Source organism: Vanellus vanellus, assembly GCF_965231255.1.
Source record: "Vanellus vanellus genome assembly, chromosome: Z".
Taxonomy (NCBI): Eukaryota; Metazoa; Chordata; class Aves; order Charadriiformes; family Charadriidae; genus Vanellus; species Vanellus vanellus.
The window spans coordinates 73,409,999-73,698,356 of record NC_138908.1 but is presented as its reverse complement, the minus strand read 5'-3'; the positions used below and the strand labels follow the sequence as shown (position 1 = coordinate 73,698,356).

At 38.6% G+C, this 288,358-nt stretch overlaps 1 protein-coding gene across 1 annotated transcript; it reads left to right on the top strand.

Moving 5' to 3' along the window:
* Nucleotides 1-84,483: 84,483 nt before the first annotated feature.
* On the top strand, nt 84,484-287,055 carry HCN1 (hyperpolarization activated cyclic nucleotide gated potassium channel 1; the record flags this gene model as incomplete). Its single annotated transcript, XM_082497157.1, has 8 exons — nt 84,484-84,863; nt 109,994-110,417; nt 194,069-194,230; nt 219,282-219,500; nt 243,594-243,740; nt 265,774-266,014; nt 284,093-284,257; nt 286,241-287,055. The coding sequence occupies 8 exons, from the start codon at nt 84,484-84,486 to the stop codon at nt 287,053-287,055; spliced, it is 2,553 nt and encodes an 850-aa protein (XP_082353283.1).
* Between the last annotated feature and the right edge of the window lie 1,303 nt (nt 287,056-288,358).

Genomic DNA, 288,358 nt, shown 5'->3' with positions numbered 1-288,358 from the left:
TTCTTTAGTTAGCAAATGGTTAATATTTTAGGATTTTCTCAGGAAATCTCTCATTTCACACTACTACTGATAACTTTCAACAAGGGATCACAGATTGCTTAAAATAGTTTCTATAATCCTCTTTCTCTAAGGTGGGGATTTTCCCTTTTTATCAGAGAAGACAGTCTTTCTTACACACCAATACTGTGGAGGCTTTCAAAATGTAAGAGTTCAAAACTAGATTGGTTCTACTTGACAAATCCTCCATGCAGAGCAAATTCGATGCTGCCAGCACACTCCCTCCCTTTATTCTCAACACTCTATTTTTTTCATGGTTTTATAACAGATTAATTATATCAATACTAAACTTTCAAGCTTTTCTAAAGCAATTGGAGAGATAGGAACCTCAAGTTCTGCAAAATCACTTTTACAATGCTGCTTTTGTTCAAAGAGTTAAGTTTGGTTACCTTCTTTCTTTTTAAGAAAAAAAAACCAAAACTATTAAAAGGGGGGCAATTTATGCAAATATGTCCAAGAAATATGCACAAATAACCTTTACACAGAAACTAGAAGTTCTCACTAATTAGGCCAAAAATCACCTCAGTCTACCTTCAGCAAAGGGCAGATCTTGGTTAAGCATATCTTTCCCCTCTAAAAGAAAAGGAAGTGGGGTTATAACAGACTTGATATGTTCTACGTAACTCTTCAGCCTTATGTCTCTTACTCTCCAGAGGTTCCTGAATTCTCAGTTCGTTACTCAGTTTCTAACCTCTCACACCTCAGGATTCACAGCTGAGGAATAGGTATCAGCTACAACAATTAGCCTTACCATAAGTTGAATTAGGCTACTGCTGTTACTATTTCAAGTCAGTTGCTGAAGTGAGCAGTGGAGCACTCTAGCACGGCATACTGGTGGTATTCCTCAACACGGGAAACCTCCGGTGAGCCAAGAGACCTGCCAGAAGTCCTTAATAGTAAACCCAATTCTTTTTGGGTTATCCAGCCTGCAGAGCTGGGAGACAGAGACAAAGAGCAGAATGAAGCCCCCATAATCCAAGAGGAAGACACATACAAGTCTGCAAGGCTGGGCGGGATCCACCCAAGGGTACTGAGGGAGCTGGTGAAAGTGGTCACTGAGCCGATTTCCATTGTTTATTAGCTGTCCTGGCTAACTGAGGAGGTCTTAGTTGACCTGAGGTTAGCAAACTGGCTACAGGAACAGGCTGTCCAGAGAGGTTGTGGAGTCTCCTACTCTGCAGACGTTCAAAACCCACCTGGACGCCGTCCTGTGCAACTTGCTGTAGATGACCCTGCTCTGGCGGGAGGGTTGGACTAGATGATCTCCAGAGGCCCCTTCCAACTCTGACTATTCTGTGAAATGTGACATTGATCCTTAAGAAGGGTTGGAAGGAGGCTCTGGTGATGGGGAACATTGTGGAGCAGATCATCTTAACCGCCATCACACAGCAAGTACAGCACAACCAGGTGATCAGGCCCAGTCAGCATGGGTTTATGAAAGGCAGGTCCTGCTTGACTAACCTCATCTCCTTATACGACAAGGTGACACCCTTAGTGCATGAGAGAAAGGCTGTGGATGTTGTCTACCTCAACTCCAGTGAAGTCTTTAACACCATTTCCCACAGCATTCTCCTGGAGAAACTGCCTGCTCGTGGCTTGTATGGGCGTACGCTTCCCTGGGTAAAAAACCGGCTGGATGGCTGGGCCCAAGGAGTGGTGGTGAATGGAGCTAAATCCAGTGGGCAGCCAGTCACAAACGGTGTTCCCCAGGGCTCAGTATTTGGGCCAGTTCTGTTTAATATCTTTATTAACAATCTGGATGAGGGGATTGAGCGCACCCTCAGTAAGTTTGCAGATGACACCAAGTTGTGCAGGAGTGTTGATCTGCATGAAGGTAGGATGGCTCTACAGAGGGATCTGGACAGGCTGGATTGATGGGCCGAGACCAATGGTATGAGGTTCAACAAAGCCAAGTGCCGGGTCCTGCACATGGGTCACAACAACCCCATGCAGTGCTACAGGCTTGGGGCAGAGTGGCTCGAAAGCTGCCCAGTGGAAAAGGACCTGGGGCTACTGGTGGATGGCCGGCTGAATATGAGCCGGCAGCGTGCCCAGGTGGCCAAGAAGGCCAACAGCATCCTGGCTTGTATCAGAAATAGTGTGGCCAGCAGGACTAGGGCAGGGATCATCCCCCTGTACTCATCACTGGTGAGACCCCACCTCGAGTACTCTGTTCAGTTTTGAGCCCATTGCTACAAGAAAGACATTGAGATGCTGGAGCGTGTCCAGAGAAGGGCAATGGAGCTGGTGAGGGGTCTGGAGAACAAGTGTTATGAGGAGCAGCTGAGGGAACTGGGGTTGTTTAGTCTGAAGAAAAGGAGACTGAGGGGAGACTTTATCACTCTCCGCAACTACCTGAAAGGAGATTGTAGAGAGGTGGGTGTTGGTCTCTTCTGCCAAGTGACAAGTGATAGGACAGGAGGAAATGGCTTCAAGTTGCACCAGGGGAGGTTTAGATTTGCTGTCAGGAAAAAATTCTTCACTGAAAGGTTTGTCAAGCATTGGAACAGGCTGCCCAGGGAAGGGGTTGTGTCACCGTCCCTGGAAGTATTTAAAAGACGTGCAGATGTGTCACTTAAAGACATGGTTTAGTGGTGGACCTGGTAGTGTTTGGTAATGGTGGGCCTCGATGATCTGGAATGTTTCTATGATTTTATGATTCTATGATCTATGATATTACTGAACTATAGATACAGTATCGATATACAGATAGATATTACTTACATATCCATACACACCCTATTGACTGAACGTACTGAAATACGGTAAAGGACTGTGCAAGCAATAAATGTTAAGAGTTTGCCCTAAATTTTAGAGAGCAGTAACCTATAGGTGTTGAAAGAAGAGTATGTAAATGACGGAAAGTATGAACCAGAGTTGTATATAACAACTGTTTTTTTAATCAATCAGCTGAGCAGATAATCCAAGGAGTTGAAAAGTACATTACAAAACTTAAGAAAAAGGTAAAAATAAAAGCTGAAAGCAAAGTCTATCTTCAGTTAACCTAATACAGTCCTATATGGATAAACAGGATTGTGAGAGACAAGTTATTGAGCAAATAACCTTATGGATGCTGCCACTGTATTTGAATTACTTTAAAAAACAAATAGTTTCTGTACTGTATGTTTCACATCCTCTATTAATTGTGTAAAATACTATGCACCTTTCGAATAATAACAAAGCCTTCAAGCCTCATTAACTATTTGAAAATTTCTGTTGTTTTGTATGTTATCTAAGCTTAAAATTAAAAATCTAAGATAGGAGAATATTAAAAATAGTTTCTCAGATCTCAAGTGTTATGGCAAACCTGGATGATTAAACTGCATTTGTTTCTTACTGCTAAGATGTACTTAAGCTGATATAAATATAGCCATTTATTTTTCATATTGGCAATTGCTGTTTTTTGTTTGTGTTTGTTTGTTTGTTTGTTTGTTTTTTCCCTGGTAATACCATGCACAAACAAAGTGAACCTACATAATCATAAAGAAGAGAGGAAATTGATCCATAAGATGTCTTCACATTTAAGATGGGAAGAGTAGAATGAATGACATTTAAAATCCCGGCCCTACCGATATTTCATCACATTGTTATAGACAGCAATATCAGTGACCTGAGAAGCCTCAGGAAAAGAGAAGAGAAAGGGTATCATGTGGCTAAATGTCCCTTGTTTATGCCAGGAGACACAAGGAAAACAACAGGTAATATCAGATGGCCAGGAACCCTTTTATTTTCTTTACATATGAGCCCTAACAACCTCAGACTGGTTTCAAGTTAACCTCAAAAAAGTACTTGCACTGGCCGTATATTTAGCAATGCCAAAGCAGAGGCTATGTGAAAAAACTATTTATCAAAGTAAGTATTGATACTGTTGTTCACACCAACAACACAAAGCTTACACTATTCATTATAGCATGACTCCAAAATAAAATTACCTAAAGCCATTTAGTGAACATAAGCAAGTACAATGAAACGCAAGAGATACAGAAATTCATTAGTATGAGATTCATTCTCCTGTCACTCAGGAGAATCATATCATATAATCCCATCATATTTACAAGGCTTTGGTTTCATTAGAAGTACTGCTATTTAAAATCTTCACTTTTTTCTTAAAAAAGACCAAAACAGAGTGAACAAAACAAATGGAGATGCAACCTGGGTGACCTGCTCTAGATGACCCTGATTTCGAACAGAGGAGTTGGACTTGCTAACCTCAAGAGATCTCTTCCAACCTCAGCTGTTCTGTGATCCTATAGCACCATTGCAAACAAATATATTTGCTTACATAGAACTATTCACTGTTAAAAAACCACAAGCTTCTTAAGAATAGCCATCAAATAATAAACAATTAGAAGAAAGTTTCAACTCATTTGGGCTGTTGAAAGTTTCCAGCAATATCAGGCAAAGGGGCTACTCAGAGGCAGTGCAGTTTAAAAGTTTCAAACTCCTTTTCCACCTGTACTTCCAGTTAACAATTTCAGACCAAGTGATCTTCCTTGGACTTGCTACCTCCTAACAGAGATCACCCGACAGTTTTATTTTTCCCATTTGTATCTAGCCTTATGGCTAAAAGGACTTGGAAATAAAATTGGCTTTCATACTTTTTGCACCTTGCACAGCACTGAGAATGAGGCCTTTTAGGACAAAAACATCTCTTAGCATGCATAGAAATAGCACCAAAAGCTTATTATTGCTAAAAATAGGGTAAGGTTTATTTAGTCTAAGACAGAAGACCATTATTTAGGCTGAGAAAAGTAGAACTTCTTTCTCCATCAGCATCAGCCCTTCCTCCCCCGAAAAGCAACAGGGCCTGTTTGGGCCACTTATTTCTTAACAAGAGGAATGGCAAAATCCACATCACATACTTAAATGCCTCAGGACCTAGAGGTAGGTTTTGATCCGCAAATGCTTGAGGAACGTTTAGAGTCTTCAGAGACCAGACAGTTTGCCAGCTGCTCTTTCTAACGCAGGCAGAATTTGTGTAGTCTGAAGGAATCGCAACAGAAAATTGCAAGTTCTTCTATATCCATTTTGTAATAGAATGTAATGGCATTTTGAGATCTGAGACTCAGTAGTGTTGTCCAAGCCTGCCCTGAAGAAAATTACGTACATGTAGCTTGGTCCTACAAGCTCAAAAGGATCCTACAAACTCAGTGGATTTGTGTAGTTGGGAAATCAGCTCAGCTCCAACATCTTCTCCTTGATTTTTTTAAAAGAAAAGGAAAGTGAATTCATGATGGATTTATTTGAAAGGCAGAACTTAAAAAGGTAACATCCAGCCTAAGGCTTTTTCTGATGTATCCCAGAAGCTGCCAAAGAATATAAGTGATTCTTTCATGCAAATTTAAGTAGTCAATAAATAAAGCTAACAATCCTAACAAATATTCAAACTGAAGTGGCTATGGCTGATATGCTTCCATTGGTTGTACAAAGTTATTGGCTATCTTTAACAGACCAGAGCAGCTTTCAGGAAGACCTGGGAGACCAAAACATCACACATGCTGGAATAACAGATTGTAACTCTGAATTTAATGTGCATGTCAATTTACTATGATTGCATGAAGATAAGAGCTAGCTGCTTATGGAATGCACAAGTAGCCAATTACAGGTATTTCATGTGCAACTGTCCGGTATGAATGCATAATTGCAGTAATTTGGTGAACAAATTAGACACGATTGCCTTTTTTTTTCCTAACTTCTCTCAAGATAAAGTCTCTTCCTGCTACTTACTGTTAGGCAGAGAGAAAAAACTCAAGCATTGTAAAGAAGCGTAACAAACGTTTATTCTTCATATTCCGAGTATTCCACTTCAGGTTGCACATGTGGTTTTGCCAAATACATCTGCCAGTATGTTCCATAATTTTAAAGGTCATCATAATTGCAGCTGCAGAGAGTTTATGAAAAAAAATTAAGCTCCTGGCCATCAGCTGTATCCGATTCTCTGTGTTTCTCTTCCTACATTCACCTCAGAGACTCTGGACAAAGGAGTGCTGACATTTTGCCTCTGATCCATATAGCTATACCTGGCAACAACATGAGGTAACCCCAAAGACTCAGTTTTCTTGCCTACTTGGCAGAACACAAGATTAAAAAGTAGCATTGTGCATTCTTTGTAATTATCTATAAATATTGTATGCTAACGATGTTATCAGGATGTTTATGGTGGACTAGACAGGTTTACTTCAGAACGAACCTGAGAAAATAACCCCAAACATGTCTACTAAATGTCATAAAGTAAATATTACGACTCAGTCCTTTGCTTCGGCTAAAGAATTGGTTTTAGTCCAAGCAGTCCAAAGATCACACACGTGCTGGCAGGTCTCCCCTCAGCAGCAGTGCTGCAAGACATCCACAGCAACTGCGCTGCCAGATCGCTGCTGAGACATGTGAACTTCAAAAACAGCTCAAGTACATTAATGCTACCAACGCTTCAGGTTTGAGAATCCCTTCCGTGGCTGTCTTGTATCTGCTTCTCTGAAAGCTTTGTTCTTGTGATTTGAAAAACAATGCTCTGATTTCAGGAAGGCTGTCAGAGCTATACACCCCAGCTACAGAAATGAAATAGGAAGAATGATAAACATTTGGATTCATTTGGGGTTAATCGGTTAGAAGAGCTGATGCACCAATTGCTGTAATGCAAAACTAGTGAATACCAAAACACATTATGGAATAACCTGGAAAAGCAAGACTTTTGTATTTCAGGTGTGAATGGGTACACCCAAACGAAGGCTGGGAAATGATCCCATTTTTCATGTATGCTTTACCTTAGACACACGGGCTTTGCAGCAAGACAGGCAATTGAAACTCATTCAGGGAATCTGAGAACTACAGGAAAGGAGGTTTGATGAGCTCTCTCAGAATTCCAGTATTCATCACGAATACATCATAATTCCTAAAGGAAACTGCACTTTAATCTGCATATAAAATTCCTTACCTGTTATCCCATGAGGTGCTGATCAAATAAATTTCTTTTGAAGTTCTGTACATATGCACTGCAGAGTGTTTCTAGGTTCTTGAAAAGACAAGGCTTTTCTAGTGATATAAAGACTCATCATCCCTCAACAGTCTGCAATTTTTTATAGGAAGTCTACCCATACTCACACGGTTCTTGAATTAGTGTTTTCAGAAGTATTTAGAAAACATAACAGTAAAATATTTTTAATATTTGTTTGCAGTTGGTTAGATTTTTTGTGTGTGTGAAAGAAGAGCTTAAACCTTCATAATCATGCTACTGTAGCACATTCTAAGCCTTGCAAATTAGCCATCTAGCTCAACTGAGTTCCAGCATCAAGACAATTAATATATTAAACCACTCCAAAACTGATACAACTGGAAGGTCTAGGCAAGCTTGGTAGGGTCCCAGTCCCAGCAAGAACTTCACATCTTTAACAAGGCTTCACATCTTGATGTTGTATGAATACTGCCCGTGAGGTGGGAATGCCAAACGCCCTGCAAATCACAGGTCATTACCTTGGAAGGTAACATCTCAGGTAATCTGCTGCATCTCTAACTTGCTTTTCTGTGAAGTCATTCTGTACTTGTTACTCTTTGCTGTTCTTCAGCAGTCTAGAGAGCTCTGATGATATAGTGCTGAATAAGTCCCTCTGGGCTCAAAACATCCTACGGCAGAATGCGTCTTCCCATTTTCCATATGCTATTCAAGGCCATCAGAGAGTGTAGGGTCTGCATGTCCCTAAAGAGAAGAGCTCCTCTTTGTCCTCTCCATTCTCAGAAGCAGCCAGAACACTCTGCTCTAGAAGAAGCTTTATGAAAGCTGGCTGTTCCCATCACCGTGTTGTGGTATTTACTCATTTTTGTCTGCTTAGAGGTGGGAGCAGCTATGTACACACAAAGGTGTCTCCTAAGGGATACTGAAGTGACACACAAAGCAGTACAGATTTGGTGTTCACTGTCCTACTCTGGTGCTTGAGGAAGTGGAGAAGGATGCTCACCTTTTCGCAAGTGAAGTATGCAGGCTACATAAATTAATTACACTTGACATGCACATAAAAGCTTTTCTGCACAGCCAGGAGGATTGCATTGTTCTTATTTTTTTTGTGGAAAAGTTGAGGTTGCAATGTTTGCATATTATGCTGTGAACTAGACCTCTGAATAGCACCACCATTAAAAGTGGACATGTTTATGCTAGATCAAAGTGAATATTTTGTTCTGTATCTCACAAATCATGAAAAGACAGCATAGATGATGATAGAATTTTACATTCTCTCACTATATGTAATGTCCTGGAAATGAGTGCTACATTTTTTCCTCATTAACAAGACAGCTGATTCCAATTGCATTATTTTCCTTTTCCTTTTTTTTTTTTTTTTTTTTTTTTGACAAATGATATGCAAACACTCAGTACTCCCACAGTTTCATGGTAAATGAATAGATTGTTGCATTGAACGAGGAAAAATATATTTATTCTGGGAAAAAAAGCTGATTGCATATTAAATCACAGTTATAAGAGAATGCTCTTCTACAATAGCCTAGGAAATGTAATATTGATATAGACAACAAATGCTGGATAGCTTTTCTGAGATGCAGATGACATGCAAAAGCAAGAAGAATGGGAAAGGACTGTTCTTGCCACCGAAAGTACCGGCACATAAAAGATCCTAACCAGACAGGAGTTCTGAGTCTGTCAACTTCTGTTTTAGTGAAACAAACAGGAGACAGATCCTCTGTTCTTTTTTCCCCTCTTTTGACAGCAGAGAAAGATCATGGTAATAATTACTGCTTTAAATCTAGGCAGTGAGGCTCAATATTTGAAGTTATCTGTGCTTTAGTTCAAAAACTTTGAGGCTGGCACAGTAATTATTATATAACTCCCAGGAATTGTACTTTAATTTTTTATTATATTTTTATATAGGAATCTACAATTAATTCACTTATAAAGCCCCCAAAATTCAAGATCCCTATCAGCTTTCAGGTATCATGGAGGTGGCTGATTGATTTAAGAACACCCACAACTGGAATGGACTGTGAGATTTTTGACAACATAACAGGAAAATTTAGCCACACATGTAAGTATCAGTAAAATTAAAAGCAGAATTACAGTGAAGATCAACATTAAAGGAATTCTATATGATAAGATTAAAGAAAATATTTTACCTGGAAAAATACTGAGGGATCTGCCAACTTAATACATTGTTTCCACATGGTGCCTTATGCAGCCTTTGGACGTTAAAACATTGGCCGTATTTGCAGTGGTAATTCCTGTTTGGATAGAAATGGCAGTGCCACACACAGTGTGCTATGGCTTCCTTTTTGACTAATGTGTAATTCCCAGCATGATGCAGAGAGAGATCATACTGCTGGGGATATGACAGTGAAAAGTAAATTCTGTAGTGAGCATGTTGACTGCATTCTCTACGAAGTTGTCAGAAAAAGGAGAATGCTGTCCGAGATGACTCTATCTTCCATATAAAAATAACACAAGTGCAAAAGGAGAAGATATGGCAGGTTCAAAAGTAGTTGAATCAGATGAAGATAAATGTAAGGGACATGCATTCAGTTTCGAATATGGATTGTGTTATTCTGTCCCTACTGTGAGCAAGTATCAAGAGAATACAAAACAAGATTCATGAAGCCTGTTTTACAATACCCAGAAGTAATAAACTCACAAAAGGAACAGGAAGATTTTTTTCCCTGTGAAGGACAATGATTACAGAAAGATAATTAGTCCTGACTTGTCATCCATACAGAGACACAAACAAACAAATCAGACAAAAACCACACCAACATAAATGCATACAGTACTAACCACCAAGAAAAATAAAGAAATAATATCTTTGTAATAGTTTTCCTTAAAGTGAATGGCAAGTTCTTCCAGACTCCTTGCACCACACAGCATGCCTCTCCAGTAGCTGCAAATGTATGAATTCTGTGGAGACGCTACCCGCAAGACAAAATAGGGACTACTTTCATGGGAAGCCTATAGCTGCCTGCTTTATTCAGTGGGATAGATTACAGAATAAATATGCTCAAAAAATCTGTAAGGTAGATGACTATATCAGATAGCTAGTGACAGTTTACTATGATCACGTATTAGTTGGTTATCTGTTCTTCTCAAACTTGCCAGCAATCCCCTTAAGAGTAAGCAAATTATTCTTACACCTAAAAACTGCATAGTGATTACAGTCTTTCCTGAGATTGTGCCTTAGAGTTTAAAAAAAAAATAAATCATTTTTTCTGCTGGTTTTCATATCAAAAAGCCTTATTGTACTTTAAAATGATACATGGAAATTAGAGTGAAGACAGAGTAAAGGTCTTAAGCTGAGAAAAGCAGAGGTGGGGAAAAAGAATAAAGGACGAATTTAGTCCCTTTTTTCCTTCACTCCGCCCTTAAGATCTTGATTAATACATCTGTTCTTCATTTGCCATAATTATGACATCTCTATGTCCTTGACTGAAAAGTTTCAAACTAGCAAAAGACGAGAGTGCAAAATACATTTTTGCATACATCTTAATTTATATTTTCATCTGTATTCATGAAATTTTAGGAATTAGACATGGAAGAGACCAATTAAATCATCCAGTCATTCCCCCGACTGACAGCTCTGAATAATTCCTTGTATTTTCAGGTCCTGAAAATACAGCATTTACATACAGATGACAAAATACATTTTAATGAGCCAGGTTCTTTTTCCTGTGCAATCTGAGCGGAACTGTTCAGATGAAGGCAGCTCTTTGTCACAACAGAAGACTTCTAAGGGAATATACACTTCAGCTGAGTGCATGTTACCAGATCAAGTAGTGTACTTAAACAGGTTATTATTATGCATTTCAGCACATCATAGGGAAAGGACTCATGCTAATTAAGATCAATCAGCACACCTTCTGAAGCCTGGTATGGCAACCAAGAGGTTAAACATTACCTTAGACATGAGGCAAGATGTCCCATTGAATAGGATAAGGTAACCTTAAATAGAGTCTCTTCCTTGTCATTCAGTTAAAGATCAGTGAGAATCCATTAGCGCAGTACAAAGTCACTCTGTCGTTAGTGAGCAACTCAAGTAACCATTTGGTCGTAATTGTAACCCGAGAATTTTTAGCTATTAATGAGTAATAAGATTAAGATGACTTTGTCATTCAGAAGATGGCCCACAGGCTGACCTTTTGTCATAATGTGACTGTTAGCGTGGAGTTATGATCTGTGTCTTGAACTTCAGTACAAGCCCCAATTAGACATTACTGTCTTCCAAAACACACATTTGCTGCCCAAAAGCCAGACTACATAGGATAAGATGGAATTTAAAGACCAGTATTAAAAACTGAGTCTTTCACATTATTTTAAATAAGATTTTATTTTCAGACATGGCTCTGTAAGACCATGCAAAAGAGGTGCCCAGGCTCTGGCTGGTACTCCTCTGTTCTCTCAAGCTGTTCTCACACGGTGACATTCTGATGATAAACAGCAAGAGAACCACCATAAACCTACATGCAATATTTCTGAGGAACAAGTTCAGCAGAACTTGTACAGATCAGACTACCCGTGTAGTGCAGGGTACACTCTAGATTGTTTTACACCAATATCTGAGTGACTGGCTTGACAATAGGGAAGTTCCAGTAACAACCATGTGAATATTCAGGCTGTATGGAAGAGAACTGGAAATTTGACATCAACTCCATTATGATGAAAGTACTCTTATTTTATCAGTATGATAAAAATACTTCTATGGCATTTTTCTACCTAAATACTTTTTTTTCATAAGTTTTACACCTTTGAGCAACAGTGACACAGTGCTATATCAGGTTGCAAGTAATAAGATTCAGACAGCCTCTGCATTCATTTTTCTTCTCCGACAGAGCTGTAACTGTAAACCTACAATGATTTTACTATGTTTTGATGACCTAGAGCTTTTTCATAAAAACAGAATTTGCAAATAGCTGGCTTAGCCTCTGAATCAGCCTGACACATAAAAATAATATATTACAAATAAAGATACGAAGTGTTATGATCTATTAGCAATTTTCCCCAAGCAATTACTAACAAAAACCCCAAGCAGTTCTGACTAGAGTGTACCGTTAGAAATCAGACTAAGAAGCAATCAGTTATGTATACCCTGTGTACTTGATCTATCAGCACTTTTATTTCCAGATACACATAACAATTGTTCTAAATTTAAAACATTGTCTTCATAAAACATGTTTTTACAAGATGTGATTTAAATAAGGCATTCTAAATTTATGAGGTCATTTTCTAAACCCAAGTAGTTTTCTCCTGCTATTCATTTATATGGAGGAGAAGAGAACACCTCATGGAAATTATGAAGCAATGGTGTAGCATGAACGGGAGCTTTGCTGAAAAAGACTAATTCCAGAAAATTAGCATACACATTCCCCTTAAAAACTTACCTTCATTTGCTGTTTCATGTGGAATTACATACTCTGCCATTCTGTACATCACGTAAGTTACCTGAAGCAACAGTTGACTATTTTAATGCATTGTAATGCATTAAAGTCACGAGAGTGGGCAGGATCAAAGCTTGCTCTCCAGTACAATTTGCTCCCCTCTGTGTGCATACAGAGGCATCGAGAATTTAGAAGTTTCTTCATTCTGCACACCTTCATCCCAAAATCTGATTTGTCCTGCGCCATACAGGAGCAGAGAAAAGCAAATAACAGTAGAGCAGGAGTCAGAAAAATGTTGATCTGGACAATCCCACTGGTTGCCACCCACATCCCACAAGATCCCCATGGAACCACAGGCACTTATAATACCTTGGTCACAGTGTTTGTTTTGTGTACCAACATATACTACAAAACACAGTAATGCATATTCTCATCATTTATGGTAGCACTCCAATGACTCACAACCCTGTTTCCTCATGCAATATGATATAAAATGTAACTTAGAAGTCCCTTCCAAGTTTTCAAGGTTCTGCATGGAGATGATCCATAACGAAAGCAAACCATTGTTACAATGACGACATCCATTGAGCATGATTTGCTCCAGAAATTTCTCAGCCTACAGAACAGTTTGTGACAGCAAGAGACAGTTTATGCCAAAAATCAAATCAAAGCATTGTAACTTATAATTGGAAAAATTGAAAAAAAAAAATCAACCACTAATCTCACCGCCCATGTGCAAAATGGATCTCCTCTTTCTGACTTCGCTATTTTACAACAGTAGAAAATGGAATGCATGGACAAAATGAGGCAAAAAAAAAAAAAAAAAAAGAAGAGAAAGGAAGTGAAAATGACACTCCTTAAAATCTTTTGATTCAGCTGAAAACGGGAGGGAAAACTCAGGTATTTGTAGCATTTGGCTGTGGTTGGAGGAATTAACACCTTTCCATTACATTTTTCTATCTGCTTACTGATTTGCTACTTTGGGAGTTGCTCAGTTACTACAGGAGCTGTTATTCAAATCAAAACTGAGCTGGCAGGATTCACACAGCTATATTCCAGCCTATCTGTAGCAGATGGGGGAATCAGCTATTTTTGGCAAGCATGCAGTATTGATGTTTTTTCCTTTTTTCAAGTTACAAAGCAGTGATACAGAATACATCTTTTATTCATGATACACTGAAGATGTAAATAAAGCTTCACTTCATTGCTTCAGAGGTTGAAATACTCGCTATTTGTGCAAAACAGCTGTATGACACTCCTGCATTTTCACTGTGAAGTACCTTGTCTCCTTGTGGACTTCAGTAACATATCATCAACCATCATCAATGTCTCTATTCTTTCTTTTGGCACAGAAAAATGAATTCAGTGGGTGTAAACCATGGAGAAAGAGGAGGTAAGCATTCCCGTGATCCATCTAAAAACGCCTGTCACATAAGCTTGAATGTAGTTGACTTTTCTAGTGTACTTTATCTTGTTTTTAACAGGGACCCAGGGGAATTTAGTAAAAGATATGCAAATGAAAAACTAGACACCCAAGGGATACGCTTGAGTCAAAAATAATTCTATCTATCCAAACTGTAACTAATGAACAAATGATTCAGTGAAATACATTCCATATTTCCATTCACCACCATCTGTTATTGGCAAGATACTTTGTTTGTTCCCAGCTACAAAGCTTGAGCAAGTGCATAACCACCAAATTAAGGGAGAAAAGTGAATGCTGTAAATGCTGCAAGGAAGAAGCATTGCTGCCTTTCACAGAAACATGTATTTGCACTTCAATGGCTACCAGAATTTAACACTTACTAGAAACAGAGGAATGAGGCACTGGTACCTAGAAAAAAAGTCCAAAGACCCTTTCATTGCAGGGTGCAGCACTCTGGGCTCCATGAAGCTACCTACTCTTTTCCACTTGTTATCGAGACCCTCTATACCTTTTTGTTGGGATCCTATTTCACGCAGTAAAAATCAAATGGAAGCAACACTCAGCTACAACAAATCGTGTTGATGTTTCAATAGTTAGCATCCTTCCCTTAAAGGTACTCTCAGCATGTTAAAATGAGACTTTACTCCTACGTATAATTCCATGTAGAAAAGAGGTCTTGACTAGAGTACAGCAACAGACAGCAGGATGCTTCATTATGAACTTAGGAAGAGGGTTGGTTTTTTTCAGTCTGTTTCATATAATTTCAAATCCTCCTTTCCATAGGGATATCAAAACTATTTATAACAGGTAAGCAAAAGTGTAGAAAACAACTCCAAAAGGTAAACTCACAGAACTGATAAGTTCCATGGAAGAAGAGGGAGAGAAAGATGTGATTCACAGTCCTGTGTTCAAAAATCTTTAGTTCTATTTTGCAAACAGTGGCTCTAGTTGCGTTAATATTAGTATCTACAAAGACGCTTTGCAAACATCATTTACTAAAGCAGGTACTAGTGCTTTCCACCTACACAGGAAAACTACATGGTCAAATGCAGGCAGCTTTAAACTAGTTCCACACACTTGATGAGCTAGTAGGAAGCATTGCCACCTCCACCCACAGCTATTAACTTTATATATTTCATAACATAGGGGTGACAGCCTGCTGTCGTGGTGGTGTAAGAAATCAGACAAGTCCAGACGATATTTCACTGTGTTTGAGAATTTGGTATTTCTGTCATTTAACTGGAGACAGCAAGCAAGTATCAGAGAAGTGGCATTATCTGAAAAAAGACACTTCCTGTAAGAAGTCAAGAAATTGAAAGATAGAGCTGAACCAGTCTCTATTAGGCTCAATAATTTAAAGTCAATCTGCCACAGCCAACGTTGTGTTTATGAGCAGTTTAAAATGCATACACATTCGTACTGATTAGTTAAACACAGCATTTATTAACTATCATATGACCTATACCCTTTAAGAACTATATTTACGGATAATTTATTTTAATTTTTTTTTTTTAATTTTTTCTTAGTATGCATGCAGGTTAACAGATCATCCAATTTATACTAATACATACATAATAGTAAATACCAGGTCTACATGCAACATCTTGAATTCAGGCAGGAAATGCATCTATACTGATAGGAATTAAATAATTTATAACTCCATTTGCATTTTTTTTACTTTACCTGACTCTGTCCTTTCTTTTCAGGTTACATACTAGTCTTACATAACAAACTACAGAATAAGAAATGAGAGTTTAAGAACCCAGTTCAACGATTTGTTTAAACCTTTCTATTCTTCCAGAGGAACCAGTTACCCGACCCAGACTATAATTTAGATGATCCTCTTAATAGGACACTAGACTCAAGATCAAAATTGCAGTTATATTTTCATGCAGTTTAACATAGAAAAAATACTGCCTCCATAACTATTACTTTCTACCATAATTTTCCATGTTTGGAAGCTCAGATTTGTCATGGTTTGGGCATTAACAAGAATATCTAATCTAACTGTATACCCTATAAAGTACTTAGAATATCAACTATATTCCATCCATTTTACAATGTGTTCAGTGCTTTAAGGCTAATAATCAAACCTGGTGTTCCTTTTTCCATTAACTAACATTTTTACATCAATGAAAGTTCATTCTGAAGGTCCATCTAGCTCAATATTTCATGTCTGACAGCAGCAAACATTTACCAAAAAAGTAAGGAGGAGAACAAGCACAGATTGATACTGCCCACAATCTGCTCTATGTAAGATTAAATCTTTTGGTTGTAGACTATCTTTAGGAAAGGAGTTCAAGTTTTATTTAGATAGAAAAGGCAAGGTTTATAAAGCTCATATACACATTCATATTTTAAAAGCTGAAAAACAAAACCACATGTGAATGAGTTCAATTGTGTGGAAGAAAGCTGGGGAATAGTCCAGGGATGTAGCTGTATCACAGTTATGAGCATGACTAGCTTAGCCTGTGGCGGGCAGACGTCACCTACTACTCCGGTCTTCAGGGCAGCAGCCATAGAAAACATGGTTGATTGGGGCTGCTGCTGACGTCAACAACTTGTGGGATGTCCTAAGAAAGTGATTATAAAAAAAGTCATATGTCTGCTTCTCTCTGAAACCAGCACATGCCTGGAGCCAGAGCAAGGTGCCTGTCTGCCCCACGATGGGTAGCAAAACCGTAACAGCTCGGGTGACTGTGTGAGAAAACTGGCAACCAGACTTGCTGCAAACTGCTCATCCTGTGATAAGGAGACGTGCAACTTGTCCCATCGACAGTCCCAGAAAAACAGCCCTGAGAGTCAAGCACCCCGCTCCCCGGCTCCCCTCCACATTCCACCCCAATTCCACTTCTCAGGAAAGTAGGAGTAGGGAAGAGGTATTCATTGTTACCTCTCCTGCTAAGAAGCCTAGAAACAATTGCATATATAGTGTTTAGTATTTGCACTAAAAGAGGAGGGGGAAGAAAACTCTTGTCTTACTCAAATTAATAGTTATATGACAGAATCAGGAGCAGTTTGTCAGCAAGTGGCAGAGGTTGTCCGAAAGGTTTTACTCAAAAAGCAAGGTGCATCAATAGAACCAGAGACCCCTGAAGACGACTCCTTCCTGAAACAACACCCAGATGTGCTGCAAGATTTCCAGCAGTAGAATCTGGGCCTTTCTTTTGGAAAAGCCGTAGACAGATAGTTTCGTTTTTTGCAGTTTAATCTGTTGAGATAACATTTGGAATTTAAAACATTTTAACATGGCAGGAAATCTAGCTAATTCTAATGGTCAGTATGACTTGCTCCAAGACTAAGTTGATCTTCTTTATATTTCTTCCGTTGATTTATGTCCATCTGCTTCGTAGAAATCTGTAATTATAGCAGATAGGGAGGAAAAAGAAAAAAAAGCCAGAACTTGAACTTTCACTTAGTATTCAATCCACACATTATGAATGTCAAAGAACTTAAAAAGTTAAATATATAGTTTGAACCACTGAATTGTTCCATAGATTAGTGTGACACTTGCAATTGCACATTTAGATAAATCAGCCTCAAGGAGAGCTAGAGCTCTTTAATACATCACAGCATGACATTCAAGATGGCAGCAATCCACAACTCTTCTGTCTAGGAAACAAGATAAAAAAAAATAAAAATAGAAGATAACACTGCTTAAAACCTTTGGGATGATAGCGGTAGGGAGAGGAAGAGGAATACTCCCATAAGAGTTTGTTTTTCTTGGAGGACTTGCAACCCATCCTAAGAAAGCCTCATCTTTGGGGTGTGCCCCAGATACAGCTAGAGTGAAACATTGCAGGAATTCCTGCACCATACCTAATAATGCTAACGCCCTGTGGAGCAGATCAATTAATATTCGCAGCCATGATAGGTACTAAAAAAGTCTTTACTTACCCCAAAAAAGAACAGGAGAAGTAATTTGGGCATTAGGAAAAAAAAAAAAAATCATAATCAGGAACCCTTGTAATGAATTTATACAACTGTCAACAATCTGGAACAGAAGATCAGAAGGATCTCTCATCTCAGAGCAGATGAGGCAAGAGAAATGAGTGAAAACATATCTAGTTTTAAATGTCGTTATGCCCACAAGTGAAACAGCTGAAGAAAGTGTTCAGAAAACAGTTAATACACAGAACACTTTTGGAGACAGCGTTCCAGCTACTTGACAAGGCTGTATGTCAGAGCAGGTTAAGTGTAACTGATAGAGAGAGCCTGAGGAGAAATATAAGGACTTTCCTAGAGAGGCCCGAGATTTTGGAAAGCATGCTTAACCAAAAATACAGCACTAACGGTATCACATTGGGATACCTGGAAAATTCAGCCTAATTTTCGAGAAACACGGGTAGAATTCTAGCTGGGAAAAAAAGATTTGCCATGCACCTCAATCAGATGCAATTATTGCTCCAGGTCTAAAATTGCATCTGGAGAAAGCCCAGTGTTTGATTAAAGTACCTTATCATAATATTGGCTCCATTTTCTTGTCTTTGTTAGCAGTGCCCAGTTTCCAGGTGGCTGGAACAGGTTGTATCCACCCTGTAGACTCATGCTTTAAATCACAGAAGTTATATATCTTTCAGAGAGCAAAAACATGGGCTCATTTCCTATTCCACATACATCAGAATGAAGTAGGTGTAACTACCCTAATGGTTAGAGAGCCCACCGCAAGGTTTACCTAATTGAGCTTGACAAAACATCATACCGATAGCTATTTGTATGGAAAAAGAAAAAACAAAAATAAGCAGACTAATTTTTTCAACAACTGTTAGAATGGTGGGGATAACAATAATGAACAGACAATAAGTTTGGAAACTTCAAATCAGGTGATAAAATTATTAAATTCGTCAGTACGTGGGTAACTTACAGGTAAAGCACTTCACAATTAAGGCACCTTCTGTTGCTATACAGACCATTTTTGGCATTTTTTAAGGTGATGATCATTAAAGATGAAACATGTCATGTAGCTAGAAGGTTCTGCAAGTAATTTGCAGTGCTATGAAGTCCTCTTAAAAGTGTGTGGTTTCTTGCCTGTGACTTTACATTTTCAAATTTAACAGTCCACTCTACCACAGCAATAATCCATTTAGACATTTTAGCAAGGAATTTTTGTATGAAAATACTCCCATTAAAGTGAATTTCAGTGTTAGTAATATGTCAATAGCCTGAAATTGTGTCTTTGTAAAATAGTGATGCAACCTTGGTACCGGGGGACAAACTCACTGATGGAAATGTAAATTCACTTTAACTCACATTCAAACCTCAGTCTACTGAGTCAAGTAGTGGTGCAAAATTTAATATTAAAACTGTTCCAATTGAAAGTATCTGTTTATTTCATAGTTGGCAATCTGTCACTATCCATGTGAACTGAATTTCAATCAATGACACGCAGGGAAAGAGATAATATCCCCTTATTTTTTAATTGAACTGCTGTATGCAAATCTGAACCTGTCCCTAACTATGTGAGAAAGTACATAAATGCACTAAAATAAAATAAACTTAAAGTGCAAAGTTCATACATATTCTACCCAAAAAGCAGAGGATGATAGGCCACTAGCTAACAAAAGTATTGCTTAGGCAATAAATGTAACAGCAAGGCAGGCATTAGTACAATCATCTATAGTCCATCTGAGGACTTGATGATAAAAAGAATTAATTCAAGGAACAGAAGCCAGAAGAAGCAGAATCCTTTTAAAAAACCCAAACCAAAATAATAAAGCAACTGTATTTTAAACCCTTACATTAAACAACTTAGCCAGAAATACAAAGTAAAACTCTAATAGTGAATACTTAACACCGCACATAGCTATTTGTACTGTCACATCATATAAACTGATTTAAGAAGCCGTAAGACTGACTGCTTTCCTCCAGAAAGAAAATCTCATGAGTGCACTTTAAAGAACAAGCACAAATTTGCTTAAGCAACGCATAGACTGTATTTCAGGTTTTATGCCTCATCTCAGTTCCTTCCTGTTCTTGCAACCAAACCAGAAACCAAACCAAACCTAAAATTTTTGTTTCATGGTTACTTCTCACATTGCCTAAGCCCACTTAAGAAGATTTAATCCCCAATAGTACCTCCACATTTTTCCATGTGCCCCCCCATATGCAAATTCTACATGGATGACTGTAAGATCAAGAAGACAGGGTAGGCTCACAAAGAAAGAGACGTCATAGTTACTGCAATACCCCTTCAGAGTCATACAAGACATACTGACACAAGAAAAAAAGCAAATTACACAGATTACAGAATTGAGCCGAAGTGTACTTTCCTTCACTGCCTCCCCGCCAAGTTTAGTCATCATTCTCATTCCACAGCAAAAAGTTTGTGCAAGTATTTCAGGCCATGGATTGTTTGCCTGTCGGAGTGGGAGACGGACCCTGGAGTAACGACACGGTCTCAATATGAGTATGATCGTTCTCCTTTATTTTTGGCAACAACAGTGTTTATATAGATAAGCAAAGCACTCATGCACTACAGGTAACAAAATGATTGGTTAACTATCCCTGTCCACGTGCTTACAACTACTCGCTAATTGGTGAAGCCTGGCTGTTCACGCGGAGGTTCTTTTTGGCATTCTTTTGGCTCGTAAATCCTCAGACTTGCTTATCAGCAGACACCTTCCCTGCTCCTTCTGTGCCAAGGATGGCTCTCTTCACTTAGTGAGTCTGCGCAGCCTTGGAACACTGGATTGTTCATATCAAGCAGGTCATGGCCTTTTTCACTGGGCCATTCTTCCACAATCCCCCTTTCTCATTTTTGAACAATCCAGGTTTGATTGCTAATTCTAATAATCAATTTTCTAATACAAGCCATAGCACAGCTTAAGCACATCAAACTAACTAGTACAAATATTAACAACCTGGTTTTCAACAAACTCTTTAGCCATCCAGTTAGCCCTAGCCAATTCCCTAATGCTTCTAGTCCAAAAAATCCTACATCTTTTTTAATATTCTGAGCATGTTCCATAAGTTGTTGGATTTCTTTGTGTATGGACCTAGAATGATCTGCTAGGTCCATACAATACATGGTTATGAACTATGCTTTGGCACCAAGAGACATTAAAGTTTGGTGTTGGGCTAACATATATAGGGGCTGACACATTAACTCGCATTCGTTCATTGCTCCCATCTGGATATTGAGATGCATTAATGTATATACATACACTAGCGTTTAACGAATCAATCAGGTCTACCTGCTGTGGTTCTGGACCAATTGGTAAATTATCATCCCAATTGTCATATTTGTCAAACAGGTCTGTCAAACTGTTTGGTTGCTTAAGCTTAGATTTGATTATTTTTGTAAATGACGCGTTAAAGGCCGAAAAAAACTGTTTCGTTAGGGGTTCAACTGCACTCTAGGTTTTTCCACCCATTGATTTCGTTTCAACACTTGCCACAGTTTTCCTTTAGGTTGTTGAGAGTGTATCTTTCCACTGTATCCTAATAAGGCATTCTGAATTGCTAGGGCATTGCGTAGCCACCACTCTAGATCCGTTGCATTTACAGGTACACTTATGTCATTTGGCTCTTGACCACTTATGTCAATTATTCGTGCCCTGCCTTTGCGTATTAACTCCGCTATTGCCTCTGTTCGTGTCTGAATACTTGTTTTTGGCTGGACGCTTAGAAATACCCATTCCAGCACATTGAACAGGTTGTCTACCCCGTTACGTTTGTCAGTGGCATTGTCTAAGAGGGGAGACCTCCCTTCCCTGTTTTTTTCTTGCCACTGACAAATGACTGCATATGGGGAATCTGGTTGATTACATATAAGCAAGGATACAGGCAGCTGCAAAATGCAACAGAATGACCACGCTGACTGCAATTTCTGTGTTAAGCGCTCTAATGCTACACGGTGTTCTTGCTTCAATGTGATTTTGTCGGCAGGATTTGTGCCCCTGATTTGCCAACTGGAAATCAAACATTTGCAGTTCAGTTACTGACCACTTGAGCCAATTAGCAGATCACCTAAAACGCATGGTATTTTTTCTATTTGAATGAATGAACTTGATTAGTGTAAGAAACTTATTTCCTTTTCATAACAGTGTATTACTTGTAAATATTTGCATCTGCTTACTATATCCATGAATAAGACAAAAAAAATCTTCACACATAGCCAGTCCACAAAGGCATTCCAGGGCCATTCCTTCCACAACTGTTCATTTATACATTGCCGTGGTTTTGTCTTTTGCTAATAGTTTATGAACAAAAGCTGATTCCCCAAATACCTAAGTGCAAACTAAAGAACAGAAGAATCGTTACAGCAGGTGATAACCGACACTCACATGGTTGAGGATCCCACCACTCACAGGGGTCAGCAGCACACGTGTCCGTAAAACAAAGAAGAAATATCTCTCCTGCCATGCTCTCGAGCTTCAAACAACCAGTGATTTACAGATATTCTGAGCTAGGAAGTTACACAGAGTGTTTAATAGTCATGCATGCACAAAAAGTGGTTTGAACATTTTCGTAAAGAAGTATTTCCATTTTTGATCTACCAAACCTGTGTCTAGGAGCTCCCCATTTTAATGACTGCAGTGTGAAAAAATCCCCCCTTTGTTGATAATTTAGTTTAAATCTGCTGCCTAATTATTTCATTGTTTTCTCTTACTTTGCATTGTGCAAAATACCTAAATGTTTATCTTGTTTTTTTCCGTATCACTTATGACTTCATGGACCTGTACAATGAAGCTAGTAAATGATCAAAGATAACTCAAAGATGGTGAAGAGGAAGCAAGTGGGGAAAAAACAGAAGTAAAGCACTGTAGCAAAGAATGAGTCATGTGCAGAGGTACCCAGTCAGTGACTCATGGTCCTCATCTTTGTGTTTTGGATGAAGTAAAATTAATGCACTTTCAAATAGAAAACACAGACAAATCCAAAATTCCCTTGCAAATACATGCTTTGAACGTCACTGGGTACTGCAGGTAATAATCTTGAGTACCATTTAAAACACTGGGGCTGTTATATAATGACATTTATATTCTGGTTCCCTACTGTTCTAATTCAAAGCTAACTTTTGCTCCTGGGTTTTCTCAATGATGAGACAAGACCATATACAAAAATGAAGTTCAGAATTTGCTCACTGATTTCTTACATTTAGGGACTGTACTACTGAGTACCAATGAGATAAGCAAAGCGACTGGACACTGACTATTTTCAGAATCATAACAGTCTAGACTGGAAGGGACCTCTGGAGATCATCTGGTTCAATCTTCTGCTGAAGGCAGAGCTTTATATTAGGTTTTCCAGGGCTCTGTTAAGTGAGGTCTTGACTCTCCCAGATTCCACCACTTCTTTGGGTGGCCTAATCCAATGTTCAACTGTTCTCACAGTGAAAAATAAATTTTCTTATAGCCAGACACATTTCCCCTGAAGCAACTCATGCCTGTTGCCTCTTGTCCTGTTATCAGATACTCTTGTGAGGAGAGTATCTCCATCTTCTCTATCACTACCTTGTAGGTATTGGAATACTACAATTAGGTTCCATCTCAGTGGCCCTCCACTAGACCCTCTCCAGTTGGTCGGTGTTGCTCTTCAGCTGAAGAAACACAGACAGACACAGTTTTCCAGCTGTGGTCCAAGAAGTGCCAAGTGAAGGGGGATCATCACATTCCTCCATCTCCCGGATACAGCCCTGCTCCTATGGAACCAGATACTGATGGCCCTTGCTGCTGCCAGCCCCAGGGTGGCTCCTGTGCAGATTGCTGTCCCCCAGGGACTTTTCTGCAGAGCTGCTGCCCAAACAGGCAGTGCCCAGCCTGGATGGTTGCTCAGGATTATGCCATTCCAGTACATGACTTCACATTTATCTTTGTTAAGCCTCATGCAAGTCCCAAGGTTAAACTCTGTACCCTTTTTTCTTCATATAGAGCTAAATTCACGGGTTTCAGAGGTGGCTAAACTAAATAGCCTGCTGCCTGGTCCAGAGAAATAAAGGTGGACATTAGAGTAAAAGGCCTGCTTGCTCCTCAAGAGTAACAGAATTTTATCTTTTCCTCATTCTTCGAAACAGGTCAGCCAAGTTGCAGCAGGTTATGTACAACACTTTCATGCCTCAGGCCGAGCACCTCTGAGGTGCAGATTACTCAAACATAGGATGTGATAACAGAAACCTTTGCCCTTTTAAAGCATCCAGCATATACATATATAGTAGAGCCCAAGCTTCTTTCATTCATAAATGAAAAGCTGAAAAGGATTTTCCCCAAGTCCAAGTAAGCCTAGAGATTAACAAAAATAAGACTTTTTCCTTTAATGTAGTAAGAATAGAATCAGCGATCTCCCCTCCACACAATCCAAAAGTAAACCAGAACCATAGTATAAGTCTTCTCTTTTCAATGTGTTGCAGACCAAACGATGCACTTCACTCATACGAGAGAAGCATTCTATTATGTAAATAAATGTATTTATGGATATAAATCAGGGATTTAACAAAATTTGACAGTAAATGTGACAGTGGTTTAACAAGATTTGATAGCGAGGTATGCTTGGTTATTTACTGCATAAAGGACGGGGTCAGACAAAAATGTCAGGGAGACCTTCCCGTCGAGTCACAAGATACAGAGAGGACCCTCTTGCTTTCTAAGCTTCTCAGAGAGGAGTCTAGGTGCAGCTGGATTCAGTCCTAGTCCTGGATTTGATCAATGGTTTATGTCTAAATAATTATATGGGCAAAATTATTCCTTTCTATCACTTAGCTAAGATTTCAAAATTTATCAGGGCATTAGTCGCTTACCAAGGACCTGTTGCAGAAAGGAATTTTTCAGCCTCAAGGAGTAACCTTGAGAGGCATCCCTACCCACAGGAGATCCTGGCGTGCAGCCTGCTGACATGTAGAGACCTCAAAGGTCTCTTGGGCTGCTCACTATTTATAGGGTAAGGTGAGTTACTTAATCATTTTTGCGTACCAACTGTAGATGTTAGTTTCTTCCAAATTTGGCTTGGATCAGACATCAGCCAGCAGTGTGGTTAGGTGAGCGCATTGCCATAAATTAGCTCTTGCCTATTGTGTTGTTATCTGCTTCCCACGAACACACTTTGGCTAGATGCATCCACCATGACCGCCACTGCTGGTTATCATTTGAGCAGGGCTGCTGGAAAAGGTCAGGTTGGGGACGGTGAAGCACACCGTCACACGCTGCTCCTTCCCCTCCCTTGCAGAACAGCTTCCTACATGGGAGATGAAATAAAGCTATAAGCATCACTGGGGGGAAAATCTGCACTTTTTTCCCCCTGAGTTTGAGTTTTGTTCCCTCAATTAGAGAAGCCACTGACCTTACCGGTGCATAAATATTTTACTAATTTTCAGGTTTTCTCCTTAAAAGGCATGAGGAGGTGGTTTTTACAGAGCGTAGTTAAGTGGTGGAATTCTTTGTAGCAGGACATCGCAGATGCTGAAACTGTTTGGAAGAGAAATCTGTAAAGTACACAGATACTATCTAAGCCTCTTACTTGAAATACTTTTATTTCAGTGCTGAGAGACAAAGTAATAAAAAAATTCCTTGTTCTTTCATTCTGCCCCAGGAATTTGCATTTGGCCACTGTCAGATATAAGGTTCTGAGGTGAATGATCGCTTCTCTGAGTTTATAAATGGCCTCCTCTATGTTTTTATGATTTTGTAGTATAGGTACAAAATTGAAACAGACAAACTGCAGCCTACAAAGGCTTCCTGTACTTCCTGTAGTTGTATTGCAAAAGGCCAGGGTCAAATAGATATTTCCCTCAGTATTAGTGTAGGGTCCAAACCCTACAAATGGAGGCCACATCGAGAGAACAATTTCTCTATGTTTGCTCACTAAATCTAACAAATTATTCAAATACAGGTTGAATTCAAATGTAGATATGGGTTTTCTAGTTTAGAACTTGGAAACCACACAAATAGTTCTCTTAATATCATTCTTTTTTTTTTTTCCCACTTACTTCAGAAATTGCTCGGAGTAGGAACATGTCAAATTTATTACCATTAAGTGCATCTCTTTCACTCCAAAATGCCAACCCTGCAATTTATACAGAATGCCAGAGCTCTATAGCCTTAGAAAACCTACTCATTTCTCTGACACAGTACAGGAAGACAGAAGTTCTCCAGCACATTCCTAACTTCAGAATCAGGTCCTGCAAAAATTGTGACAGGTCACCAACTATATTGAAGTCTTTCAAGAAGAGGTCTTTAGTCTGAATTGAAATGATGTATTTTCATAAGTTGTCTAGGTACTTGCTGAGTGTATGAACAGAATCCAAGCATTTTTGTCTCTCATGCTTGTAACGATTTGCTTTATGAATGTGCCAATAGACAAATTAAGGCCCTATTGTAAGAAGTTCATATTTTGTTTTCCTTTTATGATAGATGGAGCTCCACAGGGATTTATTTTATTTTCAATGTGATATAAGATTAACAAAGACCTCTTCCTTTCAAGAAAAAAAAAGAAAAGAATAGCATTGATTTGAAATTGTGCCTAGTGCAGATGGTGATCACGCTGACATAATTGCTTTAGAGTTACGGAATAAATTGCAGTCTTAGGGTGTAATGTTTGATCAAAATGAAATTGACATTCAAATGCTGGATTTCATCGACAGTTGTGGCTCCAAGAACACTCATTAAAATTCAACCATTATCTTAAAGATTTTCCTAACTGTTTTGAGACTTGTTTTGAGCAAAGTAAAATATCAAAATCATAAAGCAGCCAAAAATTCTTTCCATGGTACTATGTCAAATCTAGCATAAACTTCAACTGAACATTGCAAAGTAGGTTCAAATTCCAGGGAGCAAACTGACACATGAAAGTGTCTGGTTACTAAGTGTGAAAAATTAATTTATAATATTAAATGCTTTGCACGTAAAAAATCCAGGAGACTATACAGACAGTCCATTAATATTACCAATTATTTTACAGTCTAGTAACATTGTTGATTCCATCATTCAGTCAAAAGCCAAGAAGTTGCAGAATTTTCCTTTAAATCATAGAATCATTTGGGTCGGAAAAGACCTTTAAGATCATGAAGTCCAGTCATAACCCTAACACTGCCAAGTCCCGCACTAAACCATGTCCTTAAGCACCATATCTACACACCTTTTGAATACCTCCAGTCATGATGACTCCACCACTTCCCTGGGCAGCGTGTTCCAATGCTTGACAAACCTTTCAGTGAAGAATTTTTTCCTGCTATCCAATCTAAACCTCCCCTGGTGCAACTTGAAGCCATTTCCTCCTGTCCTATCACTTGTCATTTGGCAGAAGAGACCAACCCCCACATCGCTACAACCTCCTTTCAGGTAGTTGTAGAAAGCAATAACGTCACCCTTCAGCCTCCTTTTCTTCAGACTAAACAACCCCAGTTCCCTCTGCCACTCCTCATAAGACTTGTTCTCCAGACCCCTCACCAGCTTCATTGCTCTTCTCTGGACACGCTCCAGCATCTCCATGTCTTTCTTGTAGCGATGGGCTCAAAACTGAACACAGTACTCGAGGTGGGGTCTCACCAGTGATGAGTACAGGGGGATGATCCCTGCCCTAGTCCTGCTGGCCACACTATTTCTGATACAAGCCAGGATGCTGTTGGCCGTCTTGGCCACCTGGGCACTGGCTCGTATTCAGCTGGCCATCCACCAGTACCCCCAGTGCCTGTAGCACTGCATGGGGTTGTTGTGACCCATGTGCAGGACCCGGCACTTGGCTTTGTTGAACCTCATACCATTGGTCTCGGCCCATCAATCCAGCCTGTCCAGATCCCTCTGTAGAGCCATCCTACCTTCATGCAGATCAACACTCCTGCACAACTTGGTGTCATCTGCAAACTTACTGAGGGTGCGCTCAATCCCCTCATCCAGATTGTTAATAAAGATATTAAACAGAACTGGCCCAAATACTGAGCCCTGGGGAACACCGTTTGTGACTGGCTGCCCACTGGATTTAGCTCCATTCACCACCACTCCTTGGGCCCAGCCATCCAGCCGGTTTTTTACCCAGGGAAGCGCACGCCCATGCAAGCCACGAGCAGGCAGTTTCTCCAGGAGAATGCTGTGGGAAATGGTGTTAAAGACTTCACTGAAGTTGAGGTAGACAACATCCACAGCCTTTCTCTCATGCACTAAGGGTGTCACCTTGTCGTATAAGGAGATGAGGTTAGTCAAGCAGGACCTGCCTTTCATAAACCCATGCTGACTGGGCCTGATCACCTGGTTGTGCTGTACTTGCTGTGTGATGGCACTCAAGATGAGCTGCTCCATAACAGCAAATTCTCATCCATGCAAATTCTCCTATGACGTTATAGAAATGAGGTAACATTGGAGCAATTTTCTCCCCTACAACTTCCCTTTATTTTACCCTCACCTCAGCTCATTATATTTCCCCAGGAACCACATTCCTCTCTGCAAATAAATAAGTATTGTTTCCCTAGTACAAAACAGCTGTTTTAAAAATGACAATTGTTTAGCTACAGAAGATTCTGCTTAATTCATATAAATTAATATATGTAGATTTAAGCCTAAATAAAAGCTATGTTTCTATGTTATATATATTTTCTCTTTCTAAATAGGATAACCAGGATCTGACAAAGGATAATAATCAAGTTTTATAGCTAATATACTCTATTCAATATTTCATTCTAATCTTCATTATATGAGGGTTAATATGATCACAGGAATCCTTATTATTGCTCCTTCTTCCAATCTTATTTTCTTATTTGTTTCCTAGTGTACAACTATGTTTTAGGGAAATAATTTCATGGACTTATGCACAGATCCTTTTCCCTTAAAGGTACAGTTAATTTAGAACACCCCCCAAGGTATGTCTGCAGTTACAATCATCCTGTTTATTGTGCATTAGCTTGCACTGACAACAGTCAGTCTCATCTGTCATTCTGCCTCCCAGGCACCTAACTTTGTTACGCTCCTTGAATTCTTCATGCCCTTCTCTTCTCCGATAGTCACAAGTGATTCCATGTCATCTAATCATGAGCTAAACGTTATCCAAACAGTCTGAGGAGATGAAGAGAACCAGAGTTCTCCTCTGTTGGCTTTTTAAAAAAAAATATAAAATCAGTTAGTATTTAGAAATACATAATTTTTCCTATCACATTTTTCATGACAATATAGAAGTACAGCTGCCTGAATGTGTCTTCACAGTCCTGTCCTATTTTGGATATTTAGATGTTAGAGCTTCCTGTTCACTTAAGTTTTTGCAACCAGCATGAGCAGTGATGAAGTTTCCAGGCGCCTGGAGGTTGTTCCAGTGCCACCACCATCATCCCATGGTACTGAGCATCACATGGTGCTCAGGGATAAACCAGCTGCACACCCCTACACACAGAAAAAGTAACTAGTAAAAAGATAATCAATGGCTTGTTTACTGTCACAGTTACTGATTTATAAACGGAGCCTGTCACTTCAGAAACATAGGGCAGAGTCACAAACAGCAAGCGCCACAGAGAGAGATAACAGGGTGCATGAGGTTGGTGAAGAGAGCTTTGTTAGTAGTGACAGCCACAAAAGGAAGCACATGTGATTACTGCTCTTTAATAGTTTGGTCTTTACAGCACAAGATGTGTGGACTGGTGTTACACTTCTGTAATGAGTAGCTTGTCACATACACATTAACTTCTCAGAGGTAATTACTGATTTTGTTAAGCTGTGGGTACGCCTGCCCACAAAATAAGGGTGATTGTTTCCTCAGATTGTCATGAACAGCTACAGAAAACTGGATGAGTTTATTTTGGAAAAGACACAAACAAACCAAAAACCTAAACAGATTCAAGCAGACAAGAAAGATTAATAGAAAGCTCTCAGAAATGCAAGGTAATTCCTATACCTAGGAAAATGCTTAGACATGTAATCACACTTATCTTTGCTCTAAAAGCAAAACAAAACAACAGGCACTCCTCTCGTGATCATATTGGAAAACAGGAGAATCACAACAAAAATTCACAGCTGTCCAAAATGTTCAGAATGGACAGAATGCATTAGAAGCTTTCTGAATAATTTAGATGACTCAGACTTTTGTTGATATGGAGCCTCTGATGAATGTCTCTTCGGTCTTTGTTCTTCATCAATGTCTTTTGAAGATAATTCTATGGATGAGGTGAAATAATGGAGACTTCACATCAAAATCTGTATTTCTGCTACTTTTATTCCTAACACACACTTACTTTGTCCAGCAAGCCCGATGTCTTCAGCTTCCTTTTAAAATTTGAATGTTTTACAATGTCTCATTTTTATCAATTGTTAATAAGCAGCAGGACAGGGGAGCAGAACTGAATATTTCTCATTTCAGGTTTAATTCTGCAGGTGAATCAGAATAAGCTTTTAGACAAAACCATCTTCCTGAAAAGCTAAAAATCCATAGCTTTTTATGCCATTAATAGCCTTAGGAGTGCCTTCTCTTGTTCTTAAGATCTTTGATTGATAGTTTATTTTTCCTTCTCCTGCTTACCAAGTTCACACATATTTGGTGCTTTACTTGACTTAAAAGAACAAAAATGAAAGAACAAGTGATAACAGTGCTTGGAATGCATCCAGTATTTTAGATCTCTTTCTTCACAGTAAGATGCAGGCAAACAGATGTCCTTCAGGTTTTTATGCAAAATCTTCATAATTTCAGTGGAGACTGATACAGGGCAATAAATCAAGTTTAGCTGCACTGTTGGTTACATTAGGCTCAGGTGGTAATACCTCAAATATTGGTTGAATGACTCAGTCATGGAAAAGGAGGGTTACTATGGACTCCCAGAAAAGATCAAAGCATTTTTAGTTCATAAATCACAGCTTACTTAAAAGTTTCTTTAAAAGGAGTATAAAGGAGATCTGGAAAGAAAAGTCGGTACATAGTTACTAACTTACGCAATCACCAATTTACACAATTATAAAATTTTTAAAGATAAATTTGTCAGTGACTTGTGATTTACTCTGTTTCCAAGATACCTCTCTGCAGTAGAAGAGAGAAAACTTACAGCTTAAAACTTTGGTGACTGAAGTTACAAGAGAGAATACGAATCCCTAGCATTCACCAGTGCAGGAAAGCAGAGCCAGGGAGCATGGAAGTACACTATAAACTCGTGGGTTCTTACCCTAAATGCTGCATGCTGTGTAGGCACTTGCATGTGAAAAACTTAACAGACTTTGTAGTTTTCAGTCTTTTTACCCTGAAGTACGGGGGGTTTGTCACAAACAGCTGTGTGTCAGGAAGCATGAGGGAGAGCAGCAGGAAAAAAAAAATCGTAATAGAACTACAGCTTAATTCTAGTACCATGCACATTTAAAGATGTTTACTTTGAAACGATTGTACAAGAAAAAAATTGGAAAAGCCATCATCTCAACTGTTAAATGGTAGAATAAAAAAATTACAAGATATTACCTCCAAATTTGAGATGTGTAACAAACACAGTAACTCCAATTATGAATCCAATTCAAGATGGTGACTAGAGTTGGGAAAAGAGAAAGCAACATTGACATTTCAAATGGAACTGTTCAAATAATTAGATTTTTAAAAGAAACAAAAGAAAACTAGTGTTTCCTGTAGACTGAAGTTTCACTGGCCTTTCAATATTACAGGGCGAGATATTATCATAGAATCACAGAATAGTTTAGGTTGGAAAGGACCTTGAAGATCATCGAATTCCAAACCGCCTGCCATAGGCAGGGACACCTCCCACTAGAAATTTTTTTCAGGAATCCAAAAGGTATGTAATCAATGATTGTAAAATAACCTACTCCATGCTCTTAAACCACAGCAGGCTTCATTTCTAGAGGCCAAAAGCCTGGGGTTTTCTACCAAATTGTAGTGCAAGCAGGTGTTCCTGAAAATTGAGTGCAACAATAATTGGATTCAGCTGTAGATAGACAAATTCTCATTCAAAGCAATGTGAAACATTCCTCTTCCATGTAGCATTCACCCATCAGAAAAGCATAAAAAAGTAAATTGTAAAACACAGACATAAACAGCATTCACTGAAGTCAAAGGGAAGAGAAGAACCAACAATAGTAGGGCTATTTAGAGTGTACAAGATAGTATTGGCATCAAATTCAAAACATAATCTTGATCAAAGTTCTACTATCTGACTCTAAGTTCTTGATTACTTTCTCAAAATCCAGCCTTTTTATAAAGCCTGAAGAGCTAAAGATGGTTATCTATAGCCCCCATACATTTAATCTGTACCCAGCCTGCATTAAGGAGATTCAAGACTTGTGCGTTTGGTACGTGAGTGAAATCTGAAGAGCCCACTGCGATGGAGAATATGCAGTATAGTCAGCATACCTTGGCACAGAACTGTCTCAACACTTGGATCACCACCATTAGTGGAGGCTACTATTCAGGCTGATGGGAACTGAATAGTGTCAGATACTGCCTGGGTAATCATGAAGAAAACCAACTGTAAACTTCAACTTTAACAGTTTTCAACGCTGTTTCGCACGGGATACTCCTGTTCTACCTACTGAAGTCCTATAGGTTAACTTCAAACAGCAAGAGAGTTGCAAGCTGATTGTATGATGACTACTATCAAGTAACAGCAATTTTAATTGCCGGATCAGAAAAAGCTAAAAACCCCAACGAACAAGATAGGGCAGTCTGTTCTCATAGAAAGACAACCCAATACAAACTGTAATATACAACTATAATTTACAATAGAAGTAATATACAATGAACGAAGCCTTATACAGACCAGAAAATCACAGTTCTTGTAGCTCTTTAACTGACTTCTTCATGATCTGCTTTTTGCCTCAGGAAAAGCTGCATGACAACCTGTGCATGTTACAGATAAATGAAACCAAGTCCAGACAGACTTTGTGGAAGTAACAGAATGTTAATATTTTCTGACATAATTACTCTGTGTATGTATTTACAGTAGTGGGAACTAAGTAACAAAATACAAAGCTTAATCTATTTAAAACTGGATCTAAAAGAGAACTTCACAATACAGACCTTCTCAGAGGATTATGTATGCTTGTCAGAGAGCATCCTGACCTATTCTGGAAGGAATCTAGGACAAACCAATTGCACTGTTTAGGCTTTGCCTTATGGTTGAACTTAAAACATCTGGGACCTTCAATTCTTGAGACTGCGGGCTGCACCTAATGGATCACACTGAAGCACACTACTTATATTTTGCATTTCTATATTAAGATGCTCACTTGAATTTATTTTATTTAGGAAGAAAGCTGACATTTGATCCAGAAGACTATTAATCAGTTCAGCTGCTGTCTTAGCAAGCTACTCAAGTGTGATGCATATGCTCTGTTTCAATTTAAGCTACAGAATAGATCAAGACAAATTAATTACATCCTCAGAAAGTATTTTCTTTTTGCTAGTAGAAGATTTGTACATCAATATAAATAGCTCATAAAGAAGCTTAGAGTTAATTCAATCATATAAAAGGAACTGTCTTATAAAACCAATCTATTTTCTAACTGCAACAATATCCACTTACAGCCTGGTTTTCAGAGACACCAATTAACCTATACCACCTCAGAAAACCTTATGCTCACTTTTTGTTTCCTTCAGGAATGTCGTCTTTTCCAGGGCAAATCTTTGTTTTCCCTCTGAAGAGTGAATTGACACCACAAAACTGCTGAGAGGGAAGTAACCCAAATAAACTAAAGGAAGTGAAAAAAAATTTAGGGAAAATTAAATTTTCTCAGCAACTGACATGGTCCACATGATCAAGATGTCTAGTAGTTACAGGACAAGTTTAGTTGCAGAGAGAACGCATGCCCTGCACTTACGGTTCTTGCAACATGGGCTCCATGAAAGCTTTCATACCTGCAGTATTGAAAATGAATAAAGATGGCACAATCAGGACCTTATCATCAATACACACAAGTCTCTCTCTGTGCTCTAGTCAGCGACAGTAAGACCTCAGTTGCAATTTTGAAAAATAATAAGCCAACTTTAGAAAACAGGAGAAAAGCAGGAAGAGTGATCAGGGACTGCTGCAGAATCTGCATCGAAGATTGTTTTCTGCTTTAGATGAAATATCCCAGGCTATTCAAAGCTTATGTAAGCCTCTTTTAGCATGTTTTTATGTATCTGAAGAAAAGAAGCAATCAGTTCATGGTCACAGTAGGACAAAAAGTAATAATGGACTTAGTAGTCAAAAATATTCTGACTAGATATTAGAAATGTCTCTGTCAAGACAGGACCAGTGAAACAGACTGCCTGAAGAGGCTGTGGAATATCCATCATTTCTTAAATGCCTCACAGATACTTCACAGATATCAAGAGAGAATTATAAATTATTGCTGGTATTGGGTATGGAAGCATTAGACAATTTATTAGGATGCCTTTCAGTCTGTGATTCAGTATTAGTCTGGTTTATTTTATATTCTGATGATTGCAGACTGTGTTTAAGGGCTGGAATAAATTTAAGGACTAAAAATTAAATTATTGAGACTCCTTTGCTTAACACCTGTGTTCCCTGTTAATGACTGATTACACAATAATACAGCAGAATAAATAATGTCATAAACAACAATGAATACATAACGATACAGTCTAATGAGTTAAGGTTTTTTATTAAAAAGAAATTTAGCTGTAGATTCCACATATAATTCCTGAATTTAAATTCCAGTTTACATCAAGTTATCAGATTTTATGTTCTTAATCTGGTTTGTATTGTATTTTTGAATTTTCTCACCTGTCTGCAAACAGATTATTTAAGGTAGTAAAGGTGGCCTTCGTGCTACTCCAGGGAGTCCTTTGTTTTAAAGGACAACTGCCATTTTGTTACTTATTTCCTTCAACCTCGACCCTCATTAGTCAACTGGTGCTAGTCAAATATGAAACTTTTCAGATATGAAACACTTTGAAAGTTTACAGGGTGTTTGAAAAGAAATTCTGCATTGAACTGGATTGTGAAAGATGCAGTATCACCAGAGCAAAGGGGTAGCCCTCAACCAAGACCAGACCTCACTATATTATTTAGCAACACATTTTATTCAGAAAAGGTATAGAGCCACATTTCTGTTGGGTTCTCTGGTGTACGGAGTAAGTTTAAGATACAAAGTTAACTTGTCAAAAACCTTCTGAACAAGTTTGAAAGGTCAGATCAAACCTCTTGCAAAAAAAACCTTTAAAGCCAGATTAATTTTATCATTCAGCCTCAATCCCAAAACCCCCTTCTGAGAAAGATACTTCCTATAATTGATGAAGATCTTCATGCCACAGAGGCTGAGAACCATGATTAATTATATGCCATTTAATATATTGGAATATATTTGTGTCAATGATTGAATACATCAGATTGTTAATCTAAGACACAATATGCAAATTTCCCTCACAAAGACAGCACTCCTAACAACTACTGAGAAGGCTCAGTCCAGTGTCTAGGATTTTGGATTTATGGTAAATGAGTGAACAAATACTTTGTATTCCCTCCTCAGCAATAAAAAAAGCCACTTTGGTCGCACAGGCCCTTCTTTACCTTGACTTCTTCTGGAATATTGGATTTTGATTTATAATCCCCGCTTCTTTCATGCATCCCCTTTTTACTTACAAGCTTCTGATTTAGTACTTTGCTGTAGCTCACCTAATTTAGTGGAAACACTGATAAAAGAGTTTGTGCATGTAGAGGGTATGGCACCTTATTTTAATACCTTCCAACACCTCCTGTATTGAAAGTCCATTTATTCATTTTTTTCAGTTTGTCTTTTGTGTTTTAAGCCAGTTTATGCAAGAGAACATGAAGCACCAAATCAAGGCCTTATAACAAAGGACGCACTCATTAGAAGACCTGTGCAGCTGCTACCTACTCTGGAGGCATCACTGAAGCACTGAAGCCACATCACCAGTCTCTGTTAGCAGGCAGACCCACAGATCTAATTCCAGGGCAAACCTGGCTCTGGAATAAGACCAAAGCCCTGGCTGCAATGCTGAGTAACACTACAGAAGGTCTCGTCTTTTGGAGTCACCCAGGCAGGTCTTGTAAGAGTAGCCTGGCTTAGGCTGCCCTTGCCAGGACAAGTCCCACCACTTGCTCTCACCACTTTCTTGCTTAAGGAGCGGAATGGGGTCTGGGTAACACGGTGATCGTATGAAGGGTGGATGGGAAGAGTGGCAGCCTGTCTTCTGAAGGGACTCCCAGGAAAAGTGCCATCAGGGAAACACTGAAGTGCCACAGCTACCTACGGGAACAACTGAATCAAATCATTGCTAACAAAGCTGTCACGATCTGTTCTGCCAGACTAACAGCAGCACACTTTAAATGCAAGTTAAAACTGATAGCAGCCCTTGATTCTTTTTTTTTCCTTGTGTAAAAACTGAAGATGTTCATGCCAGCTGAACTTACCAGACCCATAAAAAAGTATGACCCTGCAGCTGCTCTAAGTCATTGAGTTCTTTTGCCTCTGACGGCTCTGTACTGATTTATATCGCTATCACTCTCCAAAATCATTTGAATCACGGAATTGCATCGCTGTAAAGAGAGGATTGAGTAGGCGCTGATGATTATGCTCATGGTTATTGTTTTGTCACATGAAACTGCAAAAGCATTTAATGAATGAGTCATGGTGAATTATGTTTAAATTATAGATTGTGACTCATTGATTTTCACATTGTTTTATCCTTCCAGCATTCTTCTATAAGAATCTGAGAGACAAGAAAGAGCCTGCTCTGTCAGGCCTAGGAAAGGAGAAAAGGGCTATTCATCTACATCCAACCCACCAGAAGGGCTGAGAATGAGGAGCAGATCACCCTAACCGAGGAAGAAAATAGAAAACATCTTGCATCTTCAGTATGTCACAACTTGGGGGAGCTACATGCTGGAAAATCTAAACACAGCCTTGTTGAGTAGGTAACAGAACAATTCTATTTATGGTATCACAGCATCAGAAGCTGTATTTTTCTTGGTTGGTCTTGACTTCTTTCATCATTAGTACAAACCAAGTTAAATCAATCATCTCTCTGAAGGAAGAAGCAGAGATTTATATGAATAAAATAAGCTTTTTCCTAGCCACAGTTTACATTTTTAACCCTTTATACATTCCGATCCTGATTTTTTTTTTAAAGGTACACTTCCTTCAGCATTACTCTTACTTTCAACAACACACAACTCATGGCTATTCTAGCTAGTGTCCCACTAGCTCCACGCTAGCTTGTAGCACTAATGACACTAAGAACATGCAGAAACTGGACACACCATAGAAAGCCCAGGTTAGAGCTAAGACAGGTTTGGGCAGTGACTTCTCCTGTTGCTTCCTGCCTTCTGGTGATAAGAGTAACTCATATGGCAGAAGGTGTTTCTCTCCCTTAACAGTGGAGGGGCTTCAGCCCCTTTGCTGCAGTTAAGGTGAGGAAGATGTCACCTCTAAGCATCACGCCCTCCACCTTAACTGCACTGCAGCATTCTGTTCTGAGGCCAGCTCTGTGGCTGTGACATGCAAGGGACAACTGCTTCTCAGTTGCATTCCCGCCGTAGCTGTGGCTCCAGGTGTGGTCCTCACTGCGGGGAGCGCAGCTGAGGACCCTTTCTCAGCCTGTCTGTGCTCTGTAAATGGCCTATGGGACATCAGCTCTCAAGTCAAAAAAAGATGCCAGAGACTGTACCTGGCTAAAAGTGCTTGAACTGTAATGAAAGAGCTTAATGCTAATGAGCGAATTAATCTCAGTTTTAATTACAAAATCTTCTTCTCCAGTGAATAATCAAAATCTACAGCTGGCCTAGGCATCTCAGAGCAATAACAAACTGATGAGCCTATCACGCAGTCTCTTTTTATGGCAATATGGTTCTGTGTTAAATGAAAATAGGAGTATGTGAAGCATTGCTAACTGCAAACTATTATATAGCAAACTATCATAGCAAACTATCTATATAACTATTTATATATAATATATTTAACTATATATAGATAAATATAAACAGAAAATACATAGGTATAATATATCTAAATATATAGATATCTATATATAAAGTAGATATCATTAGATATGTAATAGATATGTAGTAGATACATATACAAATGAATATATTGGACGTCTATTTTTCTATATAGCTATCTATATATGATATAGATATATCTAGATATACCTATATAAATATAGATGCACAGATATATCTATATATTTATCACTGTAAAATATTTAAATATCTAGATCTAAATATATGTCTCTTCTCTGTCCCTTTTGATCCTGGAGGGTTCCCCACTGTTGCCTCTGAAGCCTGGCAGGCTGCTCCCTGCAGTCTCTAACCTTTGTACTGCAATTACCTGCCAAGCTGCCTTACTACATGGGTAAGCTCAGCTGCTCACCAGACAGGAACAGTCTCTCTTATGCACTTTTTGGGAAGACTCCAATTTACCCTATGACTCACCAGCCATAAACATCACTTAAAAAAAAAAAAAATTACTGTTCATCTCAAAGAACAGAAAGGAGAAAAAAACCAAGATGGTGTTTACAACATTAACTGCATGACTATGCATATACTATCCATGAAGAAGACTACAGGTAGTGGGCAGAGGGATGAAGGCATTAGGCACACGTGCGGTGCTGTTATCAATACCTAAACTTATATGGACCTAAGTTCTTAAATAGCTTTCACTCAAACTTAAGTCAACTACAGTCAAATTACCAAGTTCTTGAGTCTTTCAAGACTTGAGGTTTTTCTGAAAGGATTATTGCTATCAAGGCAGTCACAGGCATAAGGGAGCATCTCACTATATCTTACCCACCACTTACAATTATGCCTTACCAGCTGTTAACCTGATATTTCAACATACCTTTAAAACAAAGAAAAAGAACACAACTAAACAACAGCTCAAAACAGAAGAAAAAGCAAATCCTCCTGTGATCACAAATTAAAGGCATACCAAAAACCTTAGAACCACATGTGACTAACATTTTATAAGTGAAGAAATAATTATGCAATACTTGCATGGACTGGGGAAGCTTCTGAAAGGCCTCTATTATGGGCTAGAACCTTAACCCGAGTATAAATAGAACACATTTTTTCCAAAGAAAACTACAATATGTGTTTTATAGATAAACAAGCATCCTGGATCGATTCCCATTCTCTCAGAGACAATGCTGGCATCTTCAGCAGCTAATGTTCAGAAAGATGTAAGGCTTGCTTCTAAAAGACTTTAATGTATTCAATAATCCTGCTCTAAGAATTTTTCATGATAGGTGTTCGATATAAATCAACAAATATATAAATAAAAATATAAAGTATTTCAAATTACTCCTCTGCAAGAGACTTAATTTGCCCTGGACATGCCAAGACTTGTTTTGTATTTAATGTACTGAGGTTCTCAGAAGTATCACAGTTAAATTATCTCTGATGTATAATGCACTCAAAAGAAGTGAATGGCTATCATCTATAATCAAAAGAAAATAAATAAAGCAAAATAAATTCAAAAGAGAAATATTTTGGAAAAGAAAGTTCTCCAGCTCAGATAATAAAAGATGTCTGGAAATGGAGCATCATATTTTATTACATTCAGCAAGGAAAGTAATTATACAAAGAAGAAAGAAGACAGAAACATTTAATTGCTTGTAGAATATGCATGTTCTGTAAAGACCCGGGTTAGCAAAATAAGAGAACAATACCTTCCTCGGAAAAATGCAAAAATGTCTCAAGATGCATAATATGCATGTAACCAATCAGATGGCATTGGTAATGTCGCTGAGAGTCAGGTGTCCAAATTGTGCCCATCTGTACAGTTTATACTTGAAGTTTCTGTGTAGAGTTAAGCCACACCATTATGCCCATGCTTCAAACTCTGCATATTAAGCCAGCCTTTCTAGGATCAAATCACTTGAGCAGAAAATGTTTTTCTACCAGAACGCATACATAAACTTTGAATGGGGCACAAATTATGGACTTTAAGCTGCCACTGAAAGAAAAGTTTTGGAATTACTATGCAAGTACCACCTTGATGCTCAGTCACTTAAAAAAAAATAAAAAAATCCCACAAACTAAACAACCTCACTAAATAAGAAAATATTTAAATAACAATAAATATTTTTCATAGCTTTTCAGGTGCAATCTTTCCAACCCTCCCTCTCACCAAATAAAACAAGAAGTAAAAGTGGTAAAAAAAAAAAAAAAGCTTTAGAGTATGGCTTCAAGGATAAAGAATGCCTTCCATACAAAGAGAGACCACAGCTCTTAATTTTGTAAGAAGATACCATGAGGGACACTGATACAATCCTATATAATCATGAAGAACTGGAGGGTACCAAAACGATTAGCTAGGAGACCAAAACACCCAGAAAAATTCTCTCACACACGTTTTACGTTATGAAACTCATTAATATAGCCTGGTTAGTACAATGTACTCAACCCTAGTTCGTTGTATTTGTTTGGAAACGTGTTCTACTTTGTGTTTGCATAATCTACATCACTATCTTAATTTCACTGAAGATAACTACTCGGCTTTCTGCAAAACTGGATTATAACACAAAAAGCAGCCTTGTGTGGCACTATGCCAATGAAAACTCTGCTACATCCTTCGGAGTTTGTTGCCCAGAAGTGAGCTATAGATATGATAGTTTGTGGAAGTCTTTTTTTTCTGATACAATTTTTGCCAGCATAGTAAGTATTGTGTGAGTCCAGAGATATTTACTTTTACATTCTTTTATCTTCAAAAGTGATTGTATGCACTTTTAGCAAACAGCTAAAGAGATATGAGAAAAACACATACAACATAAACAACACTGTCATGTTAAGAAAGGCATATAGATTTATTTTTAAATAAAAGTACAAACAATATTTAAATAGATATTGAACAAATACAATTCTTGAAACAATGTAGGGCATAAAACTATCCTAATCAAAATTAGAAGTGTAATACTGTTCATGCAACACCTCCGTGGCAATAGTAATAGGGGCTATTGGGCAATTCTTGAAATGAATCTTCCCTGGTAAACTGCTAAGTTGCCAAGAAATAGTTTGCAACTATGTAAAGCCAACTATTTGACATTAGGAAGTACAAGATTTATGGATTAATAAAACGAAAATGTCTTGCTTTTTTCTTCTATCTGAATAGCCTATTAAATACATCTGGAAAACACTAAGTCCATTTTATCAAACTAAACACACCTCAAATCCAATAAAAATCACAGGCAGTAGACAAAACTAAAACATTTTTCAAGACACAGAACTCCTAGTAACAATTTGTTTTGATCCTAGATGACAAATGAAAAGTGACTATTAGATCAATACACAGCCGCGTTGTGTGAGGTAGTATGAATGAGATATTTTCACTGACAAGTATTGGAAGTAAACAACTATTTAAAACAAGGTAAGGAGTGAGGTTTCCAGAACAAAAAATACTACATTTTTTCACCCAAATGGGTTAAAGGGTGAGAATAATGCTTTTATCATAGCCATATAGAGCAACTCCCATTTCAAACCAAGAACTTCAAACCTGATCAGCTGTCCTGCAAGTCTGGCACCCATCATATTGCGGATATTCTTCTAACCAAATAAGGATTCTCATAACTGGAGCACTATGTGACAAGTAGGCTGAATTGATTTGGGATGGGGATGTCAAGAGCGCTCACATTGTTCACAACTTTAATATTACAAAAGGATAGGGAGAAACACTGCATTTAATGTTTATAGACTTGGAGGAGGCTATCTTAGTCCTTCTATTATTCGTTTCACCTAATTTCTAGGGGATCGAAACATTTCAATATCCTCAAAGTACAATACATGAGTAAATCAGAACACTCATGGATGCAATGGACTTTTTTCTTAGTAGCTTCGTTATCACTTAGTTTTGTCCAAGTTACGGAGTCAACTGCTTTTCATCTAAGTGCTGTTTTCTGTACGTGTGATAAAATCCTTGCAGCGGTATTAGTTCTTATGATAAGTATTTTCATAGAGCATATAAAGTAAATGAGATGTGAGAGCTACTAATAAACATTGAATGCTGGTGGCAGTGTAAAGAAAAAGCGTTTTCACCAAGTATTCTTCTCTGGTCTTTTCTGTGGCCTCTTGCAGTGTAGAGGCTGAAAGAGGACTCCGCTCTCTGTTAAAGGGAATTAACAGAAAAAACTGACTTTCAGAGGTCTTAAACTCAAGCCCATATTTGCTAACATCTATTCATAAAGGCAAAAAATCTTCAGTGGAATTTCACAACATTCAGCACATGCAAACATGCATTACTGATTTACCCTGACAAGTGACAGAATATGGCCTCGGATCAAGTTTGTAGGACACCTCCAGTAAACTGCAGTGGTCTTCTCTGAACCCACTGCAAAATCAAGTGTGACAGAAAACAGCTGAGAAGGAAGCTTAAAAAGGCATTGCCTTATCTGATTTGACTGTGTAAAAATGGGGCAAAGTTCAATTCAGATAATTCTTCTACTTGTGTTGTTACAACTGCTTTCTGCTACTACAGCAATCAAGACAAGAATGAGAAAAACCAACAAGGTGAAGAGGAGGAAAAAAAATAGCTTCAAAGAGTTACTCACCTAGACCTGGGTTTTCCAAATTTAAAATATGATCTAGATGGGCTGTGCAACTAAGTACAGTGTTACAAGCCAATGTCATGTATATCAAAATATATGTGATTTAATGTTAGTATATTGACAAGTGTGAAGTTCAGACCTCACTTTCAATGCAGTCACCAGTTGCAAATGACATTTAAATTCTAGGAGCCTAATTTCAACAGAATCATTTATTTTATAATGTCTCTGTGTATTGAGATGTGTCAGACAGTTGTAGGGAAAAAAAGCAGTTGCCTATACTGAATTAAATAATTTCACTGACAACTCCTGAAAAGTATGTTTTGAATCAGGGACTTAAAGTTCGCTAGACTAAAATATTAGGTGACTCTGAAAGGTACATGAAGCAGGAAATGTCAAGATGATGAAATACATCAAGGTGAACATTAAGATGAAGAAGAGCTGAACAATTTAAAAATTCAAACTCCTAACTGGGAATATACCCATCCAGAAACACACTGTACTGAATCCTCAATATACAAAAAACTGCTAATTTTTAATAAAACTGGAATGGATGAAAATTAGGTACTCTGGGGTCTTCCTCTAGAGCCACCAGTCTGGGCTGCAGTGGTTTGGCATTTCTAAGATCATTCTGTAATTTTCACAGAAAAGGAATAAAAAAACATACCATGGTGGCATCTGTCAACGTCAGTGAGTACAGCCAGACTGACACGGATCTTCAAAGCTTACATATTTCTTTCCATCCGTCACTGCCGCCCTCTGGAACACACTCACTGATGGTTTCAGTATCAGCTCCATCAAACCCTCCCTTTGCAGTTCAGCCACATTTGCTTCCTGAACACATCCACCATCCCTCATGCCCCAGGTTTTTAGGGTCACAGCCCAGACTGACCCGCTGCCTACAGAGGCAGCAAGTGTCAAAAGCTCAGACCTTATCAGCAAGTCTGAGATGTTGTCAGATCCAGGGGGATACCCAGCATTTCATAGAAAAGGAATTACAGATGGTAAAAGCAGCTGCTGAAGGAAATGCAGCTTCTACTGTCCTTGTTGCTCCCCATCTTTGCGTTCTATATCAGACATGACAAGTAGCAGAAACCATCTTGTTATACAGTCTGTAGGTCCCGAAACACTACATTTTCCAGCAGTATTTCTCACTATTGTAAAAGCAATATGGAATGGGCTACTAATCTGCTTGTTATACAACAATGTTTAAAAGGCCTGCAATTCACTTTTTTGAGAATAGAATCTTCTCTGACTGGAAAGGACAATCAAATTAGCTACATGCAAATACCTACGGGACACAGGTGTTTGAACACGAACTGAGGAGTATTAAGTTTTTAAAGTGATTAAATGTGAGATGCCTTTCCCTTACCAGAAAATTCCTATTATGGTAGATGCTTGAAATAATCCAGAGGGAACTTGCAAGACATTTTTCCCTAACTTGGCTGTCTGTCCTCACCTTCCTGTCCTTCAGCATACTTGTTGTGCGCTGCTTCATCTTTAGCAGCTTTGCAGGACAGGACTGTTACTGTGTTAGGAGTACCAACAAAGAGGGTTCCCCAGTGTGATTCAGTACTCCTAGTCCTTTAGGACACGAGTTACCAATCCCTAAAGCACTTCTATTCAAAAATCAAAGAACAGAATAAATGTATAACAGTGTTATAATGTCTAGTGCTTCTATTTATTAAAATAAATCCCCAAACAAGATCCTTCAAACAAAGTTAAGCTTATTTTTGCTACAGTAGTCATGCTCTTAAGCTCACCCTTTGATCCCTCTTTTTGGAATTCATTAGTCTTTCTCACAGACTGAGAAACTTGACTATGTCTCCCCATCCACTTCATTCTGGGATTTGCACAGGAATTCACCTGTTTTATTCTTCTCAGCTGATTCATGAAGTGAATGACTTGACTTGATTTAACAATTTCTCTGCTGTTTAAAATTTATCAGGAAAACGCTTTCCCTAACACTTGAAGAATACGTCTTATTTTGGATGGTAGTTGCAGTACTAACCACTACTGATTTACATTAGAAAATTGTCTTCTGGGTAATTTAAAAGATATACTATTAAACTAAAAAAACCCCAACCCATGTATAAACATACATGTAAGTCAATGCAATGCATTCGGGTTATGTCAGATTTGCTACCCAGCCAGACTCACTTGTCCAAGAACAATACCCGCAATAAAAAGTTCTTAGGCCTTCCTGCATCAAAGTAAGTTTTCCTAACACAAAAATCTGCTAGGGCAACTGGACACTGGAGCTGATTATCCTGGAGCACACAGAATAGTCAAAGAAGTAGGGATTGAGTTAGAAGGAGCTCAAAGGTATTTACCTCGTTGCAGCAGACAGCTGAAGTTTGAGGCATTGCCATGACCCAAGCAGATGTTTCCTTATGCTGATCTAAGGAACTTGAAACAAAAATAGGCTTTACTGTACAGTAGAGACTTACTCTGAATGCTTTCTTAAGTTCTGTTTCTCTCAAAGAGCAGTCACTCTTTATAAATGCACTAAGAACCAACTTACTTGGGTTTACATACAGCCATTTTCAATGTCGACAAGCACACTTAAATTCTCCCAAGAAAGAAGCAACCCATCAAGTCACAATCCTGCTCACAACTGGTGTCTAAACTGCTGTATTCACTAATGGGAGCCAACAGGTCCAAGAGATGTACAAAACTTGCTGCTGAGGGGAAACTCTGAATTGGATCTGGAGTCTGCACATATGCTCTGCAGCAGAGCAGCAAGGACATAACTTGACCATCAGAAAGTATGAAAAGAATTTTCAAGTAATGCCTAAATATTCAAAACACTAAAGCATTAGCACTTACAACATCTTCAGACCAATTTTTCAATAAATTTTATTTCCTGCTAATTTCAATCTTCTGAACCAGCTAGGACTAGCTTGATTTCCCCTATCCCATCCCAAATCTCCCATTTAACAATTCTTACCATACCTAACCACACAAAGGCTTTCTCTCATAAAAAAAAAACAAACCGCTTTGTGGCTGCCTTAGATGGACTTAGGCACCTCCCAGTCCCCTAAAGTTTTTCGCCAGCCCCAAGCTACAGTTTACCATTCATTCACCGTTACAGTTCAGCATTCATTCATCTTGAGAGCAAGGATCAGCAGATGCAGAAGGTGGTTCTGTCTGTTTTTTCCATATGTGTTTATGCATTGCATAGTATGAGCACTAAGAGTGTCAATATTTTCCATAAGCATCCAATCCACTCCTGGTGCACACTACAACGATCCTCTGCGAGTCTGCAGCTGACAAGCTGACAAGGACCTCCAGGTTAGCACATATAGAAGCACTCATGAACAAATGCATAAAAACTTCAAATTCTGACAAAATTTCTAAGCAGAGGAGAATGTATTCAAGGAGTTCTCATTCACCAGGGAGGCTGTGTGTTACTCTTTCAATAGATTCAGCAAACTTTTTTTGCAGATTCTTTTCAGATTTATTTTTTTTTTTTTTTAGGAAAGAGGTGAAACGAAGAAAGTCACAGTATGATCTCTAGCATCACAGTCTTTTTTTTTAATAACTAAAATTACCAGAATGTTATTTTGCCTTTCAAAGACGGGTTAGCACAGGAGAAATATTTTGCATCTACTCATATCCAACAATATGTAGCATCTATGCAGGCATTCTCCATTCAATATTTAACATATTTTACACAACAATCTGCAGCACCTAGCATTTATTTTAAATAATATTTCAAGTGTGCTACTAAACTAACATAATTAATGGCTGAGTGGAGCATATTGCAGGTAAAGTAACAATGGTTTAAATTTAACTAAAACATGAAAGTTTGAACTGTAAACTTATTTATTGTACTTCAACATACTGTTTAGTGACAGATTTTTCTTCAAAAAAGCTTACTTCTCCTTATATATAACATAAATCATAAGTGACAGATATTAGGTAAATCTAACAGGCTACATTGGGCCAAATGTAATTAATCCTAGTTTATGGTGTTTGAAATCTTCATTAACTACATTGACTGAAGTGAGCGCAAATATCAGTAACACATTTAAGATTCACTTTCAGATTAGCACGGTTTTGAATTTAAATGCTTGTTGCAGCAGAAGGCAACAAGGTAGCAGGGTTGGCTCTAACGTAGTTTTCATACGTTTGGGCAGATCTTAAAGTGGCCTCATTTGTAGCCAGCTAGCTCATTACTTCCAGGTCACTTTTTCATCCCACACTGCACTAACACATTTAATTCCTCAGAATACTTCACCCTTGGGAAAAAATCAGCACAAAATGAACAGAATATAAGAATCTCCGGTCTGTAATTTTGCTCTGATTTTCATCTGTACTTTCTTATAACTGGAAATGCAAGCTTTAGGCAACTGCTGCATCCTTTTGAAGTTTTCTCTTGTTTAGGCACTGTTTTCCCCGAATGACAGCCTTCTCGGATCTTATGAGACCCAGTTTTGTAGGCCATGCGCAGATTTCATCTTCTGATTTTATGACAAGTCTACTCCATGAAAGGAGGCTGTAATCACCACTGATCATTACTTTCGTAATTGCAGCTGCAGAACTTAAAGGACTATAGAGCTTTTAGAAAAATGTGGCACCTCATATTTCATATATAAGATTTGCAGCAGAATACCAATTTAAATCTAAATAATTCCACTGGGAGGCTTCAAATACAGGGAAGTTTGACTCTACGTTGTTAACAGAAATAGGCCATTTTAACTAGTACTTTGTTGAAATCTGTGCTAAAGATAATATGCCAAAAAAACTAATAAAACAAGTTATAAAACTTTAGATTTCAGCAATTCTAAATTGCAACTCTTCATTCCATACCAACAAAACCTCTAAAATATACCTGTTTAAGTAAAATAAAATTAAGATCTCAGTCAGATATATATTCAAATGACTCTATGCCTTAATACTTTGTGCTGTTATCATTATGTTTTGTAGTCTGCACAGAGGAATGACTATATTTTTCTTGAATGCTGACCATATATATTAATCTCAAGGAGGCCATCCATCTTCCTTCCAAGTGTTGAATATTTTTGCTCTTCATATGCAGTACTTACTTCATGCGTTCCCTGCAGGTGATTTCTCCATATATTCAGACAGTGAATTGCATAGACAGCTGTACCCCACACCTCTTTATATTATTAGTATCTTTTCATTACAACTAGTATCAGCTGCCATGAGTTTCACCAAACCAATTCACCAGAGCACACTAAAATTAATATCCTCAGCAGCCAGCAATCTGAAATCGAGTTGCCTCCATGGCTCTGAATACTGTTTAAAGGTAAATAGTATTCAGAACAGTCACTTTCATTTAACTTTGGCCTCAATTTTACACCTAAATCCCCTTTGCTCAGGAACACGCCATCAGCTTACAGTACACTCTGAGGACATTCCGTCATACGTTATCTTATATAATACATGACTGCTACGAATGAAATAAGTTCAATATCAACCTCTAATGAATAAAATAAATTCAATATCAACCTCTTATGAAAGCTAAAATTTAAGAAATAACTCTTCTCTATTTTTAGCTGCAGTTATATAACTCTAACTAGCTTTAATTCCATCAGTCAAAGGAATCTCTACATGGTGTTGTCAATATCCCTTCCAACAAAATTTCCATGTCAAAATTACTCTTCAAAAGTAATTGTGCACTTTCTCCATCTATCAGTTCTCTGTTTCTTTCTGAAACTCTCTATGGGTATGTGCAAAACGATAGAGAACACTTCAGGGTTCTAGCTTATTGTAAATCATACAGGGTCCTCCAACTATTTTAAAGCTAGTTACAAAGATTTCAGAGCCAATGTTTTAGCTCATCTGGCATTACCAAGAAAAAGGGGTCAATGGTCCCAAACTATTGCTTGGAAGGCTCAGGTTGGACATCAGAAAAATAAGTTCTTCACTAGGATGGTAACCTAGACGTTAGAAAAGTCTACTCAAAGATTTCTGTAATTTCTCTCCCTTGGAGACTTTCAGATCTCACCTGGGCAAGGCTTTGAGGAACCTGATCTGACTTTGAAGCTAGCCCTGCTTGGAGAATTAAGGTCCAATAGGCCCACGTGTCCTTTTTAACCAACATTTCTATTATTTATGGACCCATATATGAACAAAAATGTCGCATCTTCAATTTTCAATAGCAAGAGTCAAACAGGCACACTGGTCTGGTTAATATCCTTCAAACAAATCTTTACTAGTTTAAATTGCAACTGCCTCTGAGTACATGGTCTAGAAGACTGAAAAAGCTGCAAAGAATGTCTTTCCCATTACTGTTATCATGCAAAAAGCATCCAGATTTGCAATTCAAATACAACGGGTATGAACAGCAGGTAGCACTGCAGCCAGGGGAGCAAACAATCTGTTGGGAGCTGTACAGGCAGGTACAGGGGGTTGTTTTTTATAGACATTACCTGTATTGGTTACATAGCATGACTTCAACTTTTCCTGAAATCCAAATCAACAGAAGTTGCATTGGATAGATAAGTTGGGGAATAGGAGAAATCTCTCTGCTGATTATGCATTGGACCACGAACAGCATTTATCTGCATACGAGCAAAAGAATGATTTCTCTTGCATTCCATAAGATGTGAATGGACTTCCCTGAAACTGCTTTAAAAAGCCTCTTGTCATAGTGTGAGAGGAAGAGATATGCAAACGCTCTGCCAACTTTTAGTACTCAGTTTGATGCTGTTGCTCATTGAAAACAGCATCAAAAAGAAGCTAAGTCAAAAATGTGTTTTGCCAGAAGCTATGGAACAGTCAGTTACTTTAAACCAGTGAATCCAGAAACAAATTCAGCAAGATTGCTTCCTTCTCTTGCCTGTAGTGTTGCTGATACTCCTTTAGTAACATACCTTGGGATACTCATGCAGGACTATCCTTCAAACACCACTCATATGCTAAAAAAGAGAAAAGGAGATTTTTCTTAAGAATTTTTCGATGGCATTTAAGTGACCTGAGTAGCTTCTAGACTCTTGTACTACAGCAAGAATTGTCTACATCCACATGTTCTCTTTGGCAACAAAGGAAGGTTTTACCCCCCCACCCCCTTCCTGCTATCCAAAGCTGAGCACTGCATACATTACATGAATAAAACATTCCCTTCCTCATTTCTTATGTGCTGCTTAGAAACTATCTAATACAAGAATACAATAAATTGATTTTATTTATACTGTATTTCCATAGCAGCTGATTTAAAGGACTTACTGTTACTGTGAAGCAGTTCCTTATCTACTGTTCCTCTCTTTAAAAGCATTTTCTATTTAAAAAATTATGCTGAGAACACTAAACTCTATTAAGAATTTTAATTTTGCTTTCCATGGATTTATGATTTTACAGTTTAGAAAACGCTTGCATTTTATTCTGGTCTGCAACTTGATGCAGTCATAAATACAATTTCAAAGCACTCCAGCATTTTGGAAAAAGGAAAAACAGCAACAGAAGCTACGCTACCTGGTTCCATAGTAGCTGTAGGACTCCACCACAAGTCATTCTGGAGGTTGTATTAACTATTGTGTCATAACTCGTTATCATGATTTTAACTTAAGTGGTTTTTATTCCCATGTTAACAGCTTTACATTATAATTTATCTTCTTAGTAGAGATGAACTATCACAATTCCACCTGAGAGCAATGGCTATCAAACCGTACTGGGGTTCTTCCAACTGTGTCAGTTATCTCATGTTGCAACAAGGTCTGTAAATCTGTTTGAAAGAACCTTCAGAAACAGCTGGATTTGGAAGGAAGCTTGAATGTGGGTTCTGAGTAATGGATTAATTTACCACTCATTACCACCTCAATACAAAAATCCAGAAGGGTAACATTGTGAACAAGCAGAGAGAGATATGCAAATTCTACTTAGTTTGCTCATTATGTTGGGAAAGTATACGAGTTCCAGCTTACCTCATCACCAAACATCTGCAGGTTTAAAGTAAGCATCTTGTTAACAAAAAAAAAAGGAAAAAAAATCTCCAACCATATCAGTTTCATCTAACTCTGAATGCTTATCCCTATGTTCAAAACCAGTCTTTATCCATTGGAAAGTACACTTAGCTATAAATTTGAAGTGGGGGTTTCAACCCCCCTCATTTTTGCTGTCTGTACAGTAGCAATGTAGTATAAGGTAGTTACCGAGATTCACCCTCTACAGACACTGGGAAAGATACCTCCAGAGAGCAACCCTATCGGTTTTGGAATGTGAACCATAATAGACCACTGAGAGAGCCTAGATAATTAACAAACCAGAAACACACTTCACAAAGCTAAAGATAAGTGTAGACAAATTCCATGCAATGAAAAAGAAATTGAGGAGGATTTGAGATGACACTAAAGATCAGAGTTCTACTTTGCAGGTGCTCTTTCAAGAAAACAAGCTGTAGCAGAGATTTCACAGCCACATTGATTTGTTAAGCTATACAGATAGCTGGCAAGTAAAATGCCATGAATACTCATGAATACAATCATTTGCAAGTACAATGCAATATCCATGGGAGGAATTAGTTTTTCAAGGTTACTCCTTTTAAGATGTACTTGTACTACCTGTTGTAAGTAGAGAGGAACTGACCTCAAACCAGTCATGGCAGGGCAGCTAATGTGGTGCCAAGCTAGAGAAAATAACTCTGTAGAAGGCATAAGTTGAAAGGTAAAATGAGCCAAGTAGAAGTTAAATTAAGGGCTTTTGAACCACAGACTTACTGACCTACATCCCAACTATAGTAAAGTATAAAGGTCTGAAAAAACGTAAAAAATCCAGAGCAGAAGGGTTGGTTCAAGACAGAGCAATGTGAGAAGAAAGAGCTAACAAACACAGCAATTCCAATTAACATTGTGTTTCAGTTATTGTCTTTAAAGACCAGTATCATAGAAGAAACAGCATTTAAATTTCTGTGAGATTGCCATGACTATCTTTCTCTCACCTAAAGTTTGGAAGACAGTAAATTATCCACTTCCTAGTCCAAAACATCAGTCATACCTAATGTGTAGGTGTGTTTGTAACAGCACCTATATTTCATTGGAATAAAACAATCAATTTATTTCTGTATCTCCAACTATCTTTCAGCCCAAGTGAAAAAAGGAACAGAGCTTGAAAGCTTCACTGTGCGCTCTTCTGTTCCCAAAATAAAGGTCACCAACAGAATCTGAGGGTTCCCAGAATACATGTAGTGTCTGAGCATGCTTCTACTTGCACCTGAACGGCAGAAAACACTGGAAATTGAAGAGGCTGTCAGGTGCTTTGCTGCTCATGCCCAGTGGTACTGCACACCGGTACTGTAACCACAGATAACACTGCCGTGGGAAAGAGATGTGAGAAGTGTGACACTCCCCCCCCACTATGCACCTCTTTGCTCAGGAGCTGCATTTAAGACAAAGCACGTGCCCTCAGTTCTTGCTTGGGCTGTCCTGTGCTGTGCTTGGTCTGCACAGAGCCTGACCTGCATATTTAAGTTGGTGACCTGACCTCCCCCATCACTGCGGACTTGCCCAGCAATCTGGATCCTCAGCTGAACCCAGCTGCTGCCAAGACCTGCCCTGCTCATGGCGTCCAGGTACTGGGGGACTGGGCCCTGTTTGCCGAGGCTCTGCCAGCTGCATTGCCGGGTTTGGCTCCCTCTCCCTTCTGGAGAAAGCAGGCCTCGGTGCTCCCCGGCAGCAGCCTTGGGATTGATGGGGACTCTGCTTGTCCTCTCAAGAAAAGGACATAGGGAAAGCTGATTTAAGGAGCTGACTGTGCCCAGGATACATTAGCGTTTTACTTCAGATCAGGTATGACGCTGAAGCAATCTGCCAGCCATCCGTGCTGCCGTCTGCATTACAGAGCAGCCTCCGAGGGGAGAAACTGAATTCCTCTCAGGAGAAGAGCTCTAAGCGCTAAGAAACGTGCAGTCTGTGAGGCCAGCCTGGAGTGTACTCATTGCATTGCTCACTATATGATGTGCCTTTTAATATGGCAGGGGATACAGGCCAAGAAAGCCTGAGTAATATAAAACATTTTACCTGAATGTGAAATTGTTGAATATCTCAGCAACGGGTATGTAATCTGTATCTATAAAGTTAGTTTGGTAGAAGCCGGAAGTTGCAAACGTATTTCTGACATTTTTATTTATAGGTAAAGCTACACAAATAACAGTTGTTGCACAATTATATGCGCTAAGGTTCCAGAAGTAAACGTTGGAAGAAATCGCACTGCATAAGTCTTCCCAGGTTTTCTGCCACGTTAGAAAATTTAACATTCAGCCTCAAGTAAATGACTACAAGTTGACAGGAACTTAGCAGTACTCTGTGGCATATGTAAATTGAGCTGAATGGCACCACTGACATTTTCTATGGACACTCTCACAAATCATCATTTTCAGTGGCACTAATTTGTAACCTTATTGGCAGCCTCAGAAGACTGGAGACATTACATGCTGGGTAACATTTACTAAAAGGCAAAAGCCTTAACCCAACTTTGGCATATAGAATATGAATAAATTAATTCAGCCACAAGGAATTAACTGCATTAATGTCTACAGGTGATCATCCTAGATTTTCTGAATGGCACCTTGGCTGTGGGAGGTGGATGAGGAGTATTTCAGCATCTGCTCTTACTTTTCTAGAAAGATACAAAGAGAATTCTAGATCTATCAAACTATGCTTCCCATTTGTATTTATCCTTTTAGCCATACATAGTTATCATGCACATGCAATATTTAAAGGACTTTTCCTTTTGGAGTCTTTCCAATCTGTTCATTAAATTTTGTTTCAAATCTTTTTAAGTGAGGTTCTGAGTATGTAATTACTTTTCCAACAAAGCAGGAAAGATGTTTCGCTACCAATCACACAGGAATCTCAAGGAAGTAACTACACAAAATAATAATCTAGTCCATTTAGTTATTAATGAGAAACACATGTAACAAGCAAACAGACACAAAAGTAGTAAATTAGCATAGAAGTTCACACTGTTTGTTCTTTTTTTTTTAAGCATTGGGAAATTATATTGGAGACATTAATAAATTTTTGGAATTTGGTACACTTTTCTGAATTCAAGAAAAATGAAGATTCTTGTACAAGTCATTTAAGAAGTAAGAGCCTAATTCAGCTGCTATGAAATAAAATGCAAAGATTTACTATTAAGAAATTGAATTGTGAAGAAATTCTCTCAAGAATTAGTATAGAAACATAACGATATTACTTTGGAAAGTGTCTAGCAGCTGCTTTCAATACCCTTGGTTTTGCCAGGATTTTTTATGATATTGCAAACAGCTGCTCTTCTAGTACACAGTATGCCTGTCATCTGTCTATCAAATGATTTCATTTCAGCATAAACAAGGAACAGTTTGGTCTCAAAAATAGGACATAGTCAGCAATCAACAGGAGAGGATTCATGGAACCTGTTCCCTGTAAAGAAGAAGGATTCATCATTTCTAGCTCATCTGCGTGTAAATTTGCTTCTTGCAGTAACTGTGTTTTGTGTTTGCAATTGGGATGACCCATTCTCCACTGCAATTTGCAGTTGCAGATTGTTGAGACGATGTGTTATATACATGGTGGGGCTTTTGGCTGAGGCGTGAGGGAATCAGCTCTCTTTAATCGTGACTGACAGGCAGTTACTTGCCAAGGTCTCATCAAAGGGCAGTGCTGATTAAGGAAAGGGCTTATTGGCTGTAAGTGCTCTGTACTGTTCAAGTGCCCTGAGCTTCATTGCCCCACTGATATCCGAGATACACAGAATCACAGAATGGTCAGGGTTGGAGATCATCTAGTCCAACTCCCCCGCCAGATCAGGGTCACCTACAGCAGTTGCACAGGACGGCGTCCAGGCGGGTTTTGAATGTCTCCAGAGTGGGAGACTCCACCACCTCTCTGAGCAGCCTGTGCCAGTGCTCTGCCACCCTCAAAGGAAAGAAGTTCCTCCTCATGTTTAGATGGAACTTCCTATGTTCAAGTTTGTGCCTGTCACCTCTTGTCCTATCACTGGGCGCCACAGAAAAAAAGACTGTTCCCATCCCCCTGGCACCCTCCCTTTAAGTATTTATAAGCATTGATAAGATCTGCCCTAAGTCTTCTTTTCTCTAGACTAAAAAGAACCAAGTCCCTCAGTCTTTCCTCATAAGAAAGATGCTCTAATCCCCTAATCATCTTTGCAGCCCTTTGCTGGACCCTCTCCAGCAGCTCCCTGTCCTTCTTGAACAGGGGAGCCCAGAACTTGACACAGTACTCCAGATGTGGCCTCACCAGGGCAGAGTAGAGGGGGAGGGTGACCTCCCTCAACCTGCTGGCCACACTCTTCTTGATGCACTCCAGGATGTCATTGGCCTTCTTGGCCACAAGGGCACATTGCTGGCTCATGGTCATCCTGTTGTCCACCAGGACTCCCAGGTCCCTTTCCACAGAGCGGCTCTCCAGGAGGTCAGCCCCCAACCTGTACTGATGCATAGGGTATTCCTCCCCAGGTGCAGTACCCTACACTTGCCCTTGTTGAATTTCATAAGGTTTCTCTCTGCCCAACTCTCCAGCCTGTCCAGGTCACACTGTAAGATGGCACAGACTTCTGGCGTGTCAGCCACTCCTCCCAGTTTTGTGTCATCAGCAAACTTGCTGATGGTACACCCTATCCCTTCATCCAGGTCATTGATGAATGTATTGAACAGGACTGGACCCAGTACTGACCCCTGAGGGACACCACTCATTACTGACCTCCAACTAGACTCCACACCACTAACCACAACGCTCTGAGCTCTATCTGTCAGCCAGTTCTCAATCCACCCCACTGTCCATTCATCTAACCCACACTTCCTAAGCTTGCCTGTGAGGATGATGTGGGAGACAGTGTCGAAAGCCTTGATGAAGTCAAGGTAGACAACATCCACTGCCCTCCCCTCATCCACCCATCCAGTCACCCCATCATAGAAGGCCGTCAGATTTGTCAGACATGAGTTCCCCTTGGTGAATACAGTGACTCTATCATTTTCTTTGCCAGTACTCTTTTATGGGGCTGAGTTCTAACAGTCTTCCTGTTAAAAGCATGATAAGATGGTCAGTCACTGAATAAGTGTACTACTGCCAGTGACAGGTTCTAAGAAGTAATATGAACCATGGCAATGATTGAGAAGCTAAGATATGACACAATGATAGGTTTATGAGCTAGCTGCTACCACTCAGAAAAGAAATTTTAGAATGATAAAAGGCTTATGTAAAAGTAGTTTTATGAAAAAGTTCATAAGGACATCATCTTAGTGTGTAGCAGCAATGAAAAAGCAAATAAAATGTTAGGAATAATTAGGGAAGGAATAGAAAATAGAACACAGACAATCGTTATGGTGCTATATAAATCTGTACAGCACCTGCAAGCAGTGCCTGTGGTTTGGTTCTTCTGTCTCAAGCAGATTACAGTAGAACTGGAAAAAAAGAAGAGAGAGAGGCAAAAAGGATGATCAAAGACAAGAAATATATTTCATAAAAGGAATGACTAAACAAACTGGGTCTCCACAGACTAGAACGGGAAGGGGAAGGAAAGATGTCACGAGAGGTTTAGAAAATCATGACAGGCAAAAGAGGAGATGAATTCAGCTTGACTCAGTGGGGGCACTGCATGGACAGTCGTCTCATCTGGAAACCACCACCTCAGTCCTTGACTGGAGACTCTGAACAAGAATGCCAATGAGTGGTCAGGTAACTGTAGAAAACCAACACACAAGAAAAGGAAAGAAAACACAATACAAAAGATGGTTAGTACTGTGAGCCTAAACTGATTGCAGCCTGAATCTCTAAGGCATAGTATAAATGATTTACAGCTTCTGTCATCTATCCATCTTTCAGAGAAGGGGAAGAGCATCTTTAGTCATAGGCTTGCCAAGATGGTGAAGAGGGCTTTAAACTAAAGTTGCCGGGGAAGGGGAACCTCAGTCTATCCCTCCCCTACCAGCCTGATGCCAGTGCCAGCAATAGATGCCCAGACCCTGGAGAAGCCTCAAGGGTCAGCAGGAGAACCCCTGGAGTGCAGCACAAAGGAATTCCAGCCACTCCAGCCAGTAAGTCAGCTTCACAACGCACCCAGGTGAAATGCCTCTATACAAACGCACATAACATCAGGAATAAACAAGAGGAGTTAGAGATGCCTGCAGGGCTATGATCTTATTGGCATCATGGAGTGCATGGAGCTCCACCTGGGGATGGATGAAAAGCCGACTGAGACCTTATGGGTCAGGATCAAATGGAGGGCAGGGACAGGTGATGTTACAGTGGGGGTCTGCTACAGGCCACTTGATCAGGAAGATCAAGTGGATGAAGTCCTCTACAGACGGATAGGAGCAGCCTCAGGTTCATGAGCCCTGCTCCTCATGGCGAATTCAATCACCTCGATATCTGTTGGAGGGACAAGACAGCAGGGCATAAGCAACCCAGGAGGATCCTGGAATGCGTTCAGGATAACTTCCTTCTCCAAGTGATAGAGCAGCCAATGAGGAGGGGTGCTATGCTAGACCTTGTTCTCACCAACAAGGAGGGGCTGGTGGAGAATGGGAAACTCAAGGACAGCCTTGGCTGCAGTTACCATGAAATGGTAGAGTTAAAAATCCTTAGGGCTCCTTAGGGAGCACAGCAAGCTCGCTACTCTGGACTTCAGGAGAGCAGACTTGGGCCTCTTCAGGGATCTGCTTGGCACACTGCCATGGGATAAAGCCCTGGAGGGAAGAGGGGCCCAAGAAAGCTGGTTAATATTCAAGGATCACCTCCTCCAAGCTCAGGACCAATGCATCCCAACAAAGCAGAAGTCAGGCAAAAACGCCAGGAGGCCTGCATGGATGCACAAGGAGGTCCTGGACAACCTCAAACACAAAAAGGAAGCCTGCGGAGGGTGCAAGGAAGGACAGGTAGCCTGGGAGGAATACAGAGAAATTGTCCAAGCAGCCAGGGATCAGGTTAGGAAAGCTAAAGCCCCGCTACAATTAAACCTGCCCAGGGACGTCAAGGGCAACAAGAAAAGCTTCTGTAGGTAGGTCAGTGATAAAAGGAAGACTAAGGGAAAATGTGGGCCCTCTCCAGAAGGAAATGGAAGACCTGGGTGGCAGGGATATGCAGAAGGCTGAGGTGCTCAACAACTTTTTTGCCTCAGTGTTCACCGGCAAGTGCTCTAGCCACATTACCCAAGTCACAGAAGGCAAAGGCAGGAATTGGGAGAATAAAGAACTGCCCGCTCTAGGAGAAGACCAGGTTCAAGACCTTCTGAGGAACCTGAAGGTGCGCAAATCCACAGGACCTGATGAGATTCATTCGCGGGGCCTAACGGAATTGATGGTTGAAGTTGCTAAACCACTAGCCATCCAATCTGAGAAGTCGTGGCAGTCCAGTGAAGTTCCCGTTGATTGGAAAAGGGGAAACAAAACACCATTTTTAAAAAGAGAAAAAAGGAATTACAGGCTGAGCAGTCTCACCTCTGTGCGCTGCAAGATCATGGAGCAGATCCTCCTGGAAACTCTGCTAAGGCATGTGGAAAATAAGGAGTTGATTGGGGACAGTCAACACGGCTTTACTAAGGGCAAATCATGCTTGGCAAATGCGGTGGCCTTCTACGGTAGGGTTACAGCATTGGTGAGTAAGGGAAGAATAACTGACATCCTCTACCTGGATTCGTGCAAAGCATTTGGCACTGTCCCGCATGACATCCTTGTCTCTAAATTGGAGAGACAAGGGTTGGTCAGATGGACCACTCAGTGGATAAGGAACTGGCTGGATGGTCCCTCTCAAAGAGTGGTGGTCAATGGCTCGATGTCAAACTGGAGAACAATGACGAGTGGCATTCCTCAGGGGTCACTGTTGGGACCGACACTGTTTAACATCTTTGTCAGTGATGTGGACAGTGGGATTGAGTGCACCCTCAGCAAGTTTGCCGGCAACACCAAGCTGTGCGGTATGGTTGACACACTGGGGAGAAGAGATGCCATCCAGAGAGACCTGGAGAAGCTTGAGAGATGGGCCTGTGCACACCTCATGAAATTCAACACGGCCAAGTGCAAGGTCCTGCGCCTGGATTGGGGCAATCCCAAGCACAAAGACAGGCTGGGTGGAGAATGGACTGAGAGCAGCCCTGAGGAGAAGGACTAGGGGATGTTGGTTGATGAGAAGCTCAACGTGAGCTGGCAATGTGCACCTGAAGCCCAGAAAGCCAACCGCATCCTGGGCTGCATCAGAAGAAGTGTGGCAAGCACGTCGAGGGACGTGATTCTTCCCCTCTACTCTGCTTTTGTGAGATCCCACCTGGAGGACTGCATCCAGCTCTGGGTCTTCCAACATAAGAAGGACATGAACCTGTTGGAGTGGGTCCAGAGGAAGGCCACAAAGATGATCCGAGGGCTTGAGCACTTCTCCTATGAAGACAGGCTGAGAGAGTTGGGGTTGTTGAGCCTGGAGAAGGGAAGACTCCGGGGAGACCTTATAGCAGCCTTCTAGTACCTAAAGAGGTCCTACAGGAAAGCTGGGGATGGACTCTGTAGAAGGCCTTGTAGTGATAGGATGAGGGGTAATGGCTTTACACTCAAAAGGGGTAGGTTTAGATTAGTTATTAAGAAGAAATTCTTTACTGTCAGTGTAGTGAGACAATGGAAGAGGTTTCCCAGAGATGTTGTTGAACCTCCATCCCTGTAGGTGTTCAAGGCCAGGCTGGATGGGGCTTTGAGCAACCTGGTCAAGTGCAAGGTGTCCCTGCCCATGGTGGGGGGTTGGAACTGGATGATCTTCAAGGTGCCTTCCAACACAAACCATTCTCTGGTTCTGCCAATTTACCTCAGCAAAAAAAAATCCCATCTGGTTTAATACCTTTCAGCTTTATTAGTATGATGTATTTCAGAGAAAGTCTATCTCCAACTATAATTAACGCATTTCTTAACAAGTTTATGGTATTTGATACTATTTACTTCCACTTTTTAGCATTTATACATATATCAGTTTCAAACCAAAAATATTCTAATTCTTTAAAATATTATAATCAAATGGAATGGGAGGAATTTGATTTAAAACTTAAAAATTAAATACAACAAATTACTTCAAGTAATTCATGTGCATTTGCCAGTCTTATGACTCATGGTTTCACATTGTTTCATTTAAATTGTTGTGACAGTCACCTCTGTAGCTACAGTGAAATAGAGAGAAGGCTCTAATAAGGTAAAATAAATATTTGTATGTCATTATCAGTGCAAGAACACAGTGATGACAATCACTTGCAGCTGTTTCCTCCACTCAAAAAAAAATCAGGTAGAAAAGAATTGTATTTTAAATTCACTTGTTTTAACTTGTTTCATTAAGGGAGAATGATAGGCATAATTGCACTAAAGGATGGGAGAGGAATATCTAGGCTTAAGTTTCAAGGCAGAATAGAAATGGGGAGATGTACTTGGGGAAATAGTAATGGCTTGAAAGGTAAAGGAATAGTGAAAATTCAAGTACCTTCCTCTACCAAAATAAGAGGATTTTACATGATTAAAAATCCAATTAAGTGAAGTGAAAAAATATAGTTCTAAGAGTAAATTAATTAATTCCATATTTAAATGCATGAATGTCAGCTGCATGTCTATACACTGATTTAGAAGTACAGATCTAAAAGCCAGCATATAGACGTTTAAATTAAAACCTCAGAACCTGGAATCCAAAAATAAGTCTTAAGTCGTATTAAATATCTCAATTTGGAAACAGACCTCTAAGTCATATTTGCAACTTTGAATTTTGTACTATTTCACCAATTTACACTCATCTTTGGGTCCTCATGGACCATGTTCAACAACTTTATATTCTGCTAGCACAGTGGGGTGATAGAAATGAAGGCAGAGCTTGCCTTTTCAGAATATAATGTACTCCCTCAGACTGGCCCATGACTGTGGAGGAGATGACCATAGGAACTATGGACTGCCACAAACCTTACCATTTCCTGCTACAGCTGCAAAATGTCTTTCCTCAATCTGGCTTTATATTAGATGGACTGACATATAGATCAGTCAGATTGATATATCTATTTGTGCACATCAATAGTACGTAAAAATACAGAAGACGCTTTCCAACTGCATGCACTTCCCTCTCAGGGGAAAAAAAACTGAAAGAATAAGCATGTAAGAGATGGTAATCAATTTGCTTAATGCATTACTTGAAGAAGGCACTCAGGCTTAAGTGATAAGAATAGCAAGAGTAGATGAAGCCTATATTAGCAGAGTAGGATATCAAAGCAAATAATTGGTAAAGATGTTACTGTCCCGCTAACACATTCTCATAAAGAATATTCATTTCTGTGAAATTACCATTCTATGCTCATGCAGTAAAAAAGTCTGTCTGATGGTTTGTTTTTCCTTAAGTTAATTTGGGTTTTTTTTTTGTGAGCTATTTCACTAACAGCATTTGTTTGACTCAATGAAGTTCTGGATAGCTGTTATACAAACAATTCAAGATTTCCCTCAGCTTTAGACCTTAATTTGCTTATTGTTGTATTCTACCATAATAGTTTTTATGATTTGGGTTTGTTTTTATCCTCAAGTTGGGAAATGCTGACTTGTCAGGTGCTATTCCAGCAAGTGCATCCAGATTTCTTCACTGCTCCTTAATGATCTGTTAAGAATACTACTGTCATGCACAGAACTTTCCAAGCACAGAAGGCAGACAAGGTTTTCCCTCTGGAAATCTTGATAAGCAAGTTCACAAATTATAAAAGTCTGGCTGGTAGATAAGGAGGAGGTATTACAATAGAAAAACACAAACACAGTTCAAGATATTCTATTGCATTCCATGAATAACCATTCAATTAAAAGAGGCTGTCACTTCCATATCTCACATACAGCTTCTAGTACAGAGAAAGGTGGCAGAAGGTGAGCTTACCTACAGATTCACCCTCCAGTGTTTTCAGGACTGCAGCGTGGGCCTGAAAAAATCAGAAAATACTGGTTTTTGCTCATTTATGTAACATTGTATTTCTTATATCCAGCCTTTTGAATATCAGGCAAAGACCCACCATGAAAATATTTAGCGCAAGTACTGTGAATGCAACAGTCACCACAAGCAGAAAAAACTTAATTTACTTTTTATTAATTATTAAGTTATTTTTACTATTAAATTATTATTAAGTAATCTTGCGGTTCATTTAGCCTGAGAAACTAAGCTCGGTTATCTTAATGTAATAGAGCTACCAAACTGAAGCTGTCTGTGACAGTTCTAAATTGTGTCACTTAATCTGAAATGGATTTGTAGCTTTCTGGCCAAAAAAAAGAAGGGGGGGAAAAAAAGGAAGTGAGGCCCAAATAGAACTTATCTAAACATACCTAAATAGCCCCAAATCTTAACCAAAAGCCACACTGAAAGTTATCAGGCAATAATTTTCTCAAGCCAAAGGTGGAAATTAAAGAGACATTAAGAAGGAAGCATGGTATTTGACCTATTGCACAATAGAAATAATTTATCAATGTATCTCAAAGAATCATTTCAACTAAGCTAAATCCTGTATGTTTAGTATTCAGGAAGTTAGCAGCAAAAGCAAAGTGGAATTTTGTTTATCTGCAGTAACAATTGATGCATTATTCCTGTGCTAAAATAACCAGCTGTGTGAGACAGACTTGTTTACGCAACATTATATGCTATCACTGGGAATTTACTTGATGCTGGGAAAACTTTTTGAGCATCAAACAATTGCATTTCAAGATGACTGAACATCTAAGTTTAAAGAGCAAAATGAAAAGGTTATTCTGGCTGCTTTTGGAACTGTGTGATCAGAAAATATGTTCACAGTGAACATGGGCATTTTTTGTTTATTTATAAATCCCTACAACTTTTGCTTTCTGCATCTGCATGCCACTGTGACAAAGTAAATGGCAAGCATACCATGGTAAACATCTAAATCATACTCATAACTGAATACCTCCCTATAATTTACGAGAATCCAGAAGAGAGGTGGATTTTCAAGTAGCTTCCAGCAATTACAAGATCCATTGGTTTCAACACTTCTAACTGCTTTGATGATCCCATACTCACTCAGGCATCGAGCTCCCAGTGATTTCAGAAGAAGCTGAAGTGCATTTGAGGATCTGAGCCAGAGTGAAAAATGTCAGTGCTAAATTTGCAGGCAATCTTCATTAACCAAATGGCAGTAGATGTTGCCCTCAGTTATTTGCCTTTGTGGTCTTTTTAACAAACAGAAACATTTGATTTGTACTGATACCTCCTGGCATAAAGAAGAATTTCCATCCCCATATCTTCAAGTCCAATCAATTACAGTAAACAAAAAGGTGGGGTTTTTTAATATTGTCAAGTTCAAATAATTTGTTAGCCTTTGTTTTTAAAGTATAGCTTCACGTCAGTGCTCATAAGTGGGACAATTCCCATCCTTAACCACTGGGAGGTAGCAGATGTTCTATGCATTCATTATTTAGATATCCCTAGAACTGTACTTGGTACATCACCTAATATATAACCCTGTTGATCCATGCTGCCTAAGGATGTTTCCGTTCTCTTTAGATTTACTTAGTTTTGGTGAAAATGGTACATTAGATGCTGTAAATTAAAAAAGGCCCTCAAATATTATATACATAAAAACATAGACATGGTTGTCAACATTTCTATAGGAAAGCTTTGAACAGCTACTACTGAAAATGTTAGTAAAGAAGTTGTTTTTGAAATTTGTTTGCAACTTCTGTTGGAAAAATGATTCAATGATGTCGATTCCATATAGGGTTATCTCTACAATATGGTAGCTGTTCTCTTTTCTTGCTTTTTTGGTATGAACATCTCTTTTCAGATGAGAGAGAATTTCTGGGCACTACAGATCTTGCCATTTTACTTAGTGAAATGTACACAAACAATTAAAAAAATAAATCACCAGTTCAAACACTATCCTGATAAAATGTTTTTCTTTGTATTTTGGTTTTCTAGAGAACAAAAAACCAATACTGCTGTAACATTAAATAATCAGTGTTTACTGGGTGACTAAACACCTTAATCACAGAATTTAGTCTAAACAGATCACAAGAAAGGGCTACTGTAAACATTTCAACACTTCTTTGTTGTTCTGAAAATATCATGAGAATAGCTCTTTCTTTCATATTGTTTATTAAAATGTAAAAAAGCCCACTTGCACAAATGAATTATGGATAAGAATGGAAAAAATGTGTCATACTAAAATGTAGCTGGATTTTGTTATCCCTTGAATAAGATCATATGAGCAGCTCTGCTGGCTTAATTTACTATGTTGAGTAAGGACAGCAACACGAACGAGAGATACTATAACCAGACAGCAATTTAGGGTTATATACTGAGCTGGTAATGCCGAAAACTAGAATTACACAGTAATGTATGGGAGAAACGGGGAGTTACAAATAAGAACGTGCAATTCTCTTTCAACATGCTAATTCTTATAAATCTAAAACAGCAACATAGCCTGTCTTTATAATTTCTTCTTGCCCCTAAGAAAACCTGTAACTGTTTTTCCTATGCAATAGATTTATTAATAAATCTAAAGGTAATTGCATGGTATATATTACAATACCTAACTTAACAACAATATTTACTGCTTCCTAAGCAAAACAAGGCTGGAAAACAGTTAAGTAAAGTTCACACCAAAATTTTAGAAGGACATTTCTTCCTGCTCAATTTTATATATATTCTCTTATTTCAAACTGAGCTTAAACCAAACTGGGTTTTACTTCAAAAATTACGTGGAAGTTCTGGTGTCCTCCTTCTGCTAAGACTTTGGCCCCCTTTAAGTACTAGAAGGCTGCTATAAGGTCTCCCGGGAGTCTTCCCTTCTCCAGGCTCAACAACCCCAACTCTCTCAGCCTGTCTTCATAGGAGAAGTGCTCCAGCCCTCGGATCATCTTCATGGCCTTCCTCTGGACCCACTCCAACAGGTTCATGTCCTTCTTATGTTGGAAGACCCAGAGCTGGATGCAGTCCTCCAGGTGGGATCTCACAAAAGCAGAGTAGAGGGGAAGAATCACGTCCCTCGACGTGCTTGCCACACTTCTTCTGATGCAGCCCAGGATGCGGTTGGCTTTCTGGGCTTCAGGTGCACATTGCCAGCTCACGTTGAGCTTCTCATCAACCAGCATCCCCTAGTCCTTCTCCTCAGGGCTGCTCTCAGTCCATTCTCCACCCAGCCTGTCTTTGTGCTTGGGATTGCCCCAATCCAGGCGCAGGACCTTGCACTTGGCCGTGTTGAATTTCATGAGGTGTGCACAGGCCCATCTCTCAAGCTTCTCCAGGTCTCTCTGGATGGCATCTCTTCTCCCCAGTGTGTCAACCATACCGCACAGCTTCGTGTTGCCGGCAAACTTGCTGAGGGTGCGCTCAATCCCACTGTCCACGTCACTGACAAAGATGTTAAACAGTGTCGGTCCCAACAGTGACCCCTGAGGAATGCCACTCGTCACTGGTCTCCAGTTCGACATCGAGCCATTGACCACCACTCTTTGAGAGGGACCATCCAGCCAGTTCCTTATCCACTGAGTGGTCCATCTGACCAACCCTTGTCTCTCCAATTTAGAGACAAGGATGTCATGCGGGACAGTGCCAAATGCTTTGCATGAATCCAGGTAGAGGATGTCAGTTATTTTTCCCTTACTCACCAATGCTGTAACCCTACCGTAGAAGGCCACCGCATTTGCCAAGCATGATTTGCCCTTAGTAAAGCCGTGTTGACTGTCCCCAATCAACTCCTTATTTTCCACATGCCTTAGCAGAGTTTCCAAGAGGATCTGCTCCATGATCTTGCAGCGCACAAAGGTGAGACTGCTCAGCCTGTAGTTCCTTTTTTCTCTTTTTAAAAATGGTGTTTTGTTTCCCCTTTTCCAATCAATGGGAACTTCACTGGACTGCCACGACTTCTCAGATTGGATGGCTAGTGGTTTAGCAACTTCAACCATCAATTCCATTAGGCCCCGCGAATGAATCTCATCAGGTCCTGTGGATTTGCGCACCTTCAGGTTCCTCAGAAGGTCTTGAACCTGGTCTTCTCCTAGAGCGGGCGGTTCTTTATTCTCCCAATTCCTGCCTTTGCCTTCTGTGACTTGGGTAACGTGGCTAGAGCACTTGCCGGTGAACACTGAGGCAAGAAAGTTGTTGAGCACCTCAGCCTTCTGCATATCCCTGCCACCCAGGTCTCCCATTTCCTTCTGGAGAGGGCCCACATTTTCCCTTAGTCTTCCTTTTATCACTGACCTACCTACAGAAGCTTTTCTTGTTGCCCTTGACGTCCCTGGGCAGGTTTAATTGTAGCGGGGCTTTAGCTTTCCTAACCTGATCCCTGGCTGCTTGGACAATTTCTCTGTATTCCTCCCAGGCTACCTGTCCTTCCTTGCACCCTCCGCAGGCTTCCTTTTTGTGTTTGAGGTTGTCCAGGACCTCCTTGTGCATCCATGCAGGCCTCCTGGCGTTTTTGCCTGACTTCTGCTTTGTTGGGATGCATTGGTCCTGAGCTTGGAGGAGGTGATCCTTGAATATTAACCAGCTTTCTTGGGCCCCTCTTCCCTCCAGGGCTTTATCCCATGGCAGTGTGCCAAGCGGATCCCTGAAGAGGCCCAAGTCTGCTCTCCTAAAGTCCAGAGTAGCGAGCTTGCTGTGCTCCGTCCTTGCTGCCCTTAAAGATCTTGAACTACTACCTAGTCTGAATTTTAATCAGGCTACTTTTATTTGAATTCTGACAATTTTATGTACAAATCTCGTATTTTATTATTACTGAAAAAGGTGTGAAGTTATTGTTTAACATAAAGACATATTTTTAGAAGAATATTAGTTTGCTCAGCTAGAATCTTATGCAGAATTTATTTAACTTTATTTAAAATGTTTTGGTGACGATCTAGAATTAGAATTACAGATTAATTTCAGAGCTTCCCAAGTTCACAAAGAAGCAACACAAAACATAGTTCTGAAGTAGTTTATGGATTTAATTTTGTAGTTTCCATTTTCAATTCTAGGCAAACCTGGGAAAGAACTAACCCAAAAATCTTTACCAGCTTTACTGTAGAGGTTTGATGATTATTTTTTAGTGTCATAAGTTTTTCTTAATCAAATTAAAAATTCTAATTCTTGCTGTTTTCATAAACTCCAACACCGGGAAATGATCTGGAAAATCTTTCTCCCTCTGTAATTTGGTTCTCGCTTAACTCTTGTTTTCCCTTGATGTTCTATTTTAAAGTGTGAACCCTAAGTAACACCTCAAAGGTGTGCTCTATTCTTGGTGAGAATCTGTCTTGCTATGGTATCAGACAAAACACATAGCTGTACAATACAATAAACCCCTTTACTTATTTTAGTAGTCTCTTGAAATTTTTGTTTATTTATTTTATTTAGGAGTGTGGAAATGTCAATAAGAACACCGCTTAATAATGCTAGGTTCTAAAAATCAAGAAATGTCAAACAGATTTTAAAAGTTCCTCTAGAATTCTTCTTAAATCAAAAGCTTCAAAAGACTATATTCAGTCTTGAAAAATAATCAGTTTTCATCAACCGATTTTTTTCTGAGCATGGATGGTTAGGAAATGTGGTGATGTCCACTTTTTATAGTAAAATGAGATCTGCTTGATGAGGTTTTTAACTCGTTAAGCTCTGCTACCTGCCTGGAAAGTAGGATAGCAACACCTATTTTCCAGAAAATGAAGTTAAGATTTATTAAGCCAGAAGGAAGGAAGCTGGAGGTCAGCGATTAGGGCTGTCATTCCTGTGAGAGAAAAAAAGTAATGTGTTCTATTATTATTCACAAAATTAGCCATTTATTTCATCCACTGACCTTGTAGTATTATACTTCCAAGAAGACCTGGCCAATATTCCATCGAAATGAAGAAGGTAAAGGGTAGAAGCTTGAGCCTTTCTTTTCATTCCTTTAATCCCTGTATCCTCAACTGTTTTATTAGTAGCTCGCCTATGGATTTTTACAACTCAATTAATTTCATACCTAGGAAATCCAAAAGGTTTTCTTCACAGTAGTGCAAGATCTGGACAGAAATCACTTCATCATTGAAGATCTCATCAGAGGGTGGAGACACCTTCAGTGAGGTAGTTCTGAGGACAAAACCTTAATTCGGGGAATGATAGAGGAAGAGACTATTTGATTTGGGAAAAAGTAAGTCTTACTTTTTTTGGTGAACAGCTATGATAGTGAATTCAGCCCCTTCTACAGAGGAATTTGTGGTGGAATGCAGATGACACTGCAATTTTATTGTGTTTCAAAAATATTTTTGGTAATTATGTGATCAATATTGAAAACCTCTTGCCATAAGAAGAGTGCACGTTTTATTGAGAAATAGTATGTCTATAAATAACTTCTTTCTATACTTAGATTTTAGAAAGGAACGGACATTCACTTCCTGTGAATTCTATGATTTGCTTAAGATTTAGAAAGCAGTTATGCCAAAAAGGGTTTGGAAACAACCATCAGCATTATTCCTTATTGGTATAATCTTCAAATAGGACACACTGTCAAGAGAGGACAAAGCAAGTAAATGAGCAATTACTGTTAATGTTAACTTTTCTCACAGAGGTCTAGTGCTGAATTTGATTTATAATGTATTTTTTGTTTAGAACTATAAGACACCAAATCCACTTACTTTGATCTATTGATTTTTCAAATATGTTTCAAATAATATTTAGCCTAATATGCTATGTTTGAGAGAATTTCTCTCTTGTCTGTCTATAGAGTGTGACACGCTAATTTGAAACATTTGTTAGCAGTTGATAAAACAGACTAGAAGATGTTAAGGCATACCAGGTAGTGTTTTATTCATTTCAGAAACTTGGTGCCAACTGGCACATCAGCTTCCATTTATCCTCAAGGAAATGCTTTGCAAAAGAGGCCCAGGAAAAGCTGAATGATTTATTCAGTCCGTGAGAGTATCAAGCCACACAGCCCTTGTCAGTCCCTTTTGGAGTTCATTCTCAAGCCAATGCCCTCAGCTACATCCAGTTTTATTACGTTGAAGAGAAAGTTTGTGGAACATACAAAAAGCTATTTTAAGGCAGTGAACTCTGCACCACAAGCCCTTTACTCTTCCTATAACAATCATGCATATTCTGCTATCACTGATGTCAGGACAAGACACTCTGGACTGTGATTTGAGATTTACCAAATAGAACAGAACAAAGCTTTTAGGGGCATTTCTTCATATTTTGGCATAGTTTTAATCAAGTAGGAGCGGAAGTTATAGTCCTTTTTGTTACAGCAGGAAACTTGCATGTAGCAACCATAAAAAGAAGATCTATCAATGCTACTGCAACTGAACCATGCAGATGTTATCATTATGCATAACTCAAAAAAATCAGTGACATTTAAATTATTTCCTGTAAAAACCAACAAAAGAAGCTTTTAATCTTATTAGCAAAGTCTGAAACTTCACGACTGCAATTCTGCAGTGCTATTCTGCCTAGATTGAATTCAATCTGCATGCAAGTGTACTAGCTCAAAGTTTTCATCCTCATAGTTTATATATAGAATTTAGCATATAGAATTTACTATCCATTTGAATTGGACTCTGTACTTTACAAAATTTAAGACACATTCCTCAGAGACAGAATGAAAATTTTTCAGAATTAGATTCTCCTGCGATTTGTATTGAAATGAAGCCATTAATTCCATTGATTTCAGTATGATAATTTCTAATATATGTATTTACATTTAAGACAAAATATTGCAGGTTTTATATTGCAGATAGTGAAGGAGAAACCTCTAGATATGCGGTTGATATATTTAGCATAATCCTAAAATCGCACTTTACAGTACGTAATCGTATGCAACTTTCAGATTAGCCAGTGGGGTGTACCGAGTCAGTTGAGAAAAGTGAAAATTTAAAATCTCAACACTGAATTCATGAATTGATTATTGTCAACAGTTTTGGCATCTTATTAGCTGCCTTTGATAAGGTTACATGAGACAGGATAGGTAGCACAGATCAGCAAAGGGAATGTGCAATCTTTTCTTTTTTTTTTTTTAAATATTTCTATCGGTCCTCTTAAAAAGCATCTGGAATTTTAATTTATATTAAAATTGCAATTTAGCACAATTTGAAGGAAAGTTTGGAAGGAGCATGAAAGCAGAAGACTGAAGAGATGTCCCTACAATGGGCATCAGGATATATAAAGATGGTCACTGTGAAGAACAGGCAAAGGACTGTATATTGTTCTGAAATAACACTGAGATTAAACTCAGAAAACTGTAGTTCTTTTGTACTGGAAAGCAGTTCTACAGAGAATTGGATATTTTTCCACTCATCATCCCACCTTTGAGTCTTTAGAAAAAAAGAGTTCGAGGAACAGGAATGACTGGATTAATCTTCAGAATAATCAGAAAGGACTGACTGGCATCGAATATCCTGCTTAGATTTCACCATGTTCTGATGTGTCCCTAATTTACTGAAAAAAAGTTCCTGAAAAGCGTCTTGGTTTGGTTTTCTTTCCTTTGTTGAACAGAAATTGTTAAATTGCCACCTTTTGCTATATTCTAAGATTAATTCTGTGGGGAAAAACATGCCAAAGTGTGTGTACTCAAAAGCCTAACTCAAACCCAAGGTCTATCTGGATGGATGCAATACTATAAGATTAATAATTGGACCTCAGTTCCTCAAGTTATTGAAGTATACCTGAGCACTTGCATGGTCTCCGTGAAATCAACAAGACTACATAAGCTTAATAATTTTGGTGATCACAGAGTAAATTACAATAGGCAGGCAAAATTAAGTATGTGATACTCACCTAAAAATTTTGGGAAACTGCTTACCAGCGCAGATGGATTAGGCTTTAATCATTTATTAGGTTGTAAAAATTTGTTTTAAAATAACATGGCTAAAATGGGCTTTATTGCTTATTTCTAAAAGTTACAGAAATAATCCTGCAAGCTCTGCAGTGTTACATGTTCCTGCTAGACGCCAGTATAATATCTTTAAAACTATGACCACAGACAGTGACCTCCCTCTGAGGTTTGAATTGATTATCTTGTGTAAGCAAGATAAATAATCTTGTGCAGTATGAGATTTTTTTTTTATATTTTTGTCACAGAGTGCTTTGTTTGATTTATGACCAAAAGTGAGGTGACCTGCATGACTGCATTCTCTTTCAGAGTTTCACAAAAAAAGATCACTTTTTATCTCAATGATCAAGGCATCATAAGATACAAGCTGAAGAACATTTACAGTGTAAAAAGCACGACCAAACAGGTCAGTGGTCAGTTGATTTCATGCCCATCTCACCCCACAAAGGTGATTTACTTTCTGATGTGTTTGTCCTGTTGGACAGTCGGGGTCAGGGAACCATATAGATTTGCTTAGGAAAGATTAGCACGTATGTAGGATTTAGATGTGGTCTATTCTACAGAACTGAAACTAGGGGGATCTCACTTAAGCAGCAGAAATATACGAATTGCTATCATAACACAATTCTTAAAGATGGTTAAAAAGTGTTGCCAGGTTTTTTACCTTCATTAGATGACAGCCAGACCTGCTCTAACTTTGCCAGTCAGCCAAAGTCTTTGCCTTGTTTCTAGTGATCATTGGATCCCACAGGTAATACAGTGCAAAGTCAACACGCAGTGCTTACACAACATAGCCTGCATGAGTTCTATATTAATAATATTCAGCCTTAAGGATTACCAATAGTCCTTTTATCCATATTTGCAAGTTAAAATAATTAATTTCTACTATTTTATGAAATACTAGCAGTTCACTCAGCATTTATATATATATATATTTCTATATATTCTCAAACCAGTATCATATTTCAAAATAAAAGCAGCACAGATGACTCACCGCAGGCACAAATATCCAAGTCTCTTTATGCGAAATGAATGGACCCACACTTTTAAAGACCCGCTATTTTAAAGACAGCATTATAAAAATCCTTTAGTATGATTAACAGTAGTTCTAACCTCTTAGATTGCTTCTGTACATTAAAATTTAAGCTGTGTATTTAACATTTGAACTCTAAAAGTCAGAAGAGAGTTTTAATGGTTTTTTTTCCCCTGTGAAAGACTTTTTCCACAGTCCTAGGGGTATTGCTAGAGTTCCACCATTGCTATTTGTATTTTCTCTTGCAGTCTCCATGTTCCATGTTTTTCCTCCTCCTGTTTCCATGTGGTAGGCAAAGATATTCCATGACTCAAACAGCATTAGCAACTGAATAAGCCTTTGAGTGCACTGAGAAAAATGGAGAGATGGTAACAGCCACATTTCACAGCAGTAGCAAAAGTGCTTGTGTAGCATTCACTGGCGTAGCTGAGCATATGCTCTCCATGGTTCTTTAGTCATCTGCTTGGAGTGGGCAGCAGTACCGAGGAAAAGACAATCTGTCTCTCTGTTAATGAAAAAGTATCTCTATAGAGTTGATTAGGATAAGGATAAACTGTTTAGTAACTTAGAAACTGAGAAACATTAAAAAAATCCACGATCTTTGTAAAAGAGGATTACCTCTTCTGCTTCAGCAGCTCAGATATTTATGGTATATGAAACACAAATACAGTAAACCCTGTAGTACTTGAATACTTGAAGAAGAAATATAAAATATTTTTAACTAAATACGTCTGGAAAATTTAGCAAGCTAGAACTTATTAAATTTCCTCTCAAGTATAATACCACCTCCTTTTAAAGTATGCCTGCAGTTCAGTACAGGGATGCCCAAACCAGCTTTAAGAGAGACAGCAGAGGCAACGGAATAGGTCTAAAAGTGTTAGTACATAAGCTAATCAACTCTCATTTCTCACCTGAGTACCTTGGCTCACAAAGGGCTCCATGCTGCTGCTACTAGATTGCTTCATATAAACAAGCTCAACTGCGCAGATAGCTTGACTATCTCTGTACTTTTCTGCTGGCTGCAGGGCAGGCGTATTCCTTATATAGATCTGAAACACCAGGCGGCTGAGCAAATAAAAGGGAAGGTCCATTTCAGCAGTGTTACCATGTTCTTTCTAACTTTTTCCCTCACCAGAGAACATGCTGCTGGCGTTTTATCTGACAACAATAGTGACAACATAATCACATTGTAGATGGGACTAACACCTCCTTCTTTTAATAACATCGTCCAACACTGAAATCCATTTGAATTGCCGAAAAAAAGAGGGCAGAAATTTTGCCAGCTGCACAAACCCACAGATTTTAAATTTTATATTTTTCCTGTGCCAGGAATTTGCCTTAGCCTGAATTTTAGCAGATGGACAAAACAGCTCAGACGTTTTTTTATAAAGGGTTAGACAAAACGAAGTCTATTTCTCTTACATCCAGTTGTGGTAACTTTTTTTTAGAACTTCCAGAATATCAAAGATTTTAAGAAAAATTTCACATTTGCTGAAGTGTCTTTTGGGGAGGAAATAAGCCCTGGTATTTCTTCCACATAGGTATTCAAATTTTTCCAGTTTGAGTCCAGAGTCAGGAATGGAAACCACTGAATCCAATGTTCTCCTGTTGCCAGCAAATATTTATTAAATTTGTTAGCAAAATACCACTCCTCCCTGTCTAGCACCAGCTCCACAGATGACACCAAGTTAGGTGGGAATGTTGATCTGCTTTAGGGGAGGATGGCTCTGCAGAGGGATCTGGACAGGTTGGATCAATGGGCCGAGGCCAATGGTATGAGGTTCAACAAGGCCGAGTGCCGGGTCCTGCACATGGGTCACAACAACCCCATGCAGCGCTACAGACTGGGGGAAAGCGGCTGGAAAACGTGGCAGAAAGAGTGGTGGAAAAGGACCTTGGGGTGTTGGTGGACAGCTGGCTGAAGATGAGCTGGCAGTGTGCCCAGGTGGCCAAGAAGGCCAACAGCATCCTAGCCTCTATCAGAAATAGTGTGGTGAGCAGGACTAGGGAAGCAATTGTTACCCTGTACTCAGCACTGGTGAGGCCACAGCTCAAATACTGTGTTCAGTTTTGGGCCCCTCACTACAAGAAAGACATTGAGGTGCTGGAGTGCATCCAAAGAAGAGCAATGAAGGGTCTAGAGGTGAAGGTGAAGGGTCTAGAGCACAAGTCCTGTGAGGAGCAGCTGTGGGAACTGACTTTGTTTAGTCTGGAGAAAAGGAGGCTGAGGGGAGACCTTATTGCTCTCTACAACTACCTGAAAGGAGATTGTAGAGAGGTGGGGGTCAGCCTCTTCTCCCAAGTAACAAGTGATAGGATGAGAGGAAACAGCCTCAAGTTGCTCCAGGGGAGGTTTAGATTGGATAGCAGGAAAAAATTCTTCACTGAAAGGGTTGTCAAACATTGGAACAGGCTGCCCAGGGAAGTGGTGGAGTCACCATCCCCGGAGGTATTTAAAAGACACATAGACATGGTGCTGAGGGACATGGTTTAGTGGCAGACTTGGCAGTGTTAGGTTTACAGTTGGACTTGATGATCTTAAAGGTCTTTTCCAATCTAAATAATTCTATGATTCTAATTCTATGTAGGAGTTACCTCCCCTCTCTTAGCCGAAGAGGTTTGATGATGTACCTAGACCTTTCAGAGTTGCAGATGAACATAACTGTGACACAAAGAAAGGAAAAGTGTTTGATGGGAAAAAACCCACAAACCACGTACTACTACAAAACAACTGGCATTGGGAATCATGAATTTTAAAATTAGGGAGTGCTTAAAGTAATATCTCCTATCCTTCTATGTTTTAGTTAGTGGGATGTTTGCGACAGTTTTCAAAGTACAAAGGAGTACAGAGTACCTAAATCCATCATTCTCAAACCGATCCTCACTGATTATTCTTAGTAGTAAATATATATGGTTTTAAGGTATAAGCTTATGTGTACTTTGATCATAGGCAATTTTTGAAACATATACATATGAATAAGCTCATACTACACTAAACACATCTCTCTCAGTGCACAACATACAAAAGCTACGCAAAAGCCTAGATTTTGTTTATAAACGGTGGCATAGCATATTTTACAGAATTATAGACTGCTTACTGTGATTTTCAGAAGCCATAGTTCTTGCAAATTGCATGATGCTCTAGGAAGTCTCTCTCTCATGCATGCATACCAGTTACACATGGATTTAAAAAAATCCTATTAAGCTTATAGTAGTTAGAAGAATGAAACTCTGAATGTAAAGTATAAATTACAACATGATTTTTACTTCGGTGTTTCATTGAATAGAAGGGATCTGTTACAAACAGCTAATAATTTTTATACAGAGAAAGACAGACACAGGTAGCACTTTGGGGACTTTCTTATTCCTGTTAAAGTGCTCTAGTACAGCAGTACTAAGTAGCAGTAGAGAACTAAAGGAATGGTTAGTGAATAGCCAATACGAATGAAGATATAGATTACAAATCTACCCAGGTTGCTGAAACTACAGAATTCAAGAATAAAATCTACCAAGACACTAACTTACAGAACATTAACTGGGAAATCACTCTTCACAGAAGTGAGATTCAGAGAATGTACTACTAGATCACCTACAAGATGACAAAAAGTGCTAGGATTCTCATTTGATTAGAAATATGCAGCTTAATCAGTTTTGTAATTATACTAGAGTAAAAGACTCGCTCTTTTGTGGACACAAAATGAGAACAGCACAAGAAGAATCTATTATAGTCCCTGCCCAGAGAGGCTATACTTCTCAAAGACAAGAAAAAAGGTGAGCCAAAACCACAAACCCAAGTTTAGGACACAATACCTCATCAGCAAAATCATTCATATCCTTTGCAACTTGCCTCCCAATGTATAAAGATAATTATTCAAGCATTTCAGAAAAAAGCAAGTTTTAGCAGAAGTGCTTTCCAGACCATTTTTCTATTGCTAGTACTACCTAGTTTCAAGCTGTATTACAGTCTTCTAGTTACCAAATTTGACTTTGCGGCTTTAAATATTATACTCTGAAATTCCATGTCTTTCTTACAAAAGGAACTGAGATAACGTATCATCTCAGATCAACATTATCTACCATCTGTAGAGCATTACTGTCAGAGAAGGCTGGTGTGCTTTTGAATGCCATTACAAACAAGCAAGATAGGAGAACTTTCTGTTAATAAAGTGCCAGATACCCATTTCCTATGTTTATCTGTGATTGCCGCACATGGTATGTATTTTCTCACATGCTTTGAGAGTCTTTGAGGTTATTCTTTGCCTTCAATTTATGTTCCTTCTGTGTCAGGTAGTATCTTGTTGCAACCACTTTGAAAGATCACATATTTCATAGACTGCTATTCCTATTTCTCTGAAGACATTTTCAATTTTTTATCCTTTTTATAATACCTTGCTTCCCCTGATGCTTCACTTTTCCTGATAGATCTGACAAAGTTCTTTTTAGTTCTTAAGTAAGACCCACGATTTTTCAGGTAAGGTTTGAAGGCAAATATACATTATTTCTTATTTTCCCTTTTTCTCTCTCTTGCATCATCTTATTTTCAAATGGAGATTGCTCATTGTTGAAGATCTTCCCTCTCTTTTCCATACAAAAAAAAACCCACACCCACCAAAAAAATTAAATAAATAAATACAATGTCCTCTGAGTTTTGCTAAAATAAATTAAATAGTGTAGAAAGATTGCCCATGTAGTGCTTTTGATTCTGGTTAACCTCTGAGCCCAGTTCTTCCATCACTCACACAGATGAACAAAGACACTTATACATGCACAACAATCTCCACTGTTCAGTGTGTCAAACAAACACCTTTTCATATCTCCAAGTACGCAGACACACAAAGATAAATGGTTGTCTGGCAATTCCATCCATAATTGTTTGTGTCTATCTAACTTCTGTGTAAAGTAGCCTTTAGCAGTAATTTTTACCGGACTGAAAGTCACTTGGGAGAATACAGTAATTTTAAAAAATTATTCTTAAATAAAAGAATATAGAAAAGGATATAGGAAATAAATACTAAAAGTGCCTTCATTTTCTGAAGCTTTATGTATACTTCTTACTTTACTGCTGATACCTACTATGTATATCTTTTCATAAAAGTTACAACTTTTATGCATTTGTCCACTTACTTTCCTTTTAAAATGACAAAATCTTCATACCTTTTTCTAATATCACTTAGAGGGAATGTTTACAGTCATCTTTCCCTTAATATTCCACAGTTGCCACCAGTAGTTCAGCAATACTTTGGTTACAAATAGACTGATAATTACTGCCAGCATTAAACTTTTTCTCTGAGCTGGCTTGGATTCTTGTTTTCCATTCTTGCTGCTAATTTAGGTTGTTATTTTATTGATATTTCTCTTTAATAAAAGGACACCAAGCCTGTAACAGGTATGACTCCATTATGGCTGTTGCCATTTCCTTGTGAATGAAACTACAACTGGAAAAGGGAAAAATCATCTTAGAGGTGGAACTTCTTTATAATCACTAATTCACATACTTTCCAAGTAGGAGAAGTCTACTTGGCAATCTGCTTTTGAACCTAAACAACTGGTGTCTGCAGTGGCAGTACTTATATCATAGAATCACAGAATCATAGAATGGTTTAGGTTGGAAGGGACCTTGAACATCATTGACTTCCAACCCCCCTGCCATAGGCAGGGACACCTCCCACTAGACCAGGTTGCCCAAGACCACGTCCAGCCTGGCCTTGAACACCTCCAGGGATGGGGCCTCAACAACCTCTCTGGGCAACCTGTTCCAGTGCCTTACCACCCTCACAGTGAAAAACTTCTTCCTAATATTCAATCTGCACCTGACATTGTCCAGTTTAAAGCCATTCCCCCTCGTCCTATCGCTACATGCCCTAGTAAAAAGTCCTTCCCCAGCTCTCCTGTAGGCCCCCTTTAGGCACTGGAAGGCCACAATAAAATCTCCCCGGAGCCTTCTCTTCTCCAGGCTGAAGAGCCCCAAACCTCTCAGCCTCTCCTCATAGGGGAGGTGCTCCAGCCCTCGGATCATCCTCGTGGCTCTACTCTGGACATGTTCCAGCATGTCCATGTCCTTCTTATGTTGAGGACTCCAGAGCTGGATGCATTACTCCAGGTGGGGTCTCACAAGAGTGGAGTAGAGGGGCAGAATCACCTCCTTTGACCTGCTGGCCACACTTCTAATGCAGCCGAGGATACGGTTGGCCTTCTGGGCTGCGATCGCACACTCCTGGCTCCTGTTGAGCTTCTCGTCAACCAGCACACCCAGGTCCTTCTCCTCAGGGCTGCTCTCCAGCCATTCCCTGCCAAGCCTGTATTTGTGCTTGGGATTGCCCCGACCCAGATGTAGGACTTTGCACTCAGCCTTGTTGAACTGCATGAGGTTGGCTTGGGCCCACCTCTGCAGCCTGTCCAGGTCCCTCTGGATGGCATCCCTCCCCTCCAGCATGTCTACCTCGCCAAACAGGTTGGTGTCATCGGCAAACTTGCTGAGGGTGCACTTGACCCCACTGTTCATGTTGCTGACAAAGATGTTTAACCTCCAAGTATTTATGGCAATTCAGGAGGTTATGTTTGTCCAGCTGTCCACGTTGTACTGTTTGCTCCTGCCAGCTGTGATAGTTTATTCCCCTCCTCTGCAGCAGAGATGCCTCTAGCTGCAAGAAAGTTGCTGGTGTGAACTGGGGGACAGAAAGTCTGACAGCAAAAACTGGGACAATCCTTCTGGAGTTGTGTGTTCAATGTCACCATTTAGTCTGCAACTCAGAGGCAGTGCAATCAACAGGGAATACTGCTGTGTGTTCTTCTAATTACACATGCTAGTAATTGAAATGCGCCTACCACCAGCACAGCTAGCTATGAGTAATACAAAGTACCTCTGAAAAATTATTACATAAATAGGTATCTCAAAGACAACAAGTGAGATCCAGCTCTAGATTAGTGCTGAGACCATCTCTGGACTCCTCTGGACTCCTTTTTAGTTGCTGGTAAAAGTGAAGGTCAACATTGGAAAGATTTAGACAGTCGTACTGTTTTCCCCAAAGTACTAATTAAAAGTACAAACACTTTTCCACGTTTTGAATTAAAAAATAATATTCTGGAAAGTTGTGAAAATCAGTGTAGATTTAAATAATTGTTTTGAAAGTCTTTGTTTTGTTTTGTTTTGTTTTCTCTTCTTCCCATTGTGGGCATAATAGCTGAAATTTCTCGATTTTCAATAACTTGAAGATCTACCTACAACTTAGAAACAACTGGGGCAGGCCTTCTTTTTTGTAAACACTTAGCAACCATCAGCTTTCAAGACTATAGGTTATTCCTTTAAGAAAGATTCCAAGAATCTTTTCAAAAGCAGTATATTTAACTTAATGAATATTATATTTAAGGCAGATGTTAGTCCTGCAAGACATCGGTCTGTATAAGGAACAGAATACAAGACATAACATGCAAATTGCTTGCTGCTAGTGTCTGTATCCACTAAAATATGACAGTGAAGTGATGGATCTTAAGTACTTAAACTAAGTCAATCAACACACAAGAGTAGCTTGCAGCATTAAAACTGACAACTACTAAAACCTTAACTAATGAACTTAAAAGTCAACAAGAGGGCACTTTCCAGCTACGTCTAAAAGCACCCTACCAGTTCTGATAACCTGAGCAAAATTAGAATGAGAAGATGGACAGGATTGGTGATCTCTGGAAAATCAGGACTATGGGAAGAAAATTATTTAAAAGGTAGAGTAGTGCATATATATATATATATCATATATATAATATAGCATGCATAATACATGCATATCACAGAAAAATATTTAACAGCATATACTTAAGTCTGTTTTATGATGATATTCACACATTATTGAAATATAGAAGTTTAAAAAAGCATTTGTTTATTTGGTCCTAGAACTTCCAGAGGGAACAGATTTTTAAATCACAAGAACTTGTTTTTGTAGAGCGATTATACAATTATGTAGGGAGACTGTGTCCAACAGAAGCAAAAAGTTATTGTTAATGTGAAATTGCACTCCAGAGGAATTAAAGGTATTTGCATTTTTAGCAATATGGTATATTATTCTCATACTACAGAGAAGAGATCCAAGAAGTCTGAATATACCTGCTGCCCAGCATAGTATTTAGCACTCTGAATAGTATCATGTGACCTTTCACAGCTGTATACACTAATTTTAGAAATGTTCACAGGATTAGGCTTTGTAATAAACAGGCATCATGTTTAATATAGAAATGACTCAGAAATGCCTACATCTTTGTTGTGTCAAGTCGTACTTCAAATCAATACAAACTTAAGATAAATATTATTTTAAAGAAAGATAAAAAATTATATGGAGTCCACTTGTATATGAACTAGATGAAAAAACATTTATTTTTATCACAGCAAAAATATAAAGTACGTAGTCAAAGCCATTTAGCTGGTCAGCTGAACGTTTGTCAAAGTGATTTCTTAATGATTTCTAAAGCACTGCAAGTAACCAACAATACAGACAGTAGTAAAGATTAATAAACAATTACCTATACACCTCAAACTAAAAAAAAAATCAAATTAGAACGTCATGTTTCAGAGCCATTTCATAGTCACAATTTTTGTTCCACAGAACATACACCACTGCCTGGGATTTCTTTTAAATCATGCTTTTAACTCTCTCTCCAAGAGATGTATTTCCCACAAAACATGTTTCTGGAAAACATCAGATCACAGCTTTTGAGAATAGGCAACAGGGAAGAAGATGCCTTTCACACTTTGCAGCAAATTTAGGTGTCAATTAACTGGTAAGGCAAACTTAGGACTTGAAAATTCTACAGGTTGAGCACATCTGCTCTTGTCGATCTATACAGAAATCACCAAGATCATATTTACATCAGTTCATGGTGGATATCCAAACCGGGTAAAAATCACATAAATAAGTGGACTGCTACCACCTAACACTCACACTTGAAGGTGTACTTGCTTTGTGATGGTATTCTTCAAGGGATACTAATGATTCAAAAGTAAGATTCTTCCTTCTTCATAAACACTATGCAATATTAATACAAAATTTATTGGCAAACATTTGTTGCCAGGAAGTATGTACAACTGAATATTCATGGAAAGTAACGTAAGCAGGGTGGGACCAAATCAAAATGATTTTATTGTGAACTTCAAGCAACCAGACACAGAAAACAGCACGTATTATGCATTTGGCTTAATCCTCAATTTAGCTTGCAGAGCTAGTCCTGTAATTGTAAATATTATTTTCCTTCTTTGCTAACCCTGCTTTAGCATTTGACTTGATGGTGATCTTCTGTCGAGAAATAATCTTAAAAAAAAATCTCACAGGGCATGAAACTGAAACTTGAGAGACAAGAGCTTTGTTCTGCAGTCAGGCGCATCTTAATGTATCATCTCATAGAAGTCCTGTTACTTCTCTGTGCCCCAGTTTCTTCACTGAACAAACTACATATGCTTCAATATATAGGCTGTTATTTTTTTCATTTCTGCAGCTGAGCTGTTCTGGATATGTTCAGGTTATATCAAAATGACAAAACATGGGAAAATAAGAGAAATGGGACTGTATTTACTAGAGGCATAAAAATTTACTATGTTTGCCAGAAAAGAAGGAAATTCATTTTGATGTATACATTGGCATTACGATTATAGTCATATAAAGCACTGGAATGCATGAGGTTATAATAGTTTTGATAGAGTCCAGTAAATCAAAATAATTCAATTCAAACAAATAAAAGAGCCTACTAAATTTTTAGTAGTGATCCATTAACCCATGACATAGCAAAGCGACACAAAAGAAAAAGTTTTTTTTTTTCCTTGTTGTGCCAACACTGATTTCCGGGAAATTTCATTTATCAATTTCATTTTTTTCAGTGTCTCTACTGACATAGCTCCAAAATCAAAATCAAACTTGACAGAAAACAAGCTATACCTTTAGTTAAAGTCAGTCTGTGACCTTTCTACCATATGTAGCCCTGGTGTGGTCTTCAGAGCTATTCAAACACACTATGCCCCATTACTTCTCTTTCTGTGAAACGAAAATTCTCTCATCTAAACTAATATAGTGGCCTGGGCCTCAGGAGAGGTCAATTTCCTGGCTGAAAACAACATAAGTTATGTTGAACTCGAGAAGAATCCGTTCTCCCACATTATGAAACCCTTTTCTCACACTTACAATCTCAGGATTACTATTAAAAATTGCAAGATGCTGAGAAGTTAAGGCCATTTAAGCCATGCAAGTACTTAAGACAAATAGCACTCGAACATAAGTATACATTGCTTCTACATAAAATAAAACTCATAAAAACCTAATATTTGATCACAGGAAGCACAAAATATCAAAGTATCAATTTTACAAAGAGATTTGTACCTGTGTAGTTCGTACATATGCTGTGCTCAAGAATGCAGGTTATTTTCTCTCATTAACAACAACTCTTAAATCATATGACATTTTGACATAACAAACCACTTTTGGATATACATATAATGCCACCAAAGGAAACAGAATATTTCCAGAGTCTTGTACTGTAGAAAGTGGGAATCTAAGCAGCGGTAGTCATTCTGGTAGGTCTGTAGTCCATGCTAAGTAAGGATAAATAAACATTGACAAATGAGACATTAAATACAAGCAAAAGCAAAGTTTCATAAACTAAGAAATTGGATGTTCTTCCTGCACATAATTTTCATCATCTAGAAATGAAGGGCCACCACCACTAATACAATGTTCACCACTTCTCCAATTAAAGGAATGTACATCAGAATCTGCTTCCTGCAGCTGTAAATGTCTCCCTTTCGCTGTTCTCATTTACTCCATTACAGGCCTATCTTCTCCTGTACGTGACTAGTTGTTGAGCTTATCCTGGGACAGACCACTCAGGTCAAGGGCTGCATACAAAAGTCCTCTGAAATAATGACAGAAGAGGTAGGAAAACTGCTTGCTGGCAGAGAGGAATGTTAAGTTTGCAATGTGTACACACCTGAAGTGTGGGAAGTGTCAGTTCCACCGATGCTGATGTGGTAAACTGCGTAGAGTACGTGGAACAGCATGGTGTGACTTAGCCTTTTCATCCCTTGCCTTTGTGTGTTCCTGTCAAATATGATGAGAGCTAATTCTTTCACAAAGCTGTAAAACAATAATAATTTCTTACTTTTTAATTATCATTTGGTGACAGACATTGGATGAGGGAAGGGGGCGGGCATCATCTGGGGATAAACCAGTAAGAGGGTTTTGTCTACCAGCAGCTGTGCATGAGCCATCAGCAGCTGTGCACACACTCTTCACTGTTTTAGGATAAAATCATACAGAAAAGTATCACTCCAGATGGGGAAGGTTTATGTATGTCAGCCCTCAACCAATCATGCTGCGAGCATATTCCTTCCTATGCTGGTCACTGCCCGGCCTCCAGCAATGCATCCCACTGCGTCTACATTTGCCTTCTTCTTCCACACTAACATCCCGTTCATGTTAACATCTTCCACACTTAACATAGTAACGTCATCCGAACCTTGTGTGTTTGAGTGCAGTAGGCATAAACATTCTGTTAGAGCTGGAATTTGTGAGAAGAGCCCAGATCCAGTTCTGAAACACAGCTCTCCAACGCACCTGATTTCCACTGTGCAAACTGTGGTATGCAGATTTGCACATCTGTTTCTCTCTCAGGTTTGTTTTAAGTGTCGGTTTTGTAAAGGACGAAGCGGATAGCAACAAAGTGACAAATGCCACTGAAAATACCGGGGCCAAGCTTGGGAGACTTTAATAATTCTTGCTATATTTTTCATGTGCCAAATGAAAAGCATGTTGAAAATGTGTGGGAAACAAACCTGTGTCAAGCCAAATGGAGTCCCAGGACGTACGCATGTGTGTTGTAATAGACGCCTTTATGCTTTCGCAGGTACGCATAATGCTATAGCTCCTGTGATATCATCTGTAGATATTTTTTCTCCATCATTCTGTAACCCAAACTCACCCCCTTTAGGGGTAAATATCAGCATTTTTCAGTTCTCAGAGCAGAGACCAAGGCCCTCCTCCTCGCTCATGGCTTGTAAGCAGCTGCTTACCCTTGGCGGAACTGCTCTCTCAGATCCTACATCACCCCACAGCTCCCCAAACACTATACACAGTCGTTAAGATAACGTGTGTGGAGACACCCAGGGCAATACACATTCTATTTCCTTTGAGTGTACTTGAGAGTATCGGGAACTAGAAATACCTCCTGCTTCCTTTCTGTCCGACAGCCTTTGCTCTGGCTCCCGGAGGCTTCTTGACTGTAACTGACATACTTCAATGTCAGGTGGAGCGAGCTGAGCGCGGACTCCAGATCACCTGCGTGCACGCAAGAAAACCCCAAATCACCTCTCGGTGTACCTGAACAGCCTGTCCCCACGCTCGGGCACAGCTGCCATTTTGCACCTCACAGCGCGACAGGCAAGTGCCCGTGGCGGCCGGTGGCAACGGCACCCGCTCGAGCGCTGGCCCCCACGTTCTCGGCCAGCTCCAGGTTTGGGGATGGGGAAAAGAGCCGCTCGCCGCAGCGAGATGCTATCTAACTGGAGCCAACTGGTGTGTGTGTGGGGGGGGGGGTGTGAAAACGGACGTGGCTCACCCCCCGGCCTCGCCTCCTCCCCCACACACCCCTCCTCCTTCCCCGCTGCCGCGCACCCACCGCACCAGCAAAGGGCGGCTTCTGGCTTCATGTTCAGCAGTTTGAACCCCACACGCCTCCGCTACCTCCAGCGCCGCCACTCGGCCCCACAGCCAGGCAGACCCCCGCCCCTCGCTCCCTCCCCGTCGCTCCGCTCCCTCAGAAGCACCAGAGGGGCTCCCCGCGGCGGGGACGAGCCTGTGGGACCTCTCCACAGCCTCGTTCCCAGCTCCGGGTGTGGAGGAGGCACGCCACCGCCCCACGCCTCGCCCGAGGTTTACACGCAAACCCGCCCGCGTTACTGCACTTCTGTTGGACACGAGGGCAGGGCCGCCCGGGAGCCCCGCTCTCCTTCTCCCCGTCCCTCCGCTCCGCCCGGCGGCCGCCGCCTCAGGCCGCCCCGCGCGAAGCCCGCCGCCGCCATGTGGCGGGAGAGCGGCCGGGCCGGTGCTCCCCCCCCCTCCCTCCACCCCGCGGGGCCACCGCACTCCGGCCCACGCGCCGAGCCGCCACCGGTCCCCTGCGCGCCGCCGGCCGGACGGCAGAGCCCGCCCCGCCGGCTCCTCCCCTTCCCTCCCCTCGGCCCGGGCGCCTCAGCCCCTCAAGGACTCCGGGGCGCTCAATGTCAGGCGGGCGGCGGGGCGCGGCGGCCGGCAGGGGGCGGGCGAGGGGAAGCGGTGCCCGCCCTGCGCGGGAGCGCGGCTCAGAGTCGGCGGCGCTGGCCATGCCGGGCGGCGCGGCGGCGGCGGCGCGGAGCTGAGCCCAGCCCCAGCCCAGGGCGGCCGAGCCCAGCCGCGCCGCTGAAGGGCACCGGCGGCGGCCAGGCTTCCCCCCACGCTCTCCCGCGGCTGGGGCGCGCCCGCCCCGCAGCATGGAGGCTGGGAAGCGCAGCTCCTCCGCCGGCAGCCGGGACGATGGCAGCGCTAACGCCTTCCCAGCCAAGCCGGCGGCCCCGGCGGAGAAAGCCCAGAGCAGCCCCGGCGGCGGGGGCAGCGGCGTGAAGGAGCATGGCAACTCGGTGTGCTTCAAAGTGGACGGCGGCGGGGGCGAGGAGCCCGTGGTGGGCTTCGAAGATGCCGAGGGGCCCCGGCGGCAGTACGGCTTCATGCAGCGGCAGTTCACCTCCATGCTGCAGCCGGGGGTCAACAAATTCTCCCTCCGCATGTTCGGCAGCCAGAAGGCGGTGGAGAAGGAGCAGGAAAGGGTTAAAACTGCGGGGTTCTGGATCATCCACCCCTACAGCGACTTCAGGTGAGCGCGGGGCTCGCACCTCGCCCGCCGCAAACTTCGGGTGTGAGGGGCTTCCCCCCCTCCGCGGGCGGGCCCGGCCTTCCCCCCCCCCCTCCGCCCGCCCTTCTCTTCCCTCCCTCCTTCTCTGCCCGGTTCGACGGCTAAACTTTGCCACCCGTGGCCGGGGGAAGGAGGCGAGATGGCCTCCCCGTGGGGCACGGCCCGGCACGGCGCTCTCCAGCGTGCTGCAAGCCGGGACGGACCCCGCCAGGCCCCGCGGGCAGCGGCCGGCCGAGGCGGGGCCTGGCGGGGTCCGTCCGGGCTTGTCCCCACCGCCGCGTTCCGGGCTTGGGAGAACTCCCCACAGGAAATAAAATCGCGGCGGTGGTGGTGTTGGCGGGCTGGGGGCGCACACGCCGTCCCCTTCCTGAGCGTACCCACCGCCCCCCCCCCCCTCCGCCCCTTCCCGGCATCAACACTTGTTCAAGGGGTCGCGCCGAGGAAGTGTGCCTGGGCCGGAGCGGCCGCAAAATAACTTTCCCCGAGCTCAGGCTGTGTGGGGAAACTACCTTTTCCTCGGCACGGTGGGTGAAGGTGATGCTCAGGCGAGCGTTCAGGTGAAAAGCAGTGCGGATAAATTCCCGGGAAGAGGTGCTTCCCTTTAAAATTGCATTTTAAGTGGAGGATGGTGTTCTCCATGCCAGCTGGCTGTATGCCTTTGTAAATTTAACGCTCCCTACGATATTTGCTGGAGAGCGATCGGCGCCGCCGTTAAGCATGTTTAATCAACGGCTTGAATTGAACAGCCAGCGTGTATGCAGTAAGTGAATTGCATGGGAGACCGTGCTTAAAAAAGGAAAATCCAGAACGTTCAATAGTTACATGGATCTTCTAAGAAAAAGTAGGTTAAATGCTTCCAGTGGGAACAGGGAGAAATACTTCCAAAGTCCAAGTTTCTGTGGGACTATTCAGAGTGAGGTGTTACGCAGCGAGCTGCGCTAGCACCTTGCAGTCGAGCCCGAGAGCGGAGGAGCAGGGCAGTGCTCAGTTATGACTCGAAACCATGCTTCAAATCCCTGCTTTTTTCCTGGCTCCCTGGAGGCAATAAGCTGCACTCGTTCGTTTCCTGGAGTACCTTTTCCCCCTCGCATGCCAGCTCAGCTGCACTAGCAGGTGCATTAAGGGGGGAGAGAGCCAAGAGTCCACCCACTCCCTTTCTGCCATCCAGAGAGGGACGTAGCAGGTCACATCTGATACTGGGGTAGCGTGCGTAGGGGATTGGGGTGGGGGTCTGATACCCTCTTACTTAGCCGTGTGTGTGCATGAGTAACTTTATTCACGTGAGGATTCCATTAAAACGAATGAGATTGTTCTTGCAAGTAAATTCACTCATTTTGTTGTAAGCTTGGTTTCTGAGCAAGGCACACAACCCAACGATGTTTTGTGCAATAGGAGCTTATGCATCATATTGTGCAGCATGTAACTTTTTAAGCTGATACGTGAAATAGGTGATAGGTGTGTTGGTTCTGTTTCATTACAGAAATATCTTCTAATTCTGTCCTAATTCTTCCTGTGGTAAGGTTTAGAGGTCGTAGCATATATTTACTCATTTTTTTCAGTAGGAGTATTCAACACTGCATCTGTTTCAGGACCATTGTCTGCATATTCTTAAATTAACTGTATTTTCTGGGGGTTTTATTATGTTTTTATTTTATTAGAATGGAGGTGTTTGTCTTTTAAATAAAGTTCATAGTCTTTCATTAGTCTTGGGATTATGTGGCCTGATCTGGATGCAATTTTTTAGCCAGTAGGACTGTGTTACTGAGAAATATGAGATGTTTTTGTTGTTTCTCCTGAAATAATTGCAATCATATAGCAGTACTACTTGTTTGCGGTGGCAGTGTTTATAGAAATGGGTGAAGAAGTTGTACTATGTAGTATATTCATCTTCCTACATGGGAAGATATTCCTATATGCACCAAGGAAAGTAAGTGCCTCCTAACAGTGTCTTTCTACCAGAATAAATGCGTATGTATGTATGGAGTTGTTTTGATTCATTTCTGTGTGTGATTTGTAAAAAATGTAATGCTTATATGTAGAAAAGCCTTAAAGCATCCAGAGACAGGGTTATTCTAATTTCATCATATTAATGTTGATACCATCAAAGGAAAGAACTAAATTTTGTACCAAAACAACACGAAAAAGGTCAAAACCTGAATATTTTACAGTATCCAAGTGTGGAGATTTAGGCTAAGTTTGCAAATCGACCCATTCTTAGGGTGTTTGTGGGCCATATGAAAATGGACATCACAGTAAATTTTAAATATAGGCACACTTAGGAGAATATTGGATTAACCACGTAAGACAGAAAAATTCTGGTACGGGCTCCTGTGGACTCTCATTTATTTCTGTTTTTCTAGTTCTGGATGCTTGTATGCATTTGCTGGGATACTTTGATACATTTGGTTACATTTCTTGACCTCATTCTCTTGATTTTTATAAAACTTTGTATGAAAGTTTTATAAACAATATTTTGCTATGTCGTCTGGGCGGGTGGGCAGTGTTCCTGGGCCTCCCTGCCCCCTTTTTTGGTATGAACAGAGTGTGGAAGCTTTACCTGTAAACTCGATGCTCTGTGAATCAGTTACTTGCATCCTTGTGGGGCTTGGTGTCTAGTTTTATGGCTCCCTGTCCCGCCTGTGTTTCAGGGAAGAATTGGCTCTTCTTCAGGCAGATACACCCTTAGAGAATTAAATTCAATAAGTGTTACATAATTTTTCCACAAGGGGACCATTTTGTTCCTGGTTGTCTTTTCCAAGTCTTCTGAGGTTAATGTCTAATTTGGAAGCTATTATGTAAACCGAGCACCTAATGCACATCAAACCCAGCACAAGACCTCTGTTTATCTCTTCGCAGCTGTGATTACTGCGTCTCTAAACTTGGACAAAAATTCTGTGTAATTGCATGACTCATAAAAGTGAATTTATCATCAATGTTTTGGTTAGAGTTTATTGAAGTCCTGCGTGCTTTCTGTGAGATACCGAGTGCCTCTGGCCATCCCTCCCCACGTGCAGAAGAATGAGCCTGCAGGAGAGCATCTCCGGTCCAGCCCCGTGGCCTCGCAGCCGCTGGATGAGAGCAGCATGAATCCAACGGGAGATGGGAGCAACTGCACATAGTTCTGCTGCTGCCGTACGCGTTTCACTGCTTTCATAGCAGAGTTGCGGGGGACGTGGCCTTTGGGTGACTTTTATTTGTTACGGCCTTCTGGTATTAGTGGAAATGTACGCGGCTGATTTTTCAGACGATTAATTACTCAGTGTCCTTCAGCACGTCTGGAGTTTCTTTAATGCTCAGAGGGCTTGCTTGCACGTTCCCAGCCTGTTGGTCCAGCCCTGTGGCATCTCCCTCCCTCTCTGTCTATGTACACAGAGAAATTTGCGCTCTCATGGAAGTCGTGGTTTTGTTAAGACATCAGCTAGGGCATCTGTAGTCCACAATCTAAAAAGAAGACAAGAGTAACAACCACCAGAGTCACACAGGAGAGGCATCTACTGACCAGAAATAGCAATGTATGGGAGAGACCGAGTGATGGTTACAGTTCTCAGTTTGATGATTGGGAATGGCCTTTGACTGGAAGTGGGGACAAAAATTTTAATGGGCTTCAAGATGAAGTGAAGTAACACTGTGGTGTGGGGTTGCCTGCCAGGGTAGCGGAGAAGGAGGTGCAGCGCGGGCAGTACTGAAGGTCTTTTCCCTGTGTAGATGAATACAAAGTATGAACTGAACTGCAACAATAGCAAAAAACTGTTGACATTTTCTGTCCAGAGACTCTGTCTGGGTAACATCTCATCTATTCAAGGACCACAAAGCCTTATTTTAATAACAGAAAAATAAAAGCAGAGCTAATTTTAAAACTTTAACAGAAAATGACAGGGCATAGTGAATAGCAGAGGTATGCAAGATATTTTTAACACGTATGGCGTTCCAGTTTCAAAACATTTTTGTATACACATTTCAGAGCCATCATGTAAGTTTATCAGGTTTATCATATAAATCTTTATACATCATAGAAAGCTCTATCAATGCTACCTGGTAACTAAATTTAATGTCAGTGGGTTTTAATCAGGGCAAAAGACACCATAATATTTGCACGTGTACATCTAGGTACTTACTGAAGAATATTTTTGTTTCTGTTGCTATTAAAAACTGTGCTGTTATTTTGTGCAGTTTTATGCAACCCATCCATGTTGTCATGCACACTTGCATCTTATTTTTTCAATTAAGTATGTGCCAAGCTGGAAGTCATAATTGCAACGTATTAGTGTGCCTCATGTTTTTTATTATACTTGTCTCAATTTTCAGCTTGCATTTGCCTTATGAATCAATTTTCTTTTCAATCTGAACCTATCTTTTGGACCTGCCTTTGACCACCAGCAGTCACCCTAACGCGGTAGACTGTGCACGTTATATGTGCAACTCACATACATATTTCTAAAATTTGTGCATGCATTGATTTAAAATGTGTTCTTCTTTGGGACCGGTCTTCACTCTACGTATTGTAACTATCATTTATATTTTAAGAAGCTTAGGGTAAGTGCTTTGTCCCTCTCTTTTGTCACATGTCTGTAATGTCTCAATTGAAGCAAATTAGATTTATCTTTTTGTGAGCTGTAACATACTTAGGTTTATATAAAGCAGTAGAGTTGAAAGGTAATGCTATATGTGATGAAGACAAAATGTGTTGTATCATACTTAAATGTAATTGATACAGATGTATGTATGCAAAATTAAGTATATAAATTGTGCTGGTTGCTATTAAATAGATCAGATACAAATTAGTGTGGGTTTTAATGGATACATTATGTCACTGGTAGTGTAGGAGTATGAAATGTCTGAAGTTTTGAATTCTCAAGGTAGTCATCTCAGTCTTTTTGCTCAGGATATGTCATGAGGTTCTCTTACAGTCTTGAAGCATTCGTATTTTTTGCTAATAAACTGATAATTAGGGATTTATAATTATACTGTACACAGTCCTCACACAAACCATTTTTTAAAAATTATTTATGTTTTTATGACTGAAGCACAATTTTAGCTAATGCTGTCTTTCATATATCATTTTCAAATACTATTGTGGTGACTATAATTTTTAATTCTATTAAAGAAGAACTTTGTACAGTTAACCTATTCATATTACTTGAACATTCACTCTTTGTATGTGACTAAACATAGACAACCATTTAGTGTTAAAAAGATTATTAGTTGTGCTTAGCTTTTTATTTGCTGCATTCCAACAATTTTTGCACTTTACTTCTGTAAATGCCCCAAAGGACAAAATAACAAAATTGTGGCATTAATCTAAATAATGAATTTATAATGTCTGAAAAGTCTTTCTGAGAGTAGGTTATATATTAAGCTTTATAATAGTTCCCCAGGTAAAATGCAGCTCCCATGAACGTAGGCTGAAAAGAAATACGATAACGGTCCTCAAATGCATAAATGGATGTTACAAAGAGGAAAGAAATTACATAGAAGTAATGGGGTGAAATTGCAGCAACAAATATCTAAATTAGACATTTAGGAAGCAGGACCAAAAATAAGCAGGGAAATATTCTATTGGAAATGCTTTGATGTGGAATATGGGCCAGAAATGCATTAGGCTGTTTTTCATCTTCAGTTCCTATTATTTTTAATATTGAATAATGTCTCATCATTGGCTGTCACTGATTCATTTGTTATGAAATCTAGTTGACTTAAGCTAGCTACTGGCATTTCGTTTTGTGCCAGTTGTAAGCATGCGTGAGTGAAAATGGTTATGTAGATGTGTATGTTGTTCTGTTGGGTTCATGATGGCCATGTGCTCTTGTCCCCTTTAAGGTTTTCTTCAAGAACCACGAAAGCAAGTCAGCTGAGTAAACCTGAGGTGGGTGCAGCAGCCACTCACCTTTCAGACCTCTAGGGGATATGGGAAGGATTATGCCTTTCTTTGTTCAAGGAAAGCAGTTCATTTTAATGATAAGACATCCTTACTTCAGTAGATAATGTAGAATCCTAATGCATAGTTTGAGCTCATGTGTATGTTGAATATTTCCCAATTTTCATTATGTCCATTCTAGTCCTGGAATAACAGTACATTCTTTGCATTTTCTTTCACACTTTTGATATGTTAGATACTCGAACGTAGAATAAACTTTACAGCAGAAAAAGACATCTGTAAGCATAACTCAAATAATTCCTTGGTTCTCTGAGGTACTTTTAATTTTACTTGGGATTCTTTGAAGATAGCTGGCAGCACTTATGAAGAAGTAGACAAGTACATTTTTTGCCTACAAGATGCTTTATTTTGGAATATTCACCTTCTTCACAATCTAAATAAAGGCAAATATGTTCATCATGATTTTGAGATATGTTAAAAAAAACAACAAACACAACAAAACCAAACCAGAATGTTACAGAATTTCTATGAGCAATCTAAAAGATGATGTTTTGGGGAAGTTATATGTGAGTCATTAAACTTTGAACTGGGATGCTCAATATCATGAGAATTCCTCTTCCATTTTCTTTTTTTGTTGTTCTGACTGCAGTAAGAAAAAAGCACTTGATTAGTATTATCTCTCTCTATATATACTTATCAAAATTCAGATCTCATAAGATCAGCATCATACTTGGGTCCATGGGGAAAAAGCACTGATTCTGTTATTCCCATTGAATATTTTAGCAAGACTACACATTTTTTAATGTGTACTGGCACTTTATTTGTTAGCTTATCAAAATAAGCAATGCTTATTATTGAGTCAGTAAAAGTGTTTTCTTTATATTAGGTTTCTTGGACTTGAGTTTATGGAGGGAACTGTGAATTGGAATACTACATAAAAGCATGGAATATTAAATAAAGCTCTGGATTTAGCATTTGTTTTGGGGACTTTGGTAGCTACAAAGATAAATAAAAATGATAATGTTTGATAACTTGCTTAGGCTTTTTTATGGTTATATAATCAAGTTAAAAACTGAGTGGCTGAGATTCGGATTGTTCAGCCTGGGGCAGCAGAAATAAAGACGTATGAAATCAGAGGTCACTTAAAAAGTATGAATCTTTACCTCTGCATTTCTGCCTACCTATCTAAGATCAGTGAGATTGTAATATTTAATTAAACTTTGTCAGCTTTTTTTTAAGAGGCTTTGTTTCAAGGTACACAACATACTATTTTTATAGAGGAGGGTAGAATATGAAAATTAGTAGAGAAGTTTACTTTGGTTGTAAATAAAAGGTATCCATTCTCACCTCTGCTTTCACTCAACAGCATGCCTGAGAGCTGTCTTCTATGTCAACATACAATTTTTGAGAGAGAGGAAACTTTTAACCTACTTTGCAATGTTTAATTTTTAACCTGACAGTGTAGTTCTTGTTAATTGCTTGAAAGTCCTTTAGCTGTCTATTCTCTGATTCTTTCCCAGAGGCATGATTTAATTTTAAAAATCATAGTGTATTCAGCTCTAATTATTGGAGGGCTCGTTCTAGACACATAGTAAGGTATGTTAATGACCAAAAACTGTATCAGCTGGAGTCAATGTCAGTACTACTTCAAGGACACTGTCATTTAGCTTCCATAAAATCTCTGCTAATGTCTTTTAATCTGATGATAGTCAGATTCAGGCAAGCTGCATGATATTTTGCAATAATCTTATTGCCGTGGTTTGCAGTGCAAAGCTGCATGTTATTTTGCAACAGTCTTGTTGCCTTGGTTTGCAGTGCAAAGGAATAAGTCTGGAGTAAACTTGTGTTCAGAAAATGTTAATTTGATAACAAAAGAAATGCAGTCTGTTTCCACTGTATGTTTAAAAAAACCCGAACCAAACCCCAAATTGTTTTTTATTTATGCCAGTGAAGTTCCCACAACTGCAGTTGCATCATGTAGCTAAGAACAGGATTTTGTTTTTATTTTATTAACTTCTATGCTGTTTATGTGGATATCTTATCTAAAGGAGCACATTATTTACCAAATAATTTGTAAATTATTGGAATTTAGTGTGCTGCTGACATTAATAAATTTTCTATCTCTAGAAATGTCATATTTATTAAAAATTCTTCTTAAGATATTTTGTTTTCAACTGAAAAGGCACAGGTTGCTTTATCATAGAATCATAGAATCAGTGAGGTTGGAAGGGACCTTTAAGATCATCAAGTCCAACCATTAACCTACCCTGATAAAAACACCACCACTTCTAAACCATGTCCCTAAGCACCTCATCTACCCTTTTCTTAAACACCTCCAGGGATGGTGAATCCACCACCTCTCTGGGCAGCCTATTCCAATGTTTAATAACCCTTTCAGTGAAAAAATGCTTCCTAATATCCAATCTAAACCTGCCCTGACATAACTTGAACCCGTTTCCTCTCGTCCTATCACTTGTCACCAGGGAGAAGAGGTCAGCTCCCATCTCTCTAAAACCTCCTTTCAGGTAGTTGTAGAGGGTGATAAGGTCTCCCCTCAGCCTCCTCTTCTCCAGGCTAAACAACCCCAGATCCCTCAGTCATTCCTCATAAGGTTTGTCCTCCAGCCCCTTCACCAGCTCATGGTCAAAGTTAGTTTGGGGTCTTTCTTTGGTTTTGTTTGTTTTTTTTTTTTTTTTTTTTTAATAATGTAATTTAAAATAGCAAATACACATAAAAATTGGTTTTACTGCATTTCTTTTTTCTTAGGTAGTATTACTCTTTTTCACCCAATTCTCAGTCTGAAATTGACTTAAACTTACACTTGTGCTAAAGCTCCAGTATATAGAGAGCCCCCAGAAATAAAATGTGCCCTCACAATATCAAATCTTCCAATTCTATATGCAGCATACTCTGGTTGCCTCCAGTTTTTTTCTCTTTTGTCAGCAGAGTAAAGTATGGAAGTATTGATGTTTCCTTGTCTGGTTCTGTTGCATCTTACAGTAACTTACCAGATCCTCCAAGAGGCACCTCTCTTTATGGCATGACTGCAGCAATAGGCAGCGTGGTTCTGCTACGATCTGACGTTAACCTGTAGATTGCAGTAAATTTAGGGTAATATATCATAGGATCTTGATGATAAATGATTATTTGAACTTGCTCCAGGTCAAAGCTATGGAAAATATATGGAACTTTTATAAGATACATGGAGTAAGATCTATCCAACTCTACCCAGGAGATGGAATAAATGTATGCCTGCAAAACCGCGGTTATGCAATCAAGCTTTCACATGACTACTGAGAGGTTTTCCATCAGGCTCTTGAGTGACTTCTGTCTATCTGTTCACTCCAAGAGGACTTATGATTTCTGTCTGGTAGAGAATTATGAAACCAGTAGTAGGTAATAATACCTCCTAAAATATCTTATTACTGCCTGACAGTACGCACTTGCAAGCTTCTGGGTTCCCCAAACACATCCTGGGCTACAGGTTGCTTCGGATGGCTGCATATGGGCTCGTTTGCACTTGATTTCTCAGTGAAGGTAACAGCCAAGCCGAGCTTGTCTGTCACACTGGTTCACCTTGCCTTTAGTGCCAGACAAGCTCAATAGTAACACAAAGATTTCCTTTTGCAACTCGGGATTAGTCTGTTAGACACAAACTTGGAAACAAAACATAAGTGGTAAAATAAATAAAGAATATACTTCAAGCTTCAGTTAATAATTGGGTACCTTTCTCATTAGCCGCCTTCCCAAGTATATACTTCAGAGATGTCCTTTCTTCGGAGCTGTGTGTCCAGTGTTTATGGAAACTGCTATATAGGTGACTCTCTAAATATTGAATCCTGCTTTTTCTGTCTTTTATTTATAGAATTTCGTATGGTCTAATTTTCAGGTAGTGAAACCCTGCTATAGGCAACTTGCAGTTCTCATCTGAAAGTTAGCAAGAGCATGGTGATGTAGTCCTTAACAGATTTTTTTCTTGGAAACAACTTTTCCCTCATTCTGTTTTTCCTTCTCCCTCCTACATCTCTTCCTGAAGATATAATGAATTCCTTTACATAAATGGAAATGATGCATTGATTTTTATTTTTTTTTTAATTTGTTAGCTCTGTTATGTAGTTTTCCATTCTTATGGAATCTGTTAGCTGGGAGGTACCAAGCTGTTTGTTCAAACTAGCAGGGAGAAGTTAGCCTAGGTATTCTTCATACTGTCTTGGAGTTTGTAAAAAAATACAATTGTATGCACATTTTCTTTTCCCCATGACTTGGCCAGGTTGGCAGCTTTCTGTTGAGAATTGCAACCTGATGCATTTGAACATGCTGTTACCATAGACCTTGTAACAAGATACTTTGCCAAAATTGTCCCCTCAGCCCATTTATTGCCATCTTGGAAATTCTAGTGCTGCATACATCTATCACATTAAAGGTATAATTATAAGAAACACACTTCTATAATGCAAAGGGAGTGTGGTATGAAGAGTAAGCGCTGCCAGATGGTAGGCAATCTAACGGAGCATTTAAAAAGGGTCAAAATCGAAAATGTCTGAAATCCAATGGCTTATTAAGCAATAGACGTTGCATGTGTGGGACAAGTGAGAGATAAGTAACCTAATTTAGGTGCCCACATGACCAAAATTGACTTTTAATTGCATGCATTCTGTCAGCAAATATCTGAAATACATGTTTTTACTAACTTAGAGGTGTTTTTTGAAACTTGGAGTTGAATATTATATGCAGAGATGTACTGCTGGATATTGAAATGTTGAGTAGGTTCTGTACGTGTTCTTATTGTGTATTTTTTGAAGTAGTGAATTTATTATGACGAATGATCTCTCTGAAATGGAAGAAGAAATCTAAAAACAATTTCAAGGTTTTTGATGTTGAAATAAATTAAATCCAGGACCTAATAATTGTATTATTTCATATGCATATTACTTAGCTAGATGTAAACTAAATACGACATAAATGGTGACCAAATCCAATTAAATGTCTTTGGTTTTAGTTTGCTATTTAAATGTATTAGCTACGAGTTTAAAATTTCTTGCTTCCTTTTAAACTGTCCTCTGTTCCTGTTTCCTAAAGGTAGGTTTTCTGGTAGTCTCGCTGTATGCTGTGCTCTGTCGTTCACATGCAGGCTAATTTTCTTTTGTCAAGAGATGATTCTGGTTAAGACAGGTCTGAGGAATAGTCCTTCAGTATTATGCAACCTGTCAGTGTTATTCAGCAATTTCCACCACCACCCTCCTCATTTCCCAGGACTGCACGAACATTGCTCGATGTGACCGTGGTTGTTTCTATCATTTCTGAGCTGCAACTGACTTTTACATTCTCCACGAGCTAGACCAAATTTATCTTTCTGTGGAAGGGATGGGAGAGCTGCAGTGAACTTCCACTCCCACACTTGTTCCTCACAGTGTGACAGAGTTCAGACTTGCTTCAGGGAAAGAGAGCTAGCGTTATAGCCCAGGAACGCAGGTACCATCAATGCGCATAAAATGGCAGCAGATGTTCCTGCTGGGGCTACTGACTTGTAAGCCCATTAAGTGTCACTGAGTAGCAACTCATCTTAACATTGAATGTGCATACTGATTTTATGCCATTGGCAAAATGAGCAAATGGAATATGGTATTTAACTTTGTTTCATGTTTCCAGTACAAACTTTTCAATTTCTGGAATGGCTTTGAAAACGTCAGCTTTACCCAGTGCTCTGCACAGAGTGTGCAAATCTATAGGATGTTAGAGGAAGAGCCGAGATGGAAGTCAGAAGCCTATCTATCTTTGGATTTCAGAACGAGCTAGGGACCTAGATACTTTTAAGCATCTGGACTCTGTGGCTGAATATCTTTCAGAATTCTAGCCATAAGGAGCCGTAAATGGTAAAACTGATTTTTAAAAAATGCCGCCCATGGGTGCTGTGCATTTGCAAAACTAATATATCAGAATAATTTGAGTATGCTCCATGTTCCATTTCTGCCATATTATAGATTTTGATTTGCAGTTTACGGATCAATATCTTTTCTAAGATTATGATGAGAAGTTCTATTAATCATTTTTTTCACGCAATTTCTTGCTGTTCTCCACCGATGAATTATTAACATCTATTTGGCTGTTCTAATTATTACACATCTTTAGCTTAAACGTGTTTGAATAGTTCATAACTCACTGTCCTCTGAAAATGAAACATAAATATTTGGCTAAATTAAATTTTGTCTTTCTGAGGAGTATTGGCTTGTGGCTAAAACCTCTTCTGAGGTCTCCAAAGTGAAATGTTTTCATTTGCTGAAAGCCAGAAACCTGTTTATTATATTTAGGCAACTTCATTTTGAGTGAATATGGATGGAAGATAAAGATGGACATCTGGCGTTTTATTCACCACAGTAAAGGGAAGCTCTTTTTGTTTTGCTGTATGAAAGCAACAGTCATCTGTCTGTATGGGAGTAAATAGCTTCCTTGGTATTTTGGCTGTTGTTTATAGCTCAGGTCATAGGTCCCTGACCAAAGTTTCTTTGAGTGCTTATTTTAGAGCCGCTTATCAGTGGCTACGATTATAGGCAACTTTACTTGCAGGCAAACACTTTCCCCTGTCACCCTTAACCTGTACTGTGTGGCTGATCTCGAGAGCAGCACGAGGGCTGTGCCATTGTTAAGGACTATGAACTACTTCGTTTGAATGCCTGAAGATCGTAGAAAGAGAAATTTTGTACCGAGAAACTTCAAAGTCAGCTGTGAAAAACAAAACACTCTACCAAAATATGAAGTGGAGAACTAGATTATTAAATAATTCCCTTTTATATTTTTTTCTGATAAATATTTATAGGTGAAGCATATAAAAAAGCCTGTGGTTAAGTTTGAATAAATTTTCAGATCTTAGTATCTTTATCAATCTTTTATTTTTCAAGCTGAAAACTGACATGTTTTTCCGAAGCTTAAAGTGACTTCCTCTATTTTTTTTTTTTAAAGGCAACTGTGGAGGAAAAAACCTTTATCTAATATACATATTTTGTGTAACAGTTCTACTTTGGATGGACTATCTCAATGAAGATAGAATAGAATTTTAAATTAATCTATATATTGGTAACAAATATCTTCCAGTGGCTCAACAACCATTTCATGTGACTAAAGTAAAACAAAATAATTAACAGACGTATTTCAAGCCAATAATCTGCCATAATTCAATAAATACTTTCAACACATAGTTTGTAAATGTAATACATATTGTTTTTAGAAATGGATCTTGATCATCTATTTCAATGTTGTGTATACCTGTGACAAAATGTAATGGAACCTCTTTTTTTAATTACAACCAAGCGATGGATATGACCTGCAGTACTGCTGCTGGCAAAGGTGTACTGAAAGGAGAAAAGTCCTCATTGCATGTAAAGGCAATCTCTTGGAGTGCTTTACATTGCAAGTTATCTCCTGTTTTGCAGATCAAAAAGCCATTTAATAAATAAGCATATGTAGGTTGTTTTGTTGTTTTGTTTTGGGTTTTTTTGAAGGCATTTGATTGTTTGCTCTTTTAAGAATAACCGAAGGGATTTCATTGAAAAAAACTTCTTTGTTCCCTTATATTGAATTAAATTGCAAAAGGGCCATTCAGTAATTGCATCGATTACACTGACCAATGTTCATAAGATGTCAGAGGCAGCCGCTTGGTTTGTAATCCAATTCTCCACCCTTCGCTGAGCTGCTCACCATGGCAGTACAGGAGGTTTTGCTCAGGCCTGCTTGCATGGAGCTTGCTGGAGCGTTAGAGGGTAAATAGCATGAAGAGATGAGGAGAAGAGCAGAGGTAAAACTAACACGATTATGGTTACTTAGGCCAGTAACTAGAACGTCTTTGAACATCATGTATTCTCTTTCTTGTTTGCTTTGTTTGCTTTTCTGGGTTTTCCTTTTTGTTTTAAACAGGTGAATATCAGGTCTATCTGATCACTGCTCTGTCTAGCTGCATAATTAGCTGATTTGTTTTGGCAATGCAGGCAGAGAGCTATCCTGTCAAAAGGATGGTAAGACTCAAATGTGCAGTATGTAAATCGGAAAATTTTAAAGAAATGTTAAAATTACACTGCATATGCTTAAATGCTGTGGAAGGCAAATGGCTAGCAGATAGATGTGGATACAAGTGGAATAATGAAAAAAAATGGGGATTTCTGAATGTGGCTGGTGGAAGGAGAAACCTGCAAGAGCTGCATTTTATTTCTGGTAGGGATAGGTGTTCTGTATAAAGTATAAAATTATGTTTTGAAAGATAATGGTAAAACTGAATGTTGAACTTCCTAGCTGAGCATCCTCATGCCTGCCTGCTGGTTAGTGCAGAGCTGCCAAGGTGCATCACCCTGTAAAAAGGGGTTCATAATAAATACACACGGGGAAAGGTATAAGCAAGCTTGTGCAAGACTACTTCTTTCATTTCTTAAAATATTTTGTGTTGTGCACATTGTATTTTAAATTAGTTGATTTTTAGATAAATTGATACAATGAATTCAGTTAATAAAAATAATAAAATAACAATTCAGTAATCATACTAATAGAATTTTCAGGGTGTATATTTCAGCGTGTACCTGAATGTTTCCTGTATCGGCTCAGGAATCAAAACTGTTCAACCTTGATGTTGGAAATGCAGAGTAATTTCCGTCCTCTGCCGGAGATGATTTGAACCTGTACATTTACTATGCACAGCACTTCTGGCATGGATACTTTCAATACAATATCACCTCTCAGAGTTGTTCTGCTTTGATGGAGCAAAAAAGTGACAATGCCTCTCCAGTCTAGCGGTTGCCTTCCCTGGGAAGAAGGTTTTGGTTCCTGCTCTGGGTTGTATTTGTTTAGAGAAAGAGAACACGTCAGTAGTGTACCTCACTTCGGGAGACACAGTAGGGCTTGTGGGTAATGGATTTCCAAGAGGTGGGAGATCCTGGGGTCAGCTACCTGCAGGTAGCTGAGGAAAGTCAAATGGATTTTCTTAGGAGTTGGTGAGAGCTCTCGGTACTGAGCTGTTTTGCAAAAGGGGATGCACGTGACCTGACCATAGTTACTTATTATGTTGCTCAGTTGTGAAATTGAACTTTCTTTTTCCTTTGCTTTTCTAAAAAGTGTCTGAAATACATTTTAAAGCCTTTTCATCAAAGTGTAAGTAAAAATGAAGAAAAATATAATTTTTATTTGACAACAAATTCATCAGTTTCTCATGTTATTGTCACAATAAGCCATTAATGAACAAACACAAGTCATTAACATATTTTTAAATACATAAACGTTTTAATTATATTTAATTACCTTTTGAAGCAAATTATTTACTGCAACATGTGATATTCTGGGATTACAATAAAACAATTTACCGATTCATCAAACAGTACTTCCACTTATTTTGAAAGGTTGAAACCTGTGAACTTTTTATATTTGAGGAAACTTAGGCTTTGGAGCCAAAAAATATTCAGTCGTAAATTTGATTTCACTCATGATGTGGGAGTACAAAGCCTGCGTGTATGATCCATCAACTTGTTTTATACCTATCTATAGTTCTTTTTCACGTCTTTGATTTTTCCATTCATGAATTTGAAGACTACCTCTTTTTTTTAAAGTTTAAACATAGTGCCCAGCCCTGCCTTCAGTGAACTTTTTCAAGAAATGATACACCAAATTCTAGTAAATGAAAATTCGTGTTTGAAGCTGATTGTCTGAATGTATTGTACTCTGATTATCAGAATGAAATTGTTAGTATTAGTATATATGTCAAATACCAGAAATCTCCATGTCTTACATGAACCAAGTTGATGGTCCTAGTCTTGTTTTTTTGTCAGAGGTATTCATCTCAAAAAACTAATTGTCCAAACTCATTTGGTGAGACAGGCCAGTCTCCTCACCAAACCTGATGACTGAGATCTATCAATAGCTACTGAGCAATGTCTTCCCCATCATCTCCTTTTCTGAAGATAAGCCGAGAAAATGGACTTTGCCCCATTAGTGTAAACTTTAAAGATTACACTGATAATTGGGAGATTGAACTGATTAAAATAAAAAAAAATCTGTTAAAGAAGAATATTAGGTGATATTGTCTGGCTTTCTTGGTTTTGCAAGGTGGTTGTCCTGGTTTAAGGTAAGACAACCGATTTTCTGTTCAGTAGTTTTACTTTGCAGCTATTGAAATTAACAGCATATTGTGCAGACACTGTTCGCTCACAGAGCGATGACACCTGTGTTTATAGCTGATGCCCAGGCATGGTGTGCGTAGAGGCTCCTGCTTATGCTTATTGCTATAACACCCAAGGGCAGAGAACTTTATTACTCGCCCCATTGGATGGTCAGAACCTGAAAAGTGTAGAGGGATACCACCAGGGGGGAGAAGTGGACAGGACAGGTGACCCAAAACTGACCCACAGGGCATTCCATCCCATTTCAAAGGAGGTGATTCTGCCCCTCTACTCCACTCTTGTGAGACCCCACCTGGAGTACTGCATCCAGCCCTGGAGTCCCCGACATAAGAAGGACATGGACCTGCTGGAACGTGTCCAGAGGAGAGCCACGAGGATGATCCGAGCGGTGGAGCACCTCTCCTATGAGGAGAGACTGAAAGAGTCGGGTCTGTTCAGCCTGGAGAAGAGAAGGCTCCGGGGAGATTTTATTGTGGCCTTCCAGTGCCTAAAGAGGGCCTACAGGAGAGCTGGGGAAGGACATTTACTTGGGCATGTAGTGATAGGACGAGGGGGAATGGCTTTAAACTGGAAGAGGACAGGTTCAGATTAAACATTAGGAAGAAGTTTTTCACTCTGAGGGTGGTAAGGCACTGGAACAGGTTACCCAGAGAGGTTGCTGAGGCCCCATCCCTGGAGGCGTTCAAGGCCAGGCTGGATGTGGCCTTGGGCAACCTGGTCTAGTGGGAGGTGTCCCTGCCTATGGCAGGGGGGTTGGAACTCCATGATCTTTAAGGTCCTTTCCAACCTAAACCATTCTATGATGATTGATCTGCCTCATGCTCAGTGTAAAAACTGAGTGATCAAAGGGGTCAGCCCTCTTGCTTCAGTGGCTGGTGCCCCAGAAGGACTCTGATCGTCTGTCTTTGATCCCAATCCGTGCATTCCTGAATGCAGATCCGGATGCGGTTCCTGTCTGTCACTGGGTCCAGTCTGGGACTGCCCCAGTGCCAGCTGGGGATGCAATTGTCATCCTGGGAGCTTGATCTGGTTTTGTATATATTTCATTGTTTCCTTTTTATTAGTTTCTTATTAATATTTTGTTATTAAAGTAATTTAGTTCCTTCTAAACTTATAAGTCTCTTTGTCTCTCTCCTCCCTTTCCTTGGAGAGAGATTTGGGGGAGAGCATCTGTTGTTTTGCCTCAGTGGCCAGTCCGGCCCAAACCATGAGACAGGTGTGGGTTAAGTTGCTTTCCTTTTTATATGGTGCTTTGTTGAGAAGAATTACAGAAGGCTTCTCCCAATTTAAGCCTCTGATTTTTTACTTAGTATGGAGGCATCCTAAATGTCATGTTTCTAAATGGCACTCTTAAGATTACTGTCACTACAAGATTCTTAATTAATGCAAGTGTTCCAACATGAGATATGAGATTATTTTGCAGCTGAAATATTTTTAGATCTGTCTCTCTCAAACTTTTTCCTCATGCCTGTAAAGTGGTCATTTCTAATTTGAGAATGTGAATGTGTATTGAACAGTAATCCACTACAGAAATTTGCTGACACTTAAAGAATCAGAATTTGCAGTTGGTTTAAGGGCTGGTGATATGAAACTGAAACAATCAGTTGGAGTCCCTACACAAAATGTTGCCTTATACTGAGAGGCTACAGTCTAACAGTTTGAAAGGGGAGTGTAAATTTGAGGAAAATACGTAACTTGTACTGTGACATGTGTCAATGCAGAAGCCGTCTTGATGATCTGAAATATATCTGTTGTGATCAGCATACAGATCAGCGTAGACAGATTCAGATTTTTCCAGGAGAAAACTCATTTGTGAGTCCTGACTCTTCATCAGCACTTTATTCCTAGCTGGTAGCTATCCGGACAGGAGCACCACCCTGCTTTTTCACCGAGGAATGGGGCTGAAGAAAGGAGGAACTGTGTAAAGATGAAAGGAGGAACTGTGTAAAGATGAGAGGAGTGCAAAAGCAGTATCAGAGCTCCAATGGCAGTGGTGCACTGTTCCTGCCCAAGGTTAAGTGGAAGTCAGGCTTTAATTCTTTCTACTGTAGTTTAATAAGTTTCTCTAGAGGAAAAGCAACTGCAAACATAGATGTATTCAAGCACTGGTGGTAGGGGATTATTGGCTAAAACCAAAGAGAATCATCATTAAATAATATCGCCATATTATATAAATTTCTCTGTCCTCTTCTTCCTCCCATCCTGCATGCAATGAGGGCAGCATTACTCCTGTACCTTTATTTCTCAGAAATCTGAGACTTAATTTGTTAATTCATATAAAATACTATAAAAACTTTAGACAGAAGCTACTGCATGCTTACCAAGAATTAAAAATCTTGTGATTAAATGTCCACTGCTTAAATGTTAGTTGAATTTACGGAAAATACACATACATATGTATTAGTGTAATGTTAATTAGTTAATTTTATAGTCACTTTCCATGGACAATACTGTGATTTTCCTTTCTAGTAATCAAGCCTTTGAAGCACTCAAGCTTTAAACCTGACCAAACGCTGTAACCAAAGCCTTTTGAAAGTAGTAAATTGGTGTTCGTTGGCTCCACTGGGCTCTGATCAGGTCCCCTGAGAGCCGCATTTATCTAGTCATCTGCCTTGTGCATAGAATCACAACTGAGCAACAAATTGAAAATCTCCACTGCTAAGTGTGTTTAGCTACCTGATAAAACTCGTGAAATCCTTTTGAAATTGTGCAAGTTTGTAATTTTTAGATTTGTTCTATGGCTATGTAAACAAGAAGACTCAGTATTGCCGAATTTTATTAATCTGTCTTTGAATTCCTTTTCTGCTCCCAGGTAGGAAGTTGCATCAATATTTAAAAAATAACAGCAAGGCACAAAAATTGGATCTCTAGGTATATATGGCTAACCTTGAAGTGAAAGACTTGAGTATTAGACTGAAATTGAGTAAAGATTTCTGGTGGTCTGAAAACTTCATTATTATTTTATTTTTTAATCACTTTTAGTCTGAATCAGAATGAAACCATTAAGCTGGAAGATTCCCGGGTCCACCACTGCTCATAATTTGGGCAGGGAAACGGAGTTTTCAGAACGTCAGCCTCTGCCTCATCCCAGACTGATCAGTCTTAGGCGGGTAGAGAAAGCCTTTCTCCTGCCTCAGCAGGTTACCTAGCTAAGTCAGTGAAAGTTCATTAGGCTTTAATTAAAGAAGAAGAGCAAATATTGATAAAATTTTCACCCGAGAAAGTGTGAGAGCCTTCTACTTTATAATATTTCTGCCCTTCAACCTCAGCACTTGAAGTGTAGGAGATTGTACTACACCGCTGTAGTGTGTGCTTTACAACCAAAAGGGGTGAGCCACCAAAGGGACTCTGTTTCAGCCTTGCAAGATTCCTTGTTTGTTTTTACTTAACATAAGCTAAAAGCTGTCAGAGTGGAAATAAAGGAGAAAAACGAATATAAAAATCAACAATTTCAGGAGAACTGTTTATCTGTTAAAAACAAAGTGAAAAACCAAACCTGACCTTTAGTCTTCCTAAAGCTTTGCAAAATTAAGTACATTCAGATGAGGAAGGTTTCATCTATACAGGACAACACAACTGCACAAGTAACCTGTTTGCTAGCATAAAACTGGCCAATACAAAGTGAAACTTCACTAGTCATTTTAATACATTTGTATTAATGTGATCACAGGTAGGTTACAGTAAATTCTAAGTTTGGAAATTGTAAAATTAAGAAATCATGAGCCAAAATCATGAGCCAAAATCTTGGAAGCACTCCACAAGAGATTTGCAACATTTAAACAGAACTTGTTCCATGGACGGCGTTGAACACAATATTGCTTGTTAAAATAGAGGATTTTCAAATTTAATTTGTATGCCTTTTTTTTCCCAGAAGAAGCATGCTTTCCTCTAAGTGTGTGTATGTGTAAGAGAGAGACAGATGGGCAGAATGAAAATGGATAGCTGGGCAGAAGGGGATATCCTCACTTTCAGGTTGTGAAAAAAAAAAAAACGGTGAGGATTTTTCAGAAAGTTTTCAACAGACACCTGTGCAATCATGAAAAGAATTTGCATCCCCTGAAGAAAACCCTTCCTTCTTCATTCTCCTGTCCTTTTCAACACATCCCAGTGATTATCTGCAAGTCGCAGACGTTTTGATCTCTGTTACGAAAAGACTAATATAGTTTCACAGCAAGAGTAAGATGGCATGTCCTATAAGAATCAAATTCTGACATGGATAATACCAAGTTTAGTGCTTGTTACAGTATGCTGTAATAAAGTTTTAAATTACTGTTATTTCTACTAAGATTGTTTTGTTTTGTATAGCACATTGATTTCTCTGTTAGGTGAACCGATGATCCATGAAAGCAAAAGAAATAAAGCTGTGTTTGAAGGTGAGATAAAAAAAGTCAGTGTTCATTTCACTGAGCATCTGCTAGTCAATCAAAATATTTAACTAAAGAGGAGCTTTGCGAACATTTGTTACAGTTCTTGATTCTCTGTGTAGCATGAAATCATGTCTCAGATGCATCAGGTTTGGTTTAAAAGATATTTTACAAACGATTTGAATGGATATCTTTCGCAAAGACCTTCCACTTTATAACATGGATGGTAAGTATTTGTGATTGAATTTCATGAAGTTTTACTGATACGTTTTGCTCTTTTTGATTAAATAATCAGACTTTTATGATCTTTCTGGAAACTCAGAAAACTTAGCAAATCCCTGACTGCTCTGTCACCTTAATTCACAGCACCCAGTGCCTTAGAGATGCCGTTCACTCCGCTGTGTGGTTTGTGAGACTACAATAACTTTTGCTGGGTCAGTCTAGGTGTACTGTAGGGAAATAGCAAAAAGCAAATCGGAATGACTTTTTACACAGTTGTCTATACAGCAAATTATGCAGGAAATTAACTAACTTTTAGAGCTGAAATTTGCTCCTTTAAGACTCACTTTTCTTTGGGTTGGATATATAAAGTGGAAAAAAAAATGCCTGTGAGAATTCATAGTGCCTTACGTTATAAAGCTTAGCACAAACATTGATTAATTAATACTAAGTAGTTTTTTATCGCTGCTTGGGTAGGCACTCATTTTGAACAGACTGTTCATCCTGTCCAAGATAGCCTGTGGCAATAAATAAACCACCAAAGCTTCAGCACCATGTTCCAGAGCTGTAAAAACCACAGTGTTATTACTGTAAGTTTTAAAAGTACAGTAGATAAATTAAGAGTGAAAAGATCACTATAAAGATGGCTGAATCCAACTAGTTTTATTTGAGAACACCAAAGTAATCATTAGCATGATGGATTTTTTTATTCCTGTATAAAATAATTATCTAAAAATTATAAAAAATATGTCCTAAAACTGTTTTTTAATACTTTTTTAATACTTGAAGACTTTTTTCACCTCGAGATATTAAACCTCTGAGTCATTTAGAAGCATTTAAAAAGTTTCAGAAATAGTTCAGTGTGGTGTGGTGCTGACCTCTGTACCTTCAGTTAATGGCAACGAGCAGTAGCGGTACTAAGTTAGCTTCAGAGGAGCAGTAAGCTCTATAGCTGTTTGCTATGGGGCTAAGGTCAGTTCTTGCTTCTAATTACGAGCTCTGAAAGAGCTTACTACCCGCAAGCTTTTATTTTTTTTCCTCAATTTTCTGTCATAGGCCTATCTCTTCCTTGCTTTTTGTCAACATTTTATAGTAACATACAAATCTGGAACTCTGTAAGTTTTAAAATTATAACCATCCTCAATGGGGGAAGGGGAGTCGCAAAAATAAATAAATAATGCTACAAATAGTTTGAAACAAAGGGCTACCTCAGTGTCTCAATAGCAGCTCCTTGCACTGTCTCGTGAAGCTTTTCAGCTCGCTCTTGGTTACATGAATGCTAGGATGTTCTGAACTGGTAGGCAAGGAACGCATTGTATTACTTTCTCTGCACAGGTCACAGAAGGGCAATAGAGGGAGTTACATCTGGTTTTTCTCACCTGAAAGAAAAATATCCTGTAACATGGCCAACAGAGTAGAATTTGGAAACATCTTCCTAAAAGACAATGTCTGATTCATTTCTAAATGAAAAATAAATCATAATATAATAAGAATTTTGCTTACTAACTAATCAGCTTATACTATATTGTGGGCTAAAATCAAACTACAAAACTGGTACAATCTCATAGTCCTTAGCATTCAATCTTACTTTATGACTGAAACCCTAACGCTACTGCTTTTGCTGACATTGAACACCAGGAATTCCAGTGTGTTTTGCATCATAACAGCACATAAAGATCCTTTAAGCTGCGGATTACTGTAGGATAAAAACACCTGGTTCTGTATATTTTATGTTGGCTGGGTGGCTGGTTGCTGTGCGGCTTTGGTTAGCCTTCGTTGCATAACTGCTCCCATTGCCGGTGAATTGTAAAGGTCAATCTGAAATGAAGCAATGCTTTGTTTAGGAGTGAGCCACAGATACAAGTACGCCTCTTGTGATTATTTCCTAGTTGTTTACCACTCATTTTCAGGATTCCTTGGACACATTTACTCCCACAGAACATCTTTGTGAAATATTTCAGTCGATAGCATTGTAAAAGTGTTTGTGGTAATCGTACCTGTAGAAAATAGCAGCAGTGATACGTGAATTTAGTGGTTTCTTCTGAATCATGGAATCACGGAGTTTCAGAGTTGGAAGGGACCTCTAGAGATCATCTAGCCCAACTCCCCTGCTAAAGCAGGATTGCCCAGAGCACATTACTCAGGACTGCATCCAGGCGGGTCTTGAAAATCTCCAGGGAAGGGGACTCCACAACCTCCCTGGGCAGCCTGTGCCAGTGCTCTGTCACCTGAACCGTAAAGAAGTTTTTCCGTGTATTTGAACAGAACTTTCTGTGTTCCAACATGTGCCCATTGCCCCTCGTCCTGTCACTGGGAACCATTGAAAAGAGCCTGGCTCCATCCTCCTTCAACCCACCCTTTAGATACTTGTACGCCATAATAAGGTCTCCCCTCAGCCTTCTCTTCTCCAGGCTAAAGAGTCCCAGCTCTCTCAGCCTTTCCTCATAAGGGAGGTGCTCCAAGCCCTTAATCATCTTAGTTGCCCTTCGCTGGACACCGAATTAAAGAAGGCATTCAGTAACTCTATGGTCATTCTAGATTATTGAAAATTAATCTAGCACAGCAAGAAGCCTATTTCCTGAATTTAAAAAGATAAATCGGCAAGTTTTTGTCAGATCTGGTACGGATATGGTGAATACCATCACATGCCAAGCAAAAATGAATACAGTCTGGACAAAACTGAATATTTATAGCACTTAGCAGTCACATTTATTGTAAGATTGAAAATGTGTAAGACATAAATCACATTGTGGTACACAGGGAATTACTTGTAAAGTCTATTTCATGTAATTTCTGAGTACCAGTTAAATGTACTTTGCCAGCTACTCTCTCAAATGATAGTCAAGCTTGATCTCTGTAAATTTATCTTGGAATAAAGAATTTTAAAACTGGGAATTCTCATGCTACTCTCAATCCTATGCTACTCTTCCTTTAGTGTGTTTTACAGTTACAGTTAATTATTTATATTCTCAGATCAGCAATTTTTAAAAGAAGTATTTTCATGGATAAACACGAAAAAAAGGGAATTTATAAACTGGGTTCATGTGGCGAATACAAGAATCAGTCTCCGAAATCTAATGTAATCCACATAGTCTGTGCAAGTCTAGCAAAAACTAAACTCGTGGTTCTGAAATGTTTTATGGCCAGTACAACTATTATTATTGTTGATTGCCATGAAACTTTACCAAGATGAGCGTGTTTGTTGCATGCCAGGAGGCTGGTGCTAGTATGATGGAAGTGGCCTGGAAGTCAGTGCTGGAGCGGTGTGCTGGTGGCATGTCTATCACATGTCCACTGAGCAGGGCCCAACTGCGACGGAGGGCTGGAGCAGGGAGATAGTTGGTTGTGGAGACATTTCTGCCTCTAGTCTTTTAGAAAGTCTAATAAGTCCATGGGGAGCTGTTGTTGACTGGTTTCTGTGCCTCTCCAAATCACCTTTAGTTGAATAGATGGTGTTCTCAAGCAGAACAAGAGGTCATGTGTTGGGTTCAGGCTTTCTCAAGGTCAGTTTCTGTTCTTTTATTGGAAAAGAATAACTTTCTGTGACAATTTAATATCTACGAGTTATCATAATTTTTTAAAAATCTGTTGAGTATATACTACCATCCCCTGGAAATCTTCCATCAGGATAGATGTATATTCTGTGTAACGGGTGGGTTTACTCACCATTTCTATAATGGATACTGAAGTTATGAGTCTGGCTCTCTGCCATCTGCATCAAGCACTGTTAGCAGCATTCTAACAGTATTAGAGCCTTTAGATACTTCTGCAGCAAAATGGGGAAATGCAGTACCCATTTTATGCCGTGCAAGTTGCAGCTATTATTGTCCAGGCTTCTTAGCTAGCTCTGAAAGAAGATAGACTACGAGTTTGTAAAAATGCATGAAAGTTCAATTCAGGTTGTAAAAGTGGATGAAGGTTTTGATGTTATCTAATTTTTGTTTCTATTTTTTGTTTCAGTGCTTTTTTTATCTTCCTGTAATTTTATTCCAGCACTGTAATGGTATGAGTACATTTGCAAAGAGGTACTTACATTTAATATGTTGTCTGCTAGATATTTGTGTTTCCATTTGGATAGAAGCCTTAAAAAAATATTGCGTTGCTAAAGCACTTCTGATTGGCACCAGACTTCAGGTTTAGTTATATAAACCTACTAATGGGTTCTGACAGGACTCTGGAGAAGTCTACTGAGTACCACACTTGCACAACTTTCAGATATGCCATGGAGTGATAAGCCGTGGTACTGTCTTTATCCTAGATGCATATTCTTGAGGAGGAAGGTACATAATGGAATGTATTAATTACTTTGTCTTCTCTACTGACTGTGAATATATTGAATGAGTTAAAACAATGATAGTTTTCTTAGCATTTCCAAAATGTTTAAGCATCTTGAGGTGAAGTTGGCAGCATGATCGAGACCCTTTTTCTAAGTGTGTTTTACCACAGTTCATCAACCATTCTGTTTCTTCCTTTTTTTTTAAGGTTTTACTGGGATTTAATCATGCTGATAATGATGGTTGGAAACCTTGTCATTATACCAGTTGGAATCACATTCTTCACAGAGCAAACAACAACACCATGGATTATTTTCAATGTGGCATCAGACACTGTTTTTCTATTGGACTTGATCATGAATTTTAGAACTGGGACTGTAAATGAAGACAGCTCTGAAATAATACTGGACCCTAAAATCATTAAGATGAATTACTTAAAAAGCTGGTTTGTGGTTGACTTCATCTCATCAATACCAGTGGATTATATCTTTCTCATTGTAGAAAAAGGAATGGATTCAGAGGTTTACAAGACAGCAAGAGCACTTCGTATTGTGAGATTTACAAAAATCCTCAGCCTGTTACGTTTATTACGCCTTTCAAGACTGATTAGATACATACACCAGTGGGAAGAGGTAAGATTTACACAGTTATAACATCATTCGCTAAGATATTATTCCTACAGAAAACTAGTCAGATCTTTCTGGAGAGCTGCACTGGAACCAGAGTGGAAAAAAGAGCTTTTACTCACCAATTAGTGTAAGTACATACAGGTGCTTGTAGAAAAGACTTTTCAAAAAAAAAACAACAAACCACCACAGAGCAACCATCTTCTCTCTGCTAACAGAGACCAAAAATATGTTTGGGACGATCAACACAACAAGCATGGATGGGCTCCTATTAAGAATATTAGAAATTTTAGCAACCACCTGAAAATACATTTGAGTTTGGTGACTAGCACTTAAACTTATGAAGTTAATAGTCTTGTAATCACAGAGAACTTAAAATACCTGTTCATATTTTTCTTTTTCAGGAGAAATTGAAACCATTTATAATTGGGCAGATTTCCCAGAATGCTCATTGTTTGAAGGCTGTATGTAGGCTGAATATATTGAATACTGACCTTCTTTATAAAAAAATAGGTAGTTCAAATTTTGAGTCATTGCCTTCTAAACTGTCAACTCCACTATTTCCAGATGTGCTCTTATGCTGCCTGCTAATTTGGCATGGTGACCTTTCCAGGAAATTATGGCATTCCGTAATTTGGCATCCTCATGGCTAGGAAATGTTTGATGCTTTGGCACATACCACCATGATTAAGTCATTTTATTTCTTGCCTGTCCCCATTTCTGTAGTTCTAAATATCATAGTATATTTTAAAAGGGAGTGCGAAAAACATGGGAAAAATAACTGCTGTTTTCTAAACCTTTCTTTCAGCAAGTGTAATGAGAATTATTTTGTAAAGTATTTTCATGGAAGCACTATTAAAATTGATTTGCATAAATTTATTTACCTACTTTGATAAAGATTTATTTAATTAAATGAATTTTGAAGGATGATTTGGTACCGTTTCTGGTGCTTTTTATGCTGGTTATTTCCAGTATTATATTCACTTTCTGGTTTAACAGAAACCTGAATGGGAAGCCATGTCACAAACAAAGTCAAATTATATTTAAAAATGGCATGATGCTGGATGATACTAAGTATAAAAGTCTAATAGATTTATAGTTGTTTCTCAAAAAGCTCCTGAGATAAGTCATTATTTTTGTTACTGTATTTTTTACATTCTACTTCTTTTTGCCTCCCTGTAATGCAGTGTAACTATGTTTGTGACACAGAAATAGAGCACTGCAGTTTTGTACTCAATTTAACTAAGGCAAATGATTAAGCATATTTTGCAGTTCTACCATAAAGCTGTGCGTTTCTCTCATCTGTGCTTTACAGAGACAACCTTCTGAAATGCATTCAATGACATTACTTTCTGGCAGTTTGAGTTAATAGCTTGCTGCTATAAAGCCCTACTAAGCAGAGAAATGAATACCGTGGTTTTTTTTTTTTTCCTTCTGTCTGTTGTCAAAGATAAATCAGGTTTTCTAAATGAAAAATAGTTGAATTGGCCACTAAGTGGGACTAGAAGTGACCAGAGGATGTGGTCCAAACCAGCAATAGTTGGTGTTTGGTCCATTTAATCTTTAGCTAATGACTGCTTGATTGCAACCTCACCTTTGATTCCACTAGTAAAACTTGTTAAATAATTATTGTATGATATTTAATTTGACAAGTATTGAAATATAAGTGGAGTCCATCTTTTGTGTATGATAACACATTATAGTGCTCCCTGGATGTTCTCAGGCAGGTGAAAGAGGGTCTGAAGGATTTTTTTTTGGGGGGGGGGAGGGGAGGTTGAGCCTGCAATAAAGCAGCAAGAAGCTCTTTGGCAGCTTTTAAAAAAGATTTCTCATGACTGTGAGAACAGTGATAAATGTAGACTGAATCGGGTTCTGATAAATCCCAAAATTAAATGTGCACAAGAAAAAAATGTTCTTTCTTTTTTTGTTGTTTATCATTTTACAGATACCAGAAATGAAGGCAGTCATGGATTTTCCTATCTGACTTTTGTTATCTCAGTGGTTGATTATTACTTTGGATTATTATTACATTGGATGTAGTTTGTGTGCCTGTTCTGCATGGTGATCTATTACCACTTTGGAGAATTTGTGTGTTATAGCATTGTAAAGTCTTAAAACAAAAGAACTGGTATGGATGAACTGTGCTGAATTAGGAAGCGATATTTGGATGATCCCGTAGGGGTAGTCAGTGACCCTTTTGCTGCTGATGTTAATCTTTCCTGTATTGTGTGTGTTTGCACATGCACAACAGGGAGCAACCGTTAACTAATTTTTATGACACAAAACTGGAGCCTGTTTGTGCACGGTTAAAAGGATTTAATACTTTTTGCACATGAGCTGACACGTTGGTTTTAACTGTGGTGCAGATAAATTTGAAATACTATGTATTTGGATCCAGAGTAATGAGCGTTATGTCAAAAATATTGAGAGGACATCCAGAAAACTCATTCTTCATAAGCTGCCAAGAGGATACTTCATGGAAAACTGATTGATGCAGGTTGTATAATAAGGCTGCTAATCCCACTGAGTTATTTATATGTCCTCCACCAGAAAAGGCAGATTGAAATTGAGCTTTTTCTTTTTTAGTATCACATACCTGGACTGTATCAGTATCAGTTCAGTATCCTGAACTTTAAGATAGGTAGGCAAAAATTTGAAAGATTTTTATATGATACTGGTGAAACACAGTTCCTTTTCTTCATTTATTTCCATATCATTTAAATAAATGAAAAGAAGATCAAGCTGATAATAGACACGTAGAACAATATTGAGGTAAATAACGTATGCATTGCAGAAGCTTTATCCTTAACTGTTATGAGGGAACAGAGTCATAGCCTGTGGTGCAATGTATCTGAAATCTGATTGATATATTCGTATCAGTCTGATGTTACTAGCTTATCCAAGTGAATGACTCAGTGGAAATGGGAAGAAACACTTTAACAAAGGGACAGGAGATATGCCGATAGGAATTAATTTACTGAATTTGCAAATTCACATTGTCCTAAAACTGCTTTTTGGCTATGGTATCTAATATCCCAGTCCTTTAGAACTCAGATGTTGACAAATAGATCATATACTTATTTAAACAAAATTATATACTAAAACATGCAAGAAAAAAAATGTTATTTACATTGGTGATTGCAGAAATTATACTTTTGCTGTAATTTCTGACAGTGGGTTTGTTTTGGAGTTGGTTTTGTTTGGCATAGATTCCTAAAAATAACGAACGAGACATACTGGACCTAATTCTTATTCTAATTCCTGAATGTTTTACATAGGTTTGCATGCAACTAGTAAGTTATTCTTAGTTAAATATGCTCATAGATAGCAGAACAATTAAAAAGAAAAGATATTAACAATTAGGAATAAATATTTTATTACATGTCAAATGATAGGCTGTTTTGCTTTACATTTGTCTATGATATAAATTTAAAATTTATATTTTCCAAAAGCTGCTTAAAAATCAGAATTTAATACCTTTGCTTACAGCTGTTCTAATCACAGGACAAGACCTAGTAGATGTATGAGTAAATAGAAGTGGCACTTCTAAAACTGTACTCTAGGTCTTTATTGTTCTGAGATGTCTGATTACGTAAATTTAAAACCAGTTTTAAAATGACTGAATGTTTATTGCAAGATGTGCAAGAAAGGTTATGTTTTGGAAAAAATCATCTAGTAAAATACGTGATAATTGTAAATTGCAGCCATGTCTTGTTTTGGTTTGACTTGTACTGAAATCTGGTTTTCAATTCGCCAGATCTTTTCAAAGTTCAGGAACCTGCGCGAGTGTTGATATCCATTCTAGCTGTTTGCTAAAGCTCAGGTGTTTAATGAAAGATATTTCTGAGCATATCACACAGACGTGTCTTATTCTAATTTTTACTGGTTTATTTCTAATAATCACAGTAATGCTGATCCAGAAAAGCTCATAAATACAATCTTGCTTGAATGCTAAGTCTTACTAAAGTGCTTAAAAATGAAGTAAGTGGGTAAGAGCTTTGCCAAATCAGGTCCTGCATTAACAACTTCATCTGCGCTTCCACGCTACCAACCCTAATTATCACAGATCACCACTAGGTGTCCTCTACTTGTTGTTCTGCTTGTTGCCAACAGTACAAAAATGCATAGGTAGGTATTTTGTGTAGAGAGGGACTTCTGTCTCCCGTAGAAAATCAAACCACTTATTCTTTCCCCTACATCCGGGTGAAAGTCAAGGTTTTTTGTCGCTCCTTTTGATCACCGACTAGGGAATTGTGTGGGAAAAGAGAGATGATGAGTTAGGTGGGTACTTGGTAGTGTTGGATGAAAACGTATCTTTTTTGATTGGATTGTTAATTTTATTTTATTTTAACAGGACTGTGTCTACAAGACGTGGAGTTTTCCTGTCAATGGTGGCATTATACAGTTTAACTTACTTTTTAATTAATGGTCCCATGAAAATGGGAGGTGTCATAATTTTTTTTTTCTTCCTTTTTATTTAGTTTTAAATCTTGTCCTCCAAGGAGATAATTTAAAATATATTTTCTAGGCCCTATAAAGTTGTGTCAATTAGTGAAGTACTGCAAATAAGCATACCAGTGCAGGTTGAGTGGCATTTTTAAAGTAAATTAGCTTAAAGTGTGACGCACTTTTTTATTGCCTATTACAGATCCATCAAACAAATATGAGTTGTCTAGCTCATAGGGAGTAAGGGGAGGAAATTTGTTAAATAACTCCAGGGGAAAGAAGATGTAGGAGAGCCCCACCTTCCCTTATTGGCACAAAGTCTGCGTCTTATGTATAAATCAGTGAATTTGTGTCCTCCCACATAAAGTCTATGGCTGGAGGCAGGTTGTGTGGATCGGTGAGACATATCAAAACCTGAGCGGTTAGGCACATTTTTTTATTTTATTTTTTTTTCCCCTAGAAAGCGTTCCCTAACAGGACAAAGTAAATACGCAAACTGGTTGTTGTTTAGTGTGCAGATACTTGCTTGCGTATGTACATCTTACACAGCTGACTCCCATTTTGTGCTGGGCTGTATCTCAGACACCACTGTGAGGTTTACCGCGTCTTCTTTCTTCTGCAGGCTTCCCTACCAGATGAAGCTGTTGTCACGGGTGTTTGACACGTGCTGACCAGCTCCTCTTCTGTAATCCAGAGGGAAAAAACACCCATGCTGTTTGCTTGCAGTTTGAATTACAAAATCTAAGAGCGCTCCTTGCTCAACTTAGCTATGGTAGAAGATGAGCTCTCTAGCTTCATCAGAGCAGAGGGTTGCTCAGCCCCGTTCCCCAGAGAGGACGCATTCCCTTTGTACCCGGGAGCTGCGCTGGCTGTCAGTTCGTTACTGGGTAGGATTCGCAGTGCTGGTATTCCTCTCTAACTCAATGGGGATGTTGGCTAATGGATAGTCTGTCTATGACAGCAGTTGAGAGCGTGGTATTTTATCTGCAGACTCTGAACCTATAGAGCCACAACCCTGACTACTAGCCCTTTTCTTTCTCCACTTAAAATTAGAGAGTGTAAAGGCAGTTTCTTTGATACCGTTGAGGCTGTTGATACTGTGTCTTGATAGTGTAGTTCTAGTTTACTAAATAAAATTTTCTTATATGGCTAGAACTGAAATAATAGAAAAGATATATAAATAATATCTAAATTGCAAAAGAAAATGTATAATACGAAAGAACATGTGAATTGAAATATTTTCATAAGAGCAAAAATCAGTCTTATATAGATATGCAAGTCTCAGTGCTGTTAAATATTTTTTTCTCTGTCATGTAACTTACGAGGTTATTGTCTGCCTTTTGCCAAACAGACCAACTAATACAATCTTTACTAAATTGGTAGTGTTCCAAATGGGAAACGATAATGGATCTCTTTTCATGTAAACCTTTTTGTTTACATGGAACTCTCCATATTTTAACATTAGATGGGTAAATTGTGCTCAGTTGTGCCAGTGCTTTTTCTTTTATTTCAATGAAAATTATTTATTAGAGAAAAGTATATATCATTGCAGCTAAAGCACACATGCATGAAATATCACTGATGTAGATGATGGAGCATACTCTCAAGTTTTTATTTTTCACTCTTTTAAATTCTGTACAACAGTAGGAAAATACACATAACCGATAGAGACAATTAGAAGGCATTATGATCCATGGTCTCCTAATAATAGAATACTAACTGCCAAAAAAGAGCAGAACATTTGTAGAGCAAGCAATTACTGAAATGCAAGCAAGACATAGAGTATTCTGTTTTTTAATTTCCTACTTTATGGTCTACTCATAATCTTTTTCATGGAAAGAATGATCCGTCTCCCTACAGAGTAAATAGGAAGCGTTATGAGTGTAAAGTTTCTCACTTCATCTTTTTACCCCCTTTTTAAGACTGCAAACTGAGCCGCCTTTCTTGTGTATCTACGCCAAGAGGGTAATTGTGAGGTGATGATGTTTTCCTTGGGAGACGAACCATGTGGAACATAGCCTGAGATAAATTTCCCAGAACTCAAATGTTGGAAGATAATGGTTTCTTCTTTATATCAGTTTTTTCTGCTTCTATGGCAATGTGCCTGTTGCTGGGGGTCTTGGCTGTAGATCCAAGAAGGTGGGTTTACCCCTGCAGTAGCATTTCTGGGTGATGTTAGTCAATCGGTTTTGAAAATCATCAGAACTGCGTCAGCCTGTCGTTGACACTGAAGGGTAACATGGCTTTTTTTAGGAGAATTTTCTAAAGTGTTATTTGTTTTTCATTATTTTTTAAGCCCTTCTGGAGATAGTTCCTTGTTTAGCGCTTGCTAGAGCTTGCACACATTACTCCTGGCTACAGATTTGGAAAAAGGGCTCTCGTTCTTCCATCCTAATCTTTTAACACAAGCAGAAAGCCCGCTTTGCTTTCACAGGGTAACAGCCTGATGGATACACCCCACATCAGGCGAGGGGGGACGTTGGGGATGTTTAATCCTCTTGTGAGACAGAGGTGCTGGCCGCGCACCATGTCATCCCGCCCCCTCCCTGGAGCTGAAGAGCTGTCAGAGAAGGTGATGACGGCCAAAGAGCTGTTTGAGCAGCCCCTGGTCTGGATCGTGGTTCACTGTGCAGACACCGCAATATTGCAGTGAGTGCACGTGTTACAAGCTGCGTTTGGTTCCTTGCAGTGACCAGACAGAAGAGAACCTGTAAATCTGATTTTTCAGTTTTTGCCAATGTATTTTAACGAGGATGACAATTTTAGGGTTTGTTCTTTGCAGGCTAAGCACAATCCTTTCAGGTGTCTCTGCATTTTCAGCTTTGTGTTAATAGTGACCAGTTCAGAATGACTGTTTACACTTCTAAATTACTCAGCAACAGTAATTTAACAAAGATAGTCTGAGATCGTCACTAATGCCTTGGAAGATCCTTCTCCTGTGTGTTTGTTTGCATAATACCAAAAGATCTTTGCATGTAAAGAAGCCAGTTAAACAAATACGTTATATTTGCACACAGATTTTAATTTGTATTGGTATTCTCTTTCTGTGGCTGCTAGGGGAAGTCTTTAGAGATTGTTAGGGATACATTATGGCTGTTTAATGCTGTCTTCAATGGACCTACTTTTAAAAGACATTTTTAGAAGACAAATTTGAATCGGGATTGCTAGTCTACATGGTAAAATATGCCCAGTTATCAGTTGAGATGTGAGACTTGTAACCCAATAAATTATTTATTTATTTATTTATTTATTCATTAAAGAAGGCAACAAGATGTCCTGACAGGGCGTCATTACTAATTGAAAGCTGAGGAACAAGTCATAGAGGAAAAACTAATCAGAAATGTGTATGAGTAGAAGCTGGGTATGAACAACTTTAATGTTTTCCTAGCGTTTGTCTACAAGGGGCATTTCATGTTTAAATTATGTAATCGTGTATTAAAGGGTGGAAAGACAATTCATTAGATTTCAAGTTCATATAATTCTATGTTTTACTTTAGGGAGAAAGTTGTCAGTTGCTGTTGAATAGCAAAAACAAAAGCCCACCACTGTATTCTCTTGTTCTCTTATGAGGAAAATATTATGCTGGTTAATTTTGTGGGATTTTTATGGGAGAGCATTGCCCCAGTTATTGCAGAAAGGTGTGAGAGGTAGAAAAGGGTGATATCTGGAGGGCTTGTGTGGGGCTGTGCTGTGTAGACCATCCGTTCACTGTTGCCTTTATTTATTCTTCCGGTCTGTCATCTTTCTTAGCTCATCTGGGCATTTTATTGAATAAGACCAGGACTGTAATAATACCGAATTCACCGCATGTCAATGGGTTGAGTCTCATGTTCTGATTTTGATAAAATTTGACTGCCTTCTAATACAATAAAATACCTGGAACACTACTTGTTTAAGTAGGTTTCTGTTGTTATGGCTCCCATTGAAGACAATGGAATAGTGGTTTAATAGTTAATTATGGACAACATTCTGCCTTATGAGGATAAAATGGTCTGAATTAACCCCTTAGGGAGTAAGATGCAATTGTATAAACCTAATTAGAGAGGGCTGAGGAACTGAGATGGCAGTGTGGAAATGGCTTTTCCAGCTGCAAGTTATATTTAAGGAGTTATTTCTAACCTGAATCTCATGGAGTTTATTCCAAATAACCATGACATTATCCCACGTGCGTAATGTATGATTTAAATATAGCTGTGACCTGAAAAGAACAGGAAAATAACCTAATTCGGAGGTTGTCAGAGCCATGGTCCTTGCTTCCAAGCAGAAATGAAGGCTGTCATTGAACTGTTAGGCTCTCCTCGCCATACTGGACTGGGAACATGCTCTCTTTCTCACCATTTTCATCTTTCTCAACCCAGACATATGGTTTGGCATACCCTTTACATGTCTCCAGGCTTTTGTCTTTGTTACTGTTGTTATCTTAAAACAGCTCTTTTCTTCCAGCCTCTCTGCTTTCAGAACTAATAGCATCAAGCTGAACTATACATCTCCTTACCTTGGTACCGTGCCGTGTAGTTGCACTTGCTTGCTTTCCAGTAAATGGTGCAACTTGTTATCGATCTGGCAGGAGCTGCTGCCGTGCAGCATATTCAGCATCATATCAACCTTGGTTTTGTGTGACAAAATGGTATGCAACAGTGGAGATCCTGCTTTGCATCCAAGGGGGTGCTCGTAGGTGAGGAGCTGTGATGGTGGAGCCCTGTATAGCATATGTGTGTTTGCCCTGTATATGTATGGGAGAAAACATCTGTAAATAGCTGAAAGCAGCTGAATCATTGTATTAATTATGATATAACTCCTGTAATCTTTGCCAGAGCCATGGGCCTTGTAAAACTGGGCTACCTGTGGAAGAGAGGAAAGATGTGAGTGTCAAAAAAAAAAAAGCTAATTCAAACAAATGTGCATGTACATGTTTATGTGAATATATCTCCAAGTGTGAAGGTTCCTAACAGCATGTCCTTATCTCTGAATAGAAACCAAAGAAAATGGTCCTATCTACAACTTTTGTCTCTCCAGATTAATTGTTCATGCATCATATAGTCAGTTTACCTTAAGTGACTGAAAATACTGAAAGGCTCATGACAAACAATTTTTTATCTCCACTAAAAACTATGTTTTGCTGCTGAGTTGATGCTTCTGTTCATACTTTTAAGAATGAGGCATACAAAATTTATGGCCAAAACCTGAACCTGGAGAGAGAATATTGCTGTGTGTAATTAAAATGAATCTGTTTTTTAGGAGTACCTTCCTGTGGGATTTCCAAAGCACATTATTGAAAAAGGTGTAGTAGTTCTCTTCAGGCTGATCAATCCTTCCCTCAACCAAAACCATGAATTATGTCTTCATCTGTCTCAAAAATCACTGGGAGTCCCACATGAGAATTGTTTTCCAGCTGTCGAAAATTGATGTCAGATATGTTTTAACAAGGAAATGGGAAAAAGAAAAAGCAACTGAAACATAATTTCAACAGGCAAGGGGTAACTTCTAGAACTGCTGCATTGTTTTGATCACCAAGGAGTTTTAAGATATCGAACCCAAACTAATAACTTACATTTTCTTGCAAAGATTTCCCAATGAACTAAGTGAAACACTGGTTTTCCTTCAGCATCAATCATATAAACACTCTTTTATCCATCACTTATTTATTTTGCCTATAGCAAAACCAGTCTATACCATAAATGTGCTTTTCTCTTGGTCCTTTTATTATTATGACAGTTTTACTAACTTAATGCACAGCTTAAGCCCTGTGTGGATTTTTATTTATTTTTCTGTTAATGTTTGCATATCACAAATATGTATGTTTATTGGTCTTTTAAAAATAGTTTTAAAAAATCAGACTGCTTATTGGGGCTCTTAATTGGCATAGTAACTCCCAGGTACTGGAAGTGAAGGTGTCAAAATACTTTGCATGAATATAATTCATCAACACTGTAACTTTTTTATCAAAGTAAATCCATGAAGAGATAGCTAATTTAAAAAAAAAAAAAAAGCCAACAAATTCTGGTAGAACTTTACGTCCTTGCTTTCTTTTTGTTTAACCTTCCTATTTGTTTTCCCATGAAAGCTAGTGAAAATAAAATTAATCAACACCAAGTTTTTTACATATACAATTTTTTTTTGTTTGTTAACATAATTGATTGACTCACTGGTTCAGCTCTTGTTGAAGTAAGTTTATATTCGAGGTAGAAGCATTTTTTTTTTCTTGTCTCAGCAGGGTGGTTAGAATTGGTAGCATTTGACAGCAGCTATGCCCGATGCTTTCCTGTGACACAGCAATTCCCCCGCTGTCTGCTTCAGCCAATTACTAGTGCTCTTCAGGGTGAGAAAGTAATTTTGACAACTTTGGATCTTGCCTTTGGGAAACTCTCTCTCCCCTTTGTGGATGGTTTGTGTAAAGTGGACGTGATCTGAATACCAGATGAAGACATGAACTCTTCAGCTACATGGTAATTTTAAAACTACGTGTGTCTGTGTTGAACAACCTAGCTAGAGCTAAGAATTGAGAACTGTTGTGAAAGTACAGTAGCATAAATTTGGGGAATTATTTGTTACAGAGATATCTGAACAACTTTTTATTTGACCTCTCAGCTATTTTAAGATGCTTCATCTAGTGAATCAGTTTCTTTCTCATATCTTTGAACAAGCAATTAAAGAAAGATAGTCAGTTAAATATTTGGTTTATGAATTCAGCAATGAAATGCAAAAGGAAGCGTATAAAATTAAATTTTTTAGTTCTTCGTTAGTTACCCAAGTACTGAATTTTGTTCCTCCCCTCTGTTAAACAGTTTTGAAACTCACAGTCCCACACGAGTCATGATGGTGCTACTATGTATTTGATTCCGCTGTCTCTAAAAGTTTTTCTCTGATTTGAAGAATATCATGATGGTCGATAGAAGTAGTGATTATGTCATTCAGAATTAGAAAATTTAGCCCCTTACTGGTTTGTCATCTGGGCAGTGCAAAATAATTCCCCATCAATAAAAACCTGTAACTTTTTGCTAAGTCATGAAAGAGGTATAGATTGAGATATTTAAAGCTTTAATTTCAAGATTATTATACACATTTGAGGAGTCTCATTTTCCTTTAGTTCTCCTTTTTTATCTTTTGACAGTAAGCTTTTTGGAGCAGCAATGCACCTCTAGCTCTATGTTCTGGTGCTAAATATACTAAAAAATCCTAATACTGTATTAATCATTATGCATAGTAAACCCAGGGAAGAGGAAAGGAGGGGCAAAAAGATAATCTGACAGGAAAAGGGGCAAGCAATCTCATGCCTGTTAATGACTGTTGTTTTTTCCTCTGTAACTCGTGCTTCTTGTTAGCTGCTGCAGTCTGGAAAACCAGCATCAAAAAGCTGATCTGCGATATTTTCCTTGACTTCCATCTTTAAGTTTAAGTGAAAATTATACAGGTGGTGTGGCTGGTGGTAACACAGACCTGTTTGAATTGCATCCATTACCCTGACATCCAGTTTATGTCTGGAAGCTGAGAACTCCTCCCCTGACTGTGTTCTTGTCATTACAAATACTCAGCAGAATCAGTCTATGAAAAAGAAACAAGACTGGTGGCACCTCATAAGACAGTCTCTGAATTCCCAGGAGACAAAGTATATTCAATATAACTTCTTCTTAATCTGATAAATAGTGCTAAATTAATTGTATGTGTAAATATTTTATTGTATTATATTTTCATATTTGTTATCATGGAAAGGATGGCTGATCTTCATGGAAATCATAACTATTTCTGGTCAGGTTAGGCAGTTTAGGACACTGAGGGAACTTATACTGGAAATCACAATGTCTGATATTTTCTCTCAAGACTTCGTGAAGACTTACTAGCTTTCAATTAGCCTTAGCTGAGCTTTTTCTCCATATTCTGCAACAGCCACTGTCTTTTAATCTGTATTTATATTCTGGGTCTCCGGTTTTGACTGGCATCTCCAGGTTTGCAGTAATATTATTATCATGTAATAATTGAATTAATTAGTAAATTAAAAAGCAGTATTCTTGCTGGTCATCAAGCCAGTTCAGTTGCTTTGTTCTAAGTCTTGGATGTCCATGTCCATGTCTATTTTTTAGCATTTTCACATTTCTGATGTTTTACGAAGATAAAGCTTATCGAACTGTAGTTTATTTTTAAATTGAGCTGCAAATGTACTGGCGTGACCTCCAGCTGTTTTTTCACACTGCGAAATATGCCCCAAGACATTTTTCCTCCAACATCTCTTCAGTCCCCTATTGCTTCCTTTGTGTCGTGTAAGTGTCTTGGGAAGACAGAAAGCCTGGGCTGTGTGCTCGCAGCTGGTGGCTGTAGAGGGTCAGAGCCTGTTACCGAATTTGTAGCTCTGAGTCCCTCAACTGTTTCCATAGCTTCCATGCAAAACACGAGAGGTTTTAGTGACAGTTTTTACTTAGACTAGTACAAATAAGCATACCAAGAAGACATATGCTTCAGTGTCTTTTTTTTACAGTTGGAAACAAAAGAGAGAAAACCAGTTTTCTAAACTTGTCATATTTGCTGAGTTAAATAGAGTATTTTTGCAAGCCATCCCAGATGAAAGCTACAGAATGCAGAGTTGTTCCAATCATTAAGTTTATTCCCCATTAAATTTTTTCGCCTACAGTAGCAGTGCTTTATTTTATAAAAGGAAACAAACCCAAGAAAGTCCACCATATCATCCACAAGTGTCTTGATGAAAGGAAGCAGGAGACTGGGAACCCCTTCCTTCCTTGGTCTGAAGGGCTTCAGGCAGGGTTGCTGTGGGACAAGGTTCGCATTGGCACACTGCCCTACCTGACCCAACGTGATTCCTTGTGCTGGACCAAGCACCTAATGGAGCATGTGGCCTTCATGGTGGGAGGACTCATACCAACGGAGAGGCAGCGTGGGTATGCGTGGGTTTTGTGCAGCAACTGTTTCATGACGCACACAGAAAGGGCAATGCCTCAGCCCTGACATTTCACATCGACTAGCTGTCAGCAGATCCACGCTCCCTCTTATGACTCTTAGCAGCACCATCTGAAGTGTCCATCTCTCTCAAAAAATTGGGCAGGAAGCCCAGACACCCATTAAGCACTGGAGAGCAAACGCTTCAAAATATGCTACTTAGGGGCCTTCTTAGACATGGCTATTAGAGCTACTCTCAAGCTTCTAGCCAGTGATAGCGTAGAGAATTTACTTGTGTACAGAAGAAATAAGGTGTATGACCTGGTGAGAAGGAAAAGGTGAAGCTCGTTTAGTTTTGCCTTGTAATATTTTGAATTCGGTGATCCAGTCAGTTCATCTCAACTGAATTCAGTGAGGCTGCACCAGTGAAAGTTAGAGAATTTTCCATGTTACTGATGGAAACCCCGGAGTTTCCTCAAGACTTACCTTGCTGACCCGTTTCATTCATTTGCAAGAGGAAAAATAGATATGTCTGCTGAAAAGTTCTTTTAGATGTGGAACAGAAGAACAAATCTAACCTTTCTGAACTTTTCTTTTTAAGTTGCTCTTGTGTTTAAGTGTGAAGTATGTAACTGGCATAGCCTGTTTCAGATCTCAGACTATGCCAGAGCTTTGCAGGAATACTGCTGGCATTCAGTTACCTTAGATGATGTTCTCAGAATATTTCTAAAGTAGCAGGCAAAGAATACTTAAGTAGGATTCTACCTCTTCATGATGTTTTCCATGGAAAATCAAGTATTTGTGCTTGAGAAACAGTTATGTATTCTTTGTTATGTGCTTTGAAAGAATTATCATAGGTTTCTTGGGTATGGTAGAACAAAATTAATTATAATAACTCTTAAATGGATAGAGACATATCAAAATCATCAGATGATTTGGCCCATTACTAGACTTTCAATCTTCTACTTACTATTTCTAGTTTAGAAAAAATATTATTTCTACCAATGAATAAAGCAGATTTTAATAAGCTTTTTATCCTTAAAGTGCTCAATGTGAAGTTTTATGATAATGCATAAAAAAGCATGTCTCTGTAGGAACTTGGTGATTTAATCTACCTCTTGGTTGAAAGTGTGATGAGATAAACTATTGGTAATTGAAAAATCGTAGAAGGTCTAACATTGGCACAGATCTGCTGCCTTGGTAACTAATCAGTATAAGAACAAACAGTGAGCCAAAACGACTCAGAAAAATGGGTGTTATATTCAAACCAGGACAAAAGGCTAAGGTAAAAATCTGCTTACCTTCAGAGCAATGCCTGACATGGCATATCTTTTATTTTATGCTGTTTTTCAACATGTATTTCTACCCTAAATAACAGCTTTGTAATTCATAGTGTAGTCTTTGCTGGCATGTAAAAATAATGTACTCTGCCTTTTAGTCAGGCTAAGTTCACAAGCATCAGTAAAGGCTGCTATTCTATCTGTTGTAAGTTAATATTTCCTTCACTGTTTACAATTTCTTCCACTGAAATCCAGTTTCAAATCAGTTTCTATTGCATTGTGATTATGCACCTCTCCTGTGACCTTGGGTGATTTCGCCTGTACTGTGCACCATCAACAACTTTCGAGGTTATTTTTCCCCAAAAATGATATCTGTTCAGGGTTCCTGATTTGCCACATCTTTCCTTTATTCCTTGAAGGAGTGAGGTATGAGTTATCTCAAAGTGGATTTCCAAATCTGAGACGTCTACAATCAGTAGACGGCTGAAGATTCCCCTGCCCTCACAGGTGCTTGTTTGCTATGTTGTCCTTGGCATATAAAAATGCATCGTAAGGTACAATGTTGTATTGTCCTGTCCTAGCCAATTCCTAGACAGTCACCGCTTTTTAAATTGGGAACCAGTTGGGGTTTGGCATTCTCAGGGTAAGGCATATAGGCTTATAACCTTGACGTAGTTGATAGCAATCCAGAATGATATTTAATATATACCAATGCTTACATTTAATTGTTGTCAGTGATTTCCCTGGTCCTATAGCACCATTCTTCAGCAAAATGTTGCAAATTCCCTTTGTTCTATGCCTTTTAGGTATGCCATCAATAAGAGGTTGTGAGACTCAGCAGTGGCCGAAAACGATCGCCAAAATGTTCTTTTTCTTTGTAGTGCAGATTAGCTATCACAGATCCTTGATCCATCAGTATTCACATGTCTATATCCTTTTATCCTGTTTATTCCTGTAAGATCAACAGGGTTACAGCAATCTCTATACCTAACAGGGGGCAGGTCTTTAAGAACTTGGATAGGCTGTTAGAGATGAGACCTTTTTGATGCTTTGCTGGTCTTGCTCCCTCGTGCACCTAGAAGACCCAGTGTTAAATGTTTCCTGCATCTACTGTTGATTTGAGATTGCTGCAATTCATAGGCAAGTAGATTTTGTTGGGTCTGAGTTGTATTTTTCTTAAAAATGCCTTAAATTCAGTGATTCTCTATATTCAAGATACAATTTTGAGGGAATCCCATGAGCAAGTTTATAGAGAGGGAGGGGACACTGGGAAACTCCCAGCAGGTCTGTCTGCTGCAACACCTCCTACTAGATTGGGGGATCTCCGAGATTTCCTTGAAGAGGCTTCATGATATGATATGATACCCTTTATTATATGAATTCATTATATGAATTTTTTTTTTAAAATTCCATTCAATTCACATTCTGTGAGTGATATAAAAATAATGAAAAATGCAACCATGCGAGGTAGCTATAAGGCCAGCAAGCTTCAGTTTCTCAGAAAAACATATTTAAAATTAATAATATTTTCGGTCTGCTATGAGTGGCATGTTCCATGTCTATAACTTATTTAGGCCTGGGTGTTATTTTCTCCACCTTTTTCTTTGGGAGAAGGCAGTAAAGAGATTACTGTAATCAATGAAAGGAAAATTCCACTGATTGATAGACTATTAAATGTTCCTTACCCATTAGTAGGGATTTTCTTTTCTTGTTCTGCTATTTTTATGTACCACAGACAATTCCAGTAACAGCAGTAGCAATGTCTGACCTTGTGTTGTAACACACCCAAGTGACATGCCAATCTTGCCTTCATTTTGGCAGTGATAAGTTAAGGCTCTGGGATAATTAGAGCTGGCATTTTCTGCAAATATGAGCTTTCAACAGAGGATTCCAATTCAAGGTTGCCAAAAATAATAATTTAAAAAAAAGAAAGTGTGATGCTACCAATGACAGCTCTTTAGTGAGGAAAACCATCAGATCTGAGTATTTTTCATCAAAGCAGGGGGGGTAAGAGAGAGAGATGCCAAAAAGAATGATGTTCAGTAAATGAGATAAGTCATCTAGAGTGCAGGAGAATCAGATAAAGTCCCTGCCTGGCTACACTCCTATACTCCATAGAGAGTGGTCCGAATTATCAGATGTCTATCTATTCCCTTTTTGATCTGTTGAAGCAGCTCCATTTTGTTCACTAGGCAACTACTTAGGAAATAATTCATCTATTCCTTATCTCGTATAAGTGATCTAGCCTCCAGGCTGTGCAGTGAGAAGTGCCCGCCTCTTTGTTTTTTTATTATACTGCAAAAATGTCTTGGACCTGTTACAGTGCACATAGAAATGTCTGGGGTTTTTTTGTTGTTGTTTTTTTTTTTTTTTTTTTTTTTAAGTTGTGAAGTTGTAGAGGTTTTTTGGGATGAGAAGAACCTTTCCTGCTCATTCCTAAGGATAAAGAGATATTATGTCTGCATCTTGTTCCAAAATTTCAAACTGAAACTAGTATGTTCAATAATTTTTCTGCACTGGTGTTTCCATTGAAAATTAACTGTGCTCCATTTGCCTTCATGAGCCTAGCCAGCTGTCACATTACTCTAAGGTGTTTATAACCACCGGTGACAGAAGAGGTGGAAGCAGTTGCTTTTAAAGTGTCAGTGCTGGCAGCCCATGAAAAGATAATATTAACAGTGGTACAAAACAGCTGCTCATTGCTGAGAAAATGGTTGATGCCAATGCACTGTAATAATTCTGTTTCTGTCTATTATTAGTGAACTCTGTAATGTGACCAGGCTTTTTCATATATGTTGTAATGAAATATTTGCTTACTAATAGCCCGTCATCAATAGCAAAGTGATGTCCAGATAAATTTAATCATTGTATTTTCAGAAGTGTTCTCAGTTCCATTGGGTTTGATATTCTTTGATTGCTGGTACAAAGGACATACAGAGTGTAAGTATATCTGTAACTTTGAAAAGTCAGAAAAGAATCCATCTGCTTTCTTCAGCCTGCAGCTAGAAAAAAAAAGAGTCTGGAGACTTGCTTCAACTGCTATTATTGGGAAATATGTCTTTTGTCATAAAAATAACAGGGCATAAAACCACCATCCTTACAGCAGCTTTGATTGTTCTGTTTTCCTTTTTCTTCTCCCATCCCAACTTCCCCCCCCCCCCAGTTATTGCCTTCTTTTCTGGTTTGTTTGTTTGTTTTTTTTTTTTAACCTTGATAGGAGACAATGTTATCTTTTTAGCTCAAACTAATTTTTGTCATTTTTGAGCTCAAAGGTAATTTTGTTACCTTGGAAAAATAAATTACTGGAATTTATTTATCTTTATTTACCTACAGGTAGGAGACATATGTATGTTGTGTGTGTATGTTTATGTAGATCTAGAGTGCAAGAGGAAAGACAATATAGGAAAAATTCATTAATGACTCTTTAATATTGATTGGTTTCCCAATGCAGATTTGTGATTATTTATTAGTTCAGTACACTCTGAATGAAGTTATTCACTTTCACTTCTCAAAGCCATAGTTTTTTTTTATTTAGACAATGATGGCAAAGAAACCTCAATGCATGTAGGACCAGAATTTTGTATGTTCAGGAGGTAACTTTAAGAGATGGCAGCTACAGTTGCATGACAATCTCTTGTTCAGCAATTCTGCTTTATGAAGGATTTTATGATTTTGACATCTTTCTTTGCTTCAGTAAAGAACAAAATATGGTAATGTCAAATTTACCAACAGGAAGAATCAAGAAGGGTATTCTTCAATTCAGCTAGAATATTTTAGCTTGACAAAATGATAACATTTGATTTCACCTTTATTTTTCATTTCCATTATTATATATACAGTTTTTGCAATTTTAGTTTTAATTGAGAGACAGGATATTTCAACATTATAAACTCCTTAACTTCTTCCTCGCTCCTCCTCCAGAAAATGTTGGAAGAAGTGGTGTTGTTACATTTCCAAAGAAATGTGTTTCACAATATGAAATATTTTTTAATTTCTTAGTCAGATCTACTACTGAGTCACATAAAACCATAACAGATTTTTATGCAGACCAAGATAGGTGACCATACATTTGCTGAAATATAATGACTCATTTTCAGGAACAGATAAAACTATTATACTGCCTGGAACACTTTTGATGCTGTCTGGCTTTTACTTTTCAATTACAGCATACATTATTTAATATTTTTCTCATCTTAAGGTCTATATACCTTCTCTGCTCTTTGCAACAGTAAAAAGCTAATAATATGGAAAGCACAAAAATTATCATGGAAATGATGTTTAGGGAGAACTCGTGGTAGCTAATATTTATGCCATTAATTGTGCCAAGGAATTTGTTTCAGAACAGGATTGTTTCAAAGCGTACTAAAAGCTGTGCCCCCAAATGCATACATTCACCTTGACCCAGATGTGGTTGGGTAAATAGTGTAAAACACAGAGGCCGAAATAGTGTAGGATTCTGCTACCCAATACAGTCTGTACCGTGGTGGTTCAGGCATATGCCCTGTGAGTTGGTGGCAGGTCTTGTAGCCTGAAACAGGGGCCCATCTCCATCATCATGAAGTAAGCAATTTACTAAACTATTATATAAAAGCTAGTTATATTGTTCTTAAAACTAGTGCCACTAATAGTCCCTTATGAATTCTGTGAGGCGCCAGCTCCTGATGGTTTGTATTAGGCTGCTTTGAGAAGACCTACCAAAGTTGCTTTCAGAGAATTAGGAGCAGAAATAGTGTTTATTTGAAATACTCAAGGTGTTTCAAGTTGAAAGTCAGCATTAAGCTGTATGGGCTGTTGCAAAACGTTACATATCTTGACACTTGATTATCACCTTCAAAGAACCTAAGGAAATAGGCAGCAGGTTTAGTGGGACTTTATCCATCATAAATTTATACGGCAGTTTAGGTTTTATATCACGTCCATAACCACACTGAATTTTATTTCATTTAAAGTGACAACAACCCTGCCACCCCATGACTGTATGGTCTTACTGGAGTGTGCTTGAGTGTGCTCTCTGCTCTGTTAGTTTTGACTTGATGGCAAATAACGCTGAAAGTGATGTAAAGCTGGAAAATTAAGTTATGTGTTTAGTTAAGATTAAATGATGTATTTATTAACCCACCTTGCTTTAAATTCAGTCAATGTCTACTTTCCTGTGTTTTGCTTGACCCTAGAGATTCCATAATCTAGGTATTATTTTAGATTGTCCTTTAAATTGCATTTGAGCACACTTTATCTGCATGGAACAGGATGTCACACTATTGGGTGAACAAACTGTGGTTGTGTAGGAACTAAACTGGCTAGAGGAGTAATGCCTTAGGAAATAAACAGTGCTTCAAAGACGTACGTACATACATAACCAGAAGTGTTCCACAGGATCCTGTCCTGGGTCTATCCAGGTCAGATAAATGCTGTAGGTGTAGGTAATCCTACCTTCAGACAGTCTGATCTCTTGGAGTGCTTCCAGCCCATGCTTCAGGGGCCTAATGAGAATCATGTCCTCAACCTGAGCTTTTGTTTTATCTCTTTATCTCTCTTTGCTGTTAATCCAAGGTTGGTTTTGAATCTTCATGCTTCTACTGTTTTCCATTTCATTGTTTCATTATTATAGCAGGAATTGGAATGATAATGGTTTTATGCCATTCTGGGTTTGGGTTTTTGTTTTTTTTTTTTCATTTTCTTTTTTCTCTCTCTACTCTCTCATTCACTTTCACCGGGATGTCCATTGCATTGCATGGTAGAAGGTACTGTTCGGCGACATTTTGCACGAGCTCCGTTGATCTGTCTTTGCCGTCAGGCTGCGGGCTGTGGGGCAGGGTGGAAGCACGTGGTCCTTGGCTTACAACTGACAAGAGTCAGTGAGAGAGGGTAAGCCTGCTTGACTGCGTCTGAAGAGTTTTTGTAAAATGGACCAGTTATTGGTTGTGAGATCTTTTTTTACTAGCTCAATAGTCATTTAACATTGAGCTCCGTTCACTTCTCTATTAAGCTGCTAAACTAATCCCGAAACACAGTAACTAAAGATTGATGTCTTCTAGTTAATAAAGTGGAAGCTGTTCATGAAGATAGCAACATGAAAACTTTGGGGAAAATACATTGTCCTGGTTTCTCCACAGTAAGCAATTTGGTATTGTTAGACATTTAAGGCCAAATTTTGTCAGATCCTTTACTTGGGTTGTGAACTTCATCATTCGTCAGTTTTCCAGTAAAAGGAATAAAATCTATGTGTTTTGGTCTTGTGGAGGAGGAAGTGAAATGGATATGAATAAACTGAACATACTCATTAGTATTTTCATAGAAGTAACTAAAACATTACATTAGCTCATTAAGAGACATTGGAGAGAATCATATTATCTAATTGTAGTATTACCTCAACAAAATCTAAGCCCCCAAATGATGATATTCTAGTCTAATAATGGATTTAAATACAGTATCACAAGACTGCAAGATGAAAGAAAGCTAATATCACAAGCAGTACAGTTAAATTGCCAGACCCAACAACAAAGACTTGCTTCGGGTTTTGTTTTATAATGGGTAATGCAATCTATGCCCTTGTCTTAGCTAAGTAGGACAAAGATATTCGCATCTTATGCAATTCATTGACAAGTTCTTAAGAAATCTTGCATCAAATGGCATTCTATATTTGTTCATTAATTGCACTACAGTGCTACCTGGAATACTTTATTTGATGTTGGAAGTCACATTATTTCAGATGCAGCAGGAATCTGCCCAAGGTTGTTAGCTGCTAGGGAGGCAAATGGAGGGTATTCTTTTGGCCTACTTAGTTCACCATAAATGAGTGTTTCAGTACATCCAAACTTTTCCCCTAATATACTTATGATATTTCTATTTATATACAGTATTACAAGCTAGACTGAATGTATCAGGGCTATTAAAAATTACTAATTACAGGCAAAACTAAATAAACCAAGCATAATTATAAAGCAATACAGAACAATTAACAGAAAACATATCCCAGTGTACCAGCAGCTAAAATACACGCTTCCTGATAATTTTACTTGTAGAGTCAATGGAATGGCACAGATAAGGCTTGCTGCCTCTCAGTGGAAATAGACAAATTATGTACTAATTGTATGCACATTTTTAATAAGGAATAAGAAACACAAGGTCAGGTTCCGCAACAACTTTGAAGTAGCAGCACCAGTAGTTTACTCCATGTCAAAGTTATTTTTTTTCCACCAATATTCTGCCATACTAGCGTGTCAGAAAAATGTAGACTTCTGTTTTTCTAGACTAACAACAAAAGAAACATAAGGAAGATGACTTATTTTCAAGCCAGGAACTACTGTGGTTTTCTTAGAAGAAGGAGGAGAAAGGAAAAGGAGGTATTCTGTAGGCAAGAGTTTTGTTAGATTAGTCTATCTAACAAATGTCTAATCTATGACACATTAGAAATTACAAAATTGAGCTGCTGTTATTTTTTGTAACTATTCAAATAGTATAGGCTCCAGTTAGAATGCATCAATACCTAAATTTTATCACAGAATTTTGCTGAACATTCTCACTTTTTGTAGTGTATGCACTGAATTTACTTTTATTAATCAATATTTCAAATCACATGTGAATGTATACTATTGGTGTTTATTATGCACTTACTACTATCAAGGTTTTTGAGCAACAAATATATGACTGTAAAACGTACAATATTAAATTCTGAGAAAAAAAACACGTTTTTATGATTTTGAAAGTAGCCATAGGTAATTTTCTAAACAATGCTGATTTTATCATTTAAAAAGACAATGAATATGCTTGTACGTATCAAGGGAAAAAGCTGTGCAAGATGTAGAGAGAACCTTGTGTGGTATCCATCTGCTTTCCTCTGCCTGAGACAAGCCGAAACTCCTCTTCCAGCAATACTTACAGCATTCACAGTGCTTTATTAGCAGCAGCACAGATTTCCAAGTTACAGAGCTATAAATTATTTTTTATCCCTACCGTTGTGTTTTTATATTGTAGTCTGTAGTCTGTTACTACCTTGGATACATTTTGTTAAAAACTCTTTTTTTCATGTGGAGTAATTCATGGGTTCTTTATTGCTTCCTCAAGTAAATGTAGCTGATTCTAGAAATGCTAATTTCCTCTTTTATAAATGATTCCAGAAATGCTAGTTTCCTTATTTAATGCCTGGCTGTACTCGGTTACACTACAGTGCAAATTTGGAGTTACCGAGATACAAAACTAATAGACGAGATGGGACCTGCTGCTATTTGAAGAATATTCTCGTTACACCATAAGCGTGTCTGCTCACTTAACAATTCTGACACAGAGATTAGTTAATTTTTGCTGTAGATTAATATTACTATAGTCAAAACTAATTTTGCCTGTTCACTATTTACATGGCATTTTTCCAAATTTATTGAGTAGAAACTGTTTCCTGGATTATTTCTGAAAGCAATTATTCATCTGCTGGAATGCAAAGTGAATCTGGTCTTCAAATTCCAGCTGATTTTGACTGAACAAACGAGTCACGTGCTTTTGTGTTCTCTGGCCAGAAAAAAATCAGTCATATTTCTGGTATAAGTATTCCCAGCTATAAATAACAATTCTGTTTTCTAGTTTTCTCTAGTACAAGTTTAAAATGTCCTTGCTTTGGCAAATTATTCCTACAATGCAAAGAGATGGCTGTGAATAGAAGTGAAATGGATTTGATGGAAAAGCAATGTTAATATCCCCTGAAATTATTTGTCCGTATTCACCTGCTTATAGACATTCCTCTAGCTATTCATTTGCACTTGTCTTTTTAATCCCTGTGACACCACATTAATGTAGTCACTTCACTAACCTTTGCAAAACCACTTCAATTTCTGAAATTGTGAATAAAAAAATAAAAACTGCTTCCAATATCCCTACTCTGACGCCTACTTCCCAAGGCATTCTTTGAGAAGGGTACTTAGAGGGATGGCATCATAATTTGATGATAATGATAATAATAATAATAAAACTTTGTGTTTTATTGCTGACCTACCATACTGGCTCACCTTCAATCCAGCACGTCTGTTTTGGCCATTTATTCTGCCTTATCTAATTTTTTGGATCTTGAATTCTTTGAAGAAGGGACTGTTTTCTTTTGCTGTCTGTAAAACGCCAGGACAGTTGTGTACTGGTGTTCAACTGCAGTTTGCAGGGACTACCATAATGTAATTAATAACTGCTATTAATAACGTGATCTGCATTCTGATAGCTCACTCACCGAGGTATCACTGTAACCTCCAATGTTAATAGTTGTTACTATTTATTTTCAGTTCCTCTTAGTGCCTAGACAATGAAGCAAAGATCAAAGTTGTGTGGACACATGGGATAAAATTCATCAGATGAAATGTAGATGTCTATTTCTGCGAAATCTTCAGCTTTCTACATAACTAAAATTATGGTAGCAAAATAGTTGAGATTTTGCTGTTTGCCCCTTGTCAAAGTCAGTACTGTTCATCTACTTTTTGTTTTGTTTTGTTTTGTTTGTTTTTTTTTAAGCATAACTTCTATCTGCTTTTCATAAGAACATTTGCTTTCACAGAATCACAGAATGGTCAGGGTTGGAAGGGACCTCTGGAGATCATCTCGTCCCACCCCTGGCCCGAGCAGGGTCACCTACAGCAGTTGCACAGGACGGCGTCCAGGCGGGTTTTGAATGTCTCCAGAGTGGGAGACTCCACCACCTCTCTGGGCAGCCTGTGCCAGTGCTCTGCCACCCTCACAGGAAAGACGTTCCTCCTCATGTTAAGATGGGACTTCCTATGTTCAAGTTTGTGCCCGTTACCTCTTGTCCTATGACTGGGCACCACTGAAAAAAGACTGGTCCCATCCCCCTGGCACCCTCCCTATAAGTATTTATAAACATTACTAAGATCCCCCCTCAATCTTCTTTCTCTAGACTAAAAAGACCCAAGTCCCTCAGTCTTTCCTCATAAGAGAGATGTTCTAATCCCCTGATCATCTTTGTAGCCCTTTGCTGGAACCTCTCCAGCAGCTCCCTGTCCTTGAACTGGGGAGCCCAGAACTGGCCACAATGCGCCAGATGTGGCCTCACCGGTGCAGAGTAGAGGGGGAGAATGACCTCCCTCGACGTGCTGGCCACACTCTTCTTCATGCACCCCAGGATGCCATTGGCCTTCTTGGCCACAAGGGCACATTGCTGGCTCATGGTCATCCTGTTGTCCACCAGGACTCCCAGGTCCCTTTCCACAGAGCTGCTCTCCAGGAGGTCACCCCCAACCTGTACTGATGCATGGGGTTACTCCTCCCCAGGTGCAGTACCCTACACTTGCCCTTGTTGAATTTCATTAGGTTTCTCTCTGCCCAACTCTCCAGCCTGTCCAGGTCACACTGTAAGATGGCACAGCCTTCCAGTGTGTCAGCCACTCCTCCCAGTTTTGAGTCATCAGGAAACTTGCTGAGGGTACACTTTATCCCTTCATCCAGGTCATTGATGAATATATTGAACAGGACTGGACCCAGTACTGACCCCTGAGGAACACAACTTGTTACTGACCTCCAACTAGACTCCGCACCACTAACCACAACGCTCTGAGCTCTATCTGTCAGCCACTGTTCAATCCACCCCACTGTCCATTCATCTAACCCACACTTCCTAAGCTTGCCTGTGAGGATGATGTGGGAGACAGTGTCAAAAGCCTTGATGAAGTCAAGGTAGACAACATCCACTGCTCTTCCCTCATCCAGTCATCCAGTCACGCTATCATAGAAGGCTATCAGATTAATCAGACATGAGTTCCCCTTGGTGAATCCATGTTGACTACTTCTGATAACCTTCTTTTCTTGCAGATGCTTTGAGATGACACCCAGAACAAGCTGTTCTGTCATCTTTCCAGGGAATGGAGGTGAGGCTGACTGGCCTGTAGTTTCCTGGGTCATCCTTCCTGCCCTTTTTGAAGACTGGAATGACATTGGCTTTCCTCCAGTCCTCAGGCACCTCACCTGTTCTCCAGGACCTTTCAAAGATGATGGAGTGTGGCCCAGCAATGACTTCCCCCAGCTCCCTCAGCACTCGAGGGTCCATCCCATCAGGCCCCATGGACTTATGGATATCCAGTTTACCTAACTGATCTCTAACTTTAATTTCGTTATTCCTGAAAGAAAACTAGTTAAGTTACTATTTGGAATGGAGAATGTGAGAAGTGTAATCACTGAGATTTTTACCTAAAGATACTGTGTTTCAAATTACTTTTTCTTTGAGGTTCTCATAGTTCATTTTTTTCCTGTGTTGCTAATGGCAATCCAGTATTTTGTTTAGCAAATCTGACTCTTCTGATTATGAATAATAGTGGACAACAGACATTAGAGAGCAACTCTTACTGAGTGCTGAGCACTCTGTCTCAAATTTAGGCAAAAATATATATTTAAGGTGCAAGAAAGCCACAAGTTATACCACAGCAGAGTGATATTTGTTTTGGTCTCTATTTCTTTCTCAGTAACTTCCAACATACATTTACGTTTTTGACCAGATCTGAGCATGAAGCTGTTCTTTTCATGGGACTATCATCACACAAGATGTTGCTCCTGATATAATTAGCTCAGTGTTCATCATCTTGGATATAAAGTTAAGGTTTTTTTTAACCTTGTGTGTCACTTTGCACTTAAATAGAAGTTCTTCTTTCATTTTATTGCTCATTTTTATAATGTCTTCCTGCTATTCTTCTCAACCAGTCCTCGCTCTTGTTAACCTAACTAATTATTATCAGAAAACGTCATTAACCCCTTTCCAGGCTGTTCATGAATATGGGGATCAGCGCAGTCCCAGCAGAGGCAGTACTCCCTCTCCACTGAGACAACTGAGCCTTTCTCACAAGAAGGGGCTGGTGTGGTGGGCAGCCCCTTCCTGGCCTATGGACTCTGCTTAAAATTAAGCCCGTGAATCAATTCCATCCAGCTGCAAGGCACTGAAGCAAAAGCTAGGCATGCATGTTAAGCATTGGATTACTTAGTTGTTAAGTTTGGGCTTGATCCTTCAAAAACTTGTGTTTTGTTAAAATAAGACCGTATAGCACTTTGCAGATCAGAGATAAACATTAAAAGCACGGTGTAAATTGTCGGCTTGTTTTCCATAGTGGTATGCTTTTTTCCTGTTTAAAGATGTTAAACATGAAAAATGCAGAAATAATCTGCAGTAGAATTTAGCAAGTACATACTGCTTTGCATAAGCAGATCTTCAGTGTTGCTTAATTTTGATCTTATCTGTTCAGTGCACATTTAGATTTAGCCAATAGCAGTTAGAATTAACTTCTTGTTTATCTTCTTTCAACATTGCCTCTGGGTTTATGAAGAACATAATACTGTAGTTACATATGCCTTGATGTTTTAGAAGACAAGCCATTAATGGCATACTTATGAAAGTGCATTTTAAACCACAAGCAATATTTTTACAGGACAAGTAAAGAGATTTGTTTAATCTGCCCTATTTTTAAAGCGATATTGCCATGTGACATAGGGTATTACTGTTAGAGGACTAGATAAACACATTAGAGTAATTAACCTTCCTGGAAAGAGGGAGATTCTGAAACTTAAACATACTGTTCTAAAAAATAGTCACTGTTGAATTATCAACATCTGCTGGATAAAGACTAATGATCTCATTATCATTTCTTTTAAGAATATTGGACTGATTTCATTTGGAGGCAAGTGAATTGAACTCAAATGAAATCAAGGGAGCTGAGTCAGTCTTTTTACACCAGGAACGTTTTTTCCCTCTTGTACTTTTTATTAGCTCCATTATGAAGCAATAATCTGCAAACAACCGAGCATCAGAATTCAGTGTCAGCCGTCTTAGCAAAAGGAGAACATTGTGCAGTTGTTTAAGATGTGATATTTCACATGTGACATTTCCACTTTTTTTATTTAATATAATAATATAGCTCTTTACAGCTTTTCTGACTCAAGAGTAGCTTGACATGAAGTGGTTGACATTTTCAAATGGCTTCCTGGTCAAAATTTTTTTGACATCATCACCCTGACGAACTAGCTGAAATTGTGTTTTAGTATTTTGACACAATTGAAAAGTATTTAAAATTACTTGCTTTTCTCTACCTCTTAACTCTATCCCTTCATTCGTTTCCCTTTTTTGTAAGACTGAAAATACTTAAAACTCTCTTGCTGCTTTTACAATTGTTCCAGTGTCACTATCCCTAACTTAATAAAAATTGTTCTGCATATGAGTATACTTTATTTGGAATGTGATACTGTAACAAGTATTTCAATAATTAAACTAAAGCATTTTCCTCAGATTTTTTGAGCACGCTATATTTTACCAGATGGGTACCGGTCAAACAAAGTTTAAAGTGTTCTCTCTCAGCACACTCTCCAATTCCTTAAAAAGTTCCTCAGCGGCTGCAGACATTTTCCAGCCTTAGTGTCTCATTAATACACGTCTCCATCAAGGCTAAGCGAACTTCTGATGAAAACTGATCTTGAAACTTGCTAAATGTGACCACACTGCTGCTTATCTGGGTGTGAGTGCCACTTTTCTGTTAAAACTGTGCCTATAAAAACCAGCTGAGTGGGAAGTAACCCTCCAGTGAAAAGTGAAAAAAGAGCTCAACATAAGGTTGCATATGACAAACTGATAGTTTGTTTTTTTTTTTTTTTTTTCAAAATAAAAAAATAATATATTAAATTCATGTTTATTAGTTCAGTTTTGGAGGGTTGTTTGGTAATTTTTTTAAGATGAAGTGTAATACCATGACATTGTTTTAAGCTTGAGGAGCTGCCCTAGATTTTATAGAGATGAAATATAATTTTGTGGACTATTGATAAGCCAGAATGACCTTTGCTAAGCTGTCAGCACAACAAGACAGCTAGGTACTTTTTGAAATGCATGAATATTAATTGCTAAAATTGCTAATATTTAGTGGAGATATCCTGAGCTTTTTGGTCTTGGAAACACCTGATAAAATATGCCATCATGAACCTGAAAGTTACCCAGAGTGTGCACAAACACTCTCTTTCCTTAACCCAGATTTAAGTGGGAAATAAAGGCTCAAAAGGAGTTTATGAATAAAAAATGGTAAGTCTTCCTTCCCAAATCATATGGCTAGAGACTTTTTTCATATTTTGTTTTGCATATGCAAATATATTCAAATAGAGGGATGAACATTTTAATCATCCTTACTCTGAATCTGTCAAATGAATGACACCTTCAAATGCAAAACTACTGCAAGAATTTAATTGAAATTATTTCCGTTTTGGCTAAGTGACTCACAAATACGGTAATAACAAGCATGAGGAAGATCCTAAATATGACCTCATAGATTTCTCAGCAATGCATTAAGGCTGTCACAGTTAGACTTACAGCACATTCCAGATGGTGATTCTTTTGGGCAATGAATGGATAGTAGACTCAGGCTTGACAGAAAAATATTGAAGGCTTTTGACCTAACATGTAGTACACTCTGTTCTGTCTACGTTACCATGGAGAAAATAAATGCAAAAAGGAGACATCACTTCAGGCATATTTGGAATAAATTTTGGCATCTTTGGCTCAAAAAATATTTCCAGATTCTTTTATCTCAGTAAAGGGAGGACGTGGCTAGAGTGTTTCTTGAATACGGGCAAGAGCAATGCTTTTTTACTTCCAGTTCAAACTCAGAATTAAGACAAATTTTGTACCCAGTCCAATTCAAGGTGTCACTGTGAACATGTGGCAAGCCATCCCTTCCTTTCTGCCTGCCTGGCAGGTTGCCTCAACATGATCTTGGAGACACACAGCAAGCTCTAGAGGGTCATTTGCCTGCTGGGTCTCATAACAGCTGGTACATTCTGAATAGTTAACACGCAAGTGTTTTACAAATGTAAAAGTAAAGGGTGCCAGAAATAAAGGTTGTACTCCCTCGATGTGTTCATTGCAGTAAACGAACCTGAAAACAATAAACCCTCAGTCGTTCTGCTGAGTCTGTCGCTGGTCAGGTTCTTCTGCCAACCGCAGAGGATTTCAGCTGGCGGTCATAGCTTCAAGAAGACTGTCCCCTGTAAAAGGGGTTAATTGAGCACTAACGTTTGCTCTGCTTTACTCTTGGCACTTGCTTCATCAGCTCATAGCAGTAAATATTTGCTCCAAAAATATCTTCCTTTTCAGTCTGGTCTGTTCATAAGCTACAGTTTCACCTCTAATATTTTTAGTTGCCAATGGTGATACAGTTCTGATCTTTCAGCTGCTGAATCTGTTAATTTTGAAATGTGGTGCTCCTCTGTTGTCAGAGTCTTTATGCATTGCAAGATGTACTTAAACTTTTCCCTCAGCTGTTTAATCTTGCCATTTAAAAGACGGAGATTAATGCAATGATACCTAATTTTTCCCTGGTATTGCACGGAAAAGTCCATGCTGCGCTCTGCCTGCCCTGGGTAGCAGATCTGCCGAAATGGCCCTGAGGGACCCTGTCAGACTGAGCTACACTGGAGGCACCCTGGGGCTGGCAGCAGTGAAAGCCAGCAGCATCTTCTGCTGTAGGAGCTGGGGCACAACTAGGAGATGGAGGGCAGTAATCCTTCTCCTCCATTTGACACCTGTGAGAGTGAATCTGGGGTGTTGGGTCCAGTTTTGGGCCTCTCAGTGCCAGACAGACATTGACATACCTGGAGCAAAAGCAGAGGACGGCCATCAAGATGCTTAAGGAGCCGGAGCACAAGATGTACAAGAAGCGGCTGAGAGACCAGGGCTTATTTAAGGCTTTTGGGGACCTTATTACTGTCTACAACTGCCTAACTTTAGGCAGTCTTTGGGAAGATGGAGCTAGACCTATCTCAGAGGTGCCAAATGAAAGGAGGTTTAGCAGACACAAATTGCAATAACAAACTTGGATTACATATTAAGATATATCTATTTTTTTGCCATGAGACTGGTGAAATAGTGGAACAGGGTCCCAGGGAACTTGTGGCATCTCCATCCCTGGAGGTATTCAGAACTTCATTGGACATGGACCTGAGCAACCTGGTGGAAGGTCACCTTGGAGCAAGGAGCTGGAGCAGATGGCCTCTAGATGTACCTTCCAACTGATGTGATTTTATGAACTCTGGTTTTCTAGCTTGTTTTTAATTTATATGCCCTTAGTACATTACCACAGTTTCAGATATTTGCTGTCTTAATATCCATTCAAATTTATCCTGGCAAAATACTTGCTTATACATCTTTGTTCAATTTAAAATTAAAAAAAATAGGGTTTTGCTGTCAGACTGATAGCAATTTATCTTCACTAAAGCAATAGATGACATTATGGCAGATGATGTAATTTGGACTTCTTGTCCCTGCTTGCAAATTCACAAAGCAATATTATTTGTTCCCTTTCTTGCATGTTTTCATGTAAGATAAGCATCATTTTTTATACTGCGTTGGTTGCCACAACTGTGTATGCAGTTGTGTGTTTTTGGGTAGATTTCAATTTTGGATTCCAGAGGCCTTTTTCTCTTATTCTTTTGGATTCTTTAAAATGTCTATTTATGTCAGAACACTGCCCACACATCATGAGCCTCCTCTCCCCCACTCCTTCAAAAATATGCCGGACATATTCTTCAGCTTTTAAGCAATCATAAACTCCTTTATGTTCCCGTTCTTTTTGCATTCTTTTTTAAAGAGTGTATTGATCACATTTCATTTTTATGCTGAGTGCAATGCATCTCAAATGTCTCCTGTACAGCTTTAGATTGGCCTCTTCTTCCTAAGTTATCTTAACATTATAGGAAGCATTATCATGCTCAGAAATTGCTACTGAGAAATAATTTTTCTGCATGTCTTACCTTTCGCTAGTATCTGTTGCAATTAGTTTTACTTTTAAAGAAAAATTGATTAGATAATTTTCCGAAGCTAGTGCTGAAGATGGATACAGCTCAAAATGTCTAACTCACCTGATATCCATCCTAGTACCTACTTGCATCTCTTGAGCTGCATGGACTAAGTTGTTTCTTTGCCACCACACAACAGATACAAAAAGGATAATGCTAGGATAATTAAACATTTCCTCGATCTGCAGGAACGTGAGACAATGAAGAACAGTATATTAAAAGCAAAATATGTTTAAACAGAACTGCAAAGGAAAGATGATGAAAACCGTTATTTTGGTTTGTAAGCTTTGGCTCAAAACCAGTCTTTCATACACCAATTGAGTAACCTGATATTTGGCTGTTAATATTCCAGTCTCACCTACTTGATCTGGTTGTATTTTCTTTTCAGTGTTTGTTGTGGTTTTGTGTTTTTGTTTTTACAGAAAGTACAATTTTTATTTCAATATAAAACAAAAATATTTTTAAAAATCCTGATATTTTTCATTAAATGTAATACTCTTGGTTGTTGTTTCTGGCCAGGCCAGATTTTCACTAGTCCACACTATACCTCCTATTGAAGAATTAGTCACTTTAACAGAGTGTTTAATAAATTTTCTTCAGAATTCCTATTTCTAAGAGGATGGTACCAGATCTGAGCTCATGTACCAGTTCATGTCTAGTGAACGATGAACTTTTTTTTGCACGTTCTTCCCATTTCTTTCATTGTAGAAAGGTTGGGTGTAGTAGTCTGAAATCGCTTACAAAGTTTAGTTCTGGTAAGTTATGGAATAGTGTCCTTTGAGAGAAATGACAGTTGTGGCATTGTTGGTGTGATTTCAAAAGGCTGCAAAACCCCCTCAAAATACGTCAACTCAACAAATATCCATTAGCAAAGGAAAGGTCTTTACCACCTGAGTACCTTTTCTTTTTCCAGATTTCAGGCTTCTATTCAAAGGTGTTAATATCACGTGACAGAAAGCGCTTGGATGAAAGTTATTAATAAGCAGTAGTGTGCATTAAAGAGAAGATCTTTTTTTTCCCCGACTATGATACAAAATATATATGCATCAGGTTCATGTTGCAATAACGATAAACAACTATAAATAACTAGTTACTTGAGACCAGAACATGTGCAGCAAAGAAAAGAGTATATGGTATATGATATGTCACTTTTGCACATTTCCAGTGTTTGGATACTTTCATTATGTTTCATTTTAAGCATTTGGAAAAGATCACCATTGTAAATTGATAGCTGTAAGATATTTCCACAACAGCAATTTAGCACGGGTAGGCAGAACAGTCAGTACTCCCCTAAACTCAGCTTTTTATACAAGTAGGATTTTGTTACCGTGGTGATGCCACAGCATTGCTTTTGACTAAAACCAGAACTGATTAGACTGCATTATATTACCCATTCATATTTTACTACTGTTGAGCGATATATTTCTTGAATTTCAGCTGCTACAAATCTTGATATATAACGAGACAAGTTCTTTATAAAGGTTGGCTGCAGAAAAAGAGAAACCGATCCATTGGTATCTTTCTTTGCTCTTTAATTTGTGCTTATTCAGTATATTTTGAATTCATGCTTTTCTAAAATAATTTAATATTGCATCTTTGTTCATTTCTGCTGTTCAAATAGATGTGCAGTTGTCACCCTCATTGGCAGTTTGTCTGCCCTCTGTCTCATTCCTATCCTGTATTTCTTCGCTGCATTACCTTACCAAAGTCATAGCTACTAAGAATCACCTTGTATTCACGGATTACATCTAAGTGCCCATCCGCTCCATGTCCCTTCTGTAGCAAGGTACTGCATATCAGAGAAAGGGACCCTCATTCCATCAGTGTCCCATTTGATCAGCCTGTGGTTTGGCATTTCTTAACTATGGTGACACAGGGCTTTAGGGAAGTAAAGATCCGCTGAATTTAGGTTTTCTACAGCAGAATACAGACCTGTTAAGACTATGTCATTAAATTCTGTATGGGGTTTATTCTTTAAGACCATTTTCAACTGCTTTAACTCAATGCTAAACAAGACAGAATTTAAGCTTAATTGTGATAGCAACTGTGAGGTACTGGTCCAGATGTAGTAAATTGGCAAATATAATAATGGAAGATTATCTGCAATCAAGATAATATTATTTTAATAATTGATTAATATGAATAATGCACTTTAAAAAAAATGTTTTCAAGTGTTATTCTGTTGTCGTTCTTCACCCAATAATGTTTTGGGGTAAAAATAAGTGTTAGTTTATAGTGTTAGAGATATTGTGTCTACTGCTTTCTCTCTGTTAATGTTCAGCTGTATTCTTTCATGTTTTCTATTTCACTTCACCATTTCAGAATTTTATTTTATACATTTCATGCTTTTAGAAAATGATTTCCCCTTTTTTTCTGTTATTGTATAAAAAGTTCTTGAAGCCTTCTGCCACTACGTTGAGCATTTTACATGAAATGTATTTAGAAATCTGCAGTAGCACCTCCAGTTAACAGCTGAAGGAAATCCTAAACATCACAGCACTGCAGTTATCAGATGGAACTGCAATTACAGAATCAGCTTTTCATACCTGTAACAGATGCATGTGTATACTATAATCACTAAAATCGGTTCAGTAAGGTTTCCTGAGTCTGAAAAGCTCTGTTTATTTCATAAAAAAAACATAAATATATATAAGAACTGTGCTGAGAAACGGAGAATGATGATGGTATCGATGCTTATGAAGAAAAGATTAATTATTGAATGGTTGTTCTCTCAGTTTTGATGCTATGAGGAAATAAAATGATAGCTCATCTGAGCTAAGCTTGGAGAAGAATTTTAAGGGCTTTTCTCAGATTTTGATGTTGCTTCAAGTAACTGAATAAAAAAAAAAAGAGTGAGCAGAATTTTGTATTTGCTCTTGGAAAGAACATCTGTGTTCTCAACCTGTGAGCTTCAGCTTTTGAGTATAAGGGTGAGATAACACTTCTAAAATCCATGCTGTTAGCAGGGGTGCCCCGCCTCACGTAGGTACAGAAACTGCATGTTTGGTTGACGACTAGTACCAAACAAAGTATCAAATAGAAATATCTGCCTTTAGGAGCATTTTTCAGATCTCTGAAATTCCTCTTTCCTCATCCACTGTTCTAGGAAAGAAATAGCAGAGGAAGTGGCAAGGCAATCCACAACTGTTTTCCTTGCCCCCTGTTAGCAGTTTCTTCAGAGATTTCAAATTCAGGATACCTTCCTCCCCATGATTTCCCTCTATGTTTGAGTGATATCAGAGACAGGACATCATCCATGAAGAGCCAGCTGATACAGCTTGTGAATTTCTTCGTAGGAGCTCCAAATGTCCCTTTTAATTTTCAGGGATGTCCCCAGTTGGGCTGTCATACAACAGGTAACAGTCATAGACCTGTACGTCCTTCCAGTTTTTGTTGCTTATTCAGCTTAAAGGAAGGGTCAATGAATTAGGGGTACTTTTTGCCCTTCATTACTCTTGGAACTTGGATTTAATTTTTTCTACACATCACAGAATCTCTTATCTTCAACTTCCTTCTGTGTAAAATATTGCATAAGCGAAGGAGAGCTACAGTGTGGTGAACTACTGTCTGAAACTCTAGGTTGTATTATCACATTGCCATTATCATATGCCACCAGTGGATAAAGAATTGGGTGGATGGTTGCACTCAAGGAGTTGTGGTCATTGCTTCAATATCCAAAGGGAGACCAGTGGCAAATTGGCATTCTTCAGCAGTTGGTATTGGGACCAGAGCTGTTTAACATCTTTGTCAGTGACATGGACAGTGGGATTGAGTGCACCCTCAGCAATTTTACCTACAACACCAAGCGGTGTGCTATGGTTGACATGCTGAAGGGAAGGGATGCCATCCAGAGAGACCTGGACAAGCTTGAGAGGTGGGTACGTGTAAACCTCATGAAGTTCAAGAAGGCCAAGTGCAAAGTCCTGTGCCTGGTTCAGGGCGATCCCAAGCAAAAGTACAGGCTGGATGGCAAATGGACTGAGAGCAGCCCTGAGGAGAAGGACTTGGGAGTGTTGGTTGATGAGAAGCTCAACGTGAGCTGGCAATGTGCACCTGAAGAAGGCCAACCGTATCCTGGGCTGCATCAAAAGAAGTGTAGCCAGCAGGTTGAGGGAGGTGATTCTACCTGTCTACTCCACCCTTGTGAGACCCCACCTGGAGTACTGCATCCAGCTCTGGGGCTCCCAACATAAGAAGGACATGAACCTGTTGGAGCGTGTTCAAAGGAGAACCACAAAGATTATCAGAGGGCTGGAGCACTTCTCCTATGAGGACAGGCTGAGAGAGTTGGGGTTGTTCAGCCTGAAGAGAAGGCTCTGGGGAAACCTTATAGCAGCCTTCCAGTACCTAAGGGTGTCCTACAGGAAAGATGGAGAGGAACTCTTTATCAGGGAGTGTAGTGGTAGAACAAGGGGTAATGGTTTAACCTGAAACAGAGTAGATTTAGATATTTAGATATTAGGAAGAAATTCTTTACTTTCAGAGTGGTGAGACACTGGAAGAGGTTGCCCAGAGGAGTGTTCGAGGGCAGGTTGCATGGGGCTTTGAGCAACTTGGTCTAGTGGGAGGTGTCCCTGCCCATGGCAAGGTGAGTGGAACTAGGTGGTCTTTAAGGTCCCTTCTGTTCTGTCATTCTATGATTAAGATATTTTCAAAATCTTAGTAATAACTATGTATCTTAGTAACATGTGGGAATCACCATTTAAATCTCAAATACTTATCTTAAAATAGTAATATACATATTGGTACATTTTAAAAAATGTAATTAATTAAAGGTTTACATTCAGACTTATTGCTGATTAACTTTATCAGACTATGTTCTTTATCTGACCTCTCAAAGTGAAATAACCAAGCTAATTTATTCCACAGAGAAAATATCACTCATACAAAAAAATTATACATTTTACTTATTTTTTTATGATCTTATGATCTCTAAATTTGCATTTCAATTAAAATTGCATATAAAATGTCTCCTAACTGCAATGCACACTGAAGTTAACAAAAGCTGAATGGTTAATTTTAATGGAGCCAGAAACAAACTGTATTGTTGACTGAAGTTTAATAAGAGCAGAAAATTGTTGGTTAGTGTGACAGTCGAGCTCCTGCTGCTTCCTTTTCGCTTAAACATTTTCTGTCTAGATCAGATATAGAATAAACGAGTTTGAGAAATTAGAATAATTGTGGTATCGAATGATTCCTCCTTGCTATCTGAAACCACAGAGAAGAGATAGGGCATGAATCAGGTTAGTGGACTGAATGGCTTATTCTGAAGGAAAATAGATGTAAATTAGAAAGCAAGCTATCCTTTTATACAGTAACAATTAGCAGATAATGCATGCCCAAAATCTGGTACTGTAAAAACTAAGCACTTGTATTGTGAATGTTAAAAGTTAAAAGAAATTATATTTTCATTAATATTGTATTTTAACACTGAATAATATTGGCTTGAAATTTCCTAATGAATGTAGTGAAAGGATTGTAGCATTCTCCTGGAGTTCAGGATGGAAGTTGTTTCTTTCAAAATAAGAATAGAACTCAATATGGTTTTTTTTTAATTGAGGACAGAGAAGACTGTGGTGCTAGTACTTTTGATAAATAGCCTAGTGGTTGGAGATCTCACCTGGAATCAAGAAGATGTAAGTTAGGGTCTGAAGAGGTTCATGTTGATGACTATCGCTCCTGGTCTATCGAAGTCTTGGGCACGAAGTATGCAGAGGTATCAATTCTGCCTAATGTGGATTTGTTAGGTGGTTAGCTTTTGGAATTCAAATCTGAAAATAGGGGCCATCACAATTTCTGTGCCTGTCATTCTCTGCTGGATAGTGTAGGAAAACTGTCAGTTTCATTTGTGAAAAACATTATTATGTTCTCTGAGCTGGCATCTGGATTTTTATATCATCCTCAATACCAAAGTATTTAAGCGCTGTTTCTTCATATACATAGCTGGGGTTGATTTGAGTTGGTCTTGTTTTTCTCATACATTAATACTTTCCACTACGTTTTTCTTCTAAATAAGGTAATTCAGGTTAATTAAGTTTTCATTTTTTGAACGCTTATGTCAGGAGTAAGCATATGTCAAAATGCCATAAGATTTCTTCTCTATCCTTTTATATCCTCCAACTCTTGCAGTTGGAGCAGATCCAGAATTGCAAAGCACTAAAATTTCACATTTTCTTGCTGCTTGAACACTGTTTTCCAGCCACGAGTAACAGCAACATATTCTGCTATTGAAATCCTTGGAGGTGCAGCAAAATTTATCCTTTGATTGCTCAGTTTTTTGGTTAGGCAGTATAGAAAGGTGTGTATTTAGGATATTTGAGTACTTAAAAACTTCTACATGCAGTATATGAAGGCTATTTGAAATGAAGGATAAAAGCGATAAGCAAAATGGTTCTGAACTAGCGATAGGCAAAATTATTAAGAAATAATTAGCAAACAGTGAAATAACTCTTAGAGTGTCTTTTTATCTCTGCTTTGGTATTTGCACAGGGTCTAACATTTGTGCCAATTAGCAAATCAAATATCTATGTAAAGTAGAACTGGTCAGGATAATACCTTGCACCATATTGCCACAAAATACCTCGAGCCCATTGGTAATTACTACTTTCTGATATACAGTACTAATTTAAGCTTTTCTTATAGAAAGCTTTAGAAAGCATCCTCTTTTGAAAATACATCATAAATAAAGAAGATGGGATTGAAAGAGTAGCTGATCCTTGCTAATCCAATACAGATGCTGAAATACGTGAAAGCAGAGCTAACTTAAAACACTATTTGTTATAAAACATGAACTAATTTGTTAGCTGCATCCTTGCCAACCTGCCCTCAGGAGTCTTTCTCCTGTTTTTGCCATTTGCTCATCACCCTTAGAGGTTCCTCGGCACGAGTATTCACAGGATCTGCTCAAAATAATAATTTGTCATTGGTATTAATCTTTCTCAAGTTGGTTTGTTGCAAGATAGATGTTTTTCTGCTTTTCAGGCTTCTGAACTGCCAGCCTTGTCTCTGCATAGAGCCAGCTTCTCCCCAGCAGCCTGGAAAGCCGTGTCCCCAGCCGTTCTCTCTCATGCTGTTCCCTCTGGCTGGTGCGACACATGTCCATCATATAAAACAGCACGCAGCTTCAGTTTCTTTGGTCAGCAGGCACAGCTGTGCTCTTAAATGCATTTCAGCCATATGCCAATGCCTGCTTTTTGTAGCTCGAATGCTGCTTTTTTCACTAGTAGAGCCTTTTTTTAAATGGAAACATACTGTAATTATGGCTTCGATTTTTTTAACCTGTCAAGGATGCCATAAAAAAACTTAAAAGTTCTGCAACTACAAAATGTCTTTGAGTATCAGGTGTCTTTTTCCACCCTCAGCTCTATTACTGTTTTGCAGCAATGCATTAAAAAAAGCAACAACCCTTCCTTGATTTTGCAAACCTTTACATCCTAGGTGATCTGATAGATTTGACCTCGTCAGTTCCACTTTTTACATGTGTTGGAAAAAATATTTGTTTTCATGTATTCATAGTTACGATAGTGAAAAAAGAGCTCTTTTTATAATGTAATGTAATTTAACAGAGTATGCATGTGCATGGCACAGAAGAGGTTATATGGGAGGATTTCACCTATTTACTTGCCTCACTGAGAGTTTTGTTTTCTTTTGGATCAGGTTTTCTAGCTGGATTATAGCATGCTGTTTAAAATGGAAAGCAGTAAATATATTTTTTGTTTAGAAATTTAATTTCCCCCCCCCCCATCTCCCCTCCTTATGCAAAAGCATTTCAAAATTAGAAGAAAGTATTCTAGGTCTAGATATTACTTTTTTAACTATACTGCTCATCTAATTGTAAGCAGTAGAATTGAGATAAGATTGCAATAGGTTGTAACTCCCCTAGCCTTGTTAAAGTAAGTTAATGTTTTTGGTTTTATATACTGCCTTCCACTTAAGAGTAAACTTGATGACTGTTATTGCGTATACCATTGTAGTGTTAATCACTACATCTGAGACAGTGAAAGCAGGAGCAGACAGAAGTGATGACTTGGTGAGCCCCAAACAGAAATCGCAAAGTCCCCACTGGTCTCTCAGTTGTAACAGAAATCTTGTTCAAAATCACAAAGATTAAAATATTTGAATTGTTATGGTATTGTACGCATACGTTGTACAAAGTATTACACGTGGTTGTAGTAAAACATAATTCTGCGGAAAGAACGAGGATAGCAGTTTGCAGGTGAAATGATACAAAACGTCCTGCATCTTCCACCTCTTTGAGGAAATTCTACAGTTCTTCAATATTTTTAAAGCAAAAATAACTTTTTTGGTGTTTTTTTTTTATTATTTTTTTAGTATGACAGGAAGTTTTCTTGTGACTACTTTGTAATTTAAGACTCTTTCAATGCCAAAGGTGCGAATCTTGAAGACATAACTGAGGATATTTTAGCAAGCAGAGTAGCATAAATCAAAGGTCATGCTGGTGGAAATGAACAGTATTGCAGCAGTGATAGTATTTCAGAATTTCTAGAAAAATTACTTGAGTTAAATGAAAGTATAAGGTAGCCTGAATTGGAAATTAAACCAATTTAAGCTTTAATAAAACTTAGCTTTGTATGAGAATCTCAATGGAAAAAAATGCAACACATCTCCAGCTTGCATTTAGGCTGACCCTCAAATCTATTTGGAAAATGAGACTCCACAACTAGGACAGGTAGTCTGGTACTGCGTAAGCTACTTTTGTGATAGAGTCATCTCTAAAAGAAGAAAGTCTTTATACTATGCATTATATCTTACTTTATACTGTAATTCCATCTGCACTGGGAACTCCACTATCAAATACTTGGCTGCCTTTTGATATGCTATTTCCTTCCCCTGTATTTTCTGTAATGACTCCAAGGGACAAGCTCTTTGATCAATGTCCGAGCCTGGGGGAAGCATATTGACAGAAAAACTACTCAGGGACATAGTGTAGAAGGTATTTAACAGTTTCTTTTAACTAGGTTAAAAAACAAACAAACAAACAAACAAAAATAGTTATAAAGTTAAGTCTTCTAGTCCCCAGAAACCCATACAACTTTCTCCATTGTCCTTCATTTCCAAGACAGCCTAATAGGAGCTTTAAGTGAACCCACCACCTGTCCCATGTTTATTCAATATCAGATCATCCTTTACTTCTTCTCTTGTGTTCCTTGCCCCAGATTAAATAGTATGTCCCACGTGTCTTATTTTAAGAGCAGGCTGGCTTTTGTATCTTTAGTACTTTCCAGGATGTTAAAAATGCACATTAATTTTCCTTATCCTTTGTGTAGCATACCATGCACATACTGATTTTATAAGAAATAAAAAAAGATCAATTTTGATTCATTTTTGGATCGTCACTCAGTCGTACAGACTGTCATTTTATGCCACTATTATTTATAAACTTATCACTATAATTCAATTAGAAATTACTACATTTTCTTTTAATTTAAAGTATACATTACTCTTTGTTTAAATTGCAGTGATTGTTTTAGATTTGGACTCTTTTGTCCAGTGATCTTGGATATATGCATCCGCATGCACATAAATAAGAAATAATATTTTCTAGTGACAGCTGTTTATTTGAAACTCATTCTTTTTAAAAATCTCTACTTTATAAAGGCTTCATAGTGGTGTTAATGAATTCTTGAACACTTCTTACTCTCTGTTGACAGAATATAATTAACTACATAAAATTCAAGCACTGTGAATCACTTGGCATATTCTTTCTTTATTTTTTTTTAATGTGAAATAGTTACAGTCTTAACTGAAGAATGCCGCTGTTTGCCTCTTCACTTGAATGCCCTTGTTACACCTCTCACCTAAGTTTTAAATTTATATTCCTGTGGTGAAATTCTGGTCCTGCAGGAGTCAGTGGGTATTCTGCTAATGACTATGACGAAGCCACAATGCAACCTTTTTTCTCCTGGGACAGTATTCAGTCCCTCCTCAAGCCCCTGAAGCTATAAAATGACCTAGTGTTAATTACTTTTTCGTTCGTTTACACAATGACAACATAAATCCATTTGCTAAACATGCAAATGCGTAAAGATTTTTATAACTAAGCATTATTTGAAAAACATTTCTCAACTGATATATGCATTTTCATTTTAAGCAATATTTATGGAAACATCTTGAACAGTTGGTGCTTGGATGAAATGCTAGTTTGATGTCAGACACTGTAGTCTAGCAATTCTGTTAATGAGTTTTTTACAAAAATAATATTCCCACTCCTTCCTAATGCCAAGTATTTGTTTGGATTTATTTTGTGATAGCTGTCAAAATTAGTTAATACAAAGAAATTTTGACAGGGGATTATGTTGCAGAGTTAGGAATGCCAGATTTAAGGCCCTGATCCTGCCAGGCTGAGACATGTATAGCTTGAGTATGCATTTGGCTTCTTTCAGGTCCAACCTTTTTATTTATAATAGAGAAAATAAGAGCAGCAGCTTAGTGCTGAAGATGTAAAATTGTCCTAAACTCTTCCACAAATGAAACATATGTTTCCTAGTGGATTTAATGGAGCTTAATATGCAAACAAACTTAGTAATTTAGCACTAACAACTAAACACGAAAAATAAAATCACAGCTCCACAGATGTTGCTAGTGACTTTGCTAATGATTTCAGTGAGATCAGAATATAATTCAAGACTGAAAATGCCAGTGAATCAAGTGCCATTTGACAACATACATTTACAGATTTAAAACTTGCTCAACCAAGATTAAGGAAAGTTTATAGTCTAAATTCTTCAGAAGCTCAAAGATAAGAAATCAACATACAAAAGATGCTGAAGTAGCTAAAATATTTTCCGACTGAGAAACACCATCACCACCTGCCATATCTGCCCATTTTATCCCTGAATGAATCATCTATAGTCGCTAGCGTTCTCCTCTATAAAGTAGAAAAGTGAAGGAGGCATATCACAAGAGGGAAAGTGAAACAGCACTTTCTCTGTCTCTGTATTGGGAAAGCAGTGGCGTGGTGTCAGGGAGTTTCTTTTTCATTCTCATTCTTTGATGGTTTGCTTATCCAAAGACATGTTATGCAAGAATTAGAAATTATGCATGCCCTGAAGAAAGAAAATGGAATAACCCTTGTCAGTCAAGTTCAAATCCTTATTTTAGACTCCCTAAAAATATGAAGTTTGGGAACAGCAGGAGTTAAGACGGATTTTTTCGACACAGCTGGCCAATTTAAATCAAGTTTTAAGTTAACATTCAAGTTGCTCAAGCTTTAAGGTTGTCGTGCCTAGAATTTATTCTGAGTGCAGTAGTTACATGGCAATCAGCTATCGGTTTGGTGATTTACAGGAAGGTAATTGAGAAGCATTTCCGAAAACTTAAATGATACGGAATTAATGATGTTTAAAGAGGATTTGTAGGGGTCAAGAATAACGAGGGTGCCATTTTTTTTACTTGAGTATTTTGGTGAAAATAAAATGAATAATATTTCAATGATAAAACCTGTTCCACAACAGAACTATACATCATTTCAGTTATTGTCGGAATGTATTCCAATACAGGTTTAAAATCTTTTAGAACGGTAAGATGTCACGACACATATCTTTCAGCTGAGAATAGTATTTTGTGTGTGTGTGTGTGGTTGTTTTTTGTGTTTTTTTTTTTTTTGTTGCTATTTTATTCAATTATTTAACTTGCATATTTTTTAATGTATAGATCCCCAACTATTGAATTCTGATTTCTTTACTTCTGACTTCTTTACTCCAGATTGAACCACACTATTTTCATCTCCAAAAACACAATAAAAGGAGCTGTCAGTGTAGCCACTTTTTAGGAGTTTGAAACATGCAAAGGCCTCTTAACCACTCCATAACTTAATTTGAATAACTTTGAAACGAACCTAGTAATTGTATGGGACAGAGAAGTTCGCCAAATGGGACTGTCACTGACAGTGGTTGAAAAGTGGTAATGAAAGAAATCTGTGCCAAAACAGAAACTATGAAATGGTTATAAAAAAGAAGAAGGGGGTGGTAAGGGCAACAAAAGACCGTGTCTCAGGGGTCTGGGCTATGTTAACAACTTTCATTTCTGCGATCATGAACTTGCATATCGAAGACTATTTTTTCACTGTTTTGTAATACTGTTGATGGACATCTGTCATCATAACAATAGCATGTCACACCAGTCCAAGAAATATGCCACTGGTTGACAAATAGCGAGGAAGGCTGTCTAGGACCATCTGACTTTGCAGTCTGCAAATTAAAAACTAGAAATACGTGCTGGAGACTAAAATGTTTCTGTACGCTGAGCAGCGTCTTGAACATTGCTGAAAACACCACTCAAAAAATAAAAATTCAGACAACTGGCTTTTAACTAGATTTTCTGACCTAAAGGATACATGACCTCACCGTGCTGCTCCCTGCCGATGTGAGATACCGTAGCCAACTCATGTAGGAAGGGATAAAGCACAAAGAAGAAAAGATAAGAGCTAAAAAGAAGCAAAGATTATCATTTTAGCCCAGTATCTGTACAACAGTGGAGAACAGAAGAGACACAGTTGGTAAAACTGAAAAAAGCCTCAAAACTTTTTGCTGACACAGGGACCAAAAGTGTGGTTTTAAGTCTGGCTAAGCTGTGTGCTGATCTGTACATTATAGTAAAGCTTTTATAGACTTGGGATTCTAGGTCAACCCAAGTCTCCTGGAGAAAGTGAGCAACACAGAGAATAAAATCATGGAAGCTTAAAGGAAGATGAAAGTTTTAAACTTTAATTTCAGTCCAGCGCATCTGTTCACTGCAAGAGGATCTGACTACTTAAGAAGCCTGAAGTTTCTTTTTTTGTGCTATAGAACAGGACAAACAGTTACTTCTGTGTGTGTAATGCCGGCACAATTATGTAAACATATTTTTTCCTCCACTTTGTTCACAGAAAGACAGACAGTAAGTCAAGGTCAGTTTAGAAAGCAAGGCACCGTTCCTTTCAATGTGGAGTTACGTATTTGAAACTACCATTTTTTCTGTACACATTGGTGACAATTTGGCTGGATATATTCTCAAAGTGCTTGTATTTGTCAGTAAATGGAAATACTGAGGAATTTGTCAGTATATACCGAGGAATTTGCCAGTATATACCGATGAGAAAGAAATTCCTCCTAAAATCAGGTAGGATTCTGAAATGGTAAATTAATTGAACTATGCTTCATGTAGCTTCTGTATGAAGAGAAATACATTTATATACAAATACTTGGGACCAGCACAGCTACTAATGATGATACCAAGGGAGTAGATAGATTCCTATATCTGTGCTTTGTTCTTTCTGCTTACAGTTGTAGATTGTTAAAATGCAAATCAATAAGAACAATGCTATGGAGAGCTGTCAGCATTAAATTCTGGTCTTGAAATGCAAAGATTGTACATCGGAGTTAACAGAGGCATCTGGCAAGATGGATGTTTTCTCCTTCTGCTTCTGGCTGGGGAGCATAATAGCAGTGTGAAAACCCACCTTGAACCTATGTGACTTTCCTGAATGGTTATGGTGCTTGTGGGTTAGAGAGAGTATTTGATGGGAATACGGATTTCCTCCCTACGGCTAAATGTCTTCTGCCTTGAGGCTGGAGGAGGGAAATGCTGTGGGCAGCATCCCTGTTCTTAAATCTATCATGAATTCAAATAATCCAGCAGGGGTTCTGATTTGGAGACCCCTCTTTATGGTAATGTTCTGAGTGGTCTTTAGGTGTATAGCTGTGGTGCGAAATGTAAGACCTTGTTCATTACTCTTACTAGACCTAGTAGACTACTCCTGCGGAGAGAAGAATGAGCTTGAGGAGTGAGGGTTCAAGCAAAAAGGAAAGTTCTGTGAACAACTTAAGAGCAGATCCAGAGAAGAGTAAATAACTGGGTCATGATATAATGGACTGCTAGGGAAAATGCCTGAAGTGATAGGCCATCTTCTTGGTAAACTGCTGTGATGCCTACAGCTTTAGCATCCATGGAAGACAAATCTATTAAGAGGGCTATCTAATTGTAACTGCGAGTATTTTGTGCACTTTAGAAAGACTGGAATAAGGGAGAGTTAGCTGATTATTTTTTTTTGCCTGCTTACAAAAGTAACAAAAATTATTCAATGGAGTGCTTGGTACAGAATACTTGGAAGCTTTCTGTTGCTCAGGACATAGCCATGTGGAGAAGTAAAGTGGAAAGATCATTTACTGATGCAGACTCTTCCATTACTCGTTTGGTGTCAGATAGAATAGTCTGTTATTTTGCAGACATGAAATAGAAAATGGAATATTCCTGTTCTGTTTCTTTAAGGTAGACATAAAGAGAAAATAAAATTACATTTTAGAGGAAGTCCTTATTTGTTCATTGTTGCTTCTCTTAGCACTTCAAGGAGGGAAAGTGAGAAATAAAGCAACACCATATTTGAAATGATACAGTGTAGAAGAATGTGGGACAAAAAAGATTGGTAACATAGCTACATTTATAAACTGGTGAACAGCAGTAAAACTGCATTGAAGAAATATTTGCAGATAAACAGGTCCTAAAGCAGACAGGACAGCCTGATACATTAATGTGAGCAAAGCAGAATCCTGATTTTAGAAGCAGCTACAAACCTTTACAGCTGGTTACTTTGCCTAAAACTGAGAACATTCAGGGCTGTAATAGCTGGTCTTTCTGTCTTAGATACCTGTCACACAGGGGCTGAGTTTATAAATCCTTCTAGACCCCATGAAAGTACCTCTTGGAAGCCAATATGACTGCATGTCTCAACATACAGAAGTATTGCCAGGTTCAAAATTCAGGAGTTATGTCCCTCAGAGATCACAATATTTTCCTTAAGAAAAAAATGGTTGCATATGGATTTTGGGTCTCTGAGACTAGTATTTTTGAAGGTTTTCCTAATCTCTAAAGAAATTGACACAGTAAAAATGATACACTTCCAGGGTATGCTGCTAGGATATGAGGGGAAGGAAGGGAACCATTAGACACGATGACTTTGTGACTTCTTGCAATGCAAAGGTTCCTTGGGGGAAGGTCAGCAGAATCAGGCCCTTAACAAGCTCGATAAACTTCACTAGTCTTCTGTTTTAAAAAGGATCACGATCTACTGAAGAGCAGTAAACTGCTGAAGTAGCATGTTAGCATTAATAACATAATTGAATTTAAGCTTTGAATTAAAAAAAATTCCATCCCCTTGTTAAAACAAAGCCTATTGGGCTGCAAGTCCAGGGTTCATGATGTCCGGGATACTCTTATACAAACTGTTACATCTTTAATGTAAGTTGATAGTGTTCCTTTAAGTCTCTCTTAGGAAACATGAGCTGTCCACAGCTGCAGCATTTCTGTTGTCTGTAAGGTAAAGTAGCAGATCTCAGATAGAAGAGAGGAACTGTGCCACAGCTGGATATAATGGAGATGTCAGGTTTAATAATTTGACTTTGCAGGCTGAGAACGTGATAGATTTCGTGGAGGTTATTTATAGAATCCAGTCTCACTGACACAGAGTTGGGAGAGTTTCGGACATATTTCCTTGGCAAGCAAGTTTTATTTTGCATAGGAAGACCACTAAGACTGTGGGCCTCAGGAGAGACTAATTAAATTGAGGAAGAAATGTCAAAGAAAGGGGAATTAAACCATAATGAATGTATTCTCATTTGATTTGATAATCGCGTTTTCTTCCTTGCAGTCTCCCTTTCAGCAATGTCACCTGCTTTATGGTTTTGTATGCCACTCCTTGAATAGTGTCAAATTTGGGAAAAAGCATGGGGGAAAGACAAATTTAGCAAGTTTCCATATTAAATATTGGCTGCTTTATGATTTGTTTCCCATCTCAAATCTAGAAGACAAACAGCTGTTAGCAAGCTTTTCAGAGTAAGCCTGAAGAGACTTTTGTTACAGCTTAATCGGTTGTGGCCAACTTTCCTAATTGTCTTTGACTTACTGAATGGTACCAAAAGAAAATATAATTGTCAATAATATATATTATGGCAGAGAATTATGCCATCAGAGCAAAAGGAGTGTCCTTTAGCAATCAGACTTAACATTTCCTCGTTCTGAGAGAACAAATCAATATTAATACTCTTTTAATGACGAAGACTTAGGAGGCCGAGTTACACTTTGAAGGAAGGAGGTTTCAGTTGCTTGTTCTAATGGAAAATAAACAGTGATTGTTGAAATCTTGTAGGAAAGACATATTTTATTGCTACCAGTTCTGGATGGTTGAGGGTGCAAAGCATTAAACCTGAACACCCTGACTAAATCAGTTCAACACCGAAGTCTAGATCATGAGTCTTACAAAGTCAATTGCAAATCCAGTTTATGTACCAAAGATTATCACCTGTTGAAATGAGTAGGTATGGTTCAATTATTTTTCAAAACTCTGGTTGTGATGGCACTTCATCAACTCAGAGAAGCAGAAGCTTGTCTTTGTGTTCTCAGTCAAATTTTACATGGATTGATCTGATCCACCTCACATGGGTTGATGTTGGCTGGACTGAAATTCCACATCCTCTTAGCGTCCAAGCCGCTAAATTTTTTTTAGTTGGGTTTTTGTTCCTGAAGAGCTGATTTATACTATTCTCATCAAAATACCAAATTAGAATCTATCATAAAATAAATGTCTTCTATCTAAGTCTTAGCAATAAAAAAAAAGGCCCCATGCACAGTGGGTGCTGCAGAAATTCATAATGCAGTAATCTAATAATCCCAAATCCAGCAGGTTACTCCAGACTAAATAGAATGTATTAATCTGTAATTAGTCACTGATGTTGATCTGTAATCAATAGATCAGGTTACTCAGAAAGGCAATGGCACCTTCATCTTTGAAGATATTAAAAACCCGACTGGACACAACCCTGAGCAACCTGCTGTAGGTGACCCTGCTTTGAGCAAGGGGTTAAACTAGGTGATCTCCAGAGGTGCCATCCCACCTCAGCAATTCTCTGATTAACACATAACCCAAGAAAACTTTCTTAGAGTTTCTCAGAAGTCAGAATAACTGTCTCAGACCAGAAAGTCCTGAGTGAAAAAACAGGTCAAACACAGTGTTCGACATTGTTCTGAACAGTGAATTACGGAAGCTGAAAAAGTCACTGTGTAGACTGCAGTGATTAACATTGAGCTGTATTTTTCATATGCAAATGAGATTATCAGAATTTAGGCCTGTATGAGACGAGTATTTCAAAACACTCTGTCACTATACTGAGCATTTAAGTTAGGTTAAGTCTTAACAAAACACCAAAAAACTGTCCAAGAACATCTTCCTGAATGCCCAGAAAGCCATGGATCAGGAACCATCCAGGTCAAAAGGAGATACAAAATCAGTGATACATGTATATTTCTAATAAGTATGTAAATTAAAGGAAAACGGGAAGTCATTGAGTAAAAACGTCGAGTCGGGTAGCTGGGAACCAGTAACGGCTAAAGAAACCAATGCTAATAGGGCCAAACATATTGAATGCACACTGAAAATTAAGAGAAAACAAACCCGATATAACTCAGAAAACTAGCAGGTTATTAGAGGAATGTGTTCATTGTCCAGTGCTCCTTCATATATTTATCAGCAACTTGAATGAAAATGTAAGACTTTTGCTTATAAAACTTGATCTTGAAAGAAAACTGATCAGTCAATTTAACCCAGCAGTAAGGAACATAACAGAAACAGAGACAAAGAGGACGAGCTACATCTCTGCATTATGGAAGGATTCTTTCTCAAAAGCTGTAGCTGACGGTGTATTTTAGAGCATATGCTTTATTAGAAAAACTAATCTGAAGTACCTATCTTGACCTCTTTTACCTGAATTCACCCCTTTGGTTGCACCGGTGTGAGTGTTTGTCAGGTCACTCTGTAAAGCAGATCAGGGAGAAGATCTAAGTTCAAAACCAAAACAGACTCCTTATCATTTTTTTTTAACCCAGTCATTTCCCCAATTCATTTTATGGCAATGACTACCAGTTGTCTTGCAAAAAAGAGCAGGAACATGTAAGTACTCAAAAAGCCCTCCACTTACCGTGTGCAGCCCAGGACACGAAAGGATGGGAAGATTACTTGAGCTGCTGGGAATTCTTTGGTTAATAGTGTACCTTTGCAATTATGTATTTCTTTCCTCAATTTTTTACTTAGATAAAGCTCATTATGTTCAGGGGTAAAAACATGTATAGTATCTCTTTCTGACATATTTTTTTCTGACCCTAGTCGGAAAACGTCCAAGTGAAAAGGTGATATGAAATCAGTGATGCATGTATATTAATGAGAAGTATGAAAATGACAGAAAAAAAAAAGGGGGGGGGGAAGGCATTAAATAAAAATATCAGGTCAGATAGCTGGGAACTGATAAGAAGGTCTAAAGAAATCAGGTTTGATATGATAGACGGGTATTTCCTTGATATCAGCCTCATTTGTAGATAGAGGCATCATTTGTAATTTTTGTCTTATCCCATTATTTATGAACCACATTTCTTTCAGAGACTCCAGGATCAGTCTCTTATTTTATTATTATCATTTGCCTCCTTAAACTTGGGAGTTTAGAGTAACGTGACCATGAGTTTCTTTGTGTATATATCCAATAACACAGAAATTATTTATAAGTAGAACAATCACACAGGCAGCAATTTTTGCGAGTCAAAAGTGCAAGGGAGTCTCAGAATAGAAACATGATGCCACAGCCCTTTTCTAGGAGTATGTGAAAGTGCTGTCAATTAGGTCTAACACGGGAATGTTTGTAACTAGCAGTAGGGAAAATGATGAACAGAATTTACACGAGCTGTACCTTGTGCACAAAAAGGAAAAAAACCCACAACTCCCTCCCCAACAACTGTTAATCTGAATGGATTCGCTGTTTTGTCTGGAGCTACTGAAATGCACTTTTTTTCTGGTACAATGCAAGGATATATATGTTTTGTACTCTTCTGGAAAAATTTCTGTGTGTTCATGGACACTTAGTTCTCCTTCGGTGCAAGTCAGCAAGCTGTCTCAGCAGTTTATATTTCAGTCCAGCCTCAAAGTGGAACCAGGCTACAGCTTCCCCGACGCTCTTGCTGCTTAAATTTTTTACACTTTAGCTTTTTGTGCTTATGTACAGCATGTTCTGTGTCTCAGTGAAACTTCTTTCCCTGGCACACTCTAACTTAGGCAGAATAAGAAATTACAGCATTATAAGGAGCAGTAGGGTCTCAGGTTGCAGAAGCTCCCTTGCCCTTTTTGGAACTGCCCATTACGGTATGAATTCAGTGAAGAGGAGCAGATCGATTTGCCATCACGGATGCCTGGTTTTCTCCCCCATTCATTCACAATGCAGTTGCATGCAGCTTTTAAACGCTCCTTTAATGTGTCGTCTGAATTCCTTATGTAAACCTTCAAATCAGAGTTACAGGGTCACAAGACAACTTTTTTTCTGCTGCTGCTTCTCTATCACTGTCACCTAAGTGACATTCATCCCAAAACACCTCCATAAAAGAGCAGCAATGTCCACACTAGCTGCCAGCTTGAAACAAAACAGCCTCACTCCTGAACCTTCTTTTTCTCAGTTTACGGGGCTTGTTTATTGCAAAAGCATTGAGATGCAGTGAGCTTGTGATAAGGAAAACAAATGTTACAAAACGCTTGGTTCAACATAAATATATAACTGTCAAAAAGAGAAGGCACCATAGTATTCATGTCTTATGGTCAGGGAGAAAGAAACAGTTTTGGTACAAACATCTCCCTGAAGTGGGGAGAGAGAAGTGATGAAGCATACTCATCAAAGTCCCTGAAGAGCAAAGGCACATGCAGAGTGCTGTGATGTCCCCGTTACAGTGTTTAGGAGTGGTCCTGTAGGAGCTAAAGGGAACGTTTGGTAATTTCTGCGCTGAGAGAGTTTGTATTTACAAACTTAGATGTGGAAGTCCTTGCTGTGAGCTCATCCCTGGCAACTGTTTTCATACCCGTCTCACCTATCCTGATTGCAAGGCTACCAAATTGCAGAGTCATGTTGGAATTGTATTTGCTGAGGACAGTGATACAGACGTATCTGAGCTGGCTTTTCCCCTGCATCCCATCATGTGTTCCATGCTCCCCGGGCAGCCACCACCCTCAGTCAAAAGCTGTGGCAGTTTTGACTCGGCTTGATGGGTTTCGTGCCTGGACATGGGGGCTGAGTCTCTCCTAGGGCAGCCCAGGGAGCAGCAGCCTGGAAAGTCGTCATTTGGGCTTCTCCCTCCCCCCAACACACCCCTTGTCCCTCTGCGGTCCTTTGAGTTTGTGCAGCTTTTATCACGTAGCGTTACAGATAAGTCATATAGGGATGCATGAGGTTGGGTGCAGCATCACACAAACCCATGCTGCTTCCAGATGTGAGCTTCTGTGTTTGCATAACACAACTCAGCGATGTCTGAATTCACTGGCTTGAGTCAATGCCACTGTGGAGATCTTTACCCCTGTGCATTTATTAAGGTCTGTAAAAGAGCACCTTTAAAGAAACAGAAACTTTAAGGAGAGCATTTTGCTTCACAGTATGTAATTTTTACATTATTTAAAGAAAATCTGACATTTTCTATGAATGATAAGGTTGCTCTTATTGCTACTCTGTCTCTGAAATGGCTCATAAAATTCATTTGTGTGTGGTCTCCTAATTCCCAACAATCACGACGTTTAAAAATGAATTTCATGCCTCTTGGTCATGCAATTTATAGCTGTTTTTTTTTTTCCTTGAAACTCTCTAGTTCTGTCGAATAAAGGAGCGAATTCCTTCCAGCTCAGCAACGTGCATTTGCAACCTGCTGTCATTAAACAGCTAAAGCCGAAACATCATGGGGACTTGGCTGTCCCAGTCCCTGTCACTATTCTCTTATTCTGCAGCTACAAAGAGCACGTTGTTACATAACTAACATAATTTTTAGTGTCACATCAGGCAGCTAGCGAAATGGAAACTGAGAACTGGGTTATTTTAGTTGGGAAAGAAAATGCATATATGAGATGATTCAGATCCACTTTATTTACAAATAAAAGAGTTCCATGTTTTGAAGAGCTCTGAAGAGAACTTGTTCTTGGCAGCAAAATTCTCACCAACTCCATTTGGGCAATAGAAAGCGTCACAGCTCAGGTGTCTCTGTTTCACCTCTTGTGTTTCTGTGAGTTCCTTTACAGATTACAATCTTTATCTAAAAACTCTGTGGCAGAACTTCTGGCTATTGCTTTTAAACACAGATACTCAAAGTGGTTCTGGTATATTCACATGCTTGCGCCTAAATAGAAATGTCCCGATTTGCAGAGGTGTGATCAATTCTAGGTCCTATTGAAATCAATGGGCACTGATGAGCGCTCAGTTCTTTTGAAAACCAGGCCATTTATATATAGGTGCCTAAATATGGCACCCAATTTTGAAAAGCCTGGCTTTAAGATCATATACCATCTTCCTCCTTTTGATATCTGGGTTCCTGCTACAAGAAAGGGTAAGAAGGGTAATGAAGAAACAATTGTAAGGAAAAGGCTTGCCAGAGCACCCAGGAATGTTTCTGTGTAGTTAGTACCCTGTGACTGTAAAAATATTTTTTAAAACCACTAAAAGAAAGTTTCCACTGGGGTAAAATTTCCTCTCCTGTGTTTCCTCTGCTTTGTATTGAGAAGAAAAAGCAAAGCAAATGGGTACTCCTGTGCATCACTGTCTGGTAATTATATTTGTAACAAAATAAAATTCAAATGGAAGATACAGACACACACACACACACAAAAAAAACAATTCCAGAAAATCCCACTGTACAGATTTATTTTTTGCTTCTCATTTCCAACAGAAAAATAGATGCTGAAATGCATTTGTATACAAAGTCACTCACTGACTCTCCTACTTTCCACGATATCATGAAAGCAACTTTCCTTAACAAATAGTTCAATTTTCCACCAATTTTTACAGAATGTATCATGTTTTTACATTTTTCACTCAATATTCTGCAAAACAGGAAAGAATTACGATCTGTTATCACAATAAAAGCTCTACTAGATAATATGGTTAGAGGCTTTTGTAAAGCTCACAGCATCCCGAGGAACTCATTTCAGCCATGCCATTAGCATCCTCCTGAGGAAAGCATTCAGAGCCTTCAGGATAGATTTTACTCGTGGTTACACAACTGTATGAAACTGCATATAACTGATTCAAGAAACTGAATACAAGCCAAAGCATTAGAAACAATTATTTTTCACGTCATGATTGTAAGATTACAAAAAGAAACTCTTTGGGGTTTATGTCAGGTGTATGAGTCCCAAGGTCCTGCATTTCTGAGCTTTTCAGTGCGATCAGGAGAGTGAGTGACTTGCATTTTTCAGGTTGTAGTTTGGGAAACGGTGGTGTTTATTCACCTGTTTTATTGTGGCTTTGTTCCATGAGGAAATCCTGCATTTAATAGGGTGTAATCTCTGAACCTCTTTTGGAGTGAGGACGACTTCTTTATGGATTTGCAAGTGTCTAGTAATGTTTGAGCTGACTTCGTGGCCTTCCTCTTGGATGAGGAGGTGAGATGGGAGAAGAAAGGTGAACTCTCTTCTCTTTCCAGATAGCTATTTTCCTGAAATTTGTAGGAAAGGGATATATTAAAAACTGCCCTTCTGTTCCCTTCTGTTGGATTTCATTTAAAAGAGCAGTGACAAAGGGGCACTAAGAAATTCACAGAAAAAAATACTCCTTTTTTTCCCTTAAGAAACCAAGCTAGAGTGAAATTTGATTGTCATGTTATCACACAACTCTAGAAGCTGGTGTTTTGAGAAAAACTGTTGCACTGGATGAAGTTTTGGGCAAGGACTGAGAACGTTCCTTTCAAAGGCAGAACTAATTTTTTTTTTCCCCCTGTATGGCAGGAGGCAAATTTCGAAACTGAATCAGGAATCTTTTCTGGGCAGAATCAGTGCTATCTGTTTAAAGCTGAGCCTACCTGTAGGTCAGGTTAGTATGGGCTAACTTGTAACAGTGAACTTGGGTCATTTAATTAAAGTTTCTGAAGTGCACTCAGATTTGAAGCAGAACCTTTTCTCGATTTCAGCAGCCCTTTGAAGTAGGGTCTAGAAGACAACAATGAGGTTCACCTTAGTTTAAGGTGACAAATGTTTTACTTTTTCCAGCGGTTGTGTCACGTTCAGTAATGTAAATGCATTTTAATCATTGCATCCCTTCTTTGACTAGTGTAAATTTACGAACGTAAATGAAGTAAATGGAAGTTCTCTAGTTTAAAAGAATTAAAGACATGGTTTGTTGTCCTTCAATATACCTTGGAGCCTGGGAATATTCAGACACTATTTCAGGTATTTTTAGTGGGTTACATGTTTTAGTGGGTAAAATATGGAATACTTTCTGGAGAAAGTAAACCCAAGAGGGATGATTAATGTAACTTATGAATAATGAAACAATTAGGTAATAAGTTTCACATAACCTCCCTGGACTGTATTCAAAGACCTCAACAGCTCTGAAGACTGCTGTTCCTAATACCTGAGGGCTGTTTGTGGAAGATGATGGGTTATTACCCAGTAAACTGACTAGGTATGTAAACTTTCTGCTGTTTTGAGACAGGTTTCCCCTCCTCCTCCCCAAATCTTCCTGTTCTGAGCTTGTCCAGAGCAGTAAGTGACCTTGTCATTTCTGTGAGGAGAGGCGTTGATCTCGGTACAGACCCGGCTAAGCAGATCTCGGCGGGTGGCGGGATGCTGCTGCCTAAGACCAGCTCTGGAGGGAGCAGCCTGGGGGACACTGCTCCTGGGAAGGTGACATGAGGCAGCCTGGGAAATGAAGCCAGTGCCCTTGGGGAGGCCAGGTGGAGCTTAGAAATGCAATTGATTCAAGAACTGTCGGCCGCACCGCTTCCATAACAAGATCCTTTCGCTGCCGATTTTACTTATCTGTACAGAATTATCTTTTACTCACTAAGGTCAAGCAGAAGATCCACTGGCATAAGAATAAATGGAATTGGGATAGAGACATCGACACTTTTGCACTTTTAATGTAATCTCACTTATCTGCTGCGATACACCTTGGGATGTTAGTCGTGTAAAACCAGAGTTAAAATACTGGCATCCCAAATCTTTTTTTGTGGGGTTAACTGAGAGAAAAGGGAAGTATCTGCGCAGTGGAGAGACCTTGGCAGTGTAGATTAATCTCAGGACATGTAACCGTTTTTAGATTTAGAGATTGTTAATGGGGATTTATTGTCATTCCATAAAATCCTTCCAGACCACACAGATACTTGGTTCCTTTGGCTATCTCGCAGAAAATCTGTTCTCTGTGCTTAGCCTCCCTAAGCCTCTCTGTTGCTGCTGTTGTCTTCAGCTGTAATACTGGCCTCCGAATGCAATTAGTTTCCATGTCACATTGACAGCTTTACACGGTTATGGTACGTATTACCTGGAGAAACAGCTTCTCTGCACAGATAATATTGTTCTTTTAAGAATTACAAAAATACGTAATGACAGAACTGCATGTCCAAAAGCTTGTGCGCCTTCCCAGCTGTATCAGCTAGTCTGCAAGCCTTGTATTTATTGTATCATCATATAGTGTAGCACCGCTACAGCCACAAACATATTAAGAACTTTTAATTCAATTGGAATAGGGGGTAATACTGTTTTGAGAGTCTGTGTTTGTGTCAGTGATGGTTGTTAGAAGTTGCCAAGTCTGGTAGCCAAAAAAACTCAAGGCTGTTGCAGCTCTATGTACCCAGGTCCAGCCAGTAGCGAGACTGAACATGTATTCCCAGTAGCTTACACATGCGCATGATACATATACATATACATATACATACACATACACATATACATACACATACACATACACATATACATACACATACACATACACATATACCTACACATATACATACACATACACATACACATACACATATACATATACATATACATATACATATACATATACATATACATATACATATACATATACACATAGCCAGCCACAGCGATCAACCCAGGCAGAAAACATAGTACTCGCACAAACACAAGCAGCCCATTCCCATCTCTTGCAAAACATACACGTGTATAAATATATACATATACAAAGTGGAACCCAGCAGAAGCTTGGCTCTGGCTCAGACACTCCGCGTGCCTGGCAGATGCCCCTGGTTCCCTGGTCTCCCCACTTGCTGACACCAGGACATACAACCCCTGGGACCCTCAGCACTAGACACGCACACAGACACGCATAGACATGCGTGCACGCATGCATGCACAATGGTTCCATGCAAGAACTGGGCTTAGTCTGCCCAGTAGCTGCCCCTGGATCTCCCATGTCCCGGTTACCTGGCGCACAGATACGTGCGCACGTTTGCCCAGTAGTTGGTCCAGGCATATGACCTTATCAGTAGCCAAAATCCAGACCCTGTAGTCTCTCCAGTAGCTGGCTTGGACCCCTGGCAGCTCCAGGAGCCATCTCACGGACCCTCCGCTCGCTCCGGTATCCAGCCCAGACTTATGGCCCCACTGATACTTGGCTCCCCAGCATCTTATCCTGCTCACCAACTGTTCTAACTTGGTGTTTGCTAGCGATTACACACCAACATAAACACACACGTGCTATGCACACGCGCTGTCTCTCTTACTGCTGGCACCATGGGCACACTGGTGCTCCCACTCCAGTTGCTGTCACTTAGACCGCCATGCACACACATGCACACATGCCTCTGAAGCCACTCACAAAATTTAGACATGTAGTTTAAAGAAACATGTAGCTGGTCAGCAGTAGTGAAAGATTTATTCTTTCATAAAACTGCCACTGCTTCCGAAAAATTATTTGGAATTCCCAGCAGTAGTGGGAGAATTATTACCTGCTTTCTCTGTTGGCCTCGGGGGAAGCGAAGAGACTGGGAAATTGCAAGAGTGAAAGAGATTTCTCTACCCTCTTGACTTACCCTAGTGGTCACTAAATTGTGAGGATGCTGCTTCCTTTCTCTCACTTTACCCTCACAGTTAAGTTTGCCATGAACACACAAATCCAAATGAAACGTGCGTGCATGTGTCCTCATTGTCATGGTGTCTTCTGCAGCTTTCCCAAGGACGGTAATGAATGGGGTGTCAAGAGGAATCTTCTTATCCTTTTCTCTGTTGACTGAAAAGCTGAATCAGGAGGTTGTGTAACTGAACTGAAAAATGCCAAATAGCCACAGGAAATAAAACAACCCTTGGAATACTAAATTAATAATAATGTAAATATATTCAAAACTGGATTTTAGTAAATAATTCTTAAAATGAATGATTGCAACATTATTCTCATGGTAGTTTGTGAGAAATTGGACTCCATTAGTTAATACCTTAATGTCAAACATGAATAAATTAAAGTCAAATTTTAGTGCAAAATTATCTGTCATGCACAGAAAGATGATAGCATTTTGGTACCTTAACATGAGCTGATTGTGAGTTCAGAATAACGAGACACCATAAAAAGGGTCATTTTCAACTTTTGGAGGGGATTTAGAAGAAGGCAGGACATAAAATATCAGGCTAACGGTATATATGATCTTGAATGCCATATAAGCATTAGCAAAATTTAGTGTATTTTACGATTTTTAAAAATTCTAAATTCCATTTTCCTGACAGTCTTAATTGGTGTAGATTGGAATGCATATTCTTGTATTCTAGACATGAACTTTACCCCGTAACTACAACTTCTGATGTAGAAAATGTGACAGTCTGAAAGCTACCATCAGATGTATAGGAACGTCTTAGCCCAATCCCATCTCCAATCAGTTTGCTCAACTGTGTCGGATGCATACGAATTTGCTTAAAAGCCATTGGCCGTGAGGCTGTTTTGTAGCATCACAGCTATGAAAGGTAAGAAATAGGTCCAAAGGTCATTTTGTGCATATCCCTGCCTGAAAAGCATTTTCTAGTGTCTCACAGTTGTAGTACACCATGTGGGAAGACACGGGCACGCACACATGCCCTCTGTGGTAAGCTCGGCTGTGTTTCAAGGTGCCTGTTGGTAGAGCTGCACCCTATAGCTGGAGCATACATTGTGAACACGAGTTACCTAACATTTCTTGTCCGTCTCTCTGCTGCGTCCCCCAGTTTGCTCTTCCTCTTTCCTCCTCTTGGTTTGTTTGCTCGCAGGACAGCAGTCAACAGCGCTGCTGCCTGCATGACTTGGCCGGGGATAATTTAAGGGATTCTCTTGCTGCCGCCTATTTCCTTGCATGATAAAAGAAGTTCTATATTTGTGTCTATTCTCCACTCTAAAGATATTATTTGTCCTGCAAAGGGTAAACCTTTTGGATCAGGGGTTTATTCCGATTAATGTATCGCAGTGGGGTTCTGTGATAATACAGATTATAAGAGCATCCTGTTTCAGTGAAACAGACTGCTGATTCTTGTTTTCCATATTATCAAAGGGAAAGTTAGGAGTGAATGAAGTATTTGACGAGCAACTTAGTAAGGTAATTTAGAATCTTATTGTGTTCTGTGCAAAATGATATGTTTCCAAGTGCAAACTAAAAGTCTGTTTGAAAGATTTAAGCTGGGGTTACAGTTGAGAAATATCCTTTTCTTTTTAGCTATGTGTCTTGCAGCTGGATTTTGAATTGCTTGGAGTCTACTAATCGGCTTTACTGGTAGACCTGCTGAGAAAGCATTGCAGTCGTCCAGGCGAGGCACAAGAAAGAAATGTATGGATTATATTTCTGAATAATTTTTGGACACAGGCAGCATGAATCTGTGAGGAACATTTCATAAGCATTGACAGGCTAATTTAACTGTAGCAGTAATGAGCTAGGAACCAGAAGTCAGTTATTTTTCCTTTCCCATTTATTCTGAGGTTTGTACTTTGTTAATTTTTCTTAAACCTGGACCGGATGAGCACTCAGTACCCTCTTCCACCATCTAATATCAGGGGTCAACGTGTAAATTTAGCTGTTTTGTATTTTCATGTGAAAACCTCCCAGACCCTGCATTGGACAGGTTCATCTCTGCCTGTTGATTCTAAGTGTGTACGAGACTGATCCCTTAAAACTCTCAGGTGACCTACAAGTTCAAATTCAAGTGTCAAAGCTGCGTTAGAAACTTTATTTGAAGTGTAATTGATGCCCAATCATTTGCCCTGGGTTTTAAAATGAAACTCAGAATTGCTTTTCACCATGTATTTGGGATGTGCCAGGGGCTTCTGCACAGGGGCGTGGAGGTGAAGTGCGGGTGTGCAGTCCTGTTTCCTCTCCATCTGGGGCTGGTTGAACTGGTGGTAGGAAGAGGGGAGCTGGCTTCTGGGGCCTTGGGACTGTGCCAAAGGAGGGGACTCCTTGTAGCGTGGCAAGAGCGTACAAAGTCCTTATTCTGCGTTGTGACTGGCCAGGGACAGTCTGGATCTCTATCTGACACGTAGAAAAGCAATATTTGGTGTTAGAGTTGTATTTTTTTGGACAGAGAATCCTAAAATTGTTACATCTGGCTTCACGAAGTAGCAAGATAGGCCTTTATCCACGTATCAAACATAAAGTATCTTTGCTTGCTCTGCCGTTATGTCTCAGCAGATCACTAGGTACCTCCAGAGCAGTGAATCTAGATCTGGGATGTTGGCTGGCGTTCAGGCAGGACAACTTGTTTCCTAACCCTCCATGTGCTCAGCAGGAAGAATTAAGAAAACCCGTGTTTACTTCTGTTCTCTGATACCTTCTCAATCAGAGAGTGCACTGATATTGCTAAATGCCCCTGCCTTCTACCACCAGTCCTTCAAAATCTTATTTGGAGGGGCTTATCTTTACTCCTCACGTGTTTTACCCTGTTCTGTTTTGCTGTACTTACGTTTTTACTAGTCTCTCCACGGTTGTTACTTATAGGCATTTGTTGTTTAGTCCATGCTGATTTGCAAGATTCATGTGCTAACTTTTGCCTTTTGTGTTTCTTTCTGTTGGTTCTCAGTTTAATTTGAACGTGGATCCCCTCAAAAGAAATAAGAGTTCATATATAGGGAAGCCCACGAAGCTTGTGACAAGGGTTTGTTATTTCATTTTTATGCAGAAGGAGAAATTCCAGTTTGAATTTCTGATGTGATCAGTGCTGTATGGTCTTGGAGTACTGGCGCTGAAGAACTGAACACATAAATGCGTAAAATGGCTCAAATAATAGTCAAAAGGGAAGGGGAGGTGGCTAAAAGCACTGCTTCAGAAACCATTACTCAGTGTGCTATGTTACCCGTACAGAGCAGAAGGGGCAAGCAGATCTACCACAGAACATGGGATTTAACAGGGATCATTGTATGACGTTCTGGGCAGACAGAGAAATACAACGGGTTGGGAACGTTGTGGAGATAGACTGGCATAGATTATCCCCGATTCATAATAATTTCACTTTGGGTAAATTAAGGCAGTAATTCATAGGGAAAAAAACCCAACAACCTCTAAACACTTTTTTTGTAAGAACAATAAAGTCAATATGTAGAGTGTCAAGGACAGGTCCTTGTTTATGTTGTAGTTCTTATGCCTTTCTGTAACTCAGAGAGGTCAGCTCTTAGATATTGAACATAATTTCAAATGTAGTTTTCCCTTTATCACTTAAAATAATTCTAATTGTCCATAACTGTCCTCTTTCCAAGCAGTGGAAAAATAGCCTAAGAGAATACAGCAGAGAGGGGTTATTTCCAAATAGATGATTAAACCATTCCACTAGAAAATCAAATTAGATTGGAATGAAATGCAGCTATGGAAATGCTATTAGTTTGGTGAATGGTATGCGACGACCCTCGCAGAAGGGTGTAATAGGAATTGCAGGATCTAGGTGCAGAAGTACTAACTTCAGAGAACAGAAATCATGCCATTGAGGAGGCTCTCGGGTCTGGTAGATGGTGTAAAGCAGAGAGTCCTCTACCAGCATGTAATACATTGAGCTAAAACCAGAATGGTTCTACATTTTGACAGGTGACAAGATAACTTTCCAGATATGCCAACCTAACCATACAAAGTTAAAATGATGGACAGACCCCTGTTTGGTTGGTTTTTGAATTTTTTTTTCCCTTTGAGTCAACACAACTGCTAATATGCTTAAAATAAGGTACTTGCTAAGTGCTTTCCTGGATTGGGACCAGGGATCCCACCCAGCATTTTGCAGAATTGATCTCCCATATAGTCTCTGAAAAATGCAATGCTAGTTTACTAGCTTTTTTTAATTATTATTTTTAGCACTGTCATGATTACTAGAATTTTATTGCATTAACATTGTTGTATCATCTGAATGCTTAATAATAGAAGATGAAGATTCCATAGTCCACATTTGCATTGACATTAGTACTTTAAAGTAAGACATAAATCCTCTCTCTTGTGATTGTGTTTCTAGTTCCTGCTGATTTCTAAGGGAAATGTTGAACAATTTCTTTGGAAAAAATCATTATAATACAGTGTTTCTGAACAGTGTTTTCTAAATAATCGATATAATTTCACAGATTCTTCAAACCTCACAGACTTTCTGGTAACATCTTTGAATTACTTGAGCGTGGAGATGAGTGGGTGTGCTCGATAGAGAGGAGGAAGCTGTGAAAAAAACCCTGCTATGTAGAACATAGATCGTTTGTTAAATGACTTCTCTGGTTTTCTTGTAGTTTGCACTGAATAGACTATGCCACTTCTGCACTTAAGTGAGGGGTTTTTTTTAGGTTATATCCAGTAAAACTGAATGATTGCTATGACACTATGGTCCAATATGACTGAAAAATCAGGTAGGCTAAAGTCGATGACAAATTAATTCAGAGTATTAAAACCACCCTTTCTTGCTCCTGTGGTATTTGTGAAAGTGATATCAGGGTATTTCGTAGAGGCAGTGGTAGGCTGGACTGAGAGTGGCACTGCCCTGCTTGGTGTCTGACAAAAGAGGCAGGGTCGAGAGAGACGAATAACTGCACACTTTCCAGTGGTGCCAACCTTCCTGTACAAAGTTCAAATTATGGAGGGACCCCTGTTTGGTTTGTTGTTTTTTTTTTCCCCACTGAATCAAGACAACTGCTCATGTGCTTGAAATAAGGTACTTGGTAAGCACTTTGCTGGGTTAGGCAGAAAAAAGCTCATGCAGCATCACCTGCAAATGCATTTTTTGTTATAGAACAAGTTAGTGTATAAAGTTCTGGCTAGCTGAAGTGCTATGTGGGCCCATACCATCTCCACAGAATGTGATGAGGCAGTTCCATTGCTAAGACAGCCTAATTAAAGCGTTATCGTTGAGTGTGGTCAGTTTGGTCATTCTGAGTTTGCCGTGAAAAACAACAGCAAGGATTAGTCCTCTACCTATGTTATATTTGCTGTAGTATTTTCTATACAAAATCTGTCTGAAAAATGAAGCAATCCTTGTGTGTAATCAGTATGGTACATTCAAGGCTCCTTTTGGTAACTGCGCTTTTGATCAATTAAATGTGTCTATAATACATTAATCCACTTTTCTATCCACAGACTTTCCAGAATAATGCCAATATATCCCTCATTGACAAAAACTAATAAGCAAGGGCAGGAGGGGGGAACAAACCAAAAGAAAACAAAAAAAAACCCAAGAAATAAAAACTGAAGTAAGTAGATGCTGTAGCTGACTTCCCCTTCGGCTTCATGCCACTGCCAAGGAATCCTCCCACATGGCCCATCTTGTGTTGGACTGAAGAAAATTAGGTGTAAACTCAAGCATGTGAAGTGGAGTTTCACACATCCGAGACAATCAATTAACGTGCTTCTCAGTTTGCCACTGTTTTGGTAAGGTGGGAGTTTTGAGGCAGGAGAAGGAGGGCGTTTTTTCCCAATGATTTATTTCCTTCTAATATACAGATTGTTTATTTTGTAATTTTCTGTGAGAGCCAGTTACTTTAGAGTTACTGGCTAAAACAGAGAAAAAAAAATAATTTCATGGTGTTTCTGGAATTAGCATATGCCCTACTGTCAGGCTGGCAAAACTAAATTGCATAAGCCTCCTTTAATAATTATTTTTATTCCTAGGAATGCAGTTAAGAAAAATAAACCTAATTCAGAATATATGAGCTGTCAAAAATTCAAATTCATAAGCCTATGAATACCCCTAGGTGGCACTACATGCTTTTTTTGTTCAAAAATAATCAAATACTTTATATGTAAATAAAAGCAAAATCATAACAGCTTAATGCACATGATGATCTCTAAAATGTCAGTTGTGTAATAGATTCCATATTTTCTCTAATAAAGGTGGCTAACAAGTTTTTTTTTATAACTCACAGAATAAAACCATTTTTGTGTGAGGATTGCCTGATATTATACTAGGGTTTATTTAGAACTTTGCTGTGAAAAATATGTACAAGGACTCGAATACAGATATTTCTTTAAAATAGCATAAGCATTTCACTAAAATATGTTTGCATTTTCTATTTAGATTTTAACATGTTTTAAAACTTCCCTGGTAAAGGCATGCCAACAGTGAGAGAAGGGACAAACAGGAGTGGACTGGGTCTGAGAGCTTGACCTGTTTGATAAGAATAGAGGCTTTTAGAATAAGATTCAGATATAAAAAATGAAAAACGTTCTAAAGAAACAGTGTTTTTTCTACATCAGGTGACAACCATGTCTCTCAAGATACTAATGAGTTAAGACATTCAGCAAGATTTGAAGAATTGTAGAGTTTTTAAAGATAGATAACAGGACATAGGTAAGACAAGGTTAGTCATGCTATATTAAAATCAATAGGAAATTGGCAAACCATTAAACTGTTAATCTGGAATAAGTTATCCCAATTTTGGTTTTATTTGTTTATGTATTTTTTTATATCCATATTTAGGCTTTTTAAATGGAAATTAACGCATCACGTGTGGATTAATCCTTTCTGGTGGCCAGTTAGGGTTGCAGTATGTTAATTACGATGTTCTTTTTCATCTGTTTAGTGAAGAACTGTCCTAAAATACAAAATCTGGACAAGACTGCCACGTGCGTGTGTGTGTGGAGACAGATGACCTCCACGAGCTTGCGTCAGCTTTTCACGCAGTGCAAACACGGGGCAGCGCAGCGCCGGGTCACGGCTGCGTGAGTACCCAGGCTGGCTCATTACTCACATCCTCGTGGCATAGGGTCCGGGTGTCAAAAGAGTCTGTCAAGGGAGCAGAGGAGCTACAGCTGTTATTTCCCATCCTCTCCATCCCCCACAGCCAGGGAGAAATGCCCTTGCAGGTTGGCGCAGCCCTCTTTCAAGTTTCTTGCTATGGGGAACAAAGGTTTTGCTGGCCCTTGGGAAGTGGAGCGCAGTAATCTCAACTGCTGCAGTAAAATAACCTAGAAAAACCTCTGTAAGGGTATTTAGGTGCTAAGACTAGAATGTGAGTCTTCCCAGGTGTCATTTAAATTCAGTGGAACAAAGAGATGCTGCCCGAGGGCAGTTTCCATCGTGCAGGTTTCCTGCTCTAGCCACACTGGAGGGTTTTTCCATGGAAGGTGCCCAGCTGGCTTATTTAGCGAGGAAGGCAGGAGGCTTATGGTTGGTCTGCGTGTGCAGTATGAGAGGAGAAACAGACAAGAGAAGTTCTCCTCTTCTTCTTTCTTTTGGCTTTTTACACAGAGGTGTCCTCCATATGAATGAATCGCCGTTACCGCTGTGCTCCGATTGATAAATGATATCTGCGGGTATAGGTCTATATTTACGTGTAGGCTTCTCAGTGTGATCGCAAATGTTAACTATATTAATGTTTCAAAAGGTAAAGCATGATAGCTGGGCTGCTAGTGATACCAAAGAAGAATCTCTGTGATAGCCTTTCTTAGGAGTCGTTAGTAGGGGTGACACCTGGGTCATTGCTGAAGTAGCAGTGGGGAAGGTGGCTTCGGTGCTGTTGGCTTGGGGGTAATCGTTTCTGTGACATCTGGTGTGGAAGAACTGAAGTAACCAAAGCTGAAAAACACAAAAAACCTTTAACTGTGTACTAAAATGGTTAATATTAGTCACAAGGCACTTTTACAACTAATGCAGCGTTTCAAAATAGTGTATGTGGGACCTTTGTCACACCAAATGCAGTAATGGAAAAATAAGTCTGAAAGCTGAAGTGATTGGGGAAAAAAATAATAATAAAAAAAGCACCCAAAAGCCTAGTGGATTAAAATGAAATATGCTATGTGTTGGAGAAGAACAAAATGTTCAGACATTCTGGGTGTTCCTTTTATGTATTAAGCCACATGGTGTTTTTTCAGAATCCATAATTAGCCAGGTCTAGGTGATATTGCAAGTTGCTTAGCAGGACAGGTTTTGTCTCTTTTTTAAAGTTGATGTAAAATAAGTAATAATAATAATAATAATAATAATAATAGGAATAGCAAGGAAACTTTGTGATGGGGTTGTGCATGTTCTCTATGCTGGTTTTCAGTGCTTGATGATTTGGGCTGTAGTTTATATTTCTGTACACAAATTTAACAGCCAGTGTTGTCCCTTTCCTCTCAGTTTTCTGCTAAATAGCGTTTCATTCCATAGCACATATAAAACGGTATCAGTGTATTTTCTCTTAGGTTATCAGGTGAAGATAAAGAAGTTGTAAATACCCACATGACGTATGTCTTCAGTTGGTTATATAAAATCCAGTCTCCATGTGAATCCTATGTAAACTGCAGAAAATACAAAATCTACTATTTTTTCTGTAGCTTGCTTTTCAGAAAAGAGCATATTCACCAGCATGGACGATTTTACTACTACAGATAAAATAAGTGCAAGAACATGTAATACAGAAATGGTATAGTATTACTGTTTGTTGATAACAAGAGACGTGCTTGTTCACAGAGCCAGGAGTACAGACACAGAAGTAAAACTTGAATTTACACTTGTTTTGACGTAAAAGATAAATGAGGAAATGTTAACAGATCCTTTTGCTATTTCAGGAATAAAAACAAAATGTGTGACATCTGATAAAACAAGGAATTATACTTGAAACAAACTAAAATCCATATGAACCACAGTACTTATGTTTCCACTATCTTTACCACACAGTTGTCTCTCCCTCTTGACTGTCTGTTGGACTCATGCCTCCCAAATCCTTTCTACTCTTGTGTTTGGGACATACTAACTGCCATTTCATTCAGCCACAAGAGGACAGAGAAAATTAAGTGAAGTGCTGGATCCACTGAAGGCAATACCAAGCTCCTACTGACTTCTGTGAGACAAGGAGTTCCCTAGGATACCTTAAGGTATATACATTCTCCAAAGGAGCTCTGTACATTCTTAAGTAAAGAGCTCTTTGAAAGAAGAGAAGAAACAGGGCAAGTGGAAGAGAACTGTGTGTTGAGCATGGCATCGGTTGGTGCTGTGTTTATACACAGCAAGGGTGCATTTGGTAGTGAAGCACTGTTGAGGAGAGTGTGGCCAAGGTAGGAGATGGGGTTTTGATGGCTTAAGGGCTTCAGGCATGAATCAAAAGCCCAGTGTTGCTTCTGCATACATCACTGTCATATGTTACCTGTATATATTTATGTATGCAAATATACACACACACACACATATATGATGTGTATGTGATATGTGATATCATCTTGTGCAAATGATGTCACACATATCTATAGTACACATATATTTACACATGTACATAGTACATTATATCCAGCATCAGAAAACAAATTATACATTGTTTTCCCATCTTAACAGTTGTACTTGAATGAAGAGAAAAGATCTGAGAGTACACTAATGGAATAACATTCTGCTTGTAGCTGACAGGGAAACACTGAGAGAACAGATAATTGTTTTATAATTGCGCACCTTCAGAAGGGAAGAATCAATAGTCACTGAAGTGCATAAGGAAGACAAATCAATTGAGAGGAAAACTAAAAAAGTTTGAAAGGAAGATGTTAGAGAGACCTGACTGTGATTTAAAGAGAATTTAGTCTGCGATTACAAAACCTTTTCCATCCTATATTGAAAATAATTATGTACTTTGTTAGTTGTTTTGTTTTGATTTTCAGAGCTAACATTCGCTTTATTGTTACTACGATGCAATGAACTCCTTGGTCCTTAAAAAAAAAAAAAACCAACAGTGTATAATTAATTATTTAGGCTTTAAAAATAGAGATAATATTTATCAATGTTTCTCCTCATGATAACTGTAAAGACACCGAGCACTCTCACTCCATAATCTCAGGGGAGTAAAGGGGATGAACATTCCATGTGGGAAATGCACAACCTCCTTGTGCTGGGTGCATGTGAAAGGGTGTAGCAACCCCAGAGGGGTCCTCTGTCTGCTGTGCAGCCTCTCTTTGTCCAGACAGCCGGTAGGGAGCCAGGGACAAGCTGTGGTATCCGTGTCTCCTGCTTCTTAACAACAAGCCATTCTGCAAGTTAGTATTGTAAAGCACGCGAGTGAACACAGTAAGTGGAGGTCTTGTGCAGAGCCCAGTCTGAGTATTTAACACGAGGCATGTTAAAAAAGTAAGACAACCCCTTTATTTATTTTTAATGTGCTTATTCCAGAAATAGAGGTCAGATGGTAGCTGGTCAAATGAGAAAGGATTTCCCAGAATGATTGTGATTGTGGGTTGTTTTGGGTTTTGTTTTTTTTTTTTCCCCTTCTATTTAGCAGTGAAAATTATGACATTTTAACGTTTAGAAAACATGTGGGTGACCCAGGAAGGACTATTATTTGTTCTGGGCATCAGACAGGGAAGAAAAAACTGTATTTGGCAGGTTGATTTATAAAAAATGGCAGTTGTTTATTGCTGCTTCTGGGGCTGGGAATATTAGAGCAAGTTCCAGGCAGATGGACTAGCCAAGTGACAGGGTCCTTTGGGCAGGTGATAAATTGTCCAGAGTAATTTCAAAATTGTACTTCAGGGAATACTGCCTGGTAGAGAATTGAGTAAGTGCTACTCCACATTCAGCAGTCTTTCAGAAAACTCCCTGCAGCCTGTTTTCATTGCTTATGGCCTGTCTCTGCAGGGCAAGGACAGGGTAGGCAAATAGTTTTCACAGCTCTGAAAAAGCACGGCTTCTCCTTCCTCCTCTCCTGCCCTTTTCCCTTCCTCGAGTGATGCTACACACACACACCCCACTGGCACACGACAGTTACGCAACTGGAAAAGCATTTGGAGATAAAAGAGTATCTGGCTTGTGGGATGGGGTTGCTTGGGATCTCCTCATATTTTATTGTCACTGCCTCATGATAAATAAGAGGGGCTGGTAAATACGAGGCTCTGCCACCATCCCCACACAGATGCTTCAAGACACCCTGATTCTCTGCGTAAAGGGCTCAGCTTAAGTGCCTGATCATGGCACGTTGGCAAACGTAGCTAACTGGAAAAAAGCAACAAAACCTGAATGTTCTGGCATTATTACCATATTAGACGACGTCAGAAGAGGTGGATGGGGAAGGGGCAGCCTGCAGCCCCAATGGCAGCAGGCCGGTGCTCCTCCTGGCACTCATCACTTGCTGCTCAGGGATGCGCTTCAGCACTGCTGTCTTTCCCATCCTTGTTGACGACGTGTGAGATGCCGTCACTCAGTGCTCCTGATGGAGCTACCTGAACAGTGTGCAGTCTTACTGAGCTCATTTCCACGCATGCTGAGTTGGTTTTTGCACGTACTGGTTACAATTGCCCTCCTCTTCCCCCTACATCTGCATTTTTTATCATTCTCTTCCTGGGCTATTAGCTCTACCATGTGCAAACTAGGCCTTTTGAAACACTCAAAGCACCTAGTGCTTAGCTGGGGCTGCCAAACTCAATGATAAAAATAACTCTCCATTTTACTGTCACTCTGCAATTGCGTAAATTCTGTTCTTGCTATTCAGTTTCCGTCACAGCACTGTCCCAAAGATGCAAACTGCAGCACTGAGAGCACACAAGATAAACATTTCCAGGATTTAGCCTTCTGGAATCAAAGAACTTCTGTAATTTAGGACTAAGTTATTAAAGGTAGGATGATTGAAATACCACTGCAAACTTACAAACTCTTCCCATTTTATTGTGGGCCTTACAGTATTGCTTTTCTCTCTATGTTCCAGTTCCTGGAGTTGTATGACTTTGTAAACATCAGATTTCTTACTGTTTTCTTTTCTTATAGCTATTTTTAGCCTCCCACTCATTTCTGAGGGAAGTTTGATAGTCACGCAAATACGAACAACCCAAAGCATATTTTTAAATTAAACTGAAGTTTTATGGGGTCACCTAAATCACAATTATATTGGCTTGGAGTTGGCAATATTGTGATAATTGAAATACTAACCTTTTAATGGCAGCCATTGGATACAATCACTCTGAAAAAGGATGGACAGTTACTTGTTCTAAATTGGAGCACCTTTTCTGGATGTTTTTTGGATGTAATGTTCATTTTCTCTGGATATGGCACAGGAACAGAGTGTAGAAAAAATAGAACATTTCAAATGGATGGACTGAAAATGTACTGCAGGGATGCTCTGGGGAGCAAGAATAAGAGAAAGCACAGAAACCAGAGGGAAATACCACTCTACTTACTGAAAGTAAATCCTTTTCCTCCAGATGTTTAATAACAGAAGAGCCTGCCTTTAAAAATACAAGTGAGTCAAAGTCTCAACACCAATTTGGAATTGCTTATAATCCACAAAGAGAAAGTAAGGATACTCTTTTCTTAAAAAAAAAAAATAAATAAAATAAATTATACTGATTTAGCACTCTCTCTTTTGTTTTAAATGTGAGCTATTTAACCAGAAAAAAGCCAAAATCAAGGGGATTCTGTGTCCTTCCCCTGTGAGGCAGAAGGCAGTAGCTTAAAGGAAATGAGTGAATGGAGGGAAGTGAATGCTCAGGGAGGTAGGTGAAGCCCTTCCTTGCCCACCCCACCTTCTGAAGTGCCTTCCTTCTCTTATGGGTAAGAATTAGAGGCTAAGGCAACAAAGGGAACCTTGTGGCTGGTGTCTACTATAGGCTTCCCAATCAAGGGGAGCCTATTGGCAAAGCCTTCTTACTCCAGCTACAGGAGGCATCGCACTCACAGGCTCTCATCCTGCCAGGGTACTTCAACCACTCTCACATTTGCTGGAAAAGTAGCATAGCAAGCTGCAGACAATCCAGGAGACTCCTGGAGTGCATCGAGGATAACTTCTTAAACTAAGTAATAGGCAGCCCTACCAGAGGGGATATGATACTGGACCTGTTGGTCACTAACACAAGTGAGCTAATCGGTGACGTCAAGGTTGGAGGCAGCCTGGCCTGCAGTGATCATGCACTGGTGGAGTTCGCAGTCCTGAGGGATATGGGTCAGGCAAAGACTAAAGTCAGGAATTTTAGGAAAGCAAACTTCAAGGAGTTACTCAATAGGGCCCCCTGGGAAACTGCCCTCAGGGCAAGGGAGCAGAACGGAGCTGGCAGACCTTTAAGGATACTTTCCATAAAGCACAAGAGCTCTTGATCTCCAGGTGTAAGAATTCAGGAAAGAAAGGCCAACATGGCTGAGTTGAGACCTGCTGGTCAAACTAAAGGGCAAGAAGGAAATGCACAGGCAGTGGAAGCAGGGACACGTATCCTGGGAAGAGTACAGGTATGCTGCCCAGTTGTGTAGGGATGGGGTCAGGAAGGCCAAGGTGCAGCTGGAGCTGAACTTTGCAAGGGACACAAAGAATAATAATAAGGGCTTCTACAGGTATGTCAGACAGAAAAGGAAGGTCAAAGAAAGCATACATCCCCATGATGCGCAAGACTGGCAAATCGGTAACAACAGACGAGGAGCAGTCTGAGGTACTCAACAACTTTTTTGCTTCAGTCTTCACTGGCAATCTTTCTTTCCACACCTCTCCAGTGGATGGACCTCAGAGCAGGCACTGGGGTAGCAAAGCCCCTCCTACTGTAAAGAAGATCGGGTTTGTGACCACCTGAGGAACAGGAACATAAAAAAGTCTATAGGACCCAATGAGATGCATCCCAGAGTCCTGAGGGAACTGGCTGATGTAGTTGCCAAGCTGCTCTCCATGATATATGAAAAGTCATGGCACTCAGGTGACATCCCCAGTGACTATAAAAAGGGAAACAATGCACCCATTTTTATATAAGGTAGAAAGGAGGACCCTGAGAACTACTGACCTGTGAGCCTCACCTCTGTGCCTGGGAAGATCAAGGAACAGATCCTCTTAGAAGTTATGCTAAGGCGCATGGAGGACAGAGAGGTGATTTGAGAGACAGCCAGCATGGTTTCACCAAGGGCAAATCCTGCCTGACCAACCTTGTGGCCGTCTATGATGGAGTGACGACATCAGTGTTCAAGGGAAGAGCTATGGATATTATCTATCTGGACTTCTGTAAGGCCTTTGACACAGTCCCCCACAACATCCTTTTCTCTAAATTGAAGAGATATGGATTTGATGGGTGGACTGTTTGGTGGATATGGAATTGGTTCGACAGTTGCATCCAGAGGGTAGTAGTCAACGGCTTAATGTCCAGATGGAGATCAGTGATGAGTGGCATCCCTCAGGGGTCCATATTGGGACCAGTACAGTTTAATATCTTCATCAATGACATAGTGGGATCAAGTACTCCTCAGCAAGTTTGCAGACGACACCAAGATGAGTTGTGTCATTGATGTGCCTGAGGGATGGGATGCCATCCAGAAGGACCTGGACAGGCTGGAGAAGTGGGCAGCTGTGAGCCTCATGAGGTTCAACCAGGCCAAGTGCAGGGTCCTGCACCTGTGTCGGGGTAACCCCTGGTATCAATACCAGCTGGCAGATGAAGGAATCGAGAGCAGCCCTGCCGAGAAGGACTTGAGGGTACTGGTGGATGGAAAACTGGACGTGAGCTGGCAATGTAAGCTTACAGCCCAGAAAGCCAACTGCATCTTGGGCTGCATCAAAAGAAGCGTGGCCAGCAGGTGGAGGAAGGTGATTCTGCCCCTCTACTCCATATGCAGCCTATCCATAGGAAAAGGCTGCAGACAATCCCACAGACAAACCCTTGGTAGTAAATCAGTGCAAGATTGCAAGGAATGTTGCAAGGGCTCACAGATTGTTCCTGTTACCAAGTGCAGGGCAGACTGAAAAACTGATCTGAAGGAGATCTGAAAATCTAGCTAGCAGAAATGTTGATACACTAAATCAAAATACATGGAGCACAGAATTTTTTCTGGGACAAATAAGGAGTTATATTGTCTACCACAAGATGAATGGCCAATTGAGAGCATACACAGAAATAGCAATAATTGTGCCAAAGGTGTTTATTTGTATAGTGTTCAACAACACATCACTCAAGACTCAGTAGTCTCATAAAAACTGAATACAATGACAAAATTGTTCATAGCAAACCTCTGAAGATAGGCCATAGATGATCACCTGGGGTGACTCCACTGTCATCAAGAGCTGCAGTACGGAACCTCTTTTGCCTTTGCAAAGTGCAACCTAGTGGATATTCTGTCCATAGAAAACGGGGCAAAATATTCTGCATCAAAGTTTAAGTGATTTATAGCCAAAAGGCAATTTGAAAACAAGATGCCTTCATCAGATCAACTAGAAAACAGTAAAAAGCCACTGCTAAGACAGCCAAGAAAATAAAAGCAGGGAGACAAGTACAGATCTGTATCTGGAAAGTCTGAGCCATCGCATTACACCCTCAGCAGGAATAGACCTGAGGTGGTGATTGCAAAGCTGGGGGCAACCTTGCCAGGAGAGACGGTGTGCCGTGGCCCAGCAGAGACACTGGGCAAGGCTGGTTCGGTGGGCAGCTCGCTGTGCAAATGGTCCGGGACAAGGAGCATGCAGGAGCACCTGTGCGCTCCGCAGTCCAGTGGCAGGGAAAGCTCTGAGAGAATTAATGTGTGGGAGAGCGCGTGGCGAGAGGAAGGGTGTCGTGCTGGGGTGGCCAGGGGCTCAGTGCTCCTCCTGAACTTCTCTTACTGCTGTGCTAGAAAAAGTGCGAGAATGATACAATGGAAAGCAAAAAAACAGGGGATGGGCATATAGGAACGTTAATTTAGAGTAAAAAGAAATTACACAGTATTGTCATTTTTCAGTGGAGCTTTCTGACTCTGACCAGGCTTACTACATCTCTGTGTAGTTTATGATTTGCTGTTGATGAGTTTTAGTAAGTAATTATTTCAGTTGTATTACTCACATTTTAGTGTATGTTTCAAATTCATATGCTGACCTGTTGTATCATATATAAAGTAATCTGTCTTGTTCCATTATTCATATGGTGAACTACAGCTAGGCACTGTGTTTAAAGAGGTGCCAGTTAAAAAGAAAAAGAATTACTAAATGTAAACTCTTCTTGGAGAGACTGTATAATAGTAAGTACTGTGAGAGGTGCCATGGTTTTGCACATTAGGCTTGCTGTGTACTAACAGTTTTCTTTTTCAAAATAATGTAGTAAAATAACCATGTTAAAATAGAATTATTTAATTAATTGGTTAATATTAATTCATTTGCTGAAAAAGTAACGGGAGAGAATCAGTCCAGGCACAATGTCCCCTCATCAGCTGTTCAGCTGATAATGTTAAAACACAAAGTCCAAGTTGATCGTATATTGATCAAAGTCTTATTTTAAATAATATTTTGGAAATAGGCAAAAGTCAAAGAACCCAAACAGGACCTTAAAAGAACATTTCTTTCTTCTTACCGTAGTTCCTCTTTTCTGATGCTGCTTGTATGCCTTTTTGTTTTCCTTTTTTCAGTCTCTCACTTTTTCATAGACTATCCTTAGAGATCTGTAGAGACTTTTCAGTATTCAGAACTGTGTGCAAATTAAATTTGTGGGTATGAAGCATACACTCACTTTTCATAACAACGGTAGTGATGTATTTACCAAATGTTGAACACAGTAACAAAAAATAGAATAATTTAGCATCTGAAATTTCTGGTCAAGGTAGTGTTATGTACTAAACCAAGTATTTTACAAGAGAGGGTATTGTATGCAAATCTCCAAAGTAATTTCTTTAAACTGCTAATATTTTTCTGACTACGTGAAGATTTATGAAACAACTGAATTATTAATTTCTACTGGCAATTTTTGAGGCAAATTATTAAGACTACGATTCTGGTGTGTTCTTTCTACCTGCCCAGGCAACAGTTCTTTTTTGGTACTTAACTTTTAAAACCCCGATAGAGGTCCTCTATGTGATTTTTAGTGACAGTAAAATTTCAACTGTAGAATTCATTTGCACTTCTGAGAAAAAATATATTCTATAATGCAGTTCAATTAGACATATAATTTTAAAAATCATTTGTCAATATTGTGAAACATTGACTTATACCTCAAATCATTGGCATGTTATTAGCGCAATAATTTATTCGCGTATATACTTTTAGATGTTATTTCTTTGATTTTTACATGTGTCTGTGATTATGATATATGAGTGATTTTATAATATTTGCTATTACCAAGAATTTCAAAATTGTAAATGGATTTTCTGTGTTCTGGGCTTTAATTATCCAGCTAATGAAGAGTTCTGACTTTCACACAATATTGTGCACTAATCATCTGCCTTGACTTGTACTGACAGTCTTGTTTTGTTTTTTTTTTAATAAGGATTGGCCCATTAACTCTTCTTTTATATTACTATAAAAAGCAAAATTTAGATTCTAATACAGTATGGAATTTTGCGTATTTTAATCACAGCCTATATTTAATCTTAACAACTCAAATATATAAACATTAAAATGTAAGAATTGTGCCTCATAAAAAAAAACAAAAACATTTTGGGGCTTTTTGAAATGAAGGTGTCACATGCTATTAAAAGAAAGCAATGTGAATCAATTTGGTCTCAGAACTTTTATTCCACAGGAAATTTAACATAATGACTTTCATTTTCAATTCCTTGCCCATTATTTCCATGTTTGGAAGATTAACCTCAACAGCTTCAGTAAGACACCAACTTAAATTCCTCATGAGAAATATTCCTCATTATTTCAGCTGTTTGGTATAAGATCATTATGTTGCTGTATTATAATTAGGACAATTACTTTGAAGCTCAGATATGCAGCAGTGTGACTTTGGGAGTAGGCATCGTGTAAAAAGAACTGGTGATTTAATAATGTTAATGAACCATCCTCTTAAATCTCAATCTGATTCTTCTGGGGGTTTAGGATGATATAAGAGAAAACTTTCTTCTCCTTTTATTCACACATTGTAATTTACTTCCTAAGCCTGGTTCTGGCTGAGACAAGAGAAGATCTGTAAAGTATTTGCAGGCCGTCATGACATACAGGTCTAGTGAGAAGAAAAAACACCAAGAGAATTTTTTTACAGGCACAATAGTTTCAGATACAATTTTTGTCAACATGCAAACTTTGAAGTTTCTGTGTACCTCCAGTCTTCTGGTGATTCTCATACTATCAGAAAGTGTCTGATTTCATTTCATATTCACAGATTTTAGAAGTTAAAACATGACTACCTTAAAAAAAAAAAAAAACAAAACCAAGAATGACATTTAGGAAAATACTGAGGTTGAAAGAGGTTGGTTACATGTGTCCTGTTTGTACAATGTTGATTGTAAAATAATATTGTTCCGGGATATGCTGTTACTTTCTATGTATTTATAAATACTTCCTGCAGTGTATCCACTTTGTTTTTGTTCATTTTTATTGAATTTCACTGTTGGATCGGGCGGTCTGGGAGTCGATCTTGTCCCTCTGGTTTTGATGGCAGGTGGAGCCAGGGCACTGTCCTGTTCCTCTCTTTTAAATTTGTGGCTCAGAGGAAAAGACCTAGTGTGCCAGGTATAGAGTGTGATTTTTTCCAGATTTATGCTTTAAAAATGGAAATCAAAAGAGTTCAGGGTTTGTGAGACTTGCATGATCAATAATGTCATAAAAGAATTTTAGAAAACTTAGCACTTTTTGTGAAGACTGGTGCTTCCTAAGGTTCTCCCTAAATTGTGTCAACATTTTTGACACATTTGATGGTAGATTTCTTTATAAATATATGTCTGGCATTTATTGTTTTAGTTCACATTCATTAAGGATGAAAACTGCTTGTGTAGGTATATTAAAGCTGGGGAACATATGCTTCAGAAACTGATATCAATTCCTAAAAATGCAATCAGGTATCTGATTTTACGCCCTTACATTTGAAATGTTGTAGGCAGTGATAGTGTTTAGGATTTATGTTTCTGACGCTGCTGCCCTTTTCAGCATTGTGGGACCTGGCTTTTCTGTGGGCAGATGAGTGATGGTGAATGACTTATTTCTTTTTCTCTTCTTACCACTAGACTGCATCTGCACATTAATATGAGAAACAGTGCCTCTCACTCAGCTAGTAAGAAAAATCATAAATAATATTTTGGGTCATTTAGAGACTGGCCGTATCTTCAAGCTGCCTTCTCTGTAAAATATAAATACTTGTAAAAGATAATAAATAAAATGTTCCTTCTAGCTCGGCTCCACTCGCAGAGGTCTCCACCTTGAGTTCAGTGGTGCTGGTACTTGAGATACTTGCCCCATCGAGAAGCTTGAGCTGAAGGTCAGGCAATGCTGGTGCTTGAAATAATGCTGAAGTGGAAACAGATCTACACTTCAAGTTGACGAAACTCTTGATCTCTCTGCTCATCTATAGTTCAAATATTTTTTGCCATATGGTCACTCTTGGTTTGGTACTGTGGCTTAAGGAGAAGAGCTTCAGCTAAATTTTGTCAGAGGCAGGCTGTTAATATTGCGTGTTTGTGTCTTTCTGACAGCTGTGGACTGGTTTTGTTTGTTTGTTTTTACTTTGCCTCAGTTAATGAATAAAAGCTTGGTCTAATAAGGTACTTTTTGTCATCAATATAAGTGATAAATGAGACCTCCACCTCTGTAAAAACACAGTAAAAATTAGCACTGTATTTCTTATTTCGTGATCGTGAGGCTTGCTGCTCATGTCTTGTTTTCTTCATCATAGAACTAAAGCGACAGGTTCTCTCTATTTAAATGTCAAGACAGGTCACACGCATTAATCACAAGAGGATAATAAAAACATACGTTTTCTCAGTGAAGTCATGTCCTCTGTGTGAGAGGTAATATATTAGCTTAGCGTTGGCCAATTACCAGTAGAAAATATATATTGCAGAATTTATATAGAGTAAATAAATTTTGCTTCCTGGTTATACGTGACCGTTCCATGGCTTGCCTGGATCTTCCTTCAGCAAAGTAGTTTTATTAACGCTTTCAGGTTTAACCTGGATGTAGTGCATTGTCACATTTATATGTTGTTGTGCTGTTCTTTTTGCTCCACAGAAGCTAGCTTCCGTTGGTACCTGCCTTGAATTGGAATAAATGGAGCTTCTATTATAAAACCTAATGTCAGATTGACTCCATCTAGAAAATAACAATTTTTAAAGGTCACATAAAATAGGACATTCTCAGCTCTTTTTTCTGGATACGTTTGATTAAAAATAGTTTGTTCTGTTTATTAAATCACTGGTGTTTTCCCTTCAGGGCTAACTAAACCAGAAGCAGAACTTTGAGTTTGTCATCAGCTTAAGGTCACAAATACAACTAGATTAATAATGCTATATACCTGTCCCCACTACTGAATTATCAATGATGAATTATTTATCATAAAACTAAGCACACGTATCAGGAGTCAGCTGAGTGTAAAATGTTACCCTGAAGGCATAGCCAGGCATTTCAATCACTGCACGTTTACATCTGCTTCTGCTTCAGATGTATGTCCAGTGCAGACTATAGTAACTTGCAACTCCCAGAGAAATTTACTTTGGCAGGAGATGGATCGGGCCCATAGTGTCCCAAGTGATATTTACAAAGAATGTATTTTGAAATCAGTTTGTAGAATATGAAATGGCTAAACAAAAAGCCATGATTGCTTTTCATTGTTATAAGGTAGCTTGAGAGACGGATGCTCAAACAGAGGCATTGTGCTCTCTTCCCCCTTTTATATTATTTTATTTCCTGGGGAGCTTTGTTACAACCACTATCTTAAAAGTGAACATTTAGCTCAGGTAGGAAAATTTGGATCCTATGGTTTATAATCTCTGTCTAGTTGGTGCTCTGAGAGCTAAACCCAATAATTCTGGACCGACCCAGAGCTTGAATCAAAAACCCCTCGTCATTTTTACAACTGTTATTTTGCCCTGCAGTCAAGCCTGAAATTCCAGTGTTGCCCTTGTTACAGCTTTCAGCGTGCTTACCAGAGCCTCCAACCACATGTGCAGCTCTTTCCGTCTCCCCACTGTGGCTATTTAATATTCCAGACTCCACACAGCTCGCTTAGTATGAGTGTAATTTCATATTGCTTGAGGCATGATGAAAAAGATTAAACCCAAGCTAACTTTGTGATGCTGAGCAACTTTAGTATTTCTGAGGGGTGGAAGAGAAGAGGTGTCTGGATGAACTCAGGGATGTGAGATTTGAATAAATTTTCTAGGAAGTCTTAAGACTTTTTTTTTTTTTAATAAAAATTAAATTCTGATAATTTATAGAAATCAATTTTTGTATAAACTGAACCTGAAATTCAAACTGAACTAAAAATCACAGCTGAGCAAATATTACATGCCAATTAGCAGAAGGCAGAAGAGGTAACCTATGCAATCCATGACAGCAGTTCAGCAGATTTTGTGTTTATTTAAACTATATATGCACTATTAACTTAATATGACAGCCCTCAATTACTATTAAGCAAGCAGGCTGGTAAGATTGGAACAGTTTTTCTGTCTCATGCTCAGAAATTAGAGTTAGCAGGACCAATTTAAAGAATATGCTCCATTATAAAAGTGAGGAAGGAATAATCTGCTTCCTGCTTCACATGTGGGACTAAAAAGAGTAATTAATAAAGTGTGAGTAAAAACTGAGGTGAAACATGTGAACTCTGACTTCTTCAGCAACTTCTTATTCTCTCTGAGCAATATTTTGCCAAAATATTAGAAACTGTTAACCTGTGGTTACATTTCAGCCATTGTCAGAGGCATTGCCAGCTCTTTAGGCAAAAAATTGTTCCCAGGGTATTGAGAAAAGGTCATGAAAATAATATAGGAAGAAAGTATGAGTTCTCAGAAGTGAGTTCATAAACTAAACTTATTATTAAGCATGATTTCGAAGTATATGGAAACTATGAAAAATGACAGTATTGTAATCAACCCTTCCCCAAACAAACATGATAATATTAAAAAGTATCATGTGTAATTGAAATGAAAACGGGTAGTAAGCAAAAAGAAGAGCTATCTATTAAATCTTTCCTATTATGTGAAATAAAAATGTGGAAAGAATTAGTTGTCAAGGGAGTTTTAATTTTTTCTCAGTGTCAGTAATCTCATGTCACCCTAGTAATTTTTTTTAAATATGTTGACAAAATTTGCACCTCTTCTGGATAAGCTGAATATTTAGGTATGTAATTAGGAGTATGAATAAAGTGGCCAGATTTTCTAATGTGTTTTACAACTGCAATTCCTGCTTATTTGCATGGCATTTGTGGGTGGCAAGTGGTTAATGATAACCAAGCTATTTATATTAACTACCTGAGTAGTGGGTTTTGGAGCCTACCTTTAGTTGCGTGCAAGTGTTTGAATTATTTTTGTTAGGAATGTTGTCTTGATAAGACATCCATTCAAATGGAGAGATTTTACCACACATGTGTACTGCAAAATCAAGGTAAATCAATTTGTGGTCTGCCCATATTTCTTCATATCCCACTGGAGGACCAGCTGATAGGCAAGCCACCATCTGCTGACATGAGTGGCATTAGCTTTCTGTACCCCAGTTTCTCTCTTAAGAAACTACTCTTCACACATCTCCTAAGGGTTTCGATGTAGTTTAGGTAATTAATACTGGAACTGTACTTTGTGATTACAGGAAGAAAATGCTATAATAATATGACTGCTCTTGTGTCAATGTATCACAATCAGTTCCTGAATGGAAGAACATAAAATACTAAACATCCAATATATGACTTCAGTCCATAAGGTAATTTGGGTATTAGTTTAAAAAAAAAATAAATCACATCTCCCCTTCCAAATGTAAATATTCCAATACAGTACCATGAACAAATATTATTATTCAGTTACAATGTGTGCTTTGGGCATGTAAATGTTTTTTTTTTTTCCAACCAAGAGCACATTTCCATGATCAGTTCCTTTTAGGAGAAAAAAACTCAGCTTTTATTTACTGGAGAGAGAATATGCAGAGATATTTGAAAGGATTTTACAACCTTTTCTTAGGATTTTTCTTACAAAGTTATTTTCTTTAACAGCGTTATTACAGTTATTAGAATAGGCTACACAAATAGTAGACTATATAAGGAAAACAAAACCAAAACTATTGTATGGTTGAAAAGTTGATACAATGTTACTATGTTAAGCAATCCAGATAATATCCAGAATATGTTCGTGCAGTTTGAATAATACTGACCCTGAATGCTAAGCTGCACAGGAGCCTTTTCTGGAGCAAAAGGTTTCAGAAACGATGGAAGGCTGTAGTGTCGTACACAGACTGTTGCAGTGATTTCCTTTGCCGCATTTGGTTTCACGTAAAATTTTCAACATGCTATCGTTCTTGCAGTACGTGACTATTTCTGCGGAGGCACACTACTAATGCAGAGGCTTTGAAGAATAACAATAGTTACACAGTCGTACCACTGTGACGAGATAGAATAATCCTTGCAGAGCCCAAACCCAACAGCAGACGTCTTTGGTTCAGCAAGGCCCTTTAGTTTGAACTCACTGCTCCAGCTGTTTGGTTTGAATTTTAGTCTCCCTTTTTAACCTCCCTCTTCCATGTCCTGATCCTGCTGGCTCGTTTGGGAAGCCTTACTGAGCCGTCACAGGGTCTCATGGGCTAGGCAGGGAGCGGTACGTGCATGAGCTAGGCAAAATCTCGAAAGTGCGGAAACAAATACCTTGGCAAATCTATCCACCTACTTTTTTTTTTTTTTTTTTTTTTTTTTGCAGTGCACATTACTCAATTATATAATTTTAAGATTTGAAGTGAAAATGTAACAGCACAAAATGCCCTAAAATCTTGGAAATTCTATGTGAAGATACAAGCTATGCAGACCATCTCTGTAATCTGGACTGAAGCCCAAAAATGAGTTCCATGCAAGTGAAAGAGCCATAGAACGATCATTTTTATGCAGCTATGATCACAGGATACTTGCACATCTGTCATGGTGCCTAAGCCCATAGTTGCAGAGGTAGAATAAGGATTCAGGAGCCTTGGGTATATGCAAGTGCTGGTTTTAGGACTCTGGAGACTTTTGGAGAGCCAAAACTTCCCCTGTATATCACATACACCTAGGTGCGTGTTTTCAGAAAAGTTCTCTTTCTAAGTATAGAAATGAAGATGTTTGTGCTCATTTGGGCTCTGATTGTCATATTTGCGACCCATTTTTTAGAAAACACTCGGTATCCAATACAATGAATAATTCTGAAAATCTGGTCTCTTACAGTAAAGCCTAATGGGAAGCTTAAGGCAGTATGGGAACAGTGTGGGTGGGAACTTCAATTTTGTCCAGCAATAGTGTGATAACTTGCTTTGCCGGAGCGACAGAAAATTCCCAAGGAAGTTGTGATCTCTGTGTAAAATATGTATTGTTTCTGTCTGACGTTCTATACCTTTTCAGCCGAATATTCTAGGGGAAATCCTGCTTTCTCTGAGAAAACTTCTGCAACTTTTCATGTGATCAGGAATTCATCTGCACTTTGCAGGTGTAACATAATAACCATGTGGATAAAGTGTAACCTGAATGAGTATTAGTGTTCCAAAAACAGTTGCAATCCTTGCTATTTTTTCCAGTTCTTTAAATAAAATTATTTCAGTTCACAAATCTACTTTGGTCATATCATGCCACTGAATCTGTACCTGTTGAAATAGCTGTAATGTAAATACATTTCTTAAGAAGACAAATGTGTAATGATGACACTTTTCTGTTTGTTTCCTTTTACAGTATCTCCTAAATATCAGTGTCATCTCCTCAATTTTGACAGGAGATAGATAGTATAAGCCATGATATTTTGAATAATATTACAAAAATCTGTTTACAGTCTCTATCAAACTGGGATTTGGAATATAATATCTTAAAATGCCATAGATTGAAAAAATGTTTGGCACATAAAGTTAATAACTGAGCTATGTTTCTACTATGCAGTTTTTGCATTTTGAGGCTCAAAATAGTACTGTAATTTTCAAAGAAGGACAAACTCCCACTAATAGAAAATGATGTTGAAAGACATCGTAACATGCTCTCCATATTTGCACTTGCACTCATTTACAGTGTGGGTACTTAATGTCTGCTTTTAGTTTAGATATGCAAAAGTTAGGATACAAAGATTCCCTCTTGTGTATGTGAATTCTTTCATTTACAAATGCAAAATGTCATGTGCCAATGCGCCTGTACACCTTTAGCAATTTCATGTTTTCAGCACTGAACCCTCTGATTTCTATGTCTATCTGTACAATTAAATAATGCTTTTTACTTAAAAGTCCCTGAAATACCAACTGGACATTCTTCATCTTGTGAATTGAACTCCTTCATAGTGATAACTATGCATGTTAAAATGTAAAATATTTGTCTTGAGGTGGTTGAATTGTGTAATAAGAATATGCCTGTATTTGTAGTTTAGAAGTGCTTTGAAACCAATATAGCAGAAAAGTGCTAAATACAGTGTTTTTCTCCATACTATTTGGCAGCTGACTGCTGCCGTTCATCCTAATTCTGTCCAACAAATTTTCCCATGACAAACCTGAAAATGTCTGCTGTTTTTAAGAGTATATGTGTGATTTGCTGTAAGACACTTTTCAGATGCCAAAATTCTTCGTCTTAGAATGGAGGAATATACTGAAATCCAAATGGTTGTATTATTTTGCTCTAAACTTAGCTACTAGGACATAGTAGCCACAGGATTCTCAGTACTTTTGGAAAACCGCTAATGATTAAGAGTGATTAACTATCCTTTTGTCTTTTTGCTTGGTGAACTGGTATGTGCAAACTGGACTAATAGTATAGAAATAGAAGTAAAAAAATATGTAAAAATACTTGTATTGTTTCTTCACTCAGATTTTGGTGCTTTCAAGAAGGTAAGGAATGTGAAGGTGAAACTTTGCTAAATGGGTCACTGAATTTGTATCTCCCACAACTTTGTAAGTATTTAGACACCAAGTTCACAGACAAGTAATGGTCTCATTACCTTTACCAAGCTTATTTAATTTGTGAGACTCGCTTCAATTAAAAGGAGTTGTAGACTTTAGGAAAACACTTTGGTTGATGACTTCTTATCTAAAATATGCCTTTTTCAGCAGCTTATGTAACACTGGTGTGCAGCCAAGAGTCAGGTGTGTCAGCATAGCTTTCTGCCCAAATTAGTGTGCCAAAGTTAATGGTCCTTGCTGAGAAATCTGAGCTTTTTTATCTGTTCAGGATGATGCTTCCTTGCCTTTAACCTGCCCGATGAGAATTAAATGGTTTGCATTTCTGATTTGCATCACATACATCACCTATAATTTTTGCCCACAGATTTTCCACATGACATACGATCTGGCCAGTGCTGTGGTGAGAATCTTTAATCTGATTGGAATGATGTTGCTGCTGTGCCACTGGGATGGCTGTCTGCAGTTTTTAGTACCATTACTCCAGGATTTCCCACCAGATTGCTGGGTGTCCCTAAACGGTATGGTTGTAAGTATTGTTCATTTTTCATTGTGCTTTCTAAATATTTTTTTTCTAAACAGTTAGCTTCAGACTTAAGTGTAAAAATACATGCCTAGTAATACACTGCCCTGCAGTTTATTAAAGGTTACTTTTGGGGTTTGTTGGCTGGCTTGCTAATGAATTAAAGTGGGTTTTTTTGTAGTCCTCATCACTGATAAAATGGTATTGACTCATTGTTAGTAAATGAGCCAGAAAATACTTTCAGTTTTAAGGTCATTTTAATTTATTAACCCTCATTCCCTCAAAAAAGCCACCAAAAGAAATTTGGAAACACTCAGTTCACCACTGCTTTCAATTTAGGCTGTAGTTCCAGAATGCTCCTGGAGGTATATTACTGGTGTTTATTTCAGCTAATGTTGCTCTCAGTTTGTTTTGTAAATAACTTCTGGATCATCTCATGATCCCTTTACCAAGTTGTTCCCGATTTAACAGGCAACATATAAGTTACTTCTAAGTAAAATAAGAGAAATAGGTTTGCTTCCCTGATACTTTTGTGTGCGTGAACAGACTATTCAAGGATGGAATGCGGCTGTGCCTTGTTTATAAGGAAGGGTGATGACGTTCTGCTTGCTTGACACGTGCCTTAAAGATTGATGGCTGTGAAAAATTACGTTGTTTTTATCCAGCCAGATAATGAGGTAACACATGGAACATTTTCATAGGAAATACACTGAAAAAGTTGTTGAAATGTGCCTATACCGGAAAGAAAAGACCTGAGCAACTCTCTCATAGGCCATCTGGAAACGTGTGTCTCTCCAGTTTTTACAATTTTAGAATCCATAAAACAGAACCTTTACTGTAGATGGGCATCCTGCTCAGTCCCACTTATTTCTATTGTAGAAACATAACAGCATTTGTTCCTTTAGGAGCATGATGATGCACATTACTGTGGGAGCTCGTTGACTAAGGTTGTCAGTCATACAGACAGGTATTTGCAGTCATCAAGCAACATCTTTAATGATAAGCAGCATGTTTGCTGACACCTCATTGTGCAGCTTTCCTAAAAAAACATAGTGACATATCTTCAAAAATGGGATTGCTATGATAAAAGTAGGTCACCAGGATGCTGACTGGCACGTCTTTGCATTCTGCTGCATTCTGGGTTCTGCTTTGTAACATCTTCCATTCACATTTACAAAGGGTACATTTTCTACCAGCTAGTTAAAGATCTGGATGAAAACCATGCTAGTGAGTGAAAGGAGGCCTCAGATTATGCTTAATTGAAGTATTTAACTTTTAAAGAACACTGAACTGTGAAATTCTCTCTCTTCCATAAGAAGAGCTACATTTAATCTAAGGCGGCTGTGCACACGCTCAGGGGAGACCCTTCTTTCTGCCTGCCCGCACTCAGTTTGTTTAAGGACACAATAGTCTCTCCTTACTGGCCACATACTCTTGGAAAGATCCTTTTTAAACGTTGCACCTGTTTGGGGTTTTTTGTTGTTGGGGTTTTTTTTTGTTTTTTTTTTTTTTTTGTCTAGCAACTGAAGCTGTTGCTGTCAAATTAACATTGTGGGGAGATCTAAAAAGTGAAGACGATTATGTCCTATGGCAAGAGAAAGAGTTGTGGACTGCCAGGCGGGAATGAGGAGCGTATCTAAGGCCACTGTTGGGGGAAGCAACTAAACCTGTCTTCTCACCGCACTGTGATGTTACAAGACATTTCCTGATTGCTTTCCAGTCTCTGGAAGTGAACCCTTTAGCATTGAATACAGGCAGAGAAGCAACGACGGATGATCAGTCCTCTGAAATGATAGACAGAATACAAGGATGATAATCATGGTGATGATGGTTATGTGCTTTGCTGGTGTAATCAGAATCTAGCTGACTGCTGACTTTGGAATTTGGAAGGGTTTCGTGTTCCTGATACTGCAAGAGCTTTGGAAAGAGGGGTACCCCTCAGTCCCCTGGTATACTGTAGCATATAACAATTTAATCTACTCTGAATTTTAAAATTTTTGTTGCTGAAATGACTGCACCTAATACTGGGGTATGGACTTAAATGCTGTTGAGACAGAAAGTCAGATAAGAATAATATTATTTCTTCTGCCCTTAAGTTCTTTGTCTGTGAACTGGTAGTGGTGGCCATGGCAAAAGGCCAATATTGTCAGGAAAAGGGGGTCTTTCCCTCACCCCAGCTAATGCCCCTTTCTTTCAAAGTGTTCCCTTCTACTCAGATTTTAGTCAGAGATTTTAGTAGATTTGTAGGTAAAAATAACTCCGTGCGTGTGCATACATTTTGAGTTTTGTTCAAATTTCTGAATCAACTAATTCTGAAATACAGCTTCTCTAAGAAAGGCGAAATTGCCCCTCTTTAAATTTCAATCTTTTTTTGAGTCGAGGAGGGTTTGTGTGAGCATTTCCTGGGTTTCAAACCGTGGATCCAATGTACATTCCTCAAAATGACATTGTTACAAGGGCTAACCTCAGGCTAATACACCAATTTTGCTTTGAAGTAAAATTCTAACACTTATTCATGTTGATCATTGGCTTGAAGACTTATTCAAGCCAATGTGTGCTCAGCCAGAAAAAGTTAGTTTTCCAATATGCAAGTCGGATGCAAGCATGTGCAGATAACCTGATGCTACAGGAATGAAGGCTGCCATGAGGATGACAGGCTGTCTCCTCAATGGACACAGCCCAGCGTACTCTTCCAGCCCATAGTTCCCTTCTGTCTTGCACATTAGTTGCTTCGGGCTGCAAAGTGCAAGGAATTCTACAAGCCTTCTCCTGAAAGCTGTTTCTTCTGTACAAGCTGATATGTGAAATTATTCAAATTCCACAGGCATGCTCATGGTTATACTTTACAAATACTGCTAAGAAAAATAACATAGGTTAAATTTAATGTCACAAAGGAATAGAATAATGAAACCAAGCTGCCTTTTGCTTACTGCCTCTCTGAACAGTGCAACTGAATGCATTTAAAGCAAAACAAATCTGTTGGATTTTTGTCTTTGAAAGGATGGTGAAAATGTCATAGTGCATCTTGAACTAGACTATGGAATGAAAAGGAAAGCTTTCTCTGGAAAAGGGTATAAAACCACTCCTGGTTAATACTGCACCAATGTACAACCTAAGTAGTTCAACAAAAATGTTCAGATCATATTGGGATATTATCTTCAATAACAATAATAATAATAATGAACCCATATGGTATATGTGCTCTCAGATTGACCTTCTTGGCCAGTTCCTAACATTGGCCTTCTTGTTTCTATGAAATGAAAGCCAGACCTGGCATCTTCCTTTAATTTTTCTAAATGTGATCCCACTTGACCATTTCTGTATCTTTACTGCCATTTAATTACACTGACTTTATTAATGCTGAATTAGTATTGACAAGGCAGGATCTTGTGCTCTCCCAAAATATCAATGCACTTCTCTTTAAAAATAAGAAAACCAGTAAATATAATTTAAAGTAAGCAGTAGATCTTTTTTCCTGCTTACTTTAAGTTATGTTCCAACCAATCCATTACAGACAAAGTCTGTACTGTCAATTACTTCTGCAAGGGTATATTGCTCTCTGATGCCATTCCTAGGGTTTTTTTTAACATTAGGATTGCAAGTTTCATTCCTAAAAAAGGTCTTTTTTGAAGAAGTTTCACAGACTTTCCTAATGATGCTACCTAAGTTCTTCTTGGCTCAGAAAGCCTATTATATGCGTCTCCTGGTGCAATTTATCCTCAGCTTTCTGATCTGCATTGCTTCAGACTAGTGTACTTCCATAATGACTCATAGACCAAACATCTTTATCATATTTCACAGTTTGAGCCAATAGTTCTTTGGAAAATTAGGAGTAAAACTTGCAGCTGAAGTCAGGGGAGGCACAAGAACAGGAAAGCACAGTGGTCCTCTGCTATAGAAGTCTGTGCAAACCCGGATTCTGTATTTTGCATTGGGTTTCAGACACCGTGAATTACAAAAACACAGTGTGTAAGTCCCAACTGATAAACAGTTATAGCCAGGTCTTATATGGGACAGTGTTTCTAATCAGGTAGAGAGATGACATTTTTTCCACTGATGCCATCTGGCCATCTAAGCATGACTGCCTGCAATAACGCATCCCTTGCAGTAGATGATTAGTTTATATTGTATTGGAGGTTTGCTCTGGCTCTTCATATCACCTATGGCAAAGGCTCAAAGGCATGTTAGTCCTTGAAGTAACAGTATCTGAAGATCCCTAACCTATATTTTACTGTCTGTATTTGCAGTAATTGGTTGTATGGTTAGGAAAACACGGTCCTTTAAGCAAGGGATTTACCTGACATTTTCAGATTTTTCACGTGTAATGTTCCCTTAGTGTGATAAAAATCTTGCAGAGAAGTGTAGAATTTAACTTGAAGAGTGAGTTTTTTAAAAGCCAAAAGGGGCTGTAAAGCTTTTGGAAAGGGCTTGCTTTGCTGGAATTTCTCATGGCAGCCAGCCGACGTTTGCTCAGCAAGAACCCTTTACGTGCTCTGGTTTCTTTGTTTTGGCTTTTCCTTGCTGTCCTTGCAGTTGGATTGTTTGCAAATCTTGGGCTTTTTTAGGTTTTGGATTTGGTGAAGTGGGATTTTGCATTATATTAACTCCCCTTTTTGCCATATCATTTCCTCAGGGCAAAGGAAATTAGATGTTAGACTTCAGATGTTCATCTCCAACAGTATCATCACTGCTAGGAAAAGAATTTGGGAATTTCTGCTCTAGATTCTGAAAGTCCCTCTCTTAAAATGAATGACTTAAATGAATAGAAGGCTCCGGGGAGATCTTATGTGGCCTTCTAGTACCTAAAAGGGGCCTACAGGAGAGCTGGGGAAGGACTTTTTACTCGGGCATGTAGCGATAGGATGAGGGGGAATGGCTTTAAATTGGAAGAGGGCAGGTTCAGACTGAACGTTAGGAAGAAGTTTTTCACTTTGAGGGTGGTAAGGCACTGGAACAGGTTGCCCAGAGAGGTTGTTGAGGCTCCATCCCTGGAGGTGTTCAAGGCCAGGCTGGATGTGGCCTCGGGCAACCTGGTCTAGTGGGAGGTGTCCCTGCCTATGGCAGGGGGGTTGGAAGTTGATGATCTTCAAGGTCCTTTCCAACCTAAACCATTCTATGGTTCTATGAATACTTGATAGGCAAGTTCAGAAATGCAGGAGATGGTAAGGTATAATGTTTTAAGAAGTAGGCTAACATATATATAAAATATGCACAAAGCCTATTTAAAAATAACACACAGAACTTTAGGTTTTATTCTCGACATTTCTTAGTAATGAACACCATTTTCAATTACATAATCACATGTGTTTTTCAAGAAGGTCTCTGCTTTACTCAATGGAGCTCAAGGAATGCATTATAGTCATTTGATGTGTTATTCAGCATTGGGTTTTCTCCTTTTTGATAATACATCAGCTTAGCTCCTTCTTCCTTATAGTTGGTCATTAGGGCAGCTAATTTTCTCGTGAGATTTTTCTGCATTTGATCATTATATGATAGTCGTCATTTAGAGCTTCATAAATTTTTGGAGCACCTTTTCATTATATGGCAAGATATTGTAGAGCCGCGCTTAAAGCATTAAATACCTCTGACTTCATTTGCAGGGCTGAGCAATAAATGCTTATGTAAATCAAATCCCACAATCTTAAATTGACCAATTAGAAAATATGGAACATATGGGAATCATCTGATTACTAGAGGCACTGAGGATCTCATGAGGTATACTACTACTCTAACATATTTTATACTCATATATCTATATTTATGTATGACTATTTAGTTATAGCAAATGCTTCTAGGAACAGATAAAAGATCACCGAGGTCAGTCCATATCCCCCTGAAACAAGATGATGAAGTATTGACCTGCTTCAGTGGGTTGAGATCAATCATTAGGCCTAAAAATATATTAGATCACGAGAATATATTAATTCATGTGATTTGACATTATAAGAAACTGCAGAGGAAAATTTTGTAGATGTGCAGTGCTAAATGACAAGGTACGTTTAATGCAGACCGAGGACATGTGTTAAGTGCAGTATCAAAGTTTTATGCCAAGGTAGCAAGGACCAGAGAAATGGGGTAGCTGAGGACGCTGTTGATTTAACTCAGTGTGTCGTGATCAATGAAGAGGAAAACAAATCAAGTTCTCATTTTTACAACAATTGCTGAGGCTTTAGGAAGACCACGTAGGTTTTTGGCTTATGATTTTTTCTTTTCTCTAACAGGTTAGTAGGTCATCCACTATTGCAGAGCTAGAAAGGGAAGTAATAATCTTTTCCTTCTTATGTTCTTGCCTTTGGTGTAATATTCTATATAATTATGCTGATGTCTCCTGTGCTTTTGAACTGTGTATTTTTGACAGTAGATTTCTGATGTGCTCACATTAAAAGTTACTAGATTTCCTGTCTGTCACATTAATTGAAAATATTTCATTATTTAGATCTTTTTCTGTGTATTGATTTCTACCAATAGAAAATTGATTCCAAATAACGAGGAAGTTCCTGTGATGCAGCGCCTATACAGTATGCTTTGGAATTTATTTACGTCATGGCTGCTGTTTCTTGGCCTGAAAATTGTATTCATATAGTCCATACTATTTTCTTACTGTTTCTTTTATATTTTATGGTCGAGATTGTGTTGTTTGTCTCTTTCAAACCATGAAACACTGGTGCAGAGCAGTGTTTTTCTTCATCTTTCTAAAAATCTGAAATATAGCAGAAACTGTTTTAAATTCTGTGAAAGTCAGGCTTCCCTAACATAAAACAATGCCAAATGCATTCATCTTCACGACTCTACTACCATTGATGAGTTCTAGGGTTATCATTTTGAACTCCTTGTGTTCATACTGTGAGCTAATTGAGACATAGGACCTTCAAAATTGAAAAATATAGGTGCAAAGTCATTTACAGGGAGGCTTAAAACTTCCTAAAAGTTTAATATTAGTGAAATTATTCATGTTATCTGTGAATACTTCCTTTAAAACTAAGAAAAAAGTGAGAATAATCCTTCAAAGAAAGTATTCCCAGTTGCAATCCCACAACTGTCCCAACTTATCATTATGAGCTCAACTACTGTCATGAGCCCTACTACCTTACTTTACTGTCACTAAAATACTTGAAATTCAATGTTGTAGTATTCATACAATTATTTAATGCTGCTGCTGATAGTTATTTCAGTAGATATTGGTGCTCAGTTCTACAGAGAAAGGATCGAAATTAGGACACCCCTCTTTGTAAGTGCTGATTGTAGCACTGTGTTACTGATGTGATAATAGGTGCTGAAGAGGATGACTTCTATAATGAATGTCAGCTGTCTTGCGTGCTTCTGTTTCTTTCAGATAGAAAGGTGGTCTTCCTTATAAGGGACAAGAATAATGAAACAATTAGTTAGAGGAAGCATGCTAAAGCAAATTGGTGTACCTAATAGATACTAACTTATTTCCACACTTTTTCTTCATTGTCATAAGAGTTAGTAGGAAATTATCAAGATGTGGATGCAAGGAGGGATTTGCCCATTTATCATCAAAAGTTAATTTCCATGTTTCCCCCTCAAGAATCAAACCAACTCATAAATGCTTATACTGCAATATATTGTGAAGGTATTTCTGGTAACTGTAAATTACAAAATATTTTATGTAAGTCTTTAACTTGAGAGAATACAAGAAACTGAACATCATGTGGTTAAGAATAATGTTGTTTTTGATAGACACTCTAGAGAAGAATCATAGACATCATATTACGTGCCTTAAGTAATTAATAAAAAATGTGAACTTAAGAAGAAACATAAGTTGGACCTATTGTAGTTTAGAACCTTGCATCCCCCATTTGCCTTATAATGAATATTCAGGAGGAGTTATAATCATCTCATGGACAAATGCAGCTTCGCTGTAGTAGAAAAGAGTGTTCCCTCTGACCTGGGGGAGCTGGTTCAGTCTGCTTTGCTCTGTCTCTGTAAATTTAACAGTAAGTGTTTATCTGCATGTGGTGGTATTCCAGGCTGAACTGGGATATCAGTGTGGAATAATTATTCTGAAGTAGCTCTCCATGGGTGGCCCTTTGTCGGGTGATTGGAATACCCAAAAACTGAACCCTTGGAATATATATGCCACAGCAGGTTTTCCAGAATAAATCCAGGTGTAGATACATTCAGATGAGTACCGTTCATATACAGCTGTTCTTCAGCAAATTTTTCTGTTTTTCATTGCAAATCTATATTAATATGCACTAATTCTTGATCCATGTGCTTTAAGACTGTATAAAGATAATTGGCTTTGCACAAGCTGCATATTATTGCCAAGAGGTCATTGTCATTATCAGCCATATCACAATCAGGTTTTCTCAAGAGCACTGATTTTACTGCTTTTGGCTTAGGGGTTTTGCCATATCAAATGTGAACTTTATGCACATGGCTATTCAGCACCTGACTCATCCTGGTATCTAAAGTACATCTGGAGAGAAGCCTCTATTGAGAAGCAATTAGACATGAGAATTTGCCACCTGAAACTGTGCATTTAGAATGCTTACATTTCACATGAGAAAAAAATCAAAGCAAGATACTTTGGTTTGGGTCACGTAATTCTGAACAGAGGCACTTTCTTACATCAGACACTTGAGATGATAGTTTTGTTTCCACTGAGCTGTGTCTACCAGACCTACGTCAGTAGTCCATAGGACCTGTAATCTAGATTCCCAAAATCCCAGGGGGAGGCAAAATGTTTTAAATCTGGTTATTTCTCAACTTCTCCTTCCATGGAAATTTTAATATTTCATATTTTCACTTTAATTCAGACTGAAGCTAAAAGCTAAACAAGGCGAATTCCCTGTATAACTGGAAGTCTCGATTTGCATCCAGTTCTGGTTACCAAAACATGAGAAAATCAGGAAATATATGGCATTATTGTTTTCTTTCATTTGTTTTAATCTATTGATTTTCCTTAATGTCTGAACTGGTTTTGCTCATACTTTTTATACATATAAACCAGGAAAGTACCTAATTTATTTGGATTTAAGCTGCATGTGTTTTGCTTGTTTTAAAAGAATAGTGTAACTTTCTTTAACATTGCTCCCTTCCCTCCCTTTTCCTACTGTTCCTGTTTTCTGCACATACACTCATTTGAGCAGACTCAACCTGAAGTAATTCAAACAGAGGTATAAAACTTTCAGAAAATAATGTAACTTAATAGAAATGATGGAAAGGATCTTCTATAAGAGAAATACAGCAATATTCCACAAATTTTACATTACCTGAAACGTGCAGCATATTCTTTAACATTATTATTCGTGAGTAAATTTTTAAGAATATCTTCTAGATAGACTGTGTACAGGTGTCTACGTATTAAATACATGAGCAAGCAGTGAGCACTTTCTTGTATCAATTACTTTAAAGATTCAATATCTTTTATATATATTTTCTTTCCTTTCTGCTATCTGGATTTTTATGTCCATTTCATTTACTGTTTAGAAGATACTATCGATAACATAAGGAAAAGAACAAAGCCCTCTGGTGAGACCTTCTCTGGTCTGTATACCACTTTTAATAATTTGCAGTGGGTTTTTGTTCTCCTATGAAAGGAATACCAATCTTAACATTAAAAAATTGCTGATTATCTATTTAAAAAAAACCTGCTATAAATTGTTTACTAATCTTTTTAATGTAGCTCTATAGAAAAAATAGTTTTCCCTAAATTTCTGAAAGACATTGTTGATACGACCTCAACATTTTTTTCTCTTTGTTTTGAATGGCTGGGGTTTATTACAAAAGGTTCATGACAGTCTCATATGAATAGGATTGGAGCAGAGAGATGTACACTATCAAGTCTAGTTCAATAATGCACTTTTGCCTATATGTTGCACTACTGCAAATACAACAAGAGCGATGCTTTGAAACAATCTCTTTGAAAATCACCAGTTGGCGTTTGAATGCAACAAGAAAATAGTTCCCGTATTCTTTGCAGATTACTCATGTACCTTCTCCGGTCGATCTCACGTATCATTTTAGTCCATCCAAGATGCCTTAATCGGTAATAAAATAAGACAATGTGGTTTCTTTTGGATTTCCATAAAATATTTTTAACCTTTTCCATATTTTTAGGAAAAAATACTTTAGAGCGTAGTCACTGTATTAGGTCTTTTATATTTGGAAGAAGATGAAGTTCGCTTGCATTTGAGGGTAGCCTAGCACTTTCATGAAAGTACATATAATCAAAAAAGGATTATCTGTGTTGATATAGATAGTGAGGGACTTACATGAATGTTTTTGAATAACTTTTTACTTAGAATTGATATTTTCAAGCAGAGTCAGACTACTAGTTTAGTCTTACAGAGAGTAATTGAGTAGTGGTCAGGAATAAAGGCAGAGCTACAATCATTTGTCACTGTTTGCAATAATACGTAGTATCCCTATGCTTATTTCTAATAGTAAAAAACCTTTTAAATTTATCTCTTAGATACAACCACAAAAGTTATGTGAAATCTAAACTGAGTTAAATGTTGCTAAAGCAAAGTTGACAGAATAATATTTGACGGAGTTTTCTATTTATTTTTAATAGCTTTTTCGAGATGTTCAGAAATAAAGTTTATGGTTCATGATTAGAACCTTTGGTGGAAGCAAAATATAGATTTAACTCAGATTTATGTGAAGAGGAGTTGAAAGACCTCAACCTGGAAAGGTACACTCAAGGGCAATGGACAGTCATGCTAGGTATCCAGTAGGTGAGGGCAGATTTGACTCTGGGGTTTTTGGACCTATGCAGGTGTCTCTCTATAAGCTCTCATAACCCATACCATTCCCCTAAAGTCTGACTGTCCCTTACCCTCATCTCTGTATATTAAATGCAGATGCAAGAGAGCATATATAAAATGTGCCTTTACTTTCTTGTTATTCTCAACACCGATTGTCACGGCTTTAGTCTTTCAGCAAGACCTTCCTGCTGCTACATACTCTTTTGTGCCTAAATGGAGTAGTATAAAACTTACTCCAAAAGAAATAAGTTTATTTCTGAGTTGAATGAATATGCAAGAATGAATTTCCCTTAGGCTTTTGCAGTTAGTATCTTTACAAAGCAGCTGTTTATGGGAAGGATAACATATAAATACTGACAGGAAGTGCATCCTGGAAATGCCACATACCCTCAGAAATAGCCGTATAACTGCGCTGCTCCTAACTGAACGTGTTTGCAGATTAATGAAATATATTAACCCTAAACCAGCTTAGTTGAATTGTGAAGGCAAAACACAACAAAAAATAATGTGCGGAGCAGAAAGAAGGAATGAGGCAGTTTAAATGGAAATATAACATCTGACACAGAAGTATTTTTTTTTTTTTTAAAAAAAAAAGATCTCATCCATCTCAACATGATTTGAGGAAACATAAAGTTGGCATGTATACAAATAAATAAAAGATGAAGAATTTCTAGGGTTTAACAAAGCTTGTTGGTCTTACTCTTTTGCTTTCGGACTTGATAGAAAAAAGTGCTCAGTGCTTGCTCATACAGATAATCCATAGACATCTGTGCACAGACTACCTCGAAGATATTTACACAGACTATATAGAAGATATTCTTCAAAATTTACTCATGAATAATAATAATAGTAAAGTCAGAAAAAATGCCATTTAAATTATTCACTTACAGTGGTGACACTGAAGGCATAATCTGTATTAACAACTAATATGTATGGTATCAATGAAAAACTTGCCCAAATACAATGTAACCTGCATTTCTAATCATAATGACTCTCACTTTTATTTTAAAAGATAGAAAAATATAGCATTTTGTTGTTTTGAAGAACAACAGCTGTTTTGGTATGTCCTCAGATGAACTTCCTCCCATAGAGTGATTTTGTTCCTTTTCACAGATTTGATTCTAAAGGTTGGATCTGAAAAAACAGTTTAATATATTTTCTTTTTTTACCAAAAATCATGGGATTTTTAATGTAAGCTTCAGAAGGAAGAAATAGCCATGTGGTCTGAAGTTAGATTCGATTCAACACCATTTTAAACCTAATTTCAATTAACTGAGAACTTTAGCCTGTTAACATTTTAGTGGGAATTATGAAACTGTTTTTGTTTGTAAGTCAACTAAAACTTGTCTTTACCTATGTGCTTAGAGGATGCAAGACACCGTTGCGATAAAAATAAATGGTTGTTCTTTATCACTATTCATACTTGGTGCCATACATAATGCTGTGGGTGGCTAAATTTAACATCAAATATTGACATGGTACTGCTTTCAAGGCAAACTTAACTGAATTTCTCTTAAGTAAATGGTTTGATTACTTTGTTTCAATAGACCAACTAATAGTAAAAAAGACTATTCTTTTGATTATACTTAACTTATAACAGATATGTAGTGGATTATCAGATTTTTAAGAGCAATCTTGTCATTTAGCAGATGCCCAGTAAATATGAAGCTTCTAGTTGAGGAAAGTTTCCAACCATTTGCAAGTTAGATAACACAATTTTGGGGTAAATACATGCTATTTTCATTAGAATCTGAGTCCTTTAGGTTGTTTCCAATTTAACATCCTTATCAACCTTTTGGAAGCAAAGTAAATGCCATGCCTTCAAGATACGGATATTCAAATAGGTGCCCTGAATCCAAGAACTCTTGCTCTCAGTGTGTGCTCTCTGCTGTACAATTTTATCCATGTAAGTTAATAATTATGAAGTTTGCATTCTAAGCATTCCTCTGTTCTCATTAGGTATCAGTAACTTTCGCTTATCTGTGGTTTATGATACTATCGCACTGTAGTATGCTTAAATTAAAGCCACTGCACTGGAACTGAATTCACCTAGTCAAATCTCCAGCACCTCTTACAGAGCCCCACTGACTTTTCTCAGCCTTTGCAAGGGCAAACCCATGTCCTCATCTGAATGTTAAATTCAATTGCAAAAGCAAAACCATGGATCATAAAATTAAACCGTAGCTTGAGAGAAGAAACTGTCCTTAGGAATTTTATTTTCTCCACTGGACTGGAGCAAGTAAGAAATGGGGAGGCGTGTCCGTCCACAAAAACAAAGGTGTGCTCAGCAGGGGAGCTCAGGAAGCTAATGGAGGCGGCTTTATCTGAATAGGATCCTGCTGCAGCTGATGGAGAGAGAAAGTCTCCCCTGGAGGTGATAAAAAGCACCTGCATTAAACTTCTTCTCTGAATCACCATCTGCAGGAGTCCGATTTTTGCTGACTGTATAGGGAGCATAGGGAGACTCGCCAACTCACTTAGCCAACAAGGTGAAGTACCTGAAGTCAGCTGATGTGGAATTTTATTATGCCTTCCTCCCTTATTGCCCATTCTCGCAAACAAAGCCCAGGACAAGTTGGGCCACTGGTCATTGTAGATATCCATGTGTAAACAATACAGAATGCAGTGGACTGTTTCTATTCCTGTTCATCCTCCATCGCTCAGGATCACGGTGTTCTTCTGTTCCTCTCTCCCTCAAACATCAGTCCTAGACCTCCAGTGACTGTCCTCTTCCTAGGGTTTGTCCTCTGGGCTGGGCCGTCTGCCTCAGCCTTACCCATTTCCATCGATGCATTTTCATCGTCCTACCCATTTCCTTCGATGTATTTTCATCATCCGTGTCTAGACTGAGGAACCTGAATTCCTTTAAACGACTCAGCAGGTGGATGTTATAGTTGCCGTTCCAGTAGTTTGTCCAATTACTTTTTGAGTCCGTGTGAACTTTGCTATTAGGTCAGAAGTGTGGGCATGGTGTCACAGTGTCGTGGCTCTACTGTCACGGTTTAGAGCTGGCCTTGCTGACCGTCCTTGGCGCTGTGACCTGTGCTGGGGTGACTTTAGCTGAGAGGACCCAGCATGACTGAGTGGGCACGGGCTGCTGGTTGTACAGGGCCATCTCTGTCTCTAGAGATGGAAATGGAACCTGGGTGCTCCTCACCTCTTAGGTGAATGCCACAGGGTCATTTGGGTTCTCTGTCAACTCCCTCAAGAAGAAGAGGAGCATGTTCCCCTTCCTTCCTCTCAGAGTATGAAGTTGGTACCCCAAAAGTTAGAACATTTTTCTACAAAGTAGGTTAACCTCCCTCTGGTAGAGGAGGGAAATTAATTTTTTATGAGTCTTTTTTTTTTTTAATGCCTAGATATCATTTTGTGGGCGGCGTTTAGGCTGCTAAATCATTTTTCCTTTATATTAATTTATTACCTTGAAAGTTTTGCAGACTCTGTTAAACACCTGCAGTTTTAGGGCATCTGAATTTAAGAACAGGTCATCAGCAAAACTCAGATGAGTTCTCAGAAAAAGAAAAGCCTCTGACCTAGATCAAGCCTGCTTGCTTTGACACCGAGGTTTGTTCTTTTCGTAGAGCCAAAATAGGATTTCAGCTGCAAAACTCCTTTGCTTCCTGCTGTCACTGCCTAATAAAATAATGCAAAGCTTTTTGTAGGACATAGTATTTGCTGAAGGACTGTGATTTACCAAAAAAGCAGACCAGCCTCTTGAGGGCTCAGATATTTAGCAAGTTAATTTCCTGAAGAACTGTAAGGTAACCAGATGTAGCCTGAAGTCTCAAAGGCATCAGGTTAGGAAATAAATTGAAAAACTGACAAGAAAAGTGTTGCCTTCAAAACCAGCTAAGCGGAGAAGGATGCTTAAAACCAGAACTGCACCTCTGTCTTAAAAACTACATTACTTAAAGAGAAAATAAGACATGATAAAAATTGTATTTTTAGACTAAGGAGAAAAGTATTTGAATTTGCCTATGTGGTACCAGGCATGACCTTACCACAAAAAGAACCTGTTTTTTAAAGCACTGGAACTCCTGAATCCTAGTGCCAACCTTCATGCTGATTCTCCGCGTGAAAGTAGCATTGGTTCACCTTGATTCATTTTTAAGCAGATTAAAACATATTCAGACCTCATATAGACACATTTGCCTTTATAAGTGGATTATATTAGACTGTTTTAATCTTCTGTAATCCACAATTATTTTTTTTTCCCTTAAGGACACGTTCCTACAAATACTTACAAAGAAAAAATATTTTGCTAGAGTATATATCTATGTATATAGAACAAGGATGAAAGTTTTGAGAAGTTCTTGGTAAGAAAGTGTTGCGATACTATGATTTTGTGCATGTCTGTCTACGTACCTGTCAATTTATGTATCAAGCTTTCCTAGCCTGTTACTAATGATAGGCTTTTCTGCCACTTGCTAAGTTGGTTGTTTACTTCCTTGCTTTTATGTAGGTTCAGTATCACTTTGACTCACAGAGGATGGTGGTCGCACTCAGAAAGCTAAATGTCCACTGCCAAAACCATACCATTTTCATTTGTCATTTGGGATCCGATGCTTCATTTAATTCGCTGTCTAGTCTAAATTGGTCACAGAATAGGGAGATGCAGTTCCTTCTTCCAAGTTCTCTTTTCTAAATTGCTTGCAAATATTGTCTATGACAGTGGAGGGTCCTCCTAAGAGTTTTCAGTAAAGCAGTACTCTGTGGAGCCACGAGTCAGGTTTATGTCACTTCACCCCTTCAGCCGTCTCCCAGAACTGTACTATATTAAGCTCACATTATCGTCTGCCTGTTCTTGGCTATCAGATAGCTACGGTTGAACATTCAAAGCGTCTCTTGGTCATTGCATTATAAAGAATTTCATAAATGGTTTGATTCAGTGCTTCAGGCTTATTAAGTAAACTGTTTTGCATTATATCCAGCTCCTTTCACCAACTGAAAAGAGCAGAAATAAAAGATGTAGTGTCTTTAATGCACTCTGATTTTTTACCTCTCCTGAACACTGCTATTTCATGAACTTCAGTTTTGGGTTGAAAATGTTTCTTGCAGGATTTATGTATTCTCTTATTAGACATGCCATTTTTTTTACTCTTTTTTTTTTCTTTTCTTGTAAGAAAGTGTTTCTCTCCGGGATGCATTATTTGCCCAGTGAAATTATGTTTACAAAAACCTGTAGATGTACTTACTTGTTGTAATGACTTATTGTGACCACGCAATTCTTATTGTGTACTTGTTCTGATTGGAACATATTTTCCCTTTGGCAGACAATGTGTATCTGTTCCAGTCAGTGCCTTGTAAACAAAGGCACTTAAGTTTATTTCAGGATCATAACCCAGTGTGATTTGAACTTCATCAAACTTTGAGTGTGCTATGAAAGAGGAGAACAAAAGCCAAATGTCTTAGTCAGATTTTTAGATTATTTGATAAATTTCAATAAAAGGCTCTTGAAGAACAAAGTTCAGCATAGAATGGCATGGTAACATCTACAGTTTCAGAGATATGCATCTGTAAAAACTTTATTTTTATATGTATGTATTTTGTGATAATGAAATCAATTTCAAAGAAGGGGAGAAGGAACTCTCTCCAGTGGTAGTAATTATTACTAAAGATGATGCTACCTAATAAGTTTGAAAACAGATGGACGAAAGAATAGTTACAACGGGTAGCCAAAATCTGGAGTAAAGTTCTTTGAGGAACTGAAAAACAAACCCTTTAAAAATGCATGTCTGCTTCACTGTATTCTGATCTCACTTTTCCAGTAAGACGAAGCAACAGGTACATTTTGGAAAATTCCTCCACCAGTATTTGTCCCTTAGTTTGTCACTGACTGATTGACATGGGGGCTGTATTAATACTGGTAGATTAAACATGCCCAGGTCTGTTTTCTCTCCTGGAAGTCAATTGCTTCCGCAGCCTGGCCCCGTACAACTGGACTTCTTAGTTACCAAGGCAAGGTGGCCTCAAGTGAACCTGTGATAACTCTGAGGCTGTGTTCAGGAGTTGTTTTGGAGAGTATTAATTGGCCCAAATCAAAACAATTGCTTTCTGAAATATTGCAAGTACAATCAAATTCCACAGTGGGAGAATGTTTCCTAGCACCGTTGAATTTTCACATGGGAAAAATAATCTCTATTTTAACATATAACATATTTAAACATAATCTCTATTTTAACATTTTACTCTAAACTTTATAAAAGCTTTGTAACAGCTTTGTAAGCTGTAATTCCTTAAAAATTCTTACTAAAATAAACCTTTGTAATGGAATGTTATTTTAAATTGGATTCATGCATTACAAACTTTCTTCAGTCTTCTGGGTTCAGTTAAGGAAGCACAGTGACCAGATAAAAGGATGAGCCAGAGTGGGCTGATTCATCAGCAAAAGAATAGAAAAAGTATTTTTCCCATAAGATTTAATTTATTATTTTGTAACTGTGGGCTTAAGCCAAATACCTGCACCTCTGTTGCTGTTCATGAATTACCACACTGATTCTACGATGAAAATTATTCCTCCTTACCCTGAAAAGCTGATCATAGGTGGATACCCTTGCTGCTTGCTTTTAATGGAGGAATCTATTAGCAAATAAATATTCAATTTTTTCTGCATCAGGAAAAATAATAATAATTAAAAAAAGATCTGTTATGCTACATTGTTTTTGTTTGATGGCTAGTGCCAAAGAGATAGCACCAAAATATGAGTAAGCTGTAACGACAGCAAAATCATGTAACCACTCTGAACAAAGTAAATATATAATATTTAGTCATTGCTCCACCAGTCAAACCTCTTTTCCTGGGGAATGCAATGCCAAACACTTTCTAAAATTTTTCGGCCAGTATTGGTCTTGAAAGTACATGCTGAGTCATTTGTGCCATCTGTTATCTGTGCACATATCAGCAGAGAGAAACGTTGAGAAGTTTCTGAAGACATCTGCTTACTCCACTGAGCTTACCGATTCAGGTTTTTTGCCTTAAATCATATGTACTTACACACTTCCTAAAATATACTCTTCTTCCTTGTGCTGCTTAGGATTTTTAGAATAACAGCAAAATTTTTAGCCTTCCAAGTCTGATCCCGCCTTGCCTTTGTTTACTAGTTTTAGAAAACAACAAGAGATTCTTAGTAAAAATAGTTATGATAAAAAGCAGAGGTTTTGCGTGATAGTACATTCACCATTGGATGAGTTTTGAAACAGTAAATATTGCACAACTTTGCCATTGGCCAACTTGTTCGTTCATTGTGGTATTCAAACAACTTATTTGAAAGTTGAAATGCCGAGACGGTATTTTGCTCTAATTTCTTGTCTGAGATTTTAACTAATGTGTCATTCAAAGGTACTGTATCAAGCCAGAGGCAGTAAAGTATGCAACTGACTGATGGATAAGTAAGCTATAAATCCATATCAAAATGTGTGTATGGATTACTGTTGAAATGATAGATTTGATCTAGAGGCCCAATTCTAGTCTCATGTGACCTGGTCTGAGGTAAAACAGGACCAATTTGTTCAGTAACTTCGCTTCTTAGCTGGGCCTCTTCTAACTACTGAAATTAACAGCACATTTTGCAGACACTGTTCGCTCTCAGAGTGATCAGACCGATGTTTATAGCTGATGCCAAGGAACAGTATGCAGAGAGGCTCCTGCTTATACTTATTGCTGTAACCCCCAAGGCCAGAGAACTTTGTTACTTGCCCTGTTGGAGGGTTGGAAGCTGAAAAGCTTAGAGGGGTCCCACCTGCAGGGAGAAGCGGACAGGACAGGTGACCCAAAACTGACCCACAGGGTATTCCATTCCATCTGCCTCATGCTCAGTATAAAGCTGAGGGATCAAAGGGTCTGCCCTCTTTCTTCAACGGCCGACGTCCCAGGAGGACTCTGTCTGTTCATCTGCCTGTGATCCTGATCCTGAATGCAGATCTGAAATCCAGTTCCGGTCCATCACTGAGTCCAGTCTGGGACTTCCCCAGTGCCAGCCAGGTGATGGTCATCCTGGGAGCTTGATAGAGTTTTGTATATATTTCATTATTTACTTTTATTTTATTATTAATATTTAATTAGTTTAGTTCCTTCTAAACTTGTAAGTCTCTTTTTCCCTCTTCTGCCTCTGTCTTTGAAGAGGGGTAGAGGGAAGCATCTCCCGGTCCCATCTGGGGTCCCCCACATCCCCAGTAGCTGATTCAGCCTAAACCATGACATCATGTCAGTGTTGTGTGCATAAAACTAGGTGACACAGGGAAATTACTGCTAATGGATATAACTGTCCTGGTTTCAGCTGTGATAAGGTTAATTTTCTTTCTAGTGCTTGCTATGTTACAGATTTGGTGTGAAAGGACTGTCAATAGTGCATATTGTTTTAGTTATTTCAAGGTGGTATTTATACCAATCATGGACTTTTTTCAGCTTCACATAGAAGCTGAGAGGGAGCATAAACGGAACAATGGAGTGGTCCATGGAATATTCCATACATTAGACGTCATGCTCAATATAAACGGGGGTTGGCCGGGGGTTTGGAATCCGCAATCACTGCTTGGGTCGGGCTGGGCAACAAATTCACTGGTAAGTGAGAGTGACTTATGGCTTGTATATTCTTTTATAGCATCATAGATTTATAGAATCATTTTGGTTGGAAGAGACCTTTAAGATCATCGAGTCCAACCATTAACCTAACACTGCCAAGTTACCACTAAACCATGTCCCTCAGCACTACATCTAGCCATCTTTTAAATACCAAGGAGCAAGGAGCTGCGTGGTCCTATTTGCTGGCTGGGGTTAAACCATGACAAACTTGTATTCTTCAATATGGAGAGCCAGAATTTGAAGACATGTAGATGCCAAATCCAAAGCATGAGAAACTTTTGAGAACAATAAAAATTTTATGAAAATTTAAGTGTAACTGGTAGGAGAATTTGGCCATTGAACTTAGATGATGCAGGATTCGGTAAGAAACGTGACTTTTTTTTCTAGTTCTCTCTGACATACCTATTAGAAACATCATTAACATGCAGATATAGCCTTTTCTTATCATGCCTTTTTGATTAGTTAAGTTATATTTTAAATAATTCTTAAATTTAATAAAACTTTAAGAAACTGTTGGAAATAATGGCATGCAAATAAATATATGCAAATAACTCATACTACGGCTATAGAAGCCACAAATACAGTTTAATTGAAATCCCATTGGAAAAGACTGTAATTTTTAGAGTAACTTTGCCTAGGAGTGGCTTATGTCCTCCATGTTTTAGGCAGATGTTTCCTTAGAGCCACCACTGCATTACAGCATTACTCTATGTGCTACCACGTGAGCAAGGATGCTTTGTGCTTTCTTTGACCTTTGAAGCCCAAATTCATTTTGTGCAATAACTTTCTGTGACAACACTAAAACCAGAGGGCTTACTTACGGACTGTCTAGCCGCCTCCATGCTCATAAATTAAATGTGCCCACTTTGAATGGGCTCTAGTGTAGGACTGGGATTGGGACACCTACTGGGTCCATAGAATTAATCTCGTTTGAGTTTCAGCACAATGCAAGCTCATGCCATCTGCTTAGAAGGAATGGTTTCTCACCCACACCAGCTCCAAAGTGGACCTGCTATTGCTTGGGAGAGTGCTACATGGCCAGTGCCACACCAGGGGAGTTTCTAATAGTATACCCCCATGAACCAAGTTCTAGAACTTGGAAATGCTTTTGGGCACTTTTTCATTTACTAGGATAGACAGAAACCATCTATATCCTTTGAAGATTTGTATCCATCTTCTCTCCTCCAGCTATCATTTACTTTCAGAAGAACCTAAAGGCAATGGGTGTGTGTGATTGATACAAGGCAAGCTCTTCGGGGTAGGGACAGCCTAGTTCCCCACTCCTACTACAGTTTTGAAAAGGAGAATCAGGAGTGTGAATTCAAGATCCTTCTAGAAACCATTTCACTTAATTCCTAGGTCTATCTTTTCTCCAAGATTGTAAGGCATGCCTTTGCGAACTGAGAGGACCATTGATGTGACATGCAGCAACCGTAATGTGAAAGGAAAAAGGAAATGAGTCAAAAATGTGGAAGCCCTACTGTCTGTGCAATAGTCTGCTTGTTATGAGATTTCTGAATCAATTTATATCTCAGTGCAAGGGTATGGCTGAGGGAAGATAAGCTGTGCCTGAGGGAATGACTACAATATGTGAGTGGAATTGGTTTGTCTGATGACAACAAAATCTCCTGGTGGAAATCTCCATAGATTCCAGTAAAATAGAAATCCACTGAGAAAAATAATTTGCCTTTTATTGTTGTCCCGTAGAAGGTGCTGTGTGACCTTTCTGTGATTTATTTTGTATGAGCTGAAAAGTTAATATTACAAATATATATTTGTATCAGGTTTGTGTGAAATTATGAGACAAAGGATAGCATCGTGTGGCGAAGGAAGAGGCTTGGAAACAGGCTTTTAAAAATCAGAAGTGCCCTGTGATTAATGTATTCTTCAGGATAACTGCTAAGTTAATGTATATAGTTACAGAACTAATTGCAAATGATCAGTGATCATTGCTTTCACAAATGTGAAGATTCCTTAATGTCATCAATCTAGATTATGTAATCAATCCTTGGTTAAACAGCTTTGGTATTTCTCACAATTACAGTCTTTAATAGTATTTCCAAATTAATGTCATTTCATTTAAAACATTTTAAACCGATTACTGCTAATCTGGAAACAGTGATCAACTCATTGTCAACTAAGAAATTTAATGCCCTTTTTTACTGATTGGTAGGAGATTTTTTTCAGCTCATAGAGGTTTGTGATTGTTTGTTTGTTTGTTTGTTTGTTTTAATCTATACATTAAAAACAGAATACGACCATTTAAGGAAACATTTAATATGTATCTATGTAAGTATTAATATTTTAAAATTATATTAAAGAAAAGCTGGCTATGTAAACACAGGATTCTTTATTCCATAGAATAGGCTTTTATTAACTCAGGGGTATTATCTGTGAATGTGTTATGTAAAAATCTCCTTCTGATGCAAATGCAAAAATGATTTTTATTAAAAGTAAAAATCTCTGTAGGCTAGTTGCAGAGGAATGGCTGCTCCTCACTTTTGTACAGGAAAATGCAGCATGTTGGAATGAGGTTGTGGAAAATTCCTATCTATCTCTCACATTGAAGCAAAGTTAAAGTTGGTCCTCCAAAACCCTTAGGTTATACAACACAAGCAGAAAAATAATTAAATAATAATTATTATTTCATATAGTGACATTAGTAGTAGCACAAATGATTTATAGGATTTGACATTAGAACCAATGTTCTTTTTAAGTGGTTTATACATGGGATAAATCATTGAGCAACACAAGTAACTACTGAAATTTTTACCCTCCACAATGGTATTCATTCAGCAACATCTTGAAAAAAATCCTCATAGAAACTAAAAAGGCCAATGTTTGCAACTGATTTACGAGAACTGATTGATTATTAAGGATCAAAACCAAATAAAAAAGCATTGGCAAGTCATTTTCAGCAACAAAATCCTTCAACGAATCCAAGTTGAATTCAAATGTTTTGTCAGGCTTTTTCACCAGGTCTTTTTCTCCTTCTGCTAAACCCCTTCTACCCATCTGAGGACCAGCTCCTCAGAACCATCTATTCACAAATGTCTGAAATGTACTTAGCCTGTAACAAGGTCTATCACAGGCTACCTAGTAATATCTAAAGCCGCTTGTATAACAAAACGGCCATTTGAGATGGCCTTGGCCATCTCAGATGGAGTCTGTTGTCAGATGGGGTCAGATAGTCAGATGGAGCCACATGCAGTGTTTGAGGTGTTGGATCCTACTTGGGCTTTTATATAAAGGTAGACACCTGTTTAAACTTATCATTTTTTATTTTGTTGTACATTTTTAGTTAACTCTCTTCTGTCATTACACCTCAATTATTCCCTTGTGGTACTACTTCTCAAGTAGTATTTAATTTATTTTTCACTCACCCTCTTGCACACTTAGTAGAAAGCCCTCCTGGTATTTTGTTTCTCCTTGCTTCTCCTCACTTCCATTTTCTTATTCTTTCTTAAAGAAATGCTATTTTACGTAAAACTGTAATTCACAGACTTGGAAAGGATCTCAGACAAGAAATAAAATCAACCAGGATTTGGATAGACTCAAAGACTTTGGTGTAAAAATATAATTTTACTGAAAGAATTTTAATTGAGATTTATCACGCCAAGGATATGATAGAAAAGATTCAAAGACAAGATCAAGACAAGCTTTTATTTTTATTTGATATTTATAATAGTTATGCTAAAAACCCACAGTTTAGGAGCAAGATCCACTGCATGGAGCCCTGCAAGAACTGAAGTTTTGATCTTACAACCTCTTGAATACTGTGGCTTTAATAATGCTACTTGTAGCCTTAAAAAACAGATACTTTTTTCCAGCAAGCAGTTTATTTTTTCCCCAATATAGTCTATATAAAGCTGCAACTGCTAAAGAGTTTGGTATGGGTGTCTAACAATTCCCTTATTATTTCCACCCAAAGGAGATTGATATCAGCTGGAAAGTCCTTCAAAATAGACCATGTCTTGATTGCTACAAGTTACTTTCCTGAGAGAAAGGAAACTTGCATTAAAAATACCTGCACTGACCCAGACGGCAAGGAGTTTCTGTGCTCCAGCTGGGTATTTGAATCCTGAACTGGAGATTTTTCAGGGAAGCTTTTGCAGTTCTTTCATTTTTTGACTATTTTTTAAATCCCCAAAACAAAAGGAAACTTATTTCCTCACTAATCAGTGGAACCCACCTGGTTCCCAGCAGTCTAAGTCTCTTTTTTTTTTTTTTGCTCTGAAGTACACACATTGAAAACCTATTCTTTAGCAGTATTTACAGCACAAAATTTTCATTTGTGAAGACAGAAACAACTCACAAATCTGAAAAGCTTTAACTTTGAAAGCGAAACAAATCTAAATACAGAGGAACCATTAATTTGTAAATTGTTATATTAGTGAATAAATAGTAACTTTATCATTTGCAATCCAAGAATTGTTAGCTTATTTCCCGTTACCAGTTATTTTAGCTAAGAGGGGGTCTAGAAAAAGCATTTTAATAGATGAACACACAAAAGCAGTTAGTAACCTTGGCATTTAAATGGCAAGGGAGCAAGCCTGAAGCTCTTTCTGAAAGAAGACCATTTGAACAAAGCTTGTATGGGTGGAAGAGAGACACAAATATTGGTATTTGAAATGTAAATTTTTATATAAATGCTACTGCTGATTTGGAGATCTGTTTATGTTGACAGGATTATTATTTTTGGTCCTGTATGTTAGACACTTTACTGGATAACTGCCTAATCTTACTAATGTTACCCGGTTCCTCCTTCTTTGCTTCTTCATTTCTGAGATTATTCTTAGTTCTTTGTGGTAAATACTGTGTTTTTCATGTACGCTGTGTGCCCCCAAGCACAATTTTTTTTTTCCTGTTCTTGTTTCATTCTTCTGGCAAGGAAAAGAGAAAAATCTGACAAGGAGTCCCAGGGCTTTTTGGAATGTGTTAAAGTGTCTGCTTTTCTCTGGGAACAGCCCCTTTGTCTCTATGTAAAGCTGAAGGGAGGATGCTGACAACACCTTTGCAGTTTTAAAAGCTTGTGAGTGAGCTGTCAGGTCCTTCTAGTGTCCCAGAGAGAATAAGGGGTAGCTACACATCAGAAATGCAGGACCCAGGTATTCACCTTTTCTTTTTAGCTGCGTTTCACAGACCCTGGCTACCAGCATGGGTTTGCTATGATTGCAGAATAAACAGACTTCTTTTGCATTAAGATGCTTCTGGTATAAACACAATATTACAAGAAAATACAGGATAAATGGACATTACCACAAACACTTTTTTTTTCTGTCCTTGATAAGATGCAATGTGGTTGTGTTTTAAAATGGACAACTCCGAAAAGAAAGAAATGGGGCCAGAGGAGTATGTTCATGCATATTAAAACGAAATACTACCTTCTTGCGCTTGATAAGTCTGCGTGCTCAGCTCTTTCTAATCTGTCTTCCATGGACTGTAAAATAAAATTGACCTTTAGTCTCCTTGTAATTAGGTTAACACCCATATTTAGGAATACAATCATGTATTAAAAATAGTCAGTTTTATTTCATCCCACTGTGCTAAGTATTATCTGGCAGAATCTCTGATGCTTTATCTAACAATTAATTTAGAAGGAATATCTCTTCTCATGCACAGAGGATACATTATCAGACTGCTCTTTCACAGCCAGTAATCTATGATCCCACTATACAGGTACAAATCTATTTTCCCCTTCAGCTGCTTGCTGGCTCAGTCACTTGTCTCCTTTCTTGCAGAACGATTCCTGGGGAAAGCAGTACTCATACGCACTCTTCAAAGCCATGAGCCATATGCTCTGCATTGGTTATGGAGCCCGCGCTCCCGTCAGCATGTCCGACCTCTGGATAACCATGTTGAGTATGATTGTGGGGGCAACTTGCTACGCCATGTTTGTTGGTCACGCCACTGCCCTCATTCAGTCTCTGGATTCCTCACGGCGACAATATCAAGAAAAGGTAACTCATTTCAACTTAACTCCTTAAGTTTTGAAATAGATTAATGGGATGTTTTAGCTATGGAAAAGGCCGAATGAGTTTACATGAAATAATGCTAGTATCCGAATCCTGTGGCAGATTTCATTGAACACAAAGGAATTCAGAACTCTCCATGAGCTCAGCATATTCCTGCATGGACCCACTTTCCTTAGGGAGCAGGCGGTTCTGCGTGTCGCATGCATTGAATGAAATCTTGCATGTGAAACTTGCTTTAAAGTCTTCTGTGAAAACTCCATCCCCTGGTTCAGATTGTGCTTTGTAGCCCTGTGCTACACCCTGTAGGTACTTGATCAAGGTAACTTGAACAAGGGCCTTGAGATCAGTAGCTTGGGTATGTCTTTACAATTTTCTGTCATTCCTTTAGATTGTACTTTAGGGATAACCTTGAACATGTCAAAAGAATGGCCTTTAAATGAGGACCAGACCAAATTAGTTAGTTTTGCTTGGAACTACCTCAGAGAAGTGCTCAGAAGAGTTCTTTGTTTGCTCAATAATGGTATTGTTTGCATGCTAATCCACGACCTCTTAGGTCCTCTCCAAGGACAAAAGGAACGGTGGCCAAAGGGTAAAAAAGTAGAGAGAGTTTAGTAGAAGACAGTTCTTTATGAAACAGGAAGAAAAAGGTTGTTTGATTCCTTTTAGGTGTGATTGCAATTAAAAAGACATAAATGAGTACAGAGTGGGAACTTTCTGGAACAAGTAAAATTTAACACTGTCACTTTTGTAATAAAAGTCAGAGGCAAATGTGGGTGAAGCTATGAAACCAGTAGATGAGGCTAGGTAAGGTGGCATAAGGGAGAAAGAATCGGAAAGAACCTTATCAAGGGACAATGAGCATGTAGAGTTGCTGAGGTACTTAAAAGAAGCCAAAATTGCTTATTAAAATAAATGGAGGTCTGGAGAGGCCATGCCAGGAAGGAGGTCACCTGAGCAAAGTAGTGAAATCAGAGATTTCACATCAGCAAATAAGAAACACAGCCTGAGCAATAGTATTTGGCATACGTCCACAAGAAAGTCCAGAAAGGCAAACTGGGCAGAAATCCCGGTGTGGTGGAACACAAGCCTGGGGGAAAAACCCGGCAGTGAGTAAGCTGAGAAGAGGGTGACCCTGGCATTTCTGGGCAAGAAAAAGGGAAAAGTCTAAAAAAGATTCTAGTAGGAAGGATTGTGGTGTTTTCTTTGCAAGTAGGCAAAGAGGGAGGATTTGCGAGCGTGTGGGAGAAAAAGAGTTTGCATTCAGTTTTGTTAAGCTCAAGTTGCAACCACAGGGTCAATATATCAGAGACAAGGAGACGTAAAGGATGAGCTGTAAGTCCAGTAACAGAAGAATTATCCAGTGGCTGACACATTCATCTCACAGCTGTTTAAAACAGAAGTTTGCAAGCAAGAAAGCCCACACAGTGACATATTTGCTGAAATCACCCTATCTTCCTCATTCAGATCCTCCCAAAGCTCAGGCTAGGCGAAACTAGAACAGGCGTAATTCAAAATGGAAGAAATAAACACAGGAAGACAAGAGAACTTTCATTAAGTCAAATATGTCAAACACCACCTAAGAGCACCAGCTAAGAATTTAACCTGTGCCAAGCATTGCATGCTGAGAGAAATCAAAGTTTGTTAAGAAAACAAATATTGCTCCACACGTTTACTGTTACGCACCAAAGACATCATTTGTCAGAGGAAATTCACAGTGATTATAGACTGTAAATTTTAGAAAGTGGAAAATAAAATCACATACCAAAAAATGCTACAAAAAAAGGATGCATTAGTACATTCTGGTCACTTTGAAGAAGTTCAGATGTTTTTCTGCTGAAGTGTGTGAAACTGTTCTAAGAGAAAAAATGCCTCTCAGATTGAATACATACATCAGATCTTGGTATCAATGAGTGAAGGGCCAATACCTGACAAAGGAGAAAGACATGTCCAAGCCAGGTATACTCAGTCCGTATTCCCTTTTCAGTAAGAAAGTCTGACAGGCCATAAAAGGACTGGATAAATCAATGAATCAGTGGCATCTTAGCACTCCCCTTCCCGTCTTTGGTATAAGTCACATGTGAATGCAGTAGTAAATAAAAGTAATATTTTAAGTGATAACACCCTTGAGATTTCCTAATGTCAAGGAGGTCACCACATCTCAAAGACGTTTGTCTTTGCAAAGGCAACATGTATTTGAAAGAACCAGAAGTACATATGCAGCATTTCTTAACAAACTAGTGTGAAACAAAGCAGCCAAATGAACAGCCACTTGAAAAGGAGGTGAAGATCATTAGTTAAATGTTTTGTCCTTGATATTTTGACAGTTTTTAATAGGAAGATGTTCACCTAATGCTGTGGATGTCATTGAATAGTCTTGATTGAAAACAGGTTAGTATTTCCTCTGTTCCAGTCTATCATGGGCATAAAATATCTGGGAACAAAGTCACAACAAGCTAATAGAGGCAAAATTTGTAGTAGCATACAGATTGTCTCACAGCATAAAGATTTTTTAAATTGGTTGATAAAACAACAGCTATTAGATCAATTTTCACTATGGTATTATTTTGTATATTTTGATTTTCCTCTATTGGTGAGGAACTAAATAAAGCACACAATGTTTAAAAAACGAAAAAAACAATCAAAGTAATTTTACCAATTGAAAATAGTAAAGAGGTATAATATGTGTTTAATTCAATATATACATCTCACAGGAAACGGAAAAAAAATTACAAGTATCTCCATATAGTGGATGCTGTCCCAGTCATGGGAAGATATGTTAAATCACTATTAAAGCTGTGAGAGAATTCTGGCCTTGACATCAACTTCAAATGTCCCAAAGGACATCTCCCTATACTCTGCTTTTATCTTTTCTCTTAATTTATGGTCTTTTAGCACATCTTCAGTTAAATCAGCCTAGTTGAAAGGGAGAAAAGGACCTAAATGTACTTTTCTACAGAGAAAAAACAATAATTGCATATAAAAGTAATTTAAAAGCGACTTACTAACTGATATTGTGTATTTTTGCATAGACAGCATCAGGATTTGAAGCACAGATTGTTCGTTTTTAATTTTTTAAGCATCCAAAGAAATGTTTGCGAATGAATAACAGAGTTAGGGCAGGAGGGCAGCTTTAGATTTTGCAGCACGAGGCCTTGCACCAGCTTTTTGAGTCTGCCCATCACAGCTTCAGTTTGGATATCTAAATTGTCCATGTAGTCCATGGTGAGACAGTCAACAGGCATTTGCAAAAGGCAGCAAGCTCCCAGGGGCAGCTTTGGGGCAGCAGTGGCCAAAGTGTGATTCCCTTTCCCTTCCCAGTCCCTGAGGAATGCCACTCGTGACTGGTCTCTGCTTGGACATCAAGCCATTAACAGCAACTCTCCTCTATCACTTGGAGGAAGAAGTTATCTTCGACACACTCCAGGAACCTCATGGATTGCTTATGCCCTGATGTGTTGTCCCTTCAACAGATATCAGGGTGGTTGAAGTCCCCCATGAGGAGCAGGGCTCATGAACGTGAGGCTGCTCCTATCTGTCTGTAGAGGACTTCATCCATTTGATCTTCCTGGTCAAGTGGCCTGTAGCAGACCCCCACTGTAACATCACCTGTCCCTTCCTTCCCTTTAATCCTGACCCATAAGCTCTTGGTTGGCTCCTCATCCATCCCCAGGCAGAACTCCATGCACTCCAGGTGGTCATTGGCATAGAGGGTGACACCTCAAGACTTGGTAGCCGCTCATTCAGCCAGTGATGCCTCAGCATTCTTGTAAGAGGAATAGGAGGCAGCTCTTCCACGTTTTCTTAAGTTTCAAGCACTTTGTGGTTAGCCTGAAGGTGGAACAACACAGGTGCCGCGTTCTTGGCATGCTCATTAGCACTGCTTTGGCACCTAGGAAACTTTTCTGGAAAATCTTAGATATCTGTAAGTATCTCATCTGTAAGTATCAGGGACTTGTGTATTCCCACAGGAGTCCGGGAAATGGCAATTCTGATCATGATGCAAATGCATAGGGAAGGAAAAGCTACAGCAAACTCAGGACCACATCACTATTTCATTAGGCTTGTACCAGCTTTTGGTATATTTTTTATTAAACTAAATAAAAATATCCGTATACATGTAAATGGAAGTGTAATTTTTTGCCAGTTTGCACTTGCAGGAGTCCAGACTCAGATGAGATAGAGTGAAACAGATAAAGAAGAGTTTCCATTGCCGACATAGTATATATAGTACTCACAAAAATCTTTGAAAATCTAGTTGTGCTGCCTTTTTTTTTTGCTTAAATTGAACAGATGTTCAAAATACAAATTGCAGAACTTGAAGTTTAGACACCCAGCTGAACTTGCAATACTGGAGTTTTAGCACGTAATTCCAGGATCTGATCTGATCTAAGCAGCAAAGTTTCTCATGAAATACTGATTTCTAAGTTCAGTAGCTTTTCATGGTGTTCACATTTTTTTTTAAAAAAAGGACCTCCTGGTTTTCTGATGCTGCTGTTGGTTTTTAGAAAGCCTGAAAATAGTGTAACACAAAAATGTTCTGTGACAAGTCTCAACTCCTTCTTTTTACTTAGAAATAGTCTATTTTCACTTATACAGCATAATTTTAGCAATAGGTCATGTCATGTTGAGATTGCCGGAGAAGGTGAGCCGCTTGGCAGATAAGTCTTATCTTTTCTGTGCAGTTGTGCTACAGTATACGTGCCACCCCAAAGGAATTACCTGTTTTGGAGAATGAGGGATGGTTTACCTTATCCTATGGTTAAATCTACTCTCAAGGAAAAAGAAAAGGGAAATAGAGCAATATTTTGTCACTGACTATCAGCCTGTAGTTTTGCAAGTTTTTATAAAAATCTCATCGGGTTGCACAGATATGTATCCTAATTAGCTTTGCCACAGCACAATATTTTAAATAGTAAACAATTTTTTGAAGTACGTTACAAGTGATCAGGTATACAAGAATTGCTAAAAATTTTGTACAGTCTCAGACCTTCAGGACTGAGTATTGACTGTGTCAAAAGCATTATAGTCATTGTAGTATTGCAAAGTAGAAAATTCATTATTTCCTAAATATTTAGGCATAATTGAGGGTCATTGCCTGAAAGAGTATCTGTAGATTATTTCTGGAAGTCATAATCCTTGGTTTTGTGATTTTATTTGGAAGTCTAGGGTGTCTTATAGTTAGAAATCGGTCTCTAACTTTTGGATTATTTTTGAATCATTTTATCATCTTATGCTGTTTTGGCAAACATCAGGTGACAGGCTGCTAAATAGATGTATGTAGTATTCCTCTCTTCTGTGACCCTTATTGATCCTTGTAGAAAGCGCTGAGATTTCTTAGAATAAGGCAAGTTATTGAAAGATATTTGGTACAACTGAATTATAAAACATCCTGAAAGGGAAAAAACACGTGGCTGCAGCTCAGAAAAAAATTTTCAGATATTCTGTTTCACAGGGTGCATACTATAATTTAGAAGAACACGCATGTAAAAGAACATAAATAAATAAAGTAAATAAATAAATAAAGTAAATATGTTAGTTCTTTTATTTGTGTGCATTCTTTTAAATATTTTTATGCATAATTAAGACCATTTTGGACTCCACCTTCTGACATATAAATGACTATGTAAATACAGCCGTGAGAGCCAGTGTGGGCTGCACAGAGACTTATTCATCGAACACTGAAATATTTGTTGTGTCAGAATAGGGCCTCTACTGATATCACTTGCTTTCTCTTTCTGTGAGCTCATTTTTATCAATTTTTGTTTATTATAATTACCTGAATTTTTGCTGCACATAGCCGTGATATTTAATTTGACCTTGATCTTCCCAGGTTTTGAAATGGGAAAGAACTATTGCAACACATAAGGACAAAAGCTATTCCCCCTTTCCTCCTAATCAAAAATTAGAAGTCGCTCACCTTTAACAATACAGTGATAACAAAATAAAGCAGCTTGTTTCCTTTCAAGTGGAACTGAACGGTATGCGAGGGTAGGACTTTAGGAGAGGAATATAAATCGGTCAGAACTTTCTCACAGGGCTGCTCTCCTCTTTTGTGCTGCTACTTCATTACTGTGTTTCAGCTTCTCGTTACGGTCAGTCTTGCTGGGGTAATTGCGCTGGTTATTTTTGCCTCGCATCTCTAAGAAGGTGATTGGTTCCTCCCAGTACAGCAGGTACTATGCCAGCCAAGTGCTATCCGCCCGGCTGCGTCATACCTGTGCCAAACTGTAATAGACTCCCACTGCTTCTAAAATGACAGATGGGACTTACTTTGATTTATTGCTGTGTTGTGGCTAATTTACCTATAAAGCGTTCTGCTGTCTTGCATTATGGATTAGGTTTCTAACAGTTTTCCGTATAAAATTGCAAAGCAAGCTCCTTACAATTTCAGTCGTGTTCATGATGACTATATAAAATTAGCTGTGAAGGCATGAAGTTATAACAGAGACAGATTTTACACACAATGTGCTTTCTTTTCACAGTAATTTTCATAGGGTTACATATTAAATGGATTTTTTTTTTTTAAAAAAAGGAAACAAACAACAAGGATCTAACTTTTGTTTTTCAAAATCTCTGTTCAGATATAGCACAAATTACCTTTTAGCAAGAGAAAACTCTGAGATTCACACCAGATATATATAACTGGTAGCAATTATCCCAGTTACATTAGAATGATTGTGCTTGTGCCCTGTATATGTAGAAGGAAATAGCACTCAATATTATCCAATATAATACTATGAGTGAGAAAATAATCCTTGCTGTGCAGATTCTTTTTTTTTTTCCTTTGCCTTGTTAGGGAGGAAGGGAAGAAAGAAGGACTGATTATTTTTATCTTGACTTTTAAATCATAATTCTCTCCTGACCTCACCCTGTTTCTTGAGGTTTGAGTTATTTAAAGCACGTCTGCCTTGAAAACAGAATAATTTGTATAACTAATACATGCGGTATAGATTTATAAAGGCTTTGGAGTGAAGAGGATAGTAGTAGGACTGAAACCTCTTCTCTGCAAAATAATGTTTTAAATAGTCCTTTGTATTCTATTGTATGCTAAACTAACAGTTTTGTCCAAGTGGCTACTAACCTTGAAAAAATATTTTACCACTAATTCAAGAAACCTCCATTAGAACAGAGACCCAGTAATGAATGTAGAAGTAAAATGTTTTTATGTCTATGTGTCTTCATAAAATGCACTAGTCTTACCTTTTCCTGCAGATTTCTGCAACCAAAAAAAAGAAAAAAAATCAATAAACCTTTAGGACACATTTTTTCTAAAGACTAAATATTTACTAAAAGCATAATGAAAGCAGATCCTTTCATAAAAATGCGGAATGCTATGGGTTCACACTGTACAGTTTTGGGTTAGGAAAATGTCACTTTTGCGTCTGTATGATCTCCTTCTAGACAAAATATTTGTTCAACAGCTGCCTTGTATTAGGGGCAGCGCTCAATACCTGTGTATATTCAGGCAGAGCTGGTTGAACGTATTTTTTCACTGCAGAATTAGATGTAACAGAGGTAGTGGAAAGGCATCTGTGACTTCTTCCTATGATATGTCTGCAAGGAAGAAAGCAGCTGGAAGTAGCAGGAACCAAAGGATATGTGAAGTGGGAGTCAGGGAGGGATGAAGGCAGGGAAGAACTGGGACTGCACCAGGGGCAAAGGCTGTGATAGACATAGGAGCTTATAATGAAGGATTTGTTGATGGCCCTTGAATTCAACTGCTGAGAAGAGCCTCCCACTGGGCAGTACATGACCTTATTTGGAAGAAATTTGGAAATGATTTGGCGTGCCCTCTGATTTTGGGGCAAAGGGATAGAGATGAGCTTTTTATTTCCACCTGCATTTCCCCCACTTACTTTGAGCATCAGCAGCTTCTATAAGCGGACAGTGCAAATAAAATAATAAGAGAGACCCAAAGTGAGAATGATCAATGGTAATAATTACCTTGACACCGTCTCACATCACCCAGTCAGCTGGCCACAGGGTTTTGGCTTGTATTGGCAGAGACAGGATAGCAGCTGATAATCCCTGCTCCGTCAGTTGCACCTGTAAGGCAGACAACAGTATTTACTGTTCAAACAGTTTTACTAGAAAAAAATTCTGAAAGGAAGTAAATGAACTACTGTAAAAAGGGAAGAAGATTAAAAGCTCTAATGGACTATATTGGGCCATTGAATTTAAAGCAAAACTATAAAAATCAATGAATAACTCTGACTGAAAAGCAATGACACAATAAAACCACCAGTACATGCAGCTCAGTAAATGAAAATATAATTCATTATCGTGCAAAGATTGTGGTTTAAAGTTCTTTTTGCAAAATATCTAAGAAACTGGCTCTTGCTTTATACGAGTTTGTGATTTGGGAAAGATAGCAAATAACAGTGTAACCTTGCCAAACAGTGCCAAATCCAAAAATTATTTGGGACAGACATAAACCTTAACTCTTCCTTGGCTTTACCTCGGCTTTTTCTTTCTTTCTTAGTTTCTCAGTCTACCAGTCTCCCTCCCAATCCCTGTGTCTCCAAGGCACTTTCTGTGTTTTGCAGCGAAAATTTGTCCTCTTTTTCCTCAAAACCCTCCACAGAAACTGTCTGTTTTGTAGGGTTTAAAGAAGATCATTTAAACCTTCCACCAGTCTTGCCACGGCAGGAAAAGAAGTGTTTCATTTCTGAGTGATGCTGTTCCACTTACATCAACGAAGTGAGAGCTTCCCGAGGGAGGGCGCAGCGGTGTAATTACATAGAATAATGTTACAAAGCAGGAAAAAGCAAAAAAAAAAAAAAAAAAAAAGAATAATGAAAGCATTGTACTGTGGCACATCCATTAGTATTAGGTGTATGCCCCATTGCATGTGACATTTAAATTTGCAGTACAGTTATGAACAGAGCAGGGAACAATCCCGTGGCAGGCTGAGAAAATGAGCTGTCTCAATCTGACGCGGCTGAAGGCGATTCCTCAGCGGGGTGGCCTGGGTTTCTGTGTCACACCAGGGCTAATGGCACAAAAGTGCTCAAAACACAGTTTAACTTTATAATTTACATTATATGCAACTTCTAGCATACTTTCCCTGGGTGGCAGAGAGGGCTTCTGTGCTGGCCGTCAATTTGAGAAGATGTCAGTATCAGGTGTGAAAAACAGAAGGAAACGCCAGCTTATACTTGACTTAGCTGCTGCTTTAGCCCTTAAAAACATTAGGCTACCACAGGCAGTTATTATTTATAATGAGGTTCTTACAAAACACTGAAGTTTTAGCAGAAGCAATAATCTGTTTCTGTAGTTCGCAGGAATTGGCATCGCAGAGCCCATGTGCTATATTTGATTATGACTACTCAAGATAGTATTTCACTGTCTACGCAGCTTTAAAATATATTGATTTGTTGTGAAGACACTCAAAATTCTTCAGGCTCTGTTTTCACATTCAGTTGAGAAACAAAATACAAAGGAAGAGCCTTTCCTTGCCTTAGCAGCTTGTTACCTGTGTTTTTCACATAGCCCATGTGTTGCTTTCCCTTTAGGGGATGCACTACTGTATACTCCTGTACTGTTTCTGTACACTTTCATGGCCATTGCACAAAACTTTGTGGTCTAGACCACATCTCGTGAAGACTGAAAAGGGGCCTGGTGATCTTTTATTTATCTATTGCATGCTTAAAAAAACAAGCCCCTCTCAAAACAAAACACAACAAACCAGAATTCTTTTAAAAAAACCCAAACACTTTGTGTTGCCCACCTGGAAGGACCCTCCTGACAGGGCTGCACAGGTGCCGGGTCAGCTTCACGGGGGGTCCTGCACTGCAGCCTTCCGATGGGATGCCATTGTCAGGGCTGGTAATGGTGTTGAGAGTACTAGTTCGGGACTTAGATTACCAATGGCACAAGTGAAACGACAGTCATTGGCGGCTATATCATACTCACAGCCAGTGGGTACTGTAGTGCAAATTGCTTCTCTTGCCCTGGGAAAAAAGGGTCCTTTATTCTACTCTAAAACTAAGGTAAATTTTGCTAAAAATTTCAGATGCCGAGCAGAGTGCTCCTGAAATTACTTGATAGCGAGATAGAGATATGTATTTTATAAATCTGATTTCTGTTAAGTCAAAGCAAATTTAAGTATCCCTTAGGTCTTTTTAGTTTAGAATTTTTTGTCAATTTTTTTAAGAACGCTTTGCTAGCCTTCACTACTTTCACGTTTTTTCATAGCATCTTATAGATGTTTTTCCCGCTTCTCCAAAGCTCTCTATATTTCTCCTTCTTGTTACGGGGGAAGGAAAAAAGGAAAATAAAGGCATTATTTGACAGAAGTTCCATTATTTCTCTTTAGCAATTGCAGCTTTGTGACTTTACCTTTGGATGAACCCAGCTACATTGAATAAAACAGTTTTCCTGAGTGTTTCTGCAGAAATTATCAGCACAGAAATACAGTACCATCATTTCTTTGAGAGTTAAATCTCCACAGAGATGTGGGAAATAATCCACTATTACTAAGAACTTTTTGGCTGCCTTTTTGGAAAATAAAAAATAAGACTTACTCTTTATGTGAGTTTTGATGCATTTGGATGATTGAATTGTTGATGCATTGAACTATTTCTTTACAACCAGAAGTATCACAAGGATTGTTAGTCTATTTGTTTGAATGAAGCTATAAGTTGCCTTAAAATGTGTTCTTTGAACAATGCTCCATTGGCTTCTCTATCCCTAATAGACTCTCTAGCTCTCTTATTTCTCATTTTTATTCTAATTAAAGAACTATCTTTAAGTCTTATTAAAACTTAATAATTAATAAAAAGTCTTATTAAGTTTTTCCTGTACCTAGTGAATAAGTTCCATAATTCTGGAATACAAAAGGATACATCCTGTCGCTCACAGGTGTTCCTCTGCAACCGTCAGGTCTATAATGATGCTTTTCAAGGGACTACAAAAGGTTGCTTGTAGTATTACTTTACTGCCATGGCTGTCATTTATCAGAGAAGCCTCCAGGTGCCATAAATTCATTTCCCTGTGGGTATCTCTGAAGTGTTTATATTTCAAGACTAGATAAAGACAAAGAGAAAGAGATAAGAAGATTACAGATATTTTGTAAGAATGAATGAAACACAGCGGCTGGGAACATGAAGAAGAGGAGAAGTTTGTCAGACTGTTGCAGTTGCTGGTGCAGAAGGCACAGAATTGTGAATATTTTGAGATATTGTGAGTTAACCTCAGTGATTCAGGTGAAGCTGGAGACTTCACCTGAACAGTGTGACAAACAATTTTAGATTATCTAAAGAAATAAATTATAATCTCCAGGTCTCCTTTATGAGCGGAAGGGCTCTGCATCACGCAGAAACAAGCCCTATGCTCAAATAAAATATGCAATAAGGTTTCAAACTGTATGTGTTAAACAACAAATGATAAAGTAGTAATAGTATTAATGAGGTTACCTGCTCAGAATAGAGGTTTTCTGGTCTCCTCTAAGCTCCTGCGGTTTTAAAAACAAAAAAATCTTAGTACTGCAGCTGTCTGACACTGACTGAGATGTTTACATATGAAATTTCTGCAGGGAGGTGGATTAATTGCAGCCAATAGCCCTGTGCAAACCGTTCTTTCCCACGAGCAGCCTCTGCATGGGATGAGTCTTCGTCAGTGTTTCCCACCACCTTGATTCCGTGTAATTGATTATGCTTTATTGGAAAAGCAAGGTGAAATGGGATAATCTACATGGGTATTTCTATTCCTATGAAGAACAAGAGAACTTTGTCTCTCCCTGCCTTGATACGTGCTTATTAGGCAAAGCAGAAAAGACACTGAGAGATGCTCAGCTTACAAGAACCATTTCCTCATCATTAGGACACAGCTGTGAAATGAGGGAAGGCTAGTTTCAGGTCTCCAATTTGAGGTCAAAAAAAGCAATACACATATAACTGAGCAACTGGACCATCTTTGTTTACTGAGGAATCTCTTTGTCTCTCCCTTTAGCTTTCGGCAGACCTTCCCATGCATGACAAACTTTTTGCCGTGCAAGTGTCTTTGAAATGGATCCATTTAAAAAGCAAGTTCTTTTTGATGAATTGGCATTTTCCACTAATTAATACAAAAGGAACTGGCAAGCCATAATTAGGTCTTATTAGAGCCAAAATTTCCAGGATCAGCAGCTATATCGTGCCAGTGTTTCTGTCTTGCTTGTGCTGGTGCTGCTTGTAGCATAGCTGTTGGCACAACACCAAGCAGATGTAACAATTATGGTGCTAATAAAACTTTTTTTTCCTTCTTTTCATTACAACTATTAAACAATAGATATAATGTTACATAACTTCAACCTAATTATACCTTTTTATATATTCCTTTTCCAAATTACTAGTTCAAATTGCTTCTTGAAATAATTGGGTTTCCTGCAGGCGAGGTGCTGACAACTAAGCATGCCCAGTTAGTTAAGGCGTTGTAGCACGTGCCGAATTTAGCATTATGCAATGTTTCTGTATTCTAGGATCAATGGGATGGGGTGAAGCCCACGCCACTGGAATTGTTCCTGATAGGCAGACCCAACACTCATCTCTAACAAAATTTCATTCAAGAGAAAATAGGTAACTGACACTTGTCACCCTGTGTTCAGGGTCAGCATCGAAGGTAGCTGCAGTGTGCATTCAGTGCCTAGGGACAGACGTCCCCATCACAGGTCCTTGAGCTGCACAAACTGCCCTCAGTGCCAGAACTGAACTGAAGGAGCAACCAAGCAGAGATGAGCTGATCTCCCTCAGCCACCGCTTCCCACTGAGTGCATGTGGGGAACAACTCCTTCTGCCTCTTCTCACTCCACTCCAGGCGCTTCTTTTAATGGCACAGGCAAATTGAAAAGAAAAAAAAATGGAAATCAAAGCATTCAAAAGATAAGGAAAATTGTACAAAATGACTGGACAGGTATTAAATTTCTCTTTGAAACTGGCAACTTTAAGGAGACCGTTACAGAATATCTGATATTTTTAAATAAGCTGTCATCTGTACAATCTTTTTCTCATTAAAAAAGAAAATCATCCTGCCTTAGACTCAATACAGTTTCACCTATAGTAGCATGGAGAAGAAATGCTTTTATTTTTGTGCCTCGGGGCTTTGATAGTTGTTTCATTAAATCAGAATTCTGTCATTGCCTCTGTGAAGGAACTGAGCCTGGTTTTCAGGTTCCTTCCCTCTCCTCCCCTCCCCTTTTTAAACCAGTAAAAAGCAAATTTGCACAAGATAAAGAACAGACTAAGAAAACAAATCCTATTCAGAAAATTCTCTATAACTTAATTAATTTCTCAATTACACTAATTAAAAAAACAATAATAAGAGATTGTGTATTTTGTGGCGATTGAAAGGAAACGTTTAATTACTGCGTGTAAGTAAAATGACAGCTTAAAGCATTCTTGCAAGCAACAGTACTCTTTGGGGGGTAATTAGTGAAAAATAGATAGTAAACAGATGATAGCTTTTAGGCTAAACAAATCACTCAGTTCCATGTCATGATAAAGAACTATAAAAGTGAACCTATCACACCATTCAACAGGAAACTTTTTATTTTGATCTATGGTTGATTATTAACTGGTTTTTTTTCTTTCTGTGAAAATATTTATATGCTAAGCAGAGTAGCAGTGAAGAAAGCAGATTGTAGAAATATCTCTGGATTCGTAGTGAATTCAGCCATTCAGTGACTGTGGGGTGGACATGTGAGCTTATTACTTTGCCCCTACTGAAATACAGTAACCAAATGGTTGATGGGCAGGTTCACTGTTTGGTGTCTTTTCTGAACAAAACCAGCTGCCTGGTCATTTGGGAACAATCTGTGCTTACTCGTTTTTGATATATATGATATATATATATATCACAGAAAATCATGCTATGAGTAAATGTTAAGGTTAGTGCTAACTTCAAGTTTGACCAAATATTCGGTTAGAGATTGTCCTTTGGTGCCTCGATAGTCAGATCAAAAGTTCAGATGGCTCATGAAATAACCTGCCCTTGTAGGTAGAGGACTAATCACAAATAAAAGGTGTTTGTGAAACGGAAGTCATTCCTTTTTCTGATGTGGTTGGGGGAACACATACAAGAGACGGACAGGGATTTGAGTCTTATACCCGTTTGAAACACGGAGATATTTCAACATGCAAACCTTTTCTTTCTTTTCTTAATAATCCCATTCAAAGCTAGGATGAAAAGGATTTTGAAAGGATGAACTGTGTGAGCACCAGATGTACAGTAACACTTGCAAAGGGCACAGCAATGTTTCTTGATTCCTGGTTGAATTTCAGTTGATAGTCCCCTTTGGCCAAGTGCATGGAAACTGGCTGCAGCCCTCTAGTGAGCATGAAGCAGGAGCCTAAAGAGACTATTTTTAATATTAAGACAGAATCAATGAGTTAACTCATGCACAGATGAAAAAAACTGTTGTCATATCGAAGAGAATGAGCACTGCAAATCACAATACATAGTAGCCGCTACTGAAGAAAATGCTTTTAAACGTTGGGTGAGACTGAATAGAAGTTGAGTTTAAACACTTTAGGAATATTTATTGAGAATTCTGTGCCACTTGGGAAGGTGTTTTTGACCTTTCTCTCCTTCCTGTCCTCCAGTAACCTAAAAGCCATTCAGGCCCTCAACCAAGGGCAGTACATAGAAGCTTAGACTGATGCTGTGTTTGCATAATGGGAGGGCCTTGCAGTAACGAGGACTACTCATGAGCGAGGTAGGATTCCCTTGCCGTATAAAAGAGCCGATCGGTGATCATGTTCTTCACTCAGTTCGAGCTGCCGGTAGCTGAAGCTCCAGGCTAGAGGCGCCAGCGGAGCTAATGCAGAGCAGCACACCCAGTGTATGACCGTTCGGGCCTGTAGCCGTGAATCCAGGCGCACAAACAGTCCGTGAATGGGCTGTATGACCGACAACGACTGCAGAGAAGAGATAATAACTTTGGAGACCTTTCATCACCTGGCTGACAGTTTTATTAAACAGCAGTGTTTGCAATCTCAGATGGAAAAGATATGCGTAAGAGTGCCCTGCAGTATCTACGTGGCCTGCCCAGGCTCCCACAGTCAAACAACGGCTGGGCCAAAAATAGGGGTTCCCCATCTTTTTTAAGCAGGAATGCTGGCTTTATCTTTTTTACACCGCTGTGTGTCAGGAGTAATGCCTGTAGCTGGTGAGATGTTACGGAGGTAAAGAAGAGGAAAATACCAGGTTCTTGGAATAAATGTGACAAGAGAAAATCAAATGGAAAATCTGTTAAATAGCCATTAATAAATATAAGCTATAAAATTCTTCTCATTCCTTTCCCATTAATCTGTAAATTAATGTCTTTTACTATTATTTTAACATAGAACCCACTTACAAAGTTAGACTGGAAGTTCTTGCAAAAAGAAAAAAAAAATGTAGTCTGCTGTCTATGATTGTTTCATGTTATTCAAATTCTTCCCGGGAGAATCAAGCCTCAGGGACTTTTTCAGACATTATTTTTATTTATACAGATCAGATTATTCATTTAGCAAACAGAAGCAATGTCACATGATATTTAGACATACAACCACACAGCTCAGCTAGTGAGTTGGAACTATTGCATACTGGGTTAAGAGATCATTTTAAAAGCTTGTACACAATCTATTATCTAATTACTCAAATGACTAAGTGAAAAAAGCAAATTAATTTATTATTTCCTATGAGAGGGAGATAGATATGATAAAAGGGGGGAAATGTGCCATGTGAAACTACATTTTCTTTTGCGGGAGGGGGGAATTTCATGTAATTTGCACATACCATTTTAATAGCATTACATAATAGAATATATGGAACTTAATTGAAACAGCTTATAGAGTGTTTTAGCTAAATGGCTGCTTTAAAATACACAATTGCATTCAAAACAGTATCTTTAAATAGAAGTTACACATTTTCAGTATGTGGTCTTTGCACAGAATTCTACAAATCTTATCCCTTTAATCTTAAAAAGTATATTTTTCTGAAAAGTTGTTGTAAAAAGTTGATGTTACACCTATTTCCTAAACAGAAAAACTGTTCCCCTTTATATTCTTTCAGTACTCATTCACTGCACTTGCAGTTACCCTTCTGCTGCAGAATGAAATCTCAACAAATGAAATATAGATAAGTTGCTTAAAAATTAATTGCCTGTGAATTTTTGGTCAGATGAAACTTCAGTTTGGGTCTTTTAGGTTCCTTTGTCAATGTAATTTGAGTGATAAGTCAATATTCAGTTGAATACCAAAGTTAAGCGTAGTAGACATTAAAGATATTCCCATGAATTGTATACCAGAATGTTATTTTGATATGTTTAATTTTTAAGTAGGAATTGAAGTTGCCGGCATATTTAATAGTTCATGTAAATCCATGATCATTTGATTTCCAAATCCACTTATACATTTGAATAACTTTGAGAAAGAGGCAATAAAACCTCTCATGTAGTTAACATGGCAAAGCCTCTCCCCAGTTGCGATGTGTGATCATCACTCAGTTCTGTCCGTGTCCATGCAGCTTTTGTCGTCCCAGAGCTATGTATTAGTGCTGCTGGGGAAGGGAGGGGGGGCAGATATTTTTAATACAAAATACACTTTCCACAAAGTAAAATTTTCCACCAAAACCATTAACCTTTCCACACTCCAAGAAAATTACATCCGTTTTCCATCAAAAAAAAAAAGTGTAATTTAGTTTTAGCTTAAAAGATTTTATGTTTCATTTTGAATAGCTTAAACATTAAGCTGTGTTTGCTTAAACAACCATTGCAAATGCCATCCCTCCTGGTCTGTATATTGGGGTCCCTGTTGAATCTCCCCTCTTTTCTTGAAAGTTTGTCTGTCTGGCACCTCCTGCAGACAAGTGAGGGGCCTAACATTCCCTGTATAAGAAAATTAATGTCAAACTGAGACAACATTAAGTGTTTAGGTGCTTTGAAACAATTCCCTTTCCCTTCCCCTCTCCCCCTGAGCCATTTCAGAAAGTTTTTCACCCTTTTCTTCACTGGAAAAAAAAAAAAACAAACCAACTCTGTAGGTAGAAAATAAAATCTTGTGCCTGGCAAAGCGAAGGACAAGAGGAGAGGCAAAGCTCCTCGGTTCACAGAATCACAGAATCACAGAATTATCAGAGTTGGAAAGGACCTCTAGAGATCATCTAGCCCAACTCCCCTGCTAAAGCAGGATTGCCTAGAGCACATTACTCAGGACTGCATCCAGGCGGGTCTTGAAAATCTCCAGAGAAGGGGACTCCACAGCCTCCCTGGGCAGCCTGTGCCAGTGCTCTGTCACCCTCCTTCAGCTTGTTTCATTTGTTAAAATTTTAGAAGCACAGTTATAAGGGCAAATGAAAGTAACCCTTTAGTATTTTCCTGTTGGATCAGATGCTATATGTATGTGTATCACAATAGAAAGGTTCGTATTTTAGAATTTTTAAATAAATTATTATTTTAAAATACATGGTTACAGTTGATACTTAGCAAGTTGGTCAGTGCTAGTCATTTAGACCTCCCCTAAGATCAATGGAGAGAGAGATAAGGATGACAAAGGCGAGTTTATTTCATCTATGCAAGACATGGATTTTACAAGGAGATTAATTGCCCCTTGTTATCTCTCTCTCGTTATGAGAGAGTCAGGATAACTGGTTTAAATTAGACACTTGACTTTTAGAAAGCTGAACTAAGGTATTGCACTAATAACTTTCCAATCTTCATTGTCAGTTCACATTTTTCAAGACTGTTTAGCACAGAAAGAGAGTAGTCTTAGTTTTATAATTCTAAAAGTTTCTGTTTGAAGTCCAATTCTGGTGATAGTCAAGTTTGCTGCCTTGTGATTTGCTTAATTTTTTTGAACATAGTAGTAGATGAAAATTTACAAAGATGAAAATCATTTAAATATTAGGATGTATAAGAAGCTTCTGGGATCTCTTCTATGTGACACCTGCTACGTAGACCATAACATGTCATCTACACAAAAGTGATTAGTGTATGTAGACCTCATCCTGCTGTCACAAGCAAAGCTGGTGTTCTTTGTTCAGCAATTTTCTCTGTTTCACATTCACTACTGCCAGTCCTTCCCCCACTTTGGTTGTGGGCCCATTGTGAGTTTTCCAGTCATCCAGCTGGAGCAAGCCTAGTAGAAAAATACCTAAAGGCATGATATTGTCACTAGGCTTTACATAATACCTTCAGGAGTATGCTGATGAATTCAATGATGGTATCAAGCTTAGGATGGTAAAAAGCTTCAGATGCTAATATTATAGAAAGATCAAGATACTTTACAGAAAGAATGAGTTGAGTTTTGAGAGGCGAAGTAATAGGAACAAGATGAAACTCAGAAATTCAAAATCCAAGGACTTGGGTACGAGTGCAAACTGCTGCTATAAACTGGAAGATGAGGAGCACAGCAATTGCGAGTGGCAAGGAGAAAATGAGGAATCCGAGTGACGAAGCTGCTTGTAGAATGACTGCAAACAACCATTTCAATGCATCTTGGTTTTCCACTGGATGGGAAAGAAAAGATAGTACAAACTATGAGTTGGTGAGACTTCCTTTAAAATATTATGTACAGTTCTAGTAATTGCAATTTGAGAAAGATGAACTCGAACTGGAATGGATGAAAAAGAAGAGGGCCAGTGTGCTATCTTCTGAACAAAAAGTGGAGTAGATTATTTGGACGAGGCTGGGAAGAGACATGATTCCCATCTATAAACACTCCAGAGAGAAATACCAAGGGACAGGAGCTTTTGGAGCTGCTAAATAATTTTGTACTAAACTTTAGTTGATTTAAGCTGCATATGCATACATTTAGACTGAAATTTAAAATAAGGTTCAAAACTATATATAAGACCAGTGAGCTTCTTGAAACAATATTCGTAAAGGACTGATGGAAGGAGAAAGCCTCAGTGGTTTTGAGATGGCTTGATTTGTTTATAAGGAGTTATATAATGTGAGGTTTTGCAATAGCAGGGCAATAAATTCAATAACTCAGGGGACCTATTTTTCCTAATGCAGTTTAGAAACCACGCAGAATGGTGATGGTTCTTCACTTGAAGTTCATTATTTAGAAAGGCATCATCTTGGTCTGATTGCCTCCTCTCACCTTTCTGCTCCTTCTCAGTGAGCTAGATCTCCTGCATATTACAATCCTGCTTAGATTCTCTTTTATACATGGCAGGCAAGCATTTTCAATACTGATGAATTTATTGCATCTAAATTGTGGGACAGAACTTAATTCAGCAGAAGGACTTTACAAATTATCTCTGCTTTCTTTTTACATTTGTAATCAGTATATGGGATTTAGTTTTTTTACACTTCTCATTGAAAAGTTTTTTTTCATAAGGCTGTTGCTTGGACTGGATATAAACCTCCGATAAAGTAAAGTGCTACTGCCTCTTTTTTTTCTAGTCTGTCTATATATGATTCATTTTATGTTAACATCTTATACAGTATGTCAAAAACACAATTAAAATATGTTATGAATGTACTTTAAGGGTCAGGATTACATTTGTGGTAAAAGGAAAGAGAACCTGAACATAAACATTTTCACAGATGCTTATAGTTTTCTGGGGGGTGAACTTTCCTAGAAGTGAGACTCTGTTGCCAAGGACAAAATCGTATGAAATACAAAAGGCATATAGTATAAGCTGAATTTTCAAGTTAAGGTACAGAGACCTAGGTCCTTCAAAAAACTAGTCAGTTATCGCAGTTGTTGAGTGATGACATTTTGGAAAAATCTGACATTGGTACTTGTTCCAGAAAGGTATTCATGTAGTTTGAGTGTGACCAGGTCCAGGTACTGTACATGAATGTCATTAGTTTCATTTTTTTTAACTGATACTGTTCATGTATTTCATATGTTTGTATGTTTTACTATATCAAGGACTGAATATTGAGCTGTGAAGATTATTAGGTTTCTGAGAATTTTTTCAGCTAAAAAGGTCAACATGCTAATTATGAAACATTATGAGGAAAGGACCTGGTAGGCTTAACTGTTGTACTAAAATATCTTGTGAGAGATCAACATTCAGTTTTCTATTTTACTGGTTTCATTGGGGTATTGTCTGTATTGGGATACTCCCTTAATTTTAAAAGATTTTCCCTGCTTCCATTGCAAATCATTATGAAAAAGACCTCACTCGTCTCCTTTGCCTTTTTCCATACCTATTTTTTTAAAGGTAACTGTAGTTTCCTAACGAACTCTACTAAGGACCTCATATGATCGATGTCATACTACTTACCTTTTGCTAGAGGAAGACAGCAGAATTTTACTACATACAAAGAGCCCAGGAATAAGATTATGTCTGAAACAAGAAGAAACAGTTATTACTGGATGGTGTTTTCCAGTAAAAATATTACTTAAATGTGAAAATGTGAAAAGTGAAATATTACTTACCTTTGAAATCCACTTAGCTCTTGCCTATTTCAGCAATTTTATTTGCTTGTTTGTGTGGCATTTATAGGGATTTTCATTTTAGTGATGAATATAAAACACTGGGACAGAAATTACTGAATATATGTCATTGTGATATGTAAATCGCATTAAAATGCATACTGATTTTAGGACAAAATTCAGCATTCATCTTAAAAAAGAGATAGGTGTGGAGCGGTCAGCAACACTGTATTTCTTCTGTTCAGTGAGATATTGAAAAGAATGGGAATACATAGTTGTAGATGGTATGGAAGCACAGTGGGGTACAAAAATAGGTATTTGTATGGATGGTATTTGATTTGATGGAACCTGCTGTGGCTCTGAAAGTTGTTTCACACAGATGTAAGAAAAGCACCAGAGAGAAAAGCACCTCTGTTGCTTTTCTGAATGTGGAATTAAGACATCTCATTTCGGAATAAACCAAAATAATCAAGAAAACAAAACAAAACAAACAAAAACAAACAAATGAAAAAACCCACCAAGCAAATCAAAATTTTCAATCTAGAAGGAAAACGATACAGTGCTTCCACTCGTAGGTGGAGATGCAGGTCCAAGTGTCAGGTCTGATGGACCATTTACAGCTGTTTAAAATCTGATTAAAATACAAAGTTTTGACAAAGTTTAACTTCAATGACGATTTCATCAATGCTGTATGTAAAATCACACTTTGAAAAATCAGGGGAAGAAGCTACTGAATTTACATATTTATTCAAGGGATTCACAGTGCTTAAGAGAATTTTAAACCTTTTTGACATGTAATTTTTTTTCCCAGAAAATAGTACAGTTCTCTTTATTTTCATTTTTTTATGAGTAAAAAAATCCCAACAATGAAAACCAATATAATTATTTAAAACTGAAAAATGTCTCAATTTCTAACTGTTATTGATATCTGTGGTACCCACAGAGAAAATATCCTTCAGAGTTAACTTGGACAAATTAGTGTTTTATTACACAAAATAAACACGACCATATTAATTTTGCCCTCTTTGTGTCTTCATCTTAGCACACTTTTTTGCAACTAGCGTGTGACACACCGCAGTGATAACTAGTCTGGGAAGCCCTCAACATTGCCAATAACATAGAGCACGCTGAAAAAAATGAACTTGCTTTTCTGAGAAATAAAAAAAAGCAATCATTGCTTGGACTGAGTTAGTGAAAGATATCAGTTGCTGAAGAAAAGAGCAAGTTAAAAATTTTGAGGGAACACTTCATGTGAATGCTATGACGGAATGTCAAGAAGGGAGTTGTAGTAGCGTGAATGATACCGAATATGAGTCAAAATCACACTGAGAAAGATTAGGAAAAGATTTATTAGAGGGTGATAGTGATAATATAATGTACACTCACAGGGTCAGATATTTTGACGTGGAAAGAGACCTTGATAGTATTTTAGATGGTTAAATATTTCTAGGAATTGTGGGAGACTTTAACTTCCTATTTGTAGATTTTTTAAAGAAAATGTTCCTAATATGCAGCTGCCCCCATTATTCTATGTGTTATTAATTTGAAAACGTCTTGAGACACTCTGGTGATACATTCCTACTAGTTTTATTTTTTTGTTTCCCTAAAATTCTCCTGTGTAAGCATAAAACCTGGTAGAGAAAAGAACTCGATTGTTTGGGAGAAAGCACCTATTCAAATAACAGCACTAACGAAAGGGAGCAGTCTAAATTGCTGGCGAAGCAAATTGCTTTTAGGATGAATGTTCTCTTCTTCAAGGTCATTCTAGTATGAAAGTCCCTTGCAGCTCTCTTGCATTATACCTCTCATTGGTTGTGTATTTTCTATTAGCAAGGTATTAGCGTCGCTCAAGCACATTTGTATGCAAATGAGAGTGGGTAGAGGGGTGCAGCCCCTGTGCTAGGGACCATAGTGAGGGCCTTTCCCTGTCCACATGTGCTGCGACACATGACACACGTTGCATATCCTTCCATGCGGCCACAGCAACGGAGGGCTGGACGCAGACACGAAGGGGACATTGCGCAGTGCTGCGTCTTCTCGGCTTTGCTGCAGAAAAGCTGCAGCGCTGCACGGCAGCTGGGACTGCGTGACCACCTTGGTGACATATATAGAGCACTGGGCGATCTCACGTCCCTTCCCTCTAAGTAAATCTGTGCCTAGATTAGCTGTAACTGATTAGCAGGGTAATTTTAGAAGCAATACTTTGTTTATGCTAGAGCACGTCTGTCTTCTGGTGACCCAGAAGTCTGATTCAAACCCCCAACGTATGGATAAATTTCTTGATACGAGAACAAAAACCAGTGATGAGCATGCAAATTTAAATCTCACTTCTAAAGGCGCGGGGTGAAGATTTCTTGCTTCAGAGGTGCAAAATAGCTGTACAGAGGTTAAACCAGGCTTACATATTCATCATACATTGTTAAATAGTCCCATGCAAAATTACTTTCCTCTTATTTGTGGAACACATGTTGTACACGTGGCCTCATATAATCTTTTGCCACTTTGCAAAGCAAAAACTAATTTCAGTTCCAGAAGATGAAGCAGCCTTCAATTATACAAGTTAAAGGATATATGCTGCAGTTCATAAGGAGTGCATGTACATTATAAATTCATTTAATTGCTCTGCAGAGATGCTGATCCTAATTAAGACTTCATTGGCTTTTTCATTGAAAACAGTTAAAACTGCCTAATTAAGCATGAAAAAAAAAGAAGAAAAAAATTAAATTAAGACTCTACATAAGCAAACCAAGTTTCTGCCAAGTTTTAACTCACCTATAAGTCTGGGAGCAGCTTTATCCTTCTGCGTCTTGGTGCATCTTCAACTGAGACAAGGATGGGGGAACTGAGGGGCAAAAGTCTTGGTCAGGCAGTAGTACTTCTCCATTTGTGGTTTAGGCAGTTTCCCCACTTTGTGGGTCTCAGATGTGTCATGCAGTTTAGTACAGTACCACTCCGAGTATGTTAGTTTGGGACTTTCTTTTCTGAAAATTATGCTCTCCAGAAAGGCTTCTGGAACCAACCAAAGCAGAAGACAGGACAGAGAACTAGTAGAAACAAGGCAACCAAATGCACAAAGTATAAGAAGTGAGGTCCTCTGAGTCTCCTGGGTCCTCTTCCCCCACTTTCTATTTTCTGATGCCATGCTTATTTTTCCAGTTCACATATTTCTTCTCTTCTTTCCTCATGAGGAATGCTTTCCACTACATTATCCCCACAGATTTGACTTTGTTCTTCAGTCACTTTATAAGGATACGCAACATTAATATGTTGCATATTAATACAGCATAGACTTTCTGAAATTTCACACCTTAAACTCTCTCCGAACGCAGCACTAGAGGTGTAGATGCATACTGTGTACAGTACCCTGTCTGCTGCATGGAATGAGCTAAAAATGGTGTTGCTGTATTTTCACAGCTTCTATATAGTTGGGAATTTAGGGAACATATGACAAGTGTGAGGCTTTGGCTTCCAAAACGTATATATTAATGTGGATATTAGCATCAACACTAAAGGCAGTTTCTGTAATTTATGGTTGTGCTGTCATGTGAGTAATACTAAATGAACTAATATTTGAGTGAGTGTTCTCTGATGTACAAATAAAATGTTATCTTTGTAAAATATGTAAAGCCTAAGTGGATACATGAACAAATTTTCATTTTGTAGATGCGTTCAGATAGTAAAAAAGTGGGTTTTTTTCTGATTCGTCCTTTTCTTGTCCTGACAGTACAAACAAGTGGAACAATACATGTCATTCCACAAGTTACCTGCTGAAATGCGCCAAAAGATCCATGATTACTATGAGCACCGCTACCAAGGCAAGATCTTTGATGAAGAAAACATTTTGAATGAGCTCAATGATCCCCTCAGGGAGGTAAGATTAAAGTATTTGAGTGGTTCTTCATGGTACGGAACACTTTCATGTCTTTGCTGTTTCTGTGTTGAAATACTCTTTCTGATTCTATTCTGTAACATTTAATCTCATTTGACCTAGTGAATGAATGGCCAGGAGAATGAATTTTATATTAGATCGACACAAAGAAATAAGTTGATTTGCACTCTGTTCTGAACCAGTCTGTCAGAGTCACTGCTACGCAAGGATGTCAAAGAGTAAAATCCTTAATTGTTGAGAGAAACTCGTGGTTTCCTGCCATTCTTTAAAAAAGAAAGGTGCTGGACTAGAATGTTCCTGGGTGAAAGTTTTTTCTGCTCTCCCTACTTGCTAACCATGCATCTGTGCAGATGAAACCACTGAAAGCCACCTGTGAAGGGAGAACTGCTTTGTTTCATTCTGTGAAGTAGCATCCTTGGTTAAGATGGTCTTTACTTGAGATGAGGAAGCTGGAGTACGATGTACAAGCCATTAAAAAAACACCTTTTTTGTTAACTCTAGTCTGTATTTCAGTTTTGGGGCTTTATTATGCTATGCTATGCTATGTTGTGCCGTGTGTGGAAGCAGCTGGAATTTTCTTTGGCAAGGTGCTTATGTGGGAGGAAGGGCGTGTTCATCTTGCTTATAACAAAGGTATCTGCTTTATGGGAATATAAATCTGACTGTCTTCTGTTGGGTGGTGCTCATGCCTGACCTACTCAAGGATGTTTGTGTTATCAGTTGGCTGATATCCTCTACTGAAAGGAGGAAGAAAAAAACAGAGGAGAAGAATGAAGTTGAAAAGTTCAGAGAGAAGAAAGCATAAATAAGGAAAAGAGAAAAGAAACAAGAAAAGGGCAGAATAAAGGAGGAGCAGTTTGATATGTGATGAAACCTGTGTAATTTTCGGTGATAACAAGTAATGCCCTCCAGTATTCTCTGCAGGAGGAGTGGTGCTGAATATATGTCTGTGTGTGTGTATATATGTGTATATATATAAAATGTATATATAACACCCAACAGAGCACAGGATGACATCTGTACTTTTGGAAAGATATGTGAAGGTTGGGGTTTTCTTAACAAGTTTTGTGGCATAAGAAGAGCATAGGTCTGTGATGGATTGTCTGTACCATTTAATCCTGCTCTTTGTTGTGAAGGGAAAACATGTCATACAGTCCAAACCCAATCAAGTTCTGTATTTAAAATAATTATAAGAAACAATGCCTTGCCCATTCACGGGCTCTGAGGGCCGCTGGCACAGATTTGCCACGTCTGTGTTACGACAGTCTGATAGTGGCCTCCCTCCTTACAAACTGCCGACTCGGGGTGGTGAACGGTGCCCACGATCGCTGGGTCATTGCTGGATAGTTCAAGTGAAAATCAGTCCAAACCCTGATTGTTCTAACAATTTAACAATACAGATGACTGAATTCCAGTGCTTGGGCCCGTTTAATTCCCTAATATAGACGTAGCCTGAGTCCTTTCATTATATTGTGAACTTGTAAGTGTTTTGGAGGGCAGGTGGAGGGCTCTGGCTTCTGCACTGCCTCTGCCAGTTTACCCTGGGGCTCCCCGCGGTAGCTTTTGAAATGTCAAGAGGAGAATGGACTATAAAAATCTAGCATGTAGGACAGGAAAAGTGCGGGAATTATCCCTAGAGTACGGTGACGGTCAAAACATGAATCTTGGCCAGTACAGAGCTTTTGTTTTGTAAAAAGAACAGAAGCATGTACAGAAGCATGTCATTGACATCAGAAACAGTTTCATCTGTTTCTGCTTTTAAAGAAAGCACTTCTCCACAAATGAAGTCTAATACCCTTCCATTGCAAAATGTTCTTTCACTAACAATTTGCAGTTATGGCACTCTAATTATCTGCCTTTCCCTCCTTTTCTCCCTCCCTACTTGTTTCCTCCCTCAGTCCCCTAGTCCTGTCCCCTTCCTTTCCTTTTTTCTTACTGCTTAAGAGCAGCAAGGCAAATTTGGTCAAGCATAAAAAACAAAAAGCACTTCTGGGTAGAGATCAAGCATGGAAAATTTCAAAAATTAATGAGCCACTGAAAACATGGAGTAAGAATAGAATGTCACGGAAGGAGTGGCTTCTGGTTTGCTATGATCATACTGTACTTAGCATGTCATCTTTGTTCTGTGTATTATGTAAGAAAAAATAATTTACTCAGCTACAGTCATGTTGCACACTGCCCTGATGACAACATATCAGTTGTTCCAGAAAAAGAACCAAAAGAAAAAGAAAAAGTAAGAACTGGACAGTGGCAATGCCAGAACAGGTTTCCCAATCAATCTGTCCAAATTCCGGCAGCAGCTCATGCACTGTGCCCTAAAAACACGACTTGGGTGTTTGCTTAGTATAGCATTTCGTTTTAATTCTATTTTAGCTACCAGTTCAGTAGCAGCCTGGTAATGAAGGTAGCGGCTTTTTGATGTTACTAATGGACAAAAAAATAGAGCCTTTTAAAGGCAGAACACAATTGTATATTGGATGGGATATACCATCTTACGTGCCAATAACTGCACAGGGCTGTAATGTCCGGGTGGTAGCACAGATACCCTAGCTGCATCATTCAAGAATAAATATTTACTGCATTTCTTAATTTTTTATTGAATCCTGCATTTTATTAGATTTTGAGTTTAGCATAGGATAAGAATTAAACATCCAGAGTCTCCACAAGCCATACTTGGCTTAATGAAAGTAGCTTCTGATGAAGACATTCAACTGAAACCATTATTTCCTCAATTACAGTAAGCAGAATGAAAAAAAAAACATACAAAGTACTGCATAATTATAGTATGAACGTTATCAAATGTTATAAAAAAATTTGCAGTGTTTTCAGTTCTGCTTGTTCTCAGCCATTCAAGTTTACATTATGGGCTGAATTTTTCCACAGCTAGGGCTCTCTTTAGGAGTAATAAACTTTTTTTGGCCCATATTTTAAAATTTTGGCTCTCTTTTAGCAGAAAAGTAATTATGCATGATATAAATATGATCATTCAACCACTAAAAATAGCTAAAGGACATAGAATTAGCAGTAAAAATCTGGTGTAAAATTAATTCTTACATGATAAATACTACCTATAAAGCAATATATGCTTATAATAGAGGTAAGACTTTTTTGGTAAAAAAAGGATGGATGTTCATTTTACTGAGCTTCTGAAAATTAGGTGTGGAACATTCACAGTAGTTTGGATGATTAAAAGAAGGAAAAGCTGAGAAAAGGTTTGATGCATATGTGTGAGTGGGTAACTTTGTTGGGTAACAGAAATAGAGTCGTGTTTATTGTGGGGAATTAACTAGGGCATCAGAAAAAAAAGGAAAAAAAGAATCCTGAACATTTTTAAATTTTACAAGGCTCTCTCTAGGTGCCTCATAGCTGAGTAAAGCAACTGGTAGCTGACCTGTATCATTCAAAGATAAACTTGTATTAATGGATTCCCTTCAATGAATGGGAACTAAAGTAGATACTTATTAGAAAATGGGACTTAAAAACTTTATCTTCTCCCCAGTTAAGTTAGTTGCACAATTTGGTTATATTAGTCCCAGGGTAATGTAGTTAATTGGATATCCTCAACTCTACACACTCAAATTGAATTAACCATGCATTGCCATATGTGGTGTGCTACTACCTGCTCATAACGAAAGGTGCTCTTTGATGAAAGGAAAGAATTAAAGGTTTCTTTTCATTAAACTCAGAAATTTCACTCTTATGGAAAAGCATATCCCCTTTTGCACAGTTAGACTTATCTGATAATACCTGTCCAGACTTCTTGAGAGTCAGATAGTCAGGAGACTCCTGGTAGTTACAGTTTTGGTAGAGATGCAAGGCTTTAAGTCGCTTCTTCCAGGGCACATAGGGTTGGATTCATCAAACCTGTCTGTAGCTCCATACAGGTTCTGCAGCAAGTTTGAGGTAATCATCAGGCTCTCTCGGCACATACCAACCCCCCCCCCCCACACACACTCTCTCACTGTTAAAAAAAAAATTTAGCTGACTAGCTTAGAAAAAAGGCTACATCTTCAAACAGCAGTTGACACGTGAAATAAATTCTGCCTTTAAAAGCATTTGCAATTAACTATCTCCCTCCCTCATTTCTTGAGGTCGTAATTAGCAATTGTTAGTGATTAACATGTTCCCCTTACACAAATATCATCTCTCGTTCTTCAGCAGACAGAGATACTTATGAAGTTTTCTGAAGTTCACATTTTTGAACTCAGAATTCTTGCCACCTACATTCTTCAACCTCATTTGGTATCAAAAGGTCTTAGTCCCAAAAGTGGACTTTGTAACTGTCATGAAATGAAATGGAGATGGTACAGACAACAAGAAAAAAAAAAAAAAAAAAAAAACGAAAACCAAAAAAGACAATAAAACCCCACAGCTAAGAGAAATCTCTTCCAAAAGGACACCTGAATTGCAGAAGTTAAATGGCATGTGCATAGTCAGTTTCATCTAAGAACAGAGTGTAAGAAATGTCAAACTGGCTCAGCTCTGGCGTTTGTCTAAGCCACCAGCCTTGCCAGCAGTGGCTGCTGGTGGATACTCATGGAAGAATGAGAACAGGGCAAGTGTTGTATTTCCCTTAGTGGCTCTCCTGGGGTCCCAATATTTTCAGTTCAAGGGATTCTCTGAAACTGATGTGATTTCTCTACTGGGTAGTCCTTAATACATGGCTTTTCCAATTACTTATTTACACTCCTTTTGAATCCATTTACTCTCTCTGCAACCAGACCATCGTTCGGCAAGGAGTACAGATCTGTACTCTGCTGCATGAGAAACAACCTCCTTATTTTGGGATTGAACCTGGATCCTACTATTTTTTGGTTTTGATGGCCATTAATTCTTGTAGCAAAAGTGATATAGTACAGTAAATTCCTACCCACCCTTCGCATGCCAGTTATGATTTTGTAGACTTCTATGATAACATCCTTAAAAGATATTTTTTTGAAAGTAAAGAGACCTATTCTACTTAACTCTTTCTTGCATGGAAGCCAGCTCAGCCCCATGATCATCCTTCTTGCCATTCTTAAAATTTTTTCCTGACTCTACTATAGCCTTTTAGAGATGAGACAACCAGATCTGCAGCCAGCATACTGGTGTTAGAATAATAATTCATTTCCTAATAATTCCTAACAGTAATTTGCTCTTTTAATCACTGCCAACCATGGAGTTTACTTTTTTTTTTTTTTTTTTTTTAATTATAACTGTAAGAGCTAACTCCTAAGAGGTAATTGATACATTACTTCATATATTTGCCTAGGAGTATCATTTAACATTGCTCTCCATCAGTAATTTCCAACCAGCCCATAAGAAGCTGCTTTTAGGTTCTTTTTAACAAGCTGCTTCATCTTTACACAGTGCTGTTTCTGAAATTGAGCAGAACTGTGTGAAATTCTTGGCCTTTGTTATTCCCATAGGGACACTGAATGTAAGTACATTATGGTACCTATTACAGCCTAATGAGTCAGATGCAAGATTTTGAAAAAGATCCTGCATAGTTCTTAGTGTTGCATCAAGGGTGGGATTTTGTGACAGTTCTTGTAAGGGAGGTACTCTCACAACAAAATAAGGAAAACCTTCCATTACTGGATTTATAATTGTTAATAGCAATTGTGTATGAGTGAAAACAGGACGGAAAACATCCATTTGGTAATGTAGACAAATTGAGTATATTTTTAGAGAAAGTATTTGGTCCTTTCAAAATCAATTTTAAAATCATCAGTTTGGTAACTTCACTACTTTCTTCCCCATTAAAACTTACTTTCTTTCGTAATATCTTTTATCCTGTTTAATATTTATCTTTAGAAATCACAGAACATTATATTCTCATTTAGACTATACTATAATCCTATGTACAAAGGATGAAACACCTCCAGAGTTAATAGTATGAGGCCAAAATGTGGTGTGATTAGACCATAGTATGCTTCAATCCTTTTTAATAAGGTAGTTATTATGATTTTTGGATACAGACCATCAAACATTAAAATAATGGCAGAAAATCAAATGAGTTTATTAAAAACAATAAAGTATCAGAGTCAATATTAAATTATTGGACATTCCAAATATTTTGCTTCCATAACAACTTATATCCATAAATTTAGCCAATAAAAGAGAAAGGTAATTCTTTCATTATAATCCGCTGTACTTTAATGCATTTTTATATGCAGTGCACCTTGGTTTGAAGCTTAAAGAGGGGAACTAGGGAAAATGCATCAGAATTATAGATGTAGTCATACTGAAACTCATTTAAGTATCTCTTTATATAGCTATATGGAGAGAGTGATTAAAGGTATTTTTCACATAGACGGGGATGAAACATAGTTCATACTCTGCAGTACTGAACTCAAGAATGAATTATGTAGCGTGTCAGTCTCGCAGAATAAATAGTGATTTACAACAGTATTATTTATTTGACAAATGCTGACAAGAAAAAGTATTGGTATTTTTCAAAGATCTTTGTAAGTTATGCCTAAATAGTAGTCTAATTATACAAGGCTTAAGCAAAGCCTTGAAAACCTCTTAGGACTATAATTAAGTCTTTGAAAATTAAAAATAGTAACAAATGAGACATTTTAATATTGGAAGTGAGCAGACAATCACCAGGTGATTGGATTATTGTGTTATAAGATGCTTTGCCCCGCTGGGTAACAAACTGTGTGCACACTCAAATCTGTGTCCCAGAGACCTAAGACAATGAATTTTGATTTCCTGAACTATGGGGAGTATGCTTGCTCCTCAATGTATGCACATACATGAGTATACATGCTGCAGTTGATGCAAAACTTTTGAATTGTCAATCACTTCCATTGCTGTTGCACATATTCAAGAAACTTTGATCACAGTCCCTTCTGTGTTTGACTTGCTTTGTTAGAAAATCCATCCTGAGCTGAGACATGCTTTGGCAAGTCCAAGATCTAACTGCATCCAATAGTACAGCTAATAATACACCAACAGTTCTCAGTAGTTGTGATTTTGAACAGTCTTCTTACTGCACCTATGAGATTCCTTTGTCATAAGTGTTTAATAAATATTTCAGATGTGTCAGTTCTTTCATGAGCTCTTTAAATATACTAATCCAAATCAAATCCCCAAATCTTAGTGCAGTAGTTGTCTTTCATAGAAAGGTAAGTTGTTTGAGATAAGTACCAGACTATCTAGATGCAAAAGAAGAGCTGTGAGAGATGTCAAATGCCATTACAGAAGAGTAAATCCAGTCTGTGCCAGCTCCTGTCTGAACTACTATTCAGGCATCTGAAGAGCAAAATCAGAAAGGTTTTTGTGGGCACCAGGTCCAGTGCATTGAGAAAACAGCAGCTAATGCAACAGAAGTGCTGTCCCACAGAGGAGAATTTTGCACCATTTCCTTACTCAGTCCAAGATCATGCTTTGAAGTGCCTGTCATGTCCCAGTTTTTAGTGCACTGAAGAGTTGTTCAGCTAGCTGATACCCAGCTAGTGCTAGGGGCAGAGGATGGAAAGAGTCAAGCACTTTATTTTTCCTTCGTGCAGTTTCTGCTGAAAGCCAGGAAAGGTTACTACTCACCAGACAATGCTTACCACAGCATGTTCATTCCTATTAGGTCTGAATATGCTATGGCAATTACAGATGGCGGTGCTGATTTTTAGGAGGTTAAAAATAATAACAAAGTGCTTCAGATGACTTCTGAGATAGTTCTCCTTATGTAAACACATTCTTTTAACATTGTGCTTGCTTTGGCTCAGCTAGTGTCCTCTCTGGTAGAATCTGGAAAGTTTTGGTTTATTTAGCTAAGACCAAATGATCTGTTGCTCTAATCCTGAATTGTGACTATGCGTCCATTGTGTTAAAACAGCAGAGGTTAACACATTTGAAGCCTTTAGAGAATAGCTGCAGATAAATGAAAAATAAATAAATTAAAAATCGTGATGCAAGGTTGGAAACTACATGGTCTGTTTTAGTTCAAGATTAGGAGGTGCAGGATCTGGCTACAGGAAAGCAATCTAGCAACTGCCAGGGCTCTCCATTTTCCCCTCGTGGGATTCTGCAGTAAAAGGTCATAAGGGGAGTGTGGACAGGGGAAGGGAGAAAGCAGAGGGCAGGATGCAGCCCCGATCCCAGTAGAAGACGTGCTGAAGACAAGACGGGGATACATGGTATGGGTGTGCCCACATCCCTTTCCTGTAAATCTCATCCTTGGAGGTGGAAGGGGAACATCTTTTCCTTCAGTTTTCACTGTGGAATTTAAATTCTGGATCCAGAAGCAAGCTAAAGTCTTTTGAAGCATATTTGTTTGGAATTGGTAAAAGTTCTGTGGGAGTCATGTAATACAAAAGTTTCTGTGTTGATTGGGCCTTTAAATGTGCCAGTGTCCATGAAAGTCACCACAAATAAAGATTAGAGTTGTGACTCACCACCAGCAAGAGGAGATAAATACACCGTGAACTGTTTGATGCAGAAGCAAATATATGTGCCTATTTTTATGCACTTGGTTGTACATTATGATTATGGTAGTAACAGCATACAGAAGGGTACACAGCATTTCCCATGCATAAATTTGGAGTTGTGTTTTAAAAGCATGTGATCTCAAAGGCAGAGACAAGGAGAACAAAAAACTACAGAGCACAAAATATGTTCTGAATGCACATTTATGAACCTTATTTCCAGTTGGTACAGTTATGATTTGTTAAGGTTGTGGGAGATATCCAAGTTAAGCTCTGCACATCTTGGCAATGCTGGATTGCTGTTTTGCTTTTTTTCCTAGTGCCACTTGAACAAAAAAAAAAAATATATTATTTTGAAACCTGCTCAAAACTTTGTTTAATCTGTAGTTTTGGACTGTTGCTGTTATCTAGCAAACACAATAAGCAAATACAATCTTTTCTCCAAAAATCTTCTTTCAGGCAAGCCAAAGGTGAAATACTGATTTTCTTCTAACATCTTAGTACCTGAAAAAACAGGGGTCTCCCCCTCAGTTGCAAAATAATCTTTTGAAAGTGTAATCTCTTTTGATGAAGAGTCTTTATATAAGGGATTAATTGGAAATGGGAATTGCAAAAAAGTTTTGAAATGACTTATAAATGGACAGATAATTAAATTTAGCATAGATATGGATGCACAAGGTGTTAAATTACACTTGTTTAATTTAAAGATAAGTGTCTAACACTGAAAGAACTTGCTGTCTGATATTTTCAGTGATTATCAAGGGTCTTCCTCCCCTTGAGACTAAACTACAGTGATAGAAGATTGTTAGAGATAAGTGGAGTTAAAAGCTGGTGTAAAAGGTGGAGTCTGACACTGTGAGTACAGGTACAGACTTCCCCGTACCTCCTGGGCTGAGTTCAAGGCAATGGTTTTTGTCTGTTGTCTCCATCTCTTTTATGGTACTTTCACACAGTCCTGCTCAGCGGTAGCACTGGATCCTCAGCCAACCTCAGCAGAAGTCGAGCGCTGACTGGCAAGGAGTTCCCCTAAGAGGATTTTAATCTTCCGGCTTGTCCTGTGGAGTCTGTGTTTGTTAATTTTCTTCTGAATAAGTCCATTTTTCTTTTTCCTCATTTGTGAGAAGCAAAAACTCTGTGGTTGCTTGAGAGGATGCTGATAATGTGCCCTAAATCTCATACAGTTGCAAGTTTTACGAGCTAATCATTGCGTGTTTGTGCTCTCTGATCAATATAGTACATTTGTAGCCATGGATGGTGCCTTGCTAGAAGGCTAAACTATTTTGTGGATAAAATAAATTCCTGTGTGCTTATATATATTTTGAAGGAAAGCCACATTCTTTGTAAGTAACAGTTTTCATTTTAGCCTGGATTGCAGTTGATAGTTAACTCTGCAACTGAAAACTATTCTTTATTTCTGTGATCTCAAGAATGTCACTTGCATGTATTAAAATGTTTATTTCATAGTGAGGAGTTTTTTCTGATATTGAATTGAAAATCAGGAAGCAAAGGTGGGTCTATGTCTATTAAAAAAGTAAGGAAAGTGTAGAACTACTGAGAACTGTTTGAAAAACATACCTGATGAGAGCATTATGCTATAGGAGTTGTAACAGATTGTTTGGGAAGTACAGTGGCTAGTACAGACATCCACAGTCCCCAAAACAAAAATCTAGCTATTCATTGTACCACTCATTGCCACACATTGTATAAACACTTCAGTATTTATGAAAATATGAGTTTTCATAATCATCCCCATTTCACCAAGAGTAGAAAGTCTCCCGTCACTGTGGGTTGGAAATGAAATAGTTCATGCTTTTTAGCATCTAGCACAAAATAGATTCACTACTGAGAGGAAGAGAAATGCAGTCGATATTATGTGTGGATGGCTTAATATATAACAGACCTTGAAAGGAAGAAGAAGCAATGACATCTGTAGAGATGCAGAAATGGAGGTGTACGTGGCTTGCTTTGTCATTCTCTAACACCAGATACGGTCTTCATAATATTGATACTTACAGCAATGGGACAAACTTAGAATCTGAGAAAGAGGTTAATACCCTTCCTGAGCCATTATTTAAAGTTCACGGCTGGCCTATTTTTAGGTCACCGTGTGAGAAGATATTTGCTGAAAATAGATACAGATCATGTGTCCTTGCAGAATATAGAACATCAGGACATTTCATTTCCAAAGAACATAATTGGGACTGGGAGCAGAATCTTCTTTCCTCTCACCTTTTTGCTTGTAGATTATAACTTCTGTTATACAAGCACCCACTCACATGAGTCATATTTAACCAAAACTAATTTGAAATACATTTCTAATGGGACACATTAATTAGTTAAACTTTGATTTTTTTACGTTAAATGTACAAATATATAATTTGTACACATATAGATGTGTCCATTTACACATATATGTGTGGGAGAGCATATATATGCACATATATACACACATGAACAGACTTTCAGGCACATACATGCAAACGCATGTATCCAAGATGTACGTGTGAGAAGAATACTATGTATTACTCTGTTGATATATTTGCATAGTACTAAGTACATACATTGCATTATGTACTCCAATATGGTCTTTACAGTTCTCAATGTTACAGTATATCTCAACACATTTTTCCTATGCAATCAGTCTATGTTTGTAATATATTACCTTAAAATGAACTGTAATGACAACGGTTTTAAGGGATCTCCTATGATATAAAATCAATATAGATACATTTATTCATAAAAGTAGAGATTAATATATAGTCTTAAGATAATTTGAAAATCTTTCTGAATAAATTATAGGAACATATTTCTTATGGAAATAATCCTCAGCCTATATTTAATTCATGAAGCGAGTAATGTAATTATACTTAAATTCTATCAATGGTTAAATAAATTTAAAACCTTTGGCAAGCAGATGAACTGAAATTATTTTGAAAAAGAATATTTAACTGATGTAAAGAACGTGGCATTGCCTAAGCACCTGCATCCTGTGGCTTCTAGGTCTCACGCGCAGATGCTAATGGCAGTTCCCAAGTGCTCTGCCGTCATCAGGGCCCCTTGCTTTTACTGCATGTCTAGTCCAGGAGAGAAAGCACAAACACAAATATTTAAGGCCTTGGTGATTGTATGCAGAGAGCAAGCACGGCATAATTACTTAATGAAGTTGACTTAAGGCCACGGGTGTCTCCCCTGTTTTCTTGTTTATTACTTACATAGCTGCTTCCTCTGCATGATCTCTAGAACAAAAATTTTCAGGATTTACAAGTGCTGAGGATGTCTTATGCATCCCTGATCTGTCAAGTCTTGACCATGATTTGACTCCTAGTTGTAATGAGACTCTTTCTTTGTTACTCCGATACATTATTAAATGTGTCTGCCTACTGGGTGTTTAAAGAGTGTGATGCATTACTTTTACTCTAGCTGTTATTACTAATCCACACTGACTAGTCTGCTCCTGCCAGTTTGCCTTCACTTTCCTCCACATGATCTGCTACCAAGGCTGTTCTTGCTGTCACCATGCCTACGTGCGCTCCTCAGAATTTCTTCCACTCTTTACACCTCCCTTGTCATTTATGCGTCTCTTTCCCCTGCGGCTACCAATATTAGCCAAAGTGGCACTCTCAAGCAAATTCTATCTTCAGGGCTGTCTGGCTGTCACTCTACTAAGTTATTCCCAGACTCTTCATCTGCATTTTTGCCATCTGATGATATCTCTTCTGGAGCCAGCTCTCCATGTCTCACCCTTACAACTGAGAACCATCGTCATGTTTCACTGTAAAGCTGGGCTCTAGAATCAATGCTTTTGGTATTTTTCTCCTTCTGCATGCTTGCGCTGTGGTGCAGTGGCCTGAATGTGAGTCACGAGCTCCTTACACCCGTGTTGCAAGTTGCTGCTCACAACATAACATCACCGAGCCCTTGTGCCTGATCCCACTCCAGCACCCTTTTCAGTAGTTTCCTTTAGAAGGCAAATTAAAATGGTCTCATAATTAGCTTGTCCCAGTTCACATAGCAAAGCAGTGACGAAAGCTGATTCAAAATTAGAAAGGGATTGTGCATCCTCCTTATCTTTCTTTTTATATCCTTCTGTTATATATAGATGCGTTCATCTATAGCTGACATTGTAAATATTCTAGCACATACAAAGCGCAGGAATGCAGCCTTCTGTCACACGTTTCACTAAGAAATCTAAATATATCTTCTCATTGCTTACAAATACTCTTTTTTTTGCCACTTTAAGATGTGAATTATACATAATGTAGCAATGTGTAGATTTTGTGTGTTAGATAAAGTTAGGAGTTTGCTGTTTCTCCCATATCGTGATAGAGTAGGCCTTCATTGAATAGTTACAAATCAAAGCGGATGCAAACAGCAATGTACTTAAAAACTCTAAACATAATTTCAGTGTGGATATTTCAAGCTCGGCTAACTGGGATTTATCCAGTATAATCAGTAAGATTTAATTTAAGCCACTTAATAATTTTATAGAGAGATGCTTTGAACCAATGGGCTTTTAATTCTTAATAAGAAGTGAGTGTTAACCTAGCAATTAACAAGATAACAGTATTTCTGATTCAGAGCTCTTGGAGAGCTTTAAAATAATTCAGTGAACAAATAACCACTGATTTTTAAATAACTGTTTTCCTGGTTGTTGTTGTTACTGTGTCAGCTAAACCATACACATAGGGTGTAGATAAAGCACATTATCTTGAGAACCACCTCCTTGCTGACTCAGTTGTTGTGGCCATTTGGGCTGCAGTACACAGGGGACTGGAGAAGAGAGGAAGGGACAAAAAGGGAGGGGTGAGATGGTAGAAGGAATTTCTTGCTAGTTGCAGCACTCACAATAAACTCTCTCTGGAAGCATTCCTAGCTTCAATTTCTGGTCTTGGTCAAACAACTGCAAATCAGAAATAAGTTAACACAAAAAGTTATATCCAATCCATAGCTTTCTGTTTCTCCTAAGGCATGTTGATTTTTCCTGCCACCTAGTTCTTTGCTGCAGTACTTTTTTTTAGTCCCCTGTCAGCCCCCTGCTAGCTTCAAACACAGATTTTTTCCTCTCTGCTTTCATCCACAAGTTAGTCTCTTCATGGCCTTCCCTTTCTTCAGTGAGACAAACTATATTTTTCAGGTGTCACATGCTGTTCTGACTGGCATATTTTACACAACAAAGCACCCAAATCAATAAATTTTAGCTAATAAATCACACAAATGGAAGTGTAACTCAGACTGCCTTTGTGAAACTCAACTGTCTTCTTCCTATTTTACTTTCTCTTGTGCACAACTGCTCTTCCTTGTAATCAGGTGAGTCAAGCACTGTCCTGAGAACAGCAACACTCTTTCCAGCACTATTCTAAGACAGAGCTTCCCCCTCCCCCCCCAGAAATCAGGTGATATCTCACTGCCTTTGGTGAATGTAAGAAGTACTCTTCATTCAGAAAAGATATAACTAGCATTTGAGCTGTTTTGTTTGGAAGGATTTAGTAGAAAAAATAGTAGCTGCCACACAGGTCACATACAAGGTCAACCACAGATTGATTGGTGTTAGCAAGTGGTATCACTGGCGTTTCAGTACAAATGCATAAGAATTAATGTGGTTTCCAGAATCTTCAGATTTCCAGATGAAGGAGGTGACTGGAAGCTCCAAAGACAGGGGAAAAGCAATGCTACAGTAGATCACGGAATCACGGAGTTTCAGAGTTGGAAGGGACCTCTAGAGATCATCTAGTCCAACTCCCCTGCTAAAGCAGGATTGCCCAGAGCACATTACTCAGGACTGCATCCAGGCGGGTCTTGAAAATCTCCAGAGAAGGGGACTCCACAGCCTCCCTGGGCAGCCTGTGCCAGTGCTCTGTCACCTGAACCGCAGAGAAGTTTTTCCGTGTATTTGAACGGAACTTCCTGTGTTCTAACTTGTGCCCATTACCCCTCGTCCTGTTACTGGGTACCATTGAAAAGATGTTAACCTATGAGCAAGTAGACTAGACAAAGTTTTGAAATCATTAGCAAAAACAACTTTCTCATGTTTCTTAATCACTGTTTTAGAAAAACATGAGGTGTGCTTCATTCATTTTTGCAGCAAACATGATGACTAATTTATACCAGTCTTCCATATACTAACGTAAGCTTCTGATATGGATACCAGTAGGATTTCATAAACTTCACATCTCTTAGGATTCACCTTTCTACTACAATTTGACATTAAATGTGTTTAAATCTGTAGTCTCATTGGCATAATAGGACAACTTCAATATTTAAAATGCCTTTAGTAAACAAAAATTTCAGTCTTAAGTGCCCCCATCCCAAGATATTATTTGGTAAATACTATAGGATTAGTGAGTATTACACACAAATGGCAATGAAGTTATTTGGTTACTCAGGGGCAAAAAAATGAAACAGTGATTGTTAAATACACTTGCAAAACGCAGATTATTTATTCAGTTAATAAAAGGGAGCAGTGTCTACAGCAATTGCTCTATTGTGCAGCACTAATTCCATATTACCTTCTGTAATGAATTATGGGTGGTTTTTTGCTAAGAGCATTCAGGAAATTTGTTCAGCAGTACAATTCAGAAGGGAAAACCTGAAAGAAGTAGAGATTGGTCAATTGGCCCAAACTTTAAATACTTATCTGGATTATCAGGACTTCTCAGGCTTTTGAAATTAGAGTGGCTATCATAATTACAGGCTGCCTCAAAACATTGCCTGTATCGCTGTTCTCATTTTGATGCTTCTCATCCTTTCCCCAGCTGGAAACCAAACTTAAGAAGCATAGAACATTTCAGAACATTGAAAGCTAAATTCTCTTTAAAAATATCCGGGTTAAGGAATGGATGGACAGTTGGGTGAATGAAAAGATGGATAGATAGTGTCTTTTTTCTTTTTTTCCTTGTTACTTTTGTTCTTTTTTAATCTTCTAAATATAATGTAGGATCCAGAGAAGAGAAGCATGAGATGCACAGAACTGCTCTCCCTTAAGCTCCATTAAATCAATTAACAAGCTGGGAAAAAGATGGATATCCTTCATCACACTGACTTTATTGGAGGTTTGGTTGAACCATATATCCTCAAAAGGATTATCCTGTCTGCATTTGAATTTAATGCAATAATAATTCCGAAGCATAAAAAATGCATATAAGGAATTGAATAGAAAATCCTAATCAAGTAGGGAATGACAGAACAGTGTGCAGAAGGCCAACATTTAATCAACGAAGCCAAGAAAATATAATTGGTCAAATGTCTATCCCTTCTATTTGCAGATGCATAAAAAAGATTGCTTTCTCTTAGAAGACAGTGATACTAACTACCGTATGCTCTCTTTAAGGCTGACTTGTCTTAAACTAAGTTAAGCAGAGCTAGACAGAAAAAAAACACCTGCTTCAACTTGGTCCTGATAGAACCCAGGCAGGCTATTTCATTCATTGTTTGGCTGGAAAGCCTATTTATTCCTCCTTGCTTTTGCCTGCCTAAGCTTATCTCACAGCTGGCTTGAAAATTTTCTGCATCTGGGAAACATTTTTGCAGGTATGCTGGAGGTCTTGGGGACCCGAGGGCTTTGAAAATGTAAATACACAGGCTGGCCACCGGTTTTCAATGCAACTGAAGTCACATGGACTGTCTTTGCCTTAGACATCAGAGTTTTTTCAGGTTTTGTACTTTGTTGTAGGTCAAACAGGTAGGGTACCTCAGATCAGAACATTCTTGAGCTTTAAAATATATAGCCAAAGGGCTAGACAGTGAGGTTTTCTAAAACACATACACACGCAATATCCAGCTATGTTAACAGAATGGCAAAATATCAAAGTCCTGAAGAAAAAAGAATTGTGTTTCTCGACGCAGACATAAATGATGGTATCCAAGAGTTGCCCTATCTGTAAGTAAAATTTAAGCAGAATCTATGTGTTAAAATTAATCAATGTAAATGAAAAATGGAATATTGTGGAAATCCCAAAGAGAAAAATGTACATAGTTGTTATTACTTATATGAACACCTCTGTGCAAAATTTATTTTTAAGTCATACATTCTGTATAGATGATTAAACAGAACGTGTCAAAGCAATTTCAACAATTTCATGTGCACCAGAAATGAAGAATATTGCATCCCGTTGCCACATGTAGGCTTTTTGGCATTAAGCAAGTTGTGAGCTAATGATGTAGTCATTCCCTCAGTGGGGTGCTAATCCTAGTCCTCCTGATTGCCCACTGTCATAAAACCTCTGAGAACTTAATATGAGTGAGATGCCTCCTTTCTGCCAAGGTTGACTACAATTGACCAATGTGTTAAAAATTGTGGGAAATCATGAACGCATACAGAATATGACTTCTTAGAATCCAGGTTATATATATTTAACCTACTCATACAGTCCCAAATTCTTAAATATCATGCTTTTTACTGTAGTTCTCTCTTAATCACTTGCTCAGTAATTTTTCTTCTGTAAGTTATTTCTAAGAAAAAAAATAGCTTTCTCAATAAAGTGATTTCTTCCTTTCAATGGCCAGGAAATTAAGACTGATTTAGTTTCTCATCCTTTGAAAGCAGAGTGTAAAGGAGATGACACTCAGAACAAAATGTATGCACTAAATTTTTATAATAGTGTGTAGGAGTGACCTAATGAAACTAAGCTATTTTTCAATGTAGTCATTAACAGACTTTGGTGGCCTACACATCAGAAGGACATAGTTTGTAAATGGAAGTTGTACCTTCAATTAACTCAATTGGATTAGTGGGAAAAGCAAAGAACCTTTCAGACATACAGATCTCTCAAGAACTTTGTCTACTTATATCTTCTAGTAACAGCTTTTTCCAGTCAATCTAACTAAAAGCACTATCTCTATCTAAAAATCTTCTCCTGGAGCAAAGGTTCTAAAAACTCTTACACGTGCCATCAGAGAAGTTCGCCACCACCGTGCCCCGGTCACAGCTAGGTCAGCCTTGCAGCTGCCTCTGTAAATATGACCTCTTGAGACGCATTGGAGCAGTCATCCAGAAATATTGAACCCACACAAAATGGTAATATCTGAAGCTTTAACATCAGTTTGTAAAAATAGTCAGGAAGACCAACATGAGTAATAAAACCAGTACACGATAAAGGAGCAGAAGCCAGTGTAATTACCTAACCAATCTCATATAAAGCAGACCATTGCACCACCAACTTAGTTCTTGTGTAACAGAGACCAATGCTTGAACTAAATCAGCACTTGCTCTGTGTAGGTCTGAATCACTCTTGCCCTTTAACCACTTCAGCTATATGATGCACTCCTAATCCTTTCCTCAGGCTTCACTTGGTATTTTCTTCACGTCGAGGTGAGACAAAATCATTATTATTTCATTTAATTCTGATACCATATTGGGCAGCATAATTTGGATCCAGTCTGACTCTAAAGAATTAACTTTAAGAAAATATGAGTGAAAGATTTTTCTCTGCACGAAATGTCAACCTTAAATTTGGCAGTTTGTTCTTTTGTTACCTTTCTTTTAAAACACAGAACTATTTCTCCTATTACTTTCCGAGTTACATAAAACATGTTCATAATCTTTACTGTTTTTTTTCTTCCCAAGATGATATTTAAAGTAATACACAAGATTCTGAAATTGCAGCACTGCCTGTGATTAAGGCTCAGGGAAATGTATTTTACTTGCTCTGAATGATCTCATATTTAAATAAAAGAACACTTTAAAGAAAAACAAAGCACTTAAAAATGACACATTTCTTTCTCTCTCAGTAATTTTCCACCTTCTACTGTCTTAAATAAGGAAAGTTTGTACTTTAGCATAAGCTTTCACAGAAAACTAATCAACAGAATGAATGCATTACTAGGATATAATGGCTGAAATTACCACAGCAGAGTGGTTTTGTAGCTACGTTGGTGCCTTCATTAGGCAACTCAGGCTGAGCAGGTAATGTGTGTGTATGCAGGGGTATATCCACATATAGATGACATATTAAGAGAGAAAGGTAGGCAGAAGATGGGGCTATAAGAGAACATGAGGTTCCAAGGGTGGAAATCCTGGAACAAAGTTGTATTTTGTTGGGATTCTCGAGATTAATTCCTTTCTGGTTGGGCTGGACTGGCTCTGTGCAGAGGAGTCATACAGGTCTGAATTCTCCCCTCTGTCTATATCATGCTCTCCTGTGATGCTATTAAGATATGTTACTGATCACTTGTCTTTTTTTTTCTAATTTTCCTTTTATTGACTTTATCTCCCTACTTCTCAGCTTTCACTCTGACACTTTTTCTCCAGGTTTTCTGCTCCCGCGCTCTCACTTTTTCAGAAATTTCAGTTTCGCAGTCTCTTTTTAAAGTCAACCTTCCTGTCTTCTTTTTTCTCTTTCTTCTCTTTGTGTTCCTTCTTTTTGTTTTCCTCGCATTCTCTCTTTCTTAATACTGCTCTGTCTAGGTCTATTTTGCTCTTTCTTCCTGATCATGACTGGAATTGAACTTTCCACACTCCCAGCCTTTTCTGCGCTTCCCCACCAGTGTCTACATAATTTCCAGTCGATTTTTGCGTACTTTAGTAATTTCCTTTCTCTGCCTCCTGGGCATGCAAGACAAGCTATTCACTTTCAGAAACAGAAAGCAAGCAGCAAGTCCACTGAAAAGTCCCTGAGCAAGGCGATACAAGTAATAGTTATTACCAGCTTTCCAGCATCAGCCGAGACTGCAGTAAGGCAGTCTCATACAGAGCGGAGGATGTAGTCTGGGACTCCTCGCATTATGCCACCATACTGTGAGCAGTAGGAGCAGAGAATAACTTCTCATTGGGACGGATGTGGTGCCTGAAGCTTAACTGAGAAATGGAGTATTTAGATGAGAGGGAAAACAGGCTTATCCTCATCCTTTAGAAAGACAGTCAGCTGGAATCCCGTTATAATGTTTATTCCCTCATAAAGAATATACTTGAAGGGGTAGCCTGGGATTACTCCTCTTGACTTATCGACTCAGCAGGATTCACTGATCTTGAATGCCAATGATACCTATCTGGCAGTTCACTCCTTGCAGTGCTGTTGCTTGAGATAATTTTTGGATTCAAGCAAACACACATCTTGCATCAAATTTTCCATGTGTTTTTACAACTAGGACCAGTTTGTGAAGTTTTTTAAGCTCTGATTCTGTTCTCAAGTGTGTAGGTAGTATTGTCCCACAGTGTCACACCAGTAGCGTCCATGTCTTTGCCTGTGCTGGGTGGGAGTCATAGCCAGACTGCTCTTGCTTTCCATAAGTATGAGTCTCATGGTCATTACAAATCTCAGTGCTCTTTTCCTCACATCTTTTCTGTTTCCATTCCGGCCATGTATTCCTGTACATTTCAAGTTTCATGCAACCATGAAGAAATCTGGTCTTGGTCTCAGATCTATCTACTTCTCTCTTAATCCAGCCCATTTATGCTTAGACATGGAGTCCATACATGATGCAGTGCCTCAGCCATTCCCAAGCAATCATAAGAAGGGGAAGTTATGGCAATCAGGGAGGGTGAGGGAGAGTGAAGCAGTACAGTGAAAAGTGATGGAAGAGGAGTGTTGTTCTATTTCCCTCACTTATAAATAATTCTCAGATAAAATTTTCTTGGTGGAATCATATCCCCACTGAATTCAATTGGAGTTTAGTCATTGACTTCAAAGATGTAGCATCTTACTCTTCATTCACTTTATATTTAACCCAATAATTCTGGAATTAAAAAGCATATTTTTTTTTTCACCCCATTGGCTCATTACAAAGGAAAAAAAGAGGAGGGGGAAAAAGGCTTTTGTAGTATTTATCTAAATATATAGATGTGATGCTATTGAGGCCGGGGTTAAAGAGAATTGCTGTACTGCCCTATGTTAAGAATCAAAGTTAATTTCTGCTTAGAGACCCTCCTATTTCCACCTTGCCATTATATAATGACACTTTTTTATGGGATTGTCAGAAGATATCATGTCTATCCTAGGAGTAGCACTCAGAAGGAATTGTGCCCCGTTTTTTTCTTTATTTAATGGAAAATAAGACATTGCTGGAGATAACAGTTTTCTGCTTCCCAGGTACCTGGTGAGACATTTTGTGTAACATTATTTTTCCAAGTTCCACTGGATTTATTTTGAAAGGATGTAGTTTCTCAGGGACAGGCAGTTGTTTCTTCACTCTTAGATCATGCCCATGCTGCTTAATTGCTGCAGTAGCCAATAGCTTCCCTTCAAATGGAGATTTGCACCTCCTTCCCAGATGCAAAGGTACTGATTTGAAGAACCTATTATTGTTTTGTTGCTTATACTGTGGAATTAGCGGGACTTCCCCATCATGTCTTCAAGCAGGATATCGCATGGTGGGGAGGGAGGAGAAGAAAGGAATTTGTCTGAACTGTGGACAAGTATATCAGAGCTTGCTGCTCAGAGAGCTGGCTGCATGGGATACGTGAGATTTATAAGTACAAGACAGTAGATGCATGGGAGGTTGAAAAAGCAACTTCCAGCAGAAGTGCAGTGGGCTTCAGTCAAGGCAGTGAGAGCATTGGTAGGTGGGATGTCTCCTTTACATCAATCACAAAGCCTTGGCTTAGTGTAGGAAATGTTAGGGATACTGCACTGACAATGACATTATATTTAGTTTTACAAAGCAGTTACGTGACTGCTGGTTGTATTTCTCTTTTATTTGGTCTGTGTGCACTTATATACAGATGGTCATATATGTTCTTCCTGTCACATTTGGGTTGCTAACTCAGTAGCTGTTGCCTGCCTAAGCCCCTCTCCATGTGTAATACTGATTAGTCTCAGCTCTTCAGTACACTGTTAAATCTATATGACAACTGACCATGCTAATTTTCCTAATACAAAGTAAGGTCTGCAAGAATGAACTTGAAACTCTGTCACAAATTGTTCAATTTTTTTAATTTAAAGCAAGTAGGACTTTTATAGGTTTTTGGTACTAATGCTTACATGTAGATGTGTTCATAGTTGGCTCTGTAAATATAAATATTCTTGGTGGGAGACACCCTTAAGGACTGTAGCAGTCTTAGGAAAATAGCATTACTTTTTCCATGTAAGGGTCTACTATATATACATTTCTTTGAAGGACAGAGATGTATGCCTCTGTGCTTATAAAATTAATTAAATTCTGGGAAGGAAATTTTCCTGTTGATTTCAGCTAGCCCTGCAGCTAGCTGTAATGTACATTCATATTACCACTGGAGTTGTTCTGATCAGAAAGATGTTACTCGCTTAATATTTGAAAACACAGGGCTTGCATAACTTTATGACTTAATACAGATATTGCAACAGCCAATCTTCTTGTCAGACAGTGTAATTTGTATTTAATTTTTATCTTTCTGTCATATATTTCCAAGGGGAATAACAAATAACATGTGAGAAATTGCCTGAAGAAGGCAACCTTTCACCTCACATGTACAAATCAGACTGCACTGTTGTTTCAATTACTTCACTAGAAACAGATGAAAATATAATGAAAAGGTTAAAAAATTAGGCACAGAAAGAAACACAGAAAAGTCGAATATGAGCATAAAGAACTTTTTGGTGAAGGAAACAGAAAGTCTTTTTTTCAATGCCTATCATATTGTATACATTTGCTGACCATTATTATAATTATGTTTCCTTCCATCTCCCATTTAGGAGATTGTCAACTTCAACTGTCGGAAGCTGGTTGCTACAATGCCTCTTTTTGCTAACGCAGACCCAAATTTTGTGACTGCCATGCTAAGCAAACTGCGATTTGAGGTGTTCCAACCTGGAGATTATATCATCCGAGAAGGAGCTGTGGGTAAAAAGATGTATTTCATTCAGCACGGTGTTGCTGGTGTCATCACCAAATCCAATAAGGAGCTGAAGCTGACAGATGGCTCTTACTTTGGAGGTGAGTAGGTAGAAAATGAATAACATTGGGGTGAATGCACTAGTACAAAACATGTTCAGATATCGGAAAGAGACATCAGAATAAGTCTACTGAGTGTCTTATGCCTAAACAATTCCAACTACAGAGAAGAGTGCACCAAATATTTCAGAATAAGACATTCAGGGGCTGCTTACTGTTGTGAGGATAGCTATTAAAGGTGCAGAATGACCTTGCTGAATTTTGAAGTTATTTTGAATTAAGAGCAGTGTTATTTAACAGAAGGTAGTTAAATAAACATATAATAATTTGCATGGTAATTTTGTATCTAGTTAAAAGTAAAATAAGCAGGATTCATCTTCTTTGAAAAGGAATATAATTTTTCAGTCATAAATGTAAAGTACTTCTAAAAGGTTAAAATCATGTAAGAATTACAAATTTAAGCAGTGGATAAAAGACTTTTATATGGTATATTTTAGTATTCATGACTATTTCAAGCTGTTATTAGTGCTTTTTTACTTAAACATTGCATTGCACGCAGCAATGTTTATCCTTCCAGTATGTACTATGAGAAACTGAACTCCCTGTCTGGCTAGATAGCTCTCTAACAGAAGCATATTAATGAAAAGCAGACATGAGTTTTAATCCAAATTTGAATGACATTTGGATGAAAGCAATATCTTTTTTTACATATAATAATTGACCAGTATGAAAATGTTGTTCCTTGTGAATGTAAATTGTCTTTGTGCAACACAATAGGTGTCTGCTTCTGTGAGTAGCAGCAAGGCTGGTTTCCAGAAGTTGATTGAACATTTGTGTGTACCACTGCTGCCCATGACAGTTGCAGTTAGTTGGTCATTGTATTACTTTTCTGTTGAATCCCATGAATCATCCCAGAACTCATGCAAAAGCCTTTCAGAAAATGTTCAATTGAAAGCCTAATCAGTGGCATTTAGCTGGTATACAGGAGTGGGAAGCCTAGAAGAGTGAATTGGGCTCAGTGTTTGAATTGGGCTATAGAGTTACTTAACTAATCCCATTTTAGAATAATATGCTAAAGCAACTCCTACTGATCTGGCCAGCAGGCCTTGTCACCCTGCGGTAGCCTCTGCAAGGTGATTTGTACCAGTATTTGTAGAAGCACTTCGGTAAAGAGGTCTTGTGCTTATCCCATGGGCTTAGACTGTACATGCTGCAGACAGGAGATTAAGGAGAAAGAAAAGGTAAATGCTGAGGAGGAAGAAACACAGCAACCTTGGTCTTGGTCTTCTCTATGCTTAGCAGTGCCCCAGTTTATGAAAATGAGTTTGCAAGAGCCTGCGTGCTGAATCTGACCATAATACTCCTCTGAACCAGCAGAGGATCAGAGGGGATTGCGCATGAAAGTATTTTACATAACTGTCAGCCTGTTGTTGCAGTGCAAACGACTACTTAACTCATCCTGTTCATCCGCTACCCTTCTTAGCAGGAATGCAGACAAAAAAATAAGCTACTTGCAGTATCCAGACACCACAAGAACTTATTACACTGCATACCACAGCAGTTTTCCTCATCCAGACTCCAGCTGGGATGAAACAAGGGGTACAAACATGGGGGCCAATGCATCCATAGCCTAGCAGCTGCTGGGGCAAATGGGACATAACAGCTGATGCTGGATATGGCCTGAGGAGACAAGGCAAGGAGAAGAAGGAGAAGGAGAAGGAGAAGGAGAAGGAGAAGGAGAAGGAGAAGGAGAAGGAGAAGGAGAAGGAGAAGGAGAAGGAGAAGGAGAAGGAGAAGGAGAAGGAGAAGGAGAAGGAGAAGGAGAAGGAGAAGGAGAAGGAGAAGGAGAAGGAGAAGGAGAAGGAGAAGAAAGGAAAACACACAGGGAGAGAGAACCTGAGAAAGGAAGTGCTCTAAGATCCAAAGTGGTGTGATTCAGAACTGTGAATTGAAAAGGTTTGGTTTGTCAAAGCAGAAAAAAAATAATTCTAATATTCTCATCCCTTTAGAGAAGACACTCTTTCCCTGAAATGTGTATCAGAATCTGACAACAGCTTCTTGACCAAAGCAGACACGAGGAATGTTGCACAGTGATAAAACGACAAGCTGGAAGAGTAAGCCTGTGTTCAAATCCTAAGACCAATAACCCTTCTTTTGCATCATGGAGACATGAAAAATCTGAGACTGAGATACCATTTAAGAAGCTGCAACATGTGACTTCAACTGTGTAGCTCCCAGATCTAACACAATAAATCAGTATCAACACTTGTGCTCTCACAATCAAGGGAAGGCCACACAGGTGGGAGGCGTGTGCCATACCTAAACATTCTTTTTCCATTTTTAAATGTCTTATGAATTGGAAGTTCCCAGTCCCAGCTCAGAGATGCTAACTGTTGAATATCAGGTATGTCCTGGAGCTGAGCTTCCTGGGGACCCTGGCTCTAGGGGAGATTCAGCAGGAGGCCCTGGAGAGGCAGCCTCACCTCCAGAACTCATGGAAGGTTTCACCAACCTGCCTTGGATTTGGAAAACGTTTATCAAACTTAGAATATGTGAAATGTTTGGGTATTGACAACATTGTATTAGTAGAAAACCTATGATACCCTGGAGTTGTTGGAGAACTGGAGATTAGTGTGAAAACCAAGATTTGTGAAGAACCAAAGCAGTGTCACCAGTATTTGGGAGAGGCTTGAATGGAGACTGTTGGGAGAAAGAAAGGCTGGAAAAGGAAAAGTTGCAGTAATAAAGAGAGAAAATATCTGGAGGGTTGAAGACTGAGATGCTATTGAACATTTAAATTCTTTTGCCTGATCTTTGTTCTTAATTAAAAACCAGGCTTCCCAATGGAACTGGGTGTATGTCTCACATGTAACTAGATAAATCTTACAGTTGCTTGGAAATTCTTCACAAAAAGAATGTGCCTGGATAACTGTCAATGGAATAGATTAATCAGACTACACTTCACCTCTGCTTTACGTTCTCTGTTGATTTTTGAGGTATGTGTAGAATGTTGACTAGAGAGCCCTCCATAGATCTGGGCTTCATTACCATCTGCCTCTTTCCTCATCTGTGCTCACTGGTTTCTCCTTTCTGGAGGGAAAGAGTAAGTACAAGACAGTAGACACAGAGATCTTGTGGTTTGCTCATTAGTATTCCTGTGGGAAGCGCATCCTATCCCTTAACTTCATGTGTGTCATAATCTAATCTTGAACTTTGTGTGCAGGAGCATTACTTAGCCCAGCAGCGTGTAGGATGCTAATTTTTATCCCAATATGTTTTTTTCAGACTGCTGATTGAAGGATATTATCATCTTGCATATCTACTCCAAGTGCTAGTAGGAATTTGAAAGTAATTTCTGGTACTATCCTTTTCCCTAGGCAATGTACCCCCTATCCTCACCCCCACTTCCCCTTCGATGGAATACACAAAATGTGTAAGGGAGCATGTGAGAAATACTGACTGGCCTACGCTCCTTCAGATCTGCAGTCAATGTACCAAAAAACAATGTCCCCAATATTAGATGATAAATATGTTCAGAAGAAAGTGTGATTTGAGGTTGACTATGTTCTTTCAAACCTTTCAGTAATGACCACAGAGGAAATGTTTTAAAGAGAGTGCCATACATTATGTCTTGAACAGACGTGGATCACTGGAAGGATTGTTTCATAAAGATTCGGGACAATCCATTTTTCCTTTGCCTTTTACTGTCATTAAAAGAAAACAGTAACTTTTTATTGCCTCACCTTAGAATCCTTGCCCTCACATGATGTGCTTGTGTGAGTTTTTATAAAAGGGACAGGAATTAGGCGATGAAGAATACATGAAGCTGATTTTCACTATATTGCACAGTTATATAGTCATTTCTACATCAGTGAAATGATGTAACCCACAGTTACCAGTGGAGAATTCCAAGATTTAAATACTCTATAGCTGCTTTAATGGGATTCTCCCAGACCATATCTTGGTATTTTTGAGGAAATAGAGCAATATTTATTTTTCCTAACTATCTATAGATTTTTTTTCTGCCTTCCTACGCTTTTCCCTCTGTTTTCTAAAACGTCTCCCAGTTTCCTGTCACTAGGAATGGTATTGCTGCTACTTTCAGCAAAGCAGTAAATGAGTCTTTTCTCTTTGCAAATAAAAGACAAACTTCTCCCGCTGAGACTGACACAGTTTTCATATGAGGGGAAACAAGGTTGCCCTGAATGGAAATTATGACCTTCTTCTATCTGCTTCTGTAGGTAGAGTAAAATGTGAATGAAGAAGGTCAGGAGAAGGTGGATGGTAAGGGCTATGTTAGCACACAGGACAAAACCATAGGGGAGGTCAGAAGAGTGTGGGGAGCGAGATGGGGGACAACAGAGAGAGGACTATGGGTAGGAGTCAGGTTGTGAGTGGTACAATGAAATACAAGACAGAGGAAATGCGAGTGCAGGGCAATGTCGTAAGCATGAGATTGATGGGAAAGGGAAGAAAATGCAAGGGTGAAGAGCATGTCTGAACAAGGCTAAAGCAACTTTCCAACGATGTTCTTTGGAACAGCAAATAGGAAAACCGGACTGCACGCGTGTTTGCGGCTAAGTTGAATTGCAAGCTTGAGATGAACACAGTTGAATTCAGCCTTTCCTGGGATGGAGAATAAGAAACAGGAGGCAGAGGACAAATGTTAGCAATTGTATTCTGAGGATATCATGATGGCTAAATTATTTATTTATTGGTCATTTTGTCCATGGTTTTGAGTATCTGCAGTTTACAATACTGAAAATGTAAAGTCTTTGTTAAGGACACATCAGTGGAGAACGAGAGCTCCCCAATTTTTTTGTCTGTCTCAGTGCATGTTTGTGTTTCTCTTCTTTAATACCTTGGTAGTTCAAATTCATTTATGCTATAATCCCAGGAATAAGTGGTAGGGAGGAAATTGCCAGGTTTCAATCCTACTGAACCTTTTCCTCTGAGTACCAGGTGATTGCATTAGAAATTACTCAAAGGCTTCTTGTGACAGGAGGAATTACTGGACAGATTGCATATTAATTCTTCACTAGACATAAAATTGGTAAAATGCAAAGATTTTGAAGTCTTTACAGATAAAGCACAAAAATATGAGTCTTTTGCTTATAGAGAAGCATAGTTCATCATTTACTGAGGCTTTACAGAGCAGAAATAAAAATGTATCTAATGAGCCTAATACTAATCTAATTTATATTATACCAATATATATTGGTATAAACTGGTGTAATACCACTGCTGTGAGGCAATTCTGATTTTTGCTAGGGTAGATTATTCAGAATCACTCCATAATAATATTGTATATGTTGATGATTCAAAATGTCTCACGACTAATCACAACAAGCACGCAGGAGTGTGATAAGCTAAAGAGAAGTTTGCTTTAGTAAAAGAACTCCTTTCCACCAATTTCCTTTCTCTTAGTTGGCTCCACGTGTGGGTTTTAGGGCTCCTTTAGTCATCTCAATAAGATCCGGTTCTGCAATTTCTCCTTCCCTTCTGAAAAGGCCTTTTGCTCCCTGGTGCCTTGTGGCTCTCCACTTCTCGGCATACCCCTAACCCCCAGCCCCAGTCTGCTGGTGTCCACATGCATTCTGCTATGGACTGCACACTACTGCTTGGGGAACACAGGAGAAACACAGCTTTTTGCCATTTTATAACTCAGCTCAGATTGCTACCCCTGCAAACATAAAGGTTAAAACTGTCCCAAAGCTACTGCAGAGCACGTTGATGAGCAGGAGTGGTTTCATGATGTCCTGTTCCCCTCCAGCTGCCAGCCCTGTGGAGTCAGAGGAAATACTCTGGGCTTGCAGTCCTGATCCAGATAAGCGTGAGCTGAACTGCCTTTGTCCTTAACTGGTGTGCTAGAGTGGGGCTGACTTGCCTACAAAGAGAAAAAGAAAGGAATAAATCCAGCACTACCCACCCAGTAAGGCTCAGTGCAACTTACTAAACGGAGGACTTCTGGGAACACATTCAGGACTCTGCTGTCACTTCATTTGCTTTCTTGGTGATGGACAGAGGACCGATTATTCGCTGTGGTCTCATCCTGCTCTTGCTGTAGTCACTGGCACAATTCCTCTGAGCCTCAAAGGACACAAGAGAAGACTTACCTCCCTGCTATCTTTTCCTTTCTCCATCTGTTTTCCCACCTGTGTGTACACAGGCTTTCCTTCATTCAGCAACCCAGACGTAAGTCCCAGGAAATTATAACCCTTTTTTTTCTGTTTTCAACAGATTCGGTGTTAGAGCTGAAGGAATGCCGATATTGCTAGGGAAATCCAAACTGAGTGAGTAGGAAGTGTAGGTATATTTTTATGAATAGGTCTGGGGGCCCCATGATGGTTTCATTGAGTTTGCAGTTGGAGGGAATTTCCTAGTCCCAGTAGGTAAGTGTACAATAATCCATGGTACACAATTTATTATATGTCCATTGTAGTTCCCCTCCCCATTGTTTTTCTGCTTTTTTCCCCCATTGAGAATCCAAATGGTATCAAGCCACTTGGAGTCATTCAATAAATCAATTTGTAGACTAACTAAAACTCATATTGTTTAAAAATAATCTTTTTTCTATGAGCTCCGGGTACGTTGAACATGAAGAAGTGCATGTGATTTTTCAAAACTCTTTTTATGTTATATGTATGCGAATTGCAGTGTGTGAATATGAATATGAAAATGTAACAGTCTACCTCCTGTGTTGTAATAAGAGAAAAATACATGCTTATTTTACTCGTTCAAAGGCAGGTATCACTAACTACCCTGAATATCATCATCATCTAGCAAAATTCTATATAAATCAAGTTCTCATCCACATCTTCCCAAAATACGTCCTGGAGACATATTATGGCATCTTTTCTTTATTTGGTTTATTTTTTATAACATGTAGTTCATGGAATACTTTAGTTTTTTAAATGATTTATTTCACTTAAATTATTTAATACTGTTTTAACAGTTATCCTTCCACACTTGAAATTCTAATAAATTGTATCTTGCATTTTCTTCACCTTGTAGAAGGCCAATTAGCCAGAACTTCTTTGACCTACGTATTATTTATGGAGCTTTTCCCCATTTTGGAACAGCAACTGTCAGTGTATTTTAGACCAGTGCAGTGGAAAATAATACCATGGGAAATGTTGAGTCACTTTAGATTATATTTTGCCAATTTTTTTTTTTTTTTTTGGGGGGGGGGGGGGGAGAGGGTACATTCTAGGTACTTCCTTTTGATAAACTGCTTTTAAAGATTTGGAACATAATACTGATTATAAATAGGGAAAAAGCTGTTAAAGTGCTCACTGCTTTACACCTGGACAATATGATATCATATACAGTTTTACAATTCACAAAACTACTGTATATGGCTACTCCTTATTCAGAGTAGTGGTGAATTAAGTCTCTCAGTATTCATACTCCAATCCAAATAATTAACTATATGTAGCCTCCTTGAGGTGTGATTATTCACGCTCTTAATGGTAAGTACACAATTAAATGCTTTAAGGGAGCAGGATCTCCAGATCTCCATACCAACTCATTCGTAAAATACTTTTCAGGTGAAGAGTATGGAACATTGTTCTAAAAGCATTGTCTGCAAGAGGTCCTAAAAATACAATGTCTTTTTGGCACTAACTATCTGCCATTTGGGGATACCTTTCCTCATGCTTTAGCATAATTTCTTGTTCTGCATTGTGTTTTTCTTTTGACATCATATTTTATATAGAAAATACCATGTAGTCAGAAGAATTTTTTGCTATTCAGGCAGATATTTTTTAAAGTCTAAGATTCCTTTTAAGAAGACAGAATGAAAATAACTTACTGCATGACGCTAAAAGATAGAAGTGGGTTTGGTATGGGGAGTTTTTTTAATTAGCAAATGTAAATATAAATTTAACAATATTAATAATAATGCTAGTAATAATTCTCGCTATCTAAATAACATAGTCTTCAAACCAAATTATAATTCTAATTCTGCAAATTCATGAACTGTATAATTTTTAATTTAGACTTTATACATAAAAGAACTAGAGACAAGCAAAATATCGCATCATCATAGCTTGGAAATCTGAGGTGGCCAACACAGATAAACCAGAAGATGATATTGCAAGTACCTTCAATTTTACATAGTAGAATTTAAACTAAATATTTGACTTTAGATTAAATATTTAACCTAAATATTTAATTCAGAACTGACAGTCTCTGATCATTTGTTTAATAATTTAATGGAAAAAAAAAGAAGTGCAATATTTTTACAGTCCACTTAAATTCAAGTTGAATATTTTAATTTGTAACTGTTATTGTTTGCCAAAATCAAGATGACAAGAGCATAACACTGAATACATAAGTAACTAAGTGGCTTTTTTCAACAGGGAATAGGCATCCATCTGAACAAAATTAGGCATAAATGAATCACACAAAACCACTTTTGGCTTTTGGCTCAGCCAGTATGAAAGCTAACTCTGTTACTTAGGCACATTATCTTAGAACCTAAGATTAATTAATTTATTTTTTTTTAAATAAAATAAATATCAGTGAAATTATGAGCTTTTACAAGATAATAAATAGACTATCATCTTAGACTACAATAGTAGAAAGAATGCTTCATTAAAGTGGAATAAAAATGTATGAATGCTCTGTTATAAATAGGATTGAAGATAAAATAAAGGACTTGCATCTCTATTTTATATAATGACCCTAAGCTTCTGTTCTATCAAACAGAGGTTTTTCAGAAGAATTTGAGTTAACAGTAGAAAATGGGCAGGATGTAAGAAATGTTACTGGCCTCTGTTTGGTCTAGTCATGAAAACTTGGCCACAGCTATTTTTAGTACCTTCAGACAGAAAAAAAAAAGGTCAGTTCAGGATGGAACATGAAATGTCTCTGGTCAGATAACATGCTACTTTTCATAAATGCAATTGTATTCTAACCACATATATTTGGCTGTCTTTCTTGATGTAAAAGTAATTGTGACTAACAACCTTTCTGAAAAGAATTAAATTATGCTGTCAATATATTGTTTAATATCTTCATCAGTGACAGACAGCGGGATTGAGGGGGCCCTCAGCAAGTTTGCAGATGACACCAAGCCGAGTAGTGCAGTTTGACATCCAGAGGGCCCATGACAAGCTCTAGAAATGGGCCTCTGTGAACCTCATGAGGTTCAACAAGGCCAAGTGGAGAGTCTGGCACTTGGGTTGGGGTAACCCCCATTATCAATACAGGCTGGCAGATGAAGGAATTGAGGGCAGCCCTTTCTTGAAGGACTTGAGGGTACTGATGGATGGAAAGCTGGACGTGAGCCAACAATGTGCGCTCACAGTCTGGTAGGCCAACTGCATCCTAGTCTACGTCAAAAGAAGCGTAGCTAGCAGGTTGCAGGAGGTGGTTCTGCCCCTCTGCTCCCATCTGGTGAGACCCCACCTGAGTACTGTGTCCAGCTCTGGAAACCTCAGAACACTAAAGACATGGACCTGTTGGACTGGGTCCAGAGGAGGGCCGCAAAAATGATAAGGGGGATGGAACACCTCTCCTATGAGGACAGGCTGAGAGAGCTGGGGCTGTTCAACCTGGGGAAGCGAAGGTTCTGGGAAGACCTGTTTGCAACCTTTCAGTACTTAAAGGGGGCTTATAAGAAAGATGGGGACAAAGTTTTTAGCAGGACCTGTTGTGATAGTCAGGGGTAATGGTTTTAAACTAAAAGAGTGTAGATTTGGACTAGATATAAGAAAGAAATCTTCTACGATGAGGGTGGTGAAGCAGTGGCACAGGTTGCCCAGAGAGATGGTAGATGCCGCATCCCTGGAAACATTCAAGGTCAGGCTGGAGGGGGGTCTGAGCAACCTGATCTAGTGGAAGACGTCCCTGCTTATTGCAGGAAGGTTGGACTAGATGACCTTTAAAAGCCCCTTTCAACCGAAAGTATTCTATGATTCTATGATATATTAAGCATATTACATTGAATTATGCTTAATAGTGTATCAGCATTGACTTTACAGGAAACATGAGGACTTAAAAACAGCCAGTTGCATATCAGTCTTGTCAAAAATTACAAAAGTCGTTAGAGAATGGCTAAAATAGGTTGGCTTATTGCATCCGAATGAGACTTGAAAATTAATACATGTCTGAAATGTCTTTTTCCGTATCAGCAGTTACTTATATCACAGTAGATAATACTTTAAAGGCTCTGCCAAGTTTTTTTAATGAACTTCACATGGAAATAATAAGAGGCTTGCTCTGAGTAAGTCTCAAAACACCCAAATTAGTAGCCTGTTATCACACTGTTTTTCTCAGAGCTGCTATAGATTAGTGTATTAAGCCTTATTCAATGAAATGGACTGATAAGAACATTCAGGAAACATGCTTCTCATAGGTAGGTGGCATAAAAGACAAATTCAGGGCAATGTAAAGAAAGGTGCATACCTTTGGGTTTGTCAAATGAAACATTTTTTTTAAAAAAAGTATTCCTCTATGAATCCTATCAAAGTTTGGGTACTCTTTTCACGAGAATAATTTTTCCACCAGGAAATTTCTGGTATCTCCAATGAAATAAATGTATCTCTCTGCCAATTAGAAATACTGTTAGGAAAAAAAAAAAAAAGAACTTCTCTAAATTGACCACTTACTGTACCAAACATTTCACATGTATATACAAAGGTTAAGCCAATGAAGGCTTGGGAGGGAGACCTTTAGGGAAGACAGTAATGGAAAGAAATATAGCAAAAGAAATACTCATCTTTCCTCTCTACCAGGAAAATGGTTATAAAATGCCCATTATGGATACCTGTCTCCAGTTGCTTCTAACTCATCTGTTGATGGTTGACAAAGCCTCCTTTTTCCAAATGGGGGGATTTTGTCCCAAGGATAACATTCTGCATGAAAGGGACTGGTAAAATACTATTTGGGGGGATGCTGATATCCCTTATAGTCTACTTTTTTTCCCTACTGAGCATTTCCTGCCTCAAGAAGACTAAAATCCTTATTATTACTATTGGCTATTACACCATAGCATCACGTCATCCTCAAACACAGAAACAAATATTCTTTTCAGTCCCCATTGCATTCTCCTTGTCTCTTCATATGTATAACATGATACATATGGGACATATTCATGATGGAGAAATTATTTCAGCCGGTAAGGGTGCTGGGAAGCAGGGACGGATATGGGTAAACAAGAAGTGTGTTTCTTACTTGCAATGAGGGCATAATTCCACAAGTCAGTAAACATGAGTCTCCAGCTTACAGCATGAAATAGAGTTTTGCATTTTTAATTGCTACATTAATAGTGGTGTAATTCACCTTTTTTGATTCATATCATTACTGTTTTTTACAGCCAAGGTTGTTTTGCTGTTTAAAAAACTCACCATTTCAACCTTGCTCTTTAGGGCAAATTTTCTGTTTCTTTTATTTATTCTGTAAAATAAAATAAATTAAATTAAAATAAACAATGAACGTGCTGAGAGCTCATGTGTCAGGGTCTTCAGAACCAGAAATTTCAGTTGACTGCAAACAGACAATAAAAAGGTGAAATAAACTAACCTGATGTGTTTTTTAGTTTGTTTTTTTTTTTTTTTTTTTAATAGATGACTATACAAGGGCAACAGCTATCAGAAACAGATAAATTTAAATTAAGTTTAGGTAAATAGTTCAAAAAGTGACAGGAGCCTGAAACTGAGGCATTCAGAAACTTGTTTTGGACCCCTAATTGTAATTGGCCATTTTCAGTCCCTCTTCAAAATAGTAACTACTCAGCAGTGTACCCAGGCCTCTCTCTGACTGATGAACTCAGATATCTGAAAGCAACCTTACAGACAATTGTTGTTGGCATTTTTAAATTAAGAGGTCATGCAGGCAGTGTCTGCTACTGCTCACTCTGACAAACTCAAACTGTCTTGAATGCAATTCCATATTTAATGCAAATAAGGTGGGTAAAGGTGTGGGTTTTGCGTAGCTTTCTTTTGGACAGTCCAAATTACAACCTTGGCTGTAAAAAACAGTAATTGTCTCAATTTTTCTTCCTAATTAAGTTCTCTTCTTTGCGGCAGAATTGTTCCTGTTGATCAGTGACTATATTTTATGGTTTCTTAAATATAAGACTGAATTCAAAGCTAAATTTACCCATGCCTTTTCATTTTCATCCACTCCATAGATCTGAATTTGGGGGATATCACTTCCTTTTTTTTTCCTCCACAGTTGTGTCTAATATGAATGTAAATGCTGTTTTGCAAAACAACTGCAAAATAAAATCTGCATAACTATGTGCTATAGCATTTAATTTTTAAGTAGATTACTGAAACTCATTTAATTGGTGTAAGCTACAGTCTGACTAATCATAAGACCTGGTGCTAGTAATTTTAGTATCTGTAACAACAAGCAGCATATCCCTGGGTTTTCCATTTTGTGCACTAGTGATAATATATTGAAAGATAAAAGGAATACATTTAAAAAATAGAAAAAAAATAGATGGACATATTTGATGTTTTCCAGAGTTCAATACAGACAAAGGAGACAAAAATGCAGAAGTATGTGTTAAAGCAATCACATTTTTATCATATGAAACAGCTTCTCCCTGTTTTCTGTGTTAGAGATGATTAAGTCAACATGGAACTGGGAAATCGCTGCATTTCAGAAAGAATGGGGTGTCTAGAATCTTACTATCTTGAGGGTTTTTTTTAATTGCTTGAAGTTTATATAGTCCTTTCTTAAAAACAAACCATAACCTGTTGTAAAGCTGGGAGCAGAGTGCCCCAAGCTGAAGGTCCCTTCCTGTGACTGGCACACTAAGGAAGTGCCCATTAGCTAGTGTCTGGTCAGTGGAAAACTTCAGTAGCTTGAAGGAAATCAAAAACTACTGACCTTTGCACCATGCCAAAGAGTTGCTGTTATGAAGAGTTACATTAGAAAAGAAGAATAACCTGAACCTGTTAGTTCTAGGAAGCTTTCTCTGGAGACTTACAAGATGGGTGAGTGGGAAGAGCTCTTGTAGATCTAAGTTTTGTCTGTAACAGTTTAGTAACTCATGGATCTCTATAAAATAAACAATATTCTAATCCAGTGTCCCGTTCTCATAAAACATTCCCAAATATGGTGGACTGACTGACCCAAGCCTTTGAATTGCTTTGATTTTCCATCTTTCTTCTGCTGCTGAAAGTAACCAGATGGCCTGAATAGCTGCTTGCCCATTTGCACAGCAATGTATATGCCTGCTACAAGATGAAACACGTTTCCTGCTGAGGAACTGAAGCAATAGTCAGCTGTCCTCAGCTGGAAGGACACTTCATTATATCCTGTAATGTTAAATGTGACAGATGATCAGAAACCTGTAAGAGCTTTGGAAGGGACAGAGCACTTAATAAACTGCTGTAGTTCAGAAATGCATAGAAACTGCTAATTATTTTTACTTGGTTTTAATATAGAGTGCACTGCATGGCTAAAATATTAGTTAACTCATTTATTCATTACTACAAAAAATTAATTCCTGCACCTGGTAAAGTGAACTTTTCCTTTAATTCTCGTCTTCGTGTCCTCGCAAAACAAAGCTGTGTGTACAATTATAATTCGCTGTATTCATTTTCTATATATACCATCCTAAGCTAAGAAGAGACACGGAGACAGGACTGGTTTTGTGTCCTTTAATGAACCAGCTAACTACTGAACTCATAACTGTTTCCTTTATCAATGCGGTTTATCTGTTGGTGGACACATTTTGTCTGCAAGGCAACTTTATATTGTTATTTTTATTTTTGAAGGTTTTCAATCTCTAGTCAAATGCTAATGTGACATAGAAAGCTGAGTAATTACATCTGGAGTATAAATTAGATGTAAAATTAACTGACAGTTAATGGATAGGTGCCACACTGTCAGATAAACTCTACTGCTTCCTACAGTAAAAAAGGGCTTTTCGTAGGTCTGTGTAAAGTGGAAACAGGAAATTATTGCTAGGGTAGCCAGTCCATGTACCCGCCCAACAAAGACTAAGAAAGCAAAGCAACATCACAAATGGTGCTAGAGGTGAACCATTCCCACATCCCCAGCAGTTCGTTTCTTGAAGAAAAAAATGTTTACGAATCACGTAGCAACAAGGGAGGGGGAAGATTATCACCTACAGTTGCATATCAATACGATGAACCTGATCTCAGCTGGAACCAAAACTGTGGCCCTCACAAAAGGCCTACTAATCCTAGTTCTTTAAAGGTCATCCCATGGGTTTTGTCATTCATCTTAACTCATTCAGGTTTTCCCCAAATCAATCTTCCTTAATGATGTCTTTTGGGTATGTAGAATTTCCTATCCAGAGTGTTTTGACACACTAATGCAATAATAAAATATGATCTACATATTCCCTGTTTTACAAGATAAAGATATGGGCAAGCTTCTTTAGAAATTTGTAGTGTTCCAAAAACTGAACCTGACACTGTTTCTGAAATACTGCCATAGAATCATAGAATCATTTAGCTTGCAGAAGACCTTTCAGATCATGGAGTCCAATCATTAACGTAACACTGCCAAGTCCACCACTTGACCATGTCCCATGTATGTGTGCAAATGATATATTGGTGATCAGTTTTGATTATTATAATTATAACCTTCAGAACATGCTTAGCTTTAAACTTTTGTCATTGTGCTTTTTAGTCAGTCTTGACAGCAGAAAGTACATTGTATTTGAGAGCTTTTCCATGTTCTTTTAAGAGTTGCATTGCTCTGTGGGGAAGACCTGATGCTAGCACCAAAAAAAAATGTCATTTTCACAGACAAATTAATTACATTTCTATTAACTATGGACTGTAAGAACAAATGAATGTTTTTAGCATTTTTAGTGCTTCCAAATAGTCATTTTTCATTAGTGCTGTGATTGACATTTGTTTCAGAATGTTCTAGGGAACAGTTGTCCAAAGAGACTATATAATGAAAGTAAAATTTGCATTAGGAGTTGAATTACAGGTTCATTGTACCCTAGTACATAATTATTGATTGGAATTGAAGACATAATTTTGTTTGGAAATGAAAGATAGAAGTATTTGACACTTTGAAAGTGTCAGCATGAAGGCAATACACCGTGCCAACCGCAGATGGGAATATTAGTGAGTAATACACTGCCACCACTTTCTTTTTATGCTAGTAGAGAACCTTGTTTGTCCAAGCTGTTTGAAAATAGTCTGTGCCCTTTGTGTTTCACTGCACACTACTGTGCTATTGTTTGCATTTCATAGTCTGTTTAAATCAATTGAACATCAAGGAGAGCATAATTGTTGAGGGCACCTGGTGTACTTGATGCCACTAAGACTTGCTTTAAATGTATCATGGATATTTTTGTTACTTTGTTCTCTCTATGAAATCTATTGTTTATTTCTTTGTTTAAAAAAAAAAAATTACTTTGATTTATTTAAAAGAACACATTTTGACATTCTGTATTCTTCCTCTCCAGTCCAAGCAAATGAGATTTTATATATTATGTCTTATTATGCTTGAGAATTTTTTCCAAACAAATGACTAATAGATGAAATGAACTTAAATGGAGAGCACATACAATTAACGAGCACATTAGACTTGTGGCCAGATTACAAATGATGCTATTGATACATATAACAAAGCAATATACATGATGGATCACTGACTATAATATAACTCTAATCAGTCAAGAAACATTGCTGCAAATGTATTACGTGGATATTTATCACATGGTACTTTTTCTGTCAGAAAGCTGATGTCCCTCTTTTGAATGAGACTATTCAACTGGAGCTCAGAACATGAAGCTTTCTCTGCTCCCTGAGCAGGCAGGCTCCACGCTGTCACTCCCTGGTCAGTTTCTAGGTGCTGGGACATTTGTCATATCTTTTCTGACCCTTTCTTTATTATCTTATCTTACTAGAAGACTCTATTATGGTTATTAAGAGACTTCCAGAAAGATGTTCTTCAAGCAGAAGTTGGGCTGACAGTGTTTGCAGAATACAATGTATAATTCTCAGTGATTCTTTCCATTCCCCTTACTTCACAAGAATAATGTAAGATGAAAGAAGGGGGGGAAATAATTCTATTTATTGTAGTAATATCCATGAATTCCATGGTCCCATTGTCCTGTGATGAAATCTAACATTGTCTCTTATGGTTTCTTCCCATCCTTCTTGTTGAAGTAATCTAAAATACAGTGTTCTAGATTAATAATGATGAAAACAGCACTTTCTACATTTTTTTTTACACTCTTCAGAATGGTTGGGATCCATAGTCAACATTTATTTTGTTTTGGGCATGTGATGTTTCTTAAACTCAAGTACTTTTATTTGTTTAGTGTAGCAGAAGACACTTCCTTATGTCTCTAATATTGTTTGCAGCAATTTTAAGTGCAGAAAGCTGAAAATCAAGAGGTGATCATTAGTCACACAGATTTTCCAGCTAGTTAAGTTATCTCTAAATTCAACGATGTATTGTAAAACTTTACGCTCTGTGAGATCTAAAGAATATCTTAGGAAATGGGGCAGGCATTCACTGCATTTAACTGCTCCCTTTGGGCAAAATGTCCTTCTCACTCTTGTAACTGAAATGCAATGGGTTCAATCAAAGGAGATGGGGTCAGGGTGAGCTAGGGGATAGAAGAGGAAAGGACTGACTTCTGTTTGACCTGGCTGGCTCTTTACAGTAAACTGTCATTATTTCATGGGCATCAAGTTTTGTGAGAGACATTAGGTCAAGACTCTTAGAATACCCATTAGTGTCTATAAATTCTCCCCATAGCTGTTGGGGTTTAAGTACATTCTGTGCTAGTACTAGTCCCACGTTAATTTACTTTGCTTTACTCACTATTATTTAAACATCCTAGCCCCTAAGCCTTCAGGGTTAGGTGGCATGTGCAAATTCTTCAACAAGAATTATGAGACGAAAACCCATCAAGGTTCTTTACATTCTAGATTAATGAAAAATATATTTTGTAAAGACGTAACAAAAAGAAAGAACTTTGCTAGCATTTTGTAGATCTGAAGTAAAGCCTGCAGATTTCTTTATTTTAGTGAATGAAGAATATTTGGTTTTCCACACTTGGGAATGATAGTTTGATTGAGATTGGGAATGATTGTTTTTGATGATAGACACACAAGCAGGGTACAAGACAGTTTCCTAGCTAGTTTTTAAATATGAATAAATACGAACTCACTACTCTTGACTGCTTGAACTGGGTAGGGAAACTCTGTCACCCTGCCTGAGTCCAAGAATTGTGGATATTTATGAGTGTTCTTATTCCCCAGCTTGAAAATGGGATCAAATCAAACACTTCATTTTGCAATTGACTTTTTAATTTTTTGTATTTTAATATAAATAAATATTATACCCTATATGTGTTGCTGTTACAAGCCTCAGACATTGACTTTGGCCTTTATCCAGTAACCCCCTTTCTGTGGGTTTGGGTCTGCAAACTTGCAGTTGCAAATTTGGGGCTGTTTCTTGGGACTCTGCATGTGGTTTTGGTCTCCTCTGTTCCAGAATGATGAATGAGGCACTTACAGAGAAAATCTACTAGACTAATCAAATGGAGTAAGCAGAAGTTAAAAGGGTTCTGGGTTTTAGCCCAATGACGGGAAAAAAATGTCTAAAATCATAAGTTTACTCTCCCCAAACACCTGGGACATAAAACCCAAGGAAACAGAAGGCATTTTTATGCTTGAAGCATTTTTTCTTAGAACAGATCTTATATTCAAATATCATTATATCATGTATTAAATTATTTTAGCAAATCTGTTGAATGATTAAAGGAATAGGCCCTCTGTGTCAGCTGGATGTTTAAAAGAAATCAATAGAAATGCTTGGGTAAATTGTCTCAGCAGGCTGTGTTTGACAGTTGAAGGATCATTTCTTACAACTTGAAGAATTTTTTTTTTTAAAGTCTTGATAAAATCAGAGTCCAGACCAAGAAAACCTATAAGCAGGGCTCTTAAAGGACATTAGTTATTTTTTCAGAGGAGCAAAAATAGAATCAAGCACCTTCGGAATTGTCCCTGCAACCTTGCATAAACAGCAATAGAAAAATTGCTGCTGAGTACTGAATTATTACTCATTAGCACTGAGTCACTTCCTAGCTTTTAAGTTTCACATGGTTCACTAACTTCTTTGTTTTCTGTGTGTGTTGAATTTTTCTCTCCCCAGAGATTTGCCTTTTGACCAAGGGCCGTCGAACTGCCAGTGTACGAGCAGACACATACTGTCGCCTGTATTCCCTCTCAGTGGACAACTTCAACGAGGTTCTGGAAGAGTACCCCATGATGAGAAGGGCCTTTGAAACAGTGGCAATTGACAGACTTGACAGGATAGGTATTATTTTTTTTTCCATGTTAGGAATTCTTAGAACCTTTCTACCTTTTCTTTTCCCCGAGTTGCAGGATAAAATGCCCAGATTAAACTCTTCTTAAAAGTTTTGTTTCTGTTACACTGCAGTAAATGTTCTGTTGATCTATGAATAAGACATGCGTCCAGACAAGAAATTCTGCAATCTCACTTTTAAATAATAAAAAAACTTTGAGTTTTAGAAAGCTTTCATACTCCTCTGAGGATTATTTTGTATACTTTAATTATCATTAGTATTATTTATTAATCCCATGTATTTCTTTTGCTGCCCTCAGCACTTGATATGGTTTATGCTGTTTCATGAGCAGTAGATGACATTTTCCTACATAAATTGTTTACCGATGACATCTATAATGCTGGGAAGAGCTGAAGCCTCTCAGCACTCGCAAAACCCATGTTTGTTGAAGTGAATTAATCCTTTGCAGCAGGGCTCTCATTTTCCTCACAACAGGAGCACTGCTAGCATTGATGGCTGCACGCTGGCATTACTCAGATCTGCTTGCAATCAGAAAAGCAGGCCAATGATATCCAAGCGAAAGGCAGAACAATATGGCAGATTATCAAAACAGGGTGTGCAAAGTTTTCTGTTGTGCATCCAGACATTCTGGACCTCTCTAATAGGCCATACTAGATATAATATATGATCTTTGGTTGGGAGAATTGCACTCTGATCATCATTATTGACACTGGTTTTAAAATGCAGCTATGCATAAAAAATCATTTATCCTGTTTGGTGGTTTTCCCTCAGCTTCACAAGAAAACTCAAGTGTAAGGATTTCCCCACATCAGTCTTTCTCAATGCAGTTATTTCTGCAGTTTCTTCAAAGTGAATACAGACAGAGTTGCAGGGCAGTGACATTGTGCTGTCTAGTCTAAGCTGAAGATGTAATTTGGAAGAAAGGACATTTTCTTTAATATAGCAAGGGTAAAGAAATTAAATACAGGTACACCGGTTTCTAATATTTAATAGACTTGTATTAGTATTTTGCAGATTGTCAGCACTCATTTATCTTATCAAGACTTTTCAAACTGTCTGGAGTCTCTGGAAATGCAGTTCAGCTCTAATATGTCCTTGAATAATATTAGTAGTAAAGTCCAGTCTGCTCTTGGAATAGCAATCCCATCTGAAGGGCTGTGTTTACAATATGAAATTTACACAGGACAAAAGATAAAATGCGAACCATTTCATTAAAAAATGGAACCATTGAGTGCAATTGTGTTCCTGCCCATCTGATGACACAGAATAGTGAGTACGTCTTGCAGACCCTGGGAGCCATCAAGCAGACATCAGGACACAGTGTACAGCAGTCCTTATTGTGCACGCAGGTGTCACATTATCCATGAGTTCATATTAGTTCACACACATTTATTTAAAAGATGATTTCTTGCCAGCTAGTGGTCACTGGTTACTAATGTCTAATAATTAGTTCCAGGGAATGTGCTAAATGGCATATGTATTTATAACTTATGTAACAGTTTAGTGGAAATTAGGACAGTTTTGCAATGAGAAAGAGAGATGTTATACATGCGGAGCCCGATGGCTTTTTCCACCCTGTTGCTCAGTAAATTACCATGGTTACATTTTCAGAATAATTGTAGTAACCGCGACACGCTACAAGCGAAGAGGCACAGAAAGTCCGGGTGCATCTGAGCGTGGTGGTGATATAAGAGCCCTCCGTGCCGGAGCGGGGAGAGGGGGGACGGGGGGTGCGTGGAGGCCAGCCACCCGTCGGGACCTGCCTGCCCGCCTGGGTCGCCGTGGCAGTGCCCGGTGTGGCACAGCCTGGCTCGCAGTGGGCTCGCCGCCGAGCTGCGGCCCCTGTGCAGCCCCGGTGTTTGCGGTGGCTTTCACGATATATATCCCTCAGTGATGGGGGCCGAAACGCAAAGGCAGAGCGGGGGTCTGCCCCTCTGTGTCAGGCTCGCTAACTCTTCTGCCTCTCTGTGAAGGGAAGAAGAACTCAATCCTCTTGCAGAAGTTCCAGAAGGACCTGAACACCGGGGTTTTCAACAACCAGGAGAATGAGATCTTGAAGCAGATCGTGAAGCACGACAGGGAGATGGTGCAGACCATTGCCCCGGTGAGCTTGCAGCAGATGCCCGCCCTGAACTCCAGCACCTCCGCCTCGTCGTCGTCGCGCGTCAGGACGCAGTCCCCTCCTGTGTACACCGCCAGCAGCCTGTCCCACGGCAACCTGCACTCCCCCTCGCCCAGCACGCAGGCGCCCCAGCAGGCCGTCATCCTCTCGCCCTGCTCCTACACCACCGCTGTCTGCAGCCCGCCCGTACAGAGCCCTCTGGCCGGCCGAACTTTCCAGTACGCCTCGCCCACCGCCTCGCAGCTCTCCCTCATGCAGCAGCAGCCGCCGCAGGCGCCCCAGCCGCCCCCCGGGGCAGCGCAGAAGAACGAGGTCCACAAGAGCACCCAGGCCCTCCACAACACCAACCTGACCCGGGAGGTGCGGCCCCTCTCCGCCTCGCAGCCTTCCTTGCCCCACGAGATCTCCGCCCTGGTGGCCAGGCCTCACCCCACCGTGGGGGAGTCCCTCGCCTCCCTCCCGCAGCCCGCCCCCGGCCCCAGCGTGCCCCCGGCCGGCCGGGCCACCGTCCCCCAGCGGGTCTCGCTCTTCCGACAGATGTCCTCGGGAGCCATCCCCCCGAACCGGGGGGCCGCGCCGCCCCCGGCACCCCTGCAAAGGGATTCTTCTGCAGTCTTAAGCACAGAGCCCGAGGGAGACAAACCGCGGTTCGCGTCAAACTTATGATCCCTGGTAACTGTGAGCAACAGACTTGTAAGGAACCCAGCACCGTCCCCAGAACTGTTTTAGCCTGTTTCCTAATGTACCCCAGCAGTCTACTATGAGAAAAATACCTTAGACAGCTTTGCCCTACATAACGAATGTAAAAATTATATATATAAGGTATATATATCTCAAAAAAAAAAAAAAGGGAATTAAAAAAACTTGTTTGAATTCATGTCTTCCTTTCTTGCAACCATGAAAGAAGTCTAAATTCAGCTGTAATATTACTTATTTTTAATGTGTCAACTTTAAAATCAGTCTAACAGATTTCTCTGTTTATGAGGTTTGCTACTTTCATGGGAAAATTGTCAACACAATAACAAACTTCAAACAAGTATATGAAAAAAGAAAAAGAGAAATATCAATCTAACACATAGCACTTCCTGAGTGATATTCTAAAACCTTTGTTATTTCATTTATTGCATACACGTTATTAATTTCTCATGAAGAATTCAGTTGTTATTTCCCATTGCATTTCGTATGTTAGCACTTTCTGTTGGGAATTAGATTGGAAAAGAAATAAATTGCAAACACCTGCAGTCAAAAGGCTGGCACTAGCGCTCCTCTGGATAGCTTGTAACCTCACAACATGTCAGCCCTTCTGTCATTTCAGAAAACTGGGTGGACTTCAATCTTGACATTGCTAAAGACTTTTACAAAGACTATAAATATTACCATTGTAAATAACTTTCTAGACCCAAACAAAAATAGCTGCTGTGTGGTGTACCATTGCAAGGTCTTTGTTTAGGAATTTAGGTTCTGCTCTTCACTTCAAAATTTACAGTTTTAAAATTTGTTAAAGCTAAGTGCAACACAACTGTTAAATTGTAATGCAATGGCTTAAAACCTACAATGTTACTTTTACATGCAATGTTTTATGCAAAATTGTACGCTTGATCCTGCAAACCGCTTGTACTTCACCAATACCGTCACTTTTCTTCTCCTTGCCCTCAATAGCATCTGAGAATATCCCATGCATGCTTTGGAAAAAAAAAAATAAAAAAAAGACAATAAAAATAGGTTCAGTCAGCCATTGTAGGAAAAGGCTTTATGGTATCTTAGAAAATTATAACCAGTCATTAATTGTGTCTACCTTAAAATTCCTATAATGCTGACTTTGAATCTCTGGTTTAAGTCTAGAAGTGAGGTTTTTCATTTAAAGGATTATTTGTAAACCACAGCTTGATTTAGGCTTTCAGGTGCTTTCTGTGTCTTCACTGTAGTTTTGTAGTTGACCGTGGTGTTAATTTACAAAAATAAATATAAT